General features: G+C 42.5%; 3 protein-coding genes across 5 annotated transcripts; 1 reads left to right on the top strand and 2 right to left on the bottom strand.

Moving 5' to 3' along the window:
* The first annotated feature begins 54,310 nt into the window (after window positions 1-54,310).
* Window positions 54,311-278,633, top strand: ubac2 (UBA domain containing 2). Of its 3 annotated transcripts, XM_063048398.1 has the most exons (10): window positions 54,311-54,391; window positions 63,953-64,080; window positions 67,407-67,526; window positions 69,410-69,516; window positions 166,389-166,512; window positions 184,968-185,015; window positions 219,865-220,110; window positions 271,442-271,561; window positions 274,670-274,757; window positions 276,300-278,081. In XM_063048398.1, the coding sequence occupies exons 1-9, from the start codon at window positions 54,361-54,363 to the stop codon at window positions 274,748-274,750; spliced, it is 1,005 nt and encodes a 334-aa protein (XP_062904468.1). In that variant the 5' UTR covers window positions 54,311-54,360; the 3' UTR covers window positions 274,751-274,757; window positions 276,300-278,081. The 3 variants fall into 3 exon arrangements, with proteins under 3 accessions (XP_062904468.1, XP_062904467.1, XP_062904469.1); XM_063048397.1 differs by lacking the exons at window positions 274,670-274,757; window positions 276,300-278,081 and adding an exon at window positions 278,097-278,633; XM_063048399.1 differs by lacking the exons at window positions 63,953-64,080; window positions 274,670-274,757; window positions 276,300-278,081 and adding an exon at window positions 278,097-278,629 and having other exon boundaries at window positions 54,333-54,391.
* On the bottom strand, window positions 72,458-80,689 carry gpr18 (G protein-coupled receptor 18). Its single transcript, XM_063048395.1, has 2 exons — window positions 80,560-80,689; window positions 72,458-74,376 (listed from the first exon to the last, which is right to left on the bottom strand). The coding sequence occupies exon 2, from the start codon at window positions 74,343-74,345 to the stop codon at window positions 73,365-73,367; it is 981 nt and encodes a 326-aa protein (XP_062904465.1). The 5' UTR covers window positions 74,346-74,376; window positions 80,560-80,689; the 3' UTR covers window positions 72,458-73,364.
* Window positions 130,818-141,929, bottom strand: gpr183a (G protein-coupled receptor 183a). The gene is made up of 2 exons (XM_063047507.1): window positions 141,698-141,929; window positions 130,818-133,472 (listed from the first exon to the last, which is right to left on the bottom strand). The coding sequence occupies exon 2, from the start codon at window positions 133,422-133,424 to the stop codon at window positions 132,348-132,350; it is 1,077 nt and encodes a 358-aa protein (XP_062903577.1). The 5' UTR covers window positions 133,425-133,472; window positions 141,698-141,929; the 3' UTR covers window positions 130,818-132,347.
* Window positions 278,634-288,358: the final 9,725 nt, after the last annotated feature.

The raw sequence follows: 288,358 nt of genomic DNA, 5'->3' as shown, positions 1-288,358 counted from the left end.
ACAGCCGAAGGACAAAAGCGTGAGGGTAAGTCTTGGTTTTAAACCAACCTCCTGAGATCTGAGATCTGAGCTCATTCACCCCTGGGTGACTTCCTTCTCCTGTTCCTTGTTGGAATCATTGAGTCTTTCATTCCTCCATTGCTGTATCCATCTCCCTTCAATCTGGAACAAAGCCAGAAATGCTGGAAATACTCAGCAGGTCAGGCAGCAACTGTGGGGAGAGAAATTACACCAATGTGACCTACTAAATCTGCATACCTTTGGAGTGCAGGAGGATACTGGAGCACCCGGAGGAAACCCACGTGGTCATGGGGAGAACATGCAAACTTCATACAGACAGAGGTGGGAATTGAGCCTGGGTTGCTGGCGCTTTATTGATGTTACACAACCGAAAAGTGATCCGATTTGTCTCTCTTGGACTGCAGAGGTGGCCTGATCCCTGCTCCTCCAGCCTGGAGATCACCAGCACCATCTTCATTTTCATCCGGGAGTAGGCCATAGGAGCTGCGATGTACAACAGGGGCAAAAACATATTCAATGCTGCCCTCACCCTGATGACCACCTTCACGTGTGACTGCATCAGACTATGTGTGGATCTTATGTACTGTTCGTGCGCACCAAGTACCACCACAGGCCGGGAGCTTATCCGGCCCCTTTGCCGTGCGATGTCCCAGTCAGCTGGATGTTGCTGCGCCACTTGGCCAACACCTTTGACCACAAGTCCACCAGGCAGTGGTCAGCCGGGAATGTCCTGCAGACATGGCAGGAGAAGGACTCAATGGACATAGCTGAGTGGTGCCCCGTGCAGACTGTCTGGACCATCTGGCAGAATATCTCATCACCAGACCGCACCAGTAGGCAGCAAGTCCTTGCCTGGCTGGCAGTGAGAGGGACTCCCTCAGTTAGATCCTTCCCACAGGCCCAGACCATCACACCCACCAGGCGCTGCCCGCATGATGGTGTATGGGGACAAGATGGTGCTCACCCCTTTGCAGACTGTGAGTTTGTGAAGGGGTGTGGAGAAAGGTGCAAAGGCCTGTGTCACGGTTCATCCCAATCAGCTGCCTGGCAGCAGACTCTTGGATCTGGGGTCTGTTCCCCGGGACACACAAGGAGACGGACACCAAGTGCTGCTAGAAGACTCGGTGGAAGTTGCCCTTGATCTTCCTTGGCCAGCACATCGAGACGTCCGTGGGGGGACGCTGCCATCTCTCACATCCCGGGCTGCAGGAGTACGTGCTAAGGGACACAGTGAAGCTCGGTGCAATCACCCCAAGGGCGCGGTGGGGAAGGAAGGAGCACAGTGTAAAGTTCTTCCACTAACGGAGAGTGAGGGGTCGGGTTAGGAGAGGAAGTCCCTCAATTGTAGTGGTGTATCACCCAAAGGGGCCACATGGGTGCCGCAGTCCTATTGGTGTTAGGGAATGTAATAGAACAGTACTGAAAGCAGTGACTACAAATGTAGAAATCGCATAGGTCACTAGATTCTAGAAGGACAATCAGTATAAGGGCACTTTATCTACGTTTGTAAATGCTCATAGTATTAGAAACAAGGTTAATGAACTTGTGGCCCAGATCAGTACCAAGGCACATGATTTAGTGGCCATTACAGAAACCTGGTTGCAAAGTGGAGATGACTGGGAATTAAATATCCAAGGGTATCAGGTAATACGGAAAGATTGGCAGGAAGGCAAAGGAGGTGGGGTGGCACTCTTAATTAAGGATGAGATCAGGGTGATTGTGAGAGACGATATAAGATCTATGGAGCAGAATGATGAGTCCATCTGGGTAGAGATTAAGAATAGTAAAGGGAAAAAATCACTGGTGGGAGTTGTCTATAGGCTACCTAATAAAATATTGCAGTGGCAGAGGTGATTAACCAAGAAATAACTGAGGCTTGTAAGAACAGAACAGCAGTTGTCATGGGAGATTTTAACTTCCAGGTAGATTGGGGGTGAATCAGGTTGGTTAAGGAAGTCTTGAGGAGGACTTCATAGAATACATCCGTGATGGCTTTCTTGAGCGGCATGTTAGTGAACCTACAAGGGAAAATACTATCTTAGATCTAGTCCTGTGCAATGAGACAGGTAAGATTAACGATCTTGTAGTCAGGGATCCTCTTGGAAAGAGTGATCATAGTATGATTGAATTCCGTATACAGATGGGGGATGAAATAGTTAGATCTAAAATTAGTGTATTATGCTTGAACAAGGGAGACTACGACAGGATGAGGGAGGAGTTGACGAATGTGGATTGGGAGCACAGGCTATTTGGTAGGACAGTTGAGGAACAGTGGAATACTTTCATAGAGGTTTGGCACAGTGCTCAACAAAAGTATATTCCAGTCAAAAGTAAGGACAGTAAGTGTGGGGAGAGCCAGCCTTGGATAACTAAGGAAATAAAAAATAGTATCAAATTAAAAGCTCATGTAAAAAGTCACAAAGTGAAGAGGGAGACTGGAGGATTGGGAAAACTTTAAAAAGCAACAAAGAATAACTAAACAAGAAATAAGGAAAGGGAAGATAGAGTATGAAAGTAAATTAGCACAAAATATAAAAACAGATAGCAAAAGTTTTTATAAGTATATAAAGCGGAAGAGGGTGGCTAAAGTCAACGTAGGTCCCTTGGAAGATGAGAAGGGGACATTAATATTGGGTACTAAGGAAATGGCTGAGGCATTGAACGACTATTTTGTGTCAGTCTTCATGGTGGAGGACACATCTAATATGCCAAAGAACGATGTTATGGATGAAATGGGAGGTAAGGTCCTCGATAAAATCACTGTCACTAAAGAGAGTGATGGGCAAACTAGAGGGCCTGAAGGTAGATAAGTCCCCTGGTCCTGATGGGATGCATCCCAGAGTGCTGAGGGAATTGGCTGACGTTATAGTAGACGCATTGGTAATCATTTACCAAAATTTGCCAGACTCTGGGCAGGTCCTGGCAGATTGGAAGACAGCAAATGTCACACCACTTTTTAAAAAAGGATGTAGGCAAAAGATGGGCAACTGTAGGCCAGTTAGCTTAACTTTAGTGGGGAAAATGCTTGAAGCTGTCATTAAGGAAGAAATAGCGAAACATTTAGAAAGGAGTGGTTCCATTAGACAGACATAGCATGGATTCAGAAAGGGCAGGTCCTGTTTGACAAACTTACTGGAATTCTTTGAGGACATAATGAGTGCAGTGGATAGAGGGGAACAGGTGGATGTCGTACACTTGGATTTCCAGAAGGCATTCGATAAGATGCCACACAGGAGACTTATAAATAAGATACTGTACAGATGCAAGGAGTCGGAGGAAGTGCATTGGCATGGATAGTGCATCGATTAACCAATAGAAGGCAGAGAGTTGGTATAAATGGGTGTTTCTCCGGTTGGCAGTCAGTGGTGAGTGGGGTGCTGCAGGGGTCGGTGCTGGGCCCGCAGCTGTTTATCATTTACATTGATGATTTGGAAGAGGGGGCTGAGTGTAGCGTAGCAAAATTTGCTGACGACACTAAACTGAGTGGAAAAGCAAATTGTACAGAGGATGTGGAGAGACTGCGGAGGGATATAGACAGGTTAATTGAGTGGGCCGAGGTCTGGCAGATGGAGAACTGTACAACATTGGTAAATGTGAGATCATCCACTTTGGACAGAATAATAGAAGAGCAGATTATTATTTAAATGGTGAAAGGTTGCAGCATGCTGTTGTGCAGAGGGACTTGGGAGTGCTTGCGCATGAATCGCAAAAAGTTTGCTTGCAGGTACAACAGGTTATTAAGAAGGCAAACGGAATGTTGGCCTTCATTGCTAGAGGGATTGAATTCAAGAGCAGGGAGGTCATGCTGCAACTATACAGGGTACTGGTGAGGCCGCACCTGGAGTACTGTGTGCAGTTCTGGTCTCCATACTTGAGGAAAGATATACTGGCTTTGGAGACGGTGCAGAGGAAGTTCACCAGGTTGATTCCAGAGATGAAGGGGTTAACCTATGAGGAGAGATTGAATCGCCTGGGACTATACTCTCTGGAATTCAGAAGAATGAGAGGGGATCTTACATAAACATACAAAATGTTGAAAGGGATAGATAAGATAGAAGTAGGAAAGTTGTTTCCATTGGTAGGTGAGACTAGAACTAGGGGACATTGCCTCAAGATTCAGGGGAGAAGATTTAGGACGGAGATGAGAAGCAACTGTTTTTCCCAAAGAGTGGTGAATCTGTGGAATTCTCTGCCCAGGGAAGCAGTTGAGGCTTCTTCACTAAATATATTTAAGGGTTATGGGGAAAAGGCAGGTAGATGGAGCTGAGTTTACGGACAGATTAGCCATGATCTTATTGAATGGCGGGGCAGTCTTGATGGGCTGGATGGCCTACTCCTGCTCCTATTTCTTATGTTCTTATGTAAAAATGAAGAGGCACTTCACGTTTTGTTCTTGTAACTACTTTAAAAACTATGAACAAAGTTTATTTTGATATAAAAAGAGTTATCATTGTTAGGTCATTTATGATCTTGTCTCTCTCGGAGGTCACACACACAAAATGCTGGAGGAACTCAGCAAGTCAGGTAGCATCTATAGAGATGACTTAACAGTTGACGTTTCGGGCCAAGACTCAAGGTGAGTGGAGGGGAAGAAGGCTAGTTGGAATGTGATAGATGAAGCCAGGTGGGGGTGGGGGCAGAAGGTCAAGGGCTAGAGAAGAAGGAACCTGATAGGAGAGGAGAGTGGACTATAGGAGTAAAGGAAGGAGGAGGGGACACAGGAGGAAGTAATAGGCAGTAGAGAAGAGGTAAAAGGTCAGAGTGGGGAATGGGAGTGGGGGGGGGGAATATATTTATTGGAAGAAGAGATCGATATTCATGCCATTAGGTTGGAGGCCTGATACCTCTGAGGTTGTCTTTCAGTCATTCCTCAGAACTAGTGAGAGGCACAGATTGTCTTTTGATTTCATGGATGATTGGGGGTGGGGGAAGGGAAAGAAATGGTCTGTGGCACCATTTCAAAGAGGAGTGGCGTTCTCCCTCACAACAGGCCCAATATTTATCAGGTAACTAGGATAAGTAAAACAGACCACTTAGTTACCGTTGGACTTTTGAAAGGATTTAGTTGTTGCTGCTTGTGAGATCTTTAGTGTGTCGTGACTGAATGGCCTTACAAAAGTGGCAATACTGTAAATCAGTTTAACATGACCTAAAAGACACTTATAAAGTGAATGTCTTTAATATTGATAATAATTTTATATTAATATCAAATACGCAAGTGGATTTGGATCTTTTCCGGTTTAACCCTCATATATTAATTCATTGTTGATTAGTTACTTACTCTGGAATAACAATGCTAACTCTTTTATTTATGCACAACTCCTTTCTATCTGGTAATTAAACTTTAGGCTTCAGTTTGCAGCTTTTTTCCATACATTAGTTCAGTTTCAGGAACAGTTTACTTGGAATGCTGTTACTCTGCCAGATAATTATATCCTAGATTTCTTCATACAATCCAATATCTGGCTCCTTGCTTCTGCAGAAACAATCTGCAACTTGGAGAGATGCAGCTGTACCATGTGATGAAGTACTGAGGTTAAACTGCAGACTTTTAAGAATTGTCATTGAGATGAGGTAGATATTTGTTGTGGAGTCACAGAACCATTAAGAACAGAGGAACCTCCCTTTAAAACCGAGACAAGGAAGAATTTCTTCATCTGGAGGGTGGTGAACTGTGGAATGGCCACAGAATGCAGTGGAGGCCAGGTCATTCGGTGTATGAAAGGCAGAGATGGCTATGTTCCTGATGGTACTGGAGTTAAGGGTTATGGGGAGAAGGCAGGAGAATGGGATATTGATTCAAGCCACGATTGAATGTCAGAACAGATTCAATGGGCCAAATAGCCTAATTCTGCTTCTACATTTTATGGTCTCCTTGATGTGAGGCTACATCATTCTTTGCTGCCACTTCAGGAGGCAAGCTCTTCTCTGTAATGTATACAATAGCCAACTATTAACCCAAACTATTAAAAGCAGATGGAGACACAGGAGACTGCAGATGCAGGGTCTCAGCCCAAAACATCAATAATTCCTTCTCCTCCCCCCCACATCCCCACCCCCACAGATGCCGCTCAACCCATTGAGTTACTGCAGCAGATTGTTTTTCTTCTGCTATTGAAAACAGATGATCTGGTCATTATCATATTGCTACCTGTGGGAGCTTGCTATGCATAAATTGCACATCCTGGCTTCCACTCGCCTACAGAAGGATACACAGACCATCCCAGGGTTACAAACGAGTTGTGCCTTTGCAGATATTATGAATATAGGGCCTTGTTATTTCTTTGAGATTTGAAGAACGAGGGGGGATCTCACTGACAAGAGGAGAGGCCATGTCTTCACAGGACGTCCCTGGATAATAAATGGGTTCTGGTTTTACAGGCATTCATAAATTCAATTTTATCAATGAATCAAAAAATACGCCAAGATCACTCACCATGGTAACCACACCTCCTCAGTATCAGATTCACCATCTGAGTCCAGTTTATCACCACTCTGATGGAATTTGTTCTTGTAGCAACAGTTTGGGGCAAGGCATAAAATTTACTTCAAGCTACAAATATCTATTGCAAAAGGAATAGGAAGATGGTGTTATATGGACTGTTCAGAAATCTGATGGCGGAGGGGAAGAAGCTGTTCCTGAATTGTTGGGTGTGGGTCTTCAGGCTCCTGTACCTCCGCCCCGATGGTTGTAATGAATGTGATGGGTATGACAAATGGCATCAAAAACACATCGATAGAAAATAAAAATTCCTAAAAGTGGTGTGAGAGACAGAAAACTGGGGCTACCGTTGTGACTACCATCAAGAGGAGGTTCAGGAGCTGAAAAACCCACAGTCAGCAACTCAGGAACAGCTCCTTCCCCTCTGCCGTCGAATTCCTGAACAGTCCACGACCCCATGGACATTACCTCGTAATTCCTTTTTCTCACACTACTTACTGAGGGATTTTTGTAGTTTATCGTGATTTTATGACTTTGCACAGCACTGCCGCTGCAAAGCAACAAATTTCACCTCATAAAAGTCAGTGATAATCGGATTCATACGTACTCATGTTGGAATTTTGAATTTAATGTTATTACAGCAGCTCGTTCATATGTAGGGGCATCTTTAAGTTGAGTGCTCATAACCCAGGGATAAAGGTTCAAAGGTTCAAAGGTACATTTATTATTGAAGTACGTACGTAGTTTACAACTTTGACATTTGTCTTCTCCAGAAAGTCACGAAGCAAAAAAAACCATGGAAAACATTCAAAGAAAAATATTAACCGCCCATACACAAAAAAAAACAAATAATGCAAATGCCAACACAATCACCAACCCCCCCCTGTGAAAAAAATCACACAAATAGCAAAAAGTACATCAACCTCCCCCGCCCAGTGCAAAAAAAACCCACAAATCATGCAAACGGCAACAGGCCATGTACTTGAGCTAAAGGGAAAAGAATCAAAAGTCTGAATCAAAGTAAAGTTTCACTGAACTGATTTCAGGGATTAATCATTTGGTGTCGGAGGAGAGGTTAAACAGACTAATCAATCGCTTTTAAATATACAGATTTCTCAAGGAGCTGACAGGGTAAATACAAAGTTGTTCAGAGTGCTGGAAGAACTCTGTGGAGTCAAGCAACATCTGTGGAGGCAGAAGTTGATTTTGCCTGAGATCCCACATCAGGACTAGGAGGGGAGATTGTCAGTATTTAACAGCACGACAGGTGGATGAAGGCTGGTGACTTTCATCTCTCAGACCTAATACAGGGTCCTGACTCGAAACTTGCACCTCTTTCCTCCACATCTTCCCTCCACAGATGCTGCTTGACCTGTTGAGTTGTCTGAGTGTTTTGTTTGTGGTTCCAGATTCCAGCTCCTGCTGTTCCGTTTGTCCTTGGAGTGGAGTTGCTGTCCTTTCTAGTAGGGGAGTGTAGAACCAGGGGGTGCAAAATAAGAGTCACTCAGAGCAGTGAAAATTTATTTTTTTAACCAAAGAGAAAATCGAAACTTCGGATTCCACAAACTGCAGTCTGCGGGGAATCAGACCCTGAACGTATTCAGGGCAGAGTTCAACAGAGCAGCACACATGAAATGCTGGAGGCAACATCTGTGGAGGAAAAACATCAACGTTTCGGGCTGAGGCCCTTCATCAGGTCTTCCACAGGTGCTGCCTGACTGCTAAGTTCCTCAAGCAATTTGTGTGTGTTGCTCAAGATTTCCAGCATCTTCAGAATGCTTTGTGTCAGAGTTCAATAGAGTCTTAGATATTCAGGAAATAAAGGGATATGGGATTAGAGCCACAAAGAAGGATTGAAGGAAAGAGACATCCTGAGGCCTATGTGGGTAATGGGGTTACTGTAGATAGAAACTGGTATTAGCGTTGGTAAATTAGTTTATTATTGTCACTGAGATACAGTGAAAAACTTGTCAGGTCAATTCATTGCACAGTGCATTGAGGTCGTACAAGATAAAGTAGCAGAACGCAGAATGAAATGTAACATTTAAAGAGAAGGTGCAGGGCAGCCAGTCAGGACGGTTCAGGCCAGGCAGCATCTCTAGGAAGAGGTACAGTCGACGTTTCGGGCCGAGACCCAATACTGCCTGGCCTGCTGCGTTCACCAGCCACTTTGATGTGTGTTGCTTGAATTTCCAGCATCTGCAGAATTCCTCGTGTTTGCAGGACGGTTTAGGGTTGGTTGCAGGAGGAGAGATTGAACTCCAATCACGAACAATGCTCTGCATGCTGACAGTGGGCTGAGGGGCCTGTTTCTGTGCTGTACATTTCTCTGATTGAAAGATGGAACCAGCCTGTGGGGCTGCTTAACCTGCCCTTGCTTCGATGACCGGGCTGCTCCTTCCTGTGGCTCGCTGTGAAACATCGATCACTGTGAGATGAAAATCTTTTGCAGAAATTATTTCTTTATGAGCAAACTTATCTTTCCAATTGTAGGTTATAGAATCATTGTAGATGTCAAGGAAGGGATTTTTTGGTATCATTATTCGGCAATTTGCATGCCATAATGTTTGCCTGCAAAGAACCAGCTTTACTGTTGCCATGAGTAATGCGAATATCTGCAGTTGGTTTATCGGTCAGTATATAATTGACAAAGGAGAATCCCAACATCTGCAGCAGGCCGACCAACAGCACAGAGCACACACGGCTGTCAACACTTTGCGGCACAATTGAATCAGGATCCAGTTGGAAGGGGCATGTTTGAGGTTTTACTTCATGGAATTACAAACCGTACATCATGAGGCCACTTAGAGTTAGACCATTGGGGCCGCAGGGTGACAGAGTAAGACAATATGGAAACAGACCTTTGGCCCAACTGGTCCACGCTGACGACAGCATCCTCCCTGCTCGTCCCCGTTGCCCATGCTTGATCTGTAACCCTCCAGGCCCCGTCCCCCTCTATGTGACCATCCAAATGCCTCTTTAAGTGCTGCAGACGTGCCCACCTCAGCCCCTGGCAGCTCATTCCAAGTTCTCACCACCCTCTCTGTAAAGAAAGTTACCTTTCAGGTCTCTTTTAAGTCTCTCCTCTCTTACCTTGTATCTGGGAGTCCTGCTGAAGGGTCTTGGCCGAAGCAGCAACTGCACTCTCTCCCCATAGACGCTGCCTGCCCTGCTGAGTTCCTCCAGCGTTTTGTGTGTGTTCGGTTTCCAGCACCTGCAGATTTCCTCTTGCTCGTGATTGTATCCGTGTCCTGTGGTTCTGGATTCCCCAACCCTGGGGGAAAAGACTATGACCGTCCACCTTACCCATACCCCTCATGCTTTTATTAACTTTGCTGAGGTCACCGCTCATTTTCGTGCTCTTCAGGGAATAAAGATCCAGCATGACCTGCCTCTCCCTGTAACTCAGGACCTCTAGTCCTGGCAGAGTCCTCACAAATCCCTTCGGCACCCTCTCCAGCTTGACAATGTCTTTCCTGTAACACGGTGACCAAAACTGTACACCGTATTCCAAGTGCAGTCTTACCAATTACTTATACAACATTGTATCAAATGGTCAGAAAATGAGAAGCCCAGTGTCAATAATAACAACCCTCAAACCACCAAGTAGTCATTAAAACTCGCCTGCTAATATCCTTATGGAGGAAATCCATCACAAATTTTCTGGTCTGGCGATTTGTGATCCTGCCACCCACACCCACAGTCTATTAATTGATTCTAACTAAGATCTAAAATTAGCTGGCTGGTGATGTAGTGGCATCAGCACCGGACTTCGGAGTGAAGGCTCCAGAGTTCAAATCCAGCCGGCTCCCTTGCACGCTTTCCATCCGTGCTAGGTTGAGTGTCAGCTAGCAACTTGGCCTCGTAAAAATAAGAAAGCCTGCTAAAAAAAAGCGCCATCATAATGGCGCCCCGATGACTCCACTCGGAGTTAAGGGCTTTCTTCTTCTTTGAGATCTAAAATTAACTAAAATCTGGACTGATGTACAGTTACTTATCCTGCAAAAGCAACCTTTGCAACCTCAGCATTTCTAACTCATGGAAAGTTAGGATCACCAGCAGCTCTAGGAACCCTTTATGAGCTGGGGAATGTCTACACTTAAGAGTTTTCCTGCTCAGAGAGAGATGAGTAGGGAGTGGTTTCTGTGGTCTGGATTTTGTGTGGTTAGAGCCTAAGGATGTTGGACTGGAAAGCTTCAATCCTTATCAATACCATGTCCAGGGTTCTGCACCTCAGAGCTGATCTGTGAAGTAGCCCTCTGAAGTAGGAATACCTCTCCAAAAGAGAGTGCAGCTTCAAAAGGCCTGCTCAACACTATGTTAGAGTAGTTGGTATGTGCAATAAACACCGGTCTGCTTGCTGACATCTCCTGAGCAATTAAACCAAAACTACTGGATCCTTTCTCCAGAGTCTTCAGATTTCTTCTTCATCTGGTGTTTGTCAATATTTTTTTATATAGGGATTCTGTTGAAACCAAACCCCTTTCAGTGTCATCCTGATTACAGTAACTCTGGGTAAAAATCCCCTCCTTTCCTCCATGGTTCTTAAAAAAGAGAGATCTGGTGAATGACCAGATCATAAACCTTTTTATTTCCTCCACCAAATCCTCTGGGACTTCGAACACCTCAATTGAGTCTCCCCCGAACCTTCTCTTCTTGGTGGCCACCTGGAGTGATAGAGAATTACAGCACAGAAACAAGTCCTTGGGCCATTCCTGTCTGTATTGAACTGCCTAATCCCACTGACCTGCTCCCGGACCACAGCCACCTCCATGCCCCTCCCATCCATGTAAAGTTTCTCTGTACTCCGTCGGTGACCAGAACTGCGCAAAGTACTCCAAATTAAAGTCTCACCAATGTCTGATACAACTTCATTATAACATCCCAACTCCTGTACACAATACATTGATTTATGAAAGACAATGTGCCAAAAGCTCTCTTTATGACCCTATCTATATGTGTCACACTTTCAAAGAATTAAGGATCTGTATTCTACTACACTCCCCTTGTGTCAAACCTACCCTGGTCGGTCCTCCCAAAATGCTACACCTCACACTTGTCTGCATTAAATTCCATCTGCCATTTTGCAGCTCATTTATCTACGGGAAAAGGTACCAACATAAAAGCCAGGACCAACAGGATCCGGGACAGCTTCTTCCACCAGGCCTTCAGACTGCTCAATTCATGCTGATGCAACTGTATTTCTATGTTATATTGACTATCCTGTGGTACATAAAATTTATTATAAATAACTATAATTGCATATGGCACATTTTAACAGAGACGTTACATAAAGATTTTTACTTCTCTTGTATTTGAAGGATGTAAGTAATAAAGTTAATTCAATTAAATTCAATTCTAAGGACTGGCTTCTTCATGCACTTGGAAGCCTGTATCCCTTGGACCATCCTATACAAAGCCCAGTCTGGGGAACCCTCCTTCAGATGTCCCAAAATCAAGTTACTTAAACTGAGTGTCTGGTTACACTGGGTTGATAATTTTAGCTGACTGAAACCTGTCCACATAAGCAATGCATTAATTTAGTGTTATACTATATTTAACACCGCCATCTGGTGGGAGATGTATGTCACTGCAGAATAAAATCCAATGTTGCAGCATCTTCTCAAACCTCAGCAAAGTTCGCTCCAATATTTTGACCAGCTGCGTAGACCAACCATTGCCCTGAGAAGCAATTTTTTAGACAGCCCAAAAACTGTGTGGCACTTTAATATTGATATTATACAAAGGAAAATTCCAGCTGTGCAGCAACAAATGCTATGTGCAGGGGGAGCATTAAAATTACTGCGTGTTCAGGCACTTATGTGCTTAGAAATAACAGTGGACCTCAGGACACAGGGTGTTTTGCTTGTCCCCCAATTCTGTGGGTTCTGAAGTGGCTGATGACCTCGTGTGGGACCCCCAGACGCTACAGCAGACAGGGCAGGAGGTGTTTAGTGGAGGAGGCTCTTCCCTGCCATTTACTCTGGGTTCTATATGATCTCAGTTACTGGATTTGTGGACTTCAAATTCCCTTTCTCCATGTTTGGTGGTCATAGACCTACAAGTTGCTGTAGATTTTGTAGTCTTTCGAGGAATATTTGTGAATATTCTTGAATCTGTTTCTTTCCCAAGAGGATGGTGAATCTGGAATTTATTGCCAAAGATGGCCGTGGAGGATAAGTTATTGGGTGTAAGTGGAGGTTGATAGACTTTTGATTAGCAAGGCATTAAAGGTTACAGAGAGAATGCAGGAGAATGGGATTGAAAGGGAAAATAAATCAGCCATGATCAAATCTAGGAGTAAACTTGATGGGCTGAATAATTTTGTTCCAATGTCTTGTGGTCTTATTTCTCTGTCCTCTAACAATCTTTGTTGATGGATTTTGAAACTGAAATTGTGTTCATTCCTTTAAATTATTTTGCATAATTTGTTTTTCTTATGAATGCTACTTATCTGATGCTATGTGCCTGTGATACCGCTACAAGTAGGTTTTTCATTGCACTTGTGCATAAATCAACATGTGCTCATGACAATAAACTGAACTTTAAGCTGTTAATAAACTGCATTTGACTTTGGAGTGTCCGAGAGACCAGCGTCTCAGGCATGCAAACATGGTGGCCTATCCAGAACTAGGACCTAGGGATTTTGTTCTGGGGCCTTGCTGCCAAGAGAATTCTCTGAGAGAGTACAGATGCGTCTCTCCAGGGCTTTGAGGTGGGAGGGTGGAATCACAACTAACTGGTAGACCATGGGCTTTTAGACATGTTTGGGGTCCTGACAGTCACTTTCCCTTAGACAGCTGGTCTGTACTGAGCCAAGGTAAATCTGATTGGTGGTAACATTCCTCTTTGACCTCTGCCTTCATGGAGTGGTGGTTTGCGATTAGGTGAAGGGTTAACATTTTTCACTGAGGGCCCTTATTACTGGAGGGTACTGTAGTAGAATGGGCTAGGCAGGTGCAGGACTCTTCAAAGTCAGGGTCAAGTTTATTAAGAGCACAAGTACATTATCACACAGGTGCAATGAAAACCTTACTTGCAGCAGCATTACAGGTATCTCAAATCAGATAAGCAGGAGTCACATGAAAAATATAAACTAGACATAAATTGTGCATAATTCTTACAAGAAAGGACACAATTAGAATCAACACAAAACAAAACTCATTTTAATGCAAAGTGACACGTGGTCAGAGTGTTACGAATAAACTTTTCTCAGGCTTCCAGCCGGGTACAGGTATCAATTTTAACTGTTGTTTCAATGACAAACTCTGCCATCTTCATCAGGGATGATGCCTGGGCATGTCTAGTCTGGCGGAATTTATAACCCCGTCGTCCTTCCCTCCTGATTGGTTCATCCTTATCCAATCAGGTTTCTGCTGTCCCACCTTGTTTATTATCGAATTTCAGTTCTTAATTAAAGTGAAGCCTTCTTCTTTATTAAAATTCTTTTCCTTGAGTTTTATTTCAATGGCTTCCTTCACCAGGTGGTCACAAAACCCATTGGCATGGCACAGTAGTTTGTGTTGTCGTAATCAGTCCTATGGCCATTGCGAGTACAATGCTCTGCTACTGCCAGTTTCTCCAGGTAACCCGAACCGATACACCTCCTGTGCTCCTTGATGTGGGTTTCCACTGAGCCAGCTCTGCGTTCACAGGGAATCCGGTAAACACTAGCCATCCTGAGTCCCACATCGCCAAAACTAGGAAGGACGGATGACGGGGGTATAAATGCCACCAGACTAGACATGCCCAGGCATCATCCCTGTTGAAGATGGCAGAGATTGTCAATGAAACCTCGGTTAAAATGGATACCTGTACCCAGCTAGAAGCCCAAGAAGAGTTTATTCGTCATACACGCCGAGAAAGTACTAGATCCTTTTTGGTCAGAGTGTTGTTATAATATTGAGATAGTGATCAGTATTCTGCAGGTTATGAGAATGAGGTCCCATACCAGCAGATTCAAGAACAGCTACTTCCCTTCAAGCATTTGGTTATTTCCATTCAAGGACAACTTTTCCCCTTCAATCACTCGAACTTGATGGCTTCTGTACCTCCTGCCCAAAGGTAGCTTCAAGAAGATAGCCCAGATGGTGGGGATCTTTGATGACGGTGTTGCCTTCTTGAGACAGTGGCTGCTCCAGGTCCTTTCAATCGTGGGGAGGAATGTGTCCTTGATGTATTGGGCAGAGTCCACTACCCTCTGAATTGCCATACCAGACCATGATACAACTATGTACTTAATGAGCGGATGTTGAGTGCAAGGTCTTATACTTCAGCGGTCAAATCAGTGACCTGAAGTTCTGCAGACTGATGATGGAAGTAGAGAGAATCTTTGTGAGCACGGGAGATGCAGGTTGGAGTTCCTTAATTGTCCTGTAGATCAGCTCCACACCATGATGGAGGTGTGCCACTGCACGGAAGTAAGAAAGATGAAGAAGAGTGCAGAGACACATTCGTAACTCAGCTTTAAACCATCCCTCTTTGATGGTTTCATCTGACCTATGTTCAGACTGTCACATCTGGTTTATTTCCAGAGGGAGGAGTTGTCCATCCAGTGATAGGTCAGGACAGTAAAGTTGTGGTGAGTTAGAGTTGGAAGTTGACGCCTGGCCACAGTTAAATGTACATTAGTAACAGTGGCTGAAACGTTACTGCATTGAAGCTGGATGGAGCACACTGCCCTGTCTGTATCGATGGTGCTGACGTGGAAATGGTTCTAGTTCCTGGGTAAAAAATATCACCTGGTCCAGCCACACATACACAATGGTCAAGAAAGCTCACCAGTGCCTTCACCTCCTAAACATGTCCCCGATGAGCCTCACCAATTTTTATAGAAGCACCATGGAAAGTATCCTGTCTAGACGTATCAAGGCTTGGTGTAGAGCCATAGTAAAGTACAGCACAGAGGTAGGCCCTTCATCCCATTTGGTCCATGCTGTACCATTTAAACTGCCTACTCCCATCAACCTGCACCGGGACCACAGCCCTCCATACCCCTGCCATCCATGTGCCTATCCAAGCTTCTCTTAAATGTTGAAATGGAGTTTTCATGCACCACTTTGCTGGCAGTTCATTCCACACTCTCACAGCCCACTGAGTGAAGAAGTTTCCCCTCATCCTCCCTTAAATTTTTCACCTTTCACCCTTAACTCATGGCCACTAGCTGTAGTCTCACCCAACCTCAGTGGAAAAAGCCTGCTTGCAGTTACCTTATCTATACCCCTCATAATCTTGTATAACTCTGTCGAATCTCCCCCCAGTCTTCTATGTTTCAAGGAATGAAGTTCTAACCTATTTAATCTTTCCTCATAACTCAGTTCCTCCAGACCTGGCAACATCCTTGTAGATTTTCTCTGCACTCTTTCAATCTTGTTTATGTCTTTCCTGTAAGTAGGTGACCAAAACTGCACACAATACTGTACCCCAAATTAGACCTCACAACTTCAACATAGCATTCCCACCTCTTGTATTCAGTACTTTGATTTATGAAGGTTAATGTGCCAAAAGCTTTCTTTGTGACCCTATCTACCTGTGACACAACTTTCAATGAATTATGGACCTGTATTCTACCGTATTGCTCAGTGCCCTATTGCTCTCTGTGGAAGACTCTCCCGGGCTGGTCCTATCAAAGAGCAACACCTCGCATTGAATTCCATCTGCCATTTTTCAGCCCATTTTTCCAGCTGACCCAGATCCCACTGCAAGCCACGATAGCCTTCTCCACTGTCCACTACACCCACAATCTTAGTGTTACCTGCAGATTTCCTGATCCAGTGAACCACATTATCATCCAGGTCTTTGATATAGATGACAAACAACAGCACAGATCTCAGCAGTACTCCACTAGTCACAGGCCTCCAGTCAGAAGGACAATCATCTACTATCACTCTCGAGCTCCTCCCACAAAGTCAATGTCTAATCCAATTTCCTACCTCATCTTGAATGCCGAGTGACTGAACCTTCTTGACCTGCCTCCCATGTGGGACCTTGTCAAATACCTTCCTAAAGCCCATTAGACAATATCCACTGCCTTGCTCTCATCAACTTTCCTGGGAACTTCCTCAAAAACTCTATAAGACTGTTTAGACATGACCTACAACACACAAAGCCATGCTGACTATCCCTAATCAGTCCATGTCTTTCCAAATACTCATATATGCAGTCCCTAACTCTCCCACTACTGATGTCAGTCTCACCAGCCTATAATTTATGACAGCTGCCCTGCCTATGACCGCAAGAAATTGCAGAGTGTTGTGAATGCGACCCAGTCTGTCATGCAAACTAACTTTCTCTCTGTTGCCCCCATTTATACTTCCTGTGGCCTCAGTTTTACAAACTCCGGTCTTAGGAAGTAACACAAAGGAATCAGACCACAACAGCAGTTAGAAACGAAAGGTATTTATTAAAGTGATGGTAAAGGGAGCGAGACTGCCGTGTGGTGTGGTAGTGCTGACCACAGAACGGGAGAGTGCGTCTTGTTTTCTAAGACGTCCCCAGCAGGTGTCGGCAATGGAAGGGTGTTTGCAGGTGTCCCACAGATCTGTAGCACAGGTTAAAGAGAAAACACAGGCTAGAAAATGTACAGGACTTAACAACAGGAAAACAGCCGACTTTATCAAAGATCCCTCCCACCCTGGTCATTCTCTATAATCCTCCCTGCCATCAGGCAGAAGATAAAAATGTCTAGCACATAACACAAGACTTGAGGATAGCTTCTATCCTGTTGTTATCAGACTCGACCAGCCCTCTCATACACTAAAGACGAACTCTTGATCTCCCTCCTACCTCGATAGGGCCCTTGCACGTTATCTGTCCATCTGCACTGCTCTTTCTCTGCAACTGTAACACTAGATTTCACACATTGATTTCCTTTGTAATACCTCAGTGTACTTACGTCTGAAATGATCTGTCCAGATGTCAGGCACCAAAACCTTTTCACTGTATCATGGTACAGGTTGCAATTATAAACCAAAATCAATGTACTAGGCATCAACTGTACATTCCTGGTAGCTCCAGACAGACACAGCACATGACTGAGGACAGATTTCCAACCCATGTATGCACTTCAAGGTGAACCCGGTGCACATCATTCAGCCCAAGGTTAAAAATAACACAGCATGCTACTTATACTTCCGTTAATATGTGTCCAAAATAATTTCAGGAAATTCCCTTCATCCGCCTTATAATGTGATGGTGCCCACATACAAATGGCAGGACTGCAGAAAATACGTGTGTTTTGTAGACAGACCTCCCACAACATTGGCTTCACTTCAAAAACAGCAGTGCTTATATTAAGTAAAGTCTGGGTCACTAAAGTACTCGACCAAGTCAAAGTCAAAGTCAAGTTTGTTGTCATTTGCACAGGTGCAATGAAAAACCTACTTGCGGCAGCAAGACAGTCACATAGCATCATATAAGCAGCGTTCACCAAGAAAAACATAAATCAAATATAAATTATGCACAATGATTACAAGAATACACAAATGGAACAAAATGTCTATTTTAGTGAACGAAGTGTCATCATGTTGATATACAGAGGTAGTGAAAAAGAATTTCAGGGTTGTATGTGATGACATGTATGTACTCTGATGATAAATTTGACTTTGAACATTGAACTTTGATTAGGGTTGTACAGATTAGTTCAAGATCGGAACTGCTGAAAAGGAAGTAGCTGTTCTTGAACCTTCCTGGTGGTATGAGTCTTTAGACTTCAGTACCTCCTGCCTGATGGTAGCTGCGAGAAGATGGCTTGGCGCTGATGGGGCGTGAACTTTATTGCCTTCTTGAGGAGGTAACTCCTGTAGATGGTACCGATGGTGGAGAGGGATTTTTCAGATGCATCAAATGTTATAAGTGTTTTGGGAACCTTACCACTTTGCTCATTGGTCTGTGAAACCTATTAAATTTTAGCATTTAAATTTCATGTTTATTGACTTATGTGTATATTTTCCATGGATCATAAGCTGGATACACATTGGTACAGTAATATCAATGGATCTGGATCAGCAGGTACTTCAAACTTTCTGATGTTGTTCTACTAATGTTCCACCACATGTTTAATTCACTTTTTCTCTAAATGTTGCACAGTAGAATAATAAAATTTGGAGTGAAGGCTGAATAAAAGGGAACACGGTAAGCAAGGTCTCCAGTTTCTTGTGTGTAACATGCAAGATGCAATCATGTTTGCTGCTCATGGTGAAGAATATTAAATGTTTATGATTCCAGGGTCATCTTTGATAGAGAAACCTACCTGTGATAGGTCATGCTCTGGTAAGAGTCCCTCAGATGATGTGCTCAGTGGAAACTGTTGGTGATTATGAGCTGGTGATATCATTTGAAGGATGAATCTTGGCCAGTGATGAGGAAGAACTCTTTCACTGAGCAGGGCATTGTGCATCGTGGATGAGTACCAGAGCTTGAAGATGAAAGGAAATTGGATCTCTCCCCTTAAACCCCAATGAGATGAGCAGAATGACTCCTGTGTAAGACTACAAAGCCTCTAGTCTGTTGCTGTGCTGGGAGAAGTACACATTAAAGCTCTTGACTTTATCATCCATTAGCAACTTCTATTGCATCACGTGCTACTGGTGAAACCTCCTTTACATCGGTGAGATCTGACACATGTGGAGGGATTACTTCACCCTGTCCTCTGCCACATCCAGGATTTCCTGGTGGCTACCCACTTCAATTCTACTTCCCCATCCCACACCAACATATCTGTTTACAGTCTTGTCTTTTGCCAAGTGGATGCAGATTAGACAAACAGTACCTCATATTCTGCCTTGGTGATCTCTGACCTGATGGCATAAACATTGATTTCTCTCATTTCTGGTAACCACTCCCTTTTCTCCCCTTTTAGCCCTTGTCCAACCAGCACCATCACCTCATCTCTTTCCCCTCTTCTCCCCTCTCAATCTGCCTAGCACCCACACCTTCCTGCTGCCTGTATCCCTCCCCAGCACCTTTCCTTTATCCCAAGGTCCCCTCTGATCAGATTACAACTTCTCCAGCCCTTTGTCACTTCCACCTATCACCTCCCAGCTTCTTATATCGTTCCCTCTCTCCTCCTTCCCTCACCTGCTAATTACCCTCCTCACTTGGACCCTCCTGTCACCCACCAGCTCATTCCCCACCCCTTCCTCCACCGCATTATTCTGCTGATCTCCTCAATTACTTTTCAGTCCTGATGAAGAGTCTCAATCCAAAATGTCAGCCACCCTTTTCCCTCCAGTCTGACCAGCTGAGTTACTCCAGTGCTCTCTGTGCGGCGTTAAAGCTTTCTGCAGTGGACTCATCAATATGATGTAAATAAACATACTTTCTTTTTCTGAGACAACATGTCTTTATGTCGGAGCCTGTGGTTTTAGTTGAGCTACTCCCTTGATAAGCTTCCCCATGTGAGGCTCCTTCAGAAAGTAATGAGGCATGGGATCCAAGGAGACCTTGCTTTGTGGATCCAGAATTGGCCTGCCCACAGAAGACAAAGAGTGGTTGTGGATGATTCGTATTCTGCATGTTTGATGGTGACCAGTGGTGCTCCGCAGTGATCTGTTCTGGGACCCCTCCTCGTTGTAATTTTTATAAATGACCTGGATGAAAAAGTAAAAGGGTGGGTTAGTAAGTTTGCTGATGACACAAAGGTTGGGGGTGTTGTGGATAGTCTGGAGGGTTGTCAGAGGTTACAGCGGGACATTGATAGGATGCAGAACTGGGCTGAGAAGTGGCAGATGGAGTTCAACCCAGGTAAGTGTGAAGTAGTTCATTTTGGTAGGTCCAATTTGAAGACAGAATAGAATATATAAGGTAAGACTCTTGGCAGTGTGGAGGATCTGAGAGATCTTGAGGTCTGTGTCAGCATTCATCAACCGTGGGATCGAGTTCAAGAGCCGTGAGGTAATGTTACAGCTTTATAAGACCTAGGTCAGACCCCACTTGGAGTACTGTGTTCCATTCTGGTCACCTCACTACAGGAAGATTGTGGATGCTATAGAGAGAGTGCAGAGGAGATTTACAAGGATGTTGCCTGGATTGGGGAGCATGTCTTATGAGAATAGGTTAAGTGAACTCGGCCTTTTCTCCTTGGAGCGACAGAGGATGAGAGATGACCTGATAGGGGTGTATGAGATGATGAGAGGCATTGATCGTGTGGATAGTCAGAGGCTTTTTCCCAGGGTTGAAATGGCTAACCCGAGGGGGCATAGTTTTAAGGTGCTTGGAAATAGGTACCGAGGGAATGTCAGGGGTAAGTTTTTCACACAGAGAGTGTGGAGTGCGTGGAATGCACTGCTGGCGGTGGTGGTGGAAGTGTATTCAATAGGGTCTTTTAAGAGACTTTTAGATAGGTACATGAGGCTTAGAGAAATAGAGGGCCCTGCGGGTGGGAAATTCTAGGCAGCTTCTGGAGTAGGTTACATGGCTAGCACAACATTGTGGGCCGAAGAGCCTCTGATGTGCTGTAAATTTCTATGTTCTATGTTCTACTCTACATTGGTGGGTCCTGACATAGACTGGGGGAACCACTTTGTCAAGCCCTTACAGTCCATCTCAAACAAGCAGGATTTCCCGGTGGCCACTCATTTCAGTTCAACTTTCCATTCCCATTCCAAAATGTCAGTCTATAGCCTCCTGTACTGTCATGATGAACCCAAATTCAGGCTGGTAGATCAACACTTCATAATCCATCCGGGTAGCCGTCAACCCAACAGAATAAGCATCGATTTCTATAAATTCTGGTCATTTCTCCTCTCTTCAACTTCTCTCTTTTTCCATTCCCCATTCTGGCTCCCATCTTACGGCTATCACCTCCTCCTTCCCCTTCTCCCACAGTCCACTCTCCCCTCTTATCAAATTCCTCCTTCATCAGTCTTATCAACATTTTCCACCTATCATCTCTGGCATCTCGCTTCACGTCCCGTTTCCCCACACAACTACCTATCCCCTCAACTAGCTTCACTAAACACCTTCCATTTTGTCCTCCTTCTCTTCCCTTCCCTCCACCTTCTTACTCTGCCTTCCTTTCCAATCCTGACGAAGTCTTGGCCCAAAGTGTCATCTCTTTATTCCTCTCCATAGATGCTGTCTAACCTGCTGAGTTCCTCCAACATTTTGTGTGTGTAATTCTGGATTTCCAGCATTTACAGAATCTCTTGAGTTTATGATATGTATTGGTGCTTATCTGTACTCTTGTTGTAATAACAATATCAATTAAGTGTTGCATACCAGAACATGTGTGTGGTATCGTTCAGGTTTATTTGCACCAAGTGTGTAGGTCTGCACATTGCAAAGCCACATGATGGGCTCTGAGACAAAATTGTTCTCATCTTGTTTTACCTCAGATTTACACCTCAGACAGAGAGTACACACAATACATTTCTCAGTCTGTTGTGGTTTATGTTTGATCTCTTTGTCAGGCCAGTGTTACTTTTTCTTTCTGTTTTTTCATCTTTTCTATTTTCCTATTTAACTCTTCATTTCATTTACTTTATACTTAGCTTGTCTTTCGACATTGGTGGCATCTGTTAGTCTCGCGAGACCATGGATCTGAGCCTGGAAAGGAGTGTCCTCTCCAGGGCGCAGGCCTGGGCAAGGTTGTATGGAAGACCGGCAGTTGCCCATGCAGCGAGTCTCCCCTCTCCATGACACCGATGTTGCCCAAGGGAAGGGCAAGGGTCAATACAGCTGGGCACCAGTGTCGTCGCAGGAGTTGCCAGATCGAGGTTGAAGACAATGTCAGACTGCCTGAGGGACTCCAGCTCCGGATTTGTCCTCGGGGTTTACTCCAGAAGCCTTTCCCATGAGCGGGTACGGCCGCAAGGCAGCGGAGGTTTGAAATCAGAGTTTTCCCTCTCTCAGATGGACTGCCTTCCCAGGCTGACGAGTTCCATCTACCCGAAGCAGTGGTTTTAAGGCGCCAGGACCCGCCTTCGCCCCTTCTCCTGTCAGTAGAAACAGTTCCACCGGGCTTAGAGGCTAAGCCACACGAGAAGACCAGGAGTTGGACCTGGTTGTCAGGAGGCTATTTGAGGCGCACGCCGTGAGGAGGGCTTTTAGGTAGTGGGAGCTTGTCCCCACTACCACTCCTCGGCTTGACAACCTTGGAACCTTATGTCTTTCAACATAACCTTGATTTTTATTGATTGAATTCTTAAATTACTCTATTTCTCTTTTTCCCAATTTCCCACAATACTCTCATTTCCCACTTTCTAAAACAGACATTAAATCTCCATCCTCACAGATGCACCACAGGGCAGTGTGCTCAGCCTCTGCTCTACTCACTTTACACTCCGACTGTGCTGCTCTCCAATGCCATGTTCAAGATGCTGACGACACCCTTAGCGACGTTATTGCATTGCGTGATCCTGGTGAAGCCTCCTTCTCCGCGGTGAGATCCAACACACGTGGAGGGATCACTTCACTCTGTCCTCTGCCACATCCAGCATTTCCCAGAGCCTACTCATTTCCAATCAACTTCCCGATCCCACACCAACATGTCTGTTTGCAGCCTTGCCTACTGCCAAGTGGATGCAGGTTAGACAAACAGTACCTCATAATTTGTTTTGCTAATCTCTGACCTGATGGCATGAACATTGATTTCTCTAATTTCTGGTAACCACTTCCTTCTCTCCACTTTTTACACCTGTCTGACCAGCATCATCACCCCATCTCATTCCCCTCCTCTCCCCTCTTGGTCTGACTGTCACTCACACCTTCCTCATGCCTGTATCCCTCCCCACCACCTTTCCTTTTTCCAATGGTCCTCTCCGATCAGAATACAACTTCTCCAGCCCTTTGTCACTTCCACCTATCACCTCCCAGCTAATTATAATGTTCCCTCTCTCCTCCTTCCCTCACTTGCTAATTACCCTCCTCACCTGGACCCTCCTGTCACCCACCAGCTCATTCCCCACCCCTTCCTCCATCTCATTATTTTGCTGATCTCCTCAATTACTTTTCAGTCCTGATGAAGAGTCTCGATCCAAAATGTCAGCCACCCTTTTCCCTCCAGTCTGACCAGCTGAGTTACTCCGGTGTTTTTTGTGCTGCGTTAAAGCTTTTTGCAGTGGACTCATCAATATGATGTAAATAAACATACTTTCTTTTTCTTCCAGACAACATGTCTTTATGTTGGAGCCTGTGGTTTTAGTTGAGCTCTCCCATTGTGGTCTCCTCTACATTGGTGGGTCCCGACATAGACTGGGGGAACCATCTTGTCCAGCACTTAAAGTCCATCTCAAACAAGTAGGATTTCCAGGTGGCCACTCATTTCAGTTCAACTTTCCATTCCCATTCCAAAATGTCAGTCTATAGCCTCCTATACCGTCATGATGAACCCAAATTCAGGCTGGTGGATCAACACTTCACAGCCTGTCTGGGTAGCCATCAACCCAACATAATGGGGATCAATTTCTCTAAATTCTGGTCATTTCTCCTCCCTTCACCTTCTCTCTTTTTCCATTCCCCATTCTGGTTTCCATCTTACGTCTCACCCTCACGAGCCTATCACCTCCTTCTGGTGTCCCTTCTTCTTCCCTTTCTCCCATGGTCCATTCTCCTCTCCTATCAGATTCTTCCTCCTTCAGTCTTATCAACTTTTTCCACCTATCATCTCCTGGCTTCTTCCTCCGTGCCCCAATCCCCCACACAACCCTCAACTAGCTTCACTAAACACCTTCCATTTTGTCCCCCTTCCCTTCCCTCCACCTTCTTACTCTGCCTTCCTTTCCAATCCTGATGAAGGTCTTGGCCCAAAGTGTCGTCTCTTTATTCCTCTCCATAGATGCTGTCCAATCTGCTGAGTTCCTCCAACATTTTGTGTGTGTAATTCTGGATTTCCAGCCTTTGCAGAATCTCTTGAGTTTATGATACGCATTGATGCTTATCTTGTGCTCTTGTTGTAGTAACAATATCAAGTAAGTGTTGCATACCAGAACTTGTGTGTGGTATCGTTCAGGTTTATTTGCATCAAGTGTGTAGGCATGCTCATTGCAAAGTCACATGATGGGCTCTGAGACAAAATTATTTTCATCTTGTTTCGCCTCTGATTTACACCTCAGACAGAGAGTACATTTCTCAGTCTGTTGTGGTTTATGCTTTATCTCCTGTCAGGCCAGTTTTACTTTTTCTTTCTCTTTTTTTCATCTTTTCTATTTTCCCATTTAACTCTTCATTTTATTTACTTTATACTTAGCTTGTCTTTCGACCTAACCTTGATTTTTATTGATTGAATTCTTAACTTTTTCTATTTCTCTTTTTCTCAATTTTCCACAAAACTCTTATTTCCCACTTTCTAAAACAGACGTTAAATTTCCATCAGCACAGGTGCACCACAAGGCTGTGTGCTTAGCCCCCACTCTACTCACTGTACACTTATGACTGTGCGGCTAAGCACAGCTCCAATGCCATATTCAAGATGCTGACGACACCATTGTCATAGGCTGAATCAAAGGTGGCGATTAATCAGCCTACAGGAGGGAGATTGAAAACTTGGCTGAATGGTGTCATGTCATCAACATCTCATTCAATGTCAGCAAGACCAAGGAACTGCTTATAGACTTCAGGAGGAGGAAACTAGAGGTCCTTGAGCCAGTTCTCATCGGAAATGGAGAGGTTTAGCAACTTAAAATTCCTGGGTGTTACTATTTCAGAGGACCTGTAAGTGTAATTTTGAGAAAAGCACAGCTTAGCCTCTGCTTCCTTAGGAGTTTGTGGAGATTCAGCATGACATCTAAAACTTTGACAAACTTCTATAGATGTGTAGTGGCAACTACACAGATCGGTTGCATCACTGTCTAGTATGGAAATACCAATTTTCTTACATGGGGTTCTCACATTTAACTGTCAGTCATTCTTTGGGGCACTCCTCTGTTTTCATGGATGTTTGCAAAGAAAAAGCATTTCAGGATGTATATTGTATACATTTCTCTGACATTAAATTGTACCTTTGAACCTTTGAACTAATGACCTTGAGTGCAAAATCCTACAAAATGTGGTGGATATGGCTCAGGTCATTGTGGGTAAAGTTTCCCAATCATTGAGCACATATAACTGAAATGCAGTTATAGAAAAACAACGTTCATCATTAGAGATCTCCACCAGCCAGGCCATGCCCTCTTCTCACTGTTACCATGAGTAAGAAGGTACAAAAGCCTCAAGACTCACACCAGCAGGTTCAAAAATGGTTACGACCTCTGAACCATCAGGCATTTGATCGAAAGGGGATAACTTCATTCACTCGTCCCATCATTGAAATGTCCCCACGACCAACGATCCCACTCTCAAGAACTCCTCATCTCATGCTCTCAATATTTATTGCTATTTATTTATATTTGTACGTGCACAGTTTATTCTCTTCTGCACTACGTTTGAATGGCCCAGTTGGGCGGTCTTTCATTGATCCTGTAATAGTTACTATTTTATAGATTTGTTGAGTATGCTCACAAGAAAATGAATCTCAGATTTATATATGAGGACATATATGTGCCTTGATAAGAAAATTTGCTTTAAACTTTGAACTTAGAAATTTATTGTGTACTGCTTTATCTTTCTAGGTCACCCTCTTCTCCCCTTCACAGGCTTATCTGCATAACACTTTTTCTGACTTGGTCTTAACCATATAACCATATAACAATTACAGCACGGAAACAGGCCATCTCAGCCCTTCTAGTCCATGCCAAACTCTTACCCTTACCTAGTCCCACCGACCTGCACTCAGCCCATAACCCTCCATTCCTTTCTTGTACATATATCTATCCAATTTAACTTTAAATGACAATATCGAACCTGCCTCAACCACTTCTGCTGGAAGCTCGTTCCACACAGCTACCACTCTCTGAGTAAAGAAGTTCCCCCTCATGTTACCCCTAAACTTTTGCCTTTTAACTCTCAACTCATGTCCTCTTGTTTGAATCTCTCCCACTCTCAATGGAAAAAGCCTATCCACGTCAACTCTATCTATCCCCCTCATAATTTTAAATACCTCTATCAAGTCCCCCCTCAACCTTCTACGCTCCGAAGAATAAAGATGCAACTTGTTCAACCTTTCTCTGTAATTTAGCAGATGAAACCCAGCTAACATTCTAGTAAATCTTCTCTGTACTCTCTCAATTTTGTTGACATCTTTCCTATAATTCGGTGACCAGAACTGTACACAATACTCCAGATTTGGCCTTACCAATGCTTTGTACAATTTTTCTTAACTTTCTAACTTTCTTCAGCCTTCACTACAACTTCCTTCGAGTTGTAGAGCTCTGCTGCACAGAGGCAGAGCCAACAGGTCTATGCTGATCATCTGCTCCCGATCTACACCGATCACATTTATCTGCGTTTAATCGGTATCTACTATCCTTAGCCCTTTTCAAGGAATTGACCATCCATTGATAGTTCAGGACAGTAAAGTTGTGGTGAGTTAGGGTTGGAAGTTGATGCCTGGCCACAGTGTGCTAAATATGCAATAATAACAGTGACTGAAATGTGAATGCATTGAAGCCGACAAAGTACACTGCCCTGTTTGTATCGATGGTGCTAAGGTGGAAATGGTTGAGAGCTTCTAGTTCCTAGACAAAAAAAATCACCAACAATTTGTCCTGGTCCGGCCACATGTACACTATGGTCAAGGAAGCTCAGCAGCGCCTTTACTTCCTCTGTAGGCTAAGGAAATTATACGTGTCCCCAGTAAACCTCAGCAATTTTTACAGAGTCACCATGGGAAGTATCCTGTCTGGATGAATCAGACCTTGGAATGGCAACTTCTCTGCCCATGACCTCAAGAAATTGGGTCGTGAATACAGCTCAGTCCATCACGCAAACCAACTTCCCCCCTATTGCCCCGTCTATACTTCCTGTTGCCTCAGAAAAATGGCCAACATTATCTGAGATCCCTCCCACCCTGGTCATTCTCTATAGTCTCCCCTTCAATCAGGCAGAAGATAAAAATGTCTAGCACGTAACACAAGACTTGAGGATAGCTTCTATCCCGTTGTTATCAGACTCGACCAGCCCTCTCATACACTAAAGACGAACTCTTGATCTCCCTTCTATCTCATTAGGGCCCTTGCACATTATCTGTTCATCTGCACTGCACTTTCTCTGTAACTGTGACACTAGATTTCACACATTGCTTTCCTTTATATTACCTTGGTGTACTTACATCTGAAATGATCTGTCCAGATGTCAGGCACCAAAACCTTTTCACTGTATCATGGTACAGGTTGCAATTATAAACCAAAATCAATGTACTAGGCATCAACTGTACATTCCTGGTAGCTCCAGACAGACACAGCACATGACTGAGGACAGATTTCCAACCCATGTATGCACTTCAAGGTGAACCCGGTGCACATCATTCAGCCCAAGGTTAAAAATAACACAGCATGCTACTTATACTTCCGTTAATATGTGTCCAAAATAATTTCAGGAAATTCCCTTCATCCGCCTTATAATGTGATGGTGCCCACATACAAGTGGCAGGACTGCAGAAAATACGTGTGTTTTGTAGACAGACCTCCCACAACATTGGCTTCACTTCAAAAACAGCAGTACTTATATTAAGTAAAGTCTGGGTCACTAAAGTACTCGACCAAGTCAAAGTCAAAGTCAAGTTTGTTGTCATTTGCACAGGTGCAATGAAAAACCTACTTGCGGCAGCAAGACAGTCACATAGCATCATATAAGCAGCGTTCACCAAGAAAAACATAAATCAAATATAAATTATGCACAATGATTACAAGAATACACAAATGGAACAAAATGTCTATTTTAGTGAACGAAGTGTCATCATGTTGATATACAGAGGTAGTGAAAAAGAATTTCAGGGTTGTATGTGATGACATGTATGTACTCTGATGATAAATTTGACTTTGAACATTGAACTTTGATTAGGGTTGTACAGATTAGTTCAAGATCGGAACTGCTGAAAAGGAAGTAGCTGTTCTTGAACCTTCCTGGTGGTATGAGTCTTTAGACTTCAGTACCTCCTGCCCGATGGTAGCTGTGAGAAGATGGCTTGGCGCTGATGGGGTGTGAACTTTGTTGATGGATCTTGCCTTCTTGAGGTGGTGCCTCGTATAGATAGTACCAATGATGGGGAGGGATGTTCCAAATATACCGAGTGTTCGTAAGTGCTTCAGGAAACTTTCCTCTTTCCTCATTGGTCTGTGAAATCTATTAAGTTTTAGCATTTATATTGTGTTTATTTACATATACATATATTTCCTGTTGTTCGTTAACTATTGATAAATGTACAGTAATATCAATGGTTCTGGAAAAGCAAGTGCTCCATACTTTCTGATGTTGTTCTACTAATGTTCCATCACATATTTAAGGCACTTTTCCTTTAAGTGTTGCACAGTAGAATAATAAAATTTGGAGTGAAGGCTGAATAAAAGTGAACACGGTAAGCAAGGTCTCCAGTTTCATGTGTGTAACACACAAGATGCAATTATGTTTGCTGCTCAGGGTAAAGCATGTTAAATGTTTATGATTCCAGGGTCATCTTTGATAGAGAAACCTACCTGTGATAGGTCATACTCTGGTAAGAGTCCCTCAGATGATGTGCTCAGTGGAAACTGTTGGTGATTATGAGCTGGTGATGTCATTTGAAGGATAAATCTCAGCTGGTGATAAGGAAGAACTCTTTCACTGAGCAGGGCATTGTGCATCGTGGATGAGTATCAGAGCTTGAAGATGAAAGGAAATTGGATCTCTCCCCTCAAACCCCGACGAGATGAGCAGAATGACTCCTGTGTAAGACTACAAAGCCTCTAGTCTGTTGCTGTGCTGGGAAAAGTACACATTAAAGCTCTTGACTTTATCATCCATTAGCAACTTTTATTGCATCACGTGCTACTGGTGAAACCTCCTTTACATTGGTGAGATCCGACACACGTGGAGGGATTACTTCACCCTGCCCTCCGCCACATCCAGGATTTCCTGGTGGCTACCCATTTCAATTCTACTTCCCAATCCCACACCAACATATCTGTTTACAGTCTTGTCTTTTGCCAAGTGGATGCAGATTAGACAAACAGTACCTCATATTCTGCCTTGGTGATCTCTGACCTGATGGCATAAACATTGATTTCTCTCATTTCTGGTAACCACTCCCTTTTCTCCCCTTTTTGCCCTTGTCCAACCAGCACCATCACCCTATCTCTTACCCCTTCTCTCCCCTCTCAATCTGCCCATCACCCACACCTTCCTCCTGCCTCTATCCCTCCCCACCACCTTCCCTTTATCCCATGGTCCTCTCCAATCAGATTCCACCTTCATCAGCCCATTGTCACTTCCACCTATCACTACCCAGCTTCTTACATCGTTCCCTCTCTCCTCCTTCCCTCACCTGCCAATTACCCTCCTCACTTGGACCCCTCTATCACCCACCAGCTGGATCGTAGGATTCTACATAAAGACATTTATCTACTTACGTACGAGGAGAGAGAAGCAGCGCGCCTCGCGTGCGCAGCCCTCCGGTGAAAAATGATATCGTATCCGTTAAATGGGGCCATGGACAATTCTGATTTGATGGAGATGGACGTGAAAGCACAGAGGAACATCTGGAAAAATTTCTGAAACGTTCGTTCGCCGCTGTCGTTACTGCCTGGTCGGGAATCTTTTGGAGGGAAGGCCTCAAAATCCCCAGCTTTGCCTGCTGTCGGCGACCGAGATGGAGGTCGAATTGTTCGGATAGAGATGGCACTCAGTACTCGGTGTTGGAGAGCTGATCAGAGCTCGAAGTTTTCGGATGACTCAGAGTCAGACCGTGGTCGGGTATGGCATGGAGAGTGTTTCTTCCTTCTCCCAACTGCGTGAGATGTGGGACATTTGATTCACTTTGAACTTTTACTGTGCTCATGGACTTCATCAAGTTATGGTATTGTTGCACTGTTGTAACTATATGTTATAATTATGTGGTTTTGTTAGTTTTTTTCAGTCTTGGTCTGTCCTCTGTTTTGTGATATCACAATGGAGGAAATATTGTATCATTTCTTAATGCATGCATTACTAAATGATAATAAAAGAGGACTGCGTGTCTTCATAATCTAACACTTCTGCTTACTTAGTCTTCTTAACTTTCTAGCTTTCTTCAGCCTGTACTGCATCTTCCTTGGAGATCTAAAACTCTGCAGCACAGAGGCAGAGACAGCAGGTCTATACTGATCATCAGCTCCCAATCTACATTAGTTCCACTTACCTGCATTTGATCAGCATCTACTGTGCCTTGACGATTTAGCATTTGTCCAGGTTCTTCAGAACTGTTATGAGGGTAGCTGCCTTGACAACCTTTTCAGGCAATGCATTCCAACTTCCAACTATCTGCTGGGAAAAATAATTCTTTACAGAGACGAGGAGGAATTTCTTTAGCCAGGGGGTGGCATACCTGTGGAATTCGTTACCACATATGGGTGTGGGGGCCAAGTCATTGGGTATATTTAAAGTGGAGGTTCATAATTCTTCATTGATAATGACGTCAAAGGTTATGGGGGTGAAGGCAGCAGAATGGGGTTGAAAAGGAAAATAAATCAGCCATGATAGAATAGTGGAACAGACTCAATTGCCTCATTCTGCTCCGACAGTATAGCTTAAGTCCCAATGAAACTTTTTACTCTGATCCCAGGCACCTCAGGCATGAGGAGAAGTTTCTGTCTGCCCTGTCTGTGCTTTTCAGTTTTGTCATGACCCCTTCAGCTTCCCCTGCTTGGAGGGAAACAAATCTAGACAACCCAGTCTTTCCTCACAAGTGATACGCTCCATCCCAGGCAACATCATGTGGAATCTCCTCTGCACCTTCTCCTGTTATTCCTACAATATGGTGACCATAGCTGTACGGTATTTCCAGTTTCCACGTTCCATTTCCTTGTCCATCCATTCCATCACTTACACCCCCTTGCTCACCAGAACTCACTGCCTCTGTCCTATCATCCTTCCTGGTAATTTCTCATTCGTTCTCTTTCTCCTCCCTCACCAGCCCCTCACTCACATTTTCTCTTTCCACCCACATCCTCACTTACTCGGATCTCTCAAAACCATGCACTCTGGTTTCTCCTATTTCATCATCTGAAATTCTCTAATTTACTGGCTTTTATTTGGTATTTATTCCTCCTTATCACTGTCTTACTATTTCCTCTCTCCATCCCTTTCCCAAGGTTTGTTTCTAATTGCTTTGTGTGTGATCTCTGATCTAACATTCCCCTCTCCTTTCTACACACCTGGTGAGGTGTCTGCGGTCAAAGATTAGCTTCACTTGTCACACGTACAATGAAACATCGAAATGAGTCATTTTGCATCAACGACCAGAGTAGTCTGAGGGTGTGCTGAAGGCAGTCCCCAAGGTTCACCATTGCCAACATAGCATGTCCAACAACCTACTGGCACTTGCCAACTCATAAGTCTTTGGAATATGGGAGGAAACTGGAGAGCCTGACGGGAAACCCACGCAGTCGCAGGGAGATTATACAAGTCCTTACAGACAGCACTGAGAGTTGAACCCTGATTGCTGACGCTTTAAAGAATAATGCCAGCCGCTTCACTACTGTGCTATACTGTACCATGGTTATGGAGAAGCCGGGATTTGTTACCCATCTAGCCCAGCATGAACTGGAGCTAGAAGCTGTACCTAGTACCTCCAAGATATGGGGGAGACAGAAGTCATCTTCACAAGTATTCACTGTGACACAGCAGTGGCCAGAGATTGTGCATCGGTCTATTCATTGTCCTCTGAAGAGACAATGTACCAAAAATGAAATTTTAACAAATTAGATGTCACAAACAAATGGTGAGATTTGTTATTTAAACCTCTGTAACACTCTAAGGTTTCACTGCTGATGTAATGGCCTCTCTGTAATATTCACTGCCAATGTAATGGTTTCTCTGTAGCAGCAATGTTTGGGTTATGACTAGGGATAATGGGGATTTGGAATGTGTGCCATCCAATGAGAGGCATGTTGTTTCTTTCTTGTGGGTCTGAGAGAAGGGATTTTGCAGTCTTTTGTTGGAGGGAGATGAAGTGAAAAGACGCGAGTGGAAAGAGTTGGTAGATCGCTGGATGGAGTGGACTTGGAGTGAGGGTCTGAGGGTCATCAACGCTTGGAGAAGGTCGATGGGGAACGAATGGACGGAACCGTGAGCTCCAATATGCACATTAGACTGTTTCATTAAAATGGGCCCTTTTTCTTTTTATTTTCTTAATCTGACTATAGTGTTAATAAAGATATATAAAATTCACTTGTTTAATTGCATATGGTGTACTGTCTGATATCTTGCGGTTCAGATTTGTAACCGGGCAACACATTACGCAGCATCCACACAAATGAGATTTCTCAGTTTGGCTGGTCCAGAGGCTGTCTTCCCCTAGACAAATGCATGCTGGTTGAGCCCGAGGGTTACACCTCTAATGAGGCTGCCTCAGTAGCCATGGACATTGAATCTAATCGAGTTCTCAGAATCATCCTATCAGTCCTACATCCCCTTTTATTTCTATAGAGTCTCTTCTCTCAGAGAGTAAATCAGGTTTATTAGTACTGCCTTACAACATGGAAGTTCCAAGGTTGTCAAGCTGAGGAGTGGAAGTGGGGACAAGCTCCCACTACCTAAAAGTGCTCCTCACGGCATGCACCTCAAATAGCCTCAGACAAGCAAGTCCAACTCCTGGCCTTCTCGTGTGGCTTTGCCTCTAAGCCCGGCGGAACTGTTTCTACTGACAGGAGAAGGGGCGAAGGCGGGTCCTGGCGCCTTAAAACCAGTGCTTCGGGTAGATGGGGCTCGTCAGCCTGGGAAGGCAGCCCATCTAAGAGAGGGACTCTGATTTCAAACCTCCGCTGTCTTGCGGCCATACCCACTCATGGGAAAGGCTTCTGGAGTAAACCCTGAAGACAAATCCGGAGCTGGAGTCCCTAAGGCAGTCCAACGTTGTCTTCAACCTCGTTCTGACAACTCCTGCAACGACACCGGTGCCAAGCTGTATTGACCCTTGCCCTTCTCTTGGACAACATCTGTGTCATGGAGAGGGGAGACTTGCAGCACGGGCAACTGCTGGTCTTCCATACACTTTGCCCAGGCCTGCGCCCTGGAGACCTCTCAGGCACAGATCCATGGTCTCACGCTACTAACGGACGCCAGCACCACCACCACCACAACATGAAATGTGTTGTTATGTGGCAGCATAAGATTACCATGAATTACTGTATGAATAAACAGGGGATAAACAGTGTTTATAAAAATAAGGAATCATGAAATAGCGTTCATGGACCATTCAGAAATCTGATAGCAGAGAGAGCAAAGTTATAAGAAGCTGAATCATTGCGTGTGGGTCTTCAGCCCTCTGTACTTCCTCCCTGATGGTGGTAACAAGCAGAAATTATGTCACAGGTAGTGAGGGTCCTTCGTGTTGATGCCATCTTCTTGAGACATCACCTCTTGAACACGTCCTCGATGTGGGGAGGTTTGTAACCGTGATGGAGCGTTGAGCCGACGACCTTCTGCAGCTTTTTTCAATCCTGTGCATTGGACCCTCCACAGCAGGCTGGCACAGGAGCAGAATTAGGCCATTTGGCCCACTGAACCTGCTCTGCTATTCAATCAGGGCCAATTTATTTTCTCTCTCAACCTCACTCTCCTGCCTTCTGCTCATGACCTCTGAAGTCCTTACTAACTAATCAGAATGCTCTCTACTGTATAACTTTGTAAGAGCCTTCCTGTTTCCGAACTTACTTGGGTAAGGTTTATGGCAGGGAGTTTCCAGCTTCCTCCGTGCTTGTAACACTTATCTAATTCTGAGGTCCAAAGCAGAAAGACCATATACACCTACATAAAGTACTGGAGAAACTATTTTTGTGTGTTTCTCAAGATTTCCAGCCTCTGCAGAATCTTTCATATTGACCATATAAACCTACTAACATGCAAGTTACTCAGACTAGACCAAAGCTTGTGAACCCACTCCTCCAGTTAATAAGATCAGCACTGATCTGACTGAAACTTCACCTGTGCATTCCCACCCACTCATGAAACAAATTGAATTACAAACGTAAATTGACTTTATTTCTTACATCCTTCTCGTTCATGAGGAGTAAAAATCTTCACTTTACGTCTCTGTCTGAATATGCAATGAGCAAATTGCAATTTATAGTAATTTGTAATAAATAGTACATAAACAATAGTATTTATAAAGAGTCAATATAGCACAGAAATACACTTGTATCAGCACGAGTTAATCAGTCTGGTAGAAGAAGCTGTCCCGGAGCCTGTTGGTCCTGGCTTTTGTGCTGCGGTACCGTTTTCCAGATGGTAGCAGCTGGAACAGTTTGTGGTTGGGGTAACTTGGGTCCCCAATGATCCTTCGGGTCCTTTTTACACTCCTTTCTTTGTAAATGTTCTGAAGAGTGGGAAGTTCACATCTACGGATGCACTGGGCTGTCTGCACTACTCTCTGCAGAATCTTGCGATTGAGGGAAGTACAGTTCCCATACCAAGCAGTGATGGAGCCAGTCAGGATGCTCTCAATTGTGTCCCTGTATAAAGTCCTTAGGATTTGGGGACTCGTGCCAAACTTCAACCATCTGAGGTGAAAGAGACACTGTTGTGCCTTGTACCGACCATGTGAGTGTCACAATGGGGTGCAGGGAACAGACCCAAATGCAAAAAACAGACACTGAAGTACAAGGAACAGGACTTGGCTAGAGTAGGGACGTGACAGGATTCAGACAAGGAGCAGGGACAAGAACACAGACTTGGGCTAGGAAAAGTGGGACCAGGACTAGGAAACAAGGCTTGGACTCCAAGCCCAAGACAGGACAAGGACCCAGAACCTGGGTCTTGCCTTGGGCTTGGACCCCAGAACCAGGCAAGGACATGACATGGCTTCAGGACAGGACATGATTGGGGTCTAGAGGCCTGAGCTTGGAGACCAGACAAGGCTTGAACTCCAAGCCTGAGACTGGACAAGGACCTAGAACCTGGGTCTTGCCTTGGGCTCAGACCCCAGAACCAGGCAAGGACATGACATGGCTTGAGGCTTGGGGTCTTGGGTCTTGAGCTTGGCATGGGATCCTCGAGGCTTGGGGTCTTGGGTCTTGAGCTTGGCGTGGGATCCTCGAGGCTTGGGGTCTTGGAGCTTGGCTTCGGGAGCTTTGTCTTGAAATGCAGAGGCTGATAACTCAGAGACTAGAGCTAAGACACACTCTGGGAACTGAACATCAACATAGAGCCAAGACTTATCCTATGACAAGCCAGGACTCAACTTCATCTCCACACCAAGGTGGGACAGGTCTCTCTATCAGGTAATGACAGAACAGCCAGACTTACCCAACAGAGGCAAGGACAAGACAAGACAGGTCCCCCCACAGGGCAACAGCAAAACAGCCTGGCTTACCCCACAGAGGCAAGGACAAGAAGAGACAAACACCAAAGAATGACAGACAGATCCATCTCTGCTTCAGGGAAGCTCCAAGTCTCAGCTGGGCCAGCAACCTCAGCTGGCTACAGAAACAGCCAGATCCCCACCTAGCTCAGAGTAGCTGGCAGCCACTCAGCTGGCCCAGGAAACAGCTGAATCCATACTGCAAAGACCACTCCAACTAGTGGCAGCAAGGCTCCATGAAGCAGTGGTCCTCCAACCAGGCCTAGAGATCACAAATGGTTTCACTAGCCTTCCATCAGCAGGTTGTTCTAAAGGGGACTGACAAGACAAACCAGCAGCCCACACTGTCTGTCTGTCCAATCCCAAGGCTACTTATATTGCAAGCCCAAAGATGGGAATCAGGTGCCTTTGATTTAGTCAAACAAGGGACAGCTGGAAGACCCAGAGTCCTAAGTCCATGAACCGGACCGTGAACTGGAATGCGGACTTCACGGACCGGACCATGACAGTGAGATCCTTGATGATGTGTATGCCAAGGAATTTAAAGCTGTTCACCCTCCCAACCCCAGATCCATTGATGTCAATAGGGGTGAGCCTGTCTCCATTCCTCCTGTAGTTCCTCCAGTCCTCCTGCTCCTTTGTTTTTGCAACATTGAGGGAGAGGTTGTTTTCTTGACACCACTGTGTCAGGGTGATGACTTCTTCGCTGTCTGTAAACACCTGCTAGTTGAGCCATGCACACCCTGAGTACCTGCCCTGGGATGCCGTCCGGTCCCCCAGCCTTGCGACTGTCCCCTTGTTGGCAAAATCTGCATACTTCAGCTTCAGAGATGACTAAGGTGCAGGTCGCTCGTTGGCGATATCGAACTGAGCGTAAAAGAGGTTTAGCTCATCTGGGAGAGAGGCAGCGATGTTGGCAGCACCACTGCACTTAGCTTTGAAGTCTGCGATGGTGTGCAAACGGTGCCATAAGCTGCGTGTGTTGCTGCTGGATCTCCCCTCTGAGAACTCCTCCCACCCTCCGACTGTACGCTTGGGGTAGCTTGTGGAAAGTATTCAATCCTGCAGCCAGCACATTGTTGGTGAGTGTGAGGAAATTGGTCGCAGGGAGAACGTGCAAACCCCACTCAGAATGCACCCAGGGTCAGAAATGAACTGGAGATGGTGGAGATGTGAGGCTGCAATACTAACTGTTCTGCCACCGTACCACCCTGACACAATCCATTTGTGCTTCAATGTCCCAGTTATTAAATAACAGCAAGGATGTTAGAGGTAGAAGCAGCAGTTTGGAACCTGGTATCTTGCTTACCTTTCACCTCAGCATCACTTCCCTTTATTGGCCGAACTTCCCGGGTTCACTTCATCTCCAAAAATTGATCAATTTCCATTCCACCCACTCTGAACTTGTGCAACCGGGAGTGTAAACCCTTCTCCAGGTGATGCCACATAGGAGGCAGGAGAAGTGCTGTGGAGAGTCCAAACCCTTCCTTCTCAAGAATGGTCCTCAGGTTCCAATGCTGGCTCGTCAGAAATAATTGTAGGTCTTACTCTCTTTCCCATGGTGTAGTGGGCACCACAGCAGTAGGAGACACTTCCAGATTACCATACGTTCTTCACTCCATTCTGCACTGGGGAATGTGGATAAAATGACGATCTCCTATCCAACTTCCCCAATGACTATGCCTTTCCTGTTCTGGAGCCTGTTTGAGGGAGGTCTATGGCAGGGAATTTCCATCTTCCTCTGTGCGTACTGATTTCACTCTGAGATTGAAAGGGCTTCATTGACCTAAGCAGAAAGAACATACAAATTACTGGGACCTTACCAAGGTCTATGAGCCCACTTTGCACGTTAGACCAAGGTGCTGACTGGATTGAAAGGCATGTGCTGTCAGGAGAGATTGGACAAACTTAGATGGTTTTCTCTGAGGTGGCAAAGTCTGAAGGATAGAGGGTTATAGGTTTGAAAGGCATAGATAGGTTAAACACCTGGTATGTTTTTCCCAGAATCAAAATGTCTAAAGCTGGAGCACATGCATTTAAGATAAGAGGGGGGCTATGTTCAAAGGAGATGTGCAGGGCAAGAATTTTACACGGACTTTGATGGGTACCTGGAAATGGTGGTGTTGGAGACAGAGACAGTAAAGGCATTTAAGAAGCTTTTAGATAGGCACATATACATGCAGAGAACAGGTTCAAGGTTCAAGATTCAAAGTACATTTATTATCAAAGTATGTGTAAATTATACACCTTGAGATTTGTCTGCTTACCAGCAGCCACAAAGCAAGAAACTCAAAAGAACCCAATTAAAAAAGAAGAAAGACCAACACCCAATGCGCAACAGAAGAGGAAAAGAAACACAAATCATGCAAACAATAGAAGCGAGCACAGCATTCCGAATCAAATTGAGTCCTCGACCCAAATCCCTGGAGCAACTGGCTTAGACCCAAAACCTTGGTCTCAAGTTCATCATATAGCAGGGCAAGCCACCACAAAGCTCGCAGACACAAAGTACATAATGGAGGCAGACTCACTGCCTCAGCGCCACAGAGAGAGAAGTGAACATTGCGGGAGAGCAAGCGAAATCAGCCCGACATTTGTCTCCAGTCCCAGCACCCTGCCTTTCTAGTTTATCTGGGCCAGTGTTTAAATCATCTAGACACCAGGGCACACTCCACGAGGCCCTGGAAAAGGGCCTAGACTTTTCTGCCCAGCCCGAAGCTGTTCTCAACCTCTCCAAATCAGCTCGGTGCCTAGAGTGATCCAGCCTCGCACCTGGTTTAGGTGTTCAGGCACCACCTAAACCAGATGCGTCTCGACTCCTCTTCGAATCGCTCATTCCAACCCCATCTCCATCTCTGAACTGCCTCGAACACGTTGCGCCCTGACTTTGCAACGCACCAGCATAGCTCATTCCTTGAGTCAGCTTCACTTCCATTGCCCTCCTCACTGTTTGCGGTGATAATATATCACAATTTACCTCATAAAAAGTGTTATTAATAATGGTTTCAGTCATATTCCTTGCCTTCTGAACTACCAGTAAGCTATCACACAGCTTCAGTAGCACCATCTTAAACTGGACCTCAAATTGAGGGATATGGACATTGTATAGGCACAAGAGATTATTTTAGGTAGACATCTAATTACTAACTTAATTAGTTTTCAGCACAATATTGTGGACTGAAAACCTGTTCCTGTGCTGCAGTTCAATGTTCTACAACTGATTCGATTGAAACCCCAACTCTTCATTCCCACCTCCCCTTCGTAAATTGTCGCCTCTTGTTTATCTACGAATCTATCAGTCAATCTAGGAACCTCCTGGAAAAAATGTTCAAAGACAACTTTCACCACTCTTCTGCGGAAGAAGTATTAAAGACTCACAAAACCTTGAGAGGAAACAAAAATCAATAATTCTGCCTTTAAGATTAAAACTGTGAACTGTGTTCTAAATTCTCTTATAATTGCAAAGATGCTCTCCACATCCACCTTGACAGGACACCCCAAGATCTTATGTTTCGATCAAGTCACTTCTTACTCCTGTAAAAACTCCAGTGGATACAAACCTTGCCCGTCCAACACTTCCTCATAAAGCAGTCTGCTGATTCCAGTCGTCAACCTTATAAACCGTGCTTGAGTTCATTTGCAACCTTCCTTAAATGAGGAGACAAACACTATATCTGTTTCTCCAGATATGGATTCACCAGCTAATGCATGGGTTCTGCATGTTTGTATTCATTTCTCCTTCATTGTACAATAACATTCTGAGATCTTTCCTGATTACTTACCGTACCTGCATACCAGCCTTTTGTAGATTAAAGACTCGTACACCCAGATTCCTCTGCTCCTCAAGGCTCTGCACTCTCACCACATACTTTACTGTTATAACTTTCCCTGCCAGGATTAACAATTTTCCTACAGTAATCTATTTACCAGACTCATTTCCCCACTCACTCAACCATTCCATACCCTTATATCACAATTTTTTTCTCAACCTATCGAAGTATTACCAGCTACTAAGTGTTGACTTCAGCAAGGGAACGTCAGGAGACCATGTGCCAGTTCTCATCAGAGAGTCAGAGGCGGGAGAGTTGGCAGCTCCACATTTCAGATAACCTGTCCTGGGCCCCAGAACATGGATGAAATCGTGAAGAAGCCTTGCTAGTGCCTCTACATTCTGAGAAGCTGAAGGAGATTTAGCATGTATCCAAATGCTCTAACTTCTACACATGCTTTGTTGGAAGCATCCTGAATGGTTATGCCACGGCCTGGAACGGCAATTCCAATGCAGGGGAAGACAAGAGGCTACAGAGAGTATTGGATACAGTCTAGTCCATCATGGGCACGTCCCTCCCCACACTGAGAGCATCTATTATCCACCATCCAGGTTATGCCCACTTCTTGCTGCTCGTGTCAGGCAGACAGCCCACACCTCCAGGTTCAGTATCAGCTCCTTTCCTACAACCATCAGGTTCTTGAACTGCCTCGCACAGCCTTAATCCCACCCCAGCAACAGAACACTGCCATGGACTTGTCTCTGGTTGTTTTTTTATGCACTAAGGTCTTTCTTTTCACTGTCTTGTGCAATATATGCATTGCATTTTGTCTAAACCTATCTGCCTGTGATGTTGCAGCAAGTTTTTCCTAGTACCTGTACTTCACTGTAGTTGTGCACATCATGATAAGCTCAAATTGACTTGCAATTTAAGAACCGTATCTATGGCCCCTTCATCGAAGTAGTTTCTATGAACTGAAGTTGAGACTCTGACACTGAGCTCTGTGTCATACCTTGACAACCAGAAAAAATTAAATTATCCTCATTCTCCATTTCCTGTCAGCTAGCCAATCTACAACAAAATGTTCCCTCCAACAACTTTTCCTGTAATAACTTCTATTGAGGTGCATTATTCAAATGCTTACAGCACATGTTGTTTCTCTAAGGAACTACAATAAATGAGTCAAGCATATTTCCTTTTCACAACACTGTGTCAATCTTGATAACATGAATTTTGTTTCTTCTAAGTGTTCTTTTATAATACCTTTAATAATGGCTCCTAACATTTTCCCTAGGAAAATATTAAGTTACAGTTATCTAAAGAAGACTTCCCTGAATCTAAAGTATTTTGGAAAATTAATGCCAGAATTTCAACTATCACAATCACCACTTATTCCGAGGCCTCTAGAATAAAGTCTATCAGGACTTGGAGTCTCAGTCAGCTGCTCCAAAAACCTACTCACTGCCATTGCCCTGGTGATTACCATTTTCCTGAAATTCTCCTTTGATTTCAATTACCTATGTTTGGCTATTTCTGTGTGAGTTTACTAGTATCTATAGTGAAGACTTTGGTAAGAGACCCACTTGTTGCCTGGCCTGCTGAGTTCCTTCAGCATTTTGTGTGTGTTGTTTAGTTCCCTTGCTATCTTTTCACTTTTCATTGAAAAGTTTACTGGTGCTGCATTGGGGGTGGGGGGGGGGGTTAAACTATAGTTGCAGGGGGATGGGAACCAGAGTGCCAGAGTAGATAGTGGAGAGGCTGTGGAGATGGATGTTGTTAAGACCTCAGTCAACGTCAGGAATCAAAAGGTTGGGGATGGTGTGACTAATATTCTCTGAGCTGCGTATATCTCTTGTTTTTTGGCGTGTGCATGCGTGCGTGTTCGTCTGTGCATCTGCGTCTGCGTGTGCATGCGTGCATGTGCAATGTCTTTTTCATGCCTTTACAAGGCGCGGAGCGAGAGAGAGAGACTGTGCGGCGAGCCACTCCTCACACAGACATTTCGCAGTATTTTCCCCTTTATTTTTACCAGGTCGAGTTGCGATCTCGACACTCAACCTGGCACGGATGGAAAGCGTACTCGGGAGCAGCTCCGACTGGATTCGAACCTGGGAACCTTCGTTCCAGAATCTGGCGCTGATGTCGTTGCGCCACCAGCCGGCCGAGCTGCGTATATTTCAATGCAAGAGGAAAGGCAGATGAGCTCAGGGCATGGATTAAGTCAGGGAATTATGATATTGTAGTCATTAGTGAGACGGTTGCAGGATTGGCAGCTCAATATTCCAGGGTTCCATCGCCTTAGGCGCAACAGAATGGGATGGATTGAAGGGGGGGGTGGGGGGGCGGGTCAGGGAAAATGTTATGACAGTGCTCAGTCAGGACAGACTGGAGAATTCATCTAGTGAGGCTTTCAAAGGTTCAAAGGTTCATTTTATTATCAAAGTATGTATGCAGAACACAATGCTGAGATTTACCTTCTTCAGAAAGGCAAACATTACAGACTAAGAATAGAAGTAGTTGAAAGAAAGACATCAACCCCCCCCCCGCACAACCCACACAAAAAAAAGAAACAAAAACTTGCAAACCCCAAACCCCCCCAACACCTCCCTCACGCAAAAACTTACAGACCATCCACATGGAGAAACAACAACAATATCAAAACCCAAACCCCCAGCCGACCAAATGGCAACGGGAAAGAGTGGGCGAGAACATGAAAAAAAACAGAACTGAAAGAGGCCAGTGTGAACAACTGTTCAATCTACAGATCTCAGAATTTTGATAGCGTCTCCAAGAGCATCGGGGTGAGCAACCACACGAACCCAGCGGCCTCTCCGAGGGCAGCGACCGGAACCCAGTGGGCTCTCCGAGAACCGCTCGCTCTCATCTGCATTTGCCCCGATGTTTCAATTTTCCTCGCCACTTTAATCCGTGAGAAATGTAGATGATCGTGGCCCCTCGTCCCATTTCAGAGCTGCTCCTCGTGGTAGTTTGTGCTCACATTTCTCTCCTGAAGTTTTATCGGGGACAGCAGGGCACTAACTCACTCGATCGAACTGCAGACTGTAAGTCACAGGCTCCAACAGTTTCATGCCACAGGCCCTCTCTCTCATTAATAAGGCACAGAGAGATATCACCTATTTTCACAGAGAAAGGGGAGACTGACAGTTGCTCTTACGATATTACAGCCTGGCGCGTCACTTTTCCATACATCCGCCGCAGCGAGATCTTGCTGTTCCATCAGTCGGCAACACCGGCCTGGAATCGGTTATCCACAGGGCTGCACCCCGGAGGCACCATCTTCCGAGATGCGGCTGGAGAACGTCGGAATACGGTTGGCTGACGAGCTCCAGGAAAGGGAACTCATCTGCCCTAGAAAAACTGCAGTTTGAATGCCACTTGCGGATTGGTACCACAATAGAACCCCAACCACCTTGAAAAGGGAAAAAGAGACATTAAAGAGAGGAATTAAGCCGTTTTATTCACAGATGAGCTCGAAGAGGCAGCCACTGGGGTACCATCTTAACTCCACTGAATAAAAAATAAAAATAACCGTTTAGGGAATCTTGGTTTTCAAGAGATAGTGAGGTTCTGGTTAAGAAAAAAGGAGGTGCATAGCAGGTATATGCAGGTAGGAACAAATGAGGTGCTTATGGTGTATAAGAAATGCAAGAGAACACTTAAGAAGGAAATCAGGAGGGCTAAACAAAGGCATGAGGTTGCCCAAGCAAACAAGGTGAAGGAGAATCCTAAGGGATTCTGCAGATAAGTTAAAAGCAAAAGGATTGCAATGGACTAAATTGGTCTTCTGGAAGATCAGAATGGTAATCTATGTGTGGAGCCAAGAGAGATGAAGGAGATCTTGAATTGCTTTTTTGCATCTTAGGAGATGGACGCAGAATCTGTAGAAATGAGGCAAGGCAGCAGGGAGGTCATGGACTTATAGAGATTAGAAGAGGAGGCATTTGCTGTCTTATGACAAATAAGGGTGGAAAAATCCCCAGGGCCTGACAAGGTGTTCCTTTGGACCCTGTAGGAGGCAAGTGCAGAAATTGCAGGGGTATGTAGCAGATGTATTTAAATAACACATACAAGATGCTGGAGGAACTCAGTAGGCCAGGCAGCATCTATGGAAAAGAGTACAGTTGACATTTTGGGCTGAGACCCTTTGGCAGGAATGGAGAAAAAAAGCTGAGGACTGGATTTAAAAGGTGGGGGGAGGTGAAACCTGAAGGGGGAGGTGAAACCTGAAGGGGGAGGGATGAAGTAAAGAGCTGGGAAGTTGATTGGTGAAAGAGATGCAGGGCTGGAGAAGGGTAAGACCGATAGAGGAGGACAGAAGGCCATGGAAGAAAGAAAAGGAGGGAGGATCCCTAGAGGGAGGTGATGGGCGGGCAAGGAGATAAAGTGAGAGAGGGAAAAGGGGATGGGGAATGGTGAAGGAAGGTGGGGGGGGGGTTGCATTAGCGGAAGTTAGAGAAATCGATGTTCATGCCATCAGGTTGGAGGCTACCCTGACGGAATTTAAGGTGTTGCTCCTCCAACCTGAGTGTGACTTCATCCCGACAGTGGAGGAGGCCATGGATAGACATATCGGAGTGGGAATTAAAATGGGTGGCTTTTTAGGTGCTCGGCGAAGCGGTCTCCTAATTCACGTCGGGTCTCACCGATATACAGGAGGCCACACCTGGAGCACCGATCATAGTATATGACCCCAACAGACTCCAAGGTCAAGTGTCGCCTCACCTTGAAGGACTGTTTGGGGCCCTGAGTGATAGTGAGGGAGGAGGTGTAGGGGCAGGGGTAGCACTTGTCCAGCGGGCCAGGAGGGAGATTAGTGGGGCGGGACGAATGGGCAAGGGAGTCGCGTAGGGAGCAATCCCTGCGGAAAGTAGAAAGTGGGGGGAGGAAGGGAAAGATGTGCTTGGTGTTTATTTGGTCATAGTCATACTTTATTAATCCCGGGGGAAATTGGTTTTCATTACAGTTGCTCCATAAATAATAAATAGTAATAGAACCATAAATAGTTAAATAGTAATATGTAATTATGCCAGTAAATTATGAAATAAGTCCAGGACCTTAGACAGCATCCTCTTTTCAGACACCACTGTCAGAGAGTCCAGTTCCATCCCCACAACATCACTGGCCTTACGAATGAGTTTGTTGATGCTGTTGGTGTCTGCTATCCTCAGCCTGCTGGCCCAGCACACAACAGCAAGCATGATAGCACTGGCCACCACAGACTCGTAGAGCATCCTCGGCATCGTCCGGCAGATGTTAAAGGACCTCAGTCTCCTCAGGAAATAGAGACAGCTCTGACCCTTCTTGTAGTCAGCCTCAGTGTTCTTTGACCAGTCCAGTTTATTGTCAATTCATATCCCCAGGTATTTGTAATCCTCCACCATGTCCACACTGACCCCCTGGATGGAAACAGGGGTCACAGATGGCATTTAAATCATCCTTAGTGGCAGGTGAGGATTGGAGGATAGTTAATGTTGTTCTGCTGTTCAAGAAAGGCTCTAAAAATAAACAGGAAATTAATAGGCCTGTGAGTCTGACGTCAGTTGTAGTAAAGTTATTGGAAAATATTCTAAGGGATAGCATATGTGAGTATTTGGATAGACAGGGACTGATTTGATTGGATAGTTAACATATTTTGTGCGTGGTAGGTCATGTCTAACCAATCTCGTAGAGTTTTTTGAGAAAGTTTACAGGAAATTTAATGAAGGCAAAGCACTGGATGCTGTCTACATTTGACAAGGTCCCACATGGGCGGTTAGTCAAGAAGGTTCAGTTGCTCAGCATTCATGATGAGGTAGTAAATTGGATTAGACATTGTCTTTGTGAGAGAAGCCAGAAAATGGTAGTAGGGTCACACACAAAATTCTGGAAGAACTCAGAGGCCAGGCAGCATCTGTGGAAAAGAGTAAACAGTTGACGTTTTGGGCTCAGACCAGTCTTGTCCCAAAACGTCGACTGTTTCCTCTTTTCCATAGATGCCGCTTGGCCTGCTGAGTTCTTCCAGAATTTTGTATGTGTTGCTTCGGATTTCCAGCGTCTGCAGATTTTCTCGTGTTTAGTGGAAGTAGATGGTTGCTTTTCTGACTGGAGGTCTGTGACTCCTGGAGTGCCGCAGGGATCGGTGCTGGGTCTGTTGTTTGTCATTTATTTCAATGATCTGGGTGATAATGTGGTTAATTGGATAAGCAAATATGCAGATGACACCAAGACTGGGGGTGTAGTGGACAGCAAGGAAGACTATCAGAGCTCGCACTGGGATCTGGACCAGCTGGAAAAATGGCAGAGCCAATTTAATGCAGACAAGTGTGAGGTGTTGCACTTTGGGACCAACCAGGGTACGGCTTACACAATGAGTGGTAGGACACTGAGGAGTGTGGTTGAACAAAGGGATCTGGGAACACAGGTCCATAATTCATTGAAAGTAGCGTCAGAGGTAGATAGGGTCATAAAGAAAGATTTTGGCACATAAGTTTTCATAGATCTAAGTACTAAGCACAGATGGGATGTTATATTGAAGTTCTATAAGACTTTGGTGATGTCTAATTTGTATTGTGTGCAATTTTGGTCACCTACCTAAGGAAAGATGTACATAAGGCTGAAAGACTACAGAGAAAATTTACAAGGATGTTGCCGGGACTGGAGGATCCAAGTTGTAAGGAAAGATTGAACAGGTTAAAACTTTATTCCTAAAAGATTGAGGTGAGACTTGATAGAGGTATACAAAATTATGAGGGTTATAGCTGGGGTAAATACAAAGAGGCTTTTTACATCTGAGGTTGGATGGGTCTACAATAGAGGTCATGGGTTTAGGATGAAAAGGAAAAAGTTTCAGGGGAACATAAGGAACATAATTCTTTACTCAGAGTCGTGAAAGTGTGGAACGAGCTGCCTGTGCAAGTGGTGTATGTGAGTTCAATTTTAAGGTTTAAGAGAAGTTTGGATAGGTATGTGGATGGCAGGGGTATGGAGGGCTATGAGCTGGGTGCAGTTCAATGGGTCGAGGCAGTTTAAATGGTTGTGCATGGGCTAGATAGGCCAAAGGGCTTGTTTCTGTGTTGAACTTTTCTATGACTATTATAAGTTCTCCAGACTCTTTTTCTACAGGAACACCACAACTTTAATAGTAATAGTAATAGCAATTTTAAATTCCTCGGCATTATCATATCAGAGGGATCTGTCCTGAGAACAGTACAAAGAAGGTGTGATAGCACCTCTACTTTCTTGGAAGTTCAGGTGGATTTGGCATGTCATCTAAAACTTTAACAAGTTTCTATAGATGTACAGTGCAGGGTATCCTGACAGGTCACCCCATGGCTTGGTGTGGAAGCACCAATGCCCAGGAACAGGGAAGTCTACAAAAAAGTGGTGGATACAGTCTAGTCCATTCCAGACAACGTCCTTCCTATCATTGAGTACATGTACAAGGAGCACTGCCACAAGAATGCAGCAACGGTCATCAAGGACTCCCATCACCCAGGCCAGGTTTTCTTCTCACTACTACTATCAGGCAGGAGATACAGAAGTTTGAGGTCGCACACCACCAGGTGCGGGAACGGTTATTATGCTACAGATATTGGGCTCTTGAACCAGCGTGGGTAACCTCACTCTCCTCAGTGCTGAACTGACCCCACAACCAACAAACTTTCAAAGATCTACAACTCATAATCTCATATTATTTATTTACCATTTTCTTTTTAACTATTTGCATATTGGTTGTTTATCAGTGATGTTTATGTATAGTTTTTCATAAATTCTATTTTATTTCTTTATTTTCCTGTCAATACCTGCCAGAAAATAATCTCAAGTTCGTATATGGAGACACATATGTACTTTGATAATACATTTTCTTTGACTTTGACTTTGAGAGATTGTTAAAATGGTTTACTATTGTCACATGTACCAAGGTACAGTGAAAAACTTTGTTTTGTATGCCATCCAGACAGATCACTTCACCACATCAGTGCATTGAGGTACTGCAAAGGAAAAACAGTAACACTAGAGTATTATGTTACAATTACAGACAATGTGCATTACAGGTTGACAATAAGGCAAAGCCCTAACAAGGTCAATTGTGATAGCAAGAGTCCATCTATCACACTAGGGGACCATACAATAGTCTCATAACAGTGGGGATTAGAAACTATCCTTGGGCCTGGTGGTATGTGCTTTCAGACTTTTGTATCTTGTTGGCGTGTGGCCAAGTGGTTAAGGCGTTTGTCTAGTGATTTGAAGATTGCTAGTTTGAGCCTTGGCTGAGGCAGTGTGTGTGTGTCCTTGAGCAAGGCACTTAACCACAAGTTGCTCTGTGACGACACCGGTGCCAAGTTGTATGGGTCCTAATGCCCTTCCCTTGGACAACATCGATGGCGTGGAGAGGGGAGACTTGCAGCATGGGCAACTGCTGGTCTTCCACACAACCTTGGCCAGGCCTGCGCCCTGGAAACCTTCCAAGGCGCAAATCCATGGTCTCATGAGACTAATGATTGCCTATATATCTTCTTCTGAAGAAGGGGCTCATCCCGAAACATTGACTTGTTTATTCATTTCCATAGCTGCCACTTGACCAACTGAATTCCTCCAGCATTTTGTGTATGTTGCTCTGATTACCAGCATCTGCAGAATCTCTTGTGCTTTTATATCTTCTGTCAGATAGGAGGGAGGAGAAAGGAAACTGTCCCAGTGGGTGGGGTCTTTGATGATGTTGACTGCTTTGCCAAGACAATAAGAGTGTAGTTAGAATCCATGGAGGGGAGGCTGGTTTCCCTGAAGTGCTGGGCTGTGTCTACCAAACTCTTCAGTTTCTTGTGGTCACAGGTAGAACAGTTGCTACACCGAGCTGTAATGCATCTAGACAGGATCCTTTCCTTGGTGAATCAATAAAAATTGGTGAGGGTTGTCACGTACCCCGTGATGGGGATAAAGAAACCAGCAGAGATGGAAAACACTTTGGAGTCTAGTATTGCTATAAACTACTAATATTTATTAGTAACTATGCAATACAGTAATATAAATGTAGATAAATCAAACAGGTTAGCAATGATTATATATAAAAGTAAGTGTGGAGTATATATGTATGAAAAACCAAGCTTCTTTAAGTCTAGGGGTAAAAAGATACAGTCTTACGATGATGAGTAAATTCAGTTCAGTTCAGTTCGTGGTATGTAATTGAGTAGTGATGAGGAGAGAGAGAGAGAGTTGAGTCTTCAGGTGCGCTGCTGTCGTCGGTTTCCTTGTCGTCCTCCGAAATCCTTCACAAGTCACCGACTGTGACTTTAACCAGGGGGATCAGTTTTCCTGTGGTGGAGCTATCACCCCGGTAAGGGTAGACACATGGACAACTCCCCACCAGTCAACCCTTTCTCCTTCACTGGGATAGCAATTTGGATTGATCCGCCTGATCGCTCCTCCAAAACCCACTTTCCCTGCGGGCACGACAATGTTCATTCCGTGTCCAGATCATGTGTCTGAGGTCTGTATCATCTGACCTCCCATTTATTTCTCTGTGCTGAGCATCACCTGTCATTCAAAGAGTCCCTCCTTCCTTTGTCTGCAAAGAAATGCAAGCAGGCAACCGGTCCTCGAAAGTAACATCAACAACCTGCCTTCAGTCACCATAGCAACCTCGAGCTGCTCGGTGCTGTCTCCAACTCCAAACTCAGTAGAAATCCAAAGTTACTTCCAATGCCTTAAAGTGACAGTCCACTGTTAATCTTCGCTCTCTCTCTCTCTCTCTCTTTTCAAAAGCAACATATCGGTGGGTAAATAACTCTTTCTCTCTCTCCTCAAAAGCACAGTTAATAGGAGTACTCCAGGATCTCCTCACAGGGTCAACAGGGACAATATCAAAAATACTAAGTGTGTGACAATCAGAGCAATAGTTGTAGGATATATCCTGAGCAATAATGTATGAAGCTGCTTCTATATTGTATCAGAAATGATTTGGCTCATCAATAATTATTTGCTCAACTCAAACTGATGGCGCTAAGTACCATAAAAGGTTGAACCTTTTTCCTGGTGAACATATTTTCCAGAGGATGTCACATATTTTCATCAGGAAACTTGATGGTCTTGGCTGTATACCAATTATTCTTATTTTCATTATATTTAGTGTGCATTTGCGGAGGAAAGGAAAGGAGTGATGTTTATCATTGGGTTTGCTGTTTGCAAATCCTACTGCTGAAATTTAGCTGCACTGACTTCAGTTCAGTTCAATTACACAGGAGGACACATGTTGCAAAGCATTTAGTACATGACAAAGGACACTTAAAGAGTCATACAGCATAGAAACAGCCCCATCAGCCCATGCTGACCAAGATCCCATCTAATCTAGTCCCATTTGCATTTGGCCCATATCCCTTTAAACTTTTCCTATCATGTACCTGTCCAAGTAACTTTTCTTTCTTTCTTTTTCAATCTTTTTATTAATTTCATAGAATGAAAACATAACAAAACAAAAATACAAGTAGTAGGAGATACATTGTTACATTTAAAATGAGTAATTGTAAAACCAAATAGTAAAAATTGACGAAGCTCCCAATCGTGTAGAATAATAATGAATAATACAAAACAAAAAAAACTGAAGAAAAATCATGAAAAAGAAAAAAAAGAAAAAAAACAAACCCCATCCCAAAAAAAAACTAAACTAAACAGAACTAGTCAACTAAACTAAAAGACTTGGGCAGTACTAACAACCTGAAAATGGGAAAGAAGAAAACCTTAGTGTCGATGACTCCATTCCTCTCAACCAACAGTACAGAGAAATAAAACAAGTTTGGAAATGGTCAAATTACATCAAATGCAAATGCTGAATGAATGGGAAGTAACTTTTAAATGTTGATGTACCTGCCTCAACCATTTCCTCTGGCAGCTTGTTCCATAGGCAGAACACTCTCTGGATGAAAAAGTTACCCCTCAAGCTCTTAATAAATTTCTTCCTTCTTACCTTAAACCTATGCCTGCTAGTACTTGATTTCCCAACCCTGGGAAAAAGACTGAGTGTATTCACCCTATCTATGCCCCTCATGATTTTATACACCCCTATAAGATAGCAATTCAGTCTCTTACACTCCAATGGAAAAAAGTCCCAACTTGTTTCCCGGCAACATCCCTGTAAACCTCCGCTGCACTCTTTCCACTTAGTAACATCTTTCCTGGAGCAGCGTGGTCCAAGCTGAACACTATATTCCAAACGTGGCCTCGCCAACATCTTCTACAATTGCAACACAACATCCTATCTTTGAGAATCAACGCTCTAACTGATGAAGGCCAGCATGCCAAAAGCCGTCTTCACCATCCTGTCTACCTACAGCGCCAGTTTCAGGAAACCACGTACTCTGTTCTACAAAACTCCCCATGGCCCCATAGTTCACTGTGAAAGTCCTACCTTGGTTCTACCACCAGTTGTTGAAACATTCTGCCAACAGTTAAAAAAGACTGTGGACTGTGGAAATCAGAAACAGATATGGATATTTTTGGCAAGGTACGGGGTTCTCTCAAGGCTGCAGCAAATAATCCTCCTACCTCCCTGCTCCAGAGACCTGGCTTTGATTCCCACCTTGGTGGCAGCAGTGAGGTGCATAGACATAAAATTACAATAAATCACAAGATAAATAAATATTACAAAAAAGAATAATACGGTAGTGTTCATGACTACTGTTCAGAAATCTGATGGCGGGGGGAGAGGAAGCTGTCCTAAAATCATTGCGTCTGGGTCTTCAGCCTCCTGTACATCCTCCATGATGGCATGAATGAGAAGAGGGCATGTCCTAGATGGTGAGGGTCCTGAGTGATGGATGCCACCTACCCGAAGATGTCCTCGGTGGTGGGGAGTGTTGTACCTGTGATGGAAGCGGCTGAGCCTACAACCCTCTGTCGCCTCTTGCGATCCTGTGCACTGGAGCCTCAGCGTAAGAGGGTGATACAACCAGTCAGAACGTTTCCCACCGTACGGCTACAGAAATTTGCTGAGAGTCCACTGGGGAAGTCAAGGGGCCAATGTCTGCCAGCCCCAGTCTAGTGGATGGAGGCTAGAAGCCAGGACACAGCCTGTCCTGCTGTTAGAAGACTGTGTGTGTGTGTGTGTGTGTGGTGGGAGGGAGGTAAGGGGCTTGTTTTTCTGTTGTTTCGTTTGTGCTGTTGTTGTGCCTTGTGTGTTCTATGAACATGACAAGCTACTGTGGCACTGGAATGTGTGCTGACACTTACAGGCTGGCCCCAGCGCAGCATCCTTCGTTGTTATCGCAAACAACACACTTCACTGTACATTTTGATGCACGTGACACTTAACTGAATCTGATTCTATGCTGATCAGTGAGTGATGTCAGTGTCTGCCAGTGAGGGAGTGATAGGGTCAACATGTCCATGAGAGTGACTATGACTGAGGAGGGGGGGTGTGAGGGCGTTGATTAGCAAGTTTAGTGGTTCAATGGTTCCATTTAATATCAGAGAATGCATGCAGTTCTTACTCCTCACAGACATCCACAAAACAGAAGCAAAACCCCAAAAAATGAATGACAGAAAAATGTTAGAACCCCAGATTGCCCCCCATGCACAAGCATCAGCAGATCGTCAACCCTCCCCTCATCCCCCACTTGTTCCAGCTGAAAGCATCAGCCCCACCATCCACCTCGCAAGCAATAGCAGAGACCGTGGCCTAGGGTCCATTCCATCAAAAACCACTGCTCATCTCAACAGTTTGACATTCCACAGGCTCTATCCACCACTAACGAGGGAGAGAGAAGTATTATCCCTTCCACAGCGAGAAGAGAGACCAACAGCTTGCTGTTTCAATGTTACTGTCTGTGGTGTCGCTTTTTATTTCCAGTCTTGCCGACTCAGGAATCAGCAGCAAGCTCTTCACCCTTGAGAGAGTTCGCTCGAGTGCAGAGGCCTCTGACAGCCGCAGACATTGTCTCAATGTCTGTGTGTCAGGGATTGTGATAGTAATTGTATCGGTGAGTAAATCTGTCACTGAGTGTGAGATGAGCCAGTGTGTGAAGGTATCAGTGAGTCAGTGTGCCAATGAGAGTCTATCAGTGAAGGCCTGTATCAGTGAGTGTGTGTCAACCAGCAAGTCTGTTGGTAAATTTGTAAGTCATAAGAGCAAGTATGTGTCTCAGGAAGGTTCTGTCACTGAGGCTTGTTAGTGACTCTGTGTCAGTGAGGGAGTGATTGTATCAATATGTGAATATGCCCATGAGTGCAGACAAGTGTAGTTATGTCTGTGGGTTGATCAACAAATGTATCAGTAATTGTGATTAGTAATTGAGTTTCACTAAGTCAGATGAATCAGTCTGTGTGTGTGTGTGTGTGTGTGTGTGTGTGTCTGTGCGCACGCGTGCGCGTATGCATGTGTCATTGTGTCTAGAAATGAAAACAATTGTGTTAGTGAGCCAGAACAAGTGTGTTTCCAACTGAGTGTGTGAAAGATTCAACGATATGATTCAAAAATTCAAAGATTTGGGAACAGCTTCTTTCCAACTGTGATAAGACTGCTGAACGGATCCTGACCCGGATCTGGGCCGTACCCTCCAAATATCCGGACCTGCATCTCAGTTTTTTTGCACTACCTTACTTTCCATTTTTCTATTTTCTATTTATGATTTATAGTTTAAATTTTTAATATTTACTATCGATTTGTACTTCAGGGAGTGGGAAGCGCAGAATCAAATATCGCTGTGATGGTTGTACGTTCTAGTACCAATTGTTTGGTGACAATAAAGTATAAAGTATGAAGTATGAAAGCCCCCTTGAAGAGATGCCACGTCAACATGACTCCGGGGAACCGTGACTGCTCCGAGTGGAGGAGCATCCCAGGTGGGACTGAGAATCCCAAGGCCGTGCACTGACAACATTCACAAGCCCAATGTCAATGGTGGAACTAACCAACCTCCTGCCCCCTCAGACATGACCTGCACCTGTATGAGGGGGAGTCTGTGTTTGTAGTCCTGGCCTCAGCAGTCACTTCACACAACTGGAGTGGAAATAACCTGATAAAAATCTATGGGTCAGTGTGTCGCTGAGTGTGCTCTCTCCAACTTGTAAATGAGTACAATCATTCATCAATGAGAGGATTGTAGTCAGTGATAATGTAGTGAGAACTGGGGATGGTCAGTGAGTGACCAGGGGATAACTCTGGAGTGTGTCAGTGAGCAGCAGGGTCAGCGGATGAGTGTGTTAAGAGTGTTAGGAGTGAGTGGGGTTTACCCCTCTTTTGGGGATATGTTTGTGCCCAGGTGTCCTTGGAGAAGGAGCACTGGGTACTGTGGGGGATTTCCCTGAATGGTGGCCCCCCTCCCCCCGGGAATTGACTGTTTTATAGACAGTAATAATCATGTCTTGGAAGTACTTGATGTTTGTATTTCATGCATTTTGGTGTCAATGAACTTTTGTTGTTTTGTTAAAAAAGAGAGCGAGTGGAACAGTGAGTGCAGGAAGAGCCACAGTGAGAATGTAGGTGATTGCGTCCAGGATTAAATGTCAACGTGTGCCGGTAAGTGAATATCAATGATCTTGATCAGCTCACCGGAGGCAAGGCGAAGAAGGGGAGGGGCATAGCTCCTCGAGGGGGCGCGTCCGGACTGGTGGAGGGGCGTGGCTAGCAACAGGGGCGTGTCCGATCTGGCGGAGGGGTGTGGCTGACAACAGGGAGGCGTGGCCAGCAGCAGAGGTCGGGTCTGGGCTGATGGAGAGGCGTGGCCAGAATCAGGGCGGGTCGGGCTGACAGGGCGTGGCCAGAATAAGGGGGCGTGGTCGGCGAGACGATGCTGAGCGGCACTGGCTCCAGCGGCCTGTGTGAGTAGTGGGGCCCGGGGGTGAGGCGGAGTTTGGTGGGGGCCGGCGCAGGCGAGGACACGGTTTCTGGGCCTGGGCAAGGAGGCTGTTGTTGAGCCCGGCGGTTTCCGGGATCGGAGCGCCGGGCCTCTCCACGCCCGCGGCCTGTGATCAGAAGTTGATGCAGTGGACTCGACTCGGCCAAGGCCGAGGAGCCGCTCCCTCACCGCCTTCCCCCCCCCCTCCCGAGGTCTGCTCCTGCACCCGGGCCGTTCGCTGTAGCTTTGTATTCCGCTTCATAGCATAAACTGCGGGCTGGCTGCCGGCTGGATCCGCTGGAGTGGCAGTGCTGAGGGAGCGCCTTTCATTCGGAGCGGCAGTGCTGAGGGAGCGCCTTTCATTCACAGCGGCAGTGCTGAGGGAGCGCCTTTCATTCTGAGCGGCAGTGCTGAGAGAACACCGCTTTAGAAGGGGAGGGGTGGTACTGAGGGAGCAGCATATTGCCAGATTTGCCATCTCTGAGAAGGGGTTTTCTCTGTACCATAACAATTGTACAAGATCCCGTTCAATGATCTGGAAGGAATGCTCCCTGATCACTTGGACTCAGTTTTTTTACTCTAACCAGTATCACCAGCTCTTCCTTCGGTTAGTCCTGAGGAAGGGTCTCGGCCTGAAACGTGGACTGCACCTCTTCCTGGAGATGCTGCCTGGCCTGCTGCGTTCACCAGCAACTTTTATGTGTGTCACCAGCAATATATTGTCTGGTCATCTGTTTCTGTATAATGGAAACTCTCTTTGCACAAATGGTTTGTGGAGTTTCCTTCATTACAGCTCCATAAAAAAAGTTTTGGCCGTATTCTGATGTGGATACTCTATAGAAGTTCTGTTTGAAGGATGTAGTGCACATCTCTCCCTGGTCAATGTTTATTTTTCATTCAAAATCACTTAAAGTAAAGACATTTGGACATTACTCCATTGTTTTTTGTAGAGCTGCCAGTCTGCTGAGTTAATGATAGTACTGGAGTGTCTACCTTTCAAAAATAAGACTATAAGACAAAGGAGCAGAAGTCGGCCATTCGGCCCATCGAGTCTGCTCCGCCATTTTATCATGAGCTGATGCATTCTCCCATTTAGTCCCACTCCCCCGCCTTCTCACTGTAACCTTTGAAGCCCTGGCTACTCAGATACCTATCAATCTCTGCCTTAAATACACCCAATGACTTGGCCTTCACTGCCGCCCGTGGCAACAAATTCCATAGATTCACCACGCTCTGGCAAAAAAAAATGCACTAGGGGCTCCTGAAATAATTAAATAATGCTATCTTGAATTCTTTGAAAGCAGTGTCACGGGTAGATTAGGGTTGTAAAGAGTTTTCAGCACATTGGCCTTCATAAATTGAAGCTTTGAGTAGGGGAATTAGAATGTTGAAGTTTTATAAGAGGGTGCCGAGGCCTAGTTTTGAGTATAGTGTGCAGTTCTAGTCACCTACGTAAAGGAAAGATGTCAGGAAGATTGAAAGAGTGCAGAGAAAATTGACAAGGATGTTTTCAGTGTTTGAGAACCGGGGTTACAGGGAAAGGTTGTTGAGGTTAGCACTTTATTCCCTGGAGCGTAGAAGATGGAGTGGAGATTTAATAGAAATTGAGGGATGTAGAAAGGATAAATGCAAGCAGGCTTTTTCCACTAAGGTTGGGTGAGACTGGAACTAGAGGCCATGGGTTGAGGTTGAAAGGGGAAAGTTCACTCAGAGTGGTGAGAGTGTGGAACGAGCTATCAGTGGAAGTGGTGAATAAGGGTGACAGTGAGGGCCTCCATCAGTCAGAGTTGACCATGAACATCCTAGCTGTCTAATACGCAAGCCTGGGCAGTATAATATGGAGAGCAAGCTGTTGCCCATGTAGCAAGCTCTCCCCGCCACTCCAAGCATCTGGCGAACCCAAAGGAATGGCAGAGACTGATACAGTCAGCATTGAACTCAATGTAGGACTGACTTGGGGACTCCAGCTAGGGGTTTATGTCTGAAGCTGGCTTCGTGGGTGAGTATAGCCATAAGCTAGTGGAGGAGGATTGAGATCAGTTTTCCTTCCAGATGAACTGTCAACCACAGCTGATGTGTCCCATCTGCCTGAAGCAAGTGATTTTAAGGCGTCAGTAAAATAATAGTTCCTCATAGACTAGATGGGCCGAGGGATCTGTTTCTGTGCCTCTTCTGTTCTCTGACTTCTTGCATTTTACCTTCAAGATAAAGAGGAAGATCTATGTAATGGTGTGAATGACTTATAAATTATTTAAAACATTTTAATGTAGGTTGAGTCCTCTGCTTTTAGCTGCTTAATTTCCTTTGTGGGTGTTTGCACAACAAACTGTCTGATATATATGTCCTACTCATAGTATGATTACTGTGGAAGAAATGTGTATCTCAAGCTATGTCTGCATTTCTATAACTATGTCAACTTTATCCATAAATTAAACACTCAACATTTTAGGTGGCAGTGAGTGAAGTACATTATAGAGTCATACACAATTTAAACCAGTCTTTCAGCCCGACTGGTTAATGCCAACCAAGATGCTCACCTAAGATTTGCCCACGTTTGGCCCATAACTTCTAACCAATGTTTCCAAAGTGAGTGATATCACCCACCCCCCCAAACTCCCCAGGGGTGGTAGGGTTGTGCTCTGTAACAAAGGGGATAGTTGAAGGATTACAGGCTTAATTTGAGAATTGAATTACTTATAAGCATTTGGTCCTTGGTGCCTCATAATTAATTACAATGATCACGTTATCACCTCATCCCTTGCTAACCCACTGCTCTCTTAGGCTACGTCCACACTACGCCGGATAATTTTGAAAATGCCGGTTTCGAGTAAAAACGACAGGTGTCCACACTAAGCGTTTTTCAAAATATCTCCGTCCACATTAGACGGATATTTGGGCGAGTATCCTCCTACTGGGCATGCGCAAGACACACATAAAACAAGCGAAGAGAAAAGAGTATACTTGGTGCCCATTTGTCTAGTTACAGAGTAGAGAAACTTAAAAGGAATTGCTGTTGGCTCTCGCACAGGAGGACTTAAAACTAAAAAAAACAAATACTGGAGCATATGGAGTTCACGGACAGTATGACCCGGCTGACGACGAACATTGAAAAACTGACTAACTCTGTTGCATTAATAAAGCACCTTGTTAAATGTCTGCATCAGTGTTATCTTGTATTTCCATACAATGTTACATTAGGCTGTAACACATCTATTGTCAGAGAAGTACTTGCATAAATAGGTAAACCACCTTCATACAAGCAAGGACAGAAAACAGGGCAAAGTGAGTATACTTATTTATTCAGTAAGCTATGGGTCAAAGTATTTGGTGAGTACATTTCTAACTCTTCTGGCTTTGGTCTGTTCTGAAATTGTTAGGTTATGTGGGGGGCTGCGTTCAAGAAAACAACGAAATGCCGCACTGTGGCAATCCGTTCCAGCACGTCATGACAGCATTTTTAAATAGTCAAAAAAGCTCACTTTACAATTTAACTCTCACGCCGTTCACACCAATTGCACTTTATAACAGCTTGCGCAGTACCAAGCAGAAGCAGAAAAAGCATTGTTGTTGTGGTGTTGTCATGACAGTGTTTTTAAATCTCTCCGGTTACCCCGTATACACTACACCGGATAATGGGCGTTTTCAGATTTATTCACTCTGGAGATCGTTTCTGAAAATCTCCGTTTTCGGGGGGTGAAAACGCCGGCTCAGTGTGGACGGAGGGTCAAAACAAAGAGAAAAAGCTTCGTTTTCAAAATTATCCGGCGTAGTGTGGACGTACCCTTAGACTTTGCTTGAAGTGTGTTATAGTTCTGGAAAGCAATGTGACACTTCTGTGTTTGGCATATCATGAGAAATCTAGACTGAATCATGTTATTTCCAGGCCTGGTCTGCGCACATTATCGCCGCTCATTAGGTAGTTGTGTTAGCTGGTATGATTTCCATACGCTCATCACGCAGTGCCGCAATTCCTGTGAATTAGGCTGTAGTGTTCATTGAAGTAAAGTTCAGGATCTGCCCTTTTGAATGGTCTTGACCACATTTCTCTAACCTACAGCTCAACCAAGATATCATAGCCCCACTTTATGTACCTTCAGGCAGTGAGTCAGGTTTTGCCGGAGCTGTGATGCCCTCATAACCTTTCCCTTTATGGATGGCAGCACTTGAGGTTGGACTTAAACAATAGGTCATTAACTGTGGTCATGAATCCATAACAAAAAGGACAGAAGCAGACCAAACAGAAAAGTGTACACAGTATTGAGTGGCATATTTGCAATATAGATTTATACCAACACCAAGCAACCACCAGCAGCTAATGTGTCTGTGTGAAAAAGTTTTTTCAAATGAGGCAATGAAACCATTCAGGCTCCTTAACCATTCAAAAAGAACACACTCTGATAAGGCAAGCAAGAGCTTGACTTATTTTCGGTCACTTGGAGAAAACTTTCAGAAATAGGAAACACTTCAAAACATGTTTGCCAGCATTTCACAACAGAACAGTGATGGTTTGTGTGCTTCATACCAAGTTTCACAGCTAAATCTGGAAAGCCCCGTACAATTGGAGAACTGATTCTGCCTGCAATAAGGGAAGTTCTGAGTACGGTCACCAGACCAAATACTGAAGGGGATTCTACGTATTGATAACTCTGTCCAAAGATGAGTAGATGAAATGTCTGAGAATCTGGAGACACATTGTGCAACATACTGAGGGCAACAGACTTTGCTGTGCAGGTGGATGAGTCAACTTTGCCAGGCAATGGATCTTTACTTCTTTTGTTATGTTCCCTTCATAAAAGATGAAAGCATGGTTCAAGAGTCATTATTTACAAGGGGACTACAAATAGTTAGGAAGGGGGAGTCAATACTTTGGGATGTTGAGCAATTATTCAAACAGGAGGATATTCTGCTCACCAGCATTAATAGACAATAGGTGCAAGAGTAGGCCATTCACTGTGATCATGGCTGATCATCCACAATCAGTATCCAGTTCCTGCCTTATCCCCATAATCTTTGATTCCGCTATCTTTAAGAGCTCTATCCATCTCTTTCTTGAAAGCATCCAGAGACTTGGCCTCCACAGCCTTCTGGGGCAGAGCATTCCACATATCCACCACTCTCTGGGTGAAAAAGTTTTTCCTCAACTCCGTTCTAAATGGCCTACCCCTTATTCTTAAACTGTGGCCTCTGGTTCTGGACTCACCTATCAGCGGGAACATGCTTCCTACCTCCAGCGTGTCTAATCCCTTAATAATCTTATATGTTTCAATAAGATCCCTCTCAGCCTTCTAAATTCCAGAATATACAAGCCCAGTCGCTCCAATCTTTCGACATATGACAGTCCCGCAACCCTGGGAATGAACCTTGTGAACCTACGCTGCTCTCCCTCAATAGCAAGAATGTCCTTCCTCAAATTTGGAGACCGAAACTGCACACAGTACTCCAGGTGTGGTCTCACCAGGGCCCTGTACAGCTGCAGAAGGACCTCCTTGCTCTTATACTCAGTTCCCCTTGTTATGAAGGCCAGCATGCCTTTAGCTTTCTTCACTGCCTGCTGTACCTGCATGCTTGCTTTCAGTGACTGATGAACAAGGACACCTAGATCTCGTCGTGCTTCCCCTTTTCCTAACTTGACACCATTTAGATAATAATCTGCCTTCCCGTTCTTACCACCAAAGTGGATAACCTCACATTTATCCACATTAAACTGCGTCTGCCATGCTTATGCAACACGTGGGGCACCAATGGACGCAACCATGGGGCTATTACTTACTTGTTAAAAGCGGTACCTAACATACAGTGGTGCTAAAAAGTTTGTGAACCCTGTAGAACTTCATAAAATGCAAAGCAATCAGATTGAACAATTAAATAGTGCACCCCCCGAGGCACATTTGGTGGTTTACAGAAGCAACACACGTGCGGATATTTTAACTATCTGTTTGGCTTCACAGTTGCTGCCTGATCCAATGACTTCCTCCAGCAGCGTTCTATTTTCCTCCTGTGATACGTAGAGGTTCATCGCAACTTTCTTATTTCACACTCTATGCATCTGTTTGGACATCTTGCTTTTATGAATTGAGTTTCTGAATCACTGTAGCTTTGACACTTTAAATTGTCAATCAATAAAAGGGAGCAAAAAAACAAGTCCGTGGAGCATTGAATTATATGACCATAACAGTAGGATGCAAGTTAGCTGGCCGTCCGGTGTACTCACCTGACTGTATGCCATGTTCAGAAGGATGCAGAAACATTTAGATCGCTGATATCAAACCGGGGATTTTCAGTTTAATTAAATGATTTTGTCGAAGTTGTGTTTATTGTCAAAGAGCATATATGGGTGTATTTTCACATGGCCTTCGAAGGGAGTGAGGTGAGTTTCAACTGCTGGAAATGTTAAGGCAGGTATTAGGTAGATTTTCTTCAAGGCCTACTTGTGTTGGAGTGTAGTTGCAGAAACTTCATGGAACAAATGCTTACTGTGGTTGAGGAGGCCCTTCTCTGTGCAGCTCTAGATGGAATGGGAATCAGTAGTGTTCAGAAGGCAATTGAAGAAATATCTGAGCTTGGCCAAAGAGTTCAAAAGTATGTATGCAGCATAAAATCCTGAAATTTGATGTCCCCACAGACAGTCATGAAACAAAGAACCATGGAACCAACTCACACAAAGAAAAACATCAATCCCCCCCCCACATGCAAAAAAACACACAAAACCGCAGCAAAATAAGAGTGCAAACGCATAATATAAAACATAGAATCAAAAGGCATATTTCAGTTCAATTCAGTGTTCATCATTTCTAGGCTGCCCTGATTCAAAAATCGCCCAAAAGTAGCAACAAAAAATGGAGTGCTCAGAACACATCCCAACACTGAAACCACAAACCTTACTCCAGCAGCATGGAGGTGAGGTAGTGGGGGGGAGGGGGAGAGAGAGACCACCACGCATAGACACCCTCCTCTAGCAGCAGTGATCGAGGGGCAGGTAGATAGCGCTGACACTCACTCACCCTCCGCCCTCAGCTTGATGCTTTGAATCTTCCTCGGTGCTTTAATCAGCGAGAGGTGGAGTTGAACATGGGTTCACACCCTTTTCCTAGCTTCCTGGCCTCTGTGCCATGTGTGGAACCCTCTCAGAGACAGTAAAGTGCCAGATTGCCCGATCGGTGCGAAAACACACCGCCAGGATGTAGCTGTATGATTATAGAGGGAAAGTAGTAGAGGGGATTAATTGGAATCTCTATAAATTGAACAAGGTGGTATATTGATCCATAGTCTAGAGCCAGAGATTCACCTTTATTTTCATCTGTACAGAAAATGCAAATAAACTGAAAATTTTATTGATACACACAGCATGTTGACTGTTTATTCCCTTCCATGGATGCTGCCTGACTTGTTTCTCCAGCATTTTATGTGTGTTGCTCAAGATTTCCAGCATCTGCAAAATCTCTTGCATCTATGATTTTTTTTTGTTTTATTTGTAATTGCCGTTCAGGCTATGGGAGCTAATTGGTCTCAGCAATCTGAAAGCTCCAGATCAAACTGAAATGTTTTTGAGCAGCAGGCAGTTCACAGAAGTATTAGAATAAAATTAGAACATCGGAAGTCTGCTGTTTATTTTAATATAGAGTCTTAGAGCAATATAGTACGAATACAAGCGCTTTGGTCCAACGAAGCCATGCTGATCACTGCCCACCCAGCTAGTCCCAAGATCAGCCCATATCTCACCAATCACCTCCCCACCAAGTGTGTCTTAAATAAAACCATTGTACCTGCCTCAACCACTTCCTCTGGCAACTTGTTTATTTATATACTCACCACCCTCTGGGTGGAAAAAGCTGCCTCTCAGGTTCCTCTTTGCCCCATCACCCTATTTTTGGACTCCCTTACCCTGGGAAAAGTCTTTTACCATACACTTTATCGATCCTCTTAAAATTTTAAACACTTCCATAAGGTCACTTCATATTCTGGTACATTCCACAGAATAAAGACCTAGCCTGGGTAACCCCTCCCTATAGCTCAGGCCCTCTGGTCCTTTTCTGTACTCTTTACAGGTTAACCACATCTTTCCCATGCAACACCCACAAAATGCTGGAGGAACTCAGCAGGCAGCATCTATAGAAAAGAGTAAACTGTCATCCTTTCCAGTCCCGGTGAAGGGTCTTGGCCTGAAACGTTGACTGCTAATTCATTTTCATAGATGCTGCCTGACTTGTTGAGTTCCCCCAGCATTTTGTGTGTGTTGCTTTGGTTTTCCAGCATCTGCAGATTTTCTGTGACACCTTTCCTATAACAGGGTGACTAAAACTGTATACTGTGTTCCAAGTGCGGCCTCATTGACGACTTGTACATACTTACCCTGGAATTTGGTGCTAAAAGGTTACTTGGCTCACGTTATAAGATTGACTTTTAAATATCAAAAACTGCCAAGTGTTTTTGAACTATGTAGCAAATAGGAATTGCCTGGAAGGGAATGCAATGAGCCTTCACCAAGTTGGGATGGCAGGGATGGGTGTCATATGAGCATAGTGGTTGGTCCAATTGTTTTACAGCGCCAGTGACCACCAATTGGGGTTTGTTTCCCTTAACGGCTTTATAAGTTCTCCTCATGACCATGTGGGTTTCCTCCTGGTGCTCCGGTTTCCTTCCACATTCCAAAGGCATACCATTAGGGTTAGGATTAATAAGTTTTAGGCATACTATGCTTGCGCTGGAAACACAGGGACACTTGTGGACTGTCCCCAGCAATTCCTCGCTGACTTGATTTGCTGCAAACGATGCATTTCACTGCACGTTTCAATATTTCAATGTACATGTAACACATAAAGCTATTCTTAATCATTATCACGCTATCATCTTTGATGTGTGGAGTGATTGAATGTGCTGGGATTCTATTGTTTAAAGTTCGTAAAATTGCAAGGTGACCTCATTGAAATGTACAAAATTCTTCGAGTGCAAGTAGAATGTTTCCCTTGGCCTAGGAGTCGAGAGGTGTGTGTGGGGGGGGCACACTTTCAGAATAAGGAGCAGGCTGTTTGGGACTGAAATAAGACACTTCTTCATTCGTATATTGGTGACTTTTGGAATTCTCTACCCCAAAGGGTGTGGAGGCTCAGTCAATGGTTTCACCCAAAAGGGAACTAAATAGATTTGTGGATGTTAAAGGAATCAAAAGATCTGGGAACAGAGCAGTATTGATGCGGATGCCATGACTTTGATGTATTGCAGAGCAGGGGGAGTAGATATTGAAATCTCCGAAGGAGGACCTGAATTTAAGACTTTCTAATTTAGAATTAATGATCCTACCCACTCTTAGTTAAATACCTCTCCAATTACTTGAGTGTGAATCAGTACAGTGGAGCAGTGTAGTGTTTTCCTTTAATGAACAGTCAGCAAAGGTTTATGCTGAGGATGTTGGCATAAACAATTAAAATGAGTTGTGTTACAATGAGGTGGAAGATTATCTTGGTTATTCCTGCACATTAGAGTTATAGCAAAGAACAAAAATGGTCTATCATTTGGAGCTATCCAATTTCCTCTTTTTGTTTTACAGATAAAGCCCCTCTTTCTAAGAGTCTTATGGTGGTGCTCAGTACTGCGGCCTTTATTTTAGCTGTACCATTTCAACAATATCAGAATTATTTTGTGTACGACTTAAAAGCAATTAAACAAGAGCTTGAAGTAAGTTCATCTATTTGGCTTGTTTGTTGGCAAATCCTAATTTGTGCCTCAGAATTTTAAAAGACTATTTTATAGATATGTACAATGTTATGGATTTTGAGAAGCAGGAATGGGCTATTTCTGCTGGTACAAGACTGAATTGATTAAGTTTAATGTGAAACCAGTGTACATCTAAACAAAGCCATCTTCAAGGCTCTTAGGCATAACTCGATCAGGTAGATTGAGGACCTGTATCAAAAGTTTTGATAGTAAACAAGTAATGGTTAATATTTAAAGAATATGTGAAGAATTTTCTGTACAACAAAATATATCCTTTCTTTAAAGTTCAAAAATCAAAGTATATATATTTTTTTCAAAGTATGTATCCTTTAAACAACCTTGAGACTCATCTCCTTGCAGGCAGCCACAAAACAACCCCAGCAGAAACCATTAAAAACAAAAGAAGACCGTTAAACATCCAGTGTGCAGAGAGAGAGGGGGGAAAACAATTTGTGCAGACAATAAAAGCAAGCAGACTGCATTCAGGACTGAAGTTCACAATGTCAGGCATCAATGCAGCTGATCTACACATCCACTGGTTGCAGGCCCCAGCCTCAGTCCAGCACGTATTTGAGCAAACTCCGCAGAGCATTGAGCCGAACCAGCCCGTCCCGCGCCTCTGACCCCAACACCCCAACCAGTTCAGCATGGTTTGGCACTTTCAGCCATAAACAAGAGAAGTTACAGATATATAGACTCAAAATTCATGTGGAGTGCAGCTGAAAAGATCAGTAAACTTGAAGGTTGATAACATTTCAGAATTAGATTCAAGGTAGAAAGTAGAAATGGGCTAGTTGCAGAGGGAAGATCGCAGAGGAAATGAGATTTGTTATTGTCTGATGAGCCTTATTAGTCTGACCTTCCCTTGTAGCCATGGTATTTCTTGTCAAAAGTTAAGTTCTGAAAAGTTTCAGTTCAAAAGTTAAGTTTCTGTTTATTTTGTCTGAACCCCCAGCAACAGATCAAATCAAAATGAAACAAAAACAGAAATGATGGAGATGTTCAACAGATCAGACAGCACCTTCAGGGGTTGGGGAGAGGGGTGGTGGAAAGCAGAATTAATCTGAAGCATGAAATCCATTTTCCTTTCCACAGGTGTAGCCTCTGTTTCTTCTTTCAGATTTCCTGTGCCTGCAGTAATTTTGATTCTCGTCTATATCTGCATAGTCTAACTTTTTTGAATCATAGAGCAACACAGCATGGAAACAGGTCCTTTGGCTCAACTTGTCCATGCTGGTTGTGATGCCCAGCAAGCTAGTCCCATCTGCTTGAGTTTGGCCCATAGCCCTCTAAACCCCTCTTATCCATGTACTTATCTGGATAGTTATAAATGTTGTTAATGTACCCCCCTTAACTAGTGCTCTTAGCAGTTAATTCCAAGTACTCACCATCCTTTGTGTGAAGCTGCTCCTTAATGCCCTTTTAATGTTGACTTTAAATCCCTTATCTATGATCTTAAACCTATGCCCTCATGTTTTTATCACCCCCCACCCCCACTAGGAATAAGACTGTGTGATTTCATCCTATCTATGCCTCTCATGATCTTACATACCTCCATCAGGTCACTCCTCAATATCCCATGTTCCAGGGAGTAAAGTCCTAATCTGCACAACCTCCTCTTGTAACTCAAACAGCATCCTGGTAAATCTTTTCTGCACTCTTACTCGTTTAATAACATCATTCCTATCTCTACACAATGCCCTGGGTGCACCCTCACCAACATCTAATATAAGTGTAACACAACTTCCCAACTCTTATAACCGTTGCCCTGACTGATGAAGGCCAGCTTGTTAAATGGTGCCTTCACTGCCCTGTCTACCTGTGTCACTACTTGTACTCATATGTCCCTCTATTCCGTAACACTCCACATGACTCTACCATTCACTCTATGTCCTAGCACAGTTTGATCTTCCAAAGGCAGTCCCTCACATTAATCTAGATTGAAAGCCATTGCTAATCCTCAGCCCACATACCTAGCTGATCAAGATTCCCCTTCTACACTATCTACAATACTAACTATTTTAGTGTCATCTGCAAACTTACCTTGTACATCCAAATCACACCAACAAAACACTGGCCTCCAGTCTGAGAAACATCCCTTGACCATTACCTTCTGCTTCCCACCACTAAGCTAATTATGAATCCAACCCGCAATCTCCACTGAATCCTTTAAGACATAAACTTTCAGACTTCATTAAAGACCTTGCTAAAATCCATATATACGACATCCACTGCCCTATACTGTTGTAAACTATTTTTGAATTTTTTCTTTACTTATTACTGCACCAAGGCTATGTATTTGCAAGTTATCCTTTTTGAAGTTACTCTAATCAAATCAGATGTTGTGAGGTTGAAGGAGCCACATGTTGAGAAAAGTAAACATAAAATTGTCTGGTAAATTTTGTTATGAATGCTGTCCTCAACATCGATCCTGTTTTGTTCCTTCCCAACATGCCTTAAAATTTCCCTCTTTAGCTGCCTTTTTCTCTATGCATCACATTTACTCCTTTCTGAGCCAAGGTTGTGTTAAAATTAAAATACATTTAATTTCATTATCTGAGAAAAATGCACCCCTTTCCTCCGTGTTATATTGAAGGTTTTGTAGTCCCTGTAGTATTGCATCAATGCAATAATTTCCACTTTAAGCCTGTGGAGATGTGGGGCTGTTTTTGATACTGTAACTACTCTGTTAAATAAACTCATGTCTGGTTAACAAACAAATTGCTGGAGGAATTTGATAGATCAAGCAGCATCTGTTCAACCCGCTGAGTTCCTTCAACAGGTTGTATTTTTGCTTCTCATTCCAGGATCTGTAGTCTGTTATGTTTTCATGTCTAGTTAACTTGAAGCAACAAACAAATGTCATGAAATTATCCATCCAATTTTCTCAATTTTTCTCCAAATGTGCAGTAATCAACATCAAAAATTCTAATCTAAATCAAAATCTGTTTCCCCAACATCATGCTCATGGTGGCTAGAGCATTGTAATTAATGATTTCATGCCTTACTTCCCGTGCTGTCTTCTCCTTCTATCAGCCTCATCACATTCACCATCTTTCCTCTCTTCTTTAAATCCATTTCTATCTTCCGTCATCTCTTCTCTCTTTGTTCCCCTTCCTCTTGTCCCCCCCATTATTTTTATTCGTTCCTTTCTCTCTTCCTATTTCTCCATTTCTCTTTCACCCTTCCTCCCTCTCTCAAAAGGAGAATTCATGGAGTAATTGCTTATCATATGAAATATTCTTAAATTGTAATCTTCAGTCTGTGATTTTTTTGCTCTCTTTCAGATATGGAGAATGATCTTTGCTCGCATAGTTTATCTCGACCTCAAGGATGTATTCTGTAGTTGCCTTCTTATCTACAATTTTAGAATTTTTGAAAGAAGATATGGCAGCCGAAAATTTGCAGTATGTTCAATTTTACAGTGTTTATGATTTTATCTTCATTTTAAACTAGAAAAGCTTATTTCTTGGTTTGCTTTGAAATCCCTACTGCTCATCATTGAGGTAAAACTATGACATCTTTTGCTTATATTTGAGAAGGAAAACAGAGCCTGTATAACATTTCATCAGTAGACATCACTTCCAACAGTGCAATGTCTTCTCTGTGCTGGAGTTATAGAGCATTACAGCACAGATACAGGCCCTTCAGTCCAACAAATGAGTGCTGACCACATTGCTTAACCATCTTGTCCTAATTTCAGATGTTTGACCCTTAAAGCCCCTTGCCTCCATATACTATCAAATTGCTTCTGAAATTACACTATTGTTCCTGCCTCAACCTCTTTCTCTGGTAACTCGTTCTATATTCTCACCATACTCTGTGTGATAAAGTTGTCCCTCAGGTCACTTTTAAATATTTCGCTTCACCCTAAATTTATGCTTTCTAGTTTTGGGCTCCCAAACCCTGGGGAAAGGACTGTTACTGTCCACCTTATCTGTGCCTCTCAGAATTTTAAAATACTTTTGTCAGGACCTATTAAAATAGATAAACTTGGAATATAAGAGAATGAAGGGTGACCTTATTCTCACTCCTGGCCAATCCATCTTTATAACTAGTCTTTATAACATCCTCGTAAATCTCGTTCTTTTTATGTTAACCACGTCTTTCCTATAACAGGGTGACTAAAACTGTACAAAGTTTCCAGTCTACACTGTCAGCATATATTTGTAGTTGAGCCTCTGGAGGTGATTTAAATCTCAGTCATGTGATTCAGGCCAACATAGCCAACTAAACCATAATTATATATAGACACCGGGTGAATTCCTCAGGTAGTTTCGCCCCCACTCCGGTATATTCCTATATCTGAAATCTGCTCCAGTTTTATTAATTCAGAGATTGGGAGAAGTATTAGGTGAACCTGAATGGGTGTGTGATGGTCAGCGCAGATTTGGTAAGGTTAAATCCCTGTTTCCACTCTATGACTGACGTCTGGCCTGACCTATGTATTTCTACTAGTTTCTGTTTTTACATTTTGTTCAACATAGCTTTGTTGAAATAACTAAAGCACAAGAAATTAAATATTAAGTGTTAGGCACTTCATATTTTAAAGAAGTTAATTGATATGGTGAAGCTCTTACAGATTTTGACAAAAGGCTTGTATTTTTATCTCCCACACTTATTGCCCATCTCTATGTGATGTTAAGTAGGTGGTCATGAGTCACTTTCCTGAGCCGCTGCATTCTTTGTGGTGAAGGTCATTTGGGGTGAGTGTCCCTGAGTTTAGATGTATGTGCACAGGGCAGGTTGGTACAGAACTTGGAAAGAACTTGCAAGGTTTTGTTTCCATGCAACTCCTACCTTTCATGGGTTTAAGAGATTCTTTTGAAGAACTTGGTGAGCTGTTGAAAGTCATGTAGTAAGGAAACAGGCCCTTCAGTCACCAGCCATCAAGCATCCATTTACACTAAACCCACACTAGTTCCATTTTATGCGTCACATATTCAACGCCCCCAAGATCTATCACTCACCTACGCACTAGGTACAGTGGCCAGTTGCTGCATATTTAGAATGTGGGCAGAAACTAGAGCACTGGTAGGGAAACCCATGCAGTTATAGGGAGAGCGTGCGAACTCTGCATAGACAGCACTGCAGTCAAGATTGAACTCGGGTTGTTGGAGCTGAAGGCAGTTGCTTTACTGTCTGTTGCCCCATAGATTTGTGGATAATGCAGATTACGAGTTTGGGAGAGTGGGGCTAACGTGGTAGAAACTGCAAGCAATTGATTGTATGTATAAAATATCTGTAACTATGATTGGTTACATGGGAAGTTATTATGTCTTCCTTCTAGTCCTTCCTTCTGGGTTCCTGGGTGCTGTGCGCAATTATGGACTTGCTGCTTGTGGAAGCCCTGCTTCATACACTTGATATTACTGTGGATGTCTTGCCGTCTGGTTTGTAAGTTTATATTGATCTCTTGTTTAGTTTTCCAGACCCATGAACCTTCCTACTTCAGAATTTATTCATATAGTTTAAAATGCCTGTTGACTATAAGAATGAGAGTTTGTTGCATTTTTGGAGATGCTGTGTTTTGTGTAAGATGCTAAAGATACGAAGACTTGCATTATTGACCTCAGAATGCCAATAAAGTGTGGTTACTATAATGCAGGAAATAAGGCAATCAAATTGGACACAGAAATTGCCATGAAGTTATCAAATGTATATCATTGCGGTGTGGAAGGAAACTGAAGCACCCAGAAGAATCTCACACAGCTGCATGCAAATTAACAAACTCTACGCTGAAAACGGGAAGTTCAGGACTGGTAGGCGGGTGACACAGTTGCTTACTGGTTGGCATAACCCTTTAGAGTGCCAGCGTTTGCCGTTCAGTCCTCCCCACTGTCTGTAGTTTCTTCCATTTACCATGGGCTTCCTCAGAGTGAACCAGTATCCACCTGCATTTCAAAGATGTAAAGTACGGGCTAGTAAGTTGTGGACGTGCTATGTTGGTGACACTTGTAGCTACACCCAGTACATCCTCAGACTGTGTTGGTCATTGAGAGAAATGATGCATTTCATTGTATGTTTTGATGTACATGTAACAAATAAAGCTAATCGTTATCTTTGGAATGTGGGTGGAAACCTTAGCACCCAGAGGAAACCCACATATTCACTGAGTCAGAATCAGGTTAATTATCACTGACTTATGCCATGAAATTTGCAGAAGCAGTGCAGTGCAAAACATAAAAATTGCTAAAAGTGACAAGATAAACAAATAGTGCAAAAATGGGAATAGTGTAGATGGGTTCCAAAGGTTGTGTGGTCAGTTAACATTCTGGTCATAAAGGGGGCTTTCAGGAAGAGTGATCAAATGACAGGATTTTGTATCAAGACAAAGTAATTTAAGAGTAAATCTGCAATGACTAACATTCAAAGAATTAATACACAATTTACAGATCTAGTAAGATGGTAAAATATCACCAAACTGTAGCTGCTAAGAATTAAACTACTGTCAAAGATATCAGAATGGTAACAACAAGACCTAGCCATCCTCCAGAGCATTTGATAGCTGCTCATCAGAATAATGATGCCACAGATACTGTATCTTTCAAGTCCGGTCTCGGGAGAAAAGGATTTTGCACTACCTCCATGCAGAAAATGAAACTGGGTTAAAGACATTGGAAAAGCATCAGGAAAATCAAAGAAGATAATGAATGTAGGAACAGGAGATGAGGGCGCTCATGATGTTGATTCTACAAATGAGGGGCTTCAGTAAGGCATTTATCAAAGTGTCTCATGATAGGTTTATAGGTGCTGGACCTCTTTTTGTGTTATATATAAATTACTTGGATGAAAACGTATGCCTGCCCTCTAGGATTTTTCCACTTTGGGAGAAAGATTCTCACTGCCTACCTTTTCTTGCTTCTCATAATTTCAAAGCTTTATCAACTCTCCCCTCAGCCTCCATTGCGCTAGAGGAATCAATCCAAATTTGTACTTGTAGCCAGTAGTCTCTAATCCAGGCAGCTTCCTGGCAAGTCTCTTCTAAACCCTCCTCCAAGCATCCATATTCTTCCAGTAGTGGGGTGACCAGGGCTCCACACAAAACTCTGCAGCCTAACCAACTGCAGACTTCACAGATCAATGGAGACCAACAGATTAAGGGTCAAGGAACTGAAAGAAAGTTGCATTAATTTTAAAAGAGTATTGAAAAAACTAATTGAGCTGAAAGTTGATATAGCTGCCAAACCTGTCTCCCACCATTTTGAAATAAGTGGCTAGTAATGTATTGGATCCGTGTTTGTCATCTTTCAAAATTCTATAAATACTCAAATAGTTCCCACACATTGGATGGCTCTATTTAAGGGAAAAAAGGAAGTGAGAGAACGTAGAGCTATAGATCAGTTGGATGGGAAAATACACAAATCTATCTGAAGGAAGTGGTGACTGGGAACTCAGAAAATAATGAGACTTGGCAGAGTCAGCATGGACTTTTGAAAAAAAAAATCTTGTTTGGCAAATTTGTTTGTGGTTGTAAAAACAGAAAATGATGAAAAAAGCAGATGGTCAGAGAACATCTGTGGAAAGTGAAACAATTAACATTTCAATTTGAAGATCTTTCTGTTAGAGGTTATTAGGAGCAGATTAAATAAGAGAAAACCAGTTCATTTGGAGTATTTGGACTTGGAAAAGGACTTTTTTAAATGCCATGTGAGTTTATTAAACAAAATTGTATGGTAACAGGATAAATGACTGGATAAATCTCCACCAAATAGCCTGCTCAATCAACCACCTCTTAGTCAACAGCAAAGTGATGGAAGGTGTCTTTGATAATGCCATTAAATGGCACTCATACAAACCTACTCAGTAATGCTTACCTTGAGTTTGCTTGGACTATTCTGCTCCAGACTTTATTACAGCCTTGGCCCAAGCATTCGCTGAAGTGGTGAATTTCAGGGAGAGGTGAGAGTGACTACCTTGACATCAAAGCAGTGCTTAACCAACTGTGGTATCAAAGGGATTTTGTAAAGCTAAAGTCAATCAGTATTAAATGGAAAAAACTCCAACTATTGAAGTCATATCTTGAATAAAGGTAGATGGTGTTGTTGTTGCTCATCATTCTGATTCAGGAGAAAATCTGCAGCTGCTGGAAATCTAAAACAACACACACAAAATGCTGGAGGAACTCAGCAGGCCAGGCAGCATCTATAGAAAAGAGTAAACAGCTGACGTTTTCGCCTGAGACCCTTCATCAGGACGCACTGAAAAGTCTTGGTCCAAAGCATTGACTGTTTACTGTTTCCTGTAGATGCTACCTGGCCTACTGATTTCCTCCAGCATTTTGTGTTGTTACATCACTACAGGAGTCCTCAAGACAGTATTTTCACTGTTGATTCAGGATCCTGTCTTCCATCTTAAAGGACTGTTGTTGGAATGTTCTCTGACATTGTACACCATTCAATCCAGTTGCAACTTCTCAGCATTAACAAATAGCAAGATCTACACAACGTTCAGATATGGGCTGATAAGTGTAAAATAACATTTAGACCACAGAAATTCTAGGGAATGCTCGTCTACATCAAGAGAGAATTTGACCACCTGTCCTTGACATTCAATGGCATTCTCAGGACTGAGTCCCCTCATGTCTGAGCAACCTTGTCTCATCAACACATTCAGGTAGTTCTCAAATGCTTCCATTTTTTATTCCAAGACTTCAAGACCCTGACATGAACAAGAAAAAAATAACTGGGCCCACTTTCAATAGAGTTTGATCTTGTTCATATCTGTATCATCTTCAAGTTTAGATGTTTTCCCTATGCCTTGCTGAAGATAATTTATTAGGTTGGATCTACCAGGAGCAACAATGGCAATTAAAATCACATGCTGTCATTTGTGTCCAGATTCCACTCAATGCTTCACTCCAGCAAGATATATATCCCATTATTCAAGATATGAACCATACAGAACTTATGCATCTTTTGAGTTGATGATCTAGTAACAGGATGGCAAAGTTGTTAAATTACAAAGCAGTGTGATTTCATTGTTAAATATTCAAGGATAAGCATTTATTGAGAATTTATCTGAGAGCATTCTCACAGATATGTAGAACGATATTCACCTAATTTTCTGACCAATGTTTTTTGGTTCATTAACAACATTATGAACATTTTAACTGGCTGATTATCTGCAGTGGCATTTCAATTACAGTACTGCATTCACACAAAAATAAAAATGTACTTGTTTATAAAGTACTTGGAAATACTGAAACACAAAACCAGACATTTATCTTGTCCATATTACATAATTTACATATTGCTAATGTTGACATTGCTGAGAGAATGGAAGCTTCCAGTTTTGAAGCTCTTCCTTCGTACACTCCTCAGGTAGTTCCGATAGTAGATGACGCTGATGACTCTGGCCTGAAAGTGCTTTGAAACTATGTAGTACAGAATCATGTCAAGACATGTGCTGAGGTTCATCAGGAATGTTGTAAAGGCAGCCCAGGCATTGAAATTACTACGGCTATGATGTAATAGTAAGAAAATGAAGCAGACATGATACGGAACAAAACAAAGAAGCACCTGAACAATGAGTGTTACGATTATTTTAATTGATTTTTCCTTTGTTTTTGGCTTCAGTTTGGATGTCCTTCCTTTTATGAGACTGTTGATGATAATGCAGTAGCATCCTATCATAATAAAGAGGGGAAGAAGGAAGAAGAAAATCACTCGAATGATGTTCAGACTGTTGGCTTCCTTCAAGTGAATAATGTCGAGCATTTTCAAGCAGGTTGTAAAATTAGAAATCCTGTCAGGATCATTCTTGGAAAACATGAATGGAAGAACAGAGATAATTGTCATTACCCAGATCCCAACGCAGCTTATAGCAGCTTTGCCAATGTTACGAAGTTCCTTGCTGTGTTTAGGTTGCACTACTGCCATGTAGCGATCAACACTGATGAAAGCCAAAAGCCACAGGGCGATGCTGGGGTAAAATATGATGAGGGCAGCATTGATGCGACAGAAGACATCGCCAAAAGGCCAGTAGTTCTTACTGTAGTAAATTAGGTGGAAAGGCAGCAGTATTATGAAAATGAGGTCCAGTAGAGCCACATTTGTCATGTATATGTTCACGGATGTGCCTTTCTTAGTGGTGCAGCTGAAGACCCAGATTGCAGTTGCATTTACGAAAAGCCCAATTGTGAAAATAATCGCATAGAAGGTAATTGCAGCTATTCGGAACTCAAGAGGCTGTTGTGCGATCAGACTGCTATTTTGTGATTGCATTTTTTAAATGCTGTTTGAGATCTTCATAGACCTGCAACAGAAGTATTTGAACAAAAAATTAGCTTCTCAAAAATATACTTCTTGAATATTTTAAAAAATTAATTCACTGGCATTGCTTAAGGAACAATTATACATCTATAATTACCCCTGAGATGATCTGCCTGCTAGAACCTCCGATAACTGTGATGATGGTGCTCCCAGTGTACTTTTGTTTGCTTTTGGGTTTTCCAAGATTTATACCATAAAATGTAGGAGCAGAATTAGGCTGTTCAGCCCATTGAGTCTGCTCCACCTTTACATCATGACTGATTTATTACCCCTCTCAACCCCATTCTCCTGCTTTTTCCTCATAACCTTTGACACCCTTACTAAGCAAGAACCTATCAACCACAGCCTAAATATACCCAATGACTTGGCCTCCACATCTTGTGTGGTAATAAATTCCACAGATTCACCACCCTCTGGCTATAGAAATTCCACCCCATTTCTGTTCTGAGGAGACATTCTTGTACTCTGATGTTGTGCCCTCTAGTCCTAAAGTCTTCCATTATAGGAAACATCTCCTCATCCAGTGACTGTGGTGGAGACAGATAAAATAGAGTCTTTAAAGAGACTCCTGGATAGGTACATGGAGCTTAGAAAAATAGAGGGCGATAGGTAACCCGAGGTAATTTCCTAAAGTAAGTACTTGTTCGGTATAGCATTGTAGGCCGAAGGGCCTGTATTGTGCTGTAGGTTTTCTATGTTTCTATCCATTCTATCTAGTCCTTTTAATATCCAATAACCAGTGACAGTAAAGATACAACAATATATTCTAAGATGGTATGGTATGTGATGTGCTGATAGTTGTGTCCCTATGTGCCCTTGTCCTCCCAGGTCTTGAAGATTGCAGGCTTGTGGGGTGCCAGTCAATAAGCCTCAGTGAGTTGCTGTAAAGCTTTTAGTTGATGGCATGTACTGCAGTGTGGTCTTTTGCTGAGGGAGAGATGTGAATATTTCAATAATGGATGGGGTTGTTTTAAGTCTTTTAAGTTGCTTTAGTGTTGTACCTGCAATTATCTAGATAAATAATTGTGGTTTGTAGATGGTGTAAAGGGCTTGGGTGTCACAAGGTTAACCATTTTGTGCCTCGGACCTGTTTTTCTTGTCATGGTATTTATGTGGTGACTAAATTAAAATTTTGAGTCTTATTGGGTCTTAGTATATTGATTGTGAATTCAACAATGATAATGTCATGAATTAGCAGTTTCTTTTGCTATGGAATTGTTCTGTCCCAAAGTTAACTGAAAATTGCTAATCTACACAACCCAAGTACATAAAATTATTTTGATATCCAGCTTCTTTCAACTATTGCTGTAGATATAACTATTTTGAACATATAATTGATCTATTTGAGAATGAAAAGCTAAGAATCGATTACGAGCAATGAAAACATGCAGTGACCCTGAATAAAGTCTCCTGTTTTGGAGAAGGACTGAACTGGACTGGGTTGGCACTACCTAACTTGAACCTGGATGGGTTATGAGAATGATTATCTGATCTAACCCGAATCTACCAAATGAAGTTGCATCCCTTTGTGCTCGGGTTGGGAAGCCAGGCTTTACATTGACCATCAGGAGGAGGTTAAGTCTCCACTTGTTGGAAATGACTGTAGCCTGGCCCTTGATTTGTCCAAATCCTCCTGCTTGTGAGCAAGAACTGCTTCATCATATGAAGGATTGTGAACGGATTTTCGTATTCCTAGCCCAGAAACATAGTTATTCAATTCAATTAATCTTTGCTTTATATTCATCAGAAGGATTTTTATTAACGTATCATTGTATTCCTTTATCCCTGGTTTACTAGTGAAGTTTCCCTAAATCATCGCTATATCGTTCATCACAGCTGCTCTCTGCACAAGTGAGTCCCATAATTTTACCAATCTTTGAGTAAGTATCTATTTAATTCCCTAATGGATCTATTAGTGACAATCTTGTATTAATCCTTATTTTGAACTTCCAGTCATGTGGGAAAAATTTTTCCATATCTGACGTACAAAGTTCCCTAATGGTTCTTTAATCCTCTGTCAAGTCACTCGCTTCTGAGAACTAAGACTTCCTGGTAACTTTACATTACCACTTCTCTTGGGTCCTCCACTATTCTGAAATTATATGACATTCTGACATCCAGTACTGGATGAGCAGAAATTACTTCCGAGTAATTGCTGAGGTGACCAAAACCATCATCTTTGAACCCCAAATATAAATTCTGTATGGAGTAGCTGACACTATCCCTCTCTGAAACCAAACTAGATGAAATGGAACCTGAATCTTAAATTTACCTCACATTGAACTTGAGACTCTATCTGTGCAATCTCCAAAACTGGTTATTCCCATCTCTTTTACTTCACTCTTGCCTCAACTCATCTACTACTTAAGTTCTTAACCATGATGTTGACTTATAGACTTATATTCCAAATCATTTCTCTTCATCTTCCCTTGTTCCTCCATCCATAAACTTCAATTCATCCAAAACTCTGCTCTCCCTGTGCTAGCCCCATCCTTATTGTCCTCCTCTGGCTTCTGGTTAAGTAACATCTTAATTTTCATCCTTGACCCTCCCTTTCAATGCCTGGAAATCTAACCATTTATTATTTTGATTCCTGGAGCATTCTTGATGCACAGCTGTTCTGGTTCTAGGCTCTGAAATCCCCTTCCCCAAACCCTCCACCTCTCCTCCTTATTAAAATCTAACTCTCACCAGCTTATGGTTAGCTGTTCTAGTGTTTCTTTATGTGACTCAAGAAAAGCTCTTCAAATTTTCTTTTATATATTTGAGGTGCACAAATGAAAGTTCCTCTTTAGCTTGCCCATTCTAATTAAACTCGAGTTTATAAATTGGTGGAACTTTATTCACTGAGGTGTGTCAGAAAGGCAACGTCCATTATTAAGGACCCCCAGCACCCTTTTCTCACTGTTACCATCAGGTAGGAGGTACAGAAGCATGAAAGCACACACCCAGTGATTCAGGAACAGCTTCTTCCCCTCTGCCATCTGATTCCTAAATGGACATTGATCCCGTGAGCACTACCTCACTTTTTTAATATATTATTTCTGTTCTTGCACAATTTTTTAATCTATTCATTATAGGTATACTGTAATTGATTTACTTATTTATTATTTTTATTTATTTATTTTCTTCTATATTATTTTTGCACAAATTTCACGACACATGCTGGTGATAATAAATCTGATTCTGATCTTGTATTTGAAGTGTCCCTGTGAGCTTTACAGGAGTAAAAACTTGATACTAAGCCGCAAAATTTCAGGATGAATGACCAAAGAGTTGGTTTCATGACGTCCTTAAAAGGGAAGTGAGTTTTGAGATGGAGAGGGCAGGAACTTTAAAGCTATATATATTTCTGGTTGTGCAAAACTCAAGTAGGGATAATTTTATTTTTTTGATGTAGGTTAAGGAAGAAATACTGTTTTCTGGATAGAAGGGTGCACTTCCTATGTCTTTGAATGATGCTGTGGGCCAGTTAATGTCCACCTGAGAGAACAAATGGTTTGATTTAACAACTTATTTGCAAGATTGTTTTGGGCAGTACAGGCTTCCGGATTACTTAACTAGATTATTGTTCTTAAGACTCTGAATTAGTGTTAGAATGCAGAGCAATTTCAGAGATGAGAACAATATCACAGTTTTCAATTAACCTCAGTTTTAATGTGGAATTCTGAATAGGGTTTGCCTGCAGAAGATTTTCAGAGTCAAGAGCACTATTGCAGTTTTTACTACTTCAGTTTTAATGCGGATGATCCACTGACACTATGCATTAAACTGGAGTGTTAAAGGTCGGAATAGTCTTAGTGCACATCTTGAAACAAATAGGGTGTATTTATACACTCCATTTAGAAGGTGCCTGCAACAACAAAGTTCATGACCATACTTTAGAAAAGTCTCCAGCAAAAAGTCAGCCAATCTTCCACTTAATATAGGATTTCTCCAACAAAATGAGAGATTGGTACTGAAATCAAATTATGTACAAAAAAAAAGCCAGTCACTTACAGGAAAGTGGTTTTTGAAGTGGAATTAATAGGGTAATTATTTCACCTTCTCCATTCACAGTTTGGGCTTACAGTTTCACTGCATATGGTTCTTTGGACTGGCAAGATCTGTGCTGTGAACAGGGACATAGATAATTCAGCTTGACTTTAAAGTCCTGCATGAGATATTGACTGTCCCATTTAAATGCGGATAGAAGCATAAGTTTGTTTCCATTTTAGCCTGTATGATACAAGTTATGTATCAGCAAAATTTAATGGCAAGTGAATTGTTTGTAAAGTTCTCCAATAGGAGACCAACACTGTAGAAATAATCCCTGTGTGGTTCACTATCAAGTTTGCTATGGTAAGCTTGACCTTTTTATCAGGAGTTAACTTTTGGCTCTAGATTGACATGAGTAAATAGAAGAAGGCAAAAGTGTATAGATTTAATCATAAATTTGCCTGTAATTAACTGGATAGGAGGATGTGGCTTTATGTAAACCACATTTCATGATGAGATGAATTATCAAAGAGTTAAATTTGGTTAATTGGCTTGTTACCAAGGTACAATGAAAGGCTTGTCTTGCATTCAGTCCATACAGATGATGTCCTTGAAAGGGGAATGAGTTAGAGATGGAGAGGGCAGGAATTTTAAAGCTATATATTTCTGGTTGCATGGAGATATTACAAAGTGTAAACAAAAACAGAATGCAGAATACAGTGTTACAGTCACAGAGAAAGTGCAGTGCAAGGCCATAGCGAGATAGATTGTGTGGTTAAGAGTCCATCTAATCATACTAGAGGACTATTTAATTGTCTTATAACAACAGGATAGAAGCGGTCATTGCAGTCACAAGTAAACAAGATTGACTTTAGGTAGATATTTCCATTCTTTGTAACCTTGCTTGCTGCTATTCACTGAGTTACAAAGTCACTGTCTTGTAGTTTTCTTCTGTAATAATGTTGTTAGCTTGGCTAGATAGAAGTCGAGGGCTGTGTGGTGACTGCCCATGAATCAGCCTCCCGTGTTAAACAAAGTCATGCCCAGGCATTCCGAATTAAGTGAAGAACCCCTTCAGAAAACATCATGTTTGACTCAAGTGATTGCACTACCACTATATAGAAATGAAGAGATTGCAACACATACACCTTTTAGTTTTTTATACTGTTATTGTGTGCTGTAATTCTGCAAACATTTCACAGAAAGCATTACATTAAATCTGAGTAATATGTTATTTGTCATAGTCATACAGCTTGGGAAGATAATCAAATTCTTAATCCTATATGCTGCCTTCAAGAGAGACCTATTATGTTTGAAGTCACTAAAGTAATCGTTAAGATGAAAGTTGAGAACAGAGACCAGATTGTATATTTAAGTTATTGTGAGGTAATATTTTACAAATTGATTTATCTAGAAAGAATGAAAAAATATTTGCACTCTAGTATTTCTTTCAGGGCTAAATTTCAATGTTTTTAAAACAATTTTAACTGTTGTAATGGAGGAAACCTGGCAGCTAATTTGAACACAATTAGCTCCCCAAAATAGCACTTTGTCTCCCCTCACCATCTCTCACTTCAGAATGATGCCTTGGAATCTTTGGTGCCCATGTGAGAGCAGATGAACTTTTTTTTAACATTTTATCTCAGAGATGGCATTTTCAGCAGCACAGCACTCCCTCTGTGCTGTGTTGGACTATTTGTCTTGATTGTTGTGTTTGGACACACGAGATTTCAGATGCTGGAATCTAGAACAAAAATCGAAATGCTGGAAGAACTCAACAAGTCAAGCAGCATCTGTGGAGGAAAATGGGGAGACGATGCTTTGGGTCAAAGCTATATCTGGACCTCCCTCCCAGAGTTCCTCCAGCATTTTGTTTTTTGTCGTGTTTGGAGTTGAACTTGAAACCAAAATTTTTAAACTCAGAGGTGAGAATGAGAGTTAAAATATTCTAAACTTGTAAGTTAGATTGAAATCAGACCAATGATAACATTGTGTAACTCAAGGTTGAAGTCCTTGTCATAAGAATCTTGAAATTTCACAACTCTAAAGATCCATTGTGAATGCATTTGTTGAAGTAGAAATTAAACCCTGACTTTTCTACATACCATTTTCTGTTCTCCGAGATCTCTAGATTAAATTTAAGCAAAGGATTAAGCACAAAAACACAGTATTTTCAGCATGTTCTTACCTTAAGTAGCCAGCAGAATGTGAAGGTCAGATTGAACGAGCAATTAAATGTAAAGGAAATATGTGTTCCTCTTTAGCTCATGTCTGTTTGAACAGAGTTCTGAAAAAGCGGTCTGCTGTTTGCATATCTGTAGGGGCGGAAGTGATGGTTTAATACTAGTACTGCTGAGAACTGTGCACCGACTTTCGAGATGATTGCAGAGACCCTGCCTTCCTCATTCTCATACTTTTGAAAACCTTTCACTTAAATCATTTATATTTTTTGTATAGTATGCCTATGGTATCAAAGTGCCAGTTTGAGAGATAAGCTTGGTTTCAGATGCTTTGGGTGATAATCACCAACCCTGAATCAATCAATGAAACAGTGACTCTCAAGTATTCACCTGCCTTGTGATGGATTTAGGAGGAAAATACAGTTATTGAAATTTCCCACTGTGCTAAGTGATGGAAATTTAAAAAGATCAAGCATTTAAAGTGGTAAAGTTCTAATTACAGGCGCATTCTCACACAATTGTTTATAAGTGGTTTAAAACCACACATTGTCAACAGGAAATATGCATTATAGGAACGTATCGCGTTTAAATTTCCAGACACAAATAGATGTTAACTGTAAAGTACTTGTATTTTCTCTGCCGCAAATTGCAAAAGGTTAATTCAATTTAGTATACCTCTCTAACCTTTGTTTTGCTCTGCACAAACTATTTAACACAGCTTTGGTTAATTTTGGTGACTGAAATTAAATATTAGCTGTAGGACTAGTATTCACAGGCAGAGTAATTTTTCTGAAACTTCACAGTATTGAGATTCTAAATTATGCTAAGTGTCACTCATAACCCGGGTGATAAACTCAAGACCTGAACACAAAGATATAGGTTGACACACCCAGAACGATACTGAGGAGTGGTGCACTATCGGAAGAGCTGACTGCTATTCAAAGGCATGTAAAATATCCTATTGCACCTTTTCACAAAAGAGCAAAGATGGTGTATTCTCACCGTTTTAGCCAATATTTATCCTTCACCAAACATTATAGAAACCAGATGATCTGGTCATTGACATACAGTCGTTTGTGGGTGTGCTTTCAGATGTTCGGAAGTTGTCAAAAGTACATACTTTAGGCATTTCCAAATGCAGTAAATTTGGCTTTAATTTCTTGGGCATTTGTATTCTTCTTCTTCTTAAGCCTATACCCCCTTTACCACACGTGAGGCTGCTTACCAAGTTAAGAGCCCATAGGAAAGTTACTAACATGGTTAGAACATTGGCTGATAGGTAGGAGGCAGTGAGCGGGAATAAAAAAATCCTTGTCTGGTTGGCTGCCAGTGACTAGTGGAGTTCCGCAGGGGTCAGTGTTGAGACCACTTCTTTTTACGCTGTATATAAATGATTTAGATGATGGAATAAATGGCTTTGTTGCCAAGTTTGCAGATGATACGAAGATTGGTGGAGGGGCAGGTAGTGTTAAGGAAACAGGTAGGATGCAGAAGAACTTCGACAGATTAGGTGAATGGGCAAAAAAGTGGCAAATGAAATACAATGTTGGAAAATGCATGGCCATGCACTTTGGTAGTAGAAATAAATGTGCAGGCTATTTTCTAAATGAGGAGAAAATCCAGGAATCTGAGATGCCAAGGGACCTGGGAGTCCTTGTACAGAACACCCTGAAGGTTAACTTGCAGGTTGAGTTGGTGGTGAGGAAGGCAAATGCCATGTTAGCATTCATTTCAAGAGGTCTAGAATACAAGAGCAAGGATGTGATGCTGAGGCTTTATAAGGCACTTGTGAGGCCTTACTTTGAGTATTGTGAACAGTTTTGGGCCCCTCATCTTTAAAAAGATGTGCTGGCATTGGAGAGGGTCCAGAGGAGGTTCACAAGGATGATTCCAGGAATGAAAGGGTTATCATGCGAGGAATGTTTGATGGCTCTGGTTCTGTACTCGCTGGAATTCAGAAGATGAAGAGGGATCTCATTGAAACCTTTCAAATATTGAAAGGCCTACACAGAGTAGATGTGGAAAGGATGTTCACCATGGTGGGAGAGTCTAGGACAAGAGGGCACAAACTCAGGATAGGGGGGGCGCCCTTTCAAAACAGAGGTGCAGAGAACTTTCTTTCGCCAGAAGGTGGTGAATTTGTGGAATTTGTTGCCACATGCGGCTGTGGAGGCCAGGTCGTTGGGTATATTTAAGGCAGAGGTTGATAGGTTCTTGATTGGACATGGCATCAAAGGTTATGGGAAGAAGGCCGGGAACTGGCGTTGAGGAGGAGGGAAAAAAGGATCAGCCATGATTGAATGGCGGAGCAGACTTGATGGGCCAGATGGCCTAATTCTGCTCCTATGTCTTATGGTCTTTACTGGGGCATAGGCCACCAACAGCATCTCTGGTTGATCGAAGGTGGTTGGGTTCTGTGGCTTCAGCTTACACCACACAACTTCATATGTCTTTTAGGCAGAGATCCTTCCCCTCCCAGAGAGGAGGTATTTGGAGCTTCTGTTAAAGTTTTTTGTAGCTCTGTTTTTTACGGGATGGGGCTTCCAGCCCTATGCTCAACCCTCTTCCTTTTGCAGGTGTGCTTGGGACTATCCATAGTGGAGTTACTTGTAATGTTTGTCATCATATATGTGAAAAAAAATCTGAAAATGTCAATGTTTATATTCATTTTATTGATTGTGACCCTCAAGAAAGGAAGGAAGGATTATTCATTCAGCTTGGAAATTTAAAACATCATTTAGTGACTCCTGTTGGTGTTGTAATTACAATGACAGTAAATTCTTACTGTGTGGTGGATCAATAAGATCTAAATTTAGGTTATTATTTTTCACTCTGGGCTTATGGGAGTCATTGGCATAACTTGCCCTCCCCCCAGGGGCTCGAGTGTGTTGGGGACAATGATAACCGTATTTTAATTTGAAACTGTAAATAATGTGTTTTATGAAGTCCTGTATATTGTACAATAGTATATTGCTATGACAATGTAATCATTTGAATATACTTTTGTATTTATAGAAGCTGGTATTTGTTGCTGATCCATACTTGTGATATAGTTGTGATGCTATCCCTATTTACAGAACTTTTATCCTTGCTTATATTTGTCCAATCTCAATCCAAGAACAACCCCTCATGTATCCAGTAGCATATAGCCCCAGCAGGATATGTTAAAACTTGTCCCAATTCATAGCAATGCTTCTCTGTGAAAGTTATTTCAACCTTGTGCTCGGCAGTCGTCTGTTCTGTTACCTGATGTTGAGACAACACGTGTTACGTACGCTAGGGTAATTGTGTTGTCTTTTAACTTGGATTATTTCTGGTATGCACTGGAGGAGACAACACTCCGATCATTGTTTTTTTAATTCAATCTGTATTGTTGGTAACATTGGCCTGATTCTTACAGGATGCCTACATGAAAAAATTAGCAATTAAGTTTTGAAAGAAGGTCTCTCTGACAGTGTAATAGTTTCTTACTACTGCCCCCTAAGGACTACCTCAGTCCATGTTACACCATAATATTACCTCAGCATTTCCCCAGCGCAAACCTTCTGCAGGTGTACTGTTTCATCTGATGGTGCAGAGTTCCCTAAGTATTGTCCCCTCACCACTGTTTTCCCACCAATGCAAAGTTCCCTCAGTATTACTGCCTACCAGCACAGCTGATTTTCTGTATTGTACCAGTTTATTCTGCACTTTGTTATTGTTCTACCTGGTACTACCTCTGTGCACTGTGTAATGAATTGATCCATATGGACAGCATGCAAGACAGGTTTTTCACTGTATCTCAGTACATGTGACAATAATAAATCAATTTAGTAGTGCAGTACTTCTTCCGTACTGAATAGCAGTGACTATTTGTACCGCTATTATTAGATGATATTAAACCTCTGACTCAAAGACAAGTGTGTTTCCTGCAGAATCAAGAAAATGAGCAGTGTCTCGTTTCCCCCAAGTTCTCACTTGTACTGATAATGTGGATGTGGTAAAAGCACAAGATGTAAAGTTGACCTCCTTTAAATGAATTGTTTGGTCTGTTTTTTTCTCATTTGAGGTTTATAAGATGTAATCTTGACAAATTAGCATATGACAAATGGTTGCAAGGAAAAAAACCTTGGATTTTAAGCCGCATGTATTTTCTTGTGCAGTCTGAGGCATTTTTATTCATTTAAAAAAAAAATTAGTCATTAGCTACAAGCCACTGTTTGTTGCTCACTCTAATAGTGCTTGAGAAAGTGGGAACCATGAGTCCATCTGGTGAAAATACTTCCACAATGCTGTTCCAGGGATCAGACCAGGCTGTCACGAAGGATTAGCAATATCGTTCCAAATTCAGGTGGTGTGTGATTTGTTGGGGAAACTACAGGTGGCAGTGTTCACCTGCACCTGCTGCCTTAGTGGTAGTGGTCACGTGTCTGGGAGATGCTGTCAGAGTAGCCTAGACAAATGACTGCAGTGCATTTTGTAGGCGGTATTATAGCCATAAGGTAGAGGGAATGATTGTTTCTGATGCTAAATAGGCTGCTTTTTTTTGAATGCTGCAGGGTTTCTTGAGCTATCGTCAGTCAGGATATCATCCGCCTGCCCCTCCAATTCTGATTTTTGTCTAGTCAATGGTGGGAAAGTTTTGGAGTGTTGAGGTCGAAATACTTGCCTCAGGATACACAGCTCTGACCTGCTTTTAAAAGCACAGTAGTTTTGTTGGTGATTCAGTTGAGTTTCTGGTCAATGTTGCCCTCCAGAACATTGATATGGAGGACTTGTTGATCAAAGATTTAAAGAATTTCAAAGTTTGATGATTAGAAATGGCCTTGTCAGAGATGATAATTTCTTGGCAGTTTTGTGATGAGAATGTGCCTTACTGCTTTTTTTTTAATGCATGTCTCTTGACGAAGTATTCCTGCATGCAGGCACTAGGGTTGATTGGAATTGGTTTACATATACTGAGTTACAGTGAAAAGTTTGTCTTGCATATGTTCATACAGATCAGTTCATCTGTGCAATGAGGTAGAAAGGGTAAAGCATAACAGAATGCAGGATGAAGTGTTATAGTTACAGAGAAAGTATAGTGCAGGTAAACAATAAGGTGCAAGTTAACAATGACGTTTGTGAGGTCAAGAGAACATTTTATTGTGCTAGGGAACCATGTAAGTAGGATAGGAGAAGTAATTGAGCCTGGTGGTACATGCTTTTCAGGCTTTTCCAAATAGAAGAAGGGGAGAAAAGAAAATGTTAGTGGTGAATGGGGTTGACTATTATAGTTCTGAAGGCAGAGCTATGACATAGGTGTCTCTATTGCCCAGATGGTGTGTGTAGCTCCAGGGAGGTGGCATCTACTGTAGACCTGTTTCAGCAGTAGGTGAATTGCAGTGGGCCAAGGTTGTCTGGAAGGCTGGAGTTGGCATGTGCCATAACCATCCTCATGAAGCACTTCATTTAGATGTCAGCGTCACTGAGCTGCTTCATTTGCTGATGAGTGAATAATAATGAAATAACTGTAATTTAAGATTTTTTTTGTTATATATCAGCTGATTAATGCACATGAATTATTCATCTCAGGATATTCTGGAAGTGGAGTTTGCACTAACAAATTTTGATGCAAAATTATCAGATTTAGGCTGGAAAAACGAAAATGGAGACAATGAGTCTCTGAAAGTTGACAAACCAATCAATTCCAGTAAGTGGGCATTTACAGTCTGGAGTGATTTAACCCTCACTTTATGGACACTTTTAACACATTCATTGCGTATTAACTAAGTCTTATTTACAATATTAGTGCACACTGTAGCTTTAAGGCCAACTCTGCTGGTTGGAGCGATCAATCGCAAACTTGCTGAAGTTTTGCCAAGTTAACTCTATTGCCTACTATCATTGTCCAGCTCTCTGCCTGTAACTAAATAGATTGGCCATCTTGAGATTCTATTTGACCTTGAACTGACCTCTATTAATCCACATTCACTCAACCTTTTCTCTCCCATCATCCAAGGCTGTTCTTAAAACCTATTACCCGTCAATCTTTTGAACATTTGTGGTATCCTTACTTTAGTGGTTGGTGATAAATTTATAAATTGTCTTTTTACCACATAAATGTAGTGTTTTGTTCATTGACATGCCAAACAGTTCAATATAGAGAAATAGAAATGAGGTTGGCAGCAAAAGGTTGATGTGGATTTTGTGTTGGCCGGAAATGTTCTTGAAAATTCATTGTGGGAGAGAGGTTTTGGTTGGAAGTCAATTAACCATTAGATTATGCCTAGTTTCCAAAGGATAAAATACTTAATAGCTTTCAATTAAAGTCAAAGTTCAAAGGAAGTGCCTATTTTAAATACACTGAATTAAACTAAGAGACATAAGAGTAGTGTACAAGAGCACCCCACCCCCTCTGTTTACCTGCTTGTCCCTTCAATACAATGTATATCTTTGGATGTTAAGATCTTCTTTCAGTCACGACTCAGTGATGCCCAGCACGTCATACCTGCCTATCTTTAACTCAGGGGTCCCCAACCTTTTTTGCACCGCGGACCGGTTTAATATTGACAATATTCTTGCCAACCGGGGTGGGGGGTGTTTAAGTAGGGTTAAACTCACCTCAACATGTCTTTTACAGTTAGGGTTGCCAACTTTCCCACTCCCAAATAAGGGACAAAGACAGCAGTCAAATCCTGACGAAGGGTCCCGGCCCGAAACGTCGACTGTACCTCTTCCTATAGATGCTGCCTGGCCTGCTGCATTCACCAGCATTTTTTGTGTCTGTTGACGGGACACTTGATTATCCCAAGAAAGGCTACCATGACTATGAAGCCTTGCACGGGCATCTGTGTGCTCATGCGTAACGTGCACATATGTGACGTGCGCATGTGCGTACGTGCCGATTTTTTTCCCCACAAATCGGTTTTGGCTTAATCTTCCTGACTACACTGTACATACATTATTTCTACTTTATATAGGCTGTGTATTTATCATATCATTCCTGCTTTTACTATATGTTAGTGCTATTTATTTTCGGTTTTGTGTTATTTGGTATGATTTGATAGGTTATTTTTTGGGTCTGGGAACGCTCAAAAAATTTTCCCATATAAATTAATGGTAATTGCTTCTTTGCTTTACGCCATTTCGGCATGAAAAGTTTCATAGGAGCACTCTACCTTAGCGGGGGAAATACGGGACAAGGATGGTCCCTTGTGGGACAGACCAATTTAGCCCAATATACGGGATGTCCCGGCAAATACGGGACAGTTGGCAACCCTATGTTCAAGTTCAACAGTGCATGACAGGGAATGAGGAAAGGTGCAGCTGACTCGTATCGTTTCCTCATGGCCCGGTAGCACATGCTTTGCGGCCCAGTGGTTGGGGACTGCTGCTTTAACTGTACTATAAGATTATCTATCTATTCTGTATACTGCGAGCATTCAAATGTAACACTTTCAGCCCTATATTCATCAGTTTTTTCAATTTTATCTCCATGTTACACTGCAACTCATCCCACTGACTGCAATTTTGCACTAACATCTGCCTCTCCTTCCTCGCCACCTCCTCAGTCCTATCACTCCAGTTCCCATCACCGTGCCAAATTAGTTTAAATCCTCCCCAACAGCTTGAGCAAACCTGCCCACAAGGATATGGTCCCCTCGGGTTCAGGTGTAACCCTTCCTTTTTGTATAGCTCATACCTTCCGCAGAAGAGTTCCCAGTGATCTAGAAATCTGAAACCTAGCCCTCTCCACCAATTCCTCAGCTACACTTTCATCTGCCAAATCATCCTATTCTTACCTGCACTGGCACATGGCACAGGTAGCAATCCAGAGATTACTACCCTGGAGATCCTAGTTTTTAGTTTTCTGCCTAACTCCTTATATTCTCTCGTTGAAAATTCCTCCCTTTCATCTAAATGGTTTCCCTTATATTTAACTTTGATTGGTCGTATTAATGCAGTTAAGATGTTTTTTTTGCCAAAATTTTTATATGTGTTTCAGGCATTACCAATTTTCGTTCCTAAATCTTTTTTTGATAAAGTTGACTCTAAAATTTCTTCATTTATTTGGCAGAATAAGAATCCGAGACTGGGTAAAATACATTTACAGAAAGCTAAGAGAGATGGAGGTTTAGCATTACCTAACTTTAGATTTTATTATTGGGCTATTAATATTCGACATATGAAATTTTGGTTACTTGACCGGGACATACTATCTATTCCTAAATGGGTAGCATTGGAATTACAATCTGTTCAGGGTTATACACTTGGTTCTATTTTAGGTTCCTCTCTTCCTTTTGATTCGAAACGCCTTAAGCAGGTCTCTAACCCGATAGTTAAATATGCTTTGCGCATTTGGTTTCAATTCAGAAAATTTTTTGATCTTAATCAATTCGGGTTAGCGATTCCTATTTTAGGTAACATATTTTTTCCTCCCTCTTTTACGGATCGCGCTTTTCAAACTTGGAAGACTAAGGGTATTTTACGGTTTTTGGATTTATTTTTAGATGGTTCCCTTATGTCTTTTGAACAATTATCTAATAAATATAACTTATCAAGAATACATTTTTTTAGATATTTACAAGTTAGAAATTTCCTAAGTACTATACTTTCTTCCTTTCCAATGCTTCCTCCTATATATATTTTAGATTCGATAATTAACCTTAATCCATGTCAGAAAGGTGCATCGGCTATGATTTATAATATTATTATGAAACTTAGGAAAGCTCCATTTGATAAGATTAGGGTAGATTGGGAACAGGAATTGGGGCTTACCATTTCTGTGGATGATTGGGGGCAGATTTTACAATTAGTTAATACTTCCTCTATTTGTGCTAAACATTCCCTAATTCAATTTAAAGTGGTTCATAGAGCACATATGTCCAAAGATAAGTTAGCGCGTTTTTACTCGCATATTAATCCTTTCTGTGATAGATGTTCGGGGCAGATAGCCTCTTTAACTCATATGTTTTGGTCTTGCCCTACTTTGGAAACTTTTTGGAGAGATATTTTCAATATTATTTCTAAGGTATTAAATATAGATATCTCTCCTCACCCTATTACTGCTATCTTTGGACTACCTAAAATTTCTAGTAATCTTTCCCCTTCAGCCCGTAGAATGATTGCATTTCTTACTTTAATGGCGAAAAGATGTATTTTACAACATTGGAAAGAGCTTAATGCTCCAACTACCTTTTTTTGGTTTTCTCAGACGATTTTATGTTTGAATCTGGAGAAAATTAGAAGTAACCTTTATGATTCTTCATTTAAATTTGAACAGATTTGGGGACCTTTTATTCGATATTTTCATTTAATGTAATATTTACCCTTCTTGTTTTTTTTTCACTGTTTTAATGGAGGTCGGGATTGAGGACGTGATTTTAAGTTTAACTCTGTTTGGTTTCAAGTTAGCCCATTGCTTTGCTTTGCTTTTAGTTAGTTGCACGGTGGGTTTTTTTTTGGGGGTTTTTTTTTTCTTTTTTTTCCATTGATATATATAAAATCTAGTATACTATTATGTTATCTTGGTTTCTTATGCTTAAATTACATTGTAGTATTTTCTTTTTGGTATTGTTATCTTTTGGAATTTTATTATACTTTAACATTGTATTAATGTTTATATGGCTTACCTTTTTTGTATACTTACTCAATAAAAAGATTTAAAAAGAAAAAAGAAAATTCCTCCCTTTTCCTGTCTCTGTTGTTGGTACTAATATGTACCTTACCTTCTGGCTGTTCACACTTCACCTTTTGAATGCTGTGAACCTGATCCAAGATGGTTCAAGATGGTTCACCCTGTCATCTGTGAGGCAACATTGCATCCATATGTCATTTTTCATGTCCATAGAATCTCTTGTCTGCTCAGCTTACTATGGAAACCCCTAGCACTACTGCACTCTTTTTCTACCTCCTTCCCTTCTGAGCCACAGAGGCCAACTCAATGCCAGAGACCCGGTCGCTGTAGCTTCTCCCTGTTAGGTCGCCTCCCTCTCCCCCAACAGTATCTAAAGTGGTATACTTATTATTGAGGAGGACAGCCACAGGGGTATTCTATACTGGCTACCTTGTTCCCTTTCCCTTTTCTGACAGTCACTCAGGTACCTACCTGGCTCCTGCAACTTAAGGCATGATGACCACCCTGTAGCTTCTATCTGTCACCTTTTCATTTTCCCATATGAGTCAAAGGTCATCAAGCTGCACCTCCAGTTCCTCAGCATGGTCTCTAAGGAAATGCAGCTCGATGCACTTCGTTCAGATGTAGTTATCAGGGAGATCTCCCAGAGTTCCCACACAAAGAACCTATCATTAACTGTGGATATTTTCTTCATAATGTGAATAATTATTTAACTGGAGAAAATAGGGATCCGTTCCAGAGGGGTTCCTAAGTATGTTTTATCTGTAATTTATTCACATTTTATACCAATACGACACAAAAGCAGTACTACAAGACAGCATTTATATTATATTTAATCAATTTAAGGTAATATTCAATGTAATAAATCATAGAAAGTTAACATCCTCTGGTGTACATTACTCACCAACAGTGGCAGGTGTGTTCGCTCCAGGAGATGAGTGGTTGTTGTGGTGTCGGGCAGCTTTACACGGATAAGGTGGATGGTTGTGGTCGTCAGGATCATATCGAGCACAGCAAGGGGTGAAGGAAAACTCACAGAACTCTTAGAACTGCCGGCAGCAGAAATTACAGCGATTTACATAAAATGGTGAGGGTTGTTTGCTTGGCAGCATTTTGTTTTAAATTTGCTTGTAGGATAGAAGGGTTGACGGCAGGGAACGACTGAAATACTGACTCTGTTCTAAACTTGGGTCCATGTCCATCGCCATTTGTGCCAAGTGTTCCGACTTCCACCATTCCCTCACCGTTGGTAAACTCCCGGGATTTTCAAATTCGTCTGTTGCAGCATCTAAGAGATAGTTCGCCGTAAAAAAATACGCATGCCTTGAATGTGGATTACACCTTGGTCGAGTGGTTGAATCAGCAATGTTGTGTTAAGCGGCAGGAAACGCACTGTTATGTTAGGATGAATGCTGTCCAAATGTTTAGGATGGGCTGGTGCATTGTCAAGCAACAAAAGAACTTTAAAGGCAAGATTCTGTTCCTAGCAGTAGCGCCCCAGAGCTGTGTTACCTTCAGCTGATGCCGCGTTGTTTATAATTTCCAACTTCTTTTCAAGTGTTAAAGCGGTTCTCTGCCGCTCAGCTGACGACCCAGGACATGACATCGGACGCTTAGGAGGCATAGTTAAATATTTCAAGCGCAAAATTACTGCACAGTAGGTAAAACCAACAAAAGTTTAAGATCGCGCATCCACACCTTGCCAAAACCAATGCGAGAGTGGCAGGAGAGAGATTGTGAGGCGCGCGCACCTGACTTGTATTGGTGGGAAAGCGGTGTTGCTCATCCCAACAGTGAAACTGTGAGGCGCGCGCACCTGACTTGTATTGGTGGGAAAGCGGTGTTGCTCATCCCAACAGTGAAACTGTGAGGTGTGTGCACCTGACTTGTATTGGTGGGAAAGCAGTGTTGCTCATCCCAACAGTGAAACTGTGAGGTGTGTGCACCTGACTTGTATTGGTGGGAAAGCGGTGCTCCTCGCATAGCTGTGAGCTTTGGATGCATATAACGAGACGTTGGTAGAAATAAGTTCCTCGCATAACTGTGAATCCGCATAGTCTGAAGACGCATATAACGAGGATAGGGTGTACACAGAAGTGGATAGATCTTGTGATGCCTTCCAAAATCCACCTGTAGTGTCTTTATTTTTTAAATTCTTCCAGAGAAAGGCATAGTAAAGTTTATTCAGGCTAAATGAAGCAGATGAACTACAAACAACACTATGAAGCCAAATTGAAGGGGTCTGAAGATTTGATCATTATTCTATTATAAAACAAACCTCAACACAGAAGCCTGTTGGGTGAGGGAAAGTGGCGAGGAGGCTCTTAAAACCGCAATAGCATTTATTCTTAAAGCATTTTCAATTTTATTAGTTATTTTGCCCATCTAAGTACTTCCAAAGGTATATCTTATGCATGACTGTTAATTGTATTATTTCTGCACACAAGTACTAATTCTTAGTCTACTTGCTGAAAAACGGTACATTTGTAGAGTTTTGCGAATGCCTTTGTGACAATAGATTAGATTAGATGCAACTTTATTGTTATTGTGCCGAGTACAGATACAAAGCCAATGAAATGCAGTTAGCATCTGACCAGAAATGCAAAGAATAGTATTATTTACAAAATAACTGCGAATAAAAAAAAGTGCTACAGCACACAAATATAAAAGTACTGAGACAGTACAATATAGGTGCAATACTGCTTAGCGCTGTGATGTGAGGTTCAGCAGGGTCACAGCCTCAGGGAAGAAGCTCTTCCTGTGCCTGCTGGTGCGAGAGCAGAGGCTTCTGTAGCGCCTACAGGATGGGAGGAGAGTAAAAAGTCCATGGTTAGGGTGAGATGCATCCTTGATAATGCTTTTCGCCCTGCCCAGGCAGCGTTTATGGTAGATGTTCTCAATGCTGGGCAATTGGGTGCTGATAATCCGCTGGGCAGTTTTCACCACACGCTGGACCGATATGGGACAATTGCCATACCACACTGAGATGCAGTTGGTGAGTATGCTCTCAGTGGTACAGCGGTAAAACATATCAGTTCTTCTGAAACTCCTAATGAAGTATAGCTGCTGCCGTGCCTTCTGTGTAATTACATCAATATGTTGGGCCCAGGATAGATTCTCAGAGATGTTGACACCCAGGAACATGAAACTGCTCACCCTTTCCACTGCTGATCCCTTGAAGGGAACAGTAGAGAGAGTAGAGCAGTGGGCTAAGCATGTGTCCTTGAAGTGTGCCAGTGTTGATTGTCTGTGAGAAGGAGATGTTATTTCCGATCTACACCACGTGTGGTCTCTCAGTGAGGAAATCAAGGATCCAGTTACAGATGGAGGTACAGAGGCACTGGTTTTTGAAGCATTTAAATTAGAACTGAGGGTATGATTGTGTTGAGTGCTGACTGTAGTCAATAAACAGCTGCCTGAAGTAAGTATTAATATTATCCAGGCGATCCAAGGCCAAGCAGAGAGCCAGTGATATTGCATCTGCTATACATCTATTGTGATGATAAGCAAATGGCAGCAGGTTCTGTCCTTGCTTAGGTAGGAGTTGATTCTAGCCATGACCAACCAATGAAAGCATTTCATCACAGTGGATGTGAGTGTCAAAGTCATTGAGGCAGCTCACCCTGTTCTTCTTGGGTGCTGGTATGATTGTTGCCCTTTTGAAGCAAGTGTTTATCTCTGACTCCTTAGTGAGAAATTGAAGATGTTCTTAAAAACTCCTGCCAGTTGGTTGGCACAGGCTTTCAGAGTCTTACCAGGTACGCCATCAGGGCTTGAAACCTTGTGAGATTTCATCCTCTTGAAAGATGTTCTGATGCCAATTTCACAGGGTACCCAGGTGCTGCAGAGATTCACATAGATGTAGTTCTATTTTCCCTTTCAAAGTGTGCATAAGAGGCGTTGAACTTATCTGAGAGTGAAGTATCATTCATTATGTTATATTTTGCTTTGTAGGAAGTAATGGCTTGCAAACTCTGCATCTTATTCCATCTCGAACTTCAAACAGAATTGTTTTTTCGCTTTTAAGATAGCCTTCCATAGATCATACTTGGTCTTCTTAGAAACCATAGAAACTACAGCACAGAAACAGGCCTTTTGGCCCTTCTTGGCTTGCCGAACCATTTTCTGCCTAGTCCCACTGGCCTGCACACGGACCATATCCCTCCATACATCTCCCATCCATGTATCTGTCCAATTTATTCTTAAATGTTAAAAAAGAACCTGCATTTACCACCTCATCTGGCAGCTCATTCCATACTCCCACCACTCTCTGTGTGAAGAAGCCCCCCCTAATGTTCCCTTTAAACTTTTCCCCCCTCACCCTTAACCCATGTCCTCTGGTTTTTTTCTCCCCTTGCCTCAGTGGAAAAAGCCTGCTTGCATTCACTCTATCTATACCCATCATAATTTTATATACCTCTATCAAATCTCCCCTCATTCTTCTACGCTCCAGAGAATAAAGTCCTAACCTATTCAACCTTTCTCTGTAACTGAGTTTCTCAAGTCCTGGCAACATCCTTGTAAACCTTCTCTGCACTCTTTCAACCTTATTTATATCCTTCCTGTAATTTGGTGACCAAAACTGAACACAATACTCCAGATTCGGCCTCACCAACGCCTTATACAACCTCATCATGACATTCCAGCTCTTATACTCAATACTTTGATTAATAAAGGCCAATGTACCAAAAGCTCTCTTTATGACCCTATCTACCTGTGCTGCCACTTTTAGGGAATTTTGTATCTGTATTCCCAGATCCCTCTGTTCCACTGCACTCCTCAGTGCCTTACCATTAACCCTGTATGTTCTACCTTGGTTTGTCCTTCCAACATGCAATACCTCACACTTGTCTGCATTAAACTCCATCTGCCATTTTTCAGCCCATTTTTCCAGCTGGTCCAAGTCCCTCTGCAGGCTCTGAAAACCTTCCTCACTGTCTACTACACCTCCAATCTTTGTATCATCAGCAAATTTGCTGATCCAATTTACCACATTATCATCCAGATCATTGATATAGATGACAAATAACAATGGACCCAGCACTGATCCCTGTGGCACACCACTAGTCACAGGCCTCCACTCGGAGAAGCAATTCTCTACTACCACTCTTTGGCTTCTTCCATTGAGCCAATGTCTGATCCAATTTACCACCTCTCCATGTATACCTAGCGACTGAATTTTCCTAACTAACCTCCCATGTGGGACCTTGTCAAAGGCCTTACTGAAGTCCATGTAGACAATATCCACTGCCTTCCCTTCATCCACTTTCCTGGTAACCTCCTCGAAAAACTCCAATAGATTGGTCAAACATGACCTGCCACGCACAAAACCATGTTGACTCTCCCTAATAAGTCCCTGTCTATCCAAATGCTTGTAGATTCTGTCTCTTAGTACTCCCTTCAATAACTTACCTACTACCGACGTTAAATTTACCAGCCTATAATTTCCCGGATTACTTTTCGATCCTTTTTTAAACAACAGAACAACATGAGCCACTCTCCAATCCTCCGGCACCTCACCTGTAGACAGCGACATTTTAAATATTTCTGCCAGGGCCCCTGCAATTTCAACACCAGTCTGCTTCAAGGTCCGAGGGAACACCCTGTCAGGTCCCGGGGATTTATCCACTTTAATTTTCCTCAAGACAGCAAGGACCTCCTCCTTTTCGATCTGTACAGTTTCCATGATCTCACTACTTGTTTCCCCTAATTCCATAGACTTCATGCCAGTTTCCTTGGTAAATACAGACGCAAAAACCTATTTAAGATCTCCCCCATTTCCTTTGGTTCCGCACATAGGCGACCACTCTGATCTTCAAGAGGACCAATTTTATCCCTTACAATCCTTTTGCTCTTAATATACCTGTAAAAGCTCTTTGGATTATCCTTCACTTTGACTGCCAGTGCAACCTCATGTCTTCTTTTAGCACCCCTCATTTCTTTCTTAAGTATTTTCTTGCACTTCTTATACTCCTCAAGCACCTTATTTACTCCCTGCTTCCTATACATGTCATACAACTCCCTCTTCTTCTTTATCAGAGTTGCAATATCCCTTGAGAACCAAGGTTCCTTATTCCTATTCACTTTGCCTTTAATCCTGACGGGAAAATACAAATTCTGCACTCTCAAAATTTCTCCTTTGAAGGCTTCCCACCTACCGATCACATCCTTGCCAGAGAACAACCTGTCCCAATCCACGCTTTTTAGATCCTTTCTCATTTCTTCAAATTTGGCCTTCTTCCAGTTAAGAACCTCAACCCTAGGACCAGATCTATCCTTGTCCATGATCAAGTTGAAACTAATGGTCTTATGATCACTGGAACCAAAGTGCTCCCCTACACAGACTTCTGTCACTTGTCTGAACTCGTTTCCTAACAGGAGATCCAATATTGCATCCCCTCTAGTTGGTCCCTCTATATATTGATTTAGAAAACTTTCCTGAACACATTTTACAAACTCTAACCCACCTAGACCCCTAACAGTATGGGAGTCCCAATCAATATATGGAAAATTAAAATCCCCTACCACCACAACTTTATGTTTCCTGCAGTTGCTTGCTATTTCCCTGCAGATTTGCTCTTCCAATTCTCGTTGACTATTGGATGGTCTGTAATACAATCCCACTAATGTGGCCATACCTTTCCTGTTTCTCAGCTCCACCCACAAGGACTCCGTAGATAAGCCCTCTAATCTGTCCTGCCAGAGTACTGCTGTAATATTTTCCCTAATAAGCAATGCTACTCCCCCACCTTTCATTCCTCTGCCTCGATCACATCTGAAACATCGGAACCCTGGAATATTAAGCTGCCAGTCCTGCCCCTCCCGTAGCCAAGTTTCACTAATTGCTATAACGTCATAATTCCACATGTCAATCCACGCCCTCAACTCATCCGCCTTCCCCGCAATACTCCTAGCATTGAAATATATACACCTCAGAAGATTTTTACCACCACTCACAACATTTCTATTAGCGGATTTGCTTGAACTTTTAACAACATTTATTTTCACCCCAGCCACACTGTCAGCTCTGGCACTCTGGTTCCCATCCCCCTGCAAATCTAGTTTAAAGCCTCCCCAAAAGCACTAACAAACCTCCCTGAAAGGATATTGGTCCCCCTGTAGTTCAAGTGTAACCTGTCTCTCTTGTACAGGTCCCACCTGCCCCAGAAGAGGTCCCAATTATCCTGAAATCTGAAAATCTGCTCCCTACACCAGTTCCTCAGCCACTTGTTCATCCTATTCCTACCCTCACTGGCACGTAGCACAGGTAGCAATCCTGAGATTACCATCCTCGAGGTCCTGCTTTTCATCTTCCTGCCAAGCTCTCTATACTCACTCTCCAGGACCTCCTCACTCTTCCTTGCTATGTCATTGGCACCGATATGCACCATGACATCTGGCTGATCACCCTCCCACTTCAGAATGTCATGCAAGCGATCAGAGACATCCTTGACCCTGGCACCCGGGAGGCAACAAACCATCCTGGATTCTCTGTCATGACCACAGAACCTCCTATCTGTACCTCTAACTATCGAGTCCCCTTTCACTACCGCTCTCCTCTTTTTCCCCCCTCCCTTCTGCACTGCAGAGCTAGACTCAGTGCCGGAGATCCGGCTACTGCAGCTTGTCCCAGGTAAGTCATCCCCCCCAACAGTATCCAATGTGGTATACTTGTTGTTGAGGGGAATGGCCACAGGGGAACCCTGCTCTGCCTGCCCTTTCCTCTTCCCTCGCCTGACAGTGACCCAATTTCCTGTCCTCTGCTCCTTTGGCGTAACTACCTCCCTGTAGCTACTATCGATAATCTCCTCATTCTCCCGAATGATCCGCAGGTCATCCAGCTCCTGCTCCAGTTCCCTAACGCGGTTTGTTAGCTGCAGCTGGATGCACTTCTTGCAGGTGTCGTAGTCAGGGACGCCGGAGGGCTCCCTGACTTCCCACATCCTGCAAGAGGAGCATTCCAACATCCTGCCTGGCATTCTCACTGCATTAAACAATCTGAACAAAAAACTTACCAGAACCTTCCCTGGCCTCTGCCTGTTCTCGCCGAAGCCTGTTAGAGCCAAAGCCGTCCCACTCTGACTCAGTCCACTCCAACGATGGCCGCTGTATATGGTGGTCTGCTTTTAAACCTTGGCATGCTACGTCACGCGCCTGCGCAGTGCAGACCCTTCTCCCCCAGCAGTGTTAAAAAAAAACGACTTTTTCTACCCTATTTCTTCCACTCGCTTCTTCAGCTGCTTGCTTCGACTGAAACAAGAACTGTTGAAATTTTCTCTTTTTAAACCTTGGCGCGCTACGTCATGCGCCTGCGCAGTGCAGACCCTTCTCCCCCAACAGTGTTAAAAAAAAACAACTTTTTCTACCCGATTTCTTCCACTCGCTTCTTCAGCTGCTTGTTCGACTGAAACAACTTGTATAGTTCTGGATCACTGGTCTTGAATTGCACAGATTCAACCCTCAGCAGACTACGAATCTCCTGGTTCATCCACTGCTTTTGATTTGGGTATGTCCGGTATGTTCTCAAAGGCACACACTCATCCACCCAGGTTTTGATGAAGTCAGTGACAACTGTGGCCATTCAGTCAGTCTCGAAGATGAATCCTTGAATATTGTCCAGTCCACTAACTCAAAGCAATCCTGTAAGTGCTCCTCCACCTCCCTTGACCACCTTGGTCCTCACCACTGGTGCTGTAGTCCAGCGCTCCCCAACCAGCGGGCCGCGGACCTGTACCGGGCCGCAAAACATGTGCTACCGGGCTGCGAGGAAACGATATGAGTCAACTGCACTTTTCCTCATTTCCTGTCACGCACTGTTGAACTTGAACATAGGGTTGCCAACTGTCCCATATTTGCCGGGACATTCCGTATATTGGGCTAAATTGGTTTGTCCCATATGGGACCGCCCTTGTCCCGTATTTACCTCGCTAAGGTAGAGTGTTCCTATGGAACCTTTCGTGCCAAAATGTCGTAAAGCGAAGAAGCAATTACCATTAATTTATATGGGAAAATTTTTTGAGCGTTCTCAGACCCAAATCATACTAAATAACAAACCTAAAATAACTCTAACATATAAGTAAAAGCAGCAATGATATGATAAATACACAGCCTATATAAAGTGGAAATAATGTATGTACAGTGTAGTCGGAAAGATTAAGGCAAAACCGATTTGTGGAAAGAAAATTGGCACGTATGCGCATGCACACGTCACACATGCGCACATAGGTGCCCACACAAGGCTTCATGGTCATGGTAGTCCATCCTGAGGTAAACACAAGTGTCCCGGGATTTGACTGCTACTTTTGTCCCTTATTTGGGAGTGAGAAAGTTGGCAACCCTAAATGTAAAAGACATGTTGAGGTGAGTTTAACCCTACTTGAACAGCCCCCCCCCCCACCCCAGTGGCCAGTCCACAAGAATATTGTCAATATTAAACCGGTCCGCAGTACAAAAAAGGTTGGGGACCCCTGCTGTAGTCTTTAGATTCTGCCTATTCAGTGAGAATATTCTATTCTTACTGATGAAGTTTATTTCATCCACATATTCTGTTTCTCAATCTCTTATTTGTGATGTTTAACTGGAAATAATTCTGGGTTTTTACACGTTACACGTTTAATTGCATTATTTAGTTTGATACGACTTTACATAACTGGTTGAACTGAACAGATCAAAGTCGTTTATTTTTGTATGCACAAGTACATGTATGCAGAGGTCCACAGCAGCATCACAAGAAAAGCATAAATTAAAAATAAATTATGCACAATTTTCACAAGGAAGAACACAATTAAAATGAAAAAGGCAGTCCATTGTAGTTCATAGTGTTGCTAAACCATAGTGATAAAGAGTTGCTGAAGGGCCTCGGCCTAAAACATCGACTGTACTCTTTTCCATATATGCTGTCTGGCCTGCTGAGTTCCTCTAGCATTTTGTGTTAGCTGCTTGGATTTCCAACATCTGCAAATTTTCTCAACTAAGCCCAACTAAGCTAGTCCCATTTATCTGCATTAATCGGCCCATATCCTTCAAAATCTTTCCTATCAATGTACTTGTCCAAATGTCTTTTAAACGTTATTATACTTGTCTCAACCAATTCTTGTGGCAGTTCTCCTCTGTAAAAAATCTGTATGTAGCCTCCTCTGTAAAAATCTTTGCCCCTTTAAGTTCTTATTAGATCTTTTCCCTCTCATCATATGGTTGGGATGTTTAAGGAGACTCCAACAATGTGAGCCCTTTACAGAGATGAGAGAACTTTCACTGAGAATGATCATTTCAGAGATTTGTGTCTTGGGTCCAGCACGTAAGGGCTATTATGAAGAAAGCATGGCAACATCTCTACTTTCTTAGAAGTTTGTGAAGATTCGGCATGTCATCTAAAATTTTGACAAACTTCTCTAAATGTGAGGTGGAGAGTATATTGACTGATTGCATCGCAGCCTGGTATGGAAACACCAATGTCCTTGAATGGAAAATCTTACAAAGAGTAGTGGATACACCCCAGTTCTTAAGCCCACCATTAAGCACATTTATACAGTGCGTTTTTGATAGAAAACAGTCATGCATTATCAAGTACTCCCATCATCCAGGATATGCCCTCATTTTGCTGCTGCCAACAGAAAGAAGGTACAAAAGCCTTAGAACCCACATCAACAGGAACAGTTCATACCCTTCAACCATCAGGCTCTTGAACCAGTGGGGATAACTTCACTTGACCTCATCACTGAACTCTTCCCACAACCTATGGACTCACTTTCAAGGACTCTTCATCTCATGTTCTCAATAGTTATTACTTTCTTACTTATCTGTCTATCGATCTGTCTATCTATTTATCTTTATTTATTCTTTTTGTTGTCTTTTGTGCATATTGGTTGTTTGCCCATCCTGTTGGCTGGGGTCTTTCACTGATTCTGCTGTGTTTCTTGTATTTACTGTGAATGCCTGCTAGAAAATGAATCTCAGGGTTGTATATGGTGACATATATGTACTTCGATATTATATTTACTCTGACCTTTGAAGCAGCAAAATAATTAAACTAATACTTTTTGTCTTTGTGGATGGTGAGCCATTTAAAGGTGAGAGGAGGATAAATTTCTTCATATAAAAAGTAATATCAATGTGATATTCTGTACCCTGATACCCTGGTAGATTGTGAGGGCTGTTTGCATTCAAAGCAAAGACTAGTAGACCTCTGGGTGTTAGAGGAATCCATGGATGTTAAAATAGATCATCCATGATCTTGTCCAATGATAATGCAAGCTAGAGGTGCTGAATAACCGACACTCAATACTAATTCTTATATTCTTAAAAATAAATAAAACTGCAGGTGCTGGAATCAGAAGCAAAAACAGAAATACCAGAAGAGCTGAGTCAATCAAACACCATCTCTGGAAAGAGAAGCCAACAAACATTTCACTCTGAAACATTGACTGATTTCTCTTCCACAGATGATGCTTGATTGGGTGAGTTCTTCCAGCATTTCTGTTTTTGTGCAGGAAATATTCCATTGATTTGGAAAGACTTGTTATTCTGATATTGTAGGTTAAAGGGCCTGGAGTTATTTGTCTTTGATGGATAGTATTAAGCATGTCTAAAGTTACAAGGTTTGTTGGATTCATTAAGATGAGATGTCAAGAGGTGAGTAAAACTGGTGACCAATAGTCTTGGAACTGGTGTATGTACGCAGCCACTACTCCCTTGCGTGCAGTCTTGCTTGGATAAGGAAAACCAGCTTTGTACACTGCACTTGACCCCTACTGCAGATGGTCACGGATTGATCAGTAAGTGCATAATTGGAAAACATACAATGCATGGGGAATAATTAGGAAGCCATTTGCAATAAACATCCAGGGTAAATATGATTCAGGTAAACACAGCACATAAAAGTTTGGATATTCCTTTCAGGAAAATGAGGCTATCATTTGCATGAACACTGGCACATACCCATGCAAATTTACTGTTCGCCAGGAAGCAATAATTTAACTAGCACCAGTATAAACTTAAATTGTATTGACAAAATATTTTAAACTATTAACAAGCAAAATATAGGAAAAGGCCCATTACACATATATTAGCCTAAAGTGTGCACATAATCGTTAGAGCTCATGGTCGCATAGTCAGTCTAGTTTGCTTCATTTCATTTACTCACAGTACTAAACAATTCTGCCTGAAAACACAGTCCAAGTGAAACATAAATAACTATCCATGCAAAGTTGGTTCCCCCCCTGGTGAAACCTCTAGAATGTTCTGGGCATCTTATTGGCCAAATGTTAACAAGAGAAATCTTGTTGGCTAACTCAAAAAGCCTAACTTATCAATCAACTGAATTACTCGATTGTATAATGTAGTTTAGGGAACACACTGCATTTTGAGAAAATCTGCAGAAAATAAATACCCAACAGCTAACTATATTAAAATAAAGCATGTCTTAAATATGCATGCTGAGGAATCAGTTGTTATTTGGTTAGCCTTTTGATTTATTAAGGATTTTGTATAGGTATTTAATTGGCTATAAAGACCTTTGGGATGTTCAACAATTCATTGAACACTGATTGAGTAGTGGAACAGATGTAGTAATAAATTTCAGAAGGCAATTGGAAAGAGAAAACCTGCAGAAAACTGGACAACCAAGAGTACATACTCAGATGGCTCTTTCAGAGAGATATAGTGGCCTCCGTCATAAAGTCAAAGAAGATCATTTGACCCTGCATGTTTGTGTTGGCTACTTGAAAGAATCCTCCAGTCTAGTCCTGCTCTCTGTCTCCAAGTCATCTTCTTCAAGTATCTAAAAATGCAAACAACTCAGGTTGGTCACCTTATATTCCGTCTGGGTAGCCTCCAACCTGATGGCATGAACATCGACTTCTCTAACTTCCGCTAATGCCCCACCTCCCCCTCGTACCCCATCCGTTATTGATTTATATACACACATTCTTTTTCTTTTTCTCTTTCTCCTTTTTCTCCCTCTGTCCTCTCACATCCTCTGGTCTTTTTCCCCCCTCTCCCTTTTCTTTCTTCCTGGACCTCCTGTCCCATGATCCTCTCGTATCCCTTTTGCCAATCACCTGTCCAGCTCTTGGCTCCATCCCTCCCCCTCCTGTCTTCTCCTATCATTTTGGATCTCCCCCTCCCCCTCCCACTTTCAAATCTCTTACTCACTCTTCCTTCAGTTAGTCCTGACGAAGGTTCTCGGCTTGAAACGTCGACTATATCTCTTCCTAGAGATGCTGCCTGGCCTGCTGCGTTCACCAGCAACTTTGATGTGTGTTTCTTCAAGTATCTGTCCAGTTATGTTTCAGATATTCATATAAAATATTATACCACTGCCCCTTCAGGGATTCAGTTGCAGATTTTAATAATCCTTTGTATGGATGCCTCTTTCCTTCAGTTGTTTTTCATTAATTATTTTAAATCTTGGACCTTTAGTCACTGACCCAAAGGAAACAGTGGCTCTTCACTAGACTACCAAAACCTTTCACTGTTTTAAATACCAGCAACACAGAAGGGTCTCGGCCTGAAACATCGACTGCACCTCTTTCTAGAGATGCTGCCTGGCCTGCTGCGTTCACCAGCAACTTTGATGTGTGTTGCTTGAATTTCCAGCATCTGCAGAGTTCCTGTTGTTTACTGTTTTAAATACCTCTACTTTGTTCCCATTTAATTTCAACAATTAACGAGTAGCCTTTGCACACCACAAATACTAAATCCCTGATCTCTTTCTGGAATGCTATGCTAGCCAGGGCGGTGTTCGAGGCAGATTAGAGAATTTAAGAAACTTGGATAGGCACATGGATGATAGCAAAATTGAAGCTATTTTGGAGAGAAGGGTTAGACTGATTATAGAGTAGGTTAAATGGTTGACACAACATTATGGGCTGAAGGGCCTGTACTCTCTTGTAGTGTTCTGTTGTTTATGTTTTATGTTAAACCTTTATCTGTATTACTTGGGCAGTACACAATTTTCCATCTGAAGCCTAATTGATGATTTGTGAAGGTTTGCTTGAAATATGCGCACCTTTCAAATTTGTGCACGTACTTACCCAGCTCAGTCTCAGCTCTCCATGACCATCAGAAAAGTGTCATTTTGATTGTTCTGCCTCTTTGTGTTGTTTCTGCAAAAAAAAACTTTGGTCATCTTCAAAGTTGTTGGTGAACGCAGCAGGCCAGGCAGCATCTCTAGGAAGAGGTACAGTCGACATTTCAGGCCGAGACCCTTCGTCAGGACTAACTGAAAGAAGAGCTAGTAAGAGATTTGAAAGTGGGAGGGGGATGTCCAGTCCCTATATACTTCCACCCCCCATCAGGAAGGTCTCAAAGCTCTCCGCTTCTTTTTGGATTCCAGACCTAACCAGCTCCCCTCTACCACCACTCTGCTCCATCTAGCGGAATTAGTCCTTACTCTTAATAATTTCTCTTTTGGCTCCTCCCACTTCCTCCAAACTCAAGGTGTAGCTATGGGCACCCATATGGGTCCTAGCTATGCCTGCCTTTTTGTTGGCTTTGTGGAACAATCTATGTTCCAAACCTATTCTGGTATCTGTCAACACACATCAAAGTTGCTGGTGAACGCAGCAGGCCAGGCAGCATCTCTAGGAGGAGGTACAGTCGACGTTTCACGCCGAGACCCTTCGTCAGGACTAACTGAAGGAAGAACTAGTAAGAGATTTGAAAGTGGGAGGGAGAGGGGGAGATCCAAAATGATAGGAGAAGACAGGAGGGGGAGGGATGGAGCCAAGAGCTGAACAGGTGATTGGCAAAAGGGATATGAGAGGATCATGGGACAGGAGGCCCAGGGAGAAGGAAAAGGGGGAGGGGGGGAACCCAGAGGATGGGCAAGGGGTATAGTCAGAGGGACAGAGGGAGAAAAAGGAGAGTGAGAGAAAGAATGTATGTATATAAGTAACGGATGGGGTACGAGGGAGAGGTGGGGCATTAGACAATAAGACCATAAGACAAAGGAGCAGAAGTAGGCCATTCGGCCCATCGAGTCTGCTCCGCCATTTTATCATGAGCTGATCCATTTTATCCTATTTAGTCCCACTGCCCCGCCTTCTCACCATAACCTTTGATGCCCTGGCTACTCAGATACCTATCAATCTCTGCCTTAAATACACCCAATGACTTGGCCTCCACTGCTGCCCGTGGCAACAAATTCCATAGATTCACCACCCTCTGACTAAAAAAATTTCTTCGCATTTCTGTTCTGAAAGGGCACCCTTCAATCCTGAAGTCATGCCCTCTCGTACTAGACTCCCCCATCATGGGAAACAACTTTGCCACATCCACTCTGTCCATGCCTTTTAACATTCGAAATGTTTCTATGAGGTCTCCCCTCATTCTTCTAAACTCCAAGGAATACAGTCCAAGAGCGGACAAATGTTCCTCATATGTTAACCCTCTCATTCCCGGAATCATTCTCGTGAATCTTCTCTGTACCCTCTCCAACGTCAGCACATCCTTTCTTAAATAAGGAGACCAAAACTGCCCACAGTACTCCAAGTGAGGTCTCACCAGTGCCTTATAGAGCCTCAACATCACATCCCTGCTCCTATACTCTATTCCTCGAGAAATGAATGCCAACATTGCATTCGCCTTCTTCACTACCGACTCAATCTGGAGGTTAACTTTAAGGGAATCCTGTACGAGGACTCCCAAGTCCCGTTGCATCTCAGAACTTTGAATTCTTTCCCCATTTAAATAATAGTCTGCCCGTTTATTTCTTCTGCTAAAGTGCATAACATACACTTTCCAACATTGTACTTCATTTGCCACTTCTCTGCCCATTCTTCCAATCTATCTAAGTCTCTCTGCAGACTCTCCGTTTCCTCAGCACTACCGGCCCCTCCACCTATCTTCGTATCGTCAGCAAACTTAGCCACAAAGCCATCTATTCCATAATCCAGATCGTTGATGTACAATGTAAAAAGAAGCGGCCCCAACACTGATCCCTGCGGAACACCACTGGTAACAGGCAGCCAACCAGAATAGGATCCCTTTATTCCCACTCTCTGTTTCCTGCCAATCAGCCAACGCTCTATTCATGTATGTAACTTTCCTGTAATTCCATGGGCTCTTATCTTGTTAAGTAGCCTCATGTGTGGCACCTTGTCAAAGGCCTTCTGAAAATCCAAATATACAACATCCACTGCATCTCCCTTGTCTAGCCTACTGGTAATTTCCTCAAAAAATTGTAATAGGTTTGTCAGGCAGGATTTTCCTTTAAGGAATCCATGCTGAGTTCTGCCTATCTTGTCATATGCCTCCAGGTACTCTGTAACCTCATCCTTGACAATTGACTCCAACAACTTCCCAACCACCGACGTCAAGCTAACAGGTCTATAATTTCCTTTTTGCTTCCTTGCCCCCTTCTTAAATAGCGGAGTGACATTTGCAATCTTCCAGTCTTCCGGAACCATGCCAGAATCTATCGACTTTTGAAAGATCATCGCTAATGCCTCCGCAATCTCCACAGCTACTTCCTTCAGAACACGAGGGTGCATTCCATCTAGTCCAGGAGATTTATCGACCTTTAGCCTATTCAGCTTCCTAAGTACTTTCTCTGTCGTAATTGTGACTGCGCACACTTCTCTTCCCTGCCACCCTTGAGTGTCCGGTATCCTGCTGTCTTCCTCAGTGAAGACTGATGCAACATACTTGTTCAGTTCCTCTGCCATCTCCTCATCTCCCATTACAATTTCACCAGTATCATTTTCTATCGGTCCTATATCTACTCTCACCTGTCTTTTACACTTTATATACTTGAAAAAGCTTTTAGTATCCTCTTTGATATTATTTGCTAGCTTCCTTTCATAGTTAATCTTTTCTCTCTTAATGGCCTTCTTGGTTTCCTTTTGTAAGGTTTTAAAAACTTCCCAATCCTCTGTCTTCCCACTAATTTTTGCTTTTGCATTAGCAGAAGTTAGAGAAGTCAATGTTCATGCCATCAGGTTGGAGGCTACCCAGACAGAATATAAGGTGTTGTTCCTCCAACCTGAGTGTGGCTTCATCTTTACAGTAGAGGAGGCTGTGGATAGACATGTCAGAATGGGAATGGGATGTGGAATTAAAATGTGTGGCCGCTGGGAGATCCTGCTTCCTCTGGCGGACAGAGCGTAGGTGTTCAGCAAAACGATCTCCCAGTCTGCGTCGGGTCTCGCCAATATATAGAAGGCCACATCGGGAGCACTGGACACAGTATATCACCCCAGTCGACTCACAGGTGAAGTGTCGCCTCACCTGGAAAGACTGTCTGGGGCCCTGAATGGTGGTGAGGGAGGAAGTGTAAGGGCATGTGTAGCACTTGTTCCACTTACAAGGATAAGTGCCAGGAGGGAGATCAGTGGGGAGGGATGGGGGGACGAATGGAAAAGGGAGTCGCGTAGGGAGCGATCCCTGCGGAAAGGCGGGGGGGAGAGGGAAAGATGTGCTTAGTGGTGGGATCCTGTTGGAGGTGGCGGAAGCTATGGAGAATAATATGTTGGACCCGGAGGCTGGTGGGGTGGTAGGTGAGGACCAGGGGAACCCTATTCCTAGTGGGGTTGTGGGAAGATGGAGTGAGAGCAGATGTGCGTGAAATGGGGGAGATGCATTTGAGAGCAGAGTTGATGGTGGAGGAAGGGAAGCCCCTTTCTTTAAAAAAGGAGGACATCTCCCTCATCCTGGAATGAAAAGCCTCATCCTGCGAGCAGATGCGGTGGAGACGGAGGAATTGCGAGAAGGGGATGGCATTTTTGCAAGAGACAGGGTGAGAAGAGGAATAGTCCAGATAGCTGTGAGAGTCAGTAGGCTTATGGTAGACATCAGTATATAAGCTGTCTCCAGAGATAGAGACAGAAAGATCTAGAAAGGGGAGGAAGGTATTGGAAATGGACAAGGTAAACTTGAGGGCGGGGTGAAAGTTGGAGGCAAAGTTAATAAAGTCAACGAACTCAGCATGCATGCAGGAAGCAGCGCCGATGCAGTCGTCGATGTAGCAAAGGAAAAGTGGGGGACAGATACCAGAATAGGTTCGGAACATAGATTGTTCCACAAAGCCAACAAAAAGGCAGGCATAGCTCGGACCCATGTGGGTGCCCATAGCTACACCTTTAGTTTGGAGGAAGTGGGAGGAACCAAAGGAGCAATTATTAAGAGTAAGGACTAATTCCGCTAGACGGAGCAGAGTGGTGGTAGAGGGGAACTGATTAGGTCTAGAATTCAAAAAGAAGCGGAGAGCTTTGAGTCCTTCCTGATGGGCAATGGAAGTACACAGGGACTGGATATCCATTGTGAAAATAAAGCGGTGGGGGCCAGGGAACTTAAAATCATTGAAAAGTTTAAGAGCGTGAGAAGTGTCACGAACATAGGTAGGAAGGGGTTGAACAAGGGGGGATAAAACCGTGTCGAGGTATGCAGAAATGAGTTCAGTGGGGCAGGAGCAAGCTGAGACAATAGGTCTGCCAGGACAGGCAGGTTTGTGGATCTTGGGTAGGGGGTAGAAACGGGAAATGCGAGGTGTGGGAACTATAAGGTTCCGTAAACACAAAATAATCTGCAGATGCTGGGGTCAAAGCAACACTCACAACACGCTGGAGGAACTCAGCAGGTCGGGCAGCATCAGTGGAAAAGATCTATCGACGTTTCGGGCCGGAACTCTTCGTCAGGACTGTAGGGGGAAGGGGCAGAGGCCCTATAAATAAGGTGGGGGGAGGGTGGGAAGGAGAAGGCTGGTAGGTTCCAGGAGAAAAACCAGTAAGGGGAAATATAAAGGGGTGGGGGAAGGGAGGCAGGGAGGTGATAGGCAGGAAAGGTGAAGAAAGAATAGGGGAAAACACAATGGGTAATAGAAGGAGGCGGAACCAAGAGGGAGTGGTAGGCAGCTGGGGGAGGGGGCAGAGTGACATAGGGATAGGGGAAGGGAGGGGGAGGGAATTACCAGAAGTTGGAGAATTTTATGTTTATATCAAGGGGCTGGAGACTATCTAGATGGTATATGAGGTGTTGCTCCTCCATCCTGAGTTTAGCCTCATCATGGCAGTAGAGGAGACCATGTATGGACATATCTGAATGGGACTGGGAAGCAGAGTTGAAGTGGGTGGCTACTGGGAGATCCTGTCTGTTTTGGCAGATGGAGCGGAGGTGCTCGACGAAGCGGTCCCCCAATCTGCGTCGGGTTTCACCGATGTAGAGGAGGATGCACCGGGAGCACCGAATGCAATAGATGACCCCAACAGACTCACAAGTGAAGTGTTGCCTCACTTCGAAGTACTGTTTGGGGCCCTGAATGATGGCAAGAGGGGAGGTGTAGGGACAGGTGTAGCACTTGCGTTTACAGGGATAAGTGCCAGGTGGGAGATCCGTGGGGAGGGACGTGTGGACCAGGGAGTCGCAGAGGGACCGATGCCAGGTGGGAGATCTGTGGGGAGGGACGTGTGGACCAGGGAGTCGCAGAGGGACCGATGCCAGGTGGGAGATCCGTGGGGAGGGACGTGTGGACCAGGGAGTTGTGGAGGGACCACCACTACCCTCCTCCAGTTGGCGGAACTGGTTCTCACACTCAATAACTTCTCTTTTGGCTCTTCCCACTTTCTTCAGACCAAGGGTGTAGCTATGGGAACTCGCATGGGTCCTAACTATCCCTGCCTCTTCGTTGGTTATGTGGAACAGTCTGTGCTCCAAGCCTATTCTGGTAGTGCTCCCCAACTTTTCCTTCAGTACATTGACGACTACATTGGTGCTGCTTCCTGCACCCATGCTGAGCTCAACAATTTCATCGACTTTACTTCTAACTTCCACCCAGCCCTCAAATTCACTTTGTCTATCTCGGACACTTCTCTCCCCTTTCTCGATCTCTCGGTCTCCATCTCTGGAGACAGACTGTCCACTGACATCTTCTACAAGCCCACTGACTGTCATAACTACCTCAACTATACCTCTTCCCACCCTGCCACATGCAAAAATGCCATTCCCTATTCCCAGTTCCTTCGTCTCTGCTGCATCTGCTCCGAGGATGAGGTTTTCCGTTCCAGGACATCTCAAATGTCCTCTTTCTTTAAGGATCGTGGTTTCATTCCTCCTTTTTTAAAGAAAGGGGCTTCCCTTCCTCCACCATCAACTCTGCTGTCAAGCGTAACTCCCCCATTTCACGCACATTTGCTCTCACTCCATCCTCCCACAACCCCACTCGGAATAGGGTTCCCCTTGTCCTCACCTACCACCCCACCAGCCTCCGGGTCCAACAACATATTATTCTCTGTAACTTCCGCCATCTCCAACGGGATACCACCACTAAGCACATCTTTCCCTCCCCCCCCCACTTCCCGCAGGGATTGCTCCCTATGCGACTCCCTTGTCCATCCGTTCCCCCCTATCCCTCCCCACCGATCTTCCTCCTGGCACTTATCCTTGTAAGCGGAACAAGTGCTACACATGCCCTTACACTTCCTCCCTCACCACCATTCAGGGCCCCAGACAGTCTTTCCAGGTGAGGCGACACTTCACCTGTGAGTCGGCTGGGGTGATACACTGCATCTGGTGCTCCCGATGTGGCCTTCTATACATTGGCGAGATCCGACACAGACTGGGAGACCGCTTTGCTGAACACCTACTCTCTGTCCGCCAGAGAAAGCAGGATCTCCCAGTGGCCACAAATTTTAATTCCACATCCCATTCCCATTCTGACATGTCTATCCACGGCCTCCTCTACTGTAAAGATGAAGCCACACTCAGGTTGGAGGAACAACACTTTATATTCCATCTGGGTAGCCTCCAACCTGATGGCATGAACATCGACTTCTCTAACTTCTGCTAATGCCCCACCTCCCCCTCGTACCCCATCCGTTATTGATTTATATACACACATTCTTTTTCTTTTTCTCTTTCTCCTTTTTCTCCCTCTGTCCTCTCAGATCCTCTGGTCTTTTTCCCCCCTCCCCCTTTTCTTTCTCCCTCGGCCTCCCGTCCCATGATCCTCTCATATCCCTTTTGCCAATCACCTGTCCAGCTCTTGGCTCTATCCCTCCCCCTCGCACTTTCAAATCTCTTACTAACTCTTCCTTCAGTTAGTCCTGACAAAGGGTCTCGGCCCAAAACGTCGACTGTACCTCTTCCTAGAGATGCTGCCTGGCCTGCTGATGTGTGTTGCTTGAATTTCCAGCATCTGCAGATTTCCTCGTGTTTGGTCATCTTCATTGTTTGGCTGTCAAATTTTCTCCAATAACTTATCATATGAAGGGCCTTGGGATATTTAATAACATTCATGGAATTATGAATGCAAGCGGTTTTTGCTGTTTAATGAAATAATTTATTCTATTTTGACACTAGATAAAGCATTTGTACATGTTTTTATAAAAGTGGAGGATTTGGAGTGAAATTGACTAATATTACTTATCAATGAGATATTCAATGGAGATGTTTTTGATTGGAGGCTCATCGGAAATCAGCAATGAGGCATAAAACCTGTTGCTCAATGGCCATTTTTATTAAGCATTACAAGAATGAAATGGCAGAAAAGGAAAAAGAGAGAGGGAGAGAGAGCGCATGCGCAAAAGGCAAAGAGCCTAGTGGCAGGGTGGAAGGCAGAAGGAACGAGCAAAGAGACTGAAAAACATGATTTGGTGTTCTTATAACAGTTTGCAGATAACTAAATTCCAGTCAAATTCCATTGCTTAAATTAACCACTAAGATAACCCCTATTAAGGCGATACCCGCAACTGCAAACACCAATAACAGTAACAATTACAAGTATATAGGTAATTATATAAAAATACAAACAAGCATAAGAAAGTTAAATTATAAGGAAAATAATAAATATCCAGTCAAAACCAACAGAGGCCATTGTTCAACTTTGAGGGACTATCCATGGAAACAATGCATTAAAGCAGGAGTTCCCAATGTTTTTTATGCTACGGACCCCAGTTTGGGAACTCCTGGCTTAGATGATGATGATTGTTAGAGTAGGAGATGAATACAGCTTTTCACTCCAGCATGACAGGGACTGGATCGTCCAGTAGGTGGCAGTAAAGGTTCGTGGTGAACAAAAATAGATGATAATAAATGAATCCTCTTCAAAGATTGTACTTATTTTAATAGTTCTGCAGTAGTATGCAGATAAAGAAGCCTTTAGTTAACTTGTGCTCAGTACAATTATTTCTGGAAGATGCAGTAATATTTCTTTTGAGAGATCAACCTAGTAGTAACTTTATTCCAACTTGTATGTACTAATAACTACATTCCTTTTACTAAAGTTTATTTGCAGTAACACCTTTAAAGTGGAAAAGCAGCCCATGGTGCTTCATTGAAGAGTTCTCATATAAAATCATACAACTTGTCTCAAAGAATCATTAAATCTAAAAGGTCATTTGTAGCTTGTTCATAGGTTGGATGCAAGGCAAAGAGTTGAAGAGCATAGGGAAAATTACAGAGAACAAGGCTGCTGCCTAAAATGGAACAACTACAGTCGGCCTTCCATATCCACGGGGGATTGGTTCTGGGAACCCCCGCGGATACCAAAATTCCCTTATATATAAGCCCAAGAGCCTAAGAGAGCTTGTAAGGGTGTTACAAAAGGCGAAAATAGCATTCAGCGTTTGTTTTGCAGCGAGCTGTTACAGAGGCAGCGCGCACCCCGAGCAGTGAGAGTGCTTTATCTCGATTTATTTTGTGCATCCGTTAACAAGGTGTGTCCTAAGGTATCAGAAAAGCCTAAGAGAGCTCGTAAGGGTGTTAGCTTAGCGTAAAACTGGACGTAATTAAGCATTTTGATTGTGGTGAATGAAATAAAGACATTGTGTGTGCGTTAAACTTGCCTGCGTCCACCATTCGTACTATTTACACGCAGACAGAAAGAATCTTGAAAGCTGCCGATGTTACTGTTGGTTCTGCTCGTAGCATATCATTCCTGCTTTTACTGTATGTTAGTGTTATTTTAGGTTTTATGTGCTATTTGGTATGATTTGGTAGGTTAATTTTTGGGTTCGGCTTACGGAAGGTTTCATAGGAACGCTCTACTTTCGGATAGCGGGGGATACTTGTACAGTATTTTCGATCTGCGGTTGGTTGAATCCGTGGATACAGAGGGCCGACTGTATTTTCGGGGATGATGAAGATCCCCTTGGAAGAGGTGTTGGGCTATGAAATAAACTATCAGTAAAAATTATAGAAATAGTCTATATAGTATATTGGTTGTATTAATATTATATCATATTTGCATAAGGGTTAGCATAATACTTTACAGCGCCAGTGACTGGGGTTCACTGTCTGTGAGGAGTTTGTATGTTCTCCCCATGACGGTGTGGGTTTCCTCCAGGTGCTCAGGTTTCCTCCCACATTCCAAAGATATACAGGTTAGTGTTAGTAGGTTGTGGGCATGCTATGTTGTCACCAGATTCTTGGCAACACTTGTGAGCTGTCTCCAGTATATCCTTGGACTGTGTTGGTTGTGGATGCAAAACAACACATTTCATTGCATGTTTTGATTTTGTATATGTGACAAATAAAGCTAATTATTAAGCTAGTTAAGAATTTATTATATATTAAGATATTATATATTTTTGATTGGTCTCTGGAAAGGGAAGCAAGAGGATTTAAGGATGAAAAAGAGAAAATGCTGGAGATACTGAGCAAATGTGGTTTGTTATTCAACCTTTTGACTTTCATCCTCACAGACATTCCCTTTATTTCAGTCCACTCTGCCGCGAAGGCCTGAAGGTCAATTTTGGATAGTGAAGAATGCTGTCAAAGGGTAGGGCAGGATGTAGATCAATGGAAATTTGGGCAGATGGAGTTTAATCCAGACAAATGAGAAGAGGTGCATTTGGGACTTCAAAATGCAAGTTGAAAGTATACGGTAAATGGCAGGACACTTTAGGGGAATGTACAGGGGGATACAAGTGCTGGTCGACAGGTTCCTGAAAATGGCACCACAAGTGGGTAGGCAGGTAAAGGTGGCTTAGGATATGCTTCCCTTCACCCGTCAGCGCACTGAGTATAAAAGTTGGTAAGTGCTGTTTCAGTTTTATGAAACTTATGGTGAGATCATTTGTGGAATATTGTGACGAGTTTTAGTCGAAACATTACAGGATGTGTGTAACGGCTTTGAGGGAGTACAGAAGAAGTTTGCTGAAATACTGCCTGAATTAGAGAATACTAGTAATTAAGAAATGTTGTACCAACTTTGATTTTTTTTTAGCTGGAGCATCAGAAATTGAGAGTGACCTGATAAAAACAGGTAAAATTGTGAGGCATACATAAGGTAGATGGTCAGTATCTATTTCCCAGGCTGGAAATGTAAAATATTAGAGGGCATAAGTTCAGGGTGAGAGGGGAAATGTGTAAAGGAGATTTACCTGGCAAGTTTTTATTTACCGGAGGGTGCTAGGTGTCCGGACCATGGTATATGCCTGGAACCTGTCAGGAGAAATAGTAAAAGCAGATACAATAGCAGAGTTTAAGAGGCATTTAGACAGACACGTGAAACGACAGGGAATAGAGAGATATGGCCCTTGTGCAGGCAGATTGGATTAGTTCAGAATGGCATCATGGTTAGCACAAACATTCTGGGCCAAAGGGCCGGCTCCTGCACTGCAGTACTGTTCTTTGTTTTAAATCATGCATGAAGTGTGAAGAGCATTGCAGGGTTAACATTCAAGTTAGTGATCTGTCAGAGCTGAGGAAAATTGCGATGTCTTACGTGGTAGAGGAGAGTGGAGGGATGGAGGAGATGTCCATGAGGATGGAGGCTAGAAGGAGCTCAATGACAATGATAAATGTTGGTGTTAGTTGGAAAATGTGTAGTGAAAACTTGTTAATTGCAGCTGATCTTTTTGGAGGGGTGGTTGTAGGAGGTAAATGAGAACAGAGGAGGGAAGGAAAATGTCAATGCTGGAACTGTGCAGTACAAAATATTGTATCTGTTGGAAGACTGAAATAAAAGAACTGCAGGAAGAGAAACAGTCAATGTGTCAGATCCAAGACCCTCTTTCAGAACAAGGGAAGCTTAATTCTGCAGCGAGGGTGAGGGTGGAGTTGACAGGGTAAAACTGGGATGATAATGGGAATATGCTGTGGATGTCATCTGGTCAGTGATTGAATGGGAGCAATTAGACGGTGAGATCATTGACAAAAAGATGTGGGAGTTGCAGAAGTCAGAGCAGAAGAACAAGCCAAGCAGGTCAGTAAGTCCTTCGCTCCCAGAAAGAAAAAGAAACAAGCTGAGCTATTGTTACTGACATGTCTGTCCATGGCTTCTTTTACTGTCTTGATGAGGCTAAACTCGTATTTCATGTAGGTAGCCTCCAACTTGATGGGATGAGCTTCAATTTCCCTACCTTCTGGTCATTTCTCACCCCTCCCTTACTCCTTCCTTGCTCCCCACCACATTATTTTGGCTTCTGCCGCCTTCCTTTCAGGTCCTGATGAAGAGTCTCAGCCTGAAACATTGACTGTCCGTAGCTGCAGCCTGGCTTGCTGAGTTCCTCCAGCATTATGTGTGTGCTGAGCTAATGTTACAGATGGATGACTAATGCAGCCAGAGAAATCAAGTTAGCTGTTTGTGTGTGTGTGGTGCTGAAATCTTTTTGAAGATGGTAGAAAACGAAGAGAATGATTTGTTGAATGCTGAGGGTGGTGGGGTCGGGGGACCATTCTCTTTGTGATTCAACAATGGTCATCTCTTCTGTTCGCACCAGCCTCCCTGATAATGGCACTTTCCCTTGTAATGGCAGGTGCTACAACACTTGTCCCTCCCTTCTCATCTCCAGGGACCTAATTTTTCCAAGTAGTGACTCGCTTACATATTTTCCATTTTAGTGTACTGCATTGGGTGATCACAGTGTGGTCTCTGTATTGGAAAAACCAAGATCATCCAGGTACCTTCAACCATTTGTTTCTTGAACCAACCTGCACAACATAATCACCACCTCAGTGTATTAGCCCTTTGACCACTTTGCACTTAAATGACTTTGCTTTTTTGTTCTAATCATGTTCTTTCTTGTATAATTTTATATAACTTTTTAAATTTGTTTTCTTTTTAATGTTGTGTCTCTATGTGACTGTAATGCTGTAGGTTCATTTTTCGTTGTAGCGGTGTATACTTGTACTTGTTAAGATGGCAATAAACTTGACATTCACTACTTTGGAAAATAAAAAAAACTAAATATTGCATATGATCAGTAAAGAAAAAAGGTGACAAGGTCATTAAATAAAGTAACAAAGTAATGAGATTAACATTGAATAGATCTGAAAAGAATAGAAATATTTCAACTCTCACAAACTAAGTTTCTATAGACCGATGATGTCTAACTGAGGGAAGGTATTTGTGCCATTCACAAGCCAACTTACTTTTAAGACTGGGAGCTGCTTTAGTCCTTTGGTTAAAACTGTTTGTGAAACCTGTATGCTGCAATGGGCGGTTAGAGGTATTCCTTTTATGCGGCACCACAACGTCTTAATACCATGTGAAAGTAAAATACCTCTACCTCAAAGAAGTTGTGCCTCCTTGATTTGCCAGTACTCTCAGTTTACCTTGCCAATTGCTGTAATTATTTCACTTGCGGCCTGTGCAAATAAATCTTTTGTTCACCAGAAAGGTGAATAAAATTGCAATTCAGCAATTAGTGCAAAGCTGCTATTAATTCCCAGAAACATTTTTGAAATCGTGCAGCTATAACCTAGCAATTACCACAGATGAGTTAGCAAGTTAGCTGAGGTTGATCAACATCTTGAAAATGTTTTCTTTTCCCCCCAGCTGTATGTATAGTTCTGCATAACTAAAATTGATGCAACGACTTTCAGAAGAACATAATTCTGAAAAGACTTACAATTTTCTGATAAAAAATCATTTTAATAATGGCTTGAAATCTTGGGTTATCAATTGCCTATCAGGAATTGTATCATTTAAAAAGGCAGAAATTTCTGTGAAGCTTTGGGTATTTTCTGCATATCTTCTGCACAATTTGCTTTTCCACTCAATTTATTATCATCAACAAAGTTAGATACACTACACTCGGTGCCCTCTTCCAGATCGTTAATGTATATTGTAGACAGTTGTGGGCCCAGCACCAGCCCCTGCTGCACACCACTCAGCACTGATTGCCAACCGAGAAACACCCACATATCCCAACTCTCTGCTTTCTGTTGGTTAATGAATTCTCTATCCATGCTAACATATCACCCCAACTCTATGCATCCTTATGGATAAGTCTTTAATGTGGCACCTTATCAAACACCTTCTGGAAATCTAAGTAAATAACATCCATTTGTTCTCCTCTATCCACTGCGCTTGTTATATCCTGAAAGAACTCCAGTAAGTTTGTTAAACAGGAACTGCCTGTGCTGAATCCATGTTGTGTCTGCCTGATAGATCCATTTCTTTCCAGATGTCTCACTATTTCTTCTTTAATCATAGCTTCAAGCATTTTCTCAACTAACTGGCCGAAAATACCTGCCTTTTGCCTACATGCTTTTTTGAACAGTGGCATGACATTTGCCTTCTTCCAGTCTGCTGGGACCTGCCCAGAGTCCAGAGAATTTTGATAAATTATCACTAAAGCCTCAACTATAACCTCTGCCATTTCTTTCAGTACCCTGGGATGCATTCCATCAGGACCAGGGGACTAGTCTATCTTTAGGCCTAAAAGTTTGCTGATCTGTTCCTGTTCATCATGCATATTGATAATTAGGCCACCTTGAGACAACTGTGGTTTTTAAGGCAATAATATTTTTAAAATACTAAATATCTTGTCATTCTTCCTGCTTCTGAAGGAACTTCCTTATTACTCATTTGGTTACATGCTTTGATACGTGCTTATGTGGGGGTGGGGAAGTGCAGGAGGAAAGTGCTTAAGTTGACTGTTAATGTCACAAACTAATAGATTCTTAGTAAAAACCCTTGAAAATTTTGCACTTTACATTTTGTGTCATAGATGGAAAGTTGATGGAAGTTTTGAAAGGTTATGCATGGACGCTACTTGGCCTTCATAGAATGATTCAGTTCCCTTAACAACAAAATAGTTTTTGTTCCTATTTCTTTATATTTTTTTAACCTCACAGTGACAGTTACCTAAAAATAAAGCCTGAAAACAAATTCAAGGGCAATATTTCTAAAAACCGTAAGAGATAACTTGCAACATTTATAGCATTGTTCTCTATCTGTTGGGAAGTTCCCAGCAAGTAAGCCCCTGACCCACCGAGCATAACAGTAGCTCTTTTTTAATGTAGTAACAGCACAAAATACATTCAGGAGTTTACCGAATAAAGTGGTCACAGAAAATGAACCTAGTGTGGTCTTCTGCTGATGTAGCCCATCCACTTCGAGTTTCAATGAGTTGTCCATTCAGAGATACTCTTCTGCAACCACTGTTATAACGCCTGGTTATTCCAAAGTCCAAAGTACATTTATTTTCGAAGTACGTATACATTATACAACTTTGAGATTCGTCCTCTAACAGGTAGTCATGAAACAAAGAAACCTAGAGGAACCCATATATAATGAAAGACCATCAAGTACCCAATGTACAGAGAAAAAAGAACACATCATTCAAATTGCATTCTGAATCAGAATCAGGTTTAATACTGATGGCATGCGTTGTGAAATTTGATATTTTACAGCAGAAGTACATTGCACTACAAAACAATAACAACTATACAGTAAGTGTGTATATAAATAAGAATAAATTAAATAAGTCGTGCAGAAAGAGGGGAGATAAATTATTGATGTAGTGCTCATGGATTCATTGTCCATTTGGAAACCTGATGGTGGAGGGGAGAAAGCTGTTCCTGAAACATTGGGTGTGTGTCTTTAGGCTCCTATACCTCCTCTTTGATGGTAGCAATGTGAAGAGGGCATAGCCTGGGTGATGGGGTCCTTAATAGTGGATGCTGTCTTTTTGAGGCATCACCCTTTGAAGGTATCCTGTTTGCTGGGGAGGCTAATGCCTATGATGGAGCTGGCTGAGTTTCAACTTTCTGCAGCTTTATCTAATCCTGTGCAGTGGCCCCTCTGTAAGAAGGTTCATCTGTAGAAGTTTGCGAATGTCTTTGGTGACATACACTAATTCTCCTCAAACTCCTAATGAAGTATAGCCTCTGCCATGCCTTCTTGTTAATTGCATTGATATTTTGGACCCAGAATAGATCCTCAGAGATGTTGACACCCAGAAACTTGAAACTGCTCACCTTCTCCACTTCTGATTCCTGAATGAGGACTGGTGTGTGTTCTATCAACTTACCCCCCCCCCCCGCCCCTGAAGTCCACAATCAATTTCTCAGTCTTACTGACATTGAGTACAAGGTTGTTGCTGAACCACCACTCAATCAGCTGATCTATCACATTCTGATACATCTCCTCAGATCGCAAGACCCTGCAGCAGATAGTGAGCTCAGCTGAGAAGATCACTGGGGTCTCTCCTCCCGCTATTACAGACATTTACACCGCATGCTGCACCCGCAAAGCTAACAGTATTGTGAAGGACCCCACGCACCCCTCACACAAACTCTTCTCCCTCCTGCCATCTGGCAAAAAGGTACTGAAGCATTCGGGCTCTCACGACCAGACTGGGCAACAGTTTCTTCCCCCAAGCCATCAGACTCCTCAATACTCAGAGTCTAGACTGACAACTACATCATTTATTATTATATTGTAATTTGTCCTCTACTGTGCCTGTTGTCTTGTTTATTAATTATTGTGCTGCCCTGCACTGTTTTGTGCACTTCATGTAGTCATGTGCAGGGCTGTAGTCTAGTGCAGTTTTTATGTTGTTTTACGTAGTCTAGTGTAGCCTTGTGCTGTCTCACATGGTCTAGTGTAGTTTTGTGTTGTTTCATGTAGTACCAGGGTCCTGGAGGAACGTTGTTTCATTTTTACTGTGTCCTGTACCAGCAGCTTATGGTCGAAATGACAATAAACTTGACTTGACTTGACTTGACTTGTCACTATCTGAGGTTCTGCCAACAATAATTGTGTCATCAGCAAATTTCTCGATGGCCTTTGAGCTGTGCCTAGTAACACAGTTGTGGTTGTAAAGAGAGTAGAGCAGTGGGCTAAGCATGCTTCAGTGAGGTGTTTGTGTTGATTATCATCAAGGAGGAAATGTTAGTTTCGATCAGCACAGATTATAGTCTCTTGTTGAGGAAGTCAAGCATCTAGGTGCTGAGGGAGGTACAGAGACCCAGGTTTTGGAGCTGGTTGATTAGAAATGATGGTATGATTGTATTGAATGTTGAGCTGTGGTCAATAAACAGTAGACTAATGTAAGTATTACTATTAACCAGATGATCCAAGGCTGAGGGGAGAACCAGCGAGATTGCATCTGCTGTAGACCTATTGTGGTAAAAGGCAACTTACAGTGAGTTATTTGAGTCAGCTTGAACCAGTCTAGCCATTCTCCTCTGACCTTTCTCATTAACAAGGCATTTTTGCTCACAGAACTGCCCCTCACTGGATATATTTTTTTGCTTCTCGCACCATTCTCTGAAAACTCTAGAAACGGTTGTGAAAATCCGTGGAGATCTTCAGTTTATGAGATACTCAAACCACCCTGTCTGGCATCAACAATCATTCCACGGTCAAAGTCACTTAGATGACATATCTCCTCCATTCTGATGTTTGGTCTAAGACAGCAAATGAACCTCTTGACCATGTCTGCATGCTTTTATGCATTGAGTTGCTGCCACATGACTGGCTGAAAAACGAGCAGATGTACCTAATAATATGGCCATTGAGTGTATATTAACTGGATTGAAAATTGGTTCATTGAACAAAAACAAATGGTAATTGTGGATTGGCTTTTAAGTGACAGGAGTGCTGTGTGCAGAGAATTTCCAAAGGGATCATACTCGGTCCCATGCTAATTTGCTTTTCATTTTAGGGGCCGTGATTAAGGATCCAGGGTTTAGTAGTATGGAAGTCCAAGACTGTATAAAATTTCAGCAATTGTTCAGGTTGATATGGAAGTAATTCTGAAGAAGTCCAACATTTTTGGTTACCCTATTTCAGGAAAGATGTGACTAAACTGGAAAAATTTCTGTAAAAGTTTACCAGGACTCAGGAGAGGCTGGGTTCTAGAGGGAGGTTGGCCTGGCTGGATCTTTGCTCCTTGCAATGTCATAGAATCAGGGGAACTTTATAGAAATGCTTAAAATTACTAGGGGGTATATATAAGATGGATTGAAACAATCTTTTCCCCTGCTGAGGGGAGACCAAAACTAGGGGGCAGAGATTGGGATGAGAGAGGAAATATTAAACAGAGACCTGAGTGCCAACTTTTTCCCACGCAGAGGGTATGGAATGAACTGCCAGAAGAAGTGGTTGAGGCAGATACTTGTATCACTTAAGAGATGTTTGGATAGACACATGGAGGGGCAGGAATGATTTAGGCCAAATGTAGGAAGTTGGAACTACCTGGGTGGCACTATTCAGCAGGAACTTATTGGGCCAAAGGGCCTGTATCGATGGTATATTGCTCAGACTCTTTGACTCTCTTTGTATGAGTTGGTGCATTTGGGGAGGGGAAGCACAGCAAAGAAACAAGAGAATTCTGTCAAATGCATGTTCACAGCTACATGAAAGTAACAGGAAAGGTGAATACAATGGCTAAGAACAAAAGCAAGTTACAGTTGGCCCTCCTTATCCACGAGGGATTGGTTCCGGGACCCCTCGCGGATACCAAAAAACGCGGATATTCAACCTGTCTTAATGCAGTGGACCTTAGGACCCAGCGGAACCCCGGACCTTATTTAACCTGTTTCAGTGTGGTGGACATTAGGACTCGGCGGCGGAGCTCTAATTCCACAGTGTTTCTGTTCACGAAAATAATCACGATCACGATTGAAAATAAAGTGGAAATAATAAAGCGATCAGAAAGAGGTGAAATGCCATCAGTCATTGTAAAAGCGTTAGGCGACAGTTGGTCAACGATCGGAACAATTTTAAAGGATAAAATGAGAAAGGCCCTGCCCGATTAAAGCTACAATTATTACTAAGCAACGCAGCGGATTAATTATTGGGTTTTGGGTTTTTGATCCTTCACATCAACCCGGCACGGATGGAGAGTGCACTCGGGAGCAGTCTGTCACTGGATCGAACTCGGGAACGAAAGTTCCCGACCCGGTGCTGAAACATACATTTCTTAAGTGTTTCAAGTAGCTGTGAACATGCATAGAAATAGATAGATAGATAGATATACTTTATTAATCCCGAGGGAAATTTGGTTTCGTTACAGCCATACCAACCAAGAGTAGAGCATAAATATAGCAATACAAAAAACCCCAACAATCAAACACTAAAATGCAAACTATGCCAGATGGAAAATAAGTCCAGGACCAGTCTATTGGCTCAGGGTGTCTGACCCTCCACGGGAGGAGCTGCATGTTCGATGGCCACAGGCAGGAACGACCTCCTGTGCCGCCAAGTGTTGTATCACGGTGGAATATAGCCGAAGTCAAGGTAGAATATATACTATATACTAAGACAAACGTTTAACTAACTGACATTAAATAATACCCGATGTACCTGTTCTGACTTTCGTTCCCGATCCACGATAACCTACACACATCCTCCCGTATACAGTACTTTAAATCATCTCTAGATTACTTATAATACCTAATACAATGCAAATACTATGTAAAGTAGTTGTTATACTGCATTGTTTTGGGAATAATGACAAGAAAAAAAAGTCTGTACATGCTCGAACACCAAGTGCTGGAAGAGCATTTCCGGGTTTTCTCGATTCGCGCATGCGGAACTCGCGGATAAGGAGGGCCGATTGTAGTTGTCTTAATTGGGAGAGCCTGTACAAAACATTAGTTAGGCCACAGCTTTACATGTCATGAAAACAGTCTGCAGAGGGAATTTGCAAGACTGTTGCTGGAGTTAAGGAGTTAGTTATGAGGAGAGTTTGCAGCTAAATTTTTGGAAGCAGTGGGAACTGAGGTCTACAGGGAACTGGCACTAAAGAGAAGAATGAAATCGGGGAAAATAAGCCCTGATCATTATGAGCACAATCAGGTTTGAGGAGTTTTTACCCAGGGCTTTTACCTTCATATGTTTTGTTAGGAACAAAAGAAACCAGATAGAGACTTAATTAAAGTGCGTTAAACTAATACAAATTTCACAATAAATTTATTTTGAAACTGAGGATATACTACCTTGAAATTCATCTTCTTTTAGGTATTTACAGGAAACAAGAAATACAATACAATAAAATTTTTACAAAAATCTAAACATCAACAAAATCTGACAAGCAACCGGTGTGCAAAAGAAGACATACTGTGCAAATAAAAACTAATACTGAGCACATGAGTTATAAAGAGTTATTGAAACTGAATCTGTAGACTCAGCTCAGAGCAGTAGTGAATGAAGTTATCCATTCTGGTTCATGAGCCTGGTGGTTACAAGGTGATAATTGTTTCTGAATCTGGTGGTGTGGGATGTAAAACTTCTATATCTCTTGCCTGATGATACTAACGAGAAGAGGGCATGGCCTGGATAGTGAGGGTCTTTGATCAATGTTGCTTTCTTATGACAGTGCTCCATGAAAGATCAAGATTAACACATTTTTATCTATGTAACCAAGGCATACTGATTTGAATTAATTGATAGAAGGATTTGAGGAGATTTAAGATTTTTTTCACTCAGTTGTTTTTTGAGATTGTAATTCACTTCCTAAGTGGGCGTGGAGGCAGAATTCTCCCCATATTTAACAAGTACTTTGGTGAGGACTGGATGAAACATAACTTCAAAGACAATGAAACTGGAACAAGGAAGTGGCATTCACTGAAAGTCCGTTTTCATCTGGCACAGACACAGTGGAAAAAATAACTTCTTTCTCTGCCGTGAAGCTTAAGTTCTCTGACTAGTCTGGCGCAGTCCATTTGGTTGGCAATTTGCTGGCGTTACTGCCTATTTGCAGATATATACTACCTACACCTTTCACACTTACAGTGGCATGCAAAAGTTTCGGCACCACGGTCAAAATTTCTGTTACTGTGAATAGCTAGGCGAGTAAAAGATGACCTGATTTCCAAAAGGCATAAAGTTAAAGATGACACATTCCTTTAATATTTTAAGCAAGATAACTTTTGTATTTCCATCTTTTACAGTTTCAAAATAACAAAAAAGGAAAAGGGCCCGAAGCAAAGTTTGGGCACCCTGCATGGTTAGTATTTAGTAACACCCCCTTTGGCAAGTATCACAGCTTGTAAACGCTTTCTGTCGCCAGCTAAGAGTCTTTCAATTCTTGTTTGGGGGATTTTCGCCCATTCTTCCTTACAAAAGGCTTCTAGTTCTGTGAGATTCTTGGGCCGTCTTGCATGCACTGCTCTTTTGAGGTCTATCTGCAGATTTTCGATGATGTTTAAGTCGGGGAACTGAGGGCATGGCAAAACCTTCAGCTTGTGCCTCTTGAGGAAGTCCATTGTGGATTTTGAGGTGTGTTTAGGATCATTATCCTGTTGTAGAAGCCATCCTCTTTTCATCTTCAGCTTTTTTACAGACGGTGTGATGTTTGCTTCCAGAATTTGCTGGTATTTAATCGAATTCATTCTTCCCTCTACCAGTGAAATGTTCCCTGTGCCACTGGCTGCAACACAAGTCCAAAGCATAATCGATCCACCCCCATGCCTAACAGCTGGAGAGGTGTTCTTTTCATGAAATTCTGTACCCTTTTTTCTCCAAACATATCTCTGCTCATTGTGGCCAAAAAGTTCTATTTTAACTTCATCAGTCCACAGGACTTGTTTCCAAAATGCATCAGGCTTGTTTAGACGTCCCTTTGCAAACTTCTGACGCTGAATTTTGTGGTGAGGATGCAGGAAAGGTTTTCTTCTGATGACTCTTCCATGAAGGTCATATTTGTGCAGGTGTCGCTGCACAGTAGAACAGTGCACCACCACTCCAGAGTCTGCTAAATTTTCCTGAAGGTCTTTTGCAGTCAAACGGGGGTTTTGATTTGCCTTTCTAGCAATCCTATGAGCAGTTCTCTCGGAAAGTTTTCTTGGTCTTCCAGACCTCAACTTGACCTCCACCGTTCTTGTTAACTGCCATTTCTTAATAACATTACGAACTGAGGAAACGGCTACCTGAAAACGCTTTGCTATCTTCTTATAGCCTTCTCCTGCTTTGTGGGCATCATTAATTTTAATTTTCAGAGTGCTAGGCAGCTGCTTAGAGGAGCCCATGACTGCTGATTGTTGGGACAAGGTTTGAGGAGTCAGGGTATTTATAAAGCTTTGAAATTTGCATCACCTGGCCTTTCCTAATGATGACTGTGAACAAGCCATAGCCCTAACAAGCTAATTAAGGTCTGAGACCTTGGTAAAAGTTATCTGAGAGCTCAAATCTCTCGAGGTGCCCAAACTTTTGCATGGTGCTCTTTTCCTTTTTTTTCCACTCTAAAATTGTACAAAAGAAAAATAATACACTAATCTTGCTTAAAATGTTGAAAAGAATGTTTAATCTTTAACTTTTGGAGATCAGTTCATCTTCTACTCACTTAACTATTCACAGTAACAGAAATTTTGACCGGGGTGCCCAAGTTTTTGCATGCCACTGTACATGTTCAGCTGCTGCAGCCATATCCCACTTTATACATTGCACAGCCAAATAAAAGCCAATGACATAAATGAAGTCAGGTGTGCAGATAGTCAATGGAACTTTCAAGTCACCTACAACACAGAGTTCCCTGCAAAAATTACCTATCCTCACTCAAATCCATTGAGATGCTGGGGAATACGGAGAACATGTGCAAGCCATTGGTAATCTGTACTTACCAATCACTCAGGACCTCACCGTCCAAAACCACCTCAACCCCTCACAGATCCTCACATGGTTTCAGGGAATTCTTTTTGGTCCTGGTTCCTTGGTTTTGTCAATTACAGCAGCAATATGAATAAAACAAACTCTGAACTTGAAAAGCAAGGAACTCATTCTGGTACTAACAGGTTCCCTAGGTTTCTCCAGCCTCAAAGGGCATGGGTGATATGGCCACTTATACTTCTGCTTGTGAATATGTTTTCTCTGATTTCTGCTGTCTGTACAAATGTAAGTGATATTTTTGAGAAGAACTCCCTCTCTGAAAAGGCTGTGCAGTGGCTTACAGAGTTCATGCATGATTTACAAACCTTGCTGTAGCCAATTGCAAAAAAAAAAGAACATCACAATATTATACTGCGCTATATCCTGTTGTCACTGGCATAGATGTAGTTACACGTGCTACTGCAGTTGGCCACAAGCTTGAGATGGCTCTGAGTAGGTACTGTAATGTCAGAGGTGCTATATTTAGATAAGACCTTGAATTTGAGCGACTTGAAAGTGGGCATTAGAGGTCCTTTTGCTCAATTTAAAGCAGTCCAATAGAGTCCTCAGTGGCGTACTAGTCAATATTTAATCCCTGATCAATGTCAGTTGAAAAACTGAATTTCCACAAATGGAAAACTCTTGTAACGATTTTTTCCTCACTCAATTTCACTAATCTTTTGTAGGAGGTTCCTGCACCTGACAGAAGTTTCCCCTTCATATACTTGCACTATTTTAATTCTTCCAACCAGATTGTGGAAATTATTTGTCCTTTATACTCAAACAGTATGCATAGACAAAAATGTACAGCAGTAACCATTTTTTAAAAATGACACCAAGTTGAGTGATTTTTGAGAGTTGTTATTTTGCAGTGCCTATAACGCAGAATTCATTATTAATTCTTCCCAGTTTATGAGCAGACAGTGTGTTTTCTTGCGTCTGCTTCTATCAGAGTGACTTGGTAATGAGCTGTAGAATTTAAAAATCTAATCCTATGATCGTGAGTGCGAACAGATATAACTGAGATGTTTGAGAAGTTCATGAAGTGCATTGAGGAAGCCCTTTTTAGGGTTTGAGCTAAAAAGTGCTAAAAAGCTGATTTTGAAAAGGACTTCACACATCTGATGACAAAAACTTGAACTCTCCTTTGGCCAATGTATGGTTGCAGGGTAAAGCTTTCAAGACTTGGATTGGCACACTTATGTTAGAAGACTATATTGATGTAATAGTGCAAAGTCAGACAATTATGTTTAGGAACATGTAAAAGAGAATAAATCCCTAGAGATAGATGAGATCTATTCTGGGATGCTATGGCAAACAGGATACATGGTTGTTGGGGCACTAATGGAGATTTTTTTCATCTTTGTTAGCCATAGGCAAAGTACTAGAAGACTAGAGAATAGCCAATGTGCTTTTATTTAAGCAGGACAGTAGGTATAGAGTCATAGAAAAGTACAGCACAGAAACATCCCCTTTGGCCCATCTAGTCCATGCTGAGCCATTTAACCTGCCTACTTCCAATGACCTGCACTAGGACCATAGCCCTCCATACCTGTACAATCTTCTCTTAAACATTGAAATTGAGCTCTCATGCACCACTTGCATTGGCAGCTCATTCCACACTCTCATGACCCTCTGAGTGAAGAAGTTTCCCCTCATGTTCCTCTTAAACTTTTCACCTTTCACCCTTAACCCTTGACCTCTTGTAGTCTCACCCAACTGCAGTGCAAAAAAGCCTGTTTATGTTTACCGTACCTATACTCACCCTGAGCCGAGTAACTACAGGCTGGTGTGCCTTATATCATTGGTAGGGAAATTATGAAAGAAAATTCTCATGCACTGGATATATGTATATTTGAAAAGTCAGTGACTGATTAGGAATAGTCAGCATAGTTTTGTGCAGGGGCAATCCTTTCTCAATAATTTGATTAAGTTTTTTTAAGGAAAACACCCAAAAGGGAACATTGAAGCCAGAGTGATTGATGTTGCCTGAGTGGACTTTTATCATGATTCTGCATGGTAGGCTGGTCCAGAAGATTTTGGGATCCAATGCGAGCTGGCTAATTAGACCCAAAATTAGCTTGATGATAGGAGGCAAAGTGTAGTGGTGAAAGAATAGTTTCCTGATTAGAAGTCTGTGACCAGTGGTGTACAGCATGGATCAGTCCTAGGACCTTTGCTGTTTGTGCTGTCTTAATGAGTTAGGTGTGAATGTTGGAGGTGTGATTAGTGAGTTTGCAGATGATACAAAAATTGATATTATGGATTGTCTCTCTACAGCAGGACATCGATCAGTTGGAAAGCTGGGCGGAGAATTGGCAGATGGAATTTAATCCTGATATAAGATAATGCAAATTGGGAAGCCAAACATGGTAGTATTTTTATAGTAAATAGTAGGGCACAAAAATGTTAATGACCTAGTGATTCAAGACTATGGTTCCCCCTAAAGTAGTAGCACTGGGAGGTTAAAAGAGTGGTGAAGAAGACGTATTAAATACTTGCCATCATATGTGGAGGGATAGAATGTAAGAGATGAGACATGACTTACAACTTGCAACTTTACAAAACACTGATTTGGCCACACTGGAGTCTTGTGTGCAGTTCTAGATCCCATGCTACAGGAAGGTTGTGATTGCGCTGGTGAGAGGACCTGCCTGTCGGTTTTTTTGCACTACCTTACTTTCCATTTTTCTATTTTCTATTTATGATTTATAATTTAAATTTTTAATATTTACTATCAATTTGTAATCCAGAGAGTGGGAAGCGCAGAATCAAATATCGCTGTGATGATTGTACGTTCTAGTATCAATTGTTTGGCGACAATAAAGTATAAAGGTGATTCACCAAGATGGTGCCTAGATTGGGGACTTGAATTATGGGGAGATATTAGATCAGATGGGCTTGTTTTTCCTCAGGTGAATGAGATGGAAGGGTTACCTAATAGAAGTATACATGATTCTGAGAGGCATAGAAAATCCAGCCAAACACGGGGGCATGTTAATGCCGTTTAGTGTGGTTCCTAATAACTAATACTCCAAATGGCTAGCAGATCAGGCAGCATCTGTGGAGAGATAAGAACCATGTAAATGTTACAGATTGATAAGTTCTGGTACAAACAGGAAAGCAAATTATTCCATATTGTTGAATTTGATATTGAGTTCCAAATGCTATTAATGCCAAGATGTAAGGTGAAATATTGGTCTTCACTTTTCCATTGGGCTGCAGACTGGTGGATCAGGATGGGAATGGGAACAGAGATCGAAATGACAGGAAACTGGAACCTCAGTGTCACCCCTGTGGGCTGAATGGAGATGCTCTGCAAAATGGTCGCTAGTTTCTGAGAGGTGGCACACATCAATCTTTGACTTTGATCAAGGAATCTGTTTTTCTGTAGAGCATTGTGACACTTCAGGAAAACCATTGAAGTTCCTTGAACCATTGTAGATTGCAACGGTGATTTGCAAATTCTGCAGTATTATAATATTTAAGCATTTTCAGTGTTCATGGGAATTTCTCCATTACTGGCAGGAGTGCTGATCTAACAATAGAATTATCGTCTTCAGAAAGGGAAATCTCTAATTTTGTTTGGTTCTTAAAAATCTTGCACTTTTTTATATTTTTAAAGTTGGCCATTTTATGAAGCATCCTGTGTGCAACAAAATTTTGCGAAATCAACAAGGATAAAATGCAGGCTTGGCAAATGTCAAATCTTTCTTACAAAATGTGTACTGCATTAGCTGATTTCAGCTTTCTATTGCATAAATCTTTTTAATTGTTTACACAATGAGGAGTGTCTGAAAGATAACACATACCAATCTTTGACTTTGATCAAGAAACTTGCTTTCACGTAGAGTTTGTGACACCTCAGGAAGACCAATGAAGTTCCTTCGAACTATTTCAAATTGCAATATCTGCAATATTTTGCATTGTTTTTGAACTGTAATAATGTCAGAACTAGTACAGTGTAGAGAAAAAATAACCAATTTGCTTGCAGCAAGTTCAGTAAACAACCACGAACTGAAACCGTCTTTAGGAATCCAAGATATAACAGGAGCAGTGCTTTGCCACTCAATAAGTATTTTGTTTTTCTGATCTTGGTATAATTTCTACTTTTCTGCTTATAAACCAAAAGCAGTACTTTGGCTCCTGAATAAATTCAGTGACATCCACAAAACTCTAGGGCAGGGGTAGGCAACCTTAAACACAAATGATTTTCTAGCATGCGTTATTCATTAACTTGAGGCAAAACGTAACTAGATGTATTTAAATGGATAATTCCCATATTTCAAGTTTTTTATGGCATTTATCTGGCCCACTACCCGCTCACTAATACGCGATCCGGCCCACAGAGGCAGAAAGGTTGCTGACCCCTGCTCTAGGGTAAACAATTCCTGTGATACAGTTCCTCTTGAGAAAGAAATTTCTCCTCATCTTCGCCCGAAAAGGGCAGTCCATAATTCTGAAACTGTGCTGACTTCATTGTGTGGGGAACAACCTTAATATTCTGTCAACCCCCCCTCAGAATTCTATAAGTTAGTGATAATTGGTTGAAAGTTATATTGACTGACATCTGAGAGAGAGAGTCCTGCTCCTCAAAGTAATGTCATGGGATCTTTCACATTCATCTTACCACTGAGTAGGCTTTATGTTTAAGCTGTTTCTCTTTCCTTTTGGAATAGCAAATAGAAATTCCTTAAATCTTGTAGGAATGCAATAACGATAGGGAAGAGGAGTGCTAGGTACCATCAATAAAAAAAAATTGAGATAGAGAATTCTTTATTATATCTCCAAGATATAGGTAGTCTACATGGTTATTATGAAATTACCATTTATGGGAGCCTGCTGTCTGAAAGTTTCTTATGTTGCAATAGTGACTACACTTGAAAAGTACCTGTAGAATGCTTTTGGACATGCAAAGATTGTGGAATGGCACCACAGAAATGGAGGTCTTTATTTCTATTTTTTCAGTAATTATCTTAAGACTATTGTGGACCTGGTGTTGAACAAGTGTTATTAACATTGCACAGAGTTGCAGTAGAAAATTACAGGTTAGCAATGCCATTCAGGAACTTAGTCTAATCTGCACAAGGCTGAAGCAAATGCATTTAAAAAGAGTTACTTGAAGCTCATATTATCCAACAGTTGTATTTAAATAGTATCTTTATTATAACATCATGAACTAGGGCACATCATAAACCTGTGCTGAAGCCACATATGGAGACAGTACGGAAGATGACTAAAGTTTAGTCAAAGAGGTAGCTTTAAAGCAGTGTCTTAGAAGGAGAGTAATATAGAAAATCAAGTGGAGTTTTGGACAGAACTTCAGAGCTTTAAGCTTTGGGCACTGAAAGGAAGGTTTTCTGTTACAGAGCATAAGGGGCCAGAATTGAAAGGGCATAGAGATCTTGGAAGAATAGTATTGAGGGAACGTTTTTGAGCTTCTTACTAAGGTAAGAAAAGCCAAGATCATTGAAGGGCTAGAACAGAGGAATAACTATGCAAAAATAAAACTGGTAAGATTAAGAATCAATACTAGTAGGCCAGTGTTAATCCTTAATCCCAGAGACAACGGGTAAATGGGGCTCTTCGCAAGTTCAGACAGGTTTACTGCAGTCTAAAGAATCACCAAAGGTACATTGGAGTAGTGAAGTTTCACAATAAAAGATGAAAGTTCCAGCAGTGTTTTCCTGGGGTTCATTTAGATGGGCAAGTTTATTGGGGCTGCTATATTATATTGAATGAAAAAGTACATTAGAGCAAGAGTTATCATGTAATTCCAGTGAAAATGAATAAATCCCGCACCATTATGAGCTCTGAATTACCAGAGAGCTCCATCTCGTTGAGCAGACAAATGGAAAGTGATTGACATTCCTCCTTTAGGTTATTTTATGCAACAAAATTTCAAGGAAAGAAGAAATCTACAAATATAAATTAAAATGATTAAAATGCATTTATAAACAATATATATACAGAACCACCTCATTTATTTTCGTTCATCTATAGTTATTATTAAAATCAAAGTCAATGTCTGTTGTGCAGTACTACTTGTTGAACAGTCTTGTACCACTGCAGTCCACCCAGTGAAGTGCTGCTGGGCAGTAAGTTCCAATGATATTGCAGATTCAGCAGACATATTTCCAAATAATACTTAAAACTACTGCTTTTCTAATGTGCCTGCTCCTGTTGTTCATCTTTGGATGGAGTGGCAGAGATTGCAAGATCAAGAAAATGCTGTCGAAAGGACCTTGATGAGTTGTTGCAGTTCACCTTACGGATAGTACACATTGCAGCTAGGGTGCGTGGGCGGTGGTGGGAGTGAATGTGTTTTCCTGGAAGTGGTAATCAGGTCATACATATCCTGAGGTCTTGATCTGGTTATCAATTTAATTACGGTGGTTGATTTGTTTGGACTTTTCCAGTAGTTTCAGGCAGATTGTCTATAAATTGGCATCAGAAGCTGTCCCTCCTGTGTGAAAGTGATTCCCTGTGGTAGGTGAGCAGTTGTCTACTGCAGACTTAACTCCACTTGAAATGGACACACTAACTGGCCGCTTGATCATCTTGAAGACAATGTTTCTGTAGCCCTTGCAGGCGAAAAAGTATATGAAAGGGTCCAGGCAGCAGTTGAAGTTCATTATGGAAACAGTCAGATGGAGAGCCATTTGAAACTGCTGTTGCTCCTGGCACGTTGGTGTGTATAGCAACTTTTTGACCATGTGCTGCATAATGGCTACGTGGTACGGGGTGAAACTTATGAAGAACACAAAAAGGACAAGTAGGATAACGTTGTTGGCTTTTTTATTTCGCCCTGATTTTTCAGTTAAAGGGTTCTGTTTTGCTGTTCTGACAAGTTTTGAACTGACTTTAGAATAACTAAACAGCATAAAGAACATAGGTAGAATGTAACCCACAACACAAGCAGCAAGAAGCATTTCTGGAAGATTTGGCAAATCTTCAAAGTTTGGATATTCCATGCATGTTATGAATTTGCCTTGAACTTCTTTAGACATTTGTACTATTAGCAGTGGCACTGTTTGGCAGAGTATAATGATCCAGATGCCTATGCAGATCTTTTTCACGTTGTAGATGTTTCTGAACTTTGAATAGCGGAATGGATATATAACAGCAATGAACCGATCCAAGCTTAGACAGGTCATGAAGCTTACACTAGCATATATGTTGCTGTAACAAATGAGTGCAGTTATTCTACAAAGTGCTTCACCCATCTGCCAGTTAAATCCACGTGCGTAGTACACTATCCGTGCAGGTAAAACAACTGCAAAGAGAATGTCTGAGATCACCAGATTCATGGAATAAAGTGTAGTCGAATTAACTTTTTTCTGTTTTCTTTTTATGGCCATTATGGCTAGGATATTTCCAAAGATGCCAACAATACATATGATGGAGTAGACCAAAGGTAGAAGGATTCTGGCTGTATTGCGGTGAGCATACAGATCACATTCTTTATCGGTTTCATTTGCAGAACTGTTGTTATACGCCATTGAATGATTCATGGTCAGAATCACTCCCACTGGTTCCTTGGAATCTGAACTCCCACAGTTCTGTCAAAGAAACAAATCTGAATTTTAGTTTAAGATTTATCAGGCATTTACCATTTCATCTGTGGCAATAGTTGTACATGGTATATTGTTATAACCTGTAAAGCAAGTCTGAAATATTTATGGAAGCACCTTCACTAAGAAGCTGCAAAAGGGAAACATGAAATAGTTGAAGGAGGTTATAATTTGCAGGGACTATGACTAAAGCGTAAGAGGCATGGACCTAATTGGAGAGCTCTCGTATAATGGCACAAGTATGATGGGCCATGAGATTATTTTGGTATTGTATCAGATGTAATACTTAAACAATATACCGACTTGATGGCTACAAGGAGTGTAGCTCGCACTATTGTTTGCAAAAGGCTCTATGCATATTTATGCATATTCCAGGGATGTGGTCTTTCAATTAAGTAGAGAGACTGAAAGAGCTGAAGTTGTTCACCTTAAAGGGGGAATTTAAAAGAGATGTTAAGTTTAGTTTTGGAGGAGTGAGAATCTGTTTCCAATGGTAAGGGATTCAGCGAGCATAGGACAAAGCTACTGGCAAGCGAGCAGGGATCTTTTTTAACATGTCATAATCTGAATGATCTGAGGCATTGAGTAGAATCTTCCTGTTTTTACTTCTTGTTTAATTTTGACCTCTTTTTATAACCTGTTGTTTTTTTCAACCGTTTTTAAAACCTTTTTTAAAACGGCTTGTTCAATTTTTACTTTTTTTTTTAAACTGTTTTTGCCTCTTGTCTAATTTTTAAATGGTTTCTGGCAGTTATTCATGCAACAAGATGATAAGAAATGATGTAAGTTGGTCTACCATTCAGACCAGAAATCTCACATATGTGCCTGGTATCACTATTGATTTCAATCTCTACGTGAATGAAGGAAATTTAAAATGGAATTTGAATATATGTTTGAAAAAATATTACAAGTGTCTGAAGTTGTGACATTAACAAATTAAGCTGTTGATTTAAACTTAATTCATTAAATGCCTTTTACAGTTCTTTAAGATTTAAAAAAAAGTTTGGTAAGGTTGTTGATGAAGTTGTTCCACTTGTAATAGAGTTATAAACTGCAGGTCATAAATATTTGATGGTTTACGGGTAAATCCAGGACATTTACCTGTACTCACCCATATATGCTTGCCAATCTGCTACAGCATTAGAAGATCTGGGATAAATACCCCAAAGATCCATTTAGGGAGATAAACGCGCAAAGGAAAAAGCTGTAGGTAAACTCTTTGGTTGAGGAAGTCAGAAGAAAGCTGAGTGTTGTGCAGACTTCACATCCAACAGTTAACCTTAGCTGGAAGTTTTATGTTAATATCTTTAAGTACAACAAAAGCTGCCCTGCAGTCAGACAATTTTTAAGGCTACTTGAAGCATATTAAGAGTTCCAACAAATGGTCATAAAATGACAAGAGGATGCACTGTGTTGCTTGGAGGCTAAACCGTTGTGTGGCTCTACAGTTCCTTTCAGTGCTTACTGAATGTATTTGTCCTTGCAGAGCTGGGATGGGAAGAGTCGGGCAGAAGCAATAGGGTTTGATCTGCAAGGAATAGAATGGCAGGCTGGAACAACTGAAGGAGATTGAGCAAAGCAAGGGATGGAGTATATTTCTCATTCACCTCATGGAGTCCAAAGTGACTTTCAGAGCATTCCTATCAATCCATTTCTTCCACACAATGCTCTGAAATTTATTCCCTCTCTCAAAAGCCCATTGTTTCACCCTGATTATCCTATCATCCATGTGCATTGGACATCTTGCAGTAACTAACAAACCTACCAGCCAGCGTGTCTTCGGGATTTGGGAGGAAACTAGAGCACTCAAGGTCATAAGGAGAATATTCTGATTCAATATTGAGGGTAGTAGAGGTCAGAAATAAGAACAAGAACTTTAAATTTACTCAGCAGGTCGAGCAGTGCCCATGGAAAGGGAAACATAGTTAATTTTTTAGATCAGAGACTCTCTGTCAGCCCTGAAGGTAGGAACTGACCATGGTCATAGGGCTTATTGGAACAAGTGGTTAAGTGCTATGTAGCATTGGGATTCTTAATAATAAAGCCTGAAGCTTAAAGCAGCTTTTAATTGAATGATTATTGCATAAACCTACTGATTCCCACAGTTATCTTGACTATACCTCGTCACACCCTGTCTCCTTTAAAAATGGTGCTCTCTTTTCTCAGTTCCTTCACCTCTGCCACATCTGTTCCCAGGATGAGGCTTTCCTTTCCAGGTCATCATTAAAGGTCCTCCTCCTTCAAAGAATGGGGCTTTCCCTTCCTCCACCATTGATGCTGTCGTTACCTGCACCTCCTGTATTTCACGGACATCCATGGTCACCCCATTTTCCTGCCACCTTCACAGAGATCGACTTCCTTTTGTTCACACCTGCCACCCCGCGAACATCGCATCCAACACATCATTCTCCATCACTTCTGCCATCTTCAGTGGGATCCTACCACCAAAAACACCCCCCCTGCTTTCCGTAGGGATACCTCCCTCTGTGATTCCCTTGTGCATTTGTGTCTCCCCACTAATCTCCCTCCTGGCACATATTCTTACAAGCGACAGAAATGCTGCACCTGCCCATTCACCTTCTCCCTCACTTCCAGTTAGTGCTTCAAATATTCCTTCCAAGTGAGGCAACTCTTCACCCACAAATCTGTTGGGGTTGTCAACTGAATTCAGTGCTCCCAATGCAGCCTCCTCTACATTGGTGAGACCCAATGTAAATTGAGGTACCGCTTTATCAAGCACATCCACTCCATCCTCTAAAAGGCTGAATTTTCCATTACCTCCCATTTTAATTCCTATCCCCTTTTCTGTTCCGACATGTTGATCCATGGACTCCTCTTTTGCCGCGAAGAGGTCACTCTCACAGTGGAGAAACAACACCTCATATTTCTCCATCTTGATGGCATGAACTTCGATTTCTTCTTCCAGTAATTTTTTTCTCCCCCTTCTCCCTTCTTCTATTTTCCACTCTGGCTTCTTATCTCTTTTCCTCACCTGCCTATCACCCTCCCCATGGTGCCCCAACACTTCCCTTTCTCCTATGGTCCACCCTCCTCTTCTATCAGATTCCTTCAACCAGCCTTTGCTATTTCCACCTATCACCTCCCAGCTTCTTATTTCTCGCCTCCCCCCCACCCTATCATCTCCTATCATCTTCTTTATTTTGGTGTTTTCACCCTTCCGTTCTAGTCTCAGTGAAGAGTCTTGGCCCAAGACGTCAACTGTTTATTCATTTCCATAGATGTTACCTGAACTATTTTTTGTGTGTTACTCTGGATTTACAGCATCTGCAGAATCTCTTGAGTTCATTGTTACATTGTTTGTGTGAGATCGTTTACCCTACCTGGACTTCTAATAAGGTTGTAAACCTCCATGAAATCTTACTGTCATTCCCCTACACTCCAGGGAATAAAGTCCTAGCCTATTCAGCCTTTCCCTATAATTCGATCCTCAAGTTCTGGGAATGAATGCCAACATTGCATTTGCCTTCTTCACAATTGACTCAACCTGGAGGTTAACCCTTAAGGTACCTTCCACAAGGACTCCCAAGTCCCTTTGCATTTCTGCATTTTGAATTCTCTCCCCATCTAAATAATAGTTCTGCCCGTTTATTTCTTCCACCAAAATGCATGACCATACACTTTCCAACATTGTATATCATTTGCCACTTCTTTGTCCATTCCCTTAAACTATCTAAGTCTCTCTGCAAGCTCTCTGTTTCCTCAACACTACCTGCTCCTCCACCTATCTTTGTATCATCGGCAAATTTAGCCACAAGTCCATTAATACTGTAGTCCAAATCATTGACATACATCTTAAAAAGCAGCGGTCCCAACATCGACCCCTGTGGAACTCCACTGGTAACCAGCAGCCAGCCAGAATAGGATCCCTTTATTCCCACTCTCTGTTTTCTGCCGACCAGCCAATGCTCCACGCATGCGAGTAACTTCCCTGTAATTCCATTGGCTCTTATCTTGCTAAACAGCCTCATGTGTGGCACCTTGTCAAAGGCTTTCTGAAAATCCAAGTACACCATGTCTACTGCATCTCCTTTGACTACCCTGCTTGTAATTTCCTCAAAGAATTGCATTAGGTTTGTCAGGCAGGATCTTCCTTTCAGGAAATCTTGCTGGCTTTGGCCTATCTTGTCATGTGCCTCCAGGTACTCCATGGAAGAAAATGGAGAAATAGTGAAGAACTGCCCATCTAGAATAAATTAGGAGCTCAAAGAATTTTGCATTGGCAAAATAATTGGTAACAGTGAAATTAATGGGCCTAAAATGTAATGAATCCCCAGGACTCAATGACAGATGCTTGTACTTTGAAGGAGGGTCTCATGGAAAATGGATGCCTTTAATGCCACGTTCCAAATCCCAAAGGTTTCAGAACGATTCCAAGAAATTGGAATGTAAAGAAATATAAGCCCACCATTTAAAACAAAAACAGGAAGAGAGCAGGAAATTATCGACAAGTTGGTCTGAAATCAGTCATAGTGAAAGCCTTGGAATCTACCGGTATTAGTAAGGAAGTGGTAAATAAAAATAGGATTCTGAAGAGTCAGCTTTGATTTATGAAAGGGAAAGTTTGATATATCATTTGAAACACTAATTTACGGAATAAGTAATTTCTTGCATCTGCGGAATCTGTTGTGTTTAACACCTATATATCTGGTTTGTTCAGCTTTTCGGAAGGACTACACTGGAGTGGATTGCCAGGCAGAAACAGAAAGGAAGCAACTGGGAGGCTGTAACCAGTAGGCTACTTTCGGAAAAGGTGCTGGGACACTCATCTGTTTACAATCCATGTTGTCGGTTGGATGAGGAGATTGAGAGTCAAGTGTCCGAGTTAGTTGGTGACACTAGGCTAGGGGGCAGTCTGGAAATTGATGTAGATGCATTGAAGCTTCACAGTGAATATTGATAATCTAGATAAAGAGGCAGGGACATGGCATATAAAATATAATGCGGGATGATGTGTGATCATCCACTTTGGTAGAAAAAAGAAAGGCAGCAATTTTTTTTTAAATGGTGAGGGATTAGAATGTCTTGACTTTCATTGGAACACAAGTGTCTTGGCTCACAAATCATTGAAAGTTGATGTGCCGGTTCAGCAAGCAGTTGTTGGCCTGGTTTGGAAGGCGATTTGAATCCACCAATTATATAGAACCCCATGAGATCGCATCAGGAATTTGATTTGCAATTCAGGCTCTCCCTAATTTGTCATTTTATCTAAGGAAATATTTACTTACAATTGAAGAAGTCCAATGAAGGTTCACCAAGTTGATTTGTGCGACAGTGTTTTTGTCATATGTAGAGAAATTAGGCCTGCACTCTCAGGTTTAGAAGAACAAGATGTGATCTCATTTCAACATAAGATTCTGACAGAACTTGTCAAGGTCGGGCTAAATTGATTTTTACCCTGGCTGTGGAGTCTAGAACTGGTGGTCACAGTTTTAAGGTATCAGGTCAGTTATTCAGGACAGAGAAGTGAAGAAATGTCATTACGTCAAAGGGAAGTTAATCTTTGGTGAATCTTTACACTCTGACCTCTGGTCTTCATTTTCATTTTTGCCTTCCTGCCAACTTTATTTATTATTCTCGTCAAATTTTAGTGTCTGATTCATTTGTTTCTCAGTTAGTAAATTCCCCTGTTTTGTTTTTACCTCTAGTCATGCAAATCCTTCTCACTTTAGTTGTGACTAAATTATTCTCGTTCCATAACCTATCACTGCAGTCTTCAGACAGTTGTCATCTTGGAATAAGTGGCCAATAAGTTCTTTCATAAGCTACACATAAGAACTCAGCAGGTCAGGCAGCACCTATGAAGAGGAGTGAACAGACAGCATTTTGGATTGAGCAGGATCTGTCCATCTTCTGCCATAGATCCTGCCTGACTTGCATTCCTCCAGAATGTTGTGTGTTTCTCTGCGTTGTAGCAGCTGCAGTCCATAGTGTCTCTATCGGAAGCGTATCTATCATCTCTGATTATTCAATCCCCTCACTCTCCATCTGTCCTGTAACTCATGTTGAACTTTGTTTAAATCACAATGAGAATACTCTGCACATTTCCAATCTGCACTTAAAATAAGTAGCAGCACTACAGAGAGTTCATTGAAGATTCTAAAATGATGGTTCTAGAGCCGACAGGTTACACCTCTGGAATGACTGACCAGTTTTGGACTCTTTTCTCTTGAAAACTGACGGAGGCATAAAGTTCAGAAACCACTAAGTTGTGTAAATGTAGAGACGATCAGTCTGCTTCAGCTGAGGATGGAGAAGAATCCAAAACTCGTGGTCATTTAATACAGGGCAGTTACTTCTAAATGTAATTAGTATTCAGGAGCATTGCTTTAGATAAAGATCCTTCCTTACTCAGAGCGTAGAAGTTGCAGTCACTGAGTGATAGGCATAGATGCATTTCGGGAGAAGTGGAATAATGTACAAACACACAAGGAAGAAAAGCAATAAGATGATCTCCTCATGGGGTAAAGAGCAGTGGGCTACTAAGAGACTAAACACTGGATTTAGGAGGTAAAAGGATGATGGGATAAAATTCTGTAATGGTTTAGTTGTGGTGGTGTAGAGAAAATCAGCTAGGTGTCTCGGCTAGTAGAGTTGCTTCCAATAACTCGTGTGGCTTGGGTTCAGTCCTGACCTCCAACGTACTGGATTTGTGGGATTTGCACGGTCTCCTTGTCAGCGGCTGAGTTTCCAATGGGTGTTCCAGTTTCCTCCCGCATCCCAAAGATGAGTGGAGGTAATTGTATTTTTGAACATTTGGTGTACTTCGGCTAACTTAGGAGAAATTAGCTAGGTGTATAAAGGGGAAAGAAATGAATTGGTTGCTGATGGGGATGATGAAAAGAATATGAAAATCTGATTTGATGTGTAAACATCATGGACAGATGAGCTAAATGGCTGTTTCTATACTGGATGTGTTACTGAACTCTCTGTACTTCACTTCTGAACTATGTGGGATTCAGATTTAAATATATTAACATAATTACATCAATTTAATCTGTGTTAAATTAATGCATTTAAACAAATGGTTTCATGTTCTTTTTTAACATAAATCCATTTGAGTGTTCGAACTAATACTGCTCCATTTTGTCAGTGTCCAAAGTAGAGACTGTGCATATTGAGTGCATTGCACATTATATTAAATCAGAAAGAACACTGAACTTCATGTTCTCATCAACACAGCACACGGATTCCATCCTTATAGAGCAACCAAATAGTGAAATAATTACTGCACTGTAATATTATACTTGGAACTTTTTTGCATTAATAATTCTGAAACCTTTGATATAAGACTGCACTCCTATTTATTTCTTGGTAGTTTCCCTACCATCTTCAAAATTTCCCACCCAAACCGGCCTTTCCCACCGTAACCTTTCAACCACACTGTTCTAAACCTCTCATCTCTGACTAATGCACACTTCACCCCATTCTCATTGCAATTATCTGTAATCTCGGCTTCATACTGCTTTGAAAAGAAGTTATAGGAAGTTGTTTTTGGGTTATTCCTCTTGAGCTCTGTTTCTACATACACCTTATCAAGAGCCCCTGTTGATATATACAATCAAACTACTTGTAGAAATTGAAAGAAATAAACCTTGTATTTTAGATACAAGGATTTCCAGCATCTGCAGAATCTCTTGTGCTTATATTTTAATGTTGTGTAATAAACATTTGAAGCTTTGGCTATGATATTGTTTCTTCAACAATAATGTGTATTTTTATTAAATATGTTAATTGATAGTATGAAATTCATATTTTTTGAGGAATTTGCTTAATTACTGCATTATATTTTAAAAACTACTGTTAGTAGTCTTAATTATCTCACCTTTATTTACCCCAATTTGACAATCTTTAAAAGACTTTTCAGAAATACTTCTAGAATTTTTTTTTGTGATTTATACATGTTTGTACATGAGGAGGTACTTTTAAGAAATCATATCTTGCAGAACTCCTTAGGAAAAGTGTTTCACAATCTCCACAATACTTTGTCAAGTGCAAACTCTCTGAGGCATTTTGTACAAAAGTATTGGTCATATTTATGTAATACTGCAGCATATGGAATTAAAATGGAAATAGAAATATATCACAATAAAAAGCAGAATGTTCTTTTACAAGATTAAAGAAAGTTATCTATTCTTAAAATGCTTGCATAAATACCACAATAAACTTATCAAACTTTAGGAGTTAGTACTTACACAATGAATGCCCGTAATTGCCTTCCCCAGCTGGACCAAACCGCTGATCTTGTAATGTTGTACCTGATTTTAAATCGCCAGCGCTAAACAAATCTGTGGTACATTAGATAAATGTAGATCTGATGCGTTAGGTTTTAAAAATGCAAGCTAAACCTTAATTACTCTGTTTCTTGTGGTTTAGCCTGCTCTACAAGTATGATCTGCTCTTGTCCATCTCTCTGAGAAGTGAAACTCAAAGCAGTACTTACTTCATGTGCTTCTCCTTATAAATGATCTGTCAACTACACACCCACAGTGGTCAGGTATCCCACAGTGAACGTCCCTCCCCCACCCTCCAAGCTACAACTCACACTTTTTAATCTGACAATACAACCTAAGAACTGGTGAGGGAGGGCAGAACAAAATCTTAATCAGCAATGGGATCTTCAGCCTAGACCAAAGAGATTTAAACATTTTGAAAGGAGGATAATGGGTTGAAAAAAAGTAGGGAAAAGTAGAGGAGGGGAAAAAAAGGAACCAAACTTTAAAATTTTTCTCAGGGCAATTGAAAGAAAGTAGATCAAATTGTTCTTAATCAGGGCGTGAGTGACATTGCTCTGGCCAATTTCACATTGGTTGTTCCTTTTAAACTCATTTTTGAGATCTGAGCATTATATTTTCATTTTTTAAAGAAAGGGGCTTCCCTTCCTCCACTATCAACTCTGCTCTTAAACGCATCTCCCCCATTTCACGTACATCTGCTCTCACTCCATCCTCCCACCACCCCACTAGGAATAGGGTTCCCCTGGTCCTCACCTACCACCCCACCAGCCTCCGGGTCCAACATATTATTCTCCGTAACTTCTGCCACCTCCAACGGGATCCCACCACTAAGCACATCTTTCCCTCCCCCCCCATCTGCATTCCGCAGGGATCGCTCCCTACACAACTCCCTTGTCCATTCGTCCCCCCCATCCCTCCCCACTGATCTCCCTCCTGGCACTTATCCGTGTAAGCGGAACAAGTGCTACACATGCCCTTACACTTCCTCCCTTACCACCATTCAGGGCCCCAAACAGTCCTTCCAGGTGAGGCATCACTTCACCTGTGAGTCGACTGGGGTGATATACTGCGTCCAGTGCTCCCGATGTGGCCTTTTATATATTGGTGAGACCCGACGCAGACTGGGAGACCGCTTTGCTGAACATCTACGCTCGTTCTGCCAGAGAAAGCAGGATCTCCCAGTGGCCACACATTTTAATTCCACATCCCATTCCCATTCTGACATGTCTATCCACGGCCTCCTCTACTGTAAAGATGAAGCCACACTCAGGTTGGAGGAACAACACCTTATATTCCGTCTGGGTAGCCTCCAACCTGATGGCATGAACATTGACTTCTCTAACTTCCGCTAAGGCCCCACCTCCCCCTCGTACCCCATCTGTTACTCATTTTTATGCACACATTCTTTCTCTCACTCTCCTTTTTCTCCCTCTGTCCCTCTGAATATATCTCTTGCCCATCCTCTGGGTCACCCCCCCCTTGTCTTTCTTCCCGGACCTCCTGTCCCATGATCGTCTCGTATCCCCTTTTGCCTATCACCTGTCCAGCTCTTGGCTCTATCCCTCCCCCTCCTGTCTTCTCCTATCATTTTGCATCTCCCCCTCCCCCTCCAACTTTCAAATCCCTTACTCACTCTTCCTTCAGTTAGTCCTGACGAAGGGTCTCAGCCTGAAACGTCGACTGTGCCTCTTCCTATAGATGCTGCTTGGCCTGCTGCGTTCACCAGCAACTTTGATGTATGTTGCTTGAATTTCCAGCATCTGCAGAATTCCTGTTGTTTGCGATTATATTTTCACTGTTTAGTGTACGTGCTTAATGGATAATTCCAGAACTCACCAACAAACTCCATTGTTGCATTGTTAATGGTGGGAAGTGTTAATCATCTCTCAGCCTTTGGCAGTTCATTGTTAAAGTGGATATCTTTTCCTTGCCATAGGATGCTAAATTATTTTCACAATAGGAACACCAAGTGCCACTCGTTTTACTGTAGTAGGACTGGAAAGGTAATTGATTGGAAAAGGGAAAGTAGCCATGCAGGTTTGCAAATACTTACAGAAAAAGACATTGATCTTCAGTGGAAATAGATTTTAAAAGCAGGGAGGTTAAAATAAACTTGCATTGAACCTTGATTAGACATATGGATCTCTGTGTGGAGTTACTGTATGTTCTCTATTATAAGGGTGGAAACACCCTAGTAAAGGCACGAGAAGAGTTGCAGAGAATGAACTTTCAGGAAAGGTGAACAAACTTTTTGTCCTGGAGGGAGAAGGAGCTGAGGTGACCAGATAGAAATAATCACATGTGTGAAAGGGGTTGGAAGGATAAAGTAGTAGAAGACATAAATCTATTTTCAAAGTAACCCAAAATGGGAGACATATACATATCAGAGGAAAAAGACCAAGTACTCTGAACTGGCAACTGAAGCTGCCCAGAATGACTGGAAGACCAAGATTTTCCCTGTAGAAGTAGGATGCAGGGGATTCATTGCTACACCTACAACCAGTCTATTGAGGAAGATGGGGGTGAGGGGTCACTCCCTCCAAAAAGCAGTCAAGTCCTTGTCAAATGCAGCAGAAGAAAGCAGCAATTGGATTTGGATTAAAAGGAAAGACAACAACTGGGCTGCAAGATGAAGACAGGAGGGTATGGAACTGGTGGCAGGGAGCGGGGTGTATCTGGGACGCCAGGTAGCACCGTTGAGCCCTCTGGAGACGTCGTGGGCTTATCAACGAAACGTCAAAGAAGGAGGGTGCCCACCTGATGACCCCGATGACATACCTACCGTCCCTGCTTGTCACCATTCCAAGCCCACTGCCAAAATCAAGAGTGCCGACTTACTATAGGGATTGAAACATCAAGTCCTGGTAGCTCTGCTACTGTAACATTGGAACAATCAATTCAAATAGGAAATTCACACGTAATCTTTTCATAGAATTTACTGCTCCGCAGAAGGTTGAGATGGAGATGGTATAGAGGAGGTCAAATAAATCTCATATAAAAACACAATGGAAGGATATGCAAATAAAGTGAAATAAAGAAATCTAAAATTACCTCTGCAGTCTCTACATTGAGGTAAGATTCTTTATTTTTCCAGCCAATTTTAAGAATTTCCCACATTGTACTTCATTTGCTAGATCTTTACCCATTCAGATCAACTGTCTGTAGCCCCCTTATGCCCTCTTAAAAAGTTACTTTCTTACTAACCTTTGTGTTGTCAGCAAATTTAGCAACTATATCTTTAGTGCCTAGGGCTGCAAACCCTTCAAGTATATAAACTTTTGAAGGGTTTGCAGCCCCAGCGGTACTTCACTTGCTACAGTGAGGAGAAATGTTTAAAACCATAGGTCGTTGATTTAAGATGAAGGTTAGGAGATTTAGAGGGATATGACGGGAATTTTTTTCACCCAGAGGTTGGTTGGAATTTCGAATGCAGTGCCTGACGAGGTGGCAGAGGCACAAGTTCAACAAAATAGGTAGATAAGCACTTGGATTAGTAAAATTTGGAAGGCCATGTGATTAGTAAAAATGGGTAACTATAGCTATGGTGACTGAAGGGCCTATTTCTACACTGTATGATTCTATGTGCGTTTTGAGGAGTGAGGGAAATGTACAGTGTTTCGGGAAAAATTCAAACCCTCAGAGTCCCAGCAACCACATTAACTACATTTAAAAGGTATTTAACAGATACAGTGCCTATAAGAGAGTCTTTTTCTGTGGATCAGTGTCAAAAAAAAATTAAATCCTCTATGATTTTATGAATGTTGTAAAACAGTAAAACATGAAAACTTCCAAGGGGTTGAATACTTTTTCAGGCACTGTACATGGATAGAAAAGTTTAAGAGGGATATGGGCCAAACCTAGGCAAATGGGACTAGCTTGGATGGGAACCTTGGTTGGCGTGGACCATTTGGACGGAAGGGCTTGTTACCATGGAGGATACAGGGGCCTGAAGACCCACCTTCAGCGATTCATGAATTGAATTGAATTGAATGAAATGAATTGCAGTGGGAGACATCACTAAGGAAAGAGAAGTGAAAGTGAGTTTTGGTCAGCACCTTATAGGAGTTGGGTAGGGTAACCAGACACCCCACCGTGCAAAAACTCATTCCAGGGAGGTAGCATCATCAATTTGCAGGAGACTCCCAGAACTTCTAGAAGAGGTTGGATGTCTGCAATAGAGTAGTTCTTTAGCAGCTAGCCAGCTAGTTTAAATAACTTTAGCTATGCTAATGAACAAATGACACCTGTTAAACTCACCTCAACATGTCTTTTACAGTCTTAACCCACCATGGGCAATAGAAAAGTCACTGTTGCAAACAGTACAGCGAGCAACACTGTCATTATTTTTGACCCCTATTAGGCAGGGGTACACTTTAGTGTAGTCTGGGGTGATGTACGTTTTATATTTTCTTTTTTTGGAACACTCTGTCATGGCGCGTGCGCTTTCTCTCTCGCTCGCTCTCTCTCTCTCTCTCGCACTCTCTCTCTCTGGCGCGTGCTCTCTCTCTGTCTCTCTATCGCTGTTGCTCGCTCTCAAAAAAATCGATTTCCGTGATACTGTATATAATTTGCGGGCATCAGGGAGCCACTATCAATATGTGGGAGACTCCCGGAACTTCCGGGAGAGGTGGGATGTCTGGGTAACAGAAATCACTGAGGGTGAGAAGGCAAAAGAGACAGATTGAACTCCTGCTGGAGATTGAACAAAGCTGCTGCAAGGTTGGTGTTCGTGGAAGAGCAGTGACTGTGAATTAAACAATAAATGGAAATCAAAAAATCTGCAGAAGCTGGAAACCTGATTTAAAAACAAAAAATGCAAACTTGACTTTTCATCTGACAACAAGAATTCTGCAGATGCTGGAAATTCAAGCAACACACATCAAAGTTGCTGGTGAACACAGCAGTCCAGGCAGCATCGCTAGGAAGAGGTACAGTCAGGAAAGGTCTCGGCCTGAAACGTCGACTGTACCTCTTCCTAGAGGTGCTGCCTGGCCTGCTGCGTTCACCAGCAACTTTGATGTGTGTTGCTTGACTTTTCATCAGAGCTGTTTCTGAATAGGCGTATTTAACCTGAAACATTAACTCTACTTCACTTTCCATAGATGCTGCCAGACCTGCTGAGTGTATCCAGTATTTTTTGTTTTTTATTTCATTTAGATGTTTGAATGGTCCAGCCACACTTTATCCCTATAGTCATGTTGACAAAACAATCAAGTCGATTTTAATGTACTGTACTACTGATGATATTTTCTCAAACCATTCATTGTCTCAGAAAACAGTTTAAAGGCTTACCTAACATTTAATATATACTCAAAAGTCACTTGAGTTGTTGCTAATAAGCAAGAAGCAAGGCCAGGTGGTCGTGGCTAATCAATCAGAGTAGCTTCTGTAATAACCTTTGCACTCTGTAGCAGTATGCTTGTGTCTCAACCACTATGATTCATGAAATCAGCCACCAGCCATTCACTTCCCTCGAAGAGAGGAACCTGCCTTCATTAGGTGCCTTCAAAGGCCCCAAAATATTTTGTACTTAGTGCCATACCCTTTGAGGTGTTGACAATGTAGGAAATGGGACGACAAAAATACCCTTGGTGAGTTCCCATCAAACAGCAGCACAGTAAGGATCAGATAAAGTAGAAATGTTTGGCACATCAGGCAGCGTCTGTGGAGGCAGAAACAGAGTTAATATTTCAGGCTAGTGACTTTTCACCTGTTGATCATGACTGGTCTGAGGAAACGATATTAATCTGAACAACAAATCTGTTTTCTCTATACAGATACTGCCGAACCTACAGAGTGCTTCTAGTACTTTTGAAATTAAAGCATGTGCAATACTTCTAATGCTGATATAATCTGTACTTTAGTTGATTGTGCCTAAGATTTTTCAGGACATCAAAATGCATTCCTCTGCACTTCTTCAAAATAGTAGCCATGATATAATTTTGTAAATTAGTTTATTATTGTTGCATGTACCAAGGAATAGTGAAAAACTCGTTTCACCTATTGTTCATACAGATCACTACAACAGTGCATTGAGGTAGTACAAGGTAAAACAATACCAGAGTACAGAATAAAGTGCAACAGTTGCAGAGAAAGTGCAATGCAGGTAGACAATAAGGTGCAAGGTCATAATGAGTAGATTGTATGGTCAAGAGTCCATTTGATTGTATGAGGAAGCATTTCGACAGTCTTATCACTGCAGGGTAGAAGCTGGCCTTGAGCTTAGTGGTATGTGCTTTAAGGCTTTTGTATCTTTTGCTCAAAAGGAAGGCAGGGGAGAAGAGAGAATGTACAAGGTGGGAGAGGTCTTCGATTATGATGACAGCAAGAAGTGTGGACAGTCTGTGAAGGGGAGGCTGGTTTCCATGATGTGTTGAGCTGTGTCTGCAACTCTCTGCAGCTTCTCGCAGTCTTGGGCAGAGGAGTTGCCATAACAAGCCGTGATGCATCTTGATAAGATGGTTAATATAGTGGATCAATAAAAATTGTGGAAGCTCATAGAGGAAGTGCCATATTTCCTTAGCTTCCTGTGGAAGTAGTGGCACTGGTGAGCTTTCTTAGCTGTGGCATCAATATGGATAATTTTCATTCATCTGAGTGAGCAGACAGTACCTTGGTTTCAGAACTGATCCAAAGAATGACACCTTTGACACTACAGTGTATCTATAAATATTGGTACTAGGATCCTTAATGTGGGGCTTGAAACCACAACCTGCTAATTCAAAATAAGGGGCTGAATACTCTCCCATAGCAGATAACTCAATTTCTTCAGGATTATACATTGCTGTGAATGAACTGTGGATGTGTGATGGAGATTATGAGTTTTAACTATGGTCCATTCCCTCTTCTGGCAATTGCTCCCATTTTACACCACAGTGAATACAAATAAAAGTAGGGATTTATTATGTGATCTGCATTGCAATAAAGGTTTTACCTGAAGGCTGTGTTCCATTTGATGTTTCCTCTTGACTTGTCAGAGAAAATCCAAAGTAAATGAGTCAAGAGATGTTGCAGATAGATGTGATCAAAAATGCTCTGCCTGGAAGCCTGTTGAAGGAAGAAGACTGAGCAGTAATTATAATAAAGAATTGAGAATTGATATTTATTGGAAGAGTAGAATTAAATGTTCAGCTCTTTCCAAAGTTGGGGCATCACTGCACTGAATGACAATACAAAATTATACAAAATAGAAGCTTGCACTGAAGATTCAAAAGGCAAAAAAACAACCCATTTGAAATGACTCACTGGAGAAGATAGAACAGCAGAAGAGCCAGTCATTCAGTCCTCACAACAAATGAAGCTTGTGTTTTAACTCAAGATCATGATGCTTAAGAAGAAACAGGTACAATACTGACAAACAATGATAAAGGAAAGGAGGAAGAACACATTGAAACAGAATAATAGGATTAACAACCACAGGTCTATATTCGATAACAGGTCATTTTGGAGAGAGCTAATCCACCTGATCTAACATTTTCAGGTTGGCTAACTAATATGTAAAAATACACTATTTTGACAAATAAAGACTGAAAAATGATGGGATATTGTGATCTTTAACCAAGTGGGTCTTGAGTATCACCTGACTGACTCTTTGGGATTCTTTGGCAGATCACGTTGCTGAAATGAACTTGGCTTTGTGGTCATAGCCAATTGCTTTTCATATAAACAGCTATGAGTCACAAGTAAGTGCAACAGGTTATTTTGGAGTAATGTTTGAGTATTGAGACTGCAGAGTTTGTTCCCATAGGACTTGGTTGTATTGTAAGGAGTTATGGGGAAAGTAATTCAAAAGTATGTTGATTGTAATTGATTTTAAAACAATCAATAAATTCTATATGCCATTATGACGGTTGTAGCTTAAATATTGATTGTACAGATTGCTTGTTATTTTACATTTGCGCACATTACGTATATTTAATCACTGCAGCATGTACTAGAAAATTGTTTTCACAGTCTATCTGCTTGCTTTAGCATCTGAAATATTATTCACACATCTTACTGGCAATATCCTGTTGATTACGTAACAATGAGAGACTGTTTTGTATTTAGATTAGGGTTGTATTTCTGTACTGTTACACTAGTATGTAGAATATGGAACAGCATTGTAGAGGAACAAGCCCCACAGCCCAACCATGATTTCAATGTACCAGTAAATGAATTCCATTTACCTACACGGGGTATATATTTGTCTTTTCCCTGCCTGTTCCTGTGTCTGAATGCCTCTTAAACATTGCTTCTAATACCTCCCTGATAGGGCATTGCAGACACCCACCGCTCTCTGTAACAAAAAAAAAGTGCTTATCTCTCAACTATCATTTAAATTTTCTCCCTCTCAGCTTGGTCTATGAGACTTAGTGTATGACCTTTCCATTCTCGGAAAAATACATAAGCCTCTCATAATTTTATGTACTTCTGTCAAGTCATTCCTCAGCCTTCGACACTCTAATGGAAACTATCCAAGTTTGTCCAAGCTGCTCTTGTAGCTAATACACTCCAATTCGGGCAGCATCCTGGTAAAACTGTTCTGCACCCTCTCCAAAGATTTCACATTCTTCATATAGTGTGGTGACTGCACACAATATGCCCAAGATAACACTTTATGCAGCTGCAACATGACTTCCTGACTTTAATGTTCAGTGCCCTAATGGATGAAAGCAAGCAGGTCATATGCCTCCTTTAAACTTCTGTTGCTGTTTTTAAGGGGCTATGGATTTGCACCCCAGGATCCCTCAATATATTGCTTCTCTCAAAAGTCCTTCTATTTACGTTCCTTTTGAATTTGAAGTACTAAAATGCAACACCTCACACTTACCTGGATGAAACTCCATCTGCCATTTCTTTGCTCAAATTTCCAGCTGATATCGATATTCACTGTACCATTCAATAATCTTCCTCATTATCCGCAACTCTACCAATGTTCATGTCAGCTGCAAACTTATTAATCAGGCGAATCCTTTGTTCAAGAAAGGCAGTAGATACAACCCTGGGAATTATTGACCAGTATGATTTACTGCAGTGATGTGGCAAATTATCAAGAAAATTCTGAGAGACAACATTTACAAGCATTTGTCGACGTAAAATCTGATTAGGGATAGCCAGCGTGTCCTTGTGAGGGGCAGGTCATGTCTCATGAGCCTGATTGAATTCTTTGAGGATGTGACAAAGTACATTTATGAAGGTAGAGTAGTGGATGTGGTGTATATGAATTTTAGTAAGACATTTGATAAGGTTCCCTATGGTAGGCTCATTCAAAAAGTCAGAAGGCATGGGATCCAGGGAAGCTTGGCTGGATGGATACAAAATTGGCTTGCCCATTGAAGGCAGAGGGTAGTTCTAGATAGAGTGTTTTCTGTCTGAAGATTGGTGAGCGATGTTTTTCTGCCCAGAGATCAGTGACCAGTGGTATTCTGCAGGGATCTGTTCTGAGACCCCTGCACTTTGTGATTTTTATATATGACTCGGATGAGAAAGTGGAATGTGAGTTAGTAAGTTTGCCGATGGTGGAGTTGTGGATCGTGGGGAAGGTTGTTGTAGGTTGCAATGGGATGTTGACAGGATGCAGAACTGGGCTGAGAAGTGTCAGATAGAGTTCAACGGAGAGAATGTGAAGTGATACACTTTGGAAGGTCAAACATGAGACAAACAGAATCATAGTCATACAGCATGGAAACAGGCCCTTGGTCAATGAGTCTCTGTTGACCAAGATGCCTTTCCAAGCTCATCCCATTTGCCAGTGGTTGCCCCATGACCTTCTAAACCTTACCCATCCGCATACCTGTCCAATCAACTAAGTTGTTATTGTACATGCTTCGGTCATTTCCCCTGGCAGGTCATTCCACATATGTTCCACACTTTGTGCCCATTAAACCTATGCTCTCTAATTCTTGAGTCTCCAAACCTGGGAAAAAGACTGAGTTCATTCACCCTATCTGTGCCCCTTTGATATTGTGTACCTCTCAAACCACCTCTCAGTCTCCTACCTTGTAGAAATGTTTAAGGTTATGAGAGGCGTCGAGAATTGAGTTACCTTTTTTTTACTTTTTTACTGTTTTACAATTAGCTGATCTTTTTCATATTTCACCTTTTTTTTAGGGAGCGTATACCGGAAGTCATGGGGGTAGTTTTAGCGCTTGCTTCTTTCGGGCGGGTCTGCTTTAGATTTTGCCTTGGGGTCTTGGGGTGGGGGGTGGCGGGAGGGGCTTCACGTTTTAGTTTGTTTCTCTTTGGGCTATATACATTATTGAAGTACTGGTTGCGTCCTTTTTCCCGGTATCTTTCATATGTTCTGTTTCCTCTCTGGGTTCGTGGGTCGAGCCTATCGTCAATCCTCCTTGTTGTGGGTTGACTTTAGGATTTATGGAGTCTATTATTAATTTTGTCTCCTGGAATACTAACGGTCTTAATCATCCTATTAAAAGGAAAAAAGTTTTTAAAGTGTTCCGGAGACTTAAAGCACAAATTTTATTTTTACAAGAGACCCATGTACGGAGGGGGGACAGACTACGTTTTTTTAAATTCTGGAAGGAACAACAATTTCATTCGAACTCCAATGCTAAGATTCGAGGCGTCTCTATTTTTATAGATTCCTCAGTTACTTTTATACAACAGGATATTATTTCTGATCCGAATGGTAGATTTTTATTGGTTAGTGGTTTACTATTTAATAAAAAAGTAGTTTTGGTTAATGTTTATGCTCCTAATATGGATTGTCCGGAATTTTATAAATCATTGTTTAATCAGTTTCTGAATTTGAACGAGTTTTCATTGATCTGGGGCGGAGATCTTAATACCTGTTTGTCTCCAGCTTTGGACCGTTCGGCTCCTTTACGGACCTTACCTAATAAATCTGCAAATTTGATTAATTTTTTCCTTTCTGATTCTGGGTCGACGGACATTTGGCGTTTTCTGCATCCTCAGGAAAAAGATTTTTCCTTCTTTTCACATGTTCATCATTCCTATTCAAGAATTGATTATTTTTTTATTGATTCTCGTCTTATTCCTTCAGTGATTAAATGTGATTATGATTCTATAACCATTTCGGATCATGCTCCACTTAAGCTTTCTATTAAAATTATGGCCAATATACCAAATAATAGACAATGGCGTTTTAATTCGCTGTTGCTTCAGGACTCAGACTTTGTTAACTTTATGAATGAACAGATTGAGCTTTTTTTTACAATTAACCATACAGAGGATATTTCGGTTAACACTCTTTGGGACACTTTTAAAGCCTATTTTCGGGGTCAGATAATTTCGTATTCTGCTGCTTTGAGGAAGAAACAGAAGCAGGAGGAGATGGCAATTGTGGACAAGATTAAAGAAATTGATAAGAAATATGTTATGGCTCCTTCTGAGGAGTTATACAAACAAAGAACTGAACTTCAAATGGAACACAGTTTACTACTCTCGTCCTCGATTGTAAACCAATTAAAGAAAACAAGAAGTGACTTTTATGTTCACAGTGACAAAATTGGCAAGCTGCTGGCTAATCAATTGAAATCTAATTATGTTAAATCTCAAATCAATCAGATTTATAATCAAAATGATCGATTGATACTGGATCATGTGGGGATTAATCAAACCTTTTGTGATTTTTATTCTTCTTTATATCAATCAGAGTCTCCTCGAGATTCTAAATATATGAATGATTTTTTAGATAAGTTAGACTTCCCTCAGATTTCACAGGATATGTCTTCTTTATTAGATACTTCCATTACAATGGATGAGATTAAGAATGTTATTTTTTCTATGAATCTGGGGAAAGCTCCTGGCCCGGATGGGTTTACCGTTGAATTTTATAAATGTTTTGCTTCTTTATTGATCCCTTGGCTCTGTAGGGTTTTTGAGGCTTCTCTGAAACTTGGTAAACTTCCTGAATCTTTTAATAGAGCATCAATTTCTCTAATACTTAAGAAGGATAAAGACCCTGCTCAATGTGCATCTTATAGACCAATATCTTTATTAAATGTTGACTCTAAAGTTTTTTCTAAGTTGTTAGCAAATAGACTAGAAAAAGTACTTCCTTCTATTATTTCGGAAGACCAAACGGGTTTTATTAAAGGTCGTTACTCTTTTTATAATATTCGTACATTGTTAAATATCGTTTATACTCCCTCACAAAATGTTCCTGAGTGTGTTATTTCTTTAGATGCCGAGAAAGCTTTTGATAGAGTAGAATGGCCTTATTTATTTAAGGTGCTTGAAATGTTTAATTTTAGCTTGAAATTTATATCCTGGATTAAACTGTTATATCATTCCCCTGTAGCCTCGGTTCGTACTAACTCTTTAAACTCACCTTTTTTTCCTCTCTTTCGAGGTACTCGACAAGGCTGTCCTCTTAGTCCCCTATTATTTGATATTGCATTAGAACCTCTTGCAATTGCTATTTGAGAATCTTCAAATATTACTGGGATAACTTGGGGATTAAAGTCCCATAAATTATCACTCTATGCTGATGATTTACTTTTATATATTTCTAATCCTGAGAAATCCATTCCTGCTGTTTTAGAGTTATTAGCACAATTTGGTTTTTTTTCAGGTTATAAATTAAATCTTAGTAAGAGTGAACTTTTTCCGATTAATAAACATCTTCCCTTATATTATAAATTTCCATTTAAATTGATTAATAATTATTTCTCATATCTTGGGATTAAAATTACTTGTAAATACAAAGATTTATTTAAGACTAACTTTTTACCATTAATAGACCATATTACTCAACTTTCATCTAAATAGTTTCCCTTATATTTAACTTTGATTGGTCGTATTAATGCAGTTAAGATGTTTTTTTTGCCAAAATTTTTATATGTGTTTCAGGCATTACCAATTTTTGTTCCAAAATCTTTCTTTGATAAAGTTGACTCTAAAATTTCTTCATTTATTTGGCAGAATAAGAATCCGAGACTGGGTAAAATACATTTACAGAAAGCTAAGAGAGATGGAGGTTTAGCATTACCTAACTTTAGATTCTATTATTGGGCTATTAATATTCGACATATGAAATTTTGGTTACTTGATCAGGACATACTATCTATGCCTAAATGGGTAGCATTGGAACTACAATCTGTTCAGGGTTATACACTTGGCTCTATTTTAGGCTCCTCTCTCCCTTTTGATTCGAAACGCCTTAAGCAGGTCTCTAACCCGATAGTTAAATATGCTTTGCGCATTTGGTTTCAATTCAGAAAATTTTTTGATCTTAATCAATTCGGGTTAGCGATTCCTATTTTAGGTAACATATTTTTTCCTCCCTCTTTTACGGATCGCGCTTTTCAAACTTGGAAGACTAAGGGTATTTTACGGTTTTTGGATTTATTTTTAGATGGTTCCCTTATGTCTTTTGAACAATTATCTAATAAATATAACTTATCAAGAATACACTTTTTTAGATATTTACAAGTTAGAAATTTCCTAAGTACTATACTTTCTTCCTTTCCAATGCTTCCTCCTACATATATTTTAGATTCGATTATTAACCTCAATCCATGTCAGAAAGGTGCATCGGCTATGATTTATAATATTATTATGAAACTTAGGAAAGCTCCATTTGATAAGATTAGGGTAGATTGGGAACAGGAATTGGGGCTTACCATTTCTGTGGATGATTGGGGGCAGATTTTACAATTAGTTAATACTTCCTCTATTTGTGCTAAACATTCCCTAATTCAATTTAAAGTGGTTCATAGAGCACATATGTCCAAAGATAAGTTAGCGCGTTTTTACTCGCATATTAATCCTTTCTGTGATAGATGTTCGGGGCAGATAGCCTCTTTAACTCATATGTTTTGGTCTTGCCCTACTTTGGAAACTTTTTGGAGAGATATTTTTAATATTATTTCTAAGGTATTAAATATAGATATCTCTCCTCACCCTATTACTGCTATCTTTGGACTACCTAAAATTTCTAGTAATCTTTCCCCTTCAGCCCGTAGAATGATTGCATTTCTTACTTTAATGGTGAAAAGATGTATTTTACAACATTGGAAAGAGCTTAATGCTCCAACTACCTTTTTTTGGTTTTCTCAGACGATTTTATGTTTGAATTTGGAGAAAATTAGAAGTAACTTTTATGATTCTTCATTTAAATTTGAACAGATTTGGGGACCTTTTATTCGATATTTTCATTTAATGTAATATTTACCCTTCTTGTTTTTTTTCACTGTTTTTAATGGAGGTCGGGATTGAGGACGTGATTTTAAGTTTAACTCTGTTTGGTTTCAAGTTAGCCCATTGCTTTGCTTTGCTTTTAGTTAGTTGCACGGTGGGTTTTTTTTGGGTTTTTTTTTTCTTTTTTTTTCCATTGATATATATAAAATTTAGTATACTATTATGTTATCTTGGTTTCTTATGTTTAAATTACATTGTTTGTAGTTTTTTTTTGGTATTGATACCTTTTGGAATTTTATTATACTTTAACATTGTATTAATGTTTATATGGCTTACCTTTTTTGTATACTTATTCAATAAAAAGATTTAAAAAGAAAGAAAGAAAGAGAGGCGTCGAGGTGGATAGCAACAATCTTTTCTCCAGGGTAGGGGAGTCCAAATCTTGGGCCGTAGACTTGGGTGAGATGAGAAAGATTTAAAAGGGACCTGAAGGGGCACCTTTCAGACATGGAAGGTGATGAGTATATGGAACAATCTGCCAGAGGAAGTGGTTGAGGCTGGTACAGTTGTATCATTTAAGAAGCTTTTGATTAGGTACATGGAGGGGTGGGTATTGGAGGGATACAGGCCAAGCGCAGAAAATTGGAACTAGCTGGATGGGTACTATGGTTGGCATGGACTGGTTAGGTGGAAGGGTATGTATCTATGTTGTATTGCTCTGTGACTTGTGAATATGCTCCTACAATCCTTTTACTCCTCCAGGGATTCACTTAAGTTCAGCTGCCTGTACCTGACCCACTCCCTCTCCTCTGTCCTAGATAATCTCTCCATAACGCTCAGTTGCTCAAATCATATATCATACAGTCTGACACAATAAATACTCTGATCAGAAACAAGAGTAAATCTTCAGATTCTGGAAATTGAAGCAACACACACAAAATGCTGGAGGAACTAAGCAGGCCAGGCAGCATCTGTGGAAAAAAGTGTAGTCGACATTTTGGGCCGAAACCCTTTGGCAGGACACTGATCAGGGTACGTAACATAAACAAAGCCTAGGAAATATAATTCAGAAGTACAATGGCTGATTATTTTGCCTCTGATAACTATGACAAGACAGATCTTATACTTGGCATTGAATTTTCCAACATCCCTTCAGCCCAATTGATGCAGATTTTTTATGCTGCACATGAGCTTGTTCGCCTCTGCTTATTTTGTCCAAAGCAATCAGTGTCTCCTTTTTTTCTTTCTGTATTGTATGTTTATCCATCTTTCCCTTAAACCTATGTCTGCTATTCATCATAATCACTGCCTGTGAGAGTCAGTTCCAAAAACAAAATCGAGTTTATTGTTATATGCATGTGCATGCGCAGATGTAATGAAAAACCTATTTGCAGCAGCATCATGTGAGCAACAGTCACGAGAAAAGCATAAATTAAACACAGTTTTTGCAAGAAGGAACGCAATTAGAGCAAAAACAAACTGAAGTCTATTAAGTGTAATCAAAGTGGTCATATTGTCGCAAAACTAAGTGATTAGGACTATGCAAGTTCCTTCAAGGATTGAATGGTTGAAGGGAAGTAGCTGTTCTTGAATCTGGCGGTGTGTAACTTCAGGATTCTGTACCCCCTGCCAATGATAGCTGCAAGAAGCTAGCATGACCTGGATGGTGGGATCTTTGATGATAGATGTTGTGACTTATAGTTGAGTGTTATATTTGAATGCACGCAGCATAAGAGGAGGAGAAGATGGTGGCGCGATGAATATCTGTAATCTGTCAAGTAGGAGGCCGTGCACTATTCTGATTTGATGGAGGCAGACGTGAGAGCACGTAGGAACATCTGGTGAAACTTCTGAAATGCTTGCTTCGCTGCCACTGCTACTGTGTGATCTGAAATCTCCGGAGGGGAAGGCCCCGATTCCCTGGCTTTGCTTGTTGCTTGGTGGCCGGGGTCGGGGTCGAAGCACTCGGCAGAGATGGTGCTTGGTGCTTGGTGTCGGAGGGCTGGTCGGAGGCTCAAAGTTTTTGGACAGACTCAGAGTCGGACTGTGGTCGGGTGCTTTCAGGATGCTGCATCAGCAAGTTTGCGGCGCTGGAAGCTCATGGCAGGGAGAGTTTCTCCCTTCTAATGTCTGTGTGAGATGTTGGGGCTATCAGGACTTTGAGACTTTTTTTTTTACCTTGCCGATGGTCTGCTCTTATCAAATTACGTTATTGCTTTGCACTGTTGTAACTATATGTTATAATTATGTGGTTTTTGTCAGTTGTAGTCTTGGTCTGTCTTGTGTTTCCTTGATATCATACTGGAGGAAGTTGTATCATTTTTTAATGCATGCATTTCCAAATGACAATAAACAAGGACTGAGTGTCCTCATAATCTAATCTAAGAAATAAAATGGACAATCTTGAAATTCAGCTACAGATTGGCAAGTATGTAGCCATTTCTGAAACTTTGCTAAAGGGTGGCTGCCATTGGGAGCGCTGAATGTCCAAAGATATACGGTGTATCGGAAAAATAGGTTAGTAAGCAGAGGGGGTGGTGTGGCCCTGCGTATAAAAAATAATATTAAATCATTAGAAAGGGATGACGTAGGATCGAAAGATGTAGAGTCTCTATGGGTTGAGTTAAGAAATGGCAAGGGTAAAAGGACCCTAATGGCAGTTGTATACAGGCCTCCAAACAGCAGCTGGATAATGGATTACAATTTACAGCAAGAGGTAGAAAAGGTGTGTCAGAAGGGCAATGTCATGATAATCGTTGGGGATTTTAACATGAAAGTAGATTGGGAAATTCAGGCCAGTACTGGACCTGAAGAGAAAGAATTTGTAGAATATCTGAGAGATGACTTTTTAGAACAGCTTGTTGTTGAGCCCACTAGGGGATTGGTTGGGTATTGTGAAATGATCCGGAGGTCATAGTCATAGTCATAGTCATACTTTATTGATCTAGAGGTAAGACTATGACTATGACCTCTGGATCATTGCACAACACCCAACCAGCACAACCAGTCCCCTAGTGGGCTCAACAACAAGCTGTTCTAAAAAGCCATTTTTTTGATATTCTACAAATTCTTTCTCTTGAGGTCCAGTACTGGCCTGAATTTCCCAATCCACTTTAAGCTTAAGGTTAAGGAACGCTTAGGGAACAGTGATCACAATATGATCAAATTCACTTTGAAATTTGAGAAGGAGAAACTAAAATCCAATGTGGTGGTATTTCAGTGGAATAAAGGAAATTACAATGGCATGAGAGGGGAACTGGTCAAAGTTGACTGGAAAGGAACACTGACAAGAAGCACAGCAGAGCAGCAATGGCTGAAGTTTCTGTGAAAAATGGAGGAAGTACAAGACAGATATATTTAAATTAAGAAGGAATTTTCGATTGGAAGAAGGACACTACCGTGGCTGACAAGTGAAGTCAGAGCCAAAGTAAAAGCAAAAGAGAGGGCATAGAGGAAGCCAAAGCTAGTGGGAAGATAAAGGATTGGGAAGCTTTTAAAACTTGTAGAAGGAAACTAAGAAGGTCATTAGGAAAGAAACAATGAATTATGAAAGGAAGCTGGTGACTAATATCAAAGAAGATACTAAAAGCTTTTTTAAGTATATAAAGGGTAAAAGAGAGTCAAGGGTAGGTATAGGACCAATAGAAAATGATGCTGGAGATATTGTAATGAGAGACGCAGAGGTGGCAGAAGAACTGAATGCGTATTGTGCATCAGTCTTCACAGTGAAAGACATCTGCAGTATACCGGACATTCAAGAGTGTCAGGGAAGTGAAGTATGTGCAGTGAAAATTATGACTGAGAAAATGCTCAGGAAGCTTAATGGTCTGAGAGTGGATAAATTTCCTGGACCTGATGGAATGCACCCTCGGGTTCTGAAGTAGTAGTTGGAGAGATTGCGGAGGCATTAACAATGATCTTTCAAGAATTGGTAGATTCTGGCATTGTATCGGATGACTGAAAAATTGCAAATGTTACTCCACTATTTAAAAAGGGTGGGAGGCAGCAGAAAGGAAACTATAGACCTGTTAGCCTGACATCAGTGGTTGGGAAGTTGTTGGAATCGATTGTTAGGTGTGAGATCACGGTGTACCTGGAGGTACATAACAAAATAGGCCAAAGCCAGCTTGGTTTCCTGAAAGGAAAATCCTGCCTGACAAACTTATTGCAATTTTTTGAGGGAATTACAAGCAGGGTAGTCAAAGGATTGCAGTAGATGTGATGTGCTTGGATGTTCAGAAGGCCTTTGACAAGGTGCTATACATGAGGCTGCTTAGCAAGATAAGAGCCATGGAATTACAGAGAAATTACGAGCATGGATGGAGAAATTATGAGCATTGGCTGATTGGCAGAAAACACAGAGTGGGAATAAAGGGATCCTGTTCTCGCTGGCTGCCGGTTACCAGTGGAGTTCCACAGGGGTCAGTGTTGGGACCACTGCTTTCTACGATGTATGTCAATGATTTGGACTATGGAATTAATGGATTTGTGGCTAAATTTGCTGATGATACAAAGACTATTATTTAGATGGGGAGAGAATTCAAAATGCAGAGATGCAAAGGGATTTGGGAGTCCTTGTGCAGGATACTCTAAAAGTTAACCTCCAGTTTGAGTCAGTGGTGAAGAAAGCAAATGCGATGTTGGCATTCATTTTTAGAGGTATAGAATATAAGAGCAGGGATGTGATGTTGAGGTTCTATCAGGCACTCGTGAGACCACACTTGGAGTATTGTGTGCAGTTTTGGGCTCCTTATTTTAGAAAGGATATACTGACATTGGAGAAGGTTCAGAGAAGATTCACAAGAATGATTCCAGGAATAAAAGGGTTACCGTATGAGGAACATGTAGCAGCTCTTGGGCTGTATTCCCTAGAGTTCAGGAGAATGAGGAGGGATCTGATAGAAACATTCTGAATGTTGAAAGGCCTGAACAGATTAGATATGGCAAAGTTATCTCCCGTGGTAGGGGAGTCCATGACAAGAGGGCATGACTTCAGGATTGAAGGACGTCCATTTGGAACAGAGATGCGGAAAAATTACTTTCTTCAGAGGATGGTAAATCTGTGGAATTTGTTGCCAAGAGAGGCTGTGGAGGCCAAGTCATTGAGTGTATTAGGCAGAGGTAGATAGGTTCTTGATTAGCCTGGGCATCAAAGGGTATGGGGAGAAGGCAGGGGAGTGGGTATGACTGGAAGAATTGGATCAGCCCATGATTGAATGGTAGAGCAGACTCAGTTTGCCAAATGGCCTATTCTGCTCCTATATCTTATGATCTTACGGACTTTGAGGCAGCACCTTCTGTGGATACTACTGATGGTAGAGAGTGATGCACCTGTGATGTACTGAGCAGAGTCCAGATTTCTCTCTTTCCTCACAGGAGGAATATCAGTTCTTTTGATTAAATCATACATTACAGAAACTGCTTCTTTGGCCCACTAGGTCTACAAGGACAGTCAGGCATTCCTTTTTTATTTTCACCACGTTTCCACCAACCCCCTGCAGATTCTACCTCCCAGGAGCAATTAACCAACATATACGTCTTTGTGATGTGGGAGGAAACTGGAGCATGAGATCAAAACAAAACATGTGGTCATAGGTGAAATGCAGCTACACAGGAAGCATAAGAGGTCACAATTAAACCTCAGTCTCCGGAACGGTGAGGTAGTTGGGCAACTATGCTGCTATTCTCTATAACCATCTTCATGGAGGCCAAGTCATTAGATATATTTAGAGCAGAGGTAGATAGGTTCTTGATTAGTAAGGGCATCAAAGGTCACAGGGAAAATGGAGGATAATGGGGTTGAGAGGGAAAATGAATCAGCCATGATTGATGGGCTGAATGACCTAATTCTGCTCCTATGTCTTATACTCTAAAAGATAAAAGACCTTGGTGAGAATACAGCCTGACCAATTCTTGATTTATTGAAGGCTACAGAAGACAGACCAGAAGCAAAATCAGGTTTAATATTGTTGTAATATGAGCATTATTAAAAGTAAGATAATACTAATTGGGAAGCTGTTTTTTTAAAGAGGGGCTGGTTCCGGGGTTGACGGGGTTTTATTTCCATTCTTTTCACTTCCGGTGTGCTTTTTGTATATAGTGTCCCTGCCATGCGGTACTGTGTGTGTGTGTGTGTGTGTGTGTGTGTGTGTGTGTATCTATATATATGTGTTTTGCTGCCCTGGATAAAGTCTATTGGTTTTGCCGTTCTGGATAAAGTCGTTGTTTTGAGCATGAAATTGTCGAGTGGTCTTTTCCAAAGTAGAAGTTACCACATATTTTTGGCGACGAGGTGAACTGGTTTTGTGGACATGTCAGCACATTTCGAACAGGAGCAGCAGCGCCGATAAGGAGCCTCATGTTTAGATGGCTACGTTTGGGAATATCGGTGAATTTGTGGAGGAAAACGAGGACTGGCCGGAGTATGAGGAAAGGTTGGACACTTTTTCTGTGCTAATGGAATTACTGAGGAGGCTAAGAAGCACTCTATTCTCCTGAGTGTGTGTGGGGCGAAGATTTACAAGCTAATAAAGAACTTAGCCACACCGCAGAAACCGGGGAACATTCCATATGACGAACTGGTCAAGCTCGTGGGGAACCACTACAATCCGAAAGCTTCTGTGATAGTCCAACAATTTAAGTTTCACAGCTGTTTTAGGAAGCCGGGTCAGTCTGTGGCCAATTTTGAGGCCGAGCTTCGGCAGCTATTGGAGCATTGTGATTTCAGAGTGGTGTTGGATGACATGCTCAGTGATAGATTAGTATGCGGCATTAATAATGACGTCATGCAATGCCGCCTGTTAGGGGAAGCCCCACCATTGACTTTCAAGAAAGCCTTAGAGATTGCCCAAGGCATGGAGATGGCTGCTAATAATGCCAAGGATATCCAGAAAGGACGTGGGGGAGTCGCAGTCGGTGGCAGTGCACCAAGTCAGGAGGGAGACTGGTAAACAGGCAAAGCGAGTGGAATGTTTCCGGTGTGGTGGGACGCACTATGCAAATGATTGCAAATTCAAAGACACTGTCTGCCATGCTTGTAGCAAAAAGGAACGTTTAGCTAAAAAGTGCAGAAGTTCAAAAGGTAAGATTTAGCCTGGGCAGGGGAAAGCATGGATCCTCTTTGGAGTGAAAACAGATGAGGAACCACCTGAACCATATTATGCCAGAGTCACTGTCAGGGGAAAGGACATTAAGTTTGAGATTGATTCAGGGGCTACTGCATCGGTCGTTAGTTAGGAGACCTACAGGAGGACATGGGGGTCCAACCTGCCTCCCATTAGACTGTCAAAGCTCAAACTTAGGACCTATACGTGACAGCCCATGCCTCATTTAGGGGTGTTACATGTGGACATTTCAGCCGGGGGTCAGAAGGCTGAAGCCAGGCTGGTGATAGAAATCCGGCTAAACTGGCATGAAATGGCACACATGACGGAGGACATTCTGCAGCGGTGTAGTGACGTTTTCAGGGACAAGCTGGGCACACTGAAGGGCGTGACAGTGAAAGTCCATGTCAACCCTGAGGCCACACCACGTTTTTTTAAGCCCAGGTCGGTGCCCTATGCCATGAAAGGCAAAGTCGATGAGGAGCTGGAACGTTTACGGAGGCTGGGCATTATTGAGCCCGTCCAGTTTTCAAGGTGGGCGGCTCCCATTGTTCCAGTTTTGAAGGCAGACAAAACGGTGAGGATATGTGGGGATTATAAGTTTACGGTGAATCAGGTCTCTGGGCTGGAGGAGTACCCATTGCCGCGGGTGATGACCTGTTTGCGACCCTGTCAGGGGGTAAGCTGTTCACAAAGCTGGACATGAGCCACACCTACCAACAGCTTCTGCTCGACAAGGATTGAAAGGAGTACGTCACAATTAATACACACAAGGGATTATTCAAGTTCAATCGCCTGGTGTTTGGAGTGGCGTCCAGCCCTGCCAAATTCCAAAGGACAATGGACACTTTGCTGCGGGGGATTCTGCACGTAGCAGTGGACCTTGATGATATTTTGATCACAGGAGCTATGGAGGTGGAGCATCTGGCTAACTTAGAACGGGTGCTGAAGAGGCTCTCAGGCGCAGGGCTGCGGTTGAAACGCAGAAAATGTGTGTTCCTGGCATTGAGTGTGACTTACCTGGGACACAAGATCATAGCAGAGGGGCTTTGCCCTGTGGAGGACAAAGTGAGAGCTATTAAGGAGGCCCCAAGCCCCAAGACCGTCACTGAACTCAGATCATTTTTGGGCATGGTGAATTATTATGGCAAGTTTCTTCCTGACCTCTCAAGGGTTTTGACCCCACTGTATAAGCTGCTTCACAATGACACTAAGTGGCAGTGGGGTGAAGAGCAGGAGAAAGCTTTCAAGGAAGTGAAAGAACTCCTCTACTCAGCGAAGCCGCTTGTTCACTATGATCCAGACAAGGAGATCACCCTTTCATACGACGTCTCGCCCTATGGAGAAGGGGCAGTTCTCTCACAGGTAATGGAGGACTGTTCAGAGAAGCCTTTTGGTTTTGCTTCACATACCCTGACAGCTGCTGAGAAGGGATATTCACAGCTAGACAAAGGTCTGGCCATTGTTTTTGCAGTCAAATGTTTTCATCAGTACCTTTATGGATGTGCATTCACAATTTATACGGACCATAAACCACTGATGAGCCTGTTCAGTGAGACCAGAGGCATCCCACCACTAGCCTCAGCCAGGATACAGCGTTGGGCTCTCACATTGTCAGCCTACCAGTATACTATAGTGTACAGAGCAGGTGGGGATAATGCAAATGCTGATGCACTGAGTCGACTACCTTTACCTGAGACACCTGTTACTACATATGTGCCTCCAGAGATGGTGTTTTCATTGCAGAGGCTATCAGAGACACCTGTAAACGCAACCCAGATCAAGCAGTGGACAGAGAGGGACCCAGTCCTGTCTCAAGTCAAGACTTTTCTTTTACAAGGTTGGCCCAGTGTCATGGAAGGAGAGGAACTCAGGCCTTATGCCAAACGCAGGACAGAACTGAGTCTGCAGGATGGCTGCATTTTCTGGGGGTCAAGGGTCATCTGGCCGTTCACAGATTGTGGAGGAAATTCATGAGGCTCATCCAGGAGTGTCTTGAATGAAAAGTCCTCGCAAGATCCTACGTTTGGTGGCCAAGAATGGATCAGGATCTGGAGAACAAGGTAAAATCATGCATGCAGTGTCAGACTAATCAGAATATGCTGCCACCGACTCCTTTGCACCCATGGGAGTGGCCAGACCACCCCTGGTCTAGGATACATTTGGACTTTGCTGGCCCTTTTATGGGGCAGATGTTTCTTATACTGGTAGATGTGCATTCTAAATGGATCGAAGCTTACATCATGAGCAACATCACAGCCCTCTCAACCATAGACAAACTCAGGCAAGTGTTTGCAGTCCATGGGTTGCCTGACACTCTGGTCACTGATAATGGCCCGACGTTCACTAGTGAGCTGTTCAGTGAGTTCAAGCAGCAGAATGGCATTCATCACATTCGGACGGCCCCTTTCCACCCAGCCTCCAATGGTTTGGCTGAGCGGGCTGTTCCAACAGTGATGGAAGGCCTGAGGCGGATGACAGGGGACTCTCTTAGCTTTTGGCTTTCACGTTTCCTGTTTAAGTACTGCCTCACACCACAGACCATGACTGCCCGCATTCCAGCAGAGATGCTGATGGGGCGTAGGCCCAAGTCAAGATTGGACCTGCTACGCCCGGACATGAAGGCAAAAGTGAAGAGAAAGCAGGAAAAGCAGGAGAGACGTGATCAACATGCGCGAGAGAGACAGTTAAAACTGGATGACAATGTCTTTGTGAGAAACAATCAGCAATGAGTCGATGTTTTGGGCATGAAATTGTCGAGTGGTCTTTTCCAAAGTAGAAGTTACCACAAATATCACTGATATATGTCATGAAAATGTTTTGGTTTATGGCAGCTGTACATTGCAATACATTAAAAAACTACAAATTACAATTAAAAATCTATATTAAAAAATTAAATACTATGTGCAAAAATAGTGAGGTAATGTTCATGGGTTGGTTCATTGTCTGTTGAGAAATCTGATGGTGGAGGGGAAGAAGCTGTTCCTAAAAAATTGAGTGTGTATCTTCAGGTTTCTGTACCTCCTCCTTGATGGTAGCAATGAGAAGAGGGCATATCCTGATGATGTGGGTCCTTAATGATGGATGCTGTCTTTTTGAGGCACAAGTTTTTGTAAATGTCATTGATGCTGAGGAGGCTAGTGCCCATGACGGAGGTGGCTAGTGTTTAGCTCTCTGCAGCGTTTTCCGATCCTGTGCGGTGATCCCTCCATACCAGACTGTTTTGGAGAGAATATGTTGTGCCCCATGGTAAAAATGGTAAAGTTCTCCTGATACACTGGGAAACTACTTGAATTTGTATTGATATCTGCCCACCTCTGTCAGAAAGGCAAGGTACCTAAGAAGGAAAATCCTTGAAAGCATGGAAATAAAACATCAACTTCCAAAGGTTGCCAATCTCTGACCTTTACATCTAACCTGTTTTTCTTCTGTCCTTCCAGTCTAGGTCCCATCTTTGGATTGTTTGTGCCTTTTTACTGCTCCATTCCGAGTATTCAGGTGACTCAAATCCTGGGCAGATTATCCATAACAAACAAAACTCTCGTCTATATTGTGGGGCTACAGGTATGTTTGTGATTGGACCTAATGTCTGGTGAAGTCAAAATAACTAGCATCTTGCTGTTGATCAAATATTTTTCAGTTTGAAATTCCAATTGATGATATTCTGTGAAAATCTTTAAAACTTCAGGTTCTCGTCTATATGGTGATTATCAAGGAAAGGAATGATTGACTTTTTGGGTCAAAGTTCTGCATGTCCTAATGCTGGATTTTGACCTGAAAGGTTAACACTTGCATTCCTCCCACTGATGCTGCTTGACCTGCTGAGTTCCTCCACACGACAAGACCATGAGACACAAGAGCAGAATTCGGCCATTTTGCCCCATCAAGTATGCTCCGCCATTGAATCATGGCTCTTGTATTATCCCTCTCAGCCCCATCTTCTGCCTTCTCCCCATAACCTTTGACTAATCAGGAACCTGTCAACCTCCACTTGAAATATAGCTAATGACTTGTCCTCCACAACCATCTATGACAACATATTCCACAGGATCACCACCCTCTGGCTAAAGAAATTCCTTCTTATCTTTGATCTAATGGGACATTCTTGTATTCTGGGGCTCTGCCTCCTGGTTCTAGACTCTCCCACTATCAGAAGCATTATCTCCACATCAGCTCTTTCTAAGCCTTTCATTATTGGATAGGTTTCAATGAGATCCTCCCTCATTCTTTTAAACTCCAGTGAGTTCAAGCCCAGAGCCATCAAGTGCTATGTTACCCTATCAATACTGCAGTCATTCTTGTGAATCCCTTCTGGACCCTCTCCAATGCCAGCACATCCTTTCTTAGATTTGGGGCCCAAAACTGCTCACAATACTCCAAATGTGATCTGACTAATGCCTCATAAAGTCGCAGCACCCTTGCTTTTAGATTTTAGTCCTTTCAAAATGAATGCTAACATTGTATTTGCCTTTCTTACTACCAACTCAATCTGCAAGATAACCTGTAGGGAATCCTGCACTAGGATTCCCAAATCAATTTGCAACTAATTTCTGAATTTGCTCCCCATTTAGAAAATAGTTTATGCCTTTCCTCCTTCTACCGAAGTGCATGACCATACATTTCCGTACATTGTAGTCCATCTACTCTACTCCAGGTTTTAACATCTGCAGTTTATGTCATAGTTGCTATGCCACTATGAAATTCCTGCTCTTCAGGGCAAGATGTCTGCAGCTTTTACCCAAACCAGGCTGCCCATACCTCCAGACCCAATGCAACATGACTGCCCTTTGAAATGGCCCATCAGGCCACTCTGTCCAAAATCAATATGCAACCAGTAGAAACTAGTTTTGTCAATGATATTCACATTGGTACAATCTGAATCAGGAATATGCCTCATAATAGTGTTGACTTGGATTACTGTTGGTATCAGCTGATAGTAGAGAGATGATAAAATTTTGTTTGTTTTTCTTGTACTTGTTCTCATAATTCTTGTTTCCACACTGTTCTCATCCTCTGAACTTTCTATTGCAATACTCTATGTATTTTCACCATCATGTGAAGATGGTGAAAGTTCTTTGCATGCCTTAAAGAAACCCTTCAATTATGTAATAAATGCTTGCTTCACTGGTTAAGATCATATCTCACTAATATGCAAAACAGATTGTGTCAGCAAGATAGTTAAATTGTAAAAAAAGTGAACTGATCCATAAAGATAAAACATGCTTGCAGAAGGGATTCAGGAGGGGATTAATAAAGTGGACAGAAATATTTAAGAAAAACAGTGTATAAACAGGCAGGAAAGTGAGAAACGTGGAGAAATGCACCTGATAAACAGCCAGCTTGTTTCTTTCTGTCGATTTATCATCAATATCTCTGCAAAAGGAAAAGGAACCTCTTGTGTTTAAATTGAGCTTCTCATTTCCCTTTCAAGTATTTTGCTGTTAAAAAGTACATATCTTCCACAAGTAGTGTTTGTCCACAACAAGCTCTTACAGCTCTTACATGATAATCTGCAGATAATCTGTTTCAGTACTGTTGGCTGAAGCATAAAACAAAATGACCAAGGTGTAATGAAGAATGCTGCTGGTTGTTCATTTACATTTACTTGGAGATAGGATTGTAATTGTTTTTAAATGTAGCACCTTTGTTAGGACAGTATTGGTTATTGCTGTACTGGAATGTCCTCTTGCATTTCTCTGGTTAAAGTCACAGGAGTTTGACTTGAACTCTGAGCCTTCTGACTAAGGCAAGAATGCCATCAGCTAAGCCCAACATTCAGTGAAATACTTGGGCTCTTGTTCTATGACATCCACCTTATCCAACCACCACACTAGTGAGGGTAAGAATAGGATGATTTTAGATTATGAAGACACGCAGTCCTCTTTTTATTGTCATTTAGTAATGCATGTATTAAGAAATGATACAATATTTCCTCTGGTGTGATATCACAAAACACAGGACAGACCAAGACTGAAAAACTAACAAAACCACATAATTATAACATAGTTACAACAGTGCAACAGTGCAACAATACCATAACTTGCTGAAGAAGTCCATGAGCACAGTAAAAAGTTCAAAGTCTCTCAAATGTCCCACATCTCACACAGACGGGAGAAGGAAGAAAAACTCTCCCTGCCATGCCGACCACAGTCCGACTCTGAGTCATCCGAAAACTTCGAGCCTCTGATCAGCTCTCTGACACCGAGTACTGAGCGCCATCTCTATCAGAACGATTCGACCTCAATTTCGGTCGCCAACAGCAGGCAAAGCCAGGGATTTTGAAGCCTTCCCTCCGGAAGATTCCCGACTGTGCAGTAACAACAGCAGCGAACTGGCGTTTCAGAAATTTCTCCAGATGTTCCTCTGTGCTTTCACATCCATCTCCATTAAAATCAGAATTGTCCACAGCCCCTATTTAATGGATACAATATCATTTTTCACCGGAGGGCTGCGCACGCGCGGCGCGCTGCTCTTTCTCCTCCCGCCTGAGGAATGCATGACTAATGAACTGGTGCAGGAGGCAGGCGTTCAGATTTTCGGATCATTGTGATCTCTTCTGGGGAAGGTATGACCTGTACAAAAGGGATGGGTTACACCTTAACCCGAAGGTGACCAATATCCTTGCAAGCAGGTTTGCTAGAGCTGTTCAGGAGGATTTAAACTAACTTGGCAGGATGGTGGGAACTGAAGTGATAGGGCTGAGGATGTGGAGGGTTAGTTTATAAACAGAGGCAGTGTGTAGCGAGACAGCTAGCAAGGACATGCTGATGATAGGTAGATTAGGAAAATTAGGCTAGTGCTGGATCCCAAGAAGGGGAATTTGTGGAACGCCCATGAGGTGGCTTTATAGAGCAACTCATGTTTGAGCCCACAAGGGGATCTGCTGTTCTGGATTGGGTGTTGTGCAATGAACCAAAATTGATTAGAGAACTTAAGGTAAAGGAACCCTTAGGGGACGGTGATCATAATAAGGTAGAATTCAGCCTGTAATTTGTGAAAAAGCTAAAGTCAGATGTATTTATTACAGTGGAGTAAAGGGGACTACAGAGGCATGAGAAAGGGGCTGCCCAAAATTTATTGAAAGGGAACACCAGCAGAGATGATGGTAGAGGTTCTGAAAGAGATGGGTGAAGAGATTGTGGAGGCATTAGTAGTGATTTTTCAAGAATCAATGAATTCTGGCATGGTTGTGGAGGACTGTAAAATTGCAAATGTCACTCCATTCTTCAAGGGAGAGAGGCAGAAGAAAGGAAATTTTCAGCCAGTTAGTCTGACCTCAGTGGGTTGGAGGGTGTTGGAGACAGTTGTTAAGGATGTCATTTTGTTGTTTCAGGGTACATGAAGGCACATGACAAAACAGGTCAAAGTCAGCATGGTTTCCTTAAGGGAAAATCTTGCCTGACAAATCTGTTGGAATTCTTTGAAGAAATAAGCAGGATAGACAAAGAGAATCGTAGGATGTTGTGTACTTGGACAAAGTGCCACACATGAGGCTGTTTAACAAGTTAAGAGCCTGTAGTATTACAGGAAGGATATTAGCTTGGATAGGGCATAGGCTGATTTGCAGGAGGCAAAGAGTGAGAATAAAGAGAGATAAAGAGAATAAAGAGAACTCATTTACAACTCGCGGATACCTCCTCTTATTTACCCCTCAATCGTGACCCCACTAAGGAGCACCAGGCCATTATCTCCCACACCATCACTGACTTTATCCGCTCAGGGGATCTCCCACCCACTGCTACCAACCTTATAGTTCCCACACCCCACACTTCCCGTTTCTACCTCCTACCCAAGATCCACAAACCTGCCTGTCCTGGCAGATCTATTGTCTCAGCTTGCTCTGGCCCCACCGAACTCATTTCTGCATACCTCGACATGGATTTATCCCCCCTTGTTCAATCCCTTCCTACCTATGTTCGTGACACTTCTCACGCTCTTAAACTTTTCGATGATTTTAAGTTCCCTGGCCCCCAATGCTTTATTTTCACCATGGATGTCCAGTCCCTATATACTTCCATCCCCCATCAGGAAGGTCTCAAAGCTCTCCGCTTCTTTTTGGATTCCAGACCGAACCAGTTTCCCTCTATCACAACTCTGCTCCGTCTAGCGGAATTAGTCCTTACTCTTCATAATTTCTCTTTTGGTTCCTCCCACTTCTTCCAAACTAAAGGTGTAGCCATGGGCACCCGTATGGGTCCTAGCTATGCCTGCCTTTTTGTTGGCTTTGTGAAACAATCCATGTTCCAAACCTATTCTGGTATCTGTTCCCCACTTTTCCTTTGCTACATCAATAACTGCATTGGCGCTGCTTCCTGCACGCATGCTGAGCTCGTTGACCTCATTAACTTTGCCTCCAACTTTTTTCCTGCCCTCAAGTTTACATAGAACATAGAATAGTGCAGCACAGTACAGGCCCTTCGGCCCACAATGTTGTGCTGACCCTCAAACCCTGCCTCCCATATAAGCCCTCACCTTAAATTCCTCCATATACCTGTCTGGTAGTCTCTTAAATCTCACTAGTGTATCTGCCTCCACCACTGACTCAGGCAGTGCATTCCATGTACCAACCACTCTCTGAGTAAAAACCCTTCCTCTAATATCCCCCTTGAACTTCCCACCCCTTACCTTAAAGCCATGTCCTCTTGTATTGAGCAGTGGTGCCCTGGGGAAGAGGCGCTGGCTATCCACTCTACCTATTCCTCTTATTATCTTGTACACCTCTATCATGTCTCCTCTCATCCTCTTTCTCTCCAAAGAGTAAAGCCCTAGCTGCCTTAATCTCTGATCATAATGCATACTTTCTAAACCAGGCAGCATCCTGGTAAATCTCCTCTGTACCCTTTCCAATGCTTCCACATCCTTCCTATAGTGAGGTGACCAGAACTGGACACAGTACTCCAAGTGTGGCCTAACCAGAGTTTTATAGAGCTGCATCATTACATCGCGACTCTTAAACTCTATCCCTCGACTTATGAAAGCTAACACCCCATAAGCTTTCCACCTATCCACTTCTGAGGCAACTTTCAGGGATCTGTGGACATGTACCCCGAGATCCCTCTGCTTCTCCACACTACCAAGTATCCAGCCATTTACTTTGTACTCTGCCTTGGAGTTTGTCCTTTCAAAGTGTACCACCTCACACTTCTCCGGATTGAACTCCATCTGCCACTTCTCAGCCCACTCCTGCATCCTATCAATGTCTCTCTGCAATCTTTGACAATCCTCTACACTATCTACAACACCACCAAGATTTGTGTCGTCTGCAATCTTGCCAACCCACCCTTCTACCCCCACATCCAGGTCGTTAATAACAATCACGAAAAGTAGAGGTCCCAGAACAGATCCTTGTGGGACACCACTGGTCACAATCCTCCAATTTGAATGTACTCCCTCCACCACCACCCTCTGCCTTCTGCAGGCAAGCCAATTCTGAATCCACCTGGCCAAACTTCCTTGGATCCCATGCCTTCTGACTTTCTGAATAAGCCTACCGCGTGGAACCTTGTCAAATGCCTTACTAAAATCCATATAGATCACATCTACTGCACTACCCTCATCTATATGCCTGGTCACCTCCTCAAAGAACTCTATCAGGCTTGTTAGACACGATCTGCCCTTCACAAAGCCATGCTGACTGTCCCTGATCAGACCATGATTCTCTAAATGCCCATAGATCCTGTCTCTAAGAATCTTTTCCAACAGCTTTCCCACCACAGACGTAAGGCTCACTGGTCTATAATTACCCGGACTATCCCTACTACCTTTTTTGAACAAGGGGACAACATTCGCCACCCTCCAATCCTCCGGTTCCATTCCCATGGACAACGAGGATATAAAGATCCTAGCTAGAGGCTCAGCAATCTCTTCTCTCGCCTCATGGAGCAGCCTGGGGAATATTCCGTCAGGCCCCGGGGACTTATCTGTCCTAATGTATTTTAACAACTCCAACACCTCCTCTCCTTTAATATCAACATGCTCCAGAACATCAACCTCACTCATATTGTCCTCACCATCATCAGGTTCCCTCTCATTGGTGAATACTGAAGAGAAGTATTCATTGAGGACCTCGCTCACTTCCACAGCCTCCAGGCACATCTTCCCACCTTTATCTCTAATCGGTCCTACCTTCACTCCTGTCATCCTTCTTTTCTTCACATAATTGAAGAATGCCTTGGGGTTTTCCTTTACCCTACTCGCCAAGGCCTTCTCATGCCCCCTTCTTGCTCTTCTCAGCCCCTTCTTAAGCTCCTTTCTTGCTTCCCTATATTCCTCAATAGACCCATCTGATCCTTGCTTCCTAAACCTCATGTATGCTGCCTTCTTCCACCTGACTAGATTTTCCACCTCACTTGTCACCCATGGTTCCTTCACCCTACCATTCTTTATCTTCCTCACTGGAACAAATTTATCCCTTACATCCCACAAGAGATCTCTAAACATCGACCACATGTCCATAGTACATTTCCCTGCAAAAACATCATCCCAATTCACACCCGTAAGTTCTAGCCTTATAGCCTCATAATTTGCCTTTCCCCAATTAAAAATTTTCCTGTCCTCTCTGATTTTGTCCTTTTCCATGATAATGCTAAAAGCCAGGGAGCGGTGGTCACTATCCCCCAGATGCTCACCCACTGAGAGATCTGTGACCTGACCCGGTTCATTACCTAGTACTAGATCTAGTATGGCATTCCCCCTAGTCGGCCTGTCCACATACTGTGACAGGAATCCGTCCTGGACACACTTAACAAACTCTGCCCCATCTAAACTCTTGGAACTAATCAGGTGCCAGTCAATATTAGGGAAGTTAAAGTCACCCATGATAACAACCCTGTTATTTTTGCACCTTTCCAAAACCTGCCTCCCAATCTGCTCTTCTGTATTTGTGCTGCTACCAGGGGGCCTATAGAATACCCCCAATAGAGTAACTGCTCCCTTCCTGTTCCTGACTTCCACCCATATTGACTCAAAAGAGGATCCTGCTACATTACCCACCCTTTCTGTAGCTGTAATAGTATTCCTGACCAGTAATGCCACCCCTCCTCCCCTTTTTCCGCCCTCTCTATCCCTTTTAAAGCACTGAAATCCAGGAATATTGAGAATCCATTCCTGCCCTGGTGCCAGCCAAGTCTCTGTAATGGCCACTACATCATAATTCCATGTATGTATCCAAGCTCTCATTTCATTACCTTTGTTCCTGATGCTTCTTGCATTGAGGTACACACATTTCAGCCCTTCTACCTTACTGTCTTTACACCGTTTATTCTGCTTCTCTTTCCTCACAGCCTCTCTGTATGTTAGATCTGACTTTACTCCATGCAGTTCTTTCACTGCTCTATCGCTCTGGGTCCCATCCCCCTTGCAAATTAGTTTAAACCCTCCTGAACCATACTAGCAAACCTACCTGCAAGGATATTGCTCCCCCTCGAGTTCAGGTGCAACCCATCCAATCTGTACAGGTCCCACCTTCCCCAGAAAAGATCCCAATGATCTAAAAATCTAAAACCCTGCTCCCTGCACCAACTCCTCAGCCATGCATTCAACTGCCATCTCCTCCAATTCTTACCATTACTGTCACGTAGCACTGGCAGCAATCCTGAGAACACCACCCTTGAGGTCCTGTCCTTCAGTCTTCTGCCTAGTTCCCGAAACTCACACTTCAGGACCTCATCCCTCTTCCTGCCTATGTCGTTGGTCCCAACATGTATCACAACTTCTGGTTGCTTTCCCTCTCGTACCAGGATGTCGTGCACCCGGTCAGAGACATCCCAGACCCTGGCACCCGGGAGGCAACAAACCATGTGGGTGTCCTTCTCACGTCCACAAAATCTCCTGTCTGCTCCCCTGACTACAGAGTCTCCAATGACGACAGCTCTCCTCTTCTCCGTTCCACCCTTCTGCTCCACAGGGTCAGACTCAGTGCCGGAGGCCCTGCCACTGTGGTTCACACCTGGTCAGTTGTCCCCGCCAACAGTATCCAGGACGATAAACTTATTATTCAGGGGAATGGCTACAGGGGTGCTCTGCACTACCTGTCTGCTCACCTTCGCTTTCCCCCCTCTGACTGTCACCCAACGAGCTGCTTCCGACAGCCTAGGTGTGACTACCTCCCTGTAGCTCTCACCTATGACTGCCTCATTCTCCCTTATGAGTCGAAGGTCATCCAGCTGCTGTTCCAGATTCCTTACACAGTCTTCCAGATCGCCCAGCTGTATGCACTTCTGGCAGATGTGACTCTGCGGGAGAGGGGAGTTCCCCCAAGACTGCCACATCTCACATGAGAGGCACATCACCGTCTCAGGAGACATTGTAAAAACTAACTGCGAGCTAGCTTGTCCTCCACTTCTTCTCGTCGAAGCCTCTCGAGTCAAAGCCTCAAAGCTCCACTCCTTCACTGGCCCACTCACGCACTGGCCACTTTCCACGGTCCATTTCTGATACCTCCCTCCCCTTTCTAGATCTTTCTGTCTCTATCTCTGGAGACAGCTTATCTACTGATGTCTACTATAAGCCTACTGACTCTCACAGCTATCTGGACTATTCCTCTTCTCACCCTGTCTCTTGCAAAAATGCCATTCCCTTCTCGCAATTCTTCCGTCTCTGCCGCATCTGCTGTCAGGATGAGGCTTTTCATTCCAGGACGAGGGAGATGCCCTCCTTTTTTAAAGAAAGGGGTTTCCCTTCCTCCACCATCAACTCTGCTCTCAAACACATCTCCCCCATTTCACGCACATCTGCTCTCACTCCATCCTTCCGCCACCCCACTTGGAATAGGGTTCCCCTTGTCCTCACCTACCACCCCACCAGCCTCCGGGTCCAACATACTATTCTCCGTAACTTCCGCCACCTCCAACGGGATCCCACCACTAAGCTCATCTTTCCCTCCCCCCCCCCCGTCTCTGCTTTCCGCAGAGATCGCTCCCTACGCGACTCCCTTGTCCATTCGTCCCTCCCATCCCTCCCCAGCGATCTCCCTCCTGGCACTTATCCTTGTAAGTGGAACAAGTGCTAGACATGCCTGTACACTTCCTCCCTTACCACCATTCAGGGCCCCAGACAGTCCTTCCAGATGAAACGACACTTCACCTGTGAGTCGGCTGGGGTGATATACTGCGTCCGGTGCTCCCGATGTGGCCTTCTATATATTGGCAAGACCCGATGCAGACTGGGAGATTGTTTCGCTGAACACCTACGCTCTGTCTGCCAGAGAAAGCAGGATCTCCCAGTGGCCACACATTTTAATTCCATGTCCCATTCCCATTCTGATATGTCTATCCACGGCCTCCTCTACTGTAAAGATGAAGCTGCGCTCAGGTGAGAGGAACAACACCTTATATTCCGTCTGGGTAGCCTCCAACCTGATGGCATGAACATCGACTTCTCTAACTTCTGCTAATGCCCCACCTCCCCCTCGTACCCCATCCGTTATTTATTTATATATACACATTCTTTTTCTCTCTCTCTCCTTTTTCTCCCTCGGTTCCTCTCACTATACCCCCTGCCCATCCTCTGGATTCCCCCCCCCCCGTTTTCTTTTTCCCTGGGCCTCCTGTTCATGATCCTGTCATATCCCCTTTGCCAATCACCTGTCCAGCTCTTGGCTCCATCCCTCTCCCTCCTGTCTTCTCCTATCATTTTGGATCTCCCCCTCCCACTTTCAAATCTCTTACTAGCTCTTCTTTCAGTTAGTCCTGACGAAGGGTCTCGGCCCGAAACGTTGACTGTACCTCTTCCTAGAGATGCTGCCTGGCCTGCTGCGTTCACCAGCAACTTTGATGTGTTGCATAAAGAGAGCCTTTTCTGGTTAGCTGCTGGTGACTAGTGATGTTCCATAGAGTTCTGTGTTGGGACTGCTTTTTACATTATATGTCAATGATATGGATGAAGGAATTGATGACTTCGTGGCTAAATTTGCAGACGATGTGAAAATAGATGGAGTGGCAGGTAGTGTTGAGGAAACAGAGAGGCTACAGAAGGACTTAAAACAGATTAAGAGAATGGGCAAATAAGTAGCAGATAGACTACAGTGTCAGAAAGTGCATGGTCATGCACTTTGGTAGAAGAAATAAAAGGATAGACTATTTTCTGAATAGAAAGAAAATTCAAAATCTGAGGTGCAAAGGGACTTGGAAGTCCTCATGCAGAATTCCCTAATTTGCAGGTTGAGTTGGTGGCGAGGAAGACAAATGCAATGTAAACATTCATTTCAACTGGAATAGAATATATAGCAAGGATGTAATGTTAAGGCATTATAAGGTGCTGATGGGGCCTCACTTGGAGTATTGTGAGAAGTTTTATGCCCCTTATCTAAGTAAGGGTGTGGTGTGTGGCCAAGTGGTTAGGGCATTGGGCTCACGATCTGAAGGTCGTGGGTTTGGGTCTTGGCCAGGGCAGCGTGTTGTGTCTTTGAGCAATGCACTTAACCACACACTGCTCCACTCCACCCAGCTGAAAATGGGTACCGGCAAATGCTGGGGGTTAACCTCATGATAGACTGGCATCTTACCTGGGGGGGAGCCTCGTACTCTCAGTTGCTTCACGCCACAGAAACCGGCATAAGCACCGGCCTGATGGACCACAAGGCTCGGGACAGACTTTAACTTAACTAAGTAAGGATGTGCTGACATAGGATTGGGTTAAAGCTGAGTATCAAAACATTAGTAATGCAGAATCAGAAAGGATAGGAAATACAGTACTCAAGGTGTTGTATCGAAATGCTCACAGTAGAAGAAATAAGGTGAATGATCTTGTTGCACTATTACAGATTGTCAGGTATGATGTTGTGGCCATCTCTGAATCATGGCTGAAGGATGGTTGTAGTTGGGAGCTGAATGTCCAAAGTTACACATTATATCAGAGGGATAGGAAAGTAGGCAGAGAGGGTGGTGTTGCTCTACTGATAAAGAATGGCATCAAATCAGTAAAAAGATGTGACATAGGATCGGAAGATGTTGAGTCCTTGTGGGTTGAGTTAAGAAACTGCAGGAGTAAAAGGACATTGATGGCAGTAATAAACAGGCCTCCCAACAGTGGCTGGGAGGTGGACCACAGATTACAACAGGAAACAGAAAAGGCGAATCAAAAGGATAATGTTATGGTAGTCATGGGAGATTTTAACATGCAGGTTGATTGGGAAAATCAGGTTGGTAATGGATCTCAACAAAGTGATTTTCTTGCTGCCCAAGAGGTTTTTTAGAGCAGTTTGTCGCTGAGCCTACTAGGGGATCAGCTATACTGGATTGGGTGTTATGTAATGAACCGGAGGCGATCAGGGAGCTTAAGGTAAAAGAGCTCTTAGGAAACAGTGATCACAATATGATTCAGTTCAACTTGAAATTTGATAGGGAGAAAGTAAAGTCTGATGTAGCAGTGTGTCAGTGGAGTAAGGGAAATTACAGTAGTATGAGAGAGGAGTTGGCCAAAGTAAATTGGAAGGAGCTGCTGGCTGGGATGTGAGCAGAGCAGCAATGGTGTGCGTTTCGGGGAAAAATGAGGAAGGTGCAGGACATATGTATTCCAAGAATGAAGAAATACTCTAATGGTAAATAGTACAACCATGGCTGACAAGGGAAGTCAAAGCTATTATAAAAGCAAAAGAGAGGGCATACAACGCAAAAATTAATGGGAAGATAGAGGATTAGGAAGTTTTTAAAAACCTACAGAAAGCAACAAAAAAATCATTGGAAGGGAAAAGATGTAATATGAAAGCAAGCTAGCAAATAATATCAAAGTGGGTAGTAAAAGTTTCTTTAAGTATGTTAAAAATTTAAAAAAATGAGTGTGGATATAGGACTGTGGAAAATGAGGCAGGAGAAATAATAATGGGGACAAGGAGATGGCTGATGAACTAAATGAGTATTTTGCATCAGTCTTCACTGTGGAAGACACTAGCAGTATGCCTGATATTGTAGTGTGTGAAGGAAGAGAAGTGGGTGCAGTTACTGTTACAAGAGAGAAGGTGCTCAAAAAACTGAAAGACCTAAAGGAACATAAGTCACCCGGACCAGAGGAACTGCACATAAGGTTCTGAAAGAGGTAGCGTTAGAGATTGTGGTAGCATTAGAAATGATCTTTCAAAAATCATTGGACTTTGGCATGGTGCAGGAGGAATGGGAAATTGCATATGTCATTCTACTCTTTAAGAAAGGAGGGTGGCAGCAGAAAGGAAATTATAGACCAGTTAGCCTGACCTCAGTGGTTGGGAAGATGGTAGAGTCATTTGTTGAGGATGAGGTGATGGAATACTTGGTGACACGGGACAAGATAGTACAAAGTCAGCATGGTTTCCTTCAGGGAAAACCCTGCCTGACGAACCTGTTGGAATTCTTTGAGGACATTACAAGTAGGATAGATAAAGGGAATGCAGTGGATGTTGCATATTTGGACTTTCAGAAGGCCTTTGACAAGGTGCGACACATGAGGCTGCTTACCAAGTTAAGAGTCCGTGGTATTACAGGAAAGTTACTGGCATGATTAGAGCATTGATTGATTGGTAGGAGGCAGTGAGTGGGAATAAAAGGATCCTATTCTGGTTGATTGCCAGTGACCAATGGTGTTCCGCAGGGGTCGGTGTTGGGACCACTTCTTTTTAAACTGTATATCAATGATTTAGATGATGGAATAGATGGCTTTGTTGCCAAGTTTACAGATGATACGAAGATTGGTGGAGGGGCAAGAAGTGTTGAGGAAACAGGTAGGATGCAGCAGGACTTAGATTAGGAGAAAAGGCAAGAAAGTGGCTAATCAAATATGTTGTTGGAAAATACATGGTCATGCCCTTTGGTAGTAGAAATAAATGTCCAGACTATTTTCTAAACGAGGAGAAAATCCAAAAATCTGAGATGCAAAGGGACTTGAGAGTCCTTGTGCAGAACACCCTAAAGGTTAACTTGCAGGTCGAGTCAGTGGTGAGGAAGGCAAATGCCAGGTTAGCATTCATTTCAAGAGGTCAGAATTTCAAGAGGGATTTGATGCTGAGGGCTTTATAAGGCACTGGTGAGGCCTCACCTTGAGTATTGTGAACAGATTTGGGTCCCTAATCTTAGAAAAGATGTGCTGGCATTGGAGAGGTTTCAGAGGAGGTTCACAAAGATGATTTCAGGAATGAAAGGGTTATCATAGGAGGAACATTTGATGGCTCTGTGTCTGTACTCACTGGAATTCAGAAGGATGAGCGGGGTTCTCACTGAAACCTTTTGAATGTTGAAAGGCCTAGACAGAGTAGATGTGGTAAGGATGTTTCCCATGGTGGGAGAGTCTAGGACAAGAGGGCACAGCATCAGGATAGAGGGGCACCCTTTCAAAACAGAGATGCAGAGAAATTTCTTTAGCCAAAGGGTGGTGAATTTGTGGAATTTGTAGCCACATGCAGCTGTGGATGTCAGGTCGTTAGGTGTATTTAAGGCAGAGATTGATAGATTCTTGATTGGACATGGCATCAAAGGTTACGAGGAGAAGGCCGGGAGCTGGGGTTGAGGAAGAGAAAAAAAAAGGATCAGCTATGATTGAATGGCGAAGCAGACTCGATGGGCCAGATGGCCTAATTCTGTTCCTACGCCTTATGGTCTCCTCCTTCTTCTGCAGCACAGACTAGTTTTATTTCAGAGTTGTCGTTTCTTTCTTGCCTCTAAAGTGCATTGTGAACAGATTATTCCACCGTTTGAGGATGAAAAGCTGTGATGCTGAAAATCTGAAATGAAAAGAGAACATGCTGAAAAAACTCAGCAGGTCATACAGCATCTGTGGAGAGAAACCATTACGATTTCAAGTTAAAGATTCTTCATCACAGCAATGCTTTCTTGGCTTATATCTACCTTCCATCTTTTGTAGTTTGAGTTCGTCCAGACTCGTATCGATATTTTCATAGCTATGCTTAATAATCTTCACCACTTCCAGGCTGGAAACATTTTGATTTTAATATTTTATTCCTTACTCTCCAATCTATGCCCTCGTATTTCCTTATCTCTTGAATTCCTTCAGCTGCACAGTCCTTGGAGAGCTCTGGGTTTCTGGAATTGTTCATCGCACACTGCTATTTGTGTTGTTGCTCTAAAGACGGGTGTGCCCTCGCAGCTGAGCTCCAAACTCTGCAATTTACCCCTCCCCCACCAAGCCTTTCTGCCTTGCTATTTGCTCTTCCTTGAGCGCAGACCCAACCATTGAGTACATCTACATGAAACACTCATAGGAAAGCAGTATCAATCATCAGAATCAGAATCAGGTGTATTGTCACCGGGATGTGCCGTGAAATTTGTTAACTTAGCAGCAGCAGTTCAATGCAATACATAATAGAGAAGAAAAATAAATAAATAATCAATTACGGTATATAGAATTATTGAATAGATTAAAAATCATATAAAAACAGGAATAATATATATTTAAAAAGTGAGGCAGTGTTCATGGGTTCAATGTCCATTTAGAAAGGGTGACAGAAGGGAAGAAGCTGTTCCTGAATCGCTGAGAGTGTGCCTTCAGGCTTCTGTACCTCCTACTTGATGATAACCATTAGAAAAGGGCACACCCTGGGTGCTGGGGGTCCTTAATAGATGCTGCCTTTCTGAGACACCGCTCCTTGAAGATGGTCTGGGTGCTTTGTAGACAAGCACCCAAGATGAAGCCGACTAAATTTACGACCCTCTGCAGCTTCTTTTATTCCTTTGCAGTAGCACCCCAGACAGTGAAACACCCTGACAGAATGCTCTCTACAGTACATCTATAGAAGTTCTTGAGTGTGTGACTGTGTCAGGAATTCCCCACCACCCAGGTTATGCTCTCTTCTCACTGCTGCCATCAGGAAGAAGGGACAGGAGCCTCAGCATTCGTAGCACCAGATTCAGAAACAGTTACCACCCCTCAACTATCAGGCTCTTGAACAAAAGGGGATAACTTCACTCAACTTCACTTGCCCCGTCATTGAAATGTGCACACAACCAATGGACTCACATTCAAAGACTCTTCATCTCATGCTCTTGTTATTCATTTATATTTGCATTTGCACAGTGTGTTCTGTTCTACACTCTGGTTGAATGCCCTGGTTGGATGGTCTTTCATTGATTCTGTATTAGTTGCTGTTCTATAGATTTGTTGAGAATGCTCACAAGAAAATGAATCTCAGGGTTATATATGGTGATATATATGTACTTTGATAATAAAATTAACTTTGAACTTGAAAATGCTCTTTAAAACCTGTTTGACTAAGATTTTGGTCACCTCATCTAATGTAAAAAGTATTCCGTTTGTAAGTTTTCATGTTTTATTGTTTTACAACAATGAATCACAGTAGATATAATTTGGCATTTTTTGACACTGACCTACAGAAAAAGATTCTTTCATGTCAAAGTGAAAACAGATCTCTACAAAGTGATCTAAATTAATTTCAAATATAAGACACAAAATAATTGATTGCGTAAATATTCACCTCCTTTAATATGACACAACAAATTATCACTGGTGCAGCCAATGAGTTTAGAAGTCACATAATTAGTTAAATCGAGATCCCCTGTGTGCAATCAAGGTGTTTCAATTGATTGTAGTAAAAATACACCTGTATCTGGAAGGTTCCACTGCTGGTGAGTCAGTATCCTGGCAAAAACTACACCATGAAGACAAAAGAACACTCCAAGCATTTCTGTGAAAAGATTATTGAAAAGTACAACTCAGGAGATGTATACAAGAAAATTTCCAAGTCACTGAATATCCCTTGGAGTACAGTTAAGTCGATCATCAAGCAATGGAAAGAATATGGCAGAGATGTAAATCTACCTAGAGCAGGCCGTCTTCAATAACTGAGTGACTGTGCAAGGTGGGGACAAGTAAGGTAAGCCACCAAGAGACCTATGACAGCTCTGGAGGAATTACCAACTTCGGTGGCGAGATGGGAGAGACTGCGCAAACAGCAACTGTTGCCCAGGTGCTTCACCAGTCGTAGCTTTATGGGAGAGTGGCAAAGAGAAAGCCACTGTTGAAAAAAAACTCAAATGAAATCTCAGCTAGAGTTTGCCAGAATGCCCGTGGGAGACTCTGAAGTCAGCTGGAAGGAGGTTCTATGGTCTGATGAAACCAAAATTGAGCTTTTTAGCCATCAGACTAATGGCTAACATTGCATATCATCAAAAACACACCATCCCTACCGTGAAGCATAGTGGTGGCTGCATCATGTTGTGGGGATGCCTTACTGTAGCAGGTCCTGGAAGGCTTGTGAAGACAGAGGGTAAAATCAGTGCAGCAAATACAGCAAAATCCTGGAGGAAAACCTGATGCAGTCTGCAAGAAAACTGTGACTTGGGAGATTTGTTTTCCAGCAAGACAATGGCCCCAAGCATAAAGCCATTGCTGCACAGGAATAACTTAAAAACAACAAAGTTGATGTCCTGAAATGGCCAAGTCAGAATTCAGTCCTCAATCCAATTGAGAATTTGTGGCTGGGCTTGAAAGGGGCTGTTCACTCACAATGCATGAGCAATTTTGTAAAAGGAGAATGGGGAAAATTGGAGTGTCCAAATGTGCAAAGCTGATAGAGACCTATCCACATAGACTCAAGGCTGTAATTGATGCCAAAGGTTCACCTACTAAATACTGGTGAAGGGGTGAGTAATTATGCAATCAATTATTTTGTGTTTAATAATTGTAATAAATTTAGACCAATTTGTTGAAATGTGTTTTCACTTTGACACGAAAGAGTCTTTTCTGTTGATTAGTGTCAAAAAAAAGTCAAATGAAATCCACTGTGATTCAATGTTGTAAAACAATAACACATGAAAACTTCCAAAGGGGGGTTAATACTTATGGGCACTGTATCGATTGCCATTGTACTATGTTCAAAGTGTAATGTGAATGCAAATTTATTTTGTTGTTATTGCCATACTCACTCTCTTGTTCAATGCGTTATTCTGACTTGATAACACATAACCATATCTATTTCTTTGTTCATATAGTTAACCATCTTCTCCTTAAATGCATCTCTGCCAATTATCTTAACTGTTTTTAGCAGGAACACATTCTGCATTCTCACTGCTCTCTGGAGAAACATCACACCATTCCAGATTAAAATCTCAAACTATCTACCCAGCAATAAAACAGAAGTACTTTCATCACAAGGACTGCAATTGTTTAAAAGGTTGACGAGAGGCTGTCGAAGATGGTGATAAATGCTGGCCATGCATCCAAAGAATGAATTTATAAAATAATTCAATCTCTGGAAGTTTAACTGAAATGTGTTTCAATTAATTTCTCTTTGAATTTTCAGTCCTTTTCTTCTTTCCAACCCAAGTACTTATATCGAATAGAGTTGTCCCGTTTCTTGATAACAGCCTTCTCTTCACTCATGTCATCTTCCAGCCTGCTTAGCCCAGCTCAGGTTGCAGCCCACCTGGAACATGAATTCCCCCAACAGGCATAATCTTCAGATATCACTCTACCTATTGTGGATAAGTGGAAATTCTCTGCTCTGAAGGTTAGAGACAGAGAATGAACCGTATCAAGACCAAGGCTCATAACTCCAAGTGATGTCACGCAGAACCTACTGGGATTCTGGAACACTCTCTCCCAAAATAGCTGTGGAGGCTGGAGGAGTTATTGCAAATATTAGAGCTAATATTAATAAATGACCGTGAAGCAAGAGTCAAGGAAATAAGGGACGTAATATAGGGTTTGGTTATTATCTAATTGGGTTCAGCCTGAGGCCCTAATTATCTGCATATCCTAATTTCATATAATGAGCCAGGTAATTGACCATCACATGTCAAATGTAATAATCAGGTTAGAGGTTGGATAACTGATGAGTGAGCACAAATATTAACAGAGTAAGCAGCTGTTTCTTTCTCTCTTCTCCCTCTGCTCTGTACTGTTCTTTAACTGAAATACTTAGGCCATGCTGGCCTGATCTCAAGAACATGTTGACGCTATCGCTAGAATTAATCTTTTTCTCTCTTTAAGAATTAAAGAAAAAGAAAATTGCATATCAAGAAGTAAGAACTCTTATTCCAGTTGTTCTGCAGCTGCTTATAAATGATTTTTCTTTGCAGCTTTTGACTTCCAGTACCAATATTTGGATCTTGGCATTCAGTGGATTGGTAAGCACTCTACTTGCTTTGACAAAGTTCCTTTTCAGTGGTTTAAATTTTATATTTATTGTAACAGTACTTGAATGCTACATGGTAAAAATGCATCTTTTATGAATTACATTAGCTTTAAAGAACAAAACCAGGCCATTTGATCAATGAGTGCTCTCCCACACAAACCCCAATCACCCCACAAGCATCTCTTCAGGTAACCCTCACGTATTTACCCAACTTCCCCTTAACTGTTATTTGCCCTAATTTTGTGGTAGTAAGTTCCACATTTTCACCTGCTTGGAGCAATGAAGTTTCCCCAGAATTTTCTATTGAATGTATGAGTAATAGTGATGTATTTATTCCCCCGGTTTTCATCTTACCTACCAGTGACAACATCTCTACTTGTACTCTTTCAAACCCTCTGAAGATCTTTAAATGATCCATTGCATTCACTCCAGCTGGCGATGTACATCTACAGTTAGAACATAGAACAGCATCTCCTCCATTTCCCAAACATCCACGTTAACCTGATTTTCCCGTCACCTTAACGGTGATAGTTTCACTTGTCTTTACCTACCACCCTATGAGCCTCCACATCCAACACTTCATTCTCTGCAACCTCCGCCATCTCCAAAAGGATCCTACCACCAAGCATATCTTTAGCTCCCCACCCCTTCAAACCTCTGCTTTCTGCAGGGCTCGGTCCCTTCATGATTCCTTTGTCCATTCGTTCCTCCACACTAATCTCCTTCCCGCACTTATCACTGCAAATAGCCAAAGTGCTACACCTGCCCATTCACCTCCTCCATCACCTCCATTTAGGGCCCTAAACAGACCTTTCAGGTGAGGCAGCACTTCACCTGCAAATCTGCTGTGGTCGCCTGTTGTGTCCAGTGCAGCCTTCTCTACGTTGATGAGACCTGTCGTAAATTGGGGAGCCACTTCGTCGAGCACCTCTGCTCCTTCCACCAAAAGTAGAACTTCCCGGTGGCCCAACATTTTAATTCAAATTCCCCTTCCTGTTTTGACATGTTGGTCCATGGCCTTCTCTTGTGCCAAGAAGAGGCTGCCATCAGGGTGGAGGAGCAACACCTTATATTCCATCTGGGTGGCCTCCAACCTGATGACATGAATATCAATTTCTCCTTCTGGTGGAAAAAAATTCCCTCCCCCTTTCCTCTTCTTCTATTCCCCACTCTGGTCTGTTACCTCCTCTCACCTGCCTCTCACCTCCCTGTGGTTCCCCTCCTCCTTTCCTTTTTCCTATGGTCCATTCTCTTCAATACCTCTCACTGCCTTTACCAGCCTTGTATTATGTTGCCACTTTCAGGGATCTATGCACTTTGCACCCCAAGATCCCTCTCTACATCAATGCTTCTGCTATTTACTCTGCCATTTTCCCTTTCCTTTTTAAATGTGACCTTCCAAATTGCAATACCTCCTACTTGTCTGGATTAAACTTCATCTGCCACTTGTCTGCTCATATCTCTAACTAATCGATATCCAGCTGAGTCCTTTGAATGTTGAGAGCCCTTTGCTCAACTGTGAGTCTATAATTCCCACAGCATTGTGGTTCCATGCACTAATTCAGGCCCTGTGCTGTTCTGCTTTACCTAAAAATACTCCTCGTATTAAAATACTGTAAATACACTTCAGTCCATTAGTCTCATCATATTCAGTAACCTGGCCCTTCCTTTTAGAAGCACTTGACCTAACATCTACCTTCCCCTTAATCTGTCTACTTGCTGACCTGTTCTGGTTCACACCCCACTACCAACAGCTTTAAGCCCTCTCAGGTAGCATGAGCAAGGATATTCGTGCTGCTCCAGGTTAGATGCAGCCCCTTCTTCTTGTACATCTGGCCTGGGAGAGAGCCTCATGGACCATGGACCTGAAACCCTTCTTAACCGCACATCCAGTTTTTTGCCTTATGAGCACATGGCACAAGAGTAATCAGAAGATTGCAACTCTAAAAATCTTATTTTAAAAATTTTTCCTTTCATTAGCTCATAAGACTATAAGAAACAGGAGCAAAATTAGGTTATTTGGTCCATCGAGTCCGCTCTGTCATTTCATCATGGCTGATCCATTTTCCCTCTCAGCTCCAATCTCCTGCCTCCCTCCGCCCACTCCATATCCCTTCATGCCCTGACCGACCAATCAATCAATCTATCAACCAATGCCTTAAATATACATAAAGACTTGTCCTCCACAGCTGCATGTGGCAAAGAATTCCACAGATTCACCACTCTCTGGCTAAAAAAAAATTTCCTCCTCAACTTCGTTCTAAAAGGAAGACCCTCTATTCTGAGGCTCTATCTTCTGGTCTTAGACACTCCCATCATAGGAAGCATCCTCTCCACATCCACTCTATCAAGGCCTTTCACCATTCAATGAACTTCAATGAGATCACCCTTCGTTCATCTGAATTCCAGTGAATACAGGCCCAGAACCATCATACAGTTTTCATATGACAAGCCATTCAATCCTGCAATCATTTTTGTGAACCTCCTTTGAATCCACTGCAGTTTCAGTACATCCTTCAAAGGGCCCAAACCTGCTCAAAATACTCCAAGTGAGGCCTCACCAGTGCTTTATAAACTCTCAACATTACATCTTTGCTTTTATATTCTGGCGCTCTTAAAATGAATGCTAACATCACATTTGCTTTCCGCTCCACAGATCCAATGTGCAAATTAACCCTTTGAGAATCCCGCACAAGGACTCCCAAATCCTCCCAAAGTAAGACATGAGAGCAGAAATAGGCTGTTCGGTGCGTCAAGTTTGTTCTGCTATTCCATCATGGCTGATTTATCATCCCTCTCAACCCTATTTTCCTGCCTTTCCCTGTATCCTTTGACACCCCTACTAATCAAGAACCTATCAATCTCCACTTTAAATATACCCAAACACTTGATCTCCACAGCCGTCTCTGGCAGTGAATTCCCAGCTTCACCGCCTTCTGGCTGAGGAAATTCCTCCTCATTTCTGTTGTAAAAGGACGGCCTTGTTTTCTGAGGCTGTGCTGTCTGGTCCTAGACACACTCTGTATAGGAAACATCTGCTCTATCTAGGCCTTTCAATATTCGATAGGTTATCAAAAGAGGGAGAGCCATTTCTCTTGCTGTTTATGTTGCTAGTACCCAGAATGGACCTTGACATCTGAGAATGATTCCCTTTCAGAATGTTTTGTGGCCACTCAGAGGGGTACTTGAAAGAGTAACACTTTGTTGGATTTATTATTTTTTATAATAACTTCCTTTGAGTAACAAGCTTTCCATTAATAGATCTTACATGGGTTACTGCAAATCGTATGGTGGTGGAAGCATTATCAAATTTTAGAAGATAAAGATGAGATTTTATTGTAAAGTCATAAAGTGAATTTTTCGATGTTCAATCATAGAAGAGGATTTCGGCTTGTACTTCACCAACAGAGTTGTGTTTATTAACACCTTTAACAGTGTTGCGGGGAGGGGGCTGAACTGAGTGTATTATCAAAAAAACCTGTCAAATCCAGGTTGATTAGACCAATAATAAAGACACATGGGATTGCAGATGTTAGAATCTGGATATCGGAGAAACTCAGCAGGTGAGGTAGCATCTGTGGAAGGAAATGAACAGCCATTGTTTCGGGTCAAGACTCTTCATGAATTGCTTAAATTTTCTACTGTGAGGTGTTTTTCAGCACCGTTTTTCAGAACCTTTCATAGTTTTTCATAAGTTCTATGGTATTTCTTTATTTTCCTGTAAATACCTGAAAAAAAATGAATCTCAAGGCAGTGTATGCTGTCATATACGCACTTTGATAATAAATTTACTTCGACTTTGATGTTGTCATGTGAGTTTACCACTGTCCACATCAGAGCATTGAAATGCAAAAGAAAAGTAAGTGACTGGTTGGCGGCAATTCAGAGGCAAAAAAGACTATGAGCTGTGTCTTTTCTCAGGGGCTTGATGATTTACTCTGGCTGGGAATGGGTTCTGTTGATTTCATTGGTGTCTTTTGGGAATACTTCCCTCACATGAAAGAAGTTTCATGTTCAGAAATCTGACATTGACTAAGCAACTATTAAAGCACTTAAGTTGAATTCTTGACTCAGAGGTTAGCATCCACAGAGGATTGTTCAAAGTACGTTTATTATCAAAGTATGTATACAATGTACAACCTAGAGATTTGATTCCTTATGGGTAGCCACAAAACAAAGAAACCCAATAGAATCCATTAAAAAAGACTGTCAAAAACTCAAAGTACAGAAAAAAACAAAGCCTGCCAAGAATATAAGTAAGAAAGTAATATTCAGAACTGAAGTTCATAGAAGTGAGTCCACAGCCACAAATACAGTCACAGCCATTAGTTGCAGGCTACAGTCTCAGTTCAGTGCAGATGAGTAAACCTCACTGAGCAGCATGCTGAACACCATCCCTCACGTCCGGACCCGATACCCTGACCCTTTTTAGTCTGGCTCAGCACGTAAGTCAGTCAAAAAGTGGGTTGTTCCTCGTTCTTGGACCTGGGCCCCGCCGCTTTGATACGCTCTTGGGCCCGGAACCCACCACCTCAATTCAGCCCTTACCCAACCTTTCCAATCAGCCTTGCGCTTAAATCAGTCAAACATGGGCTTGTTCCTCACTCTCAGGTCTGGGCCCAGCCACCTCGACTGTGCCTCACCTTGGTTCTGCCACTTCGATTTGCCTCCAAGTCCACTCCAGCAGCCAAGCTTTGGTCCGTCCACACTCTCGGGCCCAGGCTCCACCATGTAGCAACTGTCCTGCACCTTCGAGACCACCATGTAGCAACTGTCCTGCACCTTCGAGACTTCAATTCACACCTCAAAAATGGCAGGTCACACAGACAGTTCAAAAGAATAACTCTGGAAGGGAAGTTACAGGCCCTGTTTAAGGTGGTGCTATTTACTGGTTTGAGCAACAACTTGCTGCTGGCCAATCCAACAAAAAAAAGCAACTATATACTTTGTTATTCACACTTTTTCTTGTAAGCGATCGCTGCAACAGCGGTCTGCGGCTTCCCTGCTGGAGTTGAGTGAATCACCTGTATGATTTGGCATTTCTGCGGTTTGACCGGAGTCTCATTGGGGCAGGACAGTCGCAGCATGTCTGGACTGGAGTTGCTGGAGCCAACTTGGAGGCAATTTGATGTGGTGGAGCCAAGGCATGGAAAAATATGAAGTTTGGTCAATTTAAGAGCTGAACCATATTGGAAAGGTTGGATAATTCAGTACGACAGAGCCAAGGCATGGAATGATCCAAGGTTTGATGGATTTAAGAGCCGAGTCAAATTGGAAAGGTCGGGTACTGGCCTTATCGAGGCAATGAGCCTGAGCCCGAGGGTGAGGAATGACCCAGGGTTTGGATGATTTAAGCTGTGGGCCATATGCCATGGTATGTCTTGGTGGAAAAGATGTACCATGTCTTTTGGGGTCAGAGGTGAGAGATGGGTCAGTTAGGCTTGCTGCTCCGTAGAGTTTGCTTGACTCTGTGCTGGACTGAGACCTTCTGAATCAGCTTCTGTGGACTTCTGAATCGGCTGCAGTAATGCCTGGCATTGTGAACTTCAGTTCTGAATGCTGTTTGCTTGCTTTATTGTTTGCATGATTTTTTTTCCTTGCTGCACATTGGATGTTTGAAGGTCTTCTTTTGTTTTAATGGTTTTATTGGGGTTCCTTATTTCATGGCTGCTGTAAGGAGACGAATCTCAAGGTTGTATGAAGTATGTATACTTTGATAATGTACTTTGAACTTTGATTACAGTGATCATTTTTGAGAAAAAGTGTTGAGCGATAAAGTAATTAATAGTTTGCTGCCAGCAAGTCGTTGCCATGCTTCACTAGTACCATCTTAAACCAGAAGTTTAAGATGAATGATGAAGCACAGTGATAACTTATTGGCAGCAAAAGATGGTGGTTTTAAGTCCAACAAAGATTTGAGTACAGAATTTCAAAGTTCTTGTTCACGATTTTAGCAACTCCACATAATAAAATGCCTCAAGGAGTTTGACAAGAGTACTGTTCACCAAAGTTTTTACATGACCCACAAGAAATGACCCAGGAACTATAGAGGTGATCAGCAATAGATTATAAAGAGCTTCTTACATGAGAAAAAGAGAATTTCAGAGCTTCCAAGTCTCAGTTGGAATGACATAACAAGCAGTTTCAACAGGAATTCTCAAAAGGGAATTGGATAAATATTTTAAAAGGGAAATTTCTGGAAGGAACTGAGTAGGGATAGAAATGAGATTCATCTAATTCCTCTTCTGAGCTTTGATTCTCCAAACTACATTAAAAATTTAATGCTGACTCAATGGGAGTTAGAATCATTGTGGTCAAGAATCAGAAACAAAAGTGGAAGAACATAAAAATCAAATTGTTCCAAGCCATGCTTAGCGTGTATTGTAAGTTTCTGTTCACATTTGGGGAAAAAAATCAATAGATGCCCTGGAGAGGTTGTAGAAAAGATTTACAACACTGCAACATTATTCCCAAATAAATTCACCTGAACCTCTTTTGTCTCAAAGAAATAAGACTGAGAATAATTTAATAGGAGATTCTGGGCTTTTCCACCAAGACATACCAGAATGGGTTTGATCAGAGTGGCAAGAAGATCGAGAACTCATCAACCACAAGCACAAGGCATCCCTGGGATGGAAGCTCTGCCTTTATTCAAGGGAAAACAAATGATTCTTCAGCAATATGAAAGCAGAGCTCCAGCAGAAAATCCATAACCTTCACAACAGATGGTGTATCAAGGGAACAGTGTCTTAGGTGGTTCTGTCATGACATGTGGATTCTTCACTACTACAAAAGCAATCTACAGTTCTAAACCCCACCCCATAAGGAGCCAAGAACCAGGACAAACTCATGAGGGGCAGAGTGATGGTGTATATCCACATGAAAGAACATTTCAAAAATCCTGTCCTTGATAGGAGTGCCCTTCACTCCATACCACAGCAATCTATTTGGCCATGTTTGCCAAATGGATGGCATTTGGCAAGGATGGCCAAGAAATGGAGAATTGGAACTCAAATATAATACATTCTTGGCAGCTGACAACATACCTGCTGAAATCCTAAAACATTTTGGTGAAGATACACAATCACATTGCCCACATCTGGGAAAAGAAGGATGCAGCAGGGGACCTCAGAGCTGAAGAGTAAAAAGTGATGTGTCAAATAAGGGTAGATCACACACAGTAAATGATAGGACTGCAAGGAGTGTGACTGTACAGAGTTTCCTTGGGGAACAAATTGAGAGATTCCTGAAAGTGGGTACAGGTAGATAAGGTGCTGGAATAGATATAGGATGCTTGCCTTCATCAACCAGAATGTATTGATTTTGCACCAGCTAGAATATCAGCTGTACATTTACTGCCACATAGGAAGGACTGCAGTGGTTGGAGTGATCAGTGTAGAGAGGAGATTGAGTAACACATCACAGAAACAGGTTCTTCAGCCCATCTCATCCATGCTGACCAAGATGCCCATCTAAGCTAATCCCATGAACACCACCTCACCATTTTTGCTCTTTATTTTGCATTAGTGAATTAATTTAACTTCCATATGTATTTCTTATATTTCATGGTATTTTATGTGTTGCACTGTACTGCTGCTACAGAACAACAACTTTTACCACATATGTCAGTGATAATAAGTCTGATTCTGATTTGCCCATATTTATCCCATGTTCCTCTTAACCTTTCCTATCCATGTACCTGTCGAAATATCTTTTAATTGTTGTATTGCACCTGCCTCAGTGACTTCCTCTGGTAGCTTGTTGCGTATATGCATCATCCTCTATGTGAACCTACCGGGTTGTTGCCTGGATTGGAGCATTCCAGTTATCAGGGGAGACTGGATAAACTAGATTTATTTTCCTTGAAGTGGAGGAGGCTGAGCTGATCGATGTGTATAAAATTATATGAGAAGAAGTTATGGTAGATAGAAAGAATCTTTTTCCCTTGGTAGAGTATCTGAAGCAAAATGGTATGAGTATAAGGCATAAGGTCATCTGAATCCCCACCACAACCCACACTGGCATCCAGCGAGGTATCATCAGCAAACTTGTAACTATTGCATTTGGTCTCCTCATCCAAATCACTCAGACAGATTGAAGGCCTCAAAACCAGTCTGCATTGACTCACAACCCAAAAGTGATTGTACTCTGTTTTTCTGTCCATTGATCAATCCAGTATATTATCCATAATTGCATACACTATATCTTTGTTTAATAACTTCTTTTCCAAAGGCCTTCCGAAAGTCCAGACACACCACACACATTGATGTTCCCTTGTCAATTTTGTAGTTTCAACTTCAAGAAATTTGAACAGATGTTCCAAGATGACTTTCCTTTCAATAATCCTTGTTGACTCTGCCCAATTCTATTATATGTGCCCTGATACCATTTAATTTTAGATTTCAGTGTTTTCCGTACTGCTCAAGATAGATTGAGTGAAGTGCACTAGAATAGTCAAGGTTTGCTAACAGGTATGAATGAAGCAGCTAAGCAGAGGCAGAGACAGTAATGAAGAATGATACCATAGTAGAAAGCAAGGGCTCCTGGGAAGGCAAGAGGGTGCCAGCGAACAACGCGACCAGTGGCCACATCCTGCAGACAATTCACGAAGCTACTCCTACTACTACTTTCAAGTATGATTCTACTACTAAGCAGTGTGCAATTGGAACCTGTGAGTTACATTTTGATGGTGAGTTTTTGGGCCAGTTGAATAATCTGGCCCTTTGCTGGCTCCGTGAGGTTGGGAACAGAATGTGCAGTCTGGTGGCCTGGAAGTGGGGCACGAGACCATGATTGACTCCATTGTTTCCCTACAATTGAGGTGTGGAGCAAGGTTGAAGTTGACAAAGGTGAGCTGCTGTTGGAGGAAAGTGCAGGAGCCTTATGTTCCACTCTGCAAGGATTGATTGGTGAGACTTGTGGCTGTGGACTCATTTGAAGGACTCTGAGGTTTATGTTGCATGTGTTTCTGGATTCTGGTTACTTTTGAGCACTTTGATTGGGGCAATCATGTGGACTGGGGTGCCTAGCAAAGTGGCTCTATGGTCTGCAGTCAACTAGCGGCGCTGAACTGAATATCCCTGGACCCCTGGTTTGATGTTTGATATTCTGAGTATTTTTGCTCACTTTTTGCCATTTGTGCAAATTGGTTTTTTTTGTGCGTTGGTTGTTTGATGTTTTCTTTGAAAGGGTTCCATGGTGTTTCTTTATTACATGGCTGCCTGGAGGAAGACTAATCTCAGAGTTGTATTCTGTATACATACTTTGGTAATAAATGTACTTTGAACTTCAAACTTTTGGAAACAGGAAGTCTCACTCTTGTCTTGCACACATAATGGAATCAAATATGGCCCTAACATTACGAACAGAGCGATAGACAGAGTCATCAAAAAATGCATTTCTGATTGGCACTGAGAATGGTAAATTTGGTCTTCTGTTGTTTAAGTGGAGAAAATTTCTGCTCATCCAATAAAAGATTTGCTCTATTGCTCAAACAACAGGAATTCTGCAGATGCTGGAAATTCAAGCAACGCACATCAAAGTTGCTGGTGAACGCAGCAGGCCAGGCAGCATCTGTAGGAAGAGGTGCAGTCGACGTTTCAGGCCAAGACCCTTTGTCAGGACTAACTGAAGGAAGAGTGAGTAAGGGATTTGAAAGTTGGAGGGGGAGGGGGAGATCCAAAATGATAGGAGAAGACAGGAGGGGGAGGGATAGAGCCAAGAGCTGGACAGGTGATAGGCAAAAGGGGATACGAGAGGATCATGGGACAGGAGGTCCGGGAAGAAAGACAAGGTGGGGGGGACCCAGAGGATGGGCAAGAGGTATATTCAGAGGGACAGAGGGAGAAAAAGGAGAGTGAGAGAAAGAATGTGTGCATAAAAATAAGTAACAGATGGGGTACGAGGGGGAGGTGGGGCCTTAGCGGAAGTTAGAGAAGTCGATGTTCATGCCATCAGGTTGGAGGCTACCCAGGCGGAATATAAGGTGTTGTTCCTCCAACCTGAGTGTGGCTTCATCTCGATCGTGACCCCACTAAGGAGCACCAGGCCATTGTCTCCCACACCATCACCGACTTTATCTGCTCAGAGGATGTCACATCCACTGCTACCAACCTTATAGTTCCCACACCCCGCACTTCCCGTTTCTACCTCCTACCCAAGATCCACAAACCTGCCTGTCCTGGCCGACCTATTGTCTCAGCTTGTTCCTGCCCCACCGAACTCGTTTCTGCATACCTCGACACGGTTTTATCACCCCTTGTTCAACCCCTTCCTACCTATGTTCGTGACACTTCTCACGCTCTTAAACTTTTCGATGATTTTAAGTTCCCTGGCCCCCACCGCTTTATTTTCACCATGAATGTCCAGTCCTTATATACTTCCATCCCCCATCAGGAAGGTCTCAAAGCTCTATGCTTCTTTTTGGATTCCAGACCTAATCAGTTCCCCTCTACCACCACTCTGCTCCGTCTAGCGGAATTAGTCCTTACTCTTAATGATTTCTCCTTTGGCTCCTCCCACTTCCTCCAAACTAAAGGTGTAGCTATGGGCACCCGTATGGGTCCTAGCTATGCCTGCTTTTTTGTTGGGTTTGTGGAACAATCTATATTCCGTGCCTATTCTGGTATCTGTCCCCCACTTTTCCTTCGCTACATCGACGACTACATTGGCGCTGCTTCCTGCACGCATGCAGAACTCGTTGACTTTATTAACTTTGCCTCCAACTTTCACCCTGCCCTCAAGTTTACCTGGTCCATTTCCGACACCTCCCTCCACTTTCTAGATCTTTCTGTCTCTGTCTCTGGAGACAGCTTATCCACTGATGTCTACTATAAGCCTACTGACTCTCACAGCTATCTGGACTATTCCTCTTCTCACCCTGTCTCTTGCAAAAACGCCATCCCCTTCTCGCAATTCCTCCGTCTCCGCCGCATCTGCTCAGGATGAGGCTTTTCATTCTAGGACGAGGGAGATGTCTTCCTTTTTTAAAGAAAGGGGCTTCCCTTCCTCCACTATCAACTCTGCTGTTAAACGCATCTCCCCCATTTCACGTACATCTGCTCTCACTCCATCCTCCCGCCACCCCACTAGGAATAGGGTTCCCCTGGTCCTCACCTACCACCCCACCAGCCTCCGGGTCCAACATATTATTCTCCGTAACTTCCGCCACCTCCAATGGGATCTCACCACTAAGCACATCTTTCCCATCCCCCCCCTGCATTCCGCAGGGATCGCTCCCTATGCGATTCCCTTGTCCATTCGTCCCCCCCATCCCTCCCCACTGATCTCCCTCCTGGCACTTATCCGTGTAAGCGGAACAAGTGCTACACATGCCCTTACACTTCCTCCCTTACCACCATTCAGGGCCCCAAACAGTCCTTCCAGGTGAGGCAACACTTCATCTGTGAGTTGACTGGGGTGATATACTGCGTCCAGTGCTCCCGATGTGGCCTTTTATATATTGGCGAGACCTGACGCAGACTGGGAGACCGCTTTGCTGAACATCTACGCTCTGTCCGCCAGAGAAAGCAGGATCTCCCAGTGGCCACACATTTTAATTCCACATCCCATTCCCATTCTGACATGTCTATCCACGGCCTCCTCTACTGTAAAGATGAAGCCACACTCAGGTTGGAGGAACAACACCTTATATTCCGTCTGGGTAGCCTCCAACCTGATGGCATGAACATCGACTTCTCTAACTTCCGCTAATGCCCCACCTCCCCCTCGTACCCCATCTGTTACTTATTTTTATGCACACATTCTTTCTCTCACTCTCCTTTTTCTCCCTCTGTCCCTCTGAATATACCCCTTGCCCATCCTCTGGGTCCCCCCCACCTTGTCTTTCTTCCCGGACCTCCTGTCCCATGATCCTCTCGTATCCCCTTTTGCCTATCACCTGTCCAGCTCTTGGCTCTATCCCTCCCCCCCTGTCTTCTCCTATCATTTTGGATCTCCCCCTCCCCCTCCAACTTCCAAATCCCTTACTCACTCTTCCTTCAGTTAGTCCTGACGAAGGGTCTGGGCCTGAAATGTCGACTGCACCTCTTTCTACAGATGCTGCCTGGCCTGCTTTGCTCTATTGCTACCAGGTTGCCAGTAGCCATTCAAACTATGAAGTTGTACCATGACATAATAAATCTGAGGATGTGCAGAGGGAATCTCAATGGATGTAGTAGTTCACTTTGTTCTACTAAATGCGAGAGAGCATTAAAGAAGTTTAGTTAATCTGTCCAATTGAGAGAAATAGTTTTATTTCTTATGGTCGGATTCTGGGGTTTATCAAAAACAAGTGATTCCAATCAGACATCAGAAGTGAGGTAATTAATATCAGAGAAGGCAAAAGGAGAAATCTGTTATACATTTATAAAGCTTCTAGTAAGATTTTAGCACATGCCAAACTTTTTATGACTAATGAGTTACTTCTGAAACATATAGACCCCAGTTCCTGACGAAGGGTCTCGGCCTGAAACGTCGACTGCACCTCTTCCTAGAGATGCTGCCTGGCCTGCTGCGTTCACCAGCAACTTTTATGTGTGTTGCTTGAATTTCCAGCATCTGCAGAATTCCTGTTGTTCCCAGTTTAAAATGCCTGATTTAACCTACATCTGAACAAGTTCATTTTCCTTTATATTTTCTGTACCCCCATTTTTAGTAATTACTTTTTTCTTATCAGTCTTATGTGTTTTAGATGCAATTTGTTACAATACTGTAGAGGTACCTTTACCATACTGAGTGTTTTTTATGCATTTTCTCACTGACAAAATTGACTTATGGACATCTGGAAAAACAGAAACTGTTTGTCACTGTTGTAATTAAGGAAACATATTTTCAAATTTGTATACTGCAGCTCCAAAAAACAGTAATGTGATAATTATCAGGTATCTATATATTTTTAAAATGGTTGTTGAATGTTAAGTATTAAGCATGATCCAGTCGAGACGGCTGGAGATGGGACTAAGTGCAGTGGATGACCAGGACATCTTCTGTGTCTTGTCCTGCTCTACACATTCCACAACGCTTGCAGAGACCGCCTTCTTGACCATTGGACCTTCCATTGGTCTCGTCCGCTCAATCCGCCGGAGTCTTGTCTTCACATGCTGGGATAGACAACTCCCTATCTCACCGAGGGTTGGATCCAGATGGGAATTGGGAAGAGAGAGTGAGGCTGACGCTGTGCAACTCTCCCTCATTTAAATCCAAGTCACGCGCTAGTCTCGACACCATCAATAATGGTGTCGAGGTCCTCATCGACGTACGATGGACGAACAACAACATTAAGCATGATGCTATGTTTTATATTGTGTCCAAAGGTTCTGACTGCAGAGAACATAGATGTACCCCTGTCCTCCCAATATACAGCACTCAGTAAGGATTACACTAATTGTGTGCAAGTAAAAATGTCATCGCAGCTCTGCATACTTGTGCATATGACAATAAATTTGACTTTGACTCTTTTCCAAAATGGATTTTAAACTGATAATCGTCTTCCTCAGAGTTCATGATTTACAGATTTAATTGAAGGCTGATACTAGCAAGAAGAGTTAAAGCTCCTCTTCTGTAAAATATTTGTTAATCTTTTGAGTTTTTTATTGAATATGTGACAAAAATCTTCAGATTGCCTTCCTCACAATAGTAAGATACAATGCAAATTGTTTGACAAATCAGGAAACTAGTACCTGATTCGACTTCATAAAACTGATGATGTAATGGCCAGTTGATGCCTCTCAATAAGATCAATAAACTTTGAGCTGGGCTTGCAATGATTAAAACATATACTTGGCCTTGGGAGACTTAAAGAGCTCTCAGCTTTTGGCACTGTCCATGAACCTTTGCTCCTCACTACCTCATTTTTTTTCAAATGCTCCTTACAACTTATCTGTACCTGCATCTTATCTGCACCTAAAAGCTTTATATTTGGAGTGTATGTTTTCATGTAAGCAGAACATGATGAATTTCACGTCCGCTTGTGTTTTTTTTTTAGGGCAATAAATTTGAAAGTTTCTCATGATTAGATAGTATCTTCATCTTCAGAGGGGAGACACTACAAAAATAACAGTTGCTCAAAGAACAACACCTAGTTTGGTTAAAATGTTAATTGATGGATGCAAACATTATAGGATTTTAGCTTATCCCTAAAATTGTTCATTAATTACTTGCTAAATCCTTTCTCTGGTTAAGCTTTTGGCCATTTGACCTCATACATCCTAATGTGATTCTGTATCAATTTTAGTCAGCATAGTTGGTAAATTGCATTATTATTGTGACATATACCAAGGTGAAGTGGTGGAAAAAATTGTTTTGTATGCCATCCATACAGATCATTTTATCACATTAGTACCTCAAGGTATGACAAGGGACAGCAATGACAGCTACAGAGAAAGTGCAGGCAGATAATAAGGTGCAAAGCTGTGATGAGGTAGATTGTCAGAATCAGGTTTATTATCACCGGCATGTGTCATGAAATTTGTTAATCTAGCAGCAGCAGTTCAATGCAGTGCATGATAATATAGAAAAAATGAATAAATCAATTGCAGTAAGTAACTATAGAATAGATTAAAAATTGTACAAAAACAGAAATAATATATATATTTTAAAAGTGAGGTAATGTTCATGGGTTCAATGTCCATTTAGGAATTGTATGTCAGAGGGGAAGATGCTGATGGAGAGGTCAGGACTTCATCTTATCGTACTAAGGGACTGTTTAATAGTCTTATAACAATGTGATAGAAACTGTCCTTGAGATTGGTGATACATGCTTTCAGGTTTCCTGAAGCAGTCTGATACTTTATTACTTTAAGGTGCTATATAAATGTATTTGTTTTTGTATCAAGCATGACTTGCAGTGATTTCTGGGAGAATAATCTCCTTGTTGGGAATTCTGAGCTTTAGTGCTCTCTCTTTTGAGACTGAAGGTTGTGTGTTCAAGTCCCACTGGGTTGATGATCCAAGAAATGAAGCAATGCTGCAGATGTCATCTTTTGGTTTAGACAGTAAATTAAAGCCACATCAGCTCTCCTGAATGTAAACAACTTATTTATACAATTTCAAAGATGAGTAGCAACATTCACAGACTACCATGTGAAAAGATAGATAGAGTGATCATTATCTCATTTTCGGAGCAGTTTTCGGAGTTGAGCAAAAAGTGCCCTGTAATTTTTTTCCAACGTGATGGGTTTCAATAAAGTATGACTATGAGAGTGACTTCTCTTTGAATGTACTGAACCTTTCATGAAAGTTGCTTTGGAAATGGACTTTCTGAATTTGAAATGGTGTTTGTAACTTAAATTCTCTTTTCATTTTGCTCTACTTCTTTTTGCTCCTTCCAGCTCACTCACCTCCTTTCAAGGCTAAAAAAGTCTTGTCCTCCATTTCCTTCCCACTCAATGCAAGGCATGCCTACTCCACTCTGCCTCTTTTGATTGAGAATGAACCATGGTGGAATTTAAGCAAAGTTTGGTGTCATCTCAGGATGATGATAACAGTCATGTCTCACAGATTTAGTAGTACAGTCCTGTTTTGAAATTTGGAACTTCTCCAACCTCCTCAGACTGAAATGGATGCAGAAAGAGTCATCCACAGATGCTTATTTGATACCTGGATGCATAATGTGATATTTTAAAAGGACTTGAAATTTATCAGAGTGTTTCCTGTGGAAAACTAGTTTAGTGAAACTTAAACAAGTGGGTAAAATGACTTCTAGAAAGCTGTTAAAAATGAATTAAATGCTTTTGCTAAGAGACAAAAAATGCTCACCAGGAACAATGTAAGGATATTAGAAAGGCGTTTGATTAGGAATAGTGAGGATTATTTTGTGACCGGCAAATTGTAGTCAACAAGTAGATATTTCCTGTTTTGTTTTCCAAAAAACATTCGATAAGGTGCCACATCAATGATTATAATCGAAAATAGGCTCACGAAGTTTAAGATAATGTACAGTTAGAGGATTATTTGATTTTTTTTTAAAAAAGAGAATGGCTCGTTCTCTTATTGGCAAACTGTAATTTGTTGCTTCAGGGATCAGTGATGGTACATAAGTAATTTACAGGTCACATTATGACCAAGGGTATTGTAATCAAGTTTGCTGACTATACAAACATAAATGGATAAATAGACTGTGAGTTGATAAAGGGTTAGTGATGTGAACTATTGGGCAAAAAGATAGCAGAGGGAGTTCAAGATGAAAGTAAATTTTATTATCAAAATAGATATGTCACCATATACAACCCTGAAATTAGTTTTCTTGTGGGCATACTCAGCAAATCTATACAATAGTAACTATAACAGGATCAAAGAAAAACCTATCAGTGCAGAAGACAACGGATTGTTCAAATGCAAGTATAACTAAATAGCAATAAATAACAAGAACATTTAATAACGAGATTTAAAAAGTCCTTAAAGTAAGATCATTGGTTGTTGGAACATTTCAATGATGGGACAAGTGATTGTAGTTTCATTCAGGAGCCTCATGGTTGTTGGGTAGTAACTGTTCTTGAACCTGGTGGTGTGAGTCCTGAGGCTCTTGTACCTTCTTCCTGATGGCAGCAGCAAGAAGAGAGCGTGACCTGGGTGGCGGGGATCTCTGATGATGGATGCTGCCTTCTTATGACATCGTTTCATGTAGAAGTGCTCAATGGTTGGGAGGGCATTACCCATGATGTACTGGCCGAATCCACTATCTTTTGTCAGATTTTCTTTTAAAGGGCATTGGTGTTTCCATACCAGGCCGTGATGCAGCCAGTCAATGAACTCTTCACGCCACATCTATAGAAATTTGTCAAAGTTTTAGATGTCATGCCAAATCTCCATAGACTGCTAAGGAAGTAAAGGTGCTGCTGTGCTTTCTTCACAATTGCACTTGCATACTGGGTCCAGATCAGGTCTTCTGAAATAGTAACATCCAGGAAATAAAGTTGTTAACCCTCTCATCGCTTGATTCTCTGATGCGGACTGGCTCATGACCTTTGGTTTCCATCTCGTGAAGTCTATAATCAGTTCCTTAGTTTCGCTGACATTGAGTGAGAAGTTGTTGTTATGACACCGCTCAGCCAAATTTTCAATCTCCCTCCTGTATGCTGATTCATTACCACTTTTGATGCGGCCCAAAATGGTGGTGTCATTAGCAAACTTGAATATGGCATTGGAGCTGTGCTTAGCCACACAGTTACAGGTGTAAAGTGATTAGAGCTAGGACTGCATCTGTGCTGATGGAGATTGTGGAGGAGATGCTTTTGCCAATCCAAGCTGACTGGGGTCTACACAAGTGAGGAAATCCAGGATCCTATTGTACAAGGAGGTATTGAGGCCAAAGTCTTGGAACTTGTTGATTAGTTTTGAGGGGATAATGGTATTGAATGCTGGCTGAGCTGATATTTGCATCTTTGCTGTCCAGATGTTTCATGGTTGAGTGAAGAGCCAATGAGGTGGCATCTGCTGTGGACCTGTTGCTCCAGTAGACAAAGCAGAGCGAATCAAAGGCACCTCTCAGGGAGGAGTTGACATGTTTGATCACCTACCTCTCAAAACACATAATCACTGTGGATGTAAGTGCAACTGGGCAATAGTCTGTGAGGCAGGTCACCATGCTGTTCTTGGACACCAGTATAATTGAAGCCTGCATGAAGCAAGTGAAAACCACACACTGCAGAAGTGAGAGGTTAAAAATCTCAGTGAATGCACAAGCCATTTGATCAGCATAGGTCTATAGTATATGGTCCAGTGCAGATGTTTTCTGTGGATTCACCTGAAAGGCACGTCACCTTTGGAGACTGAGATCATAGGATCATTGGGGGACGTGGGGGTTCGCGATGGTTTCTCGATGTTCTGACGGTCAAAGCGAGCATATTGAGTTCATCTGGAAGAAAAGCCATGCTGTTTCCCATGTTGCTTGATTTAACTCTATAATAGGTGATAGCACTCAAGCCCTGCCACAGCTGTTGAGCGTCCCTCGTTGATTCAGGTTTGGTCCAAAATTTCTACTTCGCCCGTGAGATATCTTTCCAGAGATCATACCTGTGCATCTTGTAGCTTTTTTTGTTTTCCAGACTTGAATGCCTCTGTTGTGGCCCTTAGCAGATTCTGGATTTGATGGTTCATCCAGGGCTTCTGATTGGGGAAGACTCTGAATGATTTTATGGGGGCACACTCATCTACAGTTGTTTTAATGAAGTCAGTTACAACCATGGTGTATTCACTCAAATCACTAGAAGAGTGCTTGAACTCAGATCGCCCAGAGAGATGCACTGCACTTGTTGCTCGTGTGCTCAAAGACTACAGAGTGGACATTGCGGCTCTCCAGGAGTCCCAACTTGCTGGAGAGGGCGCACTTTATGAAGAGAAAGGAGGGTACCCATTCCGGTCTGGCAGGCCCAAAGAAGAACAAAGAGAATCTGGTGTGTGCTTGGCTATCAAGAACTGCCTCGCAGCAAAGCTACCAACCCTGCCTGTTGCTGTAAATGACCGAATCCAGACCTTGCGTACACCTTTACAAGGAAAACGCCACCTCACCATGGTCAAGGTTTACGCCCCAAATCTGACTAATCTCAGTGAAGTCAAGGAGGCATTCTACAGTGAGCTGAAAACCACCATCAGTAGCATGGCAACTTCTGACAAGCTGCTGTTGCTGGGAGACGTTAATGCTTGGGTTGGCAAGGAGTCCACTGTGTGGCCTGGTGTGATTGGACACCAAGGGGTTGGCAACAGTAACGGTAACTGTCTACTGCTCCTCTTGATGTGCACAGAATTCAAACTGTGCATTACTAACACACTGTTCAGATTGCCAGTCAAGCTCAAATGCACATGGATGCATCCATGATCTAAAAGCTGGCATCTCATTGACTATGTCATCACCGAGAAGGAGACGCCTCTGACGTTCGTATCACCAGAGTTGAGCGTGGAGCTGAGTGCTCAACTGATCATCAGATAGCGTGGTCGGACCTATGCCTATCGATCAAACCTCCACACAGACTGAATGCTGCCAAGCTACCCAAAAAGCTGAACACCAACAAAGTGTGCTGATGCCCTGAAATCCTCTATGGAGACTGCTCTAAGCAGACTGGTTGAGAATCCACCAGACAATATTACTGAGCACTGGAATGCCTTCAAAGAAACGGTCTACAGCGCTACCCAAGACACCTTGGGGAAAGCAAAGCGCAGGCATCACAACTGGTTTGATGAGAGAACCAATCTGTGCAAGACTTCTAAGAGCTCAGGCAGCTGCACACCAGGCTCTTCTTCGACACCCAAACTCAAGTTCCAAAAAATGTGCCTTTTTGAGTGCAAAATCAACTTTGCAGAGGCAGCTCAGAGCTATGAAAGACCAGTGGTGGGCGAACAAGGCCAAGGAGTTACAAGCCTTCGCTGACTGTAATGACTCAAGAACCTTCTATGAAGCAATCAAGGTTGTGTATGGTCCATCAAAATGGCACCTCACAACTCCTGAGCAAGGATTGTACATCCATCTTCACTGAGAAGTCAGGGCACATGAAAAGATGACAAGAGCACTTCCAAGAGCTGCTGAACAGACCAGGAACCATCACCAATGAAGCAGTGGGCAGAATACACCCTCTACCCATACTGTTCAATCTAGACACTCCCCCTACTCTTCACAAGGTCATCAAAACTATCAAACAGCTAAAACCCAACAAAGCACCAGGGCCTGACAGTATCGCAGCCGAGATCTACCAGTTATGGTGGTCACACACTGATGTCATGCCTGCACGAGCTGTTCACAAAGTTGTGGGGAGCTGTGGAACTACCACAAGACTTTAAAGGCACATTAATTGTGACCATCTACAACAACAAGGGAGACGAGAGACTGCAACAATTACCATGGCATCTCTGTTCTGTCAGTTGCAGGAAAATGCCTCGCAAAGATCGTCCTTAGGGGCTTGGTGTCTAACATCAGTGACAACATCCTTCCAGAAAGCCAGTGTGGTTTTCGAGCAGGCTGTAGTACAGTAGACATGATCTTTTCACTGAGGCAGCTTCAAGAGAAATGTGTTGAGCAGCAGAAAAGTCTCTATGTCACATTTGTTGATCTAACCAAAGCGTTTGACAGTGTTGGCAGAGATGGCCTGTGGAAGCTCCTACCAAAATTCGGTTGTCCCCTACGCCTAACCAACATCATCCATCAGTTCCACGAAGGCATGGAAGGCTGCATCAAAATGTGTGGTGAGTTGCTAGACCCATTTTCCATCAACAACGGTGTAAAACAGGGTTGTGTTCTGGTTCCTACTCTGTTTGGACTGTTCTTCACTGCTGTTCTTCAGGGTGCCACATCAGACCTGAAGTCAGGGGTCTTCCTACAATCGAGGGCTGATGGCGGGCTCCTCAACTTTGCAAGATTGAGAGCAAAAACAAAAGTCAGGGACATTGTAGCGCATGAGCTACAGTTTGCTGATGACTGTGCACTGGTTGCCCATTCTCTCGAAGACTTGCAGGAGATCACCAGTCGCTTTGCCAGTGCAGCCAAAAGCTTTGGACTGACAATCAGCCTGAAAAAGACGGAAGTTTTGTATCATCTGGCTCAGGCTATGAAGAACCAACTGTCCTCATTGATGACACTCAATGTTGTCAACAAGTTTTGCTACCTGGGCAGCATAATAACATCCTCTGCTTCTCTGGATGTAGAGATTAAGTCAAGAACCAGAAAAGCCTGCTTTGCCTTTGTTCAGCTGACAGAGCGAGTTTGATCACAGAACATCAGGTTGGCCACCAAGTGCAAGGTATACAGGGCCGTTGTCCTATCAACCGTGTTATACGGATGTGAGACATGGTGCCCATATCAGAGACACTTAAGCCAGCTTGACCAACTGCAGTAGCATCACCTATGTTCACTGATGAAGATCACCTGGTGAGACAAGGTTTCCAATACTGAGGTCCTCTCTCGAGCCGGAATGCCAGCAGTTTCAACCTTGGTGATGTCAGCCCAACTGTGCTGGGCAGGACATGTTGTCAGAATGCCTGATGGAAGACTGCCCATGGACATCTTGTACGGCCAACTGTCCAGTGGTACCCAAAAACGAGGAGGCCAGCGACTACGGTACAAGGATGTTCTGCACAGGAGCCTCAGGAAAGCTGACATTGCCCCATCAACATGGGAGGATCTGGCTCAAGATCAGTCACAGCGGAGGGACGCCATCAGAAAAGGTGTGGACGCTGCTGAGAACAAGCTCAACGAGGCAACAGAGGAAAGGCACAGGAAGCACCACAATAGAGTTTCTGCCCCTGCTGCCCCTCCAGGCCTCACCTGCCAAGTATGTAACAAGCAGTGCCTGTCAAGGGTCGGCCTGTACAGCTACTCCAGGACGCACATATCAAACCCCACTAACTGAAAGGAACCAACATCATCCTGTGGGATGGATAGCCAGAGAGAGAGAGAGAGCTTGAACACAGCCTTAGTAGATCACTTAGTAGATAAAAGTGGCTCTGTAAAGTTTTCACAAATGTACTGTTAAGGTGGCTAATTCATTCAAGTTCAGATTATATTAAGAATTGGTGAGCTGAACACAAAAGCACAGACAATATCATTTTGCTTAATATATGAATTTTTGACTTCTAATCTATTTTCAAACTTGGCTTTCAGTTAACTCAGGAAGTCACAGTACTTCATATTTCCTAAGAAATGTCACCTCACAGCTTACATAGCACCCTTTTTTTAGAAATCAGGCCTTCTGTTCACTATTTGAAAACCACAATGTAGGTAAACGTGTTGAAGAACAAAGATTAGTAAAGTGGTGTAACTTTAGAAAGGAATGAAGATGCAATTTCCTGTTAATTGTTTTTCACTATTGGTGTAATCATCAAATATTACAGCTAAACAGTTATCCAGTTAAACTCACTGACCTGACCTCTCTTTCCCTGTACACAAAGGATGCATTCCATTTCAGTTTTATCTGGCTCTTTTTTGGCAAATATTGGAGAAAGCTGTGGGTCCTGTGGGTGTTTTTTTTTAGTTTCCATGTGATCAAAATCATCATAAAATTAATTTTGGTAAAAGTGAATGATTAACTTGACAAGAGATCACTGCTGAGAATGTGGAAGTGTTGAATCATAAAGTAAGCCTTTACTTCATAATGGCTGCTCCCAGCACACCTTTTCAGTTTCTTACGTGCTCTGCTGCCTTGCTTATTGCAGAGGTTTGAGGGGAAAATCAGAGCTGTCACTGTTTTCCGACTTGTATCTATAGTCAAACATGATTACAATAGCAAGCCCATTCTGCAGACATTTGTGTTGATAGCTACTTGAATAAAATTCTGGCATTTGTTAATAATTGTGCATTTATAGTTAAGTGGACCTGAAATTATGGGGTAGGGTAGCTGAGTAATATTTTACTGGATTTATAATTCAGGCAAATTGTACAAACCAACCAGCAAAATGACTCTAACTTCCATCACACAAGTTGGTGAGATTCAACTAATATTGGTAATGATGACTGTTGTTGTTAAAACTCATCTGGTACATTAGTGTCCTTTGGAAGTAATGTACTGACTTTTTATTCTCTTGGGTCAATTCAGGGAACATGGTTGACTCAATATTGAAGGGACCAAGCTGTACTGCTGTTTAGAGATGATTAGTAGATGGTGGCTTTGAGTAGTGGCGTAGCCAACAGCTCCGGAGAGCCAGATTCAATGCCCTGGTGCTGTCTGCATTGGATTTGTGCGTTCTCCATGTACTATGTGGCATTTCCCAAATATTCTAGTTTCCTTCCAAAAATCTGTGCTTTAGTAGGTTAATTGTCCCCAGTGTGGACCGATAGACCGAGGATCTGTTTCTGTGCTGAATGAAACTGTGGTTACAATAAATGAAAATCAGTCCGGAAATCACGATTTATTAGCCCTCAGGAGAAAGTGTTAAACCGTGAGGTAATGCCTATTGACTTCAAATTTAATGAAAACACATTGCTATGAGGTGCTGCTTATTTAGAGCCTTCTGGATAATTCACAAGGAACACGGCATTTTTACTGAACCAGAGAAAAGGTCTCGACCCAAAGACTCCTTGGATGCTGCTTGACCTGCTGAGTTCTTCCAGTAATTCATCTTTGTTCCAGATTCTGGCATGTGCATGCAGTCTCCCATCGCTCCCCGATCCTCCCCGTCTCTCCCGTCTCTCTCCTGAGCCCCACGAGTATTAAAACTCCGCTGCTGGGCATTACAACACATAACTCAAGCCCAGAAGTGTAACATGATTATTTCTCCTGGCAGAGTCCAGAACAGAAGGGCATTCTCTCACAGTAACAGTGTGGCATGGTAAGAGTGAGATGTGGAATGATTTCATCTCTCAGTGCTTTGTCTGCCTTTGGAACTTCCTCCCACAGAGAGCTATGGAGGTACAGAGCAAGGCTGAGTGGATAGATTTCTAATTAGACCTTAAGACAAGGGAGCAGAATTAAGCCATTGTGCCCACCAAGTCTGCTCCACCATTCCATCATGACTGATTTATTATCCCTTTCCAACTCCATTCTCCTGCCTTCTCTCTGTAGCCTTTGACGCCTTACTAATCAAGAACGTATCAGTCTCCGCTTTAGTTAATTAGTTGGAGAATCACAGGTTATGATAAAACCATGTTTACACCACAGCCAAGAAGGCTCAGCAATAGCACTTCTTCCTCAGGAGGCAAAGAAAATTTAGCACATCCCCATTGACCCTTACCAATTTTTATCAATGCAACATAGAAAACATTTTATCTGGATGCATTACAGCTTGGTATGACAACTGTCCTGCCTGGGACTGCAGGAAACTGTAGTGAATTGATGATACAGCTCAGCACATCACAGAAACTAGACACTTTCCAAGGATACTCCCTATACTTATCCTGTCTCAGTGAAGCAGCCAAAATAATCAAGGACCTTACACACCCCAGACAGTTGCTCTTCTCTCCTCTCCCATTGGGCAAAAGATCGTCAGATGGAGATGAGACGGCATATAGGAGCGAGATATACCAGCTAGTTGAGTGGTGTCGCAGCCACAATCTTGCAGTGAATGTCAGTAGGATGAAAGAGCTGATTGTGGACTTCAAAAAGGGTAAGACGAGCGAACACAAACCAATCCTCATAGAGGGATCAGAAGTAGAGAGTTCAAATTGAGTTCTCCTGAGAGCCAAGAATTTGAGCAATAAAGAAGGCAAGATAGCGCCTATATTTCATTACGAGTTTGAAGAGCTTTGGTTTGTCAAATAAAACCCTCAAAAATGTTTATAGATGTACCGTGGAGAGCATTCTGATAGGTTGCATCACTGTCTGGTACAGGGGGGAGGGGGGAAGTGCACAGGACTGAAAGAAGCTGCAAAAAGTCATAAGATTAGTTGGCTCCATCATGGGTACTAGCTTCCATAGTACCCAAAGACATCTTCAAGGAGCAGTGCCTCAGGAAGGCAAGGACCCTGTTTCCCAGGGCATGCCCTCTTTTCAATGTTACCATCAGGAAGGAGGTACAGAAGTCTGAAGGCACACATTCAGCAATTCAGGAACAGCTTCTTCCCCTCTGCCATATGACTTCTAAATGGACATTGAACCTATGAACAATACCTCACTTCTATTTTTATATATATAACGTGTGCATTAGAGAGGGAAACTCTGATTTCAAACCTCCGCTGCCACTCATGGGAAAGGCTTTGGGAGTAAACCCTGAGGACATATCCGGAACTGGAGTCCCTAAGGCAGTCCGATGTTGCCTTCAACCTCGTTCTGGCAACTCCTGTGACATCACTGCTGCCAAGCTGTATTGGCCCTTGCTCTTCCCTTGGACAACATCGGTGTCGTGGAGAGGGGAGACTTGCAGCATGGGCAACCTTGCCCAGGCCTGCGCCCTGGAGAGGACACTCCAGAGCAAGACTTTCCAGGCGCAGATCCATGGTCTCGCGAGGCTAACGGATGTCACCATGTGTGTTTTGATTTACTTATTTATTTTTCCTTTCTGTGTTATCATGTATTGCACTGAACTGCTGCTGCTAAGTTAACAAATTTCACGACAAATGCTAGTGATAATAAACCTGGTTCTGCTTCTGATTTTGTTGTAATGAATTGATCTATATGAATGGTATGCAAGACAAACTTTTCACTATACCTTAGTGCATGTGATAATAATAAACCAACACCAAAAGCAGGCTTGAAAGACTGAATAAGGATTCCTTTGCCCACTTCTTATGGTTTGATGACCTTATTCTTCCTTAAGGGGGCTGACGTGGCTGAATTTATTGTCATAAGCATACATAATTGTTGTTATTCCATTTTTGTCTGTTTTTTATGAGACCAAATTGCTAGCTCAACACTCAACCCGGCACGCCTGGAAAGTGTGCAGGGAACCGGCTGGATTCGAACTGGAGCCACCCATCTCAAAGTTCGGTGTGGATGCCACACCAGCTGGCATGAGCATATATAGCCAGCGTATAAATGCCATGAAAATTAGTTCCTTTTTACAACAGCGCAGTACCTTTCCTAAAATATATACATACATTACCTAAGCTTAAATTGATATAGAATATATGCAGCTTACACAGCAACTAAAATAAACATAACATTAGTACAAGTTGAGGGTAGAGTTTGGGTTTTCAAGTTGGTTCAAGAATCTGACAGCAGTTGTAATGGACAGGAAAGAAATGATTATTCTGTGCAAGTACAGTATTAAACTACACTTTCAAGTAAATGTGATATGCAGCTGGCCTGTTTTTAAATTTGGCCAGCATGAGTATCCACTTAAAATGTCTCATTTTGTTGGCCTGTTTGTTGGCATTGAATCAAATGCTGGAAACGAAAGTACAGTAAATTTTGAGCACTAATTATGGCCAATGAAAGAGGATGTTGAGAAATAATGAGACAAGATTGCATTATACTTCAGACTCAGTCTGTGGAGAGAGTGAACCAAAGTATAGAAGCGCAAAGATGAATTTACATCTAATTTGTGCTTTCTTCCTTGGAGAATGGAGCAGTTATGCATATGGAACATTGTTTTACTTGAGCGAATCATCACCTGGTTATTTGCCAACCCAAATTCATCAATCAGGGACTCACAGGCAGAGATGTCAGTTTATGTGTAATAATTACACAGAATGTTTTGTTTAATTCACACATCCGGTATTATTTCAGGTTAATTTAGATTATGATGTACAAATTAAAATAAACAATAATGTGTATGATACTTATCAAAAGGTGCAGAGACTTTCCATGAAAGTGACAGTTAGTGTTGAATCTAAAATAAAAGCATTTTGCCTACTCCAGAATTTGAACAATCTTGCTTATGTGGCGACCCACTTTCTACGCAGGCGAACCGGCTCTCAAAATGGCGCGCACATCGGCAGAGAGGCCAGCCCCAAAATGGCGCTGGGCTGCCTTCTTCATGAGCAAGGGGAGAAAGCCCATGCATGGGAAGAGACTTTTGTAATGCACCTCTGACGTCATTTCTGCCTGGAAAGGGTGGGAACGGAACTGCGTAAACACCAGTGCCGCGAAGTTTGAATAAACTAGTCTCAAGTGCAACTTACAGACTGTGTGTCGTTATTTCTAGCTCTCTGTGTAGCACATTGCTACATTGGTGACCCCGACGGTCCAAACGGGATTTGGACCAAAGATGATCGACTCTTTATCTGTTCACGCAGTTTTGCTAAAACTGCCAACTTTCTGGATGCTGCAACCACACATGTGGTTTGACCAAGCAGAAGCCCAGTTCCAGATTCAGCAGATATCTTATGATTCCACGAGTTACTATTACGTGGTGAGCTCCCTTGACCAGGAGACAGCCGCCCAGGTTGAGGATTTCATACAGTCACCCCCGGAAGAAGGCAAATATGCAGCATTCAAAGTGCTGCTCGTAGAGACCTTTGGCCTCTCACGGCGTGAGCAAGGTGCCCGCTTGCTGCACCTGGACGGTTTGGGAGACAGGCCGCCGTCAGCATTAATGAACGAGATGCTGGCCCTGGCTGAAGGACACAAGCCCCGCCCCATGTTTGAGCAGGCGTTCCTAGAGCAACTGCCCGCAGACGTACATCTGCTGCTGGCCGATGCAGATTTCAGTGACCCCCCTCCCCGCCCCCGCCGGAAGGTGGGTGGCCCAGGCAGATGTGCTGTGGAAAGCCAAGAGGGAGAGTGGGGCGTCCATCGATCAGATTACCAAGCCACACGCCCAACAGCAGGCCAGACCAGGCCCGGCAACAGAGCGCACACAACCCAGAAGCAGGAATGAGGAGGCTAATGAACAGTGGTGTTTCTACCACCAGCGGTGGGGCACAGAAGCCCGCCATTGTTGCCTGTCCAGCAAGTTTCTGGAAAACGCCAGGGCCAGCCACCGCTAATGGCTACAGCGGCTGGCCACCAGGACAGCCTCTTGTACATCTGGGACAAACAGTCGGGACGCCGCTTCTTGGTCGACACTGGAGCAGAAATCAGTGTCTTACCCCCGATGGGGTATGACACCCACACCCTGAGGGCCACAAACGGCAGCACAATACGGACCTACGGTACCCGCACAGTGCGGCTGCAGTTCGGTGCCAGCCGGTTCACATGGGACTTCACACTGGCCGCCGTGGCTCAACCACTTCTGGGGGCAGACTTCTTGCGAGCTCACAGCCTGCTGGTCGACTTGCAAGGGAAAAGACTGGTCCATGCCAAGACTTTCCAGAGGTTCTCCCTGGGTGAAGCCAAGTTGCCAGCCCCACACCTGGACTCCATCACACTGTCTGACAACGAATTCACCAGAATCCTGGCAGATTTTCCATCTGTTCTGGCACCGCAGTGCATAGCAGCCCTGCGCAGACACGGAGTACAGCACCACATTCCGACCCAGGGACCACTCCTTTACACCCGCACATGAAGGCTCCCCCCGGACAAGCTCCGCCTGGCGAAGGAGGAGTTCAAGAGGATGGAGGAATTGGGGTTCATACGGCGGTCTGACAGCCCATGGGCCTCCCCCCTGCACATGGTGCCCAAAGCAGCTGGGAGCTGGAGACCATGCGGCGACTACCGCAGACTGAATGAGCTACAACTTCAGACCGCTACCCCGTGCCACACATAACAGGACTTTGCAGCAAACCTGCATGGGGCAAGCATCTTTTCCAAAGTAGACCTCGTCCGGGGGTACCATCAAATTCTGGTACACCCTGAAGACATCCCCAAAACGGCACTCATCACCCCGTTCACCTGTTCGAATTCCTCCGAATGCCGTTCGGTCTGAAGAATGTCGCACAGACGTTCCAGCGGCTAATAAATGTGGTGGGACATGACCTGGACTTTGTGTTCATCTATTTGGACGACATCCTCATAGCCAGCAGTAGTCATCAGGAGCATCTGTCCTACCTCCGCCAGCTCTACTCCCACCTGAGCGATTTCGGCCTCACGATCAACCCGGCCAAATGCCAGTTCAGACCCGACACCATCGACTTCCTGGGCCACAGAATTACCAAAGACGGGGCAACACCTCTGCCCGTCAAGGTAGACGCGATCCGCCACTTCGCCCGGCCCAACACAGTCAAAGGCCTGCAGGAGTTCGTTGGTATGGTGAACTTCTACCACCGCTTCCTCCCCTCAGCAGCCCGTATCATGCACCCTTTGTTCACCCTGATGTCGGGTAAAGGCAAGGACCTTACTTGGGGCAAAGAGGTCGCGGCCGCTTTTGTTAAACCCAAGGAAGCCTTGGCAGACGCTGCAATGCTGGTGCACCCCAGAACAGATGTTCCAACCACCCTCACAGTGGACGCATCCAAGACAGCAGTCGGTGGAGTGCTGGAGCAACTCATCGAGGAGCACTGGCAACCCCTGGCATTCTTCAGGCACCTACGTCCACCCAAACTCAAGTTACAGTGCCTTCAACCGGGAGCTGTTGGCACTGTATCTGGCAATCCGGCATTTCAGGTACTTCTTAGAAGGCAGGCCGTTCACCACGTTCACGGACCACAAACCGTTGACCTTCGCGTTCACGATGGTGTCCGATCCCTGGTTGGCTCGCCAGCAGCGATATCTGTTCTACACCTCCGAGTACACAACGGACATCCAGCATGTCTCGGGAAAGGACAACATCGTGGCGGACGCACTCTCCAGACCAGCTATCCAGGCCCTGTCCCAAGGGGTGGACTATGCAGCACTGGCGAAGGTGCAGCAGGCAGACGACGAGATGCCCAGCTACAGGACCACAGTCTCGGGTTTGCAGCTGCAAGACTTCCTCGTAAGCCCAGGTGAGAGGACCCTCCTGTGTGACGTGGCTACCAGCCAACCTCGCCCCATCATCCCAGCAGCCTGGCAGCAGCGAGGTTTCAACTCCATACACAACTTGGCGCACCCATCTATCAGAACAACCGTCTGGATGGTCTCCAGCAAGTTCGTGTGGCACGGACTTCGCAAACAGGTCAGCGAATGGGCCAAAACGTGCACGCAGTGCCAAACAGCCAAGGTGCAGCGGCACACCAAAGCCCTGCCGCAGCAGTTCAAACCTACCAGCTGGAGGTCCGACCACATTCATGTGGATATCGTGGGGCCCCTGCCAGTGTCACGAGGAGCATGGTATCTCCTAACTATGGTAGACCAGTTTATGAGATGGCTAGAGGCAGTCCCGCTCACCGACACCACGGCTGATTCCTGCGCTCAAGCACTGATTGCAACCTGGGTAACACGCTTCGGGATACCGGCCCACATTACCTCTGACAGAGGCGCCCAGTTCACCTCCAGCCTGTGGGCGACTGTGGCCAGCCTGTTGGGAACACAGCTACACCACACAACTGCCTACCACCCACAATCGAACGGACTAGTGAAACGCTTCCACCAGCACTTGAAGTCGGCTCTCATAGCCCGCCTGAAAGGGCCTAACTGGGTGGGCGAGCTTCCCTGTGTCCTGCTCGAAATCCGCACGGCGCCCAAAGAGGTCTGCACACCTCGTCGGCCGAGCTGGTGTATGGCACACCCCTGGTCGTCCCAGGAGAGTTCATACCAGCCCCAAGGGGGCAAGAGGAAGAACCCACAGCAGTCATGGACAGACTACGCGAAAGGCTCGGCAACCTGGGCCCCGTACCGACTTCACAGCACCTGCAGAACTGTGAATTTGTATTTGTATGAAAGGGCGCACGCCGGGCTCCGCTACAGCAGCCGTACAAGGGGCAGTTCAAGGTGATCAGGAACAATGGGTCCACGTACGTTCTGGACATTGGGGGGAAAGAGGAGGTTTTCACGGTGGACCGACTCAAACCGGCCCGTGTGGACTTGGCGCAGCCAGTCGAGCTTCAGGCACCGCGTCGCAGAGGCAGACCGCCCAAACAGCGACTGATTCAGACTGTGGACATTGGGGGGGGGGGGCATGTATCGCCGGTTCTGGTGGGGGGGGGGTTATGTGGTGACCCACTTTCTACGCAGGCGAACTGGCTCTCAAAATGGCGTGCACATCGGCAGAGAGGCCAGCCCCAAAATGGTGCTGGGCCTCCTTCTTCACCAGCAAGGGGAGAAAGTCCACACGCGGGAAGAGACTTTTGTAATGCACCTCTGATGTCATTTCTGCGCATAGAGGGCAGGAACAGAACTACGTAAAAGCCAGTGCTGCGAAGTTTGAATAAAGTAGTCTCAAGTGCAACTTACAGACTGTGTGTCGTTATTTCTAGCTCTGTGTGTAGCACATTGCTACACTTATTTAATTTTAATAGAATGCTTATCTTGCTGTGGGTTAGATACCCATCTTCTCTTTTTAAGCAGAGTATATGTTTGTAGTTCTCTGGCAGCACCCCATATTCATAGTGCATTAGATTATGACAGGAACTTTTGCAATGTTCATCAGCACTTCAGAATGCATCACATATGGATCAGTTAATTATTCTATTTGGAAGATGTATTAGTATAAGTACCTCCTACTTCTGTTATTCTTTCAAATTTTCCAATTGTCTCCTCCTTTACCATGTTAACAGTATTCTCTTATCCAGGTTTAATACTTCATCCATGCCTTTTGCTCCACGAGTACTCCTCCACCCAGCAGTAAGTCTGATTGAATGGTTTAACAATCAGAAGATTACTGCAGAAGCAATAGGTTTCTACTGCTGCTGTAAGAGATCAATAACGTCTGGTTTACAATGCAAATTTTAGTCAGAGGTACAAGACTAGTGGTCAACAATACCAGGCAATAAATATCTACAACAAGAGAATCTGAACAGTTACCCCTGAGATCAAATGGTATTCCCATCACCAACTTCCCCATCTCCACCATCAACATTCAGGTTATCATCACTGACCAGAAACTCACCAAGGTCTTACCTTAGATAGTGCTCTTATCTTTTTTTGTGTTTTTGGGATCTGTGTATCTCCAGCAAAGCCATTGTTTATTGCTCATCTCTAATTGCTCTTGGTAAGGTGATGCTGAGGTGCCTTCTTGAATTGATTCCATACCCATGCTGAAGGTACTTCCACACCACCAATCAAGAAGAAGTTGCAGACCCAGTTATAATGAAGGAAAGGTGGCGTACAGTAATTTTAAGAAAAGACAAAATGAGTAGAACGGGACTATCAGGTGGTGCACTATCTATGCTCCTGCTGCTCTTTTCCTTCTTGACAATAGAGGTCATGGGTTTGGAGGTGCTGTGGAAATAGCCAAGATGGTTAATTGCTGTGGTATGCACCGCAGGAAATGTTTGTTGCTGGTGTAGAGAATTAATGTTCAGATAGTTAAGGTGACCAGCAAGCAGGCTGTTTTGACCTGAGTAACATTAATCTTTATAAGAATTGTTACAGCTGCACTCATCAAAGTCCTGATTTGTGACTTCTAGATAATGGTGGTGGAAAGGAGGTCACTGAACAATCTACAGCATTCAATCTGCTCTCATTATCACAATTTCTAGTTGGTTGATTCTGGTGAGACTTGAACCAAAATGTAAGCTTTTCATTTCCCTCCATAGGTACTGCCTGATTCACCGAGTTCCCCCAGCATTTTGCATCTGTTGCTTTGTTGAGTGATGGTTACCAGAATGCTGTTGGGGAAGGTGGGCGAGTTGGTGATGGGAATGCCATTCGATGTCAGAGGTGTAACTGTTTAGACTCTGTTGTTGGAGATGTTTATTGCCTGGTACTGTTGACCACCAGGCTCCCACCTCTGAACAAAACTAGATTATAAACCACACCTTCCTAACCTCGTACACTAGCAGTAGGTATCTATTTGCTCTATAGCTCTCTTCACCTCATTGTTGAACCATTCAATCAAACTGACAGCTGATTGTTTTGAAAATAACTGTGTGCAAAAGTCATTAAAGTTCAGAAAGCCAGACTGTCTGACGTGAACACTTTCCCCTCTTTTGTGGAGTCCCTCACCAATTCATATGGAATCTGGTTGTCCACTAAACTGCGGGCCAGAAAGAACTATAGTCACTGAATTCAAATGAATGAAGGGCAGTGGAAGCAGAAAGACTAATTGAAGACTAATTGTCTTCGTTCTTGCCGTGTGGTAGGGAATGGAGGCTGCCATTTTGTGGAACTGTCTAATGTCCTTCATTTTGTGAGCTTTTTGCTTGGATTGATCAAATGGTTCTGTTTGTCATAGGAGAACGTATACAGCATACAACTTGAAATACTTGTCTTAGCAGATGTCCACAAAAAATAGAAGAACCCCAAAAGAATGAACAGAAAAACGTTAGAATCCCAAAGACCCCTCTCACCCCTCCCCTGCATAAGCAGCAGCAAGCAACAATGCATCAACCTCCCTGCTGCCCTTTTCAGCAAACAGCGTAAGTGCCCATCACCCACCAAGCAACAGCAAAGCACCCAAAGAGACCATGATCTGCAGTCAACAAAAACTACTTTTTACCTGACAGTTCGACATGCCACAGTCTCCCTCTCTCTCACCCTCCTCCCTCCCTCTCCCCCCTCTCCTTCCTCTCCTCCCTCCCCCCCCCAGAGAGGTATCACCCATTTTCACAGCGAAAGACTGATGTTGCTATTACAATATTACAGTCTTCCACATTGTTTTTGATTCTGAGACTCCCCAAATGGAGAATTGGCAGCAATCTCTCCCCACCATTGAGAGAGATGGATAGTATCACTGCTCAACCACAGTGACCTCTGATAATACATTCACCGCAGCAAAATCCTGATATTCCATCTCCCGCGATGCCTCAGTCAGCAACACCGGCCTGGAATCGGTCAATCCATAGGGCCGCAACCTGGAGGCACCATCTCCCAAGCCACACCTGGAGAATGTCAGAAAACGGTGGGCCAGTGAGCTCCAGGAAAGGGAACTCATCCACCGTGGGGAAAAAATGTAGTTTGAGTGCCACTTGCAGATCAGGATCTCAGTAGAACCCCAACCATCTTGAAAAGAGGGAAAAAACATTTGAGAGAGGAATTTAAGTTGTTCCTCTGACGAGCTCAAAGAGACAACCACTTGGCCCATCTTAACTCAGTGTCTTAAAATGGACGCAGTGACGTCTCAGGTAATCTATTGGAATCAAAATCAGGTTTATTATCACCAGCATGTGATGTGAAATTTGTTAACTTAGCAGCAGTAGTTCAATCTAGCAGAGAGAGAAAAAAATAAAATAAAACATAAATAAACAAGTAAATCAAATACATATATTGAATAGATTTTTTTTAAATATGCAAAAGCAGAAATACTGTATATTTAAAAAAAGTGAGGTAGTGTCCAAAACTTCAATGTCCATTTAGGAATCCGATGGCAGAGGGGAAGAAGCTGTTCCTGAATCACTGAGTGTGTGCCTTCAGGCTTCTGTATCTCCTACTCAATGGTAACAGTGAGAAAAGGGCCTGCCCTGGGTGCTGGAGGTCCTTAATAATAGACGCTACCTTTCTGAGACACTGCTTCTTAAAGATGTCCTGGGTACTTTGTAGGCTAATGCCCAAGATGGAGCTGACTAGATTTACAACCTTCTGCAGCTTCTCTCGGTGCTGTGCAGTAGCCACTCCATACCAGACCGTGATGCAGCCTGTCAGAATGCTCTCCGTGGTATAACTATAGAAGTTTTTGAGTGTATTTGTTGACATGCCAAATCTCTTCAGACTCCTAATAAAGTATAGCCACTGTCTTGCCTTCTTTATGGTCACATCAATATGTTGGGCCCAGGTTAGATCCTCAGAGATCTTGACACCCAGGAACTTGAAGCTGCTCACTCTCTCCACTTCTGATCCCTCTATGATGATTGGTATGTGTTCCTTCGTCTTACCCTTCCTGAAGCCCACAATCAGTTCTTTCGTCTTGCTGACGTTGAGGGATCATTTCCAAATAAGAAGTGATTTGTGAGGTGTTCTTTGGTTGGATATAACATGCAGGTTTGTGACTGTTGGGGTCTGCCCTGAGGTATACAAGCTGGTTACTGAAGAGAATGAAGAGCTGTAAATTACTAGTTTTGTCACTTCTGGATTAGAGCCAATAAGAAGGTGTTAAAGGTCAGTCAAGGAATGGATGTAAAACCAGAAGTTTTCAGGTACAAGTAGCGATAGCTCTCCAGAAGCTAACTATCATGGATGTGAAGTACCCCACAGACACGGAGGTTCAGAACGGGATTACAAGGTACATGTAGCCAGCAGCCGAAGCTCCTTTCTGGTATTATATTTTCTTTTTGACTGTTCATGGAAAGTCAGGAAATCTTAGTAGGTGTGCACACAGGTATTCAGTTGTGTAAGTTCATGAGTTCTTCCGTTGCAGCAATAAAGGTATTTGTCAGTAATTACAGGTTCTGTCTATGCTACCCTGATCATTATTACAAGGGGTGATTCTTGTAACAAAACATTCCTGATAGTCATGTGAATCTAAGATGCAAGACTGTAGACTAAGAAACATTATTTATGCTTGTTCTATTGTTAAGTTCTTCTGCTTAGTAATCACAACAGGTTGTTTAGATTTATCATGATAACAATTTGTCTTTCAATCTTCTATAGCTCTCTGGGATTATGTACCACTGTAATGTGCTGAGGGTGCAACAGTTGCTCTGCGTACCCAAATGGGTGGCCAGATGTGCCTCATTTACCCTCGAACCTCTCTTATCGTCTGCTGATCCCACCCATGAGACTCCCATTGGAATGGGTGCAACGCTGGAGATTCAGAGGCAACAGAGGGCCGAACTCCTGGATCAACAAATCATGCTGGCTCAACTGAATCAGAACAACAGGAGGCATCGAGGACAGGTAGCAGTCACTGTGATTATGGACCAGATTCGGTTCAGTTTTTCATCTCTTCCCCATGTGTTTCTATTTGCCTCAGTCATTGGCAGGGCACTTGCAGGGTATTTTACAATATAGGGGCAATCCATTTCACCCTATGCAGTGTTTTATGTTCAATGCAAGCCTTCATCATTCTTTCATTATTTCTATCAGCATTATTCCTATTTCATTTTTTATTGAATTTTGAACTTTTTGAATTTTCTCCAGACCCAACTGTAGCAAAAAATATATTTTTTAATTTGTCCTTTGTTCTTTTGTAATTTAACAGCAAAAGATATCGGCAAAGGAGGTACTGTACACATATTAAAGGCTATAAGAGATTACTTTATTGGAGTAATATAAAGAATAAAATACAGAAAATGGTTAATGAGGAAGTTAAACAAGCAGAACTAGACGACGGGGTGACCCGTTGGGGCACCCTTTGAGAGAATAGTGCAGTCTGATGTGACCAGAATGAACATTAAATTTTCCTGAATGCTTTGCTTTAGAAACTGAAGTAGAAAACCTCAGTTTATTAAAGAAGAACAACACGTAGCAAAGCAAATATAGCTCCTCCTCGTTTAACGAAGGACACTTTTGATGGCATCATTTCTAGTTTATGTGCCACCCTTGTGCCTCTTGTTGTCATTCTGGAGACCTGCAGTCCTTTCATCCCTCGTCTCTTCATTTCTTCTGCTATTTGTTGTTTGTCTCTGATCCTGGAAACGTGCATGCCTCTCTTCATCTGTCTCTTCTTCTGTCATTTTTTTTGTCCTGACTCTTTGATCCTGGAGTCGTGCGGCCCTGGCCTCATCTGATTCTTGTTCTCTCCCTCTCCTTGCCACTTCTCGACAACAATTGGCGTCATCTCTTGACCATAATGTCCCCTTTACCTCTCCACGTGGCATAATTAGGCTGACCATTTTTTTTACCCTAATGCTGGATAGAAGGTACGAAGCAGTAACACCAAAGGATGCTGATTATTCTTGATGACATGGTTGGCGCTCTCCTAAATGAATGTGATATAGTCATCACTGTCCTTTGACTGCAGCAAAGGGTTTTATGGGTGTCACGGAGTACGTCATTACAATAAGATTTAATTATCTCTTATTGATGGGTGGCAGTTAGATCTGTCCCAATCCTGCACATGCTGATGGTGATGAGCAGAATGTGACCCCTCGAAATAGTGCTGCCCTGCTATTTTGCTCCGGTATGTGTCACTGCTGAGGCTGGCCGTACACATGGCCGTCGCGTCCTGATTTCCATGATAGCAGATCAGCTGTCGGGTTAAAAGGGAGCCTGTTGATTTTTGCAAATGAGCAATTTTATACGAATATATAACCCTGAACTTTGCCTGCATTCTGTAAGTTAGCATATTTTAATTCGATTTAGCCAAAAAAAGTGCCGCTGTAATGCACTGTTTGTGCTAATTGGAGGTCACAAACAGACAGACAGAGCATGAGAGTTTTAGTAGTATGTTGATAATACTTATCAGTCAATCACTAAGGCATGCTAAGCACCGTACTGCTGGAGAGAACTACAATTATCCAACAGTATTTCCTCTCTCTGTCCCTCCCACTCGATTGAAAGGTAAAGGAGGAAACCCTCAGCTTGGTGACAGACGACAGAGGGTAATGGTGGGAGGACGCTTGTCTGCTTGGAAGTCTATAACGAGTGGTATACGACGGGGGTTGGTGCTGGGACCTTTGTTGTTTGTGACGTGTATTTTACGACTTGGATATAGTTGGTGGAAGAATGCTTAAGTTTGTGGATGACACAAAAATTGGTAGTGCTGTTCATAGTGAGGAAGAGGTTGCTTAAGTCTGCAGCAGAATATAAATCAGATGGAAAGTTGGGTGGAGCATTGGCAGATGGAACTTGAGCCCAAAAATGAAATGTAATACACTTCAAGAAGTCAAATAATTGAGGTTCAAGTGTACAGTTACCTGAAAATGATGCTACATGTATATAGGAAAAAAGCATATGGCATACTTGCCTTCATAGAATATAAAAGTGGAAGTGTTCTGTTGCAAATTTAGGAAACACTCAGACCATACTTGGAGTCCTGGTCACCATGCTATAGGAAGGATATGGCTGTGCTGGAGAGAGAGAGAGAGTACAGAAAGTACACACCAGAATGTTATGTGAATTGGGAAACTTTCATCACAGGTAGAGATTGGACAGGCTGTGCTTGTTTCCCATGAGCAGAGGAGGGTGACAGATGACCTGGTAGAAGTTTATAAAGCTTAAAGAGGCATTGATAGGGTAAGTAGTCAGATAGTAGGATCATCAAGAACAGATAGCCTGCTTTAAGGTGAGGGAAGGACTTTTAAAGTAAGTTTGAGAAAAGAGAATTTTACACAGGTATCCGGAGTTAATGGAATCGGATACATTCACTATGTTTAAAAAGAAATTTAGACAGGTGCAAATAAGCAAGGTGTAGAAACATACAGTCCTTATGCAAGCAAATGGAATCAGTATAGACAGGCAAAAAGAACGTGATGGGGCGGTGTCTACTTTTGTTCTCTGTGACTCATGAACCTGTTCTGTCAGTGAAGGAGATCGTGACTGATAAGGGGTTATGGTTATAGATGTTGTTGTTCTCTGATTTCCCATTAATATTTGACCCAGCATCAGCTGCTATCAGTAGAAGAAAGCAAAAGTGTGCCTCACCCTGAAAATGTAATAAGGTTTTCTGACTTTATTTCTGAAAGCCCTGCCAGTAACTTTTAGACTACACAATGAGTCCTGAATGCACTCGCACGCTTAAACTCAGCTCAAAATGATGTAATGTGAAGCACTTTCATGATAAAATTTTGGCCTCACTGTTTCCACTTACTGCATCAAGTCCCTTATCTTATCCCAATGCACCCCTCCTATATATTCCATGAAGTCAGACTACCACAATGCTTGCAGTCATAATTTGCATCACCCCCAGAGAAAGTTAACGATTTTAACTGGTAACAGTGTGCATAAAATTTGAGTCTTAATTTTTTGTTTTGTGAATTGATCTGAAGTTATAGTAAAACTAGTTAATCTATTTTCAGACAGAAAGTACAAGGCAAACATCAATTTAACCAACCGCTCTTTTCTGGTGTTGGTGTGTCAGATGTGTTCCTCCCACCAAACTGCATTTCATTTTATCAAAACTTTGTTTTCCTCTTACCAATTTATCTAACTTCCCTTATTTACTGTACATTGGTACTGCTCACTATAATTACTCCACATACCAATAAATTCTGCATCCTCAGCAGTCTTTGAAAATCCCCCCCCCCCATGGTGTGCATAACTTTATTAATGACTGCCTTGTATTTATGTTCCTTATTGTGGGCTCTTCCACATTCTACAAAAAGTGAAAACATATCCTTTGTGTCAGCAGTTCTGCATGCCGCTGGTATAGTCCACAGCTTTTGCTTTCCTTGAGAAAGAGCTTCAGTTACTCTTTCCTGATAATTGGAACCTCATAGGTCGTGTAATGTTGTTGGGTTGCATCATTTCCAGCTGTCTGCATACTGTTAACATAGAGCCAAGTACTCTAGAGTGTGACACTACTGTTTCCGTACAAATGAACTTGCCTTCTGTTTTACTGTTTGATACTTTGTGCTCTTTTAAAACTTAATAATGATTTAAAATAGTTTCATCTGACTAAAAAGCAAAAGAAAATCTAAAAATAAAAATAGGAAATGCTGCAAACATTAGTCTGTGACCCAGATAGGTAACGTTAACAATTTAGATCTTTCAACTTCAGAAGTCAGAGAGTGTCATATAGTTGTTGGCTATAGAGCATCTGGGGTTCCAGTAAAACCAGTAATGGTACTGTTAAATTGCAACAGGAGCAAGCTGCTTTGATGAACAGGTTTATGTTGCTGTTCATGTGTCCCATATGCCTTCTCCACCAAACTCTTGTTGTTCAGCTTTATTAACCTTCCTCCATCATCCAAATTTACACAAGTGCCTCTACACCATTCACTTTAAGCATCTTGTATCATGAATGGAAGCAAATTTAATTTGTAATCATGGGCAATGATCAGGATGCAATGCTGTTAAATTCTTAAACAGCACACAAAAGGGGCTGAAGTAACTCCACAGGTTAGTCAGCAACAATGGCGGGAAGTGAAAAGTCAACTGGCTCCTTAGTGTATTTCTCCACATTTGCACGTCTGCAGTTTCTTGTGTCTTAATGAAATTCTTATCCTCTTTTCATCAAGCATGTTGATATTCACCTCTCTGACATCACACACCTCTCTTTCAGCCACATCTCGGCTTAGTTACTTATAGAATCCACTCTTTCTTGTAACTTTGTCCACATCAGCTTTTGAAGCTAATACCAGACCCCATTTGCCCTTCATCCCTGTGTTTACTGGCTTAAATCAGCTTAAAGTTTTTATCCTCTTGTTCAAATCCCTCCCATTTCCGACAGTAGGTGCATCCGGTTGAGGAGAGGTGATAGGTAAATGGAGGAGAGAAGAGTAGAAACAGCAACAGAGGCTGAGAGTTGCTAAGTGGTGGCAACATAGGGCTGCAGGAGATGGAATCCGACGGAATAAGATAGAGCCTGTGCGGCCGGTGACGTACTTTTTGACAAGTAGCCACATTTGTAATGAAGAGAGAGAAATATTGTTCAGGATATTTTAAACAACACCCCTCTCATTTTACGAGCAATTCCATAGGATCTGTCATATCCTCCCGGATTGTTTAACATTGTATCGGAACTGTATCATCCCTTCAGGTGCAATACACTGTCCACTGCAAGACAATTGTTTGTCTCAATTTTAGAATCATGCTTCTATAATGCTTCTCATTAGTTTATTGGTTGAAAGCCTGAACTACTTCCCTAGCTTCTGAATTGTTCCATTTAGGTCCTTTACAGCTTTCTAATTTCAACACAAAAGTTTGGTGTTTGCAGACTTGAGCCGTTGCGTCTGTTTTCTTTCGAAAGTCGAGTTTACTGTTGTGTGTACAAATACATATAAGCACAGGTGCATTGAAAATCTTACTTGTAGCCACATCACCTAACACAATTAGGACCAAAAATATACAAAGTCCATTTTAGTGCAAAGTGATCAAAGTGGTCATAGTGTTGCTTATCTGGTAATTAGGGTTGGTTCAAGAAATGAATGGTTAAAAGGAAATAGCTGTTTTTGAACCTGTTGGTGTGAGACTTTGGCTACTACAGTTCCTGCCTGGTAGTTGAGAAAATGTGGCATGGCCTCGATGTTGCAGATCCTGTAGATACTACTGATGCTGGGGAGGGATATGCCAGTAATGACAGTCCACTACCCTCTGCAACTACTTGCATTTCTAATGTGCTGTTATGTCTGAGATTTCAAACCTTTCACTGGTCCGTTAGGATAGTATGGCACACGTAGAGATGAATCAGCCCATCGAATCTGGATGGCTATTTCAAACAGCAATCATCCCAGAACTTCAAGACTGCAGTTGAATCTGCTTCCACCACCATCTTTGATTCCAGATGCTTGTCATGTGTTTTCCTCATGTTGACTTTTTGTTTTGCAAATTTCCTTAATTCTGAACTCCACAGTCAATTATAAAATTATTCATAAATTTGTGCAATTTTGAATTGACCACGATCTTTAGGATACAATTTTCAACATAATTTTCTGATTTTCAGATGATATGATTAAAATCAGTACCAGACAAGAATTCCACATGCTAGTCATCCAGACGATGTTTTTAATCATCTTTAAGTAGTAGTTGGCAATGTTTAATTGATCACAGTGTTAGATTTGATTGCAGCAGGTTTTCTGTGTGCAGAAGTTAGTTTCCAAACTGCATTTGACAAACCATAGCAAATTATCACTTGCCTGGACTTTCATTTTGAGTATCAATATCAAGTTACTGTTCTGGTTTTGGCAGGAATGGCGTTAGTAAAAAAAACGTTGAGCTGGCTGTTATGGAGATAATATAATATTTTAATTATCTTTTCAGAGGGAAAGGCATATGGATTTTAATAAAAGGTGGATCACTTTGTACTTGTTTTAGTCTGTATTTCTGCTACCCTCCAGTTTCTAAAGTGAAACAGAAAATGTGGGAAATGCTCTGCAGATCAGGCTGCATAAAAGATGATAAGACATGGGAAAAGAATTGGGCCATTTAGCCCACGGAGTCTACTCCGCTATTTGATCATGGCTGATTTATGTTCTCTTTCAGTCCCATTCTCCTCCTGTTCCTCCCCATAACCTTTGAGACCTTTACTATTCCAGAAACTATTACCCTTGACCCAATGACTTGGTCTCTGCAGTCGTCTATGACAATGAATTCCACAGATTCACCACCCTCTGGTTAAAGAAATTCCTCCTCATCTCTGTATTAAAAGGATGTCATTCTATTCTGAGCCTGTGCCCTCTAGTCCTAGACTCTCCCACTAATAGAAACAACCTCTTCACATTTACTCTATCTGGGCTACTCAATATTTGGTAGGCTTCAATTACATCTCTCCCTCATTCTTCTAAACTCTAGTGAATACAGGCTCAGAGCCATCAGATGCTCCTCATTCCCAAGATCATTCTCATAATATTCCTCTGGACAAACTGCAGTGCCAACACATCCTTTCTTAGATGCACACCTCAAAACTGCTGTCTCCAAATACCGTCTGACCAATGGCTTATTAAACCTGTTGGAAATAAACTGCAACTAACATTTCAGGATGAAAATACTTCATCCAATAAACAGTCATTATTTCTGTCTTTTATTTCTATTTTAGATTTTCATCACCTGCAATTTTTCTTTTATGGTCTTTAATGCTCTCCTTTTCCTGTTCAGTCCTGTTCCAACTTCTACACCTTCATGTTGAAATGCAGAAGGCAAAGGCTAGTTAAGGTCAGACACTAGTGCATTAATCTCCTCCTGAATGGCTGTACACCATGGAAGGAGACAAATGTACTGATGGGGGGGGGCGCAAATGGACTGGTTCTTACCCTTTATGCCTGTGTTAGGTGAGTGAAAAGATGATTGTTGTTTGACATTGGGTTACCAATATTTGAAAGTCACCTTGTGATGGGCATTATTTAGAGCATGCATTTAGTAGCTCTGGTGGTTGTTTGATCTGGATGCCTGTCTTCACTTTCAGGAGATGTCTTAAAATAAGCATTATCTGCCTTTTCTGAAAATAATGCTATGTGGGATTGTCCAGATCCTTAAAACAGGCATCAGATCCCATGATCTCTGTTATTTGGTCTTAGATTTCAATATTGAATCCTACCCATGGGTTATCAATGTTGGGCTTTATGAATTGAGACTACAGAATTAGCAGTATTTATGCATTAGTTGGGATTACAACGATGGCTGTCAGTGGGTCACACACTGATAAGCTTTTGTGTTATTAAATTCAAAGTTCAAAGTAAATTTTTTATCAAAGTACATAACATTTGCAGAAAATGGTTTCACCCTTTTATAAAGGTGAACATGTTGTTTTTGAAATACATAAAAATAGATGTGTTGCGAGAGGACCCTTCACAGCTTTAAGGCACTCTAAAACATGTTCCAGCCACTGGAATTTGTGTTGTGAACTGTACTGCAGGAACCATGACAGCCAATTTACACAGAACAAACTCACACGATAGCAATGTGATGAGCGTCAGATAATCTATTTTCTTTTTAAGCATTCCCACAAGACCATAAAACATACAAGCAGAACTAGGCCACTCGGCGCACAGTGTGCTGTACCATTCCATTGTGACTGATTTATTATCCCCCTCAACCCCATTCTCCTTTGGCGCCCTGACTAATCAAGAAACTGCCAGCTTCTGCTTTAAATATACCCAATGACTTGGCCTCCACAGCCATCTGTGGCAATGAATTATACAGATTCACCACCCTCTGGCTAAAGAAATGTCTCCTCCTCCCTCTCTGCTAAACGCTGAGGCTGTGCCCTTTGGTCCTGGACTCTGAACTATTGGAAAAATTCTCTCCACATGAACTCTAACTAGGCCTTCCAGTTTTCGTTTGGTTTCAATGTGATCCCCTCCTCATTCTTCCGAATTTCCAGTTGCTGCTTGAGGAATCCCCTGCTCTCCTCATATTGTGTTCATATAATGCTTTGCATCTTTCTATAAGGTGGCAGATCGGGTTTTGCTTTAACATTTCTTTTAAAAGAGATTGCCTCTGACTAAGCAGCATTCCCTTGATACTGCCAGATGAGATATTTGTGCCTGTCTTTTCCAGTAGCACCTAAATCTATAAGGTCTGACTTTGAGAAGAATGTGCCACTGGTGACACAGTGGGTGGTACTTAAGGGTTTTGGAGGTCAGGGATATGAGCATTAATTTATACTGAATAAAGTGGGTGGAGGGTGGTTGGCAAGAAACAATAACAGTATCAGTAGTGAAGAAAGAAGCCTAAGGTCGGGCATTTCAAAAGGCAATAGATAAACAGAATTACCTGCAGATCATATTTTCAAAGGTACATTTAATGTCAGAGAAATGTATACAATATATATCCTGAAATTCTTTTTCTTTGCAACCGTCCACGAAATCAGAGGAGTGCCCCAAAGAATGAATGACAGTTAAATGTTAGAAACCCAAAGTCCCCCCCCAACTCCCCCCACCCACACATAAGCAGCAACAAGGCAACGACCCCGCCTCCTCCACCAGCAAAAAAGCATCAGCGCCCCCCCCCATCGAGCATTCAAGCATGCAGCAAAGCATCAATAAAGACACAGACTTGCATTACCCCAAAGACTAATCAATCACCGGGTATTTGACATACCACAGGTTCTCTCTCTCCCTAATAAGGGAAAAAGAGATGTCCCCATTTTCACAGCGAGAGGGGAGACATAACACGCAACTCGCTGATTTATGATATTAAAAGTCTATTGCATTGCTTTTTCCGAGCTCTGTGCCCAAAGAACTCTGGTCTCTGGGCACACAGCCAACAGTCAGCTTGATGCTTTTGATCTTCCATCTCCCACAATACACTGATTTTCCACACTGATTTCTTGTGGAGGCACAACCTCGAGTCCACCTGCCTCCAGAGCCATGAAATTCTGGAACCCTGAAGGCGTGCTAGTCTTCTAGGCTGCGTCCTTGGTATATCGAATAGTAGCCAGTCATGAGACCCCGAGAGCAGGTCCCATTCATTCCCACAAAGAACCGAAGTCAGCGTGTAACTCCAGGTCAGGGTCTTCAAAAGAACTATGAAAGGGAAAAATAGAGATGTTAAAGATAGAAATAGAGCTGTTTGCGAAGATGCAAACAAAGGAGTCAGGCACCATCATCCTCCTAAGCTCCACCTTTGACTCATTCTGCACCAGCTGTATCACACAATTCAATCTCATAGTTTTTCTTTCAGCCCCCAAGTACTCTTAATGTAATCACTAAGGCTAGAGAACACTGCCTCCTGCACCATTATTGTGGTGCAAGGTAACTTCTTGCTCTGAACACTTTCTTGTGGGAAATCATTCAGCTTGAGAGTTGTCATTTGGGGTTGCTCACTGACCTGATGGCCTGCATGCAGTGAAATGTGTTCTTCTGAATGCATAAATGTGGCACTGGTTGGTTTCATGAGTTGCTTCACAAAACAGTGGGAAGAAATTGACTGGTTCTGCAATGTTTGTGGGAATTATATGTCGACAAAGACCAAGTTGATTATTTATTCATTCATTTTACAGAATCTGGCTTTCATTGACAAGACCAGATTTCTTTTTTTAACAATTCCTAATTGCCCCTGAGAAGGTGGTGGTGAACTACCTTCTCAAATTGTTGTAGTCTCCCTATTAAATGTGTCCCCATAGATTTAAGTTTCAAGTTTGTTTATCATGTGTACACTGAAACATACACTCAGTGGCCACTTTATTAGGTACTGGAGTGGAACCCTGTGTGGTCTTTTACTACTGAAGCCTATCCACTTCAAGGTTCGACCTGCTGTTCACTCAGAGATGCTTTTATGCACACCACTGTTGTAACATGTGGTTATTTGAGCTACTGTCACTTTCCTGTCAGCTCGAATGAGTCTGGCCATTCTCCTCTGACCTATCTCATTAACAAAGAGTTTTTACCTACAGAACTGCCGCTCACTGGATGTTTTTGTTTTCCTCATCATTCTCTGTAAACTCTACAGACTGCTGTGTTTGAAAACCCCAGGAGATTGGCAGTTTCTGAGAGACTGAAACTACCTCGTCTGGCACAAACAATTATCTCATGGTCAAAATCACATTTTTTTCCCACATTCTGATGTTTGGTCTGAACAGCAACGGGATCTCTTGACTATATTTGCATGCTTTTATGAATTGAGTTGCTGGCACATATTTGGCTGATTAGATATTTGCATTAACAAGCAGGTGTACCTAATGCAGTAACCGCTGAATGTACAGTGAAATGCTTCGTTTGCATCAACAATCAACACACCCAAAGTTGTGCTGGAAGCAGCCCAAAAGTGTCGCCACACACACTGGCGCCAATATAGCATGTCCACAACGCTCTACAGAACAACACAGAACCCAACAAAACAACAAAACAAGAACAGCAAGACAGTAGTACCATAGGGAGAGTGTTGGACCCAGCAATGATGAAAGAATGATGATATATTACCAATTTAGGATAGGGACTCGGAGAAGCACTGGTGATGTTACCATACACTGAAGCCCTTGTCCTTTTTTGATGGTAGAAGCCGTGGATTTAGAAGGTGCTATCATGGTAGCCAACACAATCAAAAGAAAATGTATTTTGTAAATATCCATATTACTGCTACTCTGCAGTGCCGGTGGAGAGATTCAATTAAACCTCTGCTTTAGGGTACCTAGTGAACAGCAAAACATAAGTCAGACTGCTTTATATTGATTACAACTCAGTGATCAATGCCATCATCCCCTCAGTATTGATCAATAAGCTTCTCAACATGGACCTCTGTACCTCTGTCTGCAACTGGATCCTCGACCTCCTCATCGGGAGACCACAGTCAGTCTGTATCAGTGATAATATCTCCTCCTCAGCTGACAATCAATGGGCACACCTCAAGAATGTGTACTTAGCTTGCTGCTCTACACTCATAACTATGTGGCTAGGTACAATTCAAACACACATAAATTTACAGATGATACCACTGTTGGTTAAATCTCAAATGGCAATAAGCTGGCATACAGGAGCAAGATGGTTGCTAGTTGTGTGGTGTTACAACAGCAACCCCACTCAGCAAGCAAGAACATGGAATTGATTGTGTTTTCAGGAAAGGGAAGCCAGGAGAACAGGCACCAGTTCTTATTGAGTGGCCTGCAGTGGAAAGGATGATGAGTTTCAACTTCCTGCGTGTCAACGTCTCAGAGGATCTATCTTGGGTTTGACACATCAATGCAATCACGAAGAAGGCATGCCAATGGCTCTACTTCATGACCAATTTGAGGGGATCTGGTATGTCACCAAACACTCTTACAAATTTCTACAGATGTACAGGGGAGAGTATTCTGACTGATTGCACAGCCTGGTATGGACGCTCCAATGCACATGATTGGGAGAGGCTGCAGAGGGTTGTTGTCTCAGCCAATTTTATCAAAGCACAACCCTCCCCACCATTGAGGACATCTTCAAGATGCAGTGCCTCAAGAAAGCAGCATCCATCGTTAAGGATTCTTTCCATTTGGGACATGCCCTCTTCTGGTTACTACCATTGGGGAGGAGGAACAGGAATCTGAATGCTCCACAAGCCCATGAACACTATCTCAGTATTCCTTTTATTTTGCACTGTTTGCTTATTTTGTAATTTATGATTTTTTAGTGTTTGCATTGCACCACTGCCACAAAGAACTAAATGTCATCTGATAAGACAGTGATAATAAATTTGATTCTGATTTTATTTAGGACAGGAGATAGGGTACCAATCAAGCAGGTTGCTTTGTCCGGGATGAAGTCTGGCTGCACTCATCCAGACAAGTAAAGATTATTCGGTGCACTCATATTTGTGCATTGCAGCTATGTGAAGATTTCAGGTATGAAGATGAATCACATGTTGTGCGATACCCCAGCCCTAACCTACTCTTGTGACCACATAGACACGCTCCAACCTTTCTCAGAATGTTGAAGGTGAGAGACTCAGCAATATGAAGGATGCTATTGAATGAATAAAGTTGGTGGTTAGATCCTCTCTTATTTAAGATGTTCAGTAACAGGTATTTGTTTACCATGAATATTGTGACACTTATCAACCCATGCCTGTGTGTTATCTGATCTAGCTACCAGTAGAATTGAGGAGTTGCTAAGAGAGCTGTACGCATGCTATCCTCAGTAAAAATTCCCAGTTCTTACTGACAGTGAATGAAGACCATTGATGAAGTGGGCAAAGTGCAGGTGGACATATATTTCAATACTGGTTCCCCAGCAAAAACAGCTGCCTTAGAATTCATTCAGTGTAGAAAGATAATGATCCTTCCTGACGAAGGGTCTCGGCCTGAAACGTCAACTGCACCTCTTCCTAGAAGATGCTGCCTGGCCTGCTGCGTTCACCAGCAACTTTTATGTGTGTTGCTTGAATTTCCAGCATCTGCAGAATTCCTGTTGTTTGCCTTAGAATTCACCAGTTTCATAGGGTACAGCGTGAAATAGTCAAAATTGGCAATTCTGATGCTTTTTTAAATCATACGTTGACAAAGGTTAAAAAAGTAATCCATCACGGAGAAGGCTCCTTCATCATTGTGCACATCTACAAGGAACACTGCCTGAAGAAAGTGGCACTCATCATCAAAAACCCCCACCATTCTGCCTATGCACTCTTCTTGCTGCTGTCATCAGGAAGGATGTACAGTCGTTCAAAGCCACCAGGATCAAGAGTGGTTATTACACTTCAATTGTCAGGATCCTGAACCAGTGTGGAAAACTTCAGTCACCTCAACACTGAATTGATTCCATAGAACCATAGAAACTACAGCACAGAAACAGGCCCTTTGGCCCTTCCTGACTGAGCCGAACCATTTTCTGCCTAGTCCCACTGACCTGCACACGGACCATAACCCTCCATACACCTCCCATCCATGTATCTGTCCAATTTATTCTTAAACGTTAAAAAAGAACCTGCATTTACCACCTCGTCTGGCAGCTCATTCCATACTCCCACCACTCTCTGTGTGAAGAAGCCCCCCCCAATGTTCCCTTTAAACTTTTCCCCCTTCACCCTTAACCCATGTCCTCTGGTTTTTTTCTCCCCTTGCCTCAGTGGAAAAAGCCTGCTTGCATTCACTCTATCTATACCCATCATAATTTTATATACCTCTATCAAATCTCCCCTCATTCTTCTACGCTCCAGGGAATAAAGTCCTAACCTATTCAACCTTTCTCTGTAACTGAGTTTCTCAAGTCCCGGCAACATCCTTGTAAACCTTCTCTGCACTCTTTCAACCTTATTTATATCCTTCCTGTAATTTGGTGACCAAAACTGAACACAATACTCCAGATTTGGCCTCACCAATGCCTTATACAACCTCATCATAACATTCCAGCTCTTATACTCAATACTTCGATTAATAAAGGCCAATGTACCAAAAGCTCTCTTTACGACCCTATCTACCTGTGACGACACTTTTAGGGAATTTTGTATCTGTATTCCCAGATCCCTCTGTTCCACTGCACTCCTCAGTGCCTTACCATTAACCCTGTATGTTCTACGTTGGTTTGTCCTTCCAACGTGCAATACCTCACACTTGTCAGTATTAAACTCCATCTGCCATTTTTCAGCCCATTTTTCCAGCTGGTCCAAGTCCCTCTGCAGGCTCTGAAAACCTTCCTCACTGTCTACTACACCTCCAATCTTTGTATCATCAGCAAACTTGCTGATCCAATTTACCATATTATCATCCAGATCATTGATATAGATGACAAATAACAATGGACCCAGCACTGATCCCTGTGGCACACCACTAGTCACAGGCCTCCACTCAGAGAAGCAATTCTCTACCACCACTCTCTGGCTTCTTCCATCGAGCCAATGTCTAATCCAATTTACCACCTCCATAAACTAAGTCACTTTCAAGGTCTCTACAACTCACATTCTCAGTGTTTATTTATTTATTTATTTATTTGTTTGTTTGTTATTTGTTTATTTTTGTATTGTACAGTTTTGTCTTGTTTTACATATTGGTTGTCAGTCTTTTTATTGATTCCATTGTATTTCTTTGTTCTATTGTGAATGCCAGCAAGAAAATGAATCTCAGGGTAGTTTATGGTATATATTTACTTTGATAATAAATATACTTTGAATTTTGATATTCAACTACCATCTTTTCCTCATCTGGAAGGATTCTTTAGGTCCCTAGATGATGATAGGGGGAGCATGTCATGTCAAATGTTGCACTTCCTGTGGTTGCAGAGGAGAATGCCAGGGGTCTGGAACGATTGAATCATGGAGTTATGGAGGGATTAGACCCCGTGGAAGATAGAAAGGGTGGAGAGGAGAATATGTGGCTGGTGATGGGATTGTGTTGCAGCTGGCAGAAATGATGAAAAGTGATATGCTGAATGCAGAGGCTTAAATGGTGGAAGGTGCTAACTATGTCCGTTCTGTCTGGAGGGAGGTGGATGAGAGTAGAAGTCCACGAAATGGAAAAGGTGAGAGAGGGCTCCACAATAGAAATGAAAGGCTTTCATAAGACCATAAGATATAGGAGCAGAAGTAGGCCATTTGGCCGATCGAGTCTGCACTGCCATTCAATCATGGGCTGATGCGATTCTTCCAGTCATCCCCACTCCCCTGCTTTCATCCTTTGATGCCCTGGCTAATCAAGAACCTATTTATCTCTGCCTTAAATGGACTTGGCCTCCACAGCCACTCGTGGCAACAAATTCCACAGATTTATCACCCTCTGACTAAAGTATTTCTCCGCATCTCTGTTCTAAATGGACGTTCTTCAATCCTGCCGTCGTGCCCTCTTGTCCTGGACTCCCCTACCATAGGAAATAACTTTGCCATATCTAATCTGTTCAGGCCTTTTAACATTTGGATTGTTTCTATGAGATTCCCTCTCATTCTCCTAAACTCAAGGGAATACAGCCCAAGAGCTGCCAGATGTGCCTCATGCGGTAACCCTTTTATTCCTGGAATCATTCTCGTGAATCTTCTCTGAACCCTCGCCGATGTCAGTATATACTTACTAAAATAAGGAGCCCAAAACTGCACACAAGTGTGGTCTCGCGAGTGCCTTATAGCAGCGGTCCCCAACCACCGGGCCGCGGACCGGTACCGGGCCGCAAAGCATGCACTACCGGGCCGCGAGGAAACGATATGATTTGGTGATAGGAGTCAGCTGCACCTTTCCTCATTCCTTGTCATGCCCACTGTTGAGCCATTACGCATGCGAGGTCATTACCCGCGCGTCATCCATGTCAGCGCGGGAAGAAGATCAACTCCTCAAGCTTGCAAATGACGGCGGGCTGAAAAGTATGTTTGACATAACATCTCTGCCGGCATTCTGGATCTCAAAGTCAAGGCTAAATATCCTGAGGTAGCCACAAAAGCACTGAAAACGTTGCTTCCATTTCCAACATATCTCTGCAATGAATGCAACGAAAACCAAATTGCGTAACAGACTGGACATAAGGAACCCCGTTCGAGTATCGCTGTCTCCCATCACCCCTCGATGGGACCATTTTGTTGCAGGGAAACAAGCATAAAGTATGACTATGACTATTCAGCCCAGGGCGCCCACTGATTCAGCGATATTGGTGTGTTGCAATGATTTTATATGTTCATTCGGGGAAAATATGTGCTGTGTGTTTAATATCCAAATGTTACTTAAAATGTTATGATGCTATTGACTTACTTATATAACCATAAAACAATTACAGCACGGAAACAGGCCATCTCGGCCCTTCTAGTCTGTGCCGAACGCTATTCTCATCTAGTCCCACCGACCTGCACTCAGCCCACAACCCTCCATTCCTTTCCTGTCCATATATCTATCCAATTTTTCTTTAAATAATATTGAACCTGCCTCTACCATTTCTACAGGAAGTTCGTTCAATACTTACTTCAAGCTCCCCTGTCCTTCCCTGATAATTGACTTATCGCTATATTCATGAGAGGAAAATATGCGCTGTGTGTTTAATAGTAAATTCGTTGGATAAACCCTTTTAGAAACGAAATTGAGTGTATTAACCACTTATCACCAATATTCTGGTCGTGATTAACACCCGCCACCCCTCAACAGAATCGCCAAAAACGATTTGTAGAAAAAATCGGCACGTACACGCATGCGCACTGGTGCCTGCGCCAGACTTCATGGTCATTGTAGTCTCTCTGTTTAAACAACGCACTTGGCTCTACCCTCGTCCGTGGCAACCCTACCCCGCCCCCGGCTCGGCCGGTCCACAAGAATATTGTCAATATGAAACCAGTCCGCAGTGCAAGAAAGGTTGGGGACCCCTGCCTTATAGAGCCTGAGAATCACATCCCTGCTCTTATATTCCATACCTCTAGAAATGAATGCCAACAGTGCATTCACCACCTTCACCACCGGCTCAACCTGGAGGTTAACCGTTCAGGTATCCTGCACAAGGACTCCCAAGTCCCTTTGCATCTCTGCATTTTGAATTCTCTCCCCATCTAAATAATAGTCTGCCCGTTTATTTCTTCCACCAAAATGACCATACACTTTCCAACATTGTATTTCATTTACCACTTCTTTGTCCATTCCCCTAAACTATCTAAGTCTCTCTGCAGGTTCTCTGTTTCCTCAACACTACCTGCTCCTCCACCTATCTTTGTATCATTGGCAAATTTAGCCACAAATCCATTAATCCCATTATCCAAACTATTAACATACATCATAGAAAGTAGCGGTTCCAGACTGACCCCAGTAGAACTTGACTGGTATCCGGCAGCCAGCCAGAATAGGATCCCTTTATTCCCACTCTCTGTTTTCTGCCAACCAGCCAATGCTCCACCCACACTAGTAACTTCCCTGTAATTCCATGGGCTCTTGCTAAGCAGCCTCATGTGCGGCACCTTGTCAAAGGCCTTCTGAAAATCCAAGTGCACCATGTCTACTGCATCTCCTTTGTCTACCCTACTTATAATTTCTTCAAAAAATTGCAGTAGGTTTGTCAGGCTGGACTTTCCTTTCAGGAAACCATGCTGGCTTTGGCCTATCTTGTCATGTCCCTCCAGGTATTCCGTAATCTCATCCCTAACAATCGGTTCCAAAAATTTCCCAACCACTGATGTCAGGCTAACAGGTCTATAGTTTCCTTTCTGCTGCCTCCCACCCTTCTTAAGTAGCGAAGTAACATTTGCAATTTCAGATGTCCTGGGATGGAAGGCCTTGCCTTGAGAGAAACTTAAGGGGTCTTCAGAGCAGGAGGAGAAAACAAAAAAAGGGTCACCAGAGAGCATCACCCTGGGGCTGTGATTTGCAACATTTTTGTTGGAAAGATTATATTTGTGATCCAAACCACTTCCTGGGCCCACTAATACAAATCACATCATTTTGACTCTGTGCAACCACATTACAGTTTTTAGTAACATCAAGAGCTCTTATGCTTCCTCATTATGTCTTTGCTCTTTGTGGCCTCCACACTGCTCTACTTATTTTTGCTCCAGCAATACAGAAGATGCAAAGCACACCACAGGAATAGACTCTTGCACCCAGAATAACTTCACTGAACATAGTGCTGAATTAAACTCACTCTGTTCTGCCTGTACGTTCTCGGTATCTCTCCAATCCTTGCATCTGCAAATGCCCTCTCACTGATGTTTTGCTAATGCAGTAAGAGCTGTCTTGATGCTCAAGGCACCCCAAGCTTGGTGAATCCTTGGAATTCTGTCCCTCAGAGAATGGTAGATGCTCAGTTGATGAGTGTATTCAGTACAGAAACTGGTAGATTTTTAGCTATTATGGGAATCAAGGGATAGAATCATAGAGCACTACAGCACAGAAAAAGACCCCTCCGCTCATCTAATCTGTGCCAACCTGGACTTCTGCCCAGTCCTGTCTCTTACATTTGGAGCATAGCCCTCCATACCCCTCCCATTCACATACCCACCCAAACTTCCCTTGGATGTTATCGAGTTGTTGAGCTATGGGATTGGTGCAGGAATAATGTGCTGATAGATAAGACTGCACTGATAGTAGAGCCGATGGATATTTCTCCTTCTATTTTTCATTGCCATGTGTCTCTTGCTGCCACCCTTCTCCCCTCAATGATAACCTCTGTGCCCCCCCCCCCACACCCTAACCCCTATTGACATCAATGGATCTGGGGCTGAGAGGGTAAACAGCTTCATGTTCCTTAGCATCCACATCACCAGGGACCTCATGTGGTCTGTACACACCATCTGTGTGGTGAAAAAGGCATAACGGGGGTTCAGGTGATGTCATCGTTCAGAATGGCAGCTTAAATCAACGTCTCCTCCGGGAAAACGCATGTTTTGCCCCGTTAATCCATCAGATATAAGATCTTTCAAAAATATCTGAATTGATAAGGGGGGCAAGAATGGGGAGAAAGAACTGAGATAAAAATAGCATCACTGCGGAGCCTATGGAAGAGAGAGGTACAGTGCGTGGCTCTCCTACACGTGCACGTGGCGGCGAGGCTGATGCTGGGCCTAGTGCAGGCGAAGCAGCAAATATGATAAGGATTTTGGAAGAGATAAGGGAAGCCCAAAAAGATATAAAGCAGCAACTCAATGATATAAAGTCAGAGCTCGCCAATGTCAATCAGAAAATAGCGGTGGCAGAGACTCGAATTGAGAAGATGGAAGATCGCGTGCAAAATGTGGAACAGATACTAAGTAAGACGATAAAAATATTAAATCAACAGGAAAGTAAATTGCTTGACCAGGAGGGAAGATCGCAATGGAGAAAAATCAGGATTTATAATGTTCCCGAAGGAGCGGAGGGATTGTCGATGATAGACTTTGTAGACAAGCTGCTGCGGGAAGCGCTGGAGGTTCCTCAGACTATGGAGATTGAAATTGAAAGGGTGCACCGTTCGCTTGCCCAGCGGCTTCCCAGAGACAGAGAAGATAAACCGTGCTCCATAGTACTTAAATTCCTTCGAGTCAAGAGCAAGGCAGAGATTCTACAAAGGGCCTGGGGTAAGAAGAGGGTGTTTTGGAACAGGAAGTTAATGTACTTCAATCATGATTACCCCCCAGCGTTCCTACAGAAAGGGAAGGAATATTCCGAAGCAAAACGAATATTAAAGCAAGAAACGATTAACTTCCAAACCCCGTACCCTGCTAAACTGAGGGTATTTTACCAAGAAGGGATACGACTATATCAGACGGTGGAAGAGGCAACTACAGACATGAAGAAGAGGACTGCCCATTAGCATGGTCAAGCCAAGGGAAATGCTGGCTGAGCAGTTGTCCTGAGCTGCTTGGGAAATAGTGAGAGAACCTAGAAAGCAGGGGACAGGAACAGGACGAGAGAAGGATATTAGGAAGAGACTGTCAGTTCTCCGAGGGCAGCCCTCACCTCCTCCAGAAGAGCCATAAGGTTTGGCTAACTTTAAAAGTGCTGCTGAACTAAGCGGAAGCAAAAATAGACGGTGATATATCTATCTCGAGAAATATGTGTTAGAATGTGGATTTTATACTACTCAATTTTTTTTTAAATCATTTATGCATTCCTTTTTCCCCACCTAAATGAGAATATATACATGGGAGGAATACACAGGGAAATCATTTCTGTGTAATGGACATTTTTTTTTTAACTTACTTTTATAGGTACTGCAGCGGGGGGCCTCAACCCACAGGTAGGAGGAGCTAGACTTTTTCTTCTAGCCCAACTCAGGGTCATCTAGAGACTCCAGCCTTGGAACCACACCTTTGTTACTTTTTTTAATTATTCACTTTTCTTGATTCTTATTTGTTCAGGGAGTAGATTGATTGAGTTGTATTCTGCAAATTTCAATGATATACTTAGAGAGTAAGACCATATATTTTGGGTATATACCTCAAGAATGGTTGAACAGAGATAAATATAAATATTTAATGAATGTACTGCTGGTGGCTGGTAAAAAGACCCTTAGCAGGAAATGGTTATCTCAGGAGAGCCCAACTTTAAATGAATGGATGGAAATTACAATGGACAGTTACAAAATGGAGAAGATAACATCTGTTAATCGTAAGTTCGAACAATTTATTCATACTGGGAAAAAGTGGTTTAACTACATAACACCTCATAGGCCTGATTTTATTCTCACAATCAATATGTTGTAAAAAAAAATCACTCCCTACTCTACATAGTTTTCTTCTTTCGATTGTTCTTTCTTTCCTCTTCTTTCTATAAGTGTATACCTCAGATAAATATTATGTGGAGATTTGTGACAAATATGATATGATATGACTTCCGGCGTCGAGTATGGAGTGAATTGGTGCGTGTGAGTGTGGCTCCCGATTTTTATTGAAAATCTACCTGTTTATCTTTGCCGTATGCTCGAGATAACTGGATACTTACCATTGTGAACAACGCGGGACATAGCTGGACATTGAAATGGCAAGTAGAATGTACCTTCGAAGTAAAGCTGGGGAAAAAGATAGCGAAGCCTCGAGCAAGCAGACTGATGTTACAGTAATGGCGCCGTTGCACGCTGCTGGAGCTGGTCCCGGACCTGCCCTACCCGATGACTTGGAGAGGCTTCGTTTAGTGCTTATTACTGACATGACGCAAGCGGTGCATTCTGCCCTAAAAAGGGAACTTGAAGATGCTTTATCACCAGTGACTGCTACCATGGAACAAATTATGTCTGCTTACGAGACACACGACGAACGCATTCGTGAGGTTGAAGACGGCCTGAATGATTACAGTGACCGACTGGTGAGCGCCGAAGCCGCCATTGCAGCGTTGCAGAGCGAAAACGCAGTTCTGAAGGGAAAGCTTGATGACCTCGAAAATCGGTCGTGGAGATCTAATTTGAGAGTGGTCGGCATTCCTGAAAATTTGGAAGGTTCGGACCCTGTTAAATTTATGACCGAGTTTTTTGACGAAGTGCTGGGGGCAGATTTTTTCCCAAGTCCTCTCGTACTTTCGCGTGCTCACCGAGTCGGACGTAAACCATCCGGTGTCTCTGGAGCCAAGCGAACGAGACCAAGAATGTTCCTGGTTTGCTTTCACTCCTTTCAAGATAAGCAACGCATCATCAACAGACGGAAGCAGGAGCTGTATTTCCGCGGACACCGCGTGCTTTTTTATGAAGATTTTAGTGCGGAGCTGGGTAAAAAACGAGCAGCTTTCAAGGAGGTGAAATCCCTGCTTTACGGGAAAGGGGTCAGGTTCGGCCTCTTGTATCCTGCCCAGCTCCGGGTCATGCATGAAGGTAAAAAGCATTATTTCGATACACCAGAGGCGGCCAAAGAGTTTTACCATTCACGCTGGGGAGAACAAGAACGAGAAGAGCAATGACTTTTTTTTAGGTTATTCGTGCAGCATTGAAGGGGCCTCATGCCGAAGCAAACTGTTAATTTTCACAATCCACTTCTTTGTTCATTTTTTTCAGTTTAATTTGTGGAACGCGATCGGGTCGAACTGCTATGCTGCCGAAACTGATTAACAAAAACTTTCAACCAGCAAAATGTAAATATTTGGGATTTATATCTCGGGTGTTTAAGTTGCCCAGTGTGTTTTTTTTTTGTTTTTAATGCTTAGCTTGACCTGTGTTATCTTTAGCCTATATGTTATATTAAAGGTAGTATAAGTGATAGGATAAATTTTAGGGAGGGGAGCCACCCTAGATTAGATTGAAAGTTGGGTTGTATGGGGGACGCCTTGGAAGTTTTTTGTTGGGTACTGCCTGCGATCATCCTCAATTGGGGAGGTAGATCTAGGCTTCGGGGGTTAATTGGGGTTTTTTTGTTTGTGTAAAGGGGTGGGGGGAGTGTTTTGGGGGATTACCATGGCAGTTTATTCTTTTGTGTGTTACGGATTGATCAGACTTTCTTTTTATTGTGCGTTATTGTGTGCAACTTATACCCTCGCACTGTTTTGGATTGTAGGCCCTGTGTGTCTTTTGATATGGTTAACATGAGTGCAGCTGATGGAGGCCACCCTGTGAGGTTTATTTCTTGGAATGTAAAGGGGCTTAATGGTCCGGTTAAAAGAGCTAAAGTTTTCTCACATCTGAAACAATTAAAAGCTGATGTACTATTTCTACAAGAGACACATTTAAGAGTGGAGGACCATAATAGACTTCGTAAAGCATGGATTAGTCAGGTTTTTCATTCCAGATTTAATAGTAGGTCCAGGGGGGTGGCAATATTAATCACCAAAAGAATGCAGTTCACACCATCTGATGTAATCAGTGACCCTAATGGTCGCTTTATTATAGTCTCTGGCTCTCTCTTTCAGATGCCTGTTATTTTGGTAAATGTTTATGCTCCTAATTGGGACGATGTCCAATTTGCAAATAGGGTTTTGTCATTAATACCTAACCTGAATACACATAAGCTAATCTTTTCCGGAGATTTGAACTGTGCTATTGACCCACTGCTTGATAGGTCTTGCCCTAGGGGAACATTTTCTGGTATGGCAAAGGCCTTCTCGATGTTTATGCAACAAAATGGTTATATGGATCCTTGGAGATTTTTGAATCCATCAGTTAGGCAATTCTCTTTCTTCTCTCATGTTCACCACTCCTATTCCAGGCTAGACTATTTCTTTATAGATAATTCCTTGATACCTATGATTAGACAAATTGAATACACTGCTATAGTTATATCTGATCACTCGCCCGTGAAACTGGACCTATGTTTTCCTTTAAACGTTAGAGAACGGCCTCTGTGGAGACTTAACCCCCTTTTGCTTTCTAATGAGAAATTTTGTAGTTATATATCGGCTAACATTGACACATTCTTCGAGACTAACAAAACTGAGTCGGTATCGTACTCTTTACTTTGGGAAACTTTAAAAGCTTACTTGAGGGGTCAAATAATATCTTATACTTCACATGCCAATAAAGAGCGTAGGAAGGAAATGCAAGTGTTATTGAAATCTATTTGGGACCTGGATAGAAAATACTCTGAGGCACCCACTGCGGAATTATATAAAAGCCGGGTTGATTTGCAAGCGAAGTTTAATCTCCTATCTACAAACCTATCAGAACAATTAATTCTTAAGACACGTGGCCTCTATTATGAATATGGTGACAAGGCGAGCCGGCTTATGGCTCATCAGTTGAAACGTCAAGCTGCATCACGACTTATTCCTCAGGTAAGAGACATGCACCAGAACTTGACAAGCAATCCAAAAGAGATTAATAACATCTTTGCAACTTTTTATTCCTCTCTGTATGCCTCAGAGTTCCCCTCAGATAAAACAAATATGGAACGTTTTTTAGATAATTTGGAAATACCAACTCTTGAACCAGAGGAAGTGGAGAACCTAGATCGGGCTCTTGGGCAGGAAGAGATTAATAATGCCATTATGGCTATGCAGAGAGGTAAGTCCCCAGGTCCTGATGGTTATCCAATAGAATTTTATAAGAAATTTAAGGATAAGCTCACACCGGTCCTTCTAGAAGTGTTTCAGGAATCTTTGGAGAATGGCTCCTTACCCCCTTCTCTTTCACAGGCAGCTATTTCACTACTTCTTAAAAAGGACAAGGACCCGACCCAATGTGGATCATATCGCCCCATTTCACTTTTGAATGTAGATGTGAAAATTTTGGCTAAAGTGCTTGCATGTCGTTTAGAACATCCCCTTCCCAAGATAATTTCAGATGATCAAACAGGTTTTATTAAAAATCGCTATTCTTTTTTTAATATCCGTCGACTGGCTGATGTGGTTTATTCACTGAGTGATTCTCCAAGTTCAGAGGTTGTTATCGCCTTGGACGCGGAGAAGGCATTTGATAGAGTGGAATGGGTATATTTATTTAGTGTTTTGGAGAAATTTGGATTTGGCAGAATATTTATAGCTTGGGTTAAGCTATTATACCACTCGCCTTCAGCGTGTATACAGACAAATTATTTTTGATCTGGCTATTTCCCATTAAAACGTGGCACTCGCCAAGGCTGCCCACTGTCCCCTCTTCTTTTTGCAATTGCAATTGAGCCTCTTTCTATTGCAATTAAGTCAACTACATTATTTCAAGGTGTTATAAGAGGGGACATGGAACACCGTGTTTCCCTATATGCTGATGACCTCTTACTTTATGTTAGCGACCCTATAGTAGTAGTCCTGCTATTGTGTCATTATTAGGTCAATTTGGAGCCTTCTCTGGCTATAAACTGAACTTTCAAAAAAGCAAATGCTTTCCCATTAATAACTTGGCCCCACAGATCCGACAGGAATCCTTGCCCTTTCCTTTATCTCAAGATGGTTTTGTATACCTAGGAATACATATTACTGGCTCTTTTACATCTCTGTTTGAAGCTAACTACAGGCCTCAGGTTAGCCAAATGAAGGCTGATTTCGAGAGATGGCGCAGTTTACCCCTTACTATAGCTGGGAGAATTCAGTCAGTGAAAATGACTATACTTCCTAGATTTCTCTATTTGTTTCAGTGTTTGCCAGTTTTCTTATCTAAGTTATTTTTTAAATCAGCTGATCAAGCTATAACCTCCTTTATTTGGGAAAATAAGGTCCCAAGGGTTAATAAGCGCATTCTTCAAAGAGGTCGTGACATAGGTGGAATGGGTCTTCCCAGCTTTATTCATTATTACTGGGCATCAAACATTCAAAAAGTATTATTTTGGCTTCACCGGCCAGATATAATCTGGTGCCTGCTTGAGTCACGATCTTGCCACTCCTCGTCTCTCCCAGCTTTGGTGTATTCTTCCTTACCATTGAAATCCTCTCAATTCACATCTAACCCGGTCGTGCTCTCTACCCTCAAAATTTCTAATCAATTTCGCTGCCACTATAAGTTCCTATCAGCTTCAGTTTTGGGCCCCATTCATAAAAACCATTTATTTCCTCCCTCCACATTCGATTCAGCTTTTAGACAATGGGGTTTGAATGGTCTTATGCGCATTAAGGATTTGTATACTGATAACATATTTGATAGTTTTGATAACCTGCGCGGTAAGTATGGCCTTCCGCATAATCATTTTTTTAAATACCTGCAGATTCGCCACTTTGTCAAGGAAAAATTTCCCTCTTTTCCTGTTCTACCACCTGCTATGTTATGGGAAAAATTCACTCTTAGCTTTAACAATAAGGGGCTGATTTCTGAACTATACTCTCAGCTGATGTCTTTGGGAGTTCAAGATCTAAACAAAACTAAGAGTAGGTGGGAGGACGACCTCGGTATGGACCTTGCGGAAGAATATTGGGCAAAAGTATTGAATAGGGTTCATTTCTCATCATCATGTGCTAGACTGGGGCTCATACAATTCAAAGTTTTACACAGGGTACATTTAAGTAAAGCCAGACTGGCAGACATATACCCTGGGACAGACGCTGGCTGTGACAGGTGTTCCTTCTCTCCGGCTGGTTTAGTACATGCATTTTGGTCATGCCCTCAGCTTGATGACTATTGGGCACTGGTTTTTAAAATTATCAGTGAGGTTTTGGGGGTGATACTGAGACCTTGCCCGCTTATAGCTGTATTTGGTGTGGCAGATGATGATTTGGGTTTAAATGCAAGCCAGTCGGATATCATTGCATTTACATCGCTATTGGCCCGTAGGAGAATTTTGCTGGTTTGGAAATCTGCCACTCCCGCAACTGCTGCTGCTTGGTTAGAAGATGTAATGTTTTTTCTGAAATTAGAAAAGATTAAATTCACTTTGAGGGGGTCTGTGAAAAAGTTCTATTCAAAATGGGGACCTTTCTTATCATATTTTGGGAGTCTTAAGGAATTACCTACTAGTTGAGGGCATTTGATTGTACTTAGGAAGTTGCCTCCCATTTAACACACTTATAATTTACCTCACAGGGTGGTTGATGAATTGTAAATATGAGTGTATTTTGGATCATCTGACATGTTGCAGATGTGTGTGAGCCGTCGTATTGAAGTAGTGTGGGGGTACGGTTGTGAAATGTCCGTACTTGTATTTGTGAATTGTTGTGTTGTAGATATATTAGCTGCTATGATATGTTCAGGGAGGGTGGGTGGGGGGGAGGTTTGTTTTGGGGGTACGATACTAAAGCAAAATGGAAGAAAATGTAATCCATTATATATTCTGTATTGTGTCATTCCTTCAATAAAAATAAATATTAAAAAAAATGATATGATATATATGTACAGTATCTGAAATACATCTTATGGAAACGTTTGACGATGAAACTCAATAAACAATAAATTACAAAAAAAAGAAAAAGACACAACAGCGCCTCTTTCACCTCAGATACCTGAGGATAATGGATGCTCATAGAGTCTATCCATGGCTGAAAATGAAAAAAATTGAGATTCAAAGGCCTGGATTGTGTGGACATGCAGAGCTACTGCCCAATTAACATCAGCACATCAACTGCAGCACCAGGGACCCCAACACAGTCGAACACTGCTACACTATATCAAGAATATTAACAGTTCCACCCCAGACCACATTTTGGAAAATCTAGTCATCTGGCTGTCCGACTTGCATACAGGTAGAGGCTAAAGAGCAAAGCATCAAAGGTAAAGATAACAAAGAGGTGCTCACAGGAGACAGCTACAGGGTTTTTCAAGTCAGTGGACTGGGCCATGTTCAGGCACTCATCAGACTTTATAAAGACACTCGTTGATGAATGTGTCCCCAAAAAATCATTCAGAGTTTTTCCCAACCAGAGGTCCTGGATGAACCAAAAGATCAGCAATCTGCTGAAGAGACCAGATCTATGGCATTCTGGTCTGGCAACCAAGGAACGTACAAGGAGGCCAAGTATAACCTCTGGAAGGCCATCTCACATGCAAAATGGCAATTCCAAATCAAACTTGATTCACAGAAGAATGCTTGGCAGTTGTGGCAGGGCATGAATGCTATCACCTCGTACAAAGTAAAACCAAGCAACATACAGTATATGAAAACAAGGTTTTGCTCCCAGATGAGTTCAATGCCTTTTATGCTCACTTTGACTGACAAAACATGGAGGGATCTTAACAAACTCCCACAGCCCCCAATGACCCTGTGATTTCAGTCTCTGAGGCCAATATGAGAACATCTTTCAGGAGGGTAAACCCATGGAAAACAACTGGCTCTCGCTTCAGAAGTCTGAGGTACTCACCTGCTTCAAGCAGGCTTCGATCAAACTGGTGTCCAAGAAGAATGTGATGACCTGCCTTTCAAGCTCTTATAATTCATGTTCTCAGTATTATTTGTACTTAGTTACTTATTAGTGTTACTTTTTTGTATTTGCATAGTTTGTCATCTTCTGCACGTTGAGTGTTTTCAGTCTTTGCTTGTGTGTAATTTTTCGTTAATTCCATTGTATTTGTTCTATTGTGAATGTCCGCAAGAAAATGAATCTTAGGGGAGTATATGGTGACATATACATACTTTGCTTATAAATTTACTTTGAACTTTGAGGATGTTTCCATCAGTGGGAGAGTCTAGGACCAGGAGTGCACAGTCTCAGAATAGAAGGGTGTCCCTTTCGAACAAAAGTGAGGAGGAATTTCTTTAGCCAGAGAGTGATGAATGCATTGCCACAGGTGGCTGTGGAGGCCAATCCATTGGCTATATTTAATGCAGAGGTTGATAGATTCTGGTTAGGAAGGCTGTCACACCTTGCGTTTTGGTGAGGGTCGTGTGCCCTTATGAAGATGTGGATTTTAAAGATCAGATTTCAGGCTGCAATAGCATGTTCGGTGCAAAGGTGTTTATTGTATGGTAGAGGTTAAAAAGAGAACACATTTAGAAAAAGTTATAAAATATATACAGTGCAAAAATAGCAAAATAACAAAAAATGACAAAAGAGATAGTACAGATGTATATCATCAGACCTTTAGGACTGCAGCTCTACAACATCAGCCTGAAATACCTCGTTTTACCACATACGCTCTCCCTCCCCACTGCCACCAAAATGAGCCTTTAATCGTGGTCTCCTTACTCCAGAAGAAAATGGATAGTCCATTCTTTGGAATGCTGGGGAGTTATTACTTTGAGCCTGCACAACTACACAAGACCAAAACACAGGATTTCACATCGTCTTTCACAATCACAAATGTCCACAAATACATCTATCACAATAAGATCACAATGTTATTGTGCAACAGAATCAATTAGCAATTAACAATTTTCTGGGAGCTAGCACTCTTCCCCCATCCCCCAAAATGAACTCTTCCACTGTGCTAATACTGAGCATGTGCCACCACAAACAGGAACCTTTTTGAAGACACCCCACCCATCAGTCAGGTCACTGCCCTGAATCTGGAGGCAACAGCAAACAGATTTTGTTTGAAGAATATCACTGTCCTGGAGCATGCAAGTACAAACAAAAGTGCCCATGCTGCGCCTTAGCTTAGCCTGTGCATCCAATAAGCATAATGCCAGCACTGCCAGGCAGGGATAATGATAATTGCAGGGCTACTGGTGGGGGGAGGAGGGGAAGAAATTGCTAGTAGCAGACCCGCTGTGTCACAAAGGGAGTCAAAGGTTACGGGCAGAAGGCATAAAAATGGTTTTGAGAGGGAAAATAAATCAGCCATGATTGAATGGCAGCGCAGACTCAATGACCTACTTCTGCTTCTATGTCTTATGAATGAAAAGGTAGACGTGCCTTTGTTTACTTTCATCCAGTTTGTGGCATCTTCAACTGGATTGCAGCGCACTCAGTATCAGCTGGACATCATGGATGTGTGTGTTGCAGTCCCTGAAAGGCCTTAAATTCACAACCTTCTCAGTAAACTGGGAAGCTCAGCATCCAATGGCCGGTTAACAGAGGAAGACACATTGCCCACAGTAAACGAATGCAACAGTGTTGGCTTAATTCCTGACCAAATATTCCATTGACTTTGGTAGAACTGAAGGTTGTGGGAGGTTAACACAATCATCAGCCAATTGTCTTGGATATATTTAGAGCTAATGCCAAAGGTTAGTTTACACTGAAATCTATTTTAGTGTTATTAATTGTTAAGGTGGCCTTCAATATACAAAATCAATGGATACACTGTTTCTTATTAGGCAAGACCATTATGAAAGCCAACCAATGGCTTGATGAAAGGAACTTCTTTCAAGGCTTTGGCCCCCTTTTATAATAGTCTTGGCTAATAAGGAACAGAGCAGTCACACAGATTTTCTGTTTGGCAAGCTTTCACAACTGATGTGCCATAGGTAAGGTATTGCCAATTTACAGCACAAATGAGACTTGGTATTTCCTTTCAGAGGATCATGAAGTGCTTCAAAAAAACAGTTAGAATTTTAGACTCAGACGTCTAAGGGGCCCTTAAAAAGGATTCTTCAAAAACAAAAAAAAACTAATACAGCATTTTTGTTTAGCAAAATTATCAAGGCAATATTCAAGTTATTAATTGACTATTCATAAGGCAGAGATAGATAAGCAAGTAAGGAACTGAAAAGTTACTGCAGGTAAATAGGAATGTAGCACGCAGATTGCACTGAGGTCGGCTGTAGTCTTGTAAAACGGAGCAAGCTGGCAAACTGAATGACTGACTCTGATGAAAGAGATTCTGTAGGTGCTGGAAATCTGGAACAACGCATGCAAAATGCTGGAGGAACTCAACAGATCAGACAGCATCAATGCCAACTCCTATGACTGATTCAAACACGAGAAAATCTGCAGATGCTGGAAATTCAAGCAACACAGAGAAAATGCTGCCTGGCCTGCTGCGTTCCACCAGCATTTTGTGTGTGTTCCTATGACTGATTCACGTGTTTACAAAATCTCTTGGGCGCAGGTGTCAAAATTTGTTCTACATTGCTCTTTCCCTGGGACATACTAAAAAGTTGCAGCATAAAGGAAGGTCTTCCATAGGAATCTGGTTGGCAAACTTTTCAGACCATCTCCGCACTTTCTCAATTGACCTTTGTTTTCTTTGTTTCATATTCAGTAATCAGTCGATGCTCTTGCAAGTGCAATCTTTGTAGCGGGTGTCTGAAACAATTGACAGCTGGCCCAGGAGATCAGAGGTGTGATGCTGCATTGAACAGCTATGGGTGTGAGCCATCTGATAGCCGTTATTTATCTTGTTGCTGCTGATTTGTATTTTTCAGTTTCAGTTAGATAAATGAATGTTGAAATGAGGAGAGGCTTATAGAATCAAGTACATAGAAGGAAACCCTTTGGCCCATCAAAATTATGCTATCTCTGAAAGATTAACTTTTTACTGATGTGCTGGTTCTCTGACCCTTATCCATCGCTAACATTTACACCAGCTGATATTCCCTCATAAGGTACTAGAACAGATTATTTTTCTCAAAATTTATATGGAATGAGAGCACCTTGCTTCAGTCTGGAAGCCCCATGCAGGGCCCAGAGGTTGAAATACCCAGGAACATCCAAAATATGAGGAGGTAATTTAACAACTTTTAATTGTAGCATGGATTTTTTTTTGTTTATTCAGTCTGCTGAGCTTAGTCTCACATCTTTTGATAACTTTTCCAAACAGAACTCAATATATCTTAGTTTTTTAGTCCCCAAACTTGTTAACTATTCAGGAGAAGGAGCCCAATATTTTCACAATCCTTTGTGTGAGGAGGTGCTTCCTCATGGAGCTGTGGTTCAATGGGTTACATCTGCCCACTGAGTCGATAAGAATTTGTTCAAGTTCAACTCCAGAGACATGAGCACATCTCACATCTGGCATTCCAGTACTATCAGAGGTGCCATCTTTGGATGAAAATTAAGCCAAAGCCCTGGATTCTCTCTTGGGTGGATTTAAAAGAGTAAATAGCACCTATTTGAAGGAAAGCTGGAAAGCTTATTTGGTCTTTATCACTTCACTGTTCTGCGAGCTCATCAATCACAAATATGAATTGGCTGGAATTAGCTTCATCCAAGAAAGGCACTCTTATAAATGATGTTTAGATCTGTGTTTTCCTTTTGTCCATGGCAGGGTTTGGCAATCTGCAGCATCCAGTCTCACTTTAAGAATTAAGTTCAGCTGCCGGCTCTAGACAACACAGAAAAGTGTGATCAATAAGGTGCCAACCACCTTTATGTGTTTGAGTTCCATCTGAAAGCTTTTCTGCTTTCGGTATCTATCAAGCAAGTTTTGACCATGTCATCCAGGAGTCTTGCAGTCATTTTTGTTTTGTGGAGTCAGTGGAGGGGAAGTGACGCAGGGCTGGGTGTCAGTACTGATCTAAACTCCAGTCTGTGTGGGTCTTTGCCCTCTTCTCAAAGGCCCAACTTCTTGATAACAACCCCATCACTCCAGCTCCTGCAGCCTGCACATTGCGTGATGGACGAAGTCAGCGGTGGCAAAGCTATGGCATGCGTACCCAAGATAGTATTCAAAAAAATTCTGTTGTCACGGGTTGTGTAGTGCCACCATTCCCATAATAAAAAATACACAATGATTATCTTTACTACCAAATAAAGCAACAAATCATTATAAATTAAAGAATAGATTTCCTTTATTTGTCACATATACATCAAAACAGAGTGAAATGCATCAATGTCTAACATTTTGGAGGATGTGCTGTGGGCACTATAGTCTTGGTGCCAACATAATATGCCCACAACTTACTACCCCTTTCTAACACGGTGGGATGAAACTGGAGCACCTGGAGGGCACTTGCGCAGTCACAGTGCAAACGTACAGACATGGTTGGGAATTGAATCCTGATCACTGGCACAGTAAAGCGTAACTGTGCTACCATGCGGAATGATTGTATATGAAGTACAATTACAATACCATTTAGAAATGAAGCTATTATTAAATTATTTTTAAAAGTTTAATATTAATAAATTTTGAACAGGTGTTCTAAAATGCTTCATTTATTTCAAACTGTTTCGGTTTATACTTTCATTAATAGTAAAACAATGAATACACTGTAAATAAGCAACAGGGCTCATCTTTTTTCCTTAAAAATATTCATAATTATTGTTAGTAATTCATTAATCAGTGACTCTGCTCAAAATTGCCATGGCAGGCAGAGTTTTTAGATGATTATCACAGTTTGGACACTTGCTCTCAGAGAGGTTTGGCACTCCTGGGCTGAGGTGTGGGACCTCAGGCTGCACCAAATTGTGACCAGGTAACAGGTCTCATTTCAAATGCTGCTACATAGCTTGGGCACCTGGATGGAAGATGAGGTATAGAAAGAAGGGAAATGGAAACTGCAAGGGAAGAAAGGGACAGAGTCACACTCACAATACTCTCTTCCGCTGCCCTCTTCCCTCACCTTTTTGCCTCCAAATTCCCCTGCTCTTCCACCCCCTCTCTTCTCTCACCTTCACTTCCTCCTCTTCTCCCACCCTCTCCTACCACCTCTTCTTCCATCACCGCTCTTCCTCCAATCACCTCCTCTCCCTCCTTTCCCCCAATGCCCCTTCTGCTCCAAATGCCCACTCTCCCTCAAATCCTTCCAACTCCCCCTGCTCCCCACAGTTCCCGCTCACCCAGCTACCCTTCTCTAAACTCCTCACTCACCCCCAACTCCTACTCTCTCCCCCAACTCCTACTTTCTTCCCCTAACTCCTCTTCTATCTTCTCCCACTCCCCCTCTCTCCCCTAATTCGCCCAACTCCTGCTCTTTCCCTCCTAACTCTGCTTCTCTCTTCCCCCTCTAACCCCTCTCTTACTCCACACTACCCTCTCTTACTCCACTACAACCTCTTGCCCTTCTCCCCCTCTTGTTGCCCACTCTGCTCTCTCACCCCATTCCACCCTCTCTCACCCCCTCACACCCCACTCACGTCCCTCGCCCACTCCTGCCTCTCTAGTCCCATGGCCCCACTCCCACCTCTTGTTGCTGCACACTACCTCTTGCCCCACTCCTCCCTCAATTACCCCACTCCCTCTCTTATTCCCCTTCTCTCTCACCCAACACACCCAAACCCTTTCCCACTTTATCCCCACTGCTCCCATTCCCTATTTCTCTCTCCATGCTAACTTAGTCAAGTCAAGTCACTTTTCATTGTCATTTCGACCATAACTGCTGGTACAGTACACAGTAAAAATGAGACAATGTTTTTCAGGACCATGGTGCTACATGAAACAACACAAAAACTACACTGAACTACATAAAACAACACAAAACGACACTAGACTACAGACCTACCCTGGACTGCATAAAGTGCACAAAACAGTGCAGGCATTACAATAAATAATAAATAAGACAATATGCACAGTAGAGGGCAGTAGGTTGGTGTCAGTCCAGGCTCTGGGTATTGAGGAGTCTGATGGCTTGGGGGAAGAAACTGTTACATAGTCTGGCGTGAGAGCCCGAATACTTCGGTGCCTTTTACCAGATGGCAGGAGGGAGAAGAGTTTGTATGAGGGGTGTGTGGGGTCCTTCATAATGCTGTTTGCTTTACGGATGCAGCGTGTGGTGTAAATGTCTGTAATGGCGGGAAGAGAGACCCCGATGTTCTTCTCAGTTGACCTCACTATCCGCTGCAAGGTCTTGCGATCCGAGGGTGCAATTCCCAAACCAGGCAGTGATGCAGCTGCTCAGGATGTTCTCAATACAACCTCTGTAGAATGTGGTGAGGATGGGAATGGTGGCGGGGGGGGGTGGTGGGGAGGTGGGGAGGTGGGAGATGGACCTTTCTCAGCCTTTGCAGAAAGTAGAGATGCTGCTGGGCTTTCTCTGCTATGGAGCTGGTGTTGAGGGACCAGGTGAGATTCTCCACCAGGTGAACACCAAGAAATTTGGTGCTCTTAACGATCTCTATGGAGAAGTCGTCGATGTTCAGCAGAGAGTGGTCATTCCTTGTCCTCCTGAAGTCACATACAAGAAAACCCAGATCCCTCTGTGCCACAGCATCTTACAGTCACTCACCACTTAAAAACACAGCCTTCAGTGATGGAAGTTCACCTTCCTGAGGTGCCACCATCTTGCAGTATGGTGGGGAGGGTTGTCCCCATCATGGAGCTGGCTGAGTCTTACAACCCTTTGCAACCTCTTGAAATCCTGTGCTTTGGAGCTTCTGGTAAGGTGGCAGAGCACTTGTATGCAGTGTCTTCTATGGGGCCAGCCAAAGGTATTATTGTCTTTCTTGAACATTTTTTTTATGATCGCAAGAACCTGTTGGACATTGCGAACTTAAAGTACCGTAGGTCTATAATCCCACCAGCGAGTTGCTTGTTGGCACAGGAACTGAAGGAGTTGAACTTCACATGAACTATGTGACTGTCTACGAGAAGACTCTCAGTACGAGAAGACAGTGTGATTGTCTTAGTCACTTTTCTTGAGATCGCAAGACTCCTGTTGGCTGTTGGCAATGTGTAATGTTGCAGGTTTGGTTTACTGGTTTATTAGTGAGACTGACAGTGGGGGAGCTGTGTGGCCTCAGTCAAAGCAAAGACTCAGCCTCAAGCCATGGTGTTACTTATTTGCAGCTGCCCAGGAGAGAGACATCGGAGTTGGTGTCGGAGTCTGTGTGGCATGACGTCCAAGTTGGAGTCAGTGCACTCCTCTGGTGGTCATTTGCGGAAGAGAAGCTGTATCGTGTTCGGCTACAGACCTCTGCAACATTCACGGACTCGGAGACTTGGACGTTTTTTTTGTTTGGATGTTACTGCTATCTTAGATGTGCTGTATGTGCCTTGTACTGTGTACGACTGTGTTTTGCACGTTGACCGCAGAGTAATGTTGCTTCATTTAGTTGCATTCATGTTGGTCATGTGTGGTTGATTTAAATTAGACTTTTTGTAATCCGTCAGAATACTGTCCACCACATGTGTTAGAAATTTGGAGAAGTCTTTGGTGACATACCAAATCTTGTCAAACTCCTAATGAAGTAGAGCTACTGGTTTGCCTTCTTTGTAATTGCATCAACATATTGGGGCCAAGTCAGATCCTCCAAAATGTTGACAGCCAGGAATTTAAAAGCTCCTTAAATCTGTGTAATAAAAATATGGTATCCAGTGATAGTGCCAGACTTTACAGCACTCGGTGCTGTGGCGCATTAACCATGTAAAACAGCTGTGGTGTAAAGTGTGAGGACGCAGAAGAATTAAATAGTCTGTAAACATCAGCAAGCATATTGTACATGGTAATACAATTGTCCAGTGCATCTCTCTCGTTTTATTCAGTCATTGAAATTGTTATATGCATTGTGGCTGTACAGATGCTGTGTTTCTGACAGAATATATAAAATTATTCTAGTTGTGTGAGCTCTTGGGCCTCATTGGGCCTCAACCTTTAGGAATGGGTTCAAGATAACAGATGGAATTTTAAATGTGAACTTGCCTATTTATGCAACACACACACACACACACACACACACACACACAAAATGCTAGAAGAACTCAGCAGACCAGGCAGCATCTATGGAAACGAGTACATTTGACATTTCGGACCAAGATTGCCTGGCCTGCTGAGTTCCTGTAGCACTTTGTGCGTGTTGCTTGAATTTCCAGCAGGTTTTCTCTTTCTGATTTGCCTATTTATGTAAAGGCAGAAGATTACTCTGTGACCTAGATTTTATAGGTGTAAACTAACACCAAGGTTTTCTGTGCAGTACATTCTCAGAAGAGGGTTTTTGAAGTACTCAATGTCAGTAAAACATAACTTAATTAAACTGTAATTAATTGTCAGCACAATTTATTTTGCACAACCTTTGGAAGACGATATTCTTGACAGTAACAGCATTAAGTTTGTCACAGTGCATAGCTACAAGAACTAAATAGTCCTTCCATTACAGTAGTTACCTTTTGCTGAAGGTTTGTCCATAGAGTCATACAACACAGAAACAGACCCTTCATCCCAACTGGTCCATGCTGACCAAGGTTCCTATCTAAGCTAGTATCATTTATCTACATTTGGCCCATATCTCTCCAAAACAGGGGTTCCCAAACGTTTTAATCCCACGGATTCTTACCATTAACTGAAGGGTCCGTAGACTCCAGGTTGGGAATCCTCTGCTCTAAAGCTTTGCTCTCCATGTACTTGTCCCAGTGCCTTTTAAATGTTGTTAATGTACCTGCTTCACCCACTTCCTGAGAAAGCACATTCCATATACTGAGTCCTCTCTGGATGAAAAAGTTGCCACTCGTTCCTTTTAAATCACTCCATTTTCATCTTAACCCTGTGTCCTTTAGTCTTTGATACCACAACCCTGGGAGCAAAACTGTGTGTATTCATATTATTTATGTCCCTCATGATTTTATACACCTCTATATGGTCACCTCCTATTCTCCTACACTTCAGTGAGTAAGTACCCAACCTGCTCAACCATATTCCATAACTCATATTCCTTGAGTCCTGGCAACATCATGGTTAAATCTCTGCACTCTTTCCAGCTCAATAGCATCTTCCCTTTAGTAGGGTGATCAAAACTGAACATGATGTTTCAAAAGTGGCCTCAACAATCTCTTCCACACATGCAACATAACATCCCAACCTTTATACTCAATGCTCTGCTGATGAAAGTCCTCCAACATCAGCATCATTACGTAAGGTACGTGTTATGAAAGTAGTCGATTCCTCCCAACCAGTCCATTCGTCCATTTATGCCCCACCCTAGCCCCGTTACTCCCTGCTTCCTCATCTATCAATTAGTGTAACTCCCATGTTCTCACAAACATTGGGGTTGTGCTTCCAACAGCATAAGAAATTAAAGTTGTTTTGCAATTTCCATCTCAGCCCTGTTTTCCAGCATTATTCCCATGTCCTCAATTTCCATCATTCTCTGTTTATGGCAAATCTGAAGTAGAGCACAACAAAGTTCATCACCCCACTGTGGTGACATCCATTAGACTCGCGAGACCATGGATCTGCGCCTGAAAGGTCTCCAAGGCGCAGGCCTGGTCAAGGTTGTATGGAAGACCGTCAGTTGCCCATGCAGCAAGTCTCCCCTCTCCACAACACCAATGTTGTCCAAGGGAAGGGCAAGGGCCAATACAGCTTGGCACCGGTGTCGTTGCAGGAGTTGTCAGAACAAGGTTGAAGGCAACGTTGGACTGCCTTAGGGACTCCAGTTCCGGATATGTCCTCAGGGTTTACTCCCGAAGCCTTTCCCATCAGTGGGTATGGCCACAAGGCAGTGGAGGTTTGAAATCAGAGTTTTCCCTCTCTTAGATGGACTGCCTTCCCAGGCTGACGAGCTCCATCTACCCGAAGCACTAGTTTTAAGGCTAAGTAAAGAAATATTGCCAGCCTTCCTTTTATTCTCAAGCTATATCTCCGTACGAAGTTTCCTCAGTTTTGTTCCTGCATTTTTCTGTCAAACCAAGCTAGAATTAAGTTTTAATGAGATTTCTTTCATAACAAACACAGTTCGAAAGAATACAGGACTGCAGTTCAAGTCCACTCAATTTCCTCCCATACAGCAAAGCCACCATCTCTGGAAACAATTTAATAAATCCTTACTGCACTCCCTCTATGGTATGTATATTCTTTCTTCAGTACTGAAAACCAGAACTGTACAGGATACTCCAGATATGGTCTCATCTCAGCCCAATTCAAATACAATAGAATGTCTTTATCTCTGTAATCAAATCCTCTTGTGATAAAGCTTCTAATCACTTATATTCAATAACTTATGTACAAGCATATCCATCCTCTGAACATCAATACTCCCAAATCTCTCAACAAAAGGCATACTCTTGAAAAATCAGCCAGATTGGAGCAAGTTAGCCTGAGCAAAAACTGGTTTTCTGACATTCTGTGTCAGATAGTTCAACACCAGTGTGTTCAACACCATCCGCCCTGCTCTGCTGGGGGAGAAGCTGACAGCGATGCAGGTGGATGCTTTCCTGGTGTCATGGATTCTTGATTACCTGACTGGCAGACCACAGTACGTGTGCTTGCAACACTGTGTGTCCGACAGAGTGATCAGCAGCACTGGGGCTCCACAGGGGACTGTCTTGTCTCCCTTTCTCTTCACCATTTACACCTCGGATTTCAACTACTGCACAGAGTCTTGTGATCTTCAGAAGTTTTCTGATGACTCTGCCATAGTTGGATGCATCAGCAAGGGAGATGAGGCTGAGTACAGGGCTACGGTAGGAAACTTTGTCACATGGTGTGAGCAGAATTATCTGCAGCTTAATGTGAAAAAGTCTAAGGAGCTGGTGGTAGACCTGAGGAAGGCTAAGGTATCAGTGACCCCTGTTTCCATCCAGGGGGTCAGTGTGGACATGGTGGAGGATTACAAATACCTGGGGATACGAATTGACAATAAACTGGACTGGTCAAAGAACACTGAGGCTGTCTACAAGAAGGGTCAGAGCCTTCTCTATTTCCTGAGGAGGCTGAGGTCCTTTAACATCTGCCGGACGATACTGAGGATGTTCTACGAGTCTGTGGTGGCCAGTGCCATCATATTTGCTGTTGTGTGCTGGGGCAGCAGGCTGAGGGTAGCAGACACCAACAGAATCAACAAACTCATTCATAAGGCCGGTGATGATGTGGGGATGGAGCTGGACTCTCTGACAGTGGTGTCTGAGAAGAGGATGCTGTCCAAGTTGCATGCCATCTTGGACAATGTCTCCCATCCACTACATAATGTACTGGTTGGGCACAGGAGTACATTCAGCCAGAGACTCATTCCACGGAGATGCAACACAGGGCATCATAGGAAGTCATTCCTGTCTCTGGGCATCAAACTTTACAACTTTGGAGGGTCAGACACCCTGAGCCAATAGGCTGGTCCTGGACTTATTTCATTATTTACTGGCATAATTTACATATTACTATTTAACTATTTATGGTTTTATTACTATTTAATTATTTATGGTGCAACTGTAACGAAAACCAATTTCCCCCGGAATAAAGTATGACTATGACTATACCCAAGTGCAATCTTGTCCTATTTCAATAAAAAAATGAATCAATAGCTTTAGTGACCTGATTTTTTTAGCATGATGTTGATTAAATATTCAGCTTTCTCGTTGCTCGCTGCAGTACCAATTTTTTTTAATTGGCAGGTTATCACTTTTCAAAAAGCAGGATTTGCATAATGTATAAGATCAAATGTCCCTGAAGGCACGATCATTTGTACTCTGTTTTTTTGCAGTTTCCAGCTATACTACTGCACCAAAGTAGATGGCCTCACATTTTTCCACATTATATTCCATCTGCCATGTTTTTTTTCCACTCACTGTCTTTCTATAGCCTCTTGAACCTCCTTTAAATCCTGTTCTTTGCTCACAATTGCATCTTAATTTGCCCTAAAACGAATTGTTGACGTAGATTGTGAATTGCTGAGGCTCAAGTTCTGACGCCTGCCATACCCCAGTGTCAAGGCCTGCCCATCTGAGAAGAATGTGTTTATTCTTCACTTTCTGCATAATAACCAATTTTCAATTCCAGTCTATACATTATGTCTGACTCCACTTGTTAACCAACCCATCCATGTGAGACCTGTTTAAAAGCCTTCTGAAGTCCAAGTACACTTCGTTAACTGGTTCCCTCATTTAAAGAGCTTTGGTAAGTTAGTTTAGCGTGATTTACTTTTCACACATCTATGTTGACTCTGCTCAATCCTATTAATCCGTTTCAAAGTGTTCTATCATTGCATGCGTTGGTGCGTGGCCAAGTGTAAGGTGTTTGTCTAGTGATCTGAAGATCAGTGGTTCAAGCCTTGGCTGAGGCAGCGTGTTGTGTCCTTGAGCAAGGCACCTTAACCACACATTGCTCTGCGATGATACCGGTGCCAAGCTGTATGGGTCCTAATGCCCTTCCCTTGGACAACATCGGTGGTGTGGAGAGGGGAGACTTGCAGCATGGCAACTGTCGGTCTTCGATACAACTTTGCCCAGGCCTGCGCCCTGGAAACCTTCCAAGACGCAAATCCATGGTCTCACAAGACTAACAGATGCCTATAATATATAATCATTGCATCCTTTATTGTGAATTCTAGCATTTTCCCAACTACTGACATTGGGCTTCCAGGTAAGGTATTCCTTGTTTCCTCTCTCCCTCCTCTCTCAAATAGCTTGGCCACATCTGCCACCTTACAATCAGAATTTACAAAAACTTGGAAGGGGTGTGGTCTGCATGGTAGCATAGCAGTTAGCACAGCGCTTTACAGCGCCAGAAATCAGCCATCAGTGTTCAATTCCTATCGCTGTCTGAGGACTTTGTACACTCTCCCCAGGAACTAATGGATTTTCTCCTGGTGCTCCAGTTTCCTCTGACGTATGGGTTGGGGGTGATTAAGTTGTGGAATTGTTATGTTGGTTCCAGAAGCACGGCAACAAATTCAGGCTGTCCCCAGCACATCCTCGGACTGCATTGGTCATTGATGCAAACGATTAATTTCACTGTATGTTTTGATGTCATCGTCATCATCATTATGTGCTGTGTCTTAGGACGATCATATGACTGTTCTTGGCAATTTTTTCTGCAGAAGCTGTTTGCCGTTGCCTTCTTCTGGACAGTGTCTTTACAAGACAGGTGACCCTAGATTATGGCTAGATAATACTCTTCAGAAATTGCCTGGCGTCAGCGGTCGCATAACCAGGACCTGTGATAAGTACCAGCTGTTCATACTGTCATCCACTACCTGCTTCCTTGGCTTCACATGATACTGATTGGTGGGGGGTGGGGGCGATGCTAAGCAAATGCTACACTTTGCCCAAGGGTGTCCTGCAGGTTAGCGCAGGGAAGAAGCGCCTTGCACCTCCTTTTGTCGAGATGTATCTCCACTCCGCCACCTATCTTTTGACATACATATGTCAAATAAAGCTAATCTCTTAACATTACAGCCTGAGCATTCATTATTTCTAAAGGCAACTTGATAATCAGTTCCTTGGCATTTAATACAATTCAAGCTCACCAATTTCACTACCACTCTTGTCTTTCAGTTCCTCACCCTCATTGACTGTGCTGCTCAGATACTCTGTGTTCAAAAGTTTTTATATGCTTTCTTCTGTGAAATCAGGCACAAAACAATTAATCAATTCAACACTCACAACACGCTGGAGGAACTCAGCAGGTCAGGCAGCATCTGTGGAAAAGATCAGTCGACGTTACGGGCCGGAACCCTTCGTCAGGACTGTAGGGGGAAGGGGCAGAGGCCCTATAAAGAAGGTGGGGGGAGGGCGGGAAGGAGAAGGCTGGTAGGTGCCAGGTGAAAAACCAGTAAGGGGAAAGATAAAGGGGTGGGGGAAGGGAGGCAGGGAGGTGATAGGCAGGAAAGGTGAAGAAAGAATAGGGGAAAACACAATGGGTAATAGAAGGAGGCGGAACCAAGAGGGAGTGGTAGGCAGCTGGGGGAGGGGGCAGAGTGACATAGGGATAGAGGGAGAGAATTACCGGAAGTTGGAGAATTCTATGTTCATACCAAGGGGCTGGAGACTACCTACACAGTATATGAGGTGTTGCTCCTCCAACCTGAGTTTAGCCTCATCATGGCAGTAGAGGAGGCCATGTATGGACGTATCTCAATGGGACTGGGAAGCAGAGTTGAAGTGGATGGCTACTGGAAGATCCTGTCTGTTTTGGCAGACGGAGCAGAGGTGCTCAATGAAGCAGTCCTCCAATCTGCGTTGGGTTTCTCCGATGTAGAGGAGGCCGCACCGGGAGCACCGGATGCAATAGATGACCCCAACAGACTCACAAGTGAAGTGTTGCCTCACTTGGAAGTACTGTTTGGGGCCCTGAATGATGGCAAGGGAGGAGGTGTAGGGACAGATGTAGCACTTGCGCTTACAGGGATAAGTGCCAGGTGGGAGATCCGTGGGGAGGGACGTGTGGACCAGAGAGTCGCGGAGGGACCGATCCCTGCGGAAGGCGGAGAAGGAAAGATGTGCTTAGTGGTGGGGTCCTGTTAAAGGTGGCGGAAGTTGCGGAGGATAATGTGTTAGATCCGGAGGCTAGTGGGGTGGTAGGTGAGGACAAGGGGAACTCTGGCCCTGTTGTGGTGGCGGGTGGATGGGGTGAGAGCCGAAGTGCTGGAAATGGAGGAGATGTGGGTGAGGGCATCATTGATGACAGCAGAAGGGAAACCACAATCCTTAAAGAAAGAGGACATTTGAGATGTCCTGGAACGGAAAACGTCATCCTCGGAGCAGATGTGGCGGAGAGAGAGGAACTGGGAATAGGGTATGGCATTTTTGCATGTGGCAGGGTTGGAAGAGGTATCGTTGAGGTAGTTATGAGAGTCAGTGGGCTTGTAGAAGATGTCAGTGGACAGTCTGTCTCCAGAGATGGAGACCGAGAGATCGAGAAAGGGGAGAGAAGTGTCCGAGATAGACCAAGTGAATTTGAGGGCTGGGTGGAAGTTAGAAGTAAAGTCAGTGAAATTGACGAGCTCAGCATGAGTGCAGGAAGCAGCACCAATGTAGTCACCAATGTACAGAAGGAAAAGTTGGGGAGCAGTACCAGAATAGGTTTGGAGCACAGACTAATCAATTCTTCTGCCATTTCCTTATTCAACTTCATAAATGCTAATTCCTTTTCAGTATTCTCTCAACCCAACACAATCAGCTTCTTGTTGCTTCCTCTGTTTAAATTTTAAACTATAGTTTTATATTGAATACATCACTTTCAAACTCAGTGCAAAATTCATATTATAATCATGCTCCCCAAAGCCTCTTGCAGTCTCCCCTAAAATGAAACTATGCTGTCACTTCATCTATGTCCTGTGGAGGTGGATTCCATGCTGTCCCCTATGTTCTGGGTAAAGAAGTTTCTTCTGAATTCTTTATTAGATTTCTTGGTGGTTGTATTATAATGAAGACCTCTTGTGTTGCTGTTCTCCAGAAGTGGAAATATTTCAGAATATCTTTCCATCATGTCTTACTTGCACCACATCAGTCTCCTTAGTATCAACAGCATATGGAATATAACCAGCAAATCCCTCAGCAGGATGGAGATTTCCTGCAGAATTTGGAAAATGTTGAAAATATTGCATATAATTTGGTGAAAAGAGATCCAAGTGCTGCTGAGAGTGGAGACCACCTTATATAATATTCATTGTATTTTCTCCTTAATGTGGTCGCCTTGGGCTATGCAAACATCAGTGCCCAGAGACAAGCTCTGACCTATTAAACCAAAGGCCAGTTTGCCCTGTCAGGTGGATGGACTGCAGAATAGTTCACAGCCTCTATTTCAAAGGATGCAATGTCCAGTCGATGTCACATTGGTGTTTGTTGAAGGTTGCTGTGCATGACTTGCTGTCTATAACTTGCCTAATGCATTTCCCACATTAGAGAGTACTGCCCTTCCTGGGCATCCACACTCTGGATTTATCCAAAGCCCAACACATCGATGCAATCAAAAAATAGGCAGGCCAGTGCCTCCATTAAGAGTTTGTGGGCCATAAGACATAGGAGCAGAATGAGGCTATTTGGCCCATCGAGTCTGCTCCACCTTTTCATCATAGCTGATCTATTTCCCTCTTAACCCCATTCTCCTGCCTTTTCCCCATAACCTTTCCTGCCCTGACTAATCAAGAACCTTTCAACTACCACCTTAAATGCACCCAGTGATTTGGCCTCCACAGCCACCTATGGTAACAAATTCCACGGATTTACCATCCTGTGGCTAAAGAAATTCCTCAACCTCTCTGTTCTAAGTGGACATCCCTCTGTTTTGAGGCTGCGTCCTTTGGTCCTAGAGTTCCCCCACCAAAGGAACTACCCTATTCACATCCACTCTAACTAGAGCTTTCAACATTCGATAGGTTTTAATGAGATCCCCCCCTCATTCTTCCAAATTCCATCGAGTACAGCAGTGGGCCCCAACTACCGGGCCACAAAGCGTGTGTTACCAGTCCGTGAGGAAGCGATATGAGTCAGCTGCACCTTTCCTCATTCCCTGTCACGCACTGTTGAACTTGAACATAGGGTTGCCAACTGTCCCGTATTTTCCGGGACATCCCGTATGCAGGTATTGGGCTAAATTGGTTTGTCCCATATTTCCCCCGCTAAGGTAAAGCATTCCTAGGAAACCTTCTGTGCCGAAATGGCGTAAATCGAAGAAGCAATTACCATTAATTTATGGTAAAAATTTTTGAGCGTTCCCAGACCCAAAAAATAACCTTCTAAATCATTCCAAATAACACATAAAACCGAAAATAAATAGCACTAACATATAGTAAAATCGGGAATGATATAAATACACAGCCTATATAAAGTAGAAATAATGTATGTGCAGTATAGTCGGTAAGATTAAGCCAAAAAAATCGGCACGTACGCGCATGCGCATGTCACATATGTGCACGTCATGCATGCGCACACAGGTGCCCGTGCAAGGCTTCATGGTCATGGTAGTTTTTCTCAGGGTAAACACTGTCCCGTATTTGACTGCTACTTTTGTCCTTTATTTGGGAGTGAGAAAGTTGGCAACCCTAACTGTAAAAGACATGTTGAGGTGAGTTAAACCCTACTTGAACAACCCCTCCCCCCCCCCCCCCCCCGGTTGGCTGGTCGGCAAGAATATTGTCAATATTAAACTGGTCCACGGTGCAAAAAAGGTTGGGGACCCCTGGAGTACAGGCACAGAACCATCAAACACTGCCCATAAGATAACCCTTTCATTCCTGTAATCATTCTCATGAACCCCCTCTGAACCACACCCAATGCCAGCACATTCTTTCCTAAATGAGGGGCCCAAAACTGTTCACAATACTCCCAGTGAGACCTCACCAGTGCTTTATACAGCCTCAGCATAATGTTTTTTTATGTAGTAGTCCTCTTGAAATTAATATTAGCATTGCATTCGCCTTCCTCACCACTGATTCAACCTGCAAATTAACCTTTAAGGAATCCTGCACATTTCTCTCCATTTAGAAAATAGTCACTGCTTTTATTTCTTTTCCCAAAATGCATGACCATACACTTCCTGGTTCTGTCTTCCATCTACCCATACTCCTCATCTGTCTGAGTCTTTCTGCAGCCTCTCTGCTTTCTCAATACTATCTGCCCTTCCACCTATCTTCATATTACACTGGACAACAAAGATTTTGCTTCCTGAATACCTTTAGGTGTATCTTATGAATTTTGGGCTACTGATCATGAAAATCACCATGAAATTTCCCTATCACGCATCATTTTTTGAAATCACTTATGTTTATTATTTCAATTCATAATTCAAGTCAATTAAAATGTTGCCTACAATGTAAGCTGGAAAGTTTCCCATCTTGTCCAGGCATGCTTGGGCATGCTTAGGCGGTGCGGCTACTGCATGGCAGGACAGGTTTTAGTAATAATTATTGGGTTCAGGACTGTAAGGATGGAATTTGCTATCATTAGGCACAAAAATTTCTATGAAGGATTTTGATTTTTGAGACAGATGCTTCCCAGAATAACCGGTGCCAAGATTAAGGAAAACATTTTTGTTGGTCCACAAATCAAACAGGTCATCAATGACAGGCAATTTGAAGAATTTCTAGTGGGACCGGAGAAAACCACATGGAAGGCATTCATGGAAGTTGTTGAAAATTTTCTCAGCATCTACAGAGCACCGAACTACATGCAGCTGGTTGAAAGCATCCTTCAAGCATATAAGACCATGAACTGTAGCATGTCACTAAAGATTCATTTTCTGCATTCCCATTTAGACTTCTTCCCTGCAAATCTTGGTGCTGTTAGTGACGAGCATGGTGAAAGGTTTCACCAGGACATTGCGGTCATGGAGAAAAGATACCAGGGCAACTGGAATCCATCAGTGCTGGCGAATTATTGTTGGACACTTAAGTGAGAAGCCTCAGACACTGAGTACAAATAAAAATCATTAACAAATTATTTTTAACTTAGTTGAACTATTGAAGAGCATCAGCACCATTATGCAATTAAACACATTATATTCAATAAAAATTAATTTGTTTCTCCGAATTCCTACATGATACAGGTAGTCTGAAATTATATTTGTGTTCAGCTTCAAGCAGTCTATCATAAACAAAAAAAATTCTGAGGAAGCAACACTTTTGAAAAAAATTGTTGTCTAGTGTTAGCCGCAAACCTAGCCACGAAGCCATTAATTTCATCATCCAAATCATTGGCATACGAAGTGATAAGAAGCAGTTCCAATACAGACCCCTGTAGAACACCACTAGTCACTGAAAGCCAATCAAAAGGGGATCCCTTTATTCCCACTCTTTGCCTCCTGCCAATCAGCCAATGTTTTATCCATGCTAATATCTTTCCTCTAATACCCTGGGCTCTTCTTTAGCAGCCTCAAGTGCGAAACCTTTTCAGGGCGTTTTGAAAATTCAAATACACAACATCCGCTGATTTTCCTTTGTCTATCCTGCTTGTTATTTCTTCAAAGAATTATAAGAGATCTGTCAGGCACGATTTTCCCTTAAGAAAACCATGCGGACTTTGGCCTATTGTATCATGTGCCTCCAAGTGCTCTGAAACCAGATCCTTAATGATAAACTCCAACATCTTCCCAACCACAGAAGTCAGGCTAACTGGCCTATAGTTTCCTTTCTTCTGCCTCTTTCTTGAAGAGTGGAGTGACATTTGCAATTTTCCAATTCAATGGAACCATGCCGGAATCTATTGATTCTTGAAAGATCATTACTGGTGCCTTCGCAATCTCTTCAGCTACCTCATTTTGAACCCTGGGATGTAGTCCATCAGGACCAGGTGACTTATCTACCTTCAGACCTTTCAGTTTCCCAAGCACTATCTCCCTAATAATAGCAATTGTGCTCACTTCTGTCCCTGAACACTTTTGAACTTCCTTCTGGCATAGTACTAGTGTCTTCCCCAGTGAAGACATGCAAAATACTTATTCAATTTGTCAGAGGAGATTTGATATGTCACCAAAGACTCTTACAAATATCTACTGATAGACTCTGGAGAGCATTCTGACTGGTTGCATCATTGTCTGGTGTGGAGGCTCCAATGCACAGGATTGGTAAAAACTGCAGAGAGTTGTAAACTCAGCCTGCTCTAGCACGGACTCTAGCTTCCCCACCACAGGGGTCTGAAGATGCACTCTCAGTGTTTTAGGAACAGCTTCTCCCCCTCCACCATAGGATTTCTGAATGGTCCATGAACCCATAAACACTACCTCTCTTTTTGTACTTTATATATTTTTATTGTAATTGATAGTAATTTTTATGTATTGCATTGTACTGCTGCAGAACAACAAATTTCATGACATGTCAGTGATTTAAAAAATTGATTTTGATTCTGATTCTGATAAGTATGCAGCTGAAATTCAGACAGCTATCAGTCTGAGCATGAAGGTGATTTTCTGTCCTCTGTCTGATACCCATGTGCAATCTTGCTCTCTTTTAATAAAGAGATGAATCAATAGCAGGAGTGACCTGGTTTTCTCTCTACTGTAATGCTGATTAAATGTTCAGCTTTCCTGTTACTCATGGCAGTTCCAAAGATTGTTGTTAATTTTCAATTTGACACTTTTCAAAGAAACAAGATTTGACTAATGTGTAAGAAGAAATTTCCCTGAAGACATTGGCATTTTTACTTTTATTCCCCCTTACACCACTTCCTTATATGTCAATATTGGTAATCAGTGGTAGATCTGAGGTTTTCACTTGACTTTCAGAATATTGCTGAATTCTTGCAAACAATAATGTGATCAAAAAGTAAGCAAGATAAAATGCCTCTCCTACTTCATCAATGACGAAGTTGAGAAAGGAGAAATGAGTATTTTTTAAACTGAATGATAATACTTACGTTTACAGAAGCTTTTTTGGAATGCAGCGATCCATAAGATATAGGAGCAGAATTGGGCCATTTGGCCCTCCAAGCATTGCACTGCACCTTCTCTGTAACTAATTCTTTATTGTGTGTTTTCTGGTAATGAATTGATCCGTATGAATGGTGTGCAAGACAAGATTTTTATTGTACCTCAGTACACGTGACAATAATAAACCAATGTTTTTAACCCCCCCCCCTCCCCCGCTAATCAAGAGCCTAACAATCTCTCGCCTTAAATGAACCCAGTGACTTGGCCTTCACCGCCCTCTGTGGCACCAAATTCCAGATTCATCACCCTTTGGCTAAAGAAAATCCTCCTCATCTCAGTTTTAAAGGGACATCACTTTATTCTGAGGTTGTTCCCTCAGATTCTAGACTCATGTGGAAACATCCTCTCCATGTCCACTCTCTCCAGGTCTTTAGTATTTAGTAGGCTTCAGTGAGATTCCCCTCATGCTTCTGAAGTCAGTTGAGTACAGGCCCAGAGCCATCAAATGCTTCTCTTACTTTAACCCTTTCATGAACCCTGTCACACTCATCTCAATTATAGTCAATTGCTTTGAGAGGCTGGTAAAAGCCTACATATGCAGCATGCTACCTCCCACACTGGACCCCTACAAGTCACCTACTGACGGAACCAGTCTACCGATGATGCCACAGCCACAGCACTACACACCATCCTCACTCACCTGGAGAAGAGGGATACATACGTTAGAATGCTGTTCCTGGACTACAGTTCAACATTCTACACCATAATTCCCTCCAGACTTGACAGAAAGCCCAGAGAACTCGGCCTGCGCCCCACATGTGCAGCTGGATCCTAGACTTCCCAACGGATCGCCGACAGGTGGTAAGGATGGGCTCCCTCACCTCTACCCCTCTGACCCTCAACACAGGTGCCCCCCAGGATTGTGTTCTGAGTCTCCTTCTCTACTCCCTTTACACCCTCGACTGTGCTGCCTCACACAGCTCCAATCTGCTGATCAAATTCGCAGGTGACACGACTTTAATTGGCCTTATTTCTAGCAGTGATGAGACAGCCTACAGAGGAGAGGCTGACACTCTGACACAGTGGTACCTGGATGACAACCTCTCCCTCAATGTCCAAAAAACAAAAGAGCTGACTGTGGATTACAGGAGGAACGGAGATAGGCTCAGCCCGATTAACATCAATACGTCTGCAGTTGAGAAGGTGAGTGGTTTCAAGTTCCTCGGCATACACATCACCGATGATCTCACCTGAACTGTACACACCGGCTTTATGGCAAAAAAAAAAGCATAACACCGTCTTTTCCACCTGCATGGGCCCACAAATCCTCAAGACCTACAGGGGCACCATTGAGAACATCCAGACTATTTTGGATCTCCCCCTCCCTCTCCAACTTTCAAATCTCTTACTAACTCTTCCTTCAGTTAGTCCTGACGAAGGGTCTCGGCCTGAAACGTCGACTGTACCTCTTCCTAGAGATGCTGCCTGGCCTGCAGCATTCACCAGCAACTTTGATGTGTGTTGCTTGAATTTCCAGCATCTGCAGAATTCCTGTTGTTTGTCTGTATCATCACCTGGTAGGGGAACTGCACCAACCTTGATCACTGGGCACTGCAGAGAATGGTACGGACAGCCCAGCGCCTCTGTGGAAGTGAACTTCCCTCCATTGGGGACATTTGTAGCAGCAGGTGCAGAAAGAAGGCCTGGAAGATCATCAGGGACACCAGTCACCCCAAACATAAACTGTTTCAACTGCTTCTGTCTGGCAAACACTACTGCAGCGTAAAAGCCAGGACCAACAGGCTATAGGATAGCTTCTTTCTACAAGCCATTAGATTTTTAAATGCATGTGTCTGTACGTTGCAGCGGAGTCATAACGCAAAGATTTTTACTCCCTCACGTTGTGCGATGGATGTAAGATTTAAATAAATTCTAAATTCTAAATTCATTTCTGGAATCATTCTCTTAAACCTCCTTTGACCCTCCAAAAAGGTCAGCACATTCTTTCTTAGATATAGGGCCCAAAACTGCTCACAGTTCCCACCATAGGCCCCTTTGTTTTTCTGCTTTTTGAATTTTAACTTTTTGATCAACTTTTTGGCTACGTTCCAAATACCTCCTTGCAATATCAAATTTTGCTTGACCACTCCCTGTGAAATAACATGGATGTGTTAGTTGCTGTACAGTAATTTGCTGTGATTGGGGAGGCAGCAGGTGCCAGGGTGAATGCCTGCCCACGGAAAATATGGAGAAAATATCAAAGCCTGCCTTCCACTGATCGCAAAATGGCTGATTCAAGGCTTGCACTCCAGGTTCGCTTCATGTACTGTACACTTTAGGGTGGCACAGTGGTACAGCTGGTAGAGTTGTGACTTCACAAGGTGAGAGAGCCTGGTTCAATCCTGATCTCCGAAACTGCACGTGTGAAGTCCGCACACTCTCCCTATGATTGTGTGGGTTTCCCCTGGCTGCTTCAGTTGTGATTTTTTTGGAGAATTGGCTGCTGCAAGTTGCCCCTGGTGGGTAAGTGTGTGGTAGAATCTGAGGGGAGTTGATGCGGGAAGAATAAAAAGGGAATAGCGCAGGGTTAGTGTAAATGTTGATATGGTTGGTACAGCCTGACATCACTTCAATGGGCTGAAGGGCCTGTTTGTCTTTATGATTATTTTGGTTTCGGGGATATGGAAAGAATGGGGAAAAACAATTAATCGTCTCCATTAGACCATTCAAGTGCGCTTCAGTACACGCATATCACACTTTGGCATCATTGAATGATCCAGCACAAATAAGGACCTTGCTCCTCATCACGTCAGTGCCAGTATTTCTCCCTACCCACACCACCAAGTCTAATTTCACTCTTCCACACAATTCCCATCGCTATCTTGTGATCATTGTCGAATTTCATGTTAAAAAGATTTAATGAACGTCACTCAACAAGGGGTTGGAACTCAGAATTTCACCTTTTAACCAGGCTTTATTCTAAAAAAAATTCAACCTCCCCTTCTCATGCTCTGCAAATGTTAAACGTGTGCCCGCTTTTCAGCCATTTGTTCAGAATTATCGCATTTAATAATCTTGAACACCTTTAACAACTCATAGCCTTCACAGTTAAAATTATGTTGATATTTCATTCCTCTGTATTGGCAGGGATCCAAAAATCACAAATTCTTGTAACTTTTCTGTTCCATTTCTCCTCAGGCCTTCTCGGTTTTCTGAGTCAAATGCACTTATTGCACAAGATATAAAGTCATAAACTTTCACTTAGACTAGACTGATCCAGCTGGGAGAACTTAATTAAAATGGAGAAACCCATTTCGCCATTACAGCTGCTCCCTTTTTGCACAACATGTATATTTTCCTTTTCCTCAGTCGTAGCAATTTATGCCTTTTAAATACTGCACAATAACTAAAATATTCATAGGATAAGAGATAGTATTCTGTTAATCTTTGACTTCGACTGGATTAAGTGTTGTTTCTTGCTATTTCGTTTTCATTTTAAGGAGCTTAGAAATTGCTTCACTTCCTTAAGCTTAAATTTTCTTATTGATTGTGTGGCAAGAATGCAGCAAGTGGCAACCTTCAAGTACTTATTATATCTCTTTGTTGAGCTTTGTAATACCATAACATCTGCCTTATGAAAGAAAACGCTGCCTCATGGCATACCAGTTCAAAATGCATCGGCCTTGCAGGCAAAAAGAATTATGAGTTGATTTACAGGGTTTATTGAGTGAAATCTGTAAAATTTCTTTGCAATTTCCAGGGTGGTTTGATCAACTGGGAGAGGCTGTTCCCTCAAATGCGCAACAGATTTAATGCTAACAATCGACAAGACAGTGGATTGAATAGCCCTTCACCAAGTGCGCCAGTTTCTGAAGAACAGGTAGGCATTTCTATGGCATAAGGTCATAACTTTTTTAAACTTGCATGCATGTATATCGATAAACTTGAAAAAAATGCAGAGAAAATTTACAGGGATGTTGCCGGGACTTGAGGGCCTGAGTTTCAAGAAAAGGTTGGATAGTTTGGACTTTATTCCCTGGAGCAAAGGAGATCTTATAGAGGTATTATAAGGGTTATAGATAGGGTGAATGCTTGCAGGCGTTTTCCCCTCAGGATGAGTGAAATGAGAAGTAGAGGTCATAGATTCAGGGTGAAAGGTGAAATAACTAAGGGGAATCTGAGGCAAAAGCTCTTCCCTCAGAGAGTGGTGTGAGTGTGGGGCGAGCTGGCGGTGGCGAAGTGGTCGATGCAGGTTCGGTTGTAACATTTAAGAGAAATGTGGAATGTTACATGGATGAGAGGAGTATGGAAAGCTATGGTCCATGTATAGATAGATGGGACTAGGCAGAAAACATGGCTGGCATGGACTAGATGGGCCAAAGGGTCTTTCCCTGTGTTGTAGTACTCCATGATTCTATGACTCATTCACTCGCAGTATTAGCCGCTTGTTTCTGCTGTATCTCTTTTCCACTGATCATACAGTATGTGAAGGTTCTTTGAGAAAAGTGTGGAAAAAATTATAAATCCAAAACAAAATCAGAAAATTCTGGCATTTCAGCCAGTCAGGCAGCATTTATAGAGGGGCCAGAATAATATTAAAATTTCAGGTGAATAATATTTCATCAGAACTGGATTTGAATACAGCAAATACTAATCTAAATTCCTCCCTCTGCTGCAGTCATTTCCATGAAGATGCTGTGCCGACCTTTTAACCTACTCCAAGGTTATTCTATTGCATGTCTCCCACTTAGCCCTCCATTTTTCTTTCATCCATGTGCTTATCTAGGAGACTCTTAAATGTCTCTAATATAGCTGTCTACCAGTGCTGCTGGCAGTGCCTTACACATGTAAAGGTGTGTGTAAAAAAAAAACTACCTCCGACATCCCATCTATACTTTCCTCCAATCACCTTAAAATTATGCCCTGTTATATTAGCCTTTGCTATCCCAGGGGGAAAAGATGTTGGCTGCCCACTGTATCTATACTTGTATCAACTTCTCACCTCTATCAAGTCTCCTGTCATCCTCCTCCACTCCAAGGAGAAAAGCCCCAGTGTGCTCAACTTTTCTTCAATGTTTCGAGTCCGTGACCCTCTGTTGGTCTGAGTTTTATCCAGATTTTCTGTTTCCTGATTTCCAGCACCAGCTTTTTCTGTTCCTTTGGAGCATACAGTCCCAACAGAAAAAAAAATTGACCCTGATATGGTATTACAGTCCCTGAAGTGCAATTGTTCCATGGAAGGTCATTAAAGTTATACATCCACAATACTCAGATTCATCAACCTTCCAAGAAAAACCTGTACTGTAGGGAATGCAGTCAAGTAGACATCCACTGCATAAAGGCAATGAGACGTGTAAAGAAAGGCCTCCAGCATGTTGTTCACATTATTAGTATGATCAGTTTGTCCACATTTTTACATTTGTTTGTATAGAATTTACAGCATTGATATGGACCACTTACTTTGTGCTAGTAGTTTTGCTCCACAACTGTCCCCTCTTCATTTTCCCCATCAGCATTTCTTTCCTTCTGTCATTGTCCCTTCAAAGGGATTTCCTTTCACTTTGCTCGTAGGTTTCTTGTTCTTCTCATTATGCTGGGTAAATTGATTTCTCCTCATTTCCTCATTTGTTTACTTCATATTTCTGATTTTAGATTTCTTTCCTTTTTTTATGTTTACGATCTCAATCAGGCCACCTCATGGCCATTCCTGCTGAAAGGAACCTCAGTCTGTTCAATCTTTCCTGAAGACCTTATCCCTTTGGGTCTATTGCATCTGAGAATATGTTTGCATCTTCTGGACTTCCCCTGTATTCGTTTAGTGCAATGGATACCAGAATTATGCAATCTGATTTCCAGCAAATCTAATTGCTGAATGCAAATCTAATTTCTGATTTCCAGCATTGGCATTATAAAGTTATGATAGGAATAGAAAAGATCGAGGCAGGAAAGTTGTTTCCATTGATAGGTGAGACTAAAGTTAGGGAAATAGCTTCAGGATTCAGAGGAAAGATGGGAAGGAACTGCTTTTCTTTGAGAGTAGTGGATCTATGGAATTCTCTGCCTAGAGAAGCCGTAGAGGCTACATTGTTGAAGCTAAGACTCAAATAGAGATCTTGCATAGTAGAGGAATTAAAAGTTATGGGGAAAAGGCAGGTAGATGGAGCTAAGTCCACAGCTACTTAACTTACTGCCCATTACACCACTGGCGCTTAGGACAGCAATGAAGCTGTCCCTGCCAGTCTTCTCTATTGTGCCCCAGGTGTGGTTCAGGGCTCTCATTTTTGCCTCTACAGTATGGTGCCAAGTTGTCTTTGGCCTCCCAAATTTCCTCCACCCTTCATACCGTTGCTCACAGATGTAGAAGGATTCTTCATTGCTGTGTCCATAACAGTTTTTTTGACCAGTCAGGATGTTAGCCCTGAAGTGAACCCCTGAACCTGGACCACTCTTAATCTGGTCTCTACCCCTTGACCTGTTTAGCATGGATGACCCTACCTGGAATCAAAGCACCAGACCCTGACTTCAGCCAACATAGCTCTGTTGGTCATTGAGGCACAGAAGCCTCTAAACCTTACAACAGGTTTGTTGTCCTCTTGGAGGACTGCCAGATCAGCCATGATCTTATTGAATGGCAGATAGCCTACTCCTGCTCCTATTTCTTACATTCTTATAACAAAGATTTGATGCAAGTTTTCACTTCCTTTAGAAATGCATCCCAGTTCTTGATTTGTGTCTGTCTTATTAATCTGTTTTTGCTTTTAATAATCTGTGACACAGCATGCCTCAGCCGCATTGTTTCTCCAGAATAGTTAGAGTATTATTTTTTGTGTAGTGTGAGGATTTTTCAATGTTTCAAACAAAATGTAATTCACATTTCCGGATGGTGAATGACACTGGCAATACTGTAGCAGGTTGTTTGTGACATTTACTGATATAGGACACTGGTTGTTTACACAAATTTTATTTGTTTAAAAATTGGTCTCTGTAGCACTTTGCAGATATGGTCCCACAACTGAATGGAATGAAGAAGTTAAAATGTGACAATTGTTGGTGTCAACGATGCAGCTGAAAATAAGGTTTGATGGTGATTTGTCACACCCTAGTTAACCTTATATCCAGATGTGAGAACTTGATGCAACATAGAAATGTGTTAAAATTGCATAAATTTGCAAGTCATGCAACAGGTTCATGGACTGAGAAATATGTGTTGGAATTTTTAGAGATTTTTAGGAATTTGCTGGATTTATTTTGCCTCAAAACTGCCAGTACTTACCAGCAAGATACAGCTCACTGAGCTGGAGTAGATCCAAGGGGCAAGAGCTGATTCCTTTTATTTCTTGGATATGTAGATATTGTCTAACCAGCTTTGGCTAGTCTTATGCCTGGAGACTGCCCAGCCAAAGATACAATAAAATGAGAAAATAAAGTCCATTGGAACTGGACTGGTATATTTAAAAAATTTCTTGTTACTTTTATGTCTTAACAAGCTTTATGATTGGCAGCTGTCCTTTGCCATACATCAGTATGTTGTCTCCTTAATTAACAATGCCACCAAAATGCATGCTTCAAAGCTTAATTACTCAGCCTATGTTTCGTGGTGTGGATAGTAGGCAGGGGATGACTTACCATTAACTTCCTCCTCACTGAGACCTCTTGTGATTCACAGGTGGGAGAAATGAAGGGGTTTTATTCTTAAAGTGTCAGAGCCTTCAATTTTGATAAGTTAGCAACGCTTTCCCAGAAGAAGCATTACTTTCTGCAGATTGACAGATAACCATGCATTTTCAAGCAGAATTAGTTTTGGTTGCAGTCCTGCTGCCCTGCTGCCCTCTACTGTTAATGGGCAGTTATAGAGAATAGCATGTGGGTATGTGGGAGGATATTGAGACTACATTCTAAATGACTCTTAAAGAAAATGCCAGCTACAAATTACTCATTTTTCTTTTACAAAAAGTCACTTTTGAAGCATACCTTTCATTCTATTGGGTATTTCACTTTATTGAGAAGTCCCTCATTGTACTTCCAGTACATTCTGAAGGGTACATTTTATTGTGCTGCCTGTACACGCCTCTCATGTCTTACTCGCAGGGATTACGTTCTTCTTTTTGAGTGAATCACAAAGACAATGTTAAACTTTACAACGTGTATGAATTTATACTTAAACTTCCTGATCGCCCTGTGTTCCATTGTGCGGTTTAACTCCCAATCAATTAACAGCACAGATCTACAATTACAGTCTTTATGTGCTTAATAAGTTTCCAATTATATAACATTGTTAAAATATCCCAAGGTGCTTGAAAAGAGGTTTGCGGAATAAAAGTTTGCTCCATTGGTTAAATGACCAAAAGCTTAATCGTTGAGGTAGCGTTCAAGGAACATATTAAGAGTGGAGAAAGTGATAAAGAGGCTATTCAGGGAGGTCATTCTGGTCTATATGTGACCCCAGATTTACACAAATGTTCTTAAAAGCTCCATGAATTTGTCAATAGTCCTTTAGGTGCAGGAGGATCTCAGTGGGTCAGACAGCATATATGAAGGTCAATGTTTTCTGTCAAGACCCTTCATGTTTATGTCCTGAACTCAGCCCAAAAATGTTGACTGTCCATTTCCCTCCACAGTTCGTCCTGCATCTTGTGTGTTGCTCCAGATTCCAGTATCTGCATCTCTTGTGCCTTCAGTTAAGTCTTTCAGTTGTGTGAAAGCCTCAGCATTAAAATTCAATAGGAACATCTCCAATCACCAGCCTGTGTATTGACTTCATCCATCAGCAATGGACCGTGGTTTAATATGAGCCATCTGTACAAACTAAGCAACAGAAACTCACCAAGATGACAATAGGAGTACTTACCGAACCAGCAACTTTTACTGCCAAGGAGGATAAAGGCCACACCAAGATACACCAAGATTGACGAAGGGTCTCGGCCTGAAACGTCGACTGCGCCTCTTCCTATAGATGCTGCTTGGCCTGCTGCGTTCACCAGCAACTTTGATGTGTGTTACCAAGATACACCGCCAGGTCATACACCTTCCTGACTTGGAAATGCATAAGTGGTCCTTCATCATTACTAGATCTAAATCATGTAGTCCTCACAGTAGTGTAGTGGCTAGCGTGATGCTGTTAAAGCTCGGGGCTCTCTGGAGTTTGAAGTTTAATTGCAGTGCCATTCTGTAACAAGACTCTGTATGTGAGGGGTAAGCTTTTTACCCAGAGAGTCATGGACGCCTGGAATGCGCTACCTGGTACGTTGGTTGAGGCAAATACATTAGAAGCTTTTAATTAAGTGACGTTTGGATAGGCACATGGATGTAAGGAAAATGGAGGGATTTAGACATGGTGTAGGTAGGAAGGATTAGTGTTAGGGTGTTTGTTGATTTGTTGTTTAGCTGGTTCGGCACAGCATAGTGGGCTAAATGGACAGTTCCTGTGCTGTACTCGTCTATGTTCTATATCTGTCTTCTATGTCCTTCCTGTGGAATGTGTGGGTTTTCTCCAGGCCTAATTGTCCCATGATTAGTTTAGGGTTAATCAGGTTTGTCTGGGGTTGCTGGGGTGGTGTGGATTGAAGGACCAGAGTGGTCTACTTTGCACTGTAAGTAAATACTTGCTAAGTAAATAAATCCTGCAACACCATACAGGAAAACACTGGAGGGACTGCAGCATCTTAAGAAGACAGCTCACCATCCCATATCAAGGGTAATTCTGAATTAACCAGTAATGTTGGCTTACTATGTAGAGGGCATTAATTAAATGCACATTGTCCTTGGCCATAATGAATGCTAACATCCAAAGAAAAAAGACAAGGGCACTCTAAGACAGAACATTTCCTTCATCTAGAACCTGTGATCAAATGTAACTTGATACTACTAGTTAGAAAGAACTTGTAAAGTGAGTTAGAAACATAGAAATCTTCAGCCCACAACATTGTAACCTACTGTAGAAACTTCCTAGAATCTCCCTACCGCATAACCATCTATTTTTCCAAACTCCATGTACTTTTAAGAGTCTCTTAAAAGACCCTATTGTATCGCAAATCCCTGTTGTTTCATCACTGACCTGGAACGTGCTTCCAAAAGAGGAGATGGAGGCAGCTGCAGTAATAATTTTTGAAAGAGTAAAGGATGCTTGAGGAGTACAGCAGCACTGATTAGACTTGTCTTTACAGAAAATGACGCAGACCAAACAGCCACCTCCTCTGCTGACTAATACTATTCGGCATATTGAGGAACTGAGACATGTTACTAAATTCTCAGGAAGTTTCTTACTAAATGGTTCAATGCTTCCAGTTAATATCAGAGAATACAAACTGAAATTCTTAATCTCCACAGACATCCTCGAAACTGAAGAAAAACCCCAAAGAATGACTGACAGAAAAGAAGTGTTGTGTTATGGTTATGGGTCTTGTTTTCTTTCACAGGTGGCAAGACTGATGGAGATGGGTTTTTCTCGAGTAGATGCCTTGCAAGCTCTAAGAGCTACAAACAATGATCTTAATATGGCCACCAACTTCCTTCTGCACCACTGACAACAGATGGCTGACTTAAAGGACTGAATTGCCTTCACCTCTGAACGCGGTCATGTCAAGTGGAACACAGCACTGAGAATTATTTTTGGCAAGGAGAAGAGATACCAGATTTGAAATTGTAAGAGCCGAATATGTTTGGCATCAAGTGTATGATTACTGTAAGAATCACAAATGATACGTGTGATGGGGAGTGTCATAATGTCAATAACTAAGGTACAAAGGTTCTCAAGGTGCAGCACAATTGATTTTTAAAACCAAATTGGTATGCTGTTGTATCAAATTTAATACATGTTGGTCAATAAAGTAGTTACCTTCATACAGATCGTTGTTTCTACTTTAGCTCAATGATTATAATGGTGAAATACAGAGATTCCCTCTCCCCTATATCTCTCCTTCTCTCCCCCCCTCTTTCCCCCTCTCCTCTCTCCCCCTCCCTCCCTCTACCTCACTCCCCCTCTCTAATGCTCTCTCTCCCTCCCTCCTCCTTCCTGACTTTTGAGCTCTCTCTCTCTCCACTGTTATTTCAATTTCAATGACACTCCTTTCCCTGTTATTCAGAGTTATACATGGTTAGCAGAAGCTCTTTCATCATGCAAGTTACAATTTATCCATTATATCAGTGAGACAAGCTGCCAAAGCTGATGGTCAGGTGGGTGATCAGAGAGTATGCCCTATGTTGTTTTGTTCTGCTCTTTTAACTTTCCACTCCAACAAATCTTAAGTACCTATAGGAAGGGTGATCTTTCACTGCAAAACACTTTTCATCAACCTGGCAATCCTGGTGTATTTGCAGTCAATAAAGTGCATTGAGTCCTGTAATATGGGATATGAAGCGGCCAGTTTGTGTACAGCAAGCTCCCTTAAATAGCAATGAGATAATAGACCAGGCTTGCTTCCATATGTCAGTTTCATGATAAATGTTAACCGGGACCCGGAGAGAGGTCGGGGAATCTCCCCTGCACTTCGTAGAACCATAAGACATAGGAAGTGAACTGGGTCATTCCGCTCGTCGAGTCTGCTCCACCATTCGATCATGGCTGATTTATTTTCGTTCTCAACCCCGTTCTCCTGCTTTCTCCCCCTAACCTTTGGCACCATTACTAATCAAGAACCTTTCAACCTCCATTTTAAATATACCCAAGACTTGGCCTCAACAGCTGTCTGTCTGTTGGAATGAATACCATAGATTCTCTAACCTCTGGCTAAAGAAATTCCTTCTCGTCTCTGTTCCAAAGGGAAGTCCTTGTATTCTGATGCTATTGCCTCTAGTCTTAAACTCCCCCCCACCTCCACATCCACTCTATCTAGGCCTTTTGGCATTTGATATGTTTCAGTAAGATTCCCCTTCATTCTTCTGAACTCCAGAGAATATAGGCGTTAAACAGTTCTCATACATTAACCCTTTCATTCCCAGGATCATCCTTGAGATCCTCCTCTGGACTCTCTTCAATGCCAGCACATCATTTCTTAGATATGGGACCCAAAATTACTCACAATACGTAAAATATGGGCTGACCTGTGCCTTACAAGGCCTCAGCATTACATCCTTGCTTTTATTTTCTCGTCCTCTCAAAATGAATCTTTTCATGACACTCTAGAGAGATAGATAGCACTTGGCTTTAACGTGTCACAGGAAAGGCTGTGCATCTTCAGTTCTGCATTGGGTGTGCCATTCTGGGCTTTATGCCACGACTGTCAGCTCTCTATATGAGGGATTGCAGCAGTCTTTCTACATTAGGACAAAGTGTTGGATCAGTACACTGAGGTTCTAATCCAGATAGAGTTAACAGCAAAAGGCAGTACAGAAGGCCACTTTAATTCCCCATCTCATTCCTGCTCACTCTGTGACCTCCAGTACGGTCACAGTGATACCAACACAAGCCTGAGGAATGCCACCCCATTTTCTGACTTGCCATGATGTCACCTTCGGGACTTCATATTGAACTTTATAATTTCATGTAACTTAATTTCTCAGTCTGTATCAGTCATCCACCTGTACTATGAAAGCTTAGCTTTATTTGTCATATGTACCTCAAAACATACAGTGAAATGCATCATTTGCATCAAATCAAATCAGCGAGTATTGTGCTGGGTGGCCTGCGGGTGTCGCCATGCTTCCAGTACCAACGTAGCATACCCACACTGGAGCCCCCGGTGGAAACCCACGCAGTTTTGGGGAGAAGCACAAACTCCCTGCAAACAGTGGCGAGAATCGAACCCCCAATCTTACAACTGGTGGTACAAAGCGTGCTAACCACTCCACCTTCCTTTTTTTCTCTCTGGGATTGGAGAACATGCCCAGCCTAACCTGCTGGGCTTGTCCTTCAGGTCTTTAAGTCACAGATCCCACATTCTTTTTTCTATGTTCTTGCTCTCTAACTCCTCCCAGTCACTCACTGACCAGATAGTACGTTCACAGTTTATCTCTGTGGTCACCCCAGTTTCACCCTGTTTGAAATGTTGCCCTTCCCCAACCCTCCCTGCAGATTTGCAAACTTCTTTTTGTCTCCTTCCCAACCCTGGCGAGGACCCTTGACCTGAAACATTAGCACTGTTTCTCCTCCCAAGGATGCTGTCTGACCTGCTGAGTACGTCCAGTGTTTTCACTTTTTGACTTCGTGGTTCTAGTTGATTTTGCACAAAGGCTTAATGTTTAGTCCTTTCCTTTGCATTGACATGTACTCACGTTAAATGTTTATTTCAATAATGGGCTTGATTCAAGATTGTTTATTGTCATTCTTCAGCACACAAGTGTAAAAGAAAGCAAAATGATCATTACTCTGGATCTGATGCAGCATTAAAAACACAATAAATACATGAAAACATAGTAAATGTAAATATAAAAGCAATCCTTTAAAACACAATGTACAAGTAATTGAGTGTGTGTGTATGTACATAAGGTTAGCTAATATATATTGATTGTACGTGCATAAAGTGGTGCTAGGTTTTGGAGAATCTGTACATAAAACGACTCTGACAGGAAGTGACAAAGTGACTCTTGGCAAAGGGAACTCAAATTCAAGTTCAAGTTTAAATGTCATTCATCCATACACATGTATACAGCTAAACAAAACTGCATTGCTCCAGGGCCATGGTGTAAAACACAGTCACACACAGTACACAGCACATATAATTACAATAGCACATACAGTTACGGAAAATAATATTAGCACAAGTCCCGGAGTGGCATGACCTGAAGATCGATGGTACATGGGTTTTGTCCTGGGGCCAGGTTTCTGGAAGAACAAGTACCCAGCAGTTTCTGACCTTGCACTGGTTCAGCAGACGAAGGCAGATCATCATGCCTCGCACTGGGCCAGCCACAACCAATCCAGCCTGCCTTTCATGGAGGCCAGACTGGAGACTGGCCCCGACAGGAGGCGCCCCCAACCCAGCATGAACGATATTTCCAGCGTGTTCACCAGACCACTGTTCTCTCCCATTCCACCTCCGGCACCTCCTCCCCTTGGTGGCTGTAACAGGCAACGCCTTGGCATGAGGACCTGGTCCACACATCAGCAAGGCCATGGAGCTCCCCTGCTGTCAGTCTCACCAATGTACAAGTGAACCGGACATACAGTATTTTATATTAGCAACGTCCACCAGGTTTTTCCAATCACAATAAAAACATTGAAGGAATACATTTGTACCATTTGTTGGACACACAGAGGCTGTGGCAAGTGAGCAGATCATATCTTACTGGACCTCTGCTAGGTAGAAGCAGGCTATATGAAAACACAGTAGGACAGAGACTGTGTCAGTGTAGGTATGGGGTATGGAGTGTAAGTGTAAATTGGCAGTGCATAGGGGAATGAAGGGTGCTGAGGGGCTGTGAAGAGGAGTGAATGATGTTGATGTAGTGATGATGAGGAGTGGTGGGGTAGGTTATTAGAGGTCTGGATCAGCCTGACAGCTTGGCAGAAGTAACTGTTTTTGAGTCTAGTGGGCTTGGCATGGATGCTGCATAGCCTCTTCCTGTATAATGTGTTATATCAGGTTTACTAATCAAATCATAGCTTTCAATCAGCAATAAAACAAAACTGCTTTTATAATAAATACATTGTTCTTGGTCCAAGGCTTAGTGCAGTAATTGGTAATTATAAATATATTATAATATTATAATTTATTATAAATATATTGTTCTTGGTCCAAGGCTCAATGTGCGGTAATTGGTAATTATAAATATATTATAATTTATTATAAATATATTGTTCTTGGTCCAAGGCTCAATGTGCAGTAATTGTTAATGAAAGAAGCCGAAACTTTGGCAAACTCACAAACTTGCTCATTTTTGGGTGGCGGTACCTCTTTGATGACCTTGGCATAGAATAAGGAAACGAAAACTCTACAAGATTGGCTCTACCATATTTCAAAATGCAAAGTATTGCACAGAAAACTAGGAGGAGCCATGGTTTAGGTGCTGTCAAGTTTTTTATATGTTGATGTTCATCAGAGCTACACACCTGTGGGAAATGGGTCCTCCTGATCTTTTGTGAATTCCTGTTAACTATAACTTCACCATTGACAAATATAACTTCATCTTATTTGAAGCAAAACTCTAAAATTTCTACTTAAGCCTATCTGCCTCCTTGCTCCTTTCTTCTTTTAACTCTCTTTTTAAAGGTTGTCTCTGGTCATCCATCTCAGTGGTGCCTGATGTGGTTTGGTATCAAATCTATTTTCACAAGTTTCACAATATGTTAGTGATAATAAACTTTATTCTGATTCTGAGTCTATGTCAAGAATGAAGTTTGCACGTTCTCACTGGGACCCCGTCGGTTTCCTCCGGGTGCTCTTGTTTCTTCCCATATCCCAAAGACGTGTGAATTGGTAGGATCAAGGCGTAAGAGACTGCAAATGCTGGGATCTGGAGTAACGGTAATTAATTGGCCACAGTGAATTAAAATTACTCCACTTGTGCAGGTAAATGGAGAAAATGTGGGCAGAATTGATGGGAATGTAGGAAGAATTTAAAAATGAAATTATTGCAAATGCCTGCTTTATGATCTGTGGGGACTTGATGGTTTGGAAGTTCTATTTCTATGCTAGATGACCCAAAGGTGATCGTTGTAAACACATTGTTGCCATTGATCTGTCTGGTAGAGATCTTTAAGGCTTCAACAAAGAGGAACATATAGAACATAGCAATCAAAATTTTAATATTAAATGCTGATTGTTCAGGAGCTACATTAGGTCATCAGGCACAGGACTTGGTGTAAGTCAAAATAAAAGTAGCAGAAGTTTTTGCTAAGCTGCTGTTTTGCACTACATACAGGTGAGAGACTAGCCAGCAGAGTGTGTGCTGTGGTCAAGTCTAGAACGACCGCATGCAAGGTTGACAGTTTACAGAGGAGCTTTGTATATAAGCTGGTTGCTGCACTGCTGATTATCGCTCCACCTTCCCCCTCCCCACTTACACGGAAGATCTCAGATCATTGTTCAGATCACACATACCTTACAAGTGCAGGACTGCAGCGGCAATGAAAATGAAAAAAAGATGTATCTGAGGTGAAATAATTGTTTTTAAATCTCAAAAACTGAAATAGCTTGTGTGTCCTTGTTTGATAAATCAGCAATCCTTTTACAGAATAAAACATTGATATTTCCTTGTATTTAGGTTGGATTTTCCTTGTCCTTACCTTCACTTACCTAGTATTCCATGTGCGAGGCTGTGCCATCTGTCAATATATCCCCATTATGTCCATTGATCAGTCTATCCTGAGGTACCAGCCTGTGCCAATGAGGTTTCAAATGCGGCCAAGGCTGATAATGCCTACTGCTTCAGTAGAAAATCTATTGTACCCCAAACTAGGTCACCCACTTCCCAATTTGAACTTTGCCACTTCAGAGAGTACTGAGTATCATCACGGGGTTCTGACCTCTCCTGCCTCTTCTGGTTATACAATGCACCAAGAGTCCTAGCTTGCTGTACTCTGGTGATCAAGCTTAACAGTGGCATGGCTGGTAGAGATCTGGGTTCGATCCAGTTGCTATTTTGGTGGAGTGCGCACATTCCACCTGTGACTCTGGCTCCCTTCCACAAGGTTTGCAGGTTAATTGTTCTCTGTAAGTTGACCCTACTGTGATAGAATTGGGGTGAAGGGGGAAGTTGATGAAAATGTGGGGAGAGTAAGAAATAGGGTTATAAAATATGTGGTTGGTGAACAGCACTGACTCATTTGGCTAAAGGACCTATTTCTATGTTGTATTTCTAAGCTTCGTTTGCTGAAGATGCAAGTTCTAGAACTACCCCCCCCCAAAACTTTTTCACTCCTTTGCCTTTTTTAAGACACCCTTTAAATCTTTTACATCAAGGCATGTTGTGAGGCCAGCTAGCTTGCAACTCCGACAGATCAGCTTCAGAGTGTGTGCCAGCCTGGCTGACTGACACTTTCACATCTGCATACTGTGGTTTAGATGCACAAATCATTCTGGAGGTTGGTCCCAAGTACATCTGACCTCTTGCTGAGCCTCCAGACTCACTCCTAGTATAGCCCCAATGGAATGAGGCCACCATCAGGAAAAGAAAAGGCAAGTGAAGCAGTGATTTGATATTTTCTGCTCTATTTTAAATACATTTTGATTTATGAGTTGAAATTCATCTATAATTTTAATTATATAATACATGCACTGAATTTCAACTTCCCCTAAATCTCTCTGATCAGGACAATAGAGAACAATTTTTTTCTCTATTTGTCCTTGAAATGTTTAATACCGGAAGTCTTCAAGGGTGTGAGGACACAGTAGTTTAGGTAGGAATTAATACTGCACTCGGCAGTTTTTGAATGTAACCGGCTTTCCTGTTGTGGGCTGACTCAGATTTTCACTCTCCACAGATACTGCCTGTTCTTCTGAGTATTTTCAGTATTCTCTTTTATTTCAGGTTTCCCCATCTGCTGTCTCTTGTCTCTCACAGTTCCAACATGTTCCCTTTCTTTTTCTCCTGCTCTGACTGCTCACATTTATTCCATTACCAGAAGATCTGACAGAAGGCCTCTCAGGTGAAAGGTTGACTCCTTTTTCTCTCCACAGAAGCTGCCTGAGCTGTTTAGAGCTTCCAGAATTTCCTGCTATTATTTCAGACAAGTGTCAGCACTGCTTTTTAATTTTCCAAATACTATTACAGTACTGTGCACAAGTCTCAGGTGCACATACAGTATATAGCTAGGGTGCCTCAGACTTTTGCACAGTACTGTAGTAATGTTATGTATTCCCATGTACTGGTGTCGCAAAAAAAAACATATTTCATGACAGATGTGAGTGATGATAAATGTGATTCTGATATGAGTCTCTATTGTGGACTGAAAGTGGGAAAGGGGCAGGGAGAAGGGAATCATGGTTAGGAACAGGAGAACAGGAAGCGCAGAAATGAGATTCATTAATGGTCAATAACTAATTGTTTGGAATCAAATTACCTTGCACCCACTCCACCCACCACTCTTGGCACTCTTTGACACACCAAATCATCACTGGTGCAGCCTCCAATGGAACAGTTTGGGACACTTTTAAAGCTTATATCAGTGGTCAGGTTATTTCCTACTTCGCTGGTTTGAAAAAACGTGCTAAGAATGAATACTCTTGTTGGTTGATAAAATTAAAGAAATTGATAAAAAGAAAATACGCTATTTCTCCCAGTAAGGAGCTGTACAAACACAGAGTTGAACTTCAATTGGAACATAGCTTACTATTAACATCCTCGATGGAAAATCAATTAATGAGAACAAAAAGTGATTTTTATATTCATAGTGATAAATCGGGTAAATTATTGGCTAATCAATTGAAATTTGCTTCGGTTAAACATCAAATTACTAAGATTGGCAAACACGATGATACTTTGACAGTTGATCATGATGGGATAAACAAAACCTTTCAAGAATTTTATACCTCTTTAATATCACTCTGATTTTCCTCATGATTTTAATACCATGCATGATTTTTAAGTAAACTGAATTTTCTGAAATTATCACCGGAAGATTGCTCATCATTAGAAACTCCCATTACAGAGGAAGAAATAATAACTGCAATCTCATCATTGAATTCTGGTAAAGCACCTGGTCTGGACAGGTTTACAGTGGAATTTTTTAAATCCTTTTCCTCTATTCTCTCTCCGTGGTTGTCAAGAATATTCAAAGAAGCAATCAGTTTAGGTAAATTACCACAATAGTTTTATGACGCCTCTATTTCCTTAATTCTTAAAAAGGATAAAGATCCTACTGATTGTGCATCATACAGACCGATATCTCTTTTGAATGTAGATTCAAAAATTTTTTCAAAAATTTTAGTAGCTAGGTTAGAGAAGGTATTACCTCAAATTATATCTATGGACCAAACTGGATTTGTTAAAAATCGTTATTCATCCTTTAATATTAGGAGGTTAATGAATATTGTTTATACCCCTTCACTTATTACCCCGGAATGTATTATCTTATTAGATGCTGAGAAAGCCTTTGACAGAGTTGAATGGCCTTATTTATTTAGTGTGCTTGAGAAATTTAATTTTTGTTTGATATTTATATCTTGGATTAAATTGTTATATTATTCCCCAGTAGCTTTGGTTTGTACTAATAATCAAAGATCTCCCTTTTTTCGTCTATTTCGTGGTACTAGGCAAGGATGCCCTCTTAATCCTTTACTATTTAATATTGCCCTTGAACCTTTAGCAATTGCTATCCGTGACTCGCCCAATATTTTTGGTATTACCCACGGAAACGAAATACATAAATTATCACTATATGCAGATGATTTGTTATTATATATCTCTAATCCGGAGAAGTCAATTCCTGCTATTCTAGCTTTGTTGGCTCAATTTAGTAATTTTTCTGGCTACAAATTGAATCTTAATAAGAGTGAATTATTTCCCCTAAATAAGCAGGTACCTATTTATGGATGTTTACTATTTAAATTGGTTACTGACTCATTTATATATTTAGGGATAATAATTACGAAAAAGTATAAAGATTTATTTAAAGCTAATTTTTTTTACCTTTAATTGATCAGATTAAACTTTTGTTTACTAAATGGTGACCAATATCTTTGTCTTTGATTGGTCGGATTAATGCTATTAAGATGATTATTTTGCCTAAATTTCTATATGTATTTCAATCGGTTCCAATTTTTATCCCAAAATCTTTTTTCGATAATGTTGGTTCAAAAATTTCCTCATATATATGGCAGAACAAAAATCCTCGGCTAGGTAAAAGGTATTTACAGAAATCTAAAAGGGGGGGGCTCGCCCTCCTGAATTTTAGATTTTATTATTGGGCAATTAATATTCGATACTTAAAATTTTGGTTACGAGATTTGAATGTATCTTTAAATCCACATTGGGTAAATCTTGAATGTAATTCATTACAAGGGTCTTCTTTGGGTTCGGTTTTAGGAACTTCGCTTCCTTTTACTTCTTTTAAATTGTATAAACAAATGAATAATCCAATAGTTAAGCATACTTTACGTTTATGGTTTCAATTCCAAAGATTTTTTGGGTTTAATCAATTTATTTTAGCAAGTCCTATTATACCTAATTTCCTTTTTCAACCTTCCACTATGGATCAAGCTTACTTTGGAAAACCAAAGGTATAGTACGTTTTCATGATTTATTTTTGGATAATTGTTTCATGTCTTTTGATCAACCCCAGATCTCACTTTTTTAGATACCTACAGATTAGAAACTTTTTAATTACTGCTTCTCCTAATTTTCCACACTCATATCCAATGGATACTTCGGAAAAAATTTTAGATCTAAATCTCTCTCAGAAAAGTGTTGTAGCAATTATTTATAACATAATTATGAATTTATGTCCTGATGTTTCCAATAAAATTAAAACTGATTGGGAAAGAGAATTTAAGATTATTATACCAATCGAAAAAAGGGAAGAAATTCTTCAGTTAGTTAATTCATCCTCCATATGTGCTAAACATGTGTTGATACAGTTTAAAGTAGTGCACCGGGCTCATATGTCCAAAGATAAACTATCTCGTTCTTATTCTTATATTAATCCTATATGTGATAGATGTCATTCCGAGATAGCCTCTCTAACTCACATGTTTTGGTCATGTCCTTTGTTGGAAAAATATTGGAAAGATATTTTCGATATTATTTCAACAGTTTTGAATACAGACTTACAACCTCACCCAATTACTGCTATTTTTGGATT

The sequence above is a fragment of the Mobula hypostoma genome, chromosome 5 (assembly GCF_963921235.1).
Source record: "Mobula hypostoma chromosome 5, sMobHyp1.1, whole genome shotgun sequence".
NCBI lineage: Eukaryota > Metazoa > Chordata > Chondrichthyes > Myliobatiformes > Myliobatidae > Mobula > Mobula hypostoma.
The sequence above is the reverse complement of the archived record's forward strand: the minus strand, read 5'-3'. Positions and strand labels throughout refer to the sequence as shown.

Excerpts from the sequence above, each read along its gene's own strand:
- ubac2 (XM_063048397.1), top strand. The coding sequence starts at position 54,361 with ATGCTGAGCGGCACTGGCTCCAGCGGCCTGT. Across the intron at positions 67,527-69,409 it reads ATGGCAGCCGAAAATTTGCA|TCCTTCCTTCTGGGTTCCTG; the intron begins GTATGTTCAATT and ends TCTTCCTTCTAG. Across the intron at positions 220,111-271,441 it reads ACAGGAGGCATCGAGGACAG|GGTGGTTTGATCAACTGGGA; the intron begins GTAGCAGTCACT and ends TGCAATTTCCAG.
- gpr18 (XM_063048395.1), bottom strand. The coding sequence starts at position 74,345 with ATGCAATCACAAAATAGCAGTCTGATCGCACAACAGCCTCTTGAGTTC.
- gpr183a (XM_063047507.1), bottom strand. The coding sequence starts at position 133,424 with ATGAATCATTCAATGGCGTATAACAACAGTTCTGCAAATGAAACCGAT.